General features: G+C 43.7%; 7 protein-coding genes and 1 long non-coding RNA gene across 24 annotated transcripts; 6 read left to right on the forward strand and 2 right to left on the reverse strand.

Annotated features, from left to right (window-relative positions):
• Nucleotides 1–1860: 1860 nt before the first annotated feature.
• tent4a (terminal nucleotidyltransferase 4A) lies at nt 1861–17725 on the forward strand. Its single transcript, XM_061815838.1, has 13 exons — nt 1861–2855; nt 6875–6998; nt 7607–7653; nt 7774–7894; nt 8678–8785; nt 10407–10535; nt 10740–10947; nt 11034–11160; nt 11239–11342; nt 12111–12295; nt 14360–14518; nt 14605–14766; nt 15230–17725. Exons 1-13 carry the CDS (start codon nt 2140–2142, stop codon nt 15386–15388), a joined length of 2349 nt encoding a protein of 782 aa, XP_061671822.1. The 5' UTR covers nt 1861–2139; the 3' UTR covers nt 15389–17725.
• Nucleotides 17726–28889: 11164 nt separating this feature from the next.
• Nucleotides 28890–64026, forward strand: adcy2b (adenylate cyclase 2b (brain)). 6 transcript variants are annotated; one of them, XM_061815850.1, is made up of 26 exons: nt 28891–29350; nt 36387–36584; nt 39352–39513; nt 40858–41007; nt 42218–42366; nt 42808–42919; nt 42989–43043; nt 44250–44364; nt 45008–45166; nt 45492–45624; nt 47803–47973; nt 48048–48088; nt 48162–48242; nt 48442–48511; nt 50582–50679; nt 53240–53324; nt 55865–56005; nt 56447–56599; nt 57076–57260; nt 58241–58325; nt 60800–60958; nt 61081–61227; nt 61357–61464; nt 61797–61911; nt 62017–62141; nt 62865–64026. In XM_061815850.1, exons 1-26 carry the CDS (start codon nt 29081–29083, stop codon nt 63015–63017), a joined length of 3420 nt encoding a protein of 1139 aa, XP_061671834.1. In that variant the 5' UTR covers nt 28891–29080; the 3' UTR covers nt 63018–64026. The 6 variants fall into 6 exon arrangements, with proteins under 6 accessions (XP_061671852.1, XP_061671834.1, XP_061671841.1 ...); XM_061815857.1 differs by having other exon boundaries at nt 36390–36584; XM_061815865.1 differs by lacking the exon at nt 39352–39513.
• Nucleotides 64027–68543: 4517 nt separating this feature from the next.
• On the forward strand, nt 68544–127305 carry LOC133498719 (triple functional domain protein). Of its 3 annotated transcripts, XM_061815869.1 has the most exons (63): nt 68544–68818; nt 80869–80919; nt 88183–88257; nt 90115–90229; nt 91266–91458; nt 93198–93302; nt 93760–93956; nt 94110–94371; nt 95567–95689; nt 96553–96744; nt 97714–97845; nt 97927–98157; nt 98915–99037; nt 99966–100157; nt 101295–101464; nt 102601–102775; nt 102849–103044; nt 103967–104133; nt 104235–104354; nt 104753–104944; nt 105145–105294; nt 105371–105485; nt 105911–106026; nt 106118–106240; nt 106317–106511; nt 106674–106789; nt 107229–107295; nt 107384–107493; nt 107788–107857; nt 107939–108028; nt 108122–108214; nt 108528–108639; nt 108704–108894; nt 108970–109071; nt 110270–110299; nt 110685–110827; nt 110927–111026; nt 111103–111346; nt 111431–111538; nt 111644–111837; nt 111924–112094; nt 114264–114359; nt 115527–115675; nt 115757–115823; nt 116366–116469; nt 116558–116627; nt 116740–116829; nt 116910–117002; nt 118396–118446; nt 118519–118596; nt 118679–118870; nt 118952–119132; nt 119212–119445; nt 119531–119997; nt 121748–121995; nt 122170–122305; nt 122387–122414; nt 122502–122664; nt 123713–123834; nt 123911–123989; nt 124530–124730; nt 124845–124983; nt 125112–127305. In XM_061815869.1, exons 1-63 carry the CDS (start codon nt 68755–68757, stop codon nt 125667–125669), a joined length of 9261 nt encoding a protein of 3086 aa, XP_061671853.1. In that variant the 5' UTR covers nt 68544–68754; the 3' UTR covers nt 125670–127305. The 3 variants fall into 3 exon arrangements, with proteins under 3 accessions (XP_061671853.1, XP_061671854.1, XP_061671855.1); XM_061815870.1 differs by lacking the exon at nt 110270–110299 and having other exon boundaries at nt 68545–68818; XM_061815871.1 differs by lacking the exon at nt 110270–110299 and having other exon boundaries at nt 68545–68818; nt 122173–122305.
• Nucleotides 127306–129844: 2539 nt separating this feature from the next.
• Nucleotides 129845–186559, reverse strand: LOC133498755 (growth factor receptor-bound protein 10-like). 7 transcript variants are annotated; one of them, XM_061815873.1, is made up of 20 exons: nt 186411–186559; nt 186174–186293; nt 185578–185726; nt 185380–185487; nt 167714–167821; nt 162954–163047; nt 158888–159125; nt 157679–157802; nt 148649–148805; nt 146517–146632; nt 144466–144540; nt 143976–144113; nt 142935–143045; nt 141112–141210; nt 140897–140974; nt 139445–139561; nt 139299–139365; nt 139128–139215; nt 137833–137926; nt 129845–135233 (listed from the first exon to the last, which is right to left on the reverse strand). In XM_061815873.1, exons 5-20 carry the CDS (start codon nt 167762–167764, stop codon nt 135087–135089), a joined length of 1794 nt encoding a protein of 597 aa, XP_061671857.1. In that variant the 5' UTR covers nt 167765–167821; nt 185380–185487; nt 185578–185726; nt 186174–186293; nt 186411–186559; the 3' UTR covers nt 129845–135086. The 7 variants fall into 7 exon arrangements, 6 of the variants coding, with proteins under 6 accessions (XP_061671857.1, XP_061671858.1, XP_061671856.1 ...); XR_009794451.1 differs by lacking the exons at nt 185380–185487; nt 185578–185726; nt 186174–186293; nt 186411–186559 and adding an exon at nt 173158–173308 and having other exon boundaries at nt 129845–134923; nt 134988–135233; XM_061815874.1 differs by lacking the exons at nt 185380–185487; nt 185578–185726.
• Nucleotides 186560–186651: 92 nt separating this feature from the next.
• On the forward strand, nt 186652–189365 carry rpl14 (ribosomal protein L14). The gene is made up of 6 exons (XM_061815915.1): nt 186652–186707; nt 187609–187710; nt 187778–187872; nt 188132–188231; nt 188503–188556; nt 189240–189365. The coding sequence occupies exons 1-6, from the start codon at nt 186705–186707 to the stop codon at nt 189321–189323; spliced, it is 438 nt and encodes a 145-aa protein (XP_061671899.1). The 5' UTR covers nt 186652–186704; the 3' UTR covers nt 189324–189365.
• A 1401-nt stretch (nt 189366–190766) lies between these two features.
• Nucleotides 190767–211575, forward strand: snrka (SNF related kinase a). Of its 2 annotated transcripts, XM_061815939.1 has the most exons (9): nt 190768–191108; nt 195973–196308; nt 197426–197644; nt 198414–198660; nt 205019–205160; nt 206287–206499; nt 206820–206954; nt 208223–208986; nt 209054–209211. In XM_061815939.1, the coding sequence occupies exons 2-9, from the start codon at nt 196186–196188 to the stop codon at nt 209071–209073; spliced, it is 1863 nt and encodes a 620-aa protein (XP_061671923.1). In that variant the 5' UTR covers nt 190768–191108; nt 195973–196185; the 3' UTR covers nt 209074–209211. The 2 variants fall into 2 exon arrangements, with proteins under 2 accessions (XP_061671914.1, XP_061671923.1); XM_061815930.1 differs by having other exon boundaries at nt 190767–191108; nt 208223–211575.
• A 1915-nt stretch (nt 211576–213490) lies between these two features.
• On the forward strand, nt 213491–236406 carry LOC133498885 (uncharacterized). Of its 2 annotated transcripts, XR_009794488.1 has the most exons (7): nt 213491–213585; nt 221698–221919; nt 223637–223736; nt 231121–231209; nt 232834–233037; nt 233761–233912; nt 236273–236406. It is a non-coding gene; the product is annotated as an uncharacterized LOC133498885 (long non-coding RNA). The 2 variants fall into 2 exon arrangements; XR_009794493.1 differs by lacking the exon at nt 231121–231209.
• Nucleotides 216257–223442, reverse strand: LOC133498875 (1-acylglycerol-3-phosphate O-acyltransferase ABHD5-like). 2 transcript variants are annotated; one of them, XM_061816109.1, is made up of 10 exons: nt 223020–223442; nt 222046–222128; nt 221594–221972; nt 219828–219979; nt 218790–218901; nt 218540–218720; nt 217031–217761; nt 216902–216940; nt 216791–216836; nt 216257–216421 (listed from the first exon to the last, which is right to left on the reverse strand). In XM_061816109.1, exons 1-7 carry the CDS (start codon nt 223061–223063, stop codon nt 217642–217644), a joined length of 1071 nt encoding a protein of 356 aa, XP_061672093.1. In that variant the 5' UTR covers nt 223064–223442; the 3' UTR covers nt 216257–216421; nt 216791–216836; nt 216902–216940; nt 217031–217641. The 2 variants fall into 2 exon arrangements, with proteins under 2 accessions (XP_061672093.1, XP_061672102.1); XM_061816118.1 differs by lacking the exon at nt 223020–223442 and adding an exon at nt 222832–223003.
• Nucleotides 236407–237422: the final 1016 nt, after the last annotated feature.

Consider the following 237422-nt stretch of genomic DNA (forward strand, 5'->3'; position numbering starts at 1 on the left):
GCCCCAAAGTCTAATGATTCTGGGTTCAAAAACATCCGTGTTTGATTCACTCAAGGTCCCAAATTATTCATAGTTTTGAATGAGTCTTTGTGTCTGTGCGCCCTCCGCAGTGCATCCAGCCTCACTTGTGATCATAATGAGGAGAAATGGTCGGAAAAAGCGAGTCCAACACCAATCCGCTTGGCTACCGTCAAGGATAGAAACATTGCTTGGAGATCCCTGAATACGTTTGTCGTTTGTCTCCACCACAAAACAAGCTTTTTACACGCAAATATGCAGCTGCAGAACTGTTCTATTAGAAATGGGTTAGACGCATGATTCGGAACATGTGTTTGTCCTCCTTAGCATTCACGCCGCATTCTGCAGGCTGAAGACAAACCGCATGAATCCATCACCGCCCTCGGCTCGTGCGGCCCGATTACGGCCGTTCTTTCGACTGCTCTCCTGTCTCTCTCTGGGGCCTCACCAATGTGGGTAATCCGTGTAAACGTGAGACTAAGCAGGCTTTGCAAACAAGCTCGTAACTCGCTGCCGCTGATACCCGTCCACGATGCCGTTTGTGATCGAGCCAAAAATCGGAGGAAGCAAGCTCCTATTTGCACAGGGGGAGTGAGCAGCTGTGTTGCACTCATGCCTTCATGGGTGTGTTAGAAGAGAGACTGGCGCATATCCTATCTGACACAGTTTGCTCCGGGGTCTTTTTTTTTTTTCCTCCCCCCTTGACTGTGTCACATGCTTACACGTGAGCGGCCATGGTCTGGGGTAGGCATTATGCAAGAGGTTTTCCTCCTCCTCCACTCTCCATTTATCATGTACATTATACTGGTTTTCCCAGAAGGTGCTGCCCGGCGGAAAACGTGCAGGATGGGGGGGGGGGGGGGGGCTTAGTCAAGCATGACGCCGCCTGCTGTGAATGGAGCCACCTATAAATATGATTATTTCAGTAGGTCGGTTTCTATTCACAGGGCAGGCTTGAGTGTACGTGAGCGCCATGTAAAGCGGTTGAGATTATGACCCACATGACTATTTTATGTATTGGGTTATGAATCATGTTTTGCTTGAAATTAATTCACATTTTGCACTTTTTTTCTGATTCTACATGATTTAAAATAAAGATTACATGCATTAGGTTGAGGTCAAGAATATATATACGTTGAAATTTTTACATTACATTACATTTTTCTTAATAAATTGATCAGTCATTCAATATAGAAAAAAATTCAAACAATTAATAAATACAATTGAATTCAAACTATCATGTTAGTAATAATTAGTAATTATTAGTAGTAGTAGTAATTGAGTAATTATTCATAAAAATATTATATCTAATTATACATAATTACATTACACTTAAGCCATTTTATGTCTTGAGTAAGTATTGAGGGCACCAAGGCGGGCTCAGCTGGTAAAGCGTTGGCCTCACAGTTCTGAGGTCCCGGGTTCAATCTCGGACCTGCCTGTGTGGAGTTTGCATGTTCTCCCCGTGCCTGCACGGGTTTTCTCCGAGCGCTCCGGTTTCCTCCCACATCCCAAAAACATGCAACATTAATCGGACCCTTTAAATTGTCCCAAGGTGTGATTGTGAGTGTGGCTGTTTGTCTCCATGTGCCCTGCGATTGGCCGGCAGTCAGTTCAAGGTGTAGCCCCCCTCCTGCCCGTTGATAGCTGGGATTGGCTGCAGCACTCCACGCGACCCTCGTGAGGATAAGCGGCAAATGAAAACGGATGGATGGAGTAAGTATTGAACATAAACAATCGTAATGCAGTCGGGGTGGAAATAAAACGTTTTTTTATTTTTTTTTTTTTATGTGAGTGCAGTACCTCCTCCTGCCTTGCGAGGGAGTGGGCGTACTGGTCGTTGAATAAGGTCCCCCTCCCAACGTGCATGCGCGTGAATTTGAAGAGAATACGCCATATTGAATCTCAATAGAAATCAGCTAGTGTTTTCCCCCTATCTAGCGGCGTAGTGGGGGGCTACTTTCCCCATGGTCCTAACTCGGTTTCAGGCTTAATTTTCGTGTTTCGGCGGAGGGGGCATCTCTCAGGTTGAGGGGGCTCGGCGCGCGGCATCACGACGGACTCGTTGGCGTTGTACCCAACACGGGGGAGGGGGGGGGGGTCACCGGAGAACCAAGTTGAATGGATCCGAGGGTAGCTTGGATTCAGCCCGAACAGAAAGGACCGGCGAACGCTTTATGGATGCACGTCTGGGAAACCTCTCAGGGAGTACGGACGCTCTCCGCGCAGCACGTCCACAACCAATGTGTCAATTACGCCGCGCTGGACGTGTTGAAAAATGCCGTGCTATCGAGCAAGAGCCTGGGCAGCAGCCATCGCAGCAGGATCGTGTACGGCGGCGGCGGCTCGACTTGTGTGAACGACGCCGCGATATCCTCGCTGGGCATGGCGCTGTCCAACTTTTTCAGCCCGGCCTCCGACGCGGCCGAAGGCAGGGCAATCAGCCCCAAGGCCGGCTGCTCGTCGCTGGAATCCCGGAAGGCGGACAGTCCCCCCTCCGGCTGCCCGTCGGAGAGACCCGCGGCTGGGAATAAAAACGTCGGCCTGCTGTTCGCCCTGGGTGACAACACGGACAACAATCGGCTCCACCAACACCTCCTCCATCCCAACCGCCACACGTTCAATTTGCAGCAGTTGTGCGTGAAAAGTCACCAGCTGGCCCCTTCCGTACCCGTCAACCACTCGCATCACACCGTGCGCCACCCCGCCAGGAGGAAAAGTGACAATAAGGCCAGCACTTACGGGGTCAATTACTTGCTTTCCAACTGCACTAACGGCAACGACGCAAGCACTTGGACGCCCTGGAAAACGAGAAACTACAACCCGGGAGTCCTCGGGTGAGTTTTGGGGGGGGGGGGTACGTTACAAACTGGGCTAGCGAGACCTCTCCGGTTTGAATAGGCCTGTACGTAGCAAGAGTGGCGTATGGTATTTTGCTGAATATAATCAGCGGCTAAAGCTAGTTGCGTAAACTCAGCTGCACAACACTCGTAACAAGTCATATTTCCTTTTTTTGGGGGGGGGGGGTTCCTACAAGCACCCTAAAGCAAACTTTTTCGATATTAAAATAGCAAACGTCGCTCTTGAATTAGAAATTCAAGGTAGTAGGTGCTAGCTTGAGCGTGGTGAGCTAGTTTAGCCAAAACCAAACTCCCCCCCCCCGTATAGCCGTGGAAAAAAACTACGGTTGTAAACCCCGAAAATATCCCGTTCTACTATTATTTGTTATTTAACTACTCTGACTATGAGGGAGAACGTCTCGCATGTGTAAAGCGAGAAGAAGTAGTGACTTGTATCAAGTTAGTCACATTTCACACTCCAAGATGCGCAATTTGCACTGATTTTGGTGTACCACTTTTGATGAGACAGTACATCACATTATTAAAACTTGCAATTTTAATGAACACGTTTCAACTAATATCGTTAAAAAAACAACGTGTGTGGGTTGGATTCTGTTGTACAAACACTTTCCATGAACATTTTGCTGAGATTTTCTTATCCAGCTGCATGCGTCTTCCCATACTTTTCAATGTCTCATGGACTATCCATCCATTTTCTTTGCCGCTTATCCTCACGAGGGTCGCCTGGAGTGCTGGAGCCTATCCCATCTGTCAAAGGGCAGGAGGCGGGGTACACCCTGAACTGGTTGCCAGCCAGTTACAGGAGACAAACAGCCGCACTCACAATCCCACCTAGGGGCAATTTAGAGTGTCCGATTAATGTTGCATGTTTTTGGGATGTGGGAGGAAACCGGAGCGCTCGGAGAAAACCCGCGCAGGCACGGGGAGAACATGCAAACTCCACACAGGCAGGTCCGGGATTGAACCCGGGACTTCAAAACTGTGAGGCCAATGCTTTACCACCTGATTCCACAGTGCCGCCTCGGGGGGACTTTTTAAAAAGAATATTGATAAGAGATGAAGATTAACATTGAGACTTGTGGATATGCATAAAGAAGGCCATGTTACCTCAATATATAAACGAGGAACAACACTATCAAGTTATGAAATGAAACTATGTAAAAAAAAAAAGAGTGATGCTTACCAAAACATCATGACCTTCTCTTTAGCCATCACGAAGCTGTGCCGCCCGAGCAGAGTGCAATTAACAGTTCGGTGGAAGTGGTGTCACCTGGGTTTATTTTTAAGTTATCTCCACACATCTGACACGGCTTCACGTTCTTTCTGGAATGTCGGCTCCATGCCAGGGTAGTAAAGTGGTATTGGTGTGTAGTAACGGTGCAATTTACAAGTACAGGCACTGTACAGACTTAAATAACTGGTGTACGAACACAAACAACATGGCACCGAACAGAGCGGAGTTAGATCACAAAAGCGGATTCATTGCTAAAAACTTTGCAAATTGATTGCTATATTTTACGACTTCTTCCGACCCTCTTTGGGTATTTTTTCCAAAATACAACCAGCTATGTTGTTTTCTGCTAAGACAGACAACATTGTTTTCTGTATGGCAACAAAGGCGATCAATCCCGGAGTCAATGTTACTGTACATTGCCAAAGACAGAGTGCCCATTCATAAATTGCAAATGCAGTGATTTATCAACATGTTTGTAACTTTTGGCACGAGGGTGTGCGCTTGAAGGGCCAAATAGTTTACCAAGGTTACCGTGCTTTTCCTGGGCAACTCGACATGTGCGAACTGGAGGGATTGCGACATTTAACAGTGTGGAGCAGCAATACTGTCTAATACAACGACTCCTTTTTTATGTTAAATTGTTTTGAATGTTAATCGAGTTGGGTTTGAATTGGATTTTCTTCGTAGAAAATTCTCATTTTCCCATAAGAAATTAGGTTGTGGGGGGTCTGTTTTTTTTTTTCCCCAGCAAAAGTTGATGCAATTAAAGCTCGAGGTGGGAAAAAAACTTGCTGCATAAAAGCTTTCAAAGATTATTTGGTTTTCGGGAATCCCAAAAGTTGGGGAGAAAAAGGGAAAATGTATTTTGAAAATATCAATCTTGAGAAATTAGGATGTAATAAAATCAGACATCATTTTTTTTTTTCAAAAGATTTTTTTTTTTTTTTTATGGCCATATCCCCCAGCCATATACATTATGCAGAGGTAATTTTTCTCAATTCAAGCCTTCTGGGGCACATTTTGAACACCCTTTAATGTATTGTTGCACTTGGTAATTTCCTAGGCGTGATGACAAGATATTCGGTGCGTTGTACATGAGTACCTATGCTCCTCTGTCCGATTGCCGGTATTGATGCACGAGTGTCTGTCTATCTGTCTGGCAGAATGTTTTCACCGAGGCGTGGGCACATGGGCCGACTTAATGTACTGCAGGGCTTTCGTAATAGATTGTGACAGTCCCCCTGTTCCGTATTTCACACTGACACCATGGCGTGCATTCTTCGAAAAAAAAAAAAAAAGAGCGGCCACAGGGCTGCAACAGAGCCCCACTGTTCCTAGGCATTTGAGTGCTAAGAAATCTTCCCCGTTATGCTGCGCTACCTCCGAAGGCGACAACAATCCGTTCCGCGATGCCGGTCGACATTTACAACCAATCGACTGTCACGCCGGCATAACGAAATCGGACGCAAATGCAGTGTAAAATGTTGAAACCTAACACCCTCGGACTGATGATCACAGTGAGCGGGCAGGCTACTGTAACTAGTGGGTGGCATAATATGCCAACTCAAGTCTCCCTCTTGACAAACATCATACAGTCGATTGACTCTAATGCTCAGCACAAATGAGCCGAAGGCATGTTTTAAAAAGTTGTTTTAAGAATCTTATCTAATCAAGACAACAGAAGGATATGACGTGCAAACCTACCAGTCGAAACGCAGTCAATATTTAAACATTCATAAGCGACTCAAGTCATCCAGAATTATTGCTGGCTGAAATGAAGTTACCAGAGGTGCACTGAGGGGTCGTTATTTGCTGGCATTGCACATTATGACAACTCCATGTTGACACTATAACATGAAAACTATGTTTTTCTCTGAAAATTTTGGTCGGCTTTGGAGGTTCCACAGTACAAACATTCTAATGGACAAGATTAGTTACTCCTTGCTTGTGGTTATGTTGGAAATGTCACATGGCTGGTACAGTAAATGCAGATCAGATGTTTGTGTAGCAGTGTGAAATGCTGACATCATGGCTAAAGACATAAATATTGGTCTTTAAGTGTGGTAGGATTTGTTCAGCCTCAAGAATAACATTGCTTTTAAGGCCAAAGTTTAAAAAACAAACAAACCGTTGGTCGTTTTGTCTGCTAAGCTTTGTCAGTCAAGCCTTACCTTTTAAATACATATTGAAGAGGACAATGACTGTACTTTCGAATTTTTTTGAGGTGAGGGCTGTTCAATTGCAAATGTGTCTGCATCATACAGACTGTGTATGTGAGGAATGCAAATGTGTAATTTGCATCCAAAAATTGCCTGCACATTTTGGTTGCACAATGTCCCCTTTTCTGCATGATGGGGGTTAACCATAATACTCCCATAAAATAAAAGAAAAGAAGACCTACCATAAAGTAATTGAAGGGAGTCGGTGCGTTTAATTTGGAAAGTCAGAATTGGAATGACTTTTGGGATTTCTTTCTAAAAAGACGTGCAAACACTTGCTTTTTTGTTGCTTACTTAGCTGACGTCTTACCAACTGATGGTTTGAAAACAAAGTTTGATGTGACTTGTTTGGGGCATTCCAAAGTGTGAAATTGATTGCGGTTTGATTCCAAATTGTACCACTTTTGGACAACTTTGGAGGTTGCATTCTTGTGACTTTTCTCAAGGACCCACCTTGTACGTTTATTTTAGTTTAAATGCTGTTGTGAGTCAGCACAGACTGAAAAAAGCCTCTTTTGTTATTTTTTCCCCCCCCTGCTCAGACTCCACGAAGAGGTCATGGACTTCTACAACTTCATGTCTCCGCGTCCAGAGGAGGCTGCAATGAGGAAAGAGGTGGTCAACCGGATAGAGAGAATCATCAAGGAGTTGTGGCCCACTGCAGATGTAAGTTCCAGTTCTCAATGCGGTTTTTGTTCAAAGGATGTCCAAACAAGTCACACCATTTGGTTCTTTGATACACGTGCTGTCGGCCAAAGCTGCTCATCAGTCGTCGGATTTGTACCCATCATCAATTGTGCGCTGTCTTTGTGCCCTCGCCGCCTCGTCGTAGTTCCCAGACGGGAGAGGAAGGACCTCCACTCGGCCTCCCCTTTGGAGTGCTGGTTCTCGTGGAGCTATTTCTCTTCTCGCCATTGTTTGCTTGGTTTGGCAGCGCTCCCCACTTGGCGCAGTCGGCCCCACTCCGAAGAGGAACCCGGAAATGCATTGTCCCGCAGTGTGTGGACATTTCAGTTGGATATTATGGACAGTAAATCATCGCCGCATATGGGACCGTTATGCAATAGTGACGTTACAATGAAAATGTTGAATGTTGATATTTAAAGAACTCAATTTTGGCAATGAGTTCTCAAAACAAAGAAGAGTTTCTCCCTGGGCAGGATAGATTAATGGCCCCACTTACAAAGCCTGTCTGTCAGCGTGGGACAACTGAACTAATGGAACACATGATTAATCCATAGCCTTAATTTTTTTTCATGTTCCTGCTTTTGTAGGTCCAAATATTTGGCAGCTTCAGCACAGGACTGTACCTTCCAACAAGGCAAGCGAGACATGCACATGAATCTGTCAATGAGGCATTGTAAACCTTGTGTGTTTTTCCATCCATTGTTTTGACTTGGAATGTGAACCCACACACACCCCCCCCCCCTTTCCCCCTTAGCGACATTGACCTGGTGGTGTTTGGAAAGTGGGAGCGCCCTCCGCTGCAGGAGTTGGAACAGGCCCTTCGCAAGCACAACGTCGCCGAGCCTTTCTCCATCAAAGTGCTGGACAAAGCTACTGTGAGTATTCCGCTGTGATGCACTTCAGATTTTTTCAAGCAAGCAATCAGTTGAGAAGCTATTCCTGATCCTGATGTGATTATAAACGGAGTCATGTAATCAACTTAGTTGATGCTCTTTTCAAACATTTTTCACGTCGCAGAAGCACGAGAGGCTCTGTTAATGAGAAATGTTGCGGGGAACTGGAAGAAAGTCTGCCAAATCACAACTTGGCACCGCTTTTTATACCCCTAGAAAAAGCCTTTTTTAAGACTTCAAGTGGTCAGCCAGAAATCTAAAGCCTTGGCTCCATCGCTGCTTTATCTCTTTGAGAGGAGGAGTGGAAAAATGGTCCACTAAATTAGCAGACACAATTAGTCTCCCCCATCTGTTTGCGTGAGACCGGGCCCGCTCATAGCTGATTTTGTGAGAATAGCTGACGAGAGGAGTTGGCGTCAAGACTGTTGCCCGCTTCAAGGAAGTTTGAGACGCTCACTTATCACACAAGCGTGAACTCCTCTCACCCACGTGCGCACCTTGATCGCCATTCCAGTCGTTTTCTAACCCTTGTCGCCGCGCAGTGGTGCGAAGTACCAAATTAAAAATACTTTTACTGTATTCAAGTAGATTTTTCAGGTATCTGTACTACATTGTGGCAAATGACCAGATTGCTTTTCTGTTTCTTTTAGTTGTCCTTAAGTACAGGATTTGAGTCAGTACATCTGGTTCAATCAGAGTATTTATTTATTTTTTTTTACACAAGCGCAGATTGTTAGTCATTTCACCACTTCGGCCGTCTTTCAGGTGCCAATCATAAAGCTGACAGACCAGGAGACTGAGGTGAAAGTGGACATCAGCTTCAACGTGGAGACTGGCGTCAAGGCGGCGTGCTTCATTAAAGATTATGTTCAGGTGAGATGTCGCATTGTTTTAGAATATAGGCGAACCTCGTATCGAATCCTTTCCGTGGCGCTGGATGGCCTCCAAGTTTTTTGAATTTTTTAATATTTTTTATCATAATAAATGGTAACCTTCAACCTTCTGCTGTGATAAAACCTGTATTGACTGTGCAGATAATGTTTGAATAACTTTTAAAAGTAAAATAACCCACCCAGTGAATACCTCAACACTCGGTAGGCAGGTAGGTGGAGGTTAACTTTGGTTGCTTTGAGTTAATGTACTCTTTTCCGTTTTCACGAGTCAGCAATTGCGTTTTCAGGTACATCCTTCCTATGTTAGCATCTGCTCGGTAAAACTAAGTTGTGTACTCTATTTATATTGCATGTCCTGCTGTTGTGCAGAGCAGCCAGACCCTTTCCATGAATTTTGCAGTTAATTGCATTTTGCCTGGACAGTCAAAATCATTATCATGGCATGATTAAAAAAAAAAAAAAAAAAAACACACACACACACGTAGAACCAATGTTAAGATGAAGTCAGAGAATTTCAAATTTTGTTGTGGACGTTCGTTGTTGTTGACCATATTTTTCAGAAAGCATCTGTTTGGCCACTCAAATTGTTCCAGTCCATGGGAATTTGACTGCGGACTGTCCACTGTGCCGAGAAATAAATGCCAGTTAAAAAGACAGTCATGGAGAGGAAGAATGAAAGAGCGCGACAAAGGGGATCATGCAGACATATTGAAATCAAAGCAAGGGCCAGTGGAGTCGTATAATTGCTGTTTTAGAGAGGCATCTAAATATAGAACTTTGTGAATTCCCCTCTCTGAATTGTGGCTGGCCAGCAGTTCAAAGCATTACACTTGATTCGCTTTGCCTCATTCTGGAAGCAACCGCAGATTTTGTGCTTGCTGCATGTGGGCAACGTTGCTGCTTGATTACTCCGAATGGCTCTCCTCCCGAGGGGGAATGTCTGCCCGTCTTAGTCATGCTTGTTTTAGCCAGGTGCCGATCGCCCAATGTCGTCTCATCCTTCGGCTTTTGTTCTTTTGTTTATGTTGCGTCGGGTTTCTGCCCGGATGGCATGTTGTGGCTTGAAGGCCTCCCACCGACAGCCGCACTCAATCAAACCCCTGCGAGCGACGACGTTGTTAATGTGCGAGGGAGCCTGGCTCTGCTGCAGCCTTATCGTCCGGCGAACAGGGGCGGAGGGCTTCCTCTTATGCAGGTTTCCTTTGCAGGCGGCTTCTAATCTTTTTTCCCACCTCTTTAGAGGCTCTTTAAAAGGTCAGCCCCACGTACACCAAGTGCCACAGGCTTTTACAGTCTTTTCAAATTGGAAAATGAACAATATATTTAATTTCTGTCTACAGCTCTGTTGGGTTTTTAACGTACAGTAATAGTCCATTATTACACCTCTAGGGAGCCTTATAGATAATTGTGTTTAAAAAAAAAATACACTAATCACAGCGAATATATATTCCTGATGAGGGGGAAAAAACAAATGTATTTTAATGAACAAGAATGAGCAGTAATGTGATACCCCTCAGCATCTTTTTTTGTTCGAACAATTCACCAAGGTAATAATCTGAATGTATTGCTAACACTTATTGTATTCCCTCATCCACTTTCAGAAGTATCCAGTGCTGCCTTACCTGATCTTTGTGCTGAAGCAGTTCCTGCTGCAGAGAGATCTAAATGAAGTCTTCACAGGCGGAATAAGCTCCTACTGCCTCATCCTCATGGTCATCAGCTTCTTGCAGGTACTTGCGCGCTTGTTTTTAGGAGGAAAAATAAGAAGGAACTTGTCTGAGTGCATTTTGATAGTATGATGTGGCACTGTTAGTAACATTAAATACTTTAAGCTTCAATACTTGCACTGTAGTTCCAGCTTTGTCTTAACTTGTTAATCCCAGTTCACTCAGAAATGAACTTTTTCTTTTTTTTTTAAACCTTACTTTCCTCAGCTTCACCCTCGCATCGATGCCAGGAACTCCAGCGAGAACTTGGGCGTCTTGCTGATCGAGTTTTTTGAGTTGTACGGTCGCCATTTTAACTACTTGAAAACAGGGATTCGCATCAAAAACGGAGGTGCATACATTGCCAAAGACGACATGGCCATGACCAACGGTTACAGGCCGTCCATGCTCTGCATCGAGGATCCACTGCTTCCAGGTACATTTATCTACGACCTTCAGAACAAATACACTCGATGACCTCTGCAAACACATTTCATCGGATTCCGATTTCCCGCCGTGCAGGCAACGATGTGGGCAGGGGGTCATACGGTGCCATGCACGTCAGACAGGTGTTTGACTACGCCTACACTGTCCTCAGCCACGCTGTGTCACCGCTCGCCCGATCATATCCAAATAAAGACTCGGAAAGGTTGGAAGCCCGCCCATCTAGCTGTGCACATACACGAACATTGTGACGAATTAAACTCTTCTCTCATTCATCCTCAAGCACCTTAGGAAGAATAATCAGGTTGACCCAGGAAGTGATCGACTACAGAGAGTGGATCATCAAAAAGTGGGGTGGCAGGGATCCGACTCGAATGGATAATAGAGGTAGGCTCAAATTTGACTCTAGTACTAATTGTGATACTGTCAAAACATTGTTTATCGTGGAAATAATGGGGGAAAATCTGACCAAATTAAAAAAAAATGATAGTTTTTATACTCGTACACATTTTAAATGCATTTGAACTAATTCATACACACATGGAAATGTATTTCTTACTGCCTGTTCTGATTGACTCACTGTTAGTAAATGGTAGACTATTGAATAACATCACAGTGAGAAAATGGAAAAGAGGATTCTGCAAATAAGAATCGAGGTGTGCTTGCTTCAAGCTGTTTGTCACTCATTCTCGAAGTTCACTTTAAATGTGGCACATGAAACAAAAAGATATTATATATTTTTACATTGTGTGGAACCACATCATATATTTCTATCAAATGAAAGTGTGCTGTTACTGGTAATCATTCAAACACCATAGACTGGCCAATAGCAATTAGCTCAGACATTATTATTATAATTATAACCCTTCAAACAATTTCTACTTTAACACCCATGGAGCAACAACACATACGATTGGAGCATACAGCAATAAACAGGCATATATATAATTTCATCTATTGCAACAACAAATATTAAAATGGCAAAACAGGGTACTTAGTTGCACCGAAGGCACACAACTCGAATTTCAGACTTGCGTGTATGTTGTAAAAAAAACATTTGAAAAATCCATGATATAGCAGAGGCGTGAAGAGTGATCTATTGATGCGATTGACTGTACTCCCCTTCCAACATGAACCTGTGTTCTGCATCTTTAGTGGCAACTGTCAAGGAGCTGGTGTCAGATCAGGACCCCAACTGTATTCTTGACAGCGGTGTCAGCGCAGAGGAGCAGCAGAGGGACTCTGTGTCCCCCCAGAGTGCAGACTCGCCAATGTCCATCTCCAGCCCCCAGCAGCACTCGTCTGCCTCCTCCGTCTCCTCGCTCTCTGGATCAGACAACGTGAGAAATATTATGTTACAACACCTATGACAATGATATCGGGCCCCCTGTAGCTTTATTATGGTGTCTTCATTCCAACTGTCTTCTCACTTGGTTCGCTTTCACTGTCCTGTGAGGGCGTGTTAATTCACGGGAAAGAGAGCGTTTGGGGGGTCGTCATCAGTGTCTCTCGGGGGTGGTGCGCAGTGTGGTAATTGCGGTGGAGATTGGGGGGGGGGGGTCAAGATAACAACAGGGGATACAGAGCTGGATCTGCCCTCTCCTGACGACAGCACTCTTGTTTTGATTGTCCTCATTCTCACCTTCAGATAGCGTTTGACACTCAAGTTTTATCACAAGATCTCAACGCCCTCTTCTTTTGATTGAGACGCAATCCAGCGTTTGTGGTTGGGGAAACGACGCACAGTGCCAGCTGTGATGATGACGTTCTCCCAGAAAATATAATATTCAGTGATCAAGTTCATGTGGTCATCCATGTTGTCCCCGTGTGGATCACATCCTCACTCCAGCTACGCATTAATCTTGTGGTTACGGAAAGCCTTTGAACATCCAGGAACATCGCGAGTTGTAAAAAACACGAGACCTTATTCTGATAAGCGAGAGCAGTAGTTAAACACTGTATTAATGCGTCCTTGGTGTTTGCATACAGCAAGTTCAGTGTTTTATTTTGTCTTGCAGTGCAGTGTTTATACTTGTGGAAAGCGAGTAGTAGTGAGCCCAGCCTGCTGTGATTAAAATGTGATGATGATGATAAGAGCTTCTGGGTGGAGGCTCTGTAACCTGGCAACGGCCGTATGAATTATATCACACTTGGTTGCCTCTGCAGCAGATGGTGGAATGTACACAGTTATGTTTGAAGAGAATTCCTTCAGCGGATAAAATGGAAGTATTTCCACTACTAGCTGTTCATTGTCCAATTTGCAGAAATGTTGGTTCACTGCAAAGTTTCTTGAATGACTTCACCTTTTATTCACAAAAATTGCAATCCAGGCTCCTGTCTTTTGACCCTTCTCTATCCACCCCTACGGTTCTGAAGCGGAATAGCAACGGACTGCACTCGAAGTCCTCGTGTAGTCACACTGCCCTCGCCGAAGACATACTATGTTCTCATCAATGCGCTGCCCTCGCGCGTTTTGTTTGCCAATGACCTCACGTTTCCCATCACGATAGCCGGAACGGAGGCTTAGATTTCCTCTTTTTCGGCCGCACTTTCCCGCCGGCTGTGGATCCTCACAGTTCCGGAGGAATCCCCGCTGGTGCTTCACACAACAGCGAACAGCTGGACGCTCATGTATCAGAGCATCTGTGTGGCGAATTCTCACAGAAATGCTGGAAGAAAGTTATAAACATTCTCCAGCAGGCATGTGAAAAATATCACCGAGAACGATTTGTATCAGCGTTGATATACATTGGAAGAACCTTTAGAGAGATCATTAAATACATTTGTAAATGCAACAAGCTGCTGGTCTTCACAGTGCCTTGCTGGGGGGGGGTTGGTGGGGACACTACGTGTCCACATGGTTGTACCTCACCGGCACTCTCAACCACATATTTGCATGCTGCTGCTTTAAATAATTTAAGAGGACACATACACCAGATAGTAGGTATTTCCCGCGGCACACTCGATGTTACCTTACAGCATACTAATGTGGTTCTGAATAACTCAACTATATGTACTCAGATTTATCTTCCTCTTTCTGATGTCTCACGCAAAGTCGTCTAATAAGGATTCATTCATTCAAACAAAAAAAAACAAAAAAACAACTCGCAACTGAACGAGAAATTAACAAGGTAGCAGATGCACCATAATTTCTCCAATTGCGTTTGTCTTCATAATTCAGGCTTGCGCCCTGTAGGACATTAAGAAAATTAGTATGTGTTTATAATGGCTTATTCTATCACGTATCCCATTAGCTATTTGAGTAATTTGATAAAAATTGATTTTGCATTTTTTAAATTTTGCGTGCATGCAAAGTGTAGTTATTATTATTGTCCACATGGTGTTGCCAATCTCACATTCTAGACTATAATATGTAAAATAATTGTGTCCGTTTGTCTCATCAGGACTCGGATTCAGCACCACCGTGTCCCGTGCCTCCGCCCCCCCTGCCCCCATACGCAGCATTCCCGCCGCTGGGCCTCGCATTTCCACCGGGATTTAGTTTGGGCACAGCCAAGCCAGGAATGGCAGCACACCATCTGCTCTTGCCTCCTGGCTCACAGGTAGACACGCAGCAGTAACGTCGTGAAAGCTTTTATCGGATCACGTGAAGCAGCGAGCCACATCGGGTCTTCTTCTCCTCTGCCAGGCTCGCGCATCGCTCCCCGGGGGTCTCCCGATGCACTCCATAGCTGGCAGACAGGTGTGCATCGACACCGGTCTCCCCGCCTTCTTCCACATGCCCCCCCCAGCCCACGGCCCCTCCAGTCCCCAGCCTCCGCCCAGCCCCCACTCCAGCCACGCACATAAGGTAGGATCCAAACGCATCTCATTCGTTCTGTCCCTTTTTCGTGTGTTTAATTTAACTTTGTGTTTGGAGGTGTATTTTTTTTTTTTTTTTTTTGCAGGTCAATTCAGGCTTTTTCATCACATGACTTCTTTGTTTATTGTGGCTCCTCTTTGAACTGTGTGAGACATTAAATGTCAAGTCATATGTAGGTGGTCAGGCTAGCTTCAGTCTCTGGTGCTGGAGTTTTTTTCCAATAATTGAAAATCATTGTACATAGAAGAACATAAAGTAAGTTATGCCCTTTTCTTCCAGCAGTGGGGCTGTCATTTTAAAAAAAAAATCAAATCTTGGCCTTGAGCACGAACATCAGCGAACACCCCCCGCGCATGAAAGTGTTAAGATGTATTTTAAAGCCGTGTTTCAGGTGGTAATCGGTCCTTTAGTCATGTAAATGTGCTAACCCGAATGATTGTCTCCTCCCCAGAACGCCGTCAAGTTCAACATGAAGGGCTTTCACAACCCCCCGCTCATCACCAATCCGCCCGTGGCGACCCGCGGCCACGCTCACACGCACACACAGTACCACCGGAACACTTGGCGGCGCCGAAAGAGGGACAGCCTTCCGGTCAGCCCCAGCAGATAGAGACCGGGTGTCCCCCTCCCCCACACCCCCACCCCCCTCACGGAGACCAGCAGTTTTCACTCGACCGGGGCGGCCGCTACATGAAACAGCCTCCAGCTCGGCTTCTGCTTCAGTGTGACCTTTTGTTCACTGCCTTGTAGCCTTCCAGTATTATGTTGCGGTCAGTATTTTTGCTTCCCTCGGTTACGGCTCTTAAAAGAGCTCACGTCTAATTTTTTTGTTTGTTTGTTTTGTTTTTTACGTGGCACTCGCGGGAGCCGCCATTGGCCTTTCCAAGTTTCGAGCCTCCCAGCAAAGCTGTCCCAATGTTCGGAGTTTTCTTCCTTTTTGTTTTGTGCAATATTTGTTTTTCATTTTTGGAACTTAAATGCTTATTTAATTTAGTGTCTATATTTGAAAGGCATTTTTATACAGTTTGTTTTATTTTTTTAGCGTTTTACCTTCTGTTTACGGAACCTTTTGGGTTTCTCTGGTGAGATGGAGCCCAGGTCCTTGACCCCCCCCCCCCCCTTCCCGTTCCCCACTTTTCCAGAGGAGATCTCTCAATAAGCCTCACGTTTTGCCCCTCCCCGACAAGGCGAGCCTGACACTCATTGCGGGAGTTCGTTCAGTTACTCATCCAGGAGGCAAGTGGCAGGAAAATTGCACCCTGCCATCATATCTTGGTGAGAGGATGTAATTGTCTTGGCGTTTTCAACCTCAAGATTGTCTACAGTCTCTTTGTGGACTCGGTTGCTGCCATATTTCTTCTGTCACTGCCTTTTCTTTTTTTTTTTTTTTTTTTTTTACCACCCTGTTTACTGTCCTTTTCCAAGGTGGGGATTGTGAAAATAGGTTAGGAAACATGGCCGGCACCGATTTGGGAGAGCGACTTTAGGTGTGCGAAGCTGTAAATCTGCGTCCAGGCCATAAGGGGCTTCCCATTTGAGGTCCGAGACAGAAAAAAAGGGAGGGCCAGGGTGGGATCCTACTGAACCAAGGACCTAAGTGAAAGGGAATTATATTTTGATTCCATTCAGGAATCTTGTGTATATGTGACTGCCAGGTACTTCCGCTAATTGTTTGCGTTGCCTTTCTTTGCGTTTACTCTGTGTGTGTCTTTGTATGCACGCTCACAGAGACGACGACGACTGCGGCAAGGCTGTGACTCGCCATCAAAACTACTAACGCACGCCCGTGTCATTTCTATGCAAGTGGGTTACTCCTATTATTGCGTCATGTCTTGTGCATTTTAGGATTTTTGGTCGTGACCCTTGTGAGGATAAGCGACTTGGGAGAATGGATAGATGGTACCCCACCACCCCAGTTACCCCCGATGATAACAGACAGTACTCAGTTGGACTGGCCAGGACTTCATTTATATTCTGGTGTTTGTGTAGTTTGAACAACAGCCCCCATCCTCGTGTGACGCTCCGGTCTTATTTTTAAAATAAAAACAAACAAAAAAAATATGTAAACACCTTCCCGCCAGTTGTAAGGAATAGGGGGGATTTTATCATCTGTGTTTGGGGTCCGAGTATGTGCAGTGTCTGTGTGTGTGACTTAGAAAATTGCGTGTGGAAGGACGGTTTTGGAATCAGACAGGATGCGCCCAGAGAGCGACTTGCCCTCTGCCGGTGCAGCACCACACAAGCTTTTTACATGACATTGATGATGTTCAATGCTGTTACACTATTTCAACTTTTTTTTAATTTTTTTTTCCTCTAGGGAAGAAAACACCCGGCAGCTTTGACCCGTCGCTCGTAACTGTCTACCTACTCATCAGTCTTACCCCCCCCAGCTAATCACCAACACACACATGCAAAAATGATATTATCCAAATTTAAATTGTCATGTACTCTACCGCCACATTTTCTTATCTTTTCTGATTGAATTGGAGCAGCACATTTTTCTTCCATTACAGGCCCCGTTCCGAAATTTTAAAACGGGTCTTAAAAGTCACCTCTGGTTTTATAAGGGAGGGACAATAAAATGAGCGACGGGCAGTTTGTTGGATTGGGTCAGAGTTGCCAAATATCTTCCCGCAGTAACCCATCTCGTGGAAACATGTCGTAGTTCTCCTCGCTTCACCTTTCGGCAACGAGAGAGCAACAGCGATCCGCCAGGGTTCTGCCCTCCAATGTACAACGAAGGTTCAATGTAACCTCCCTCTTGTCACAAGTACGATGAGGGGGTTTTAAAAGTGTGGCTTATCTTATCCGGTCATTTTTGTCCCGGCTGATTGTTGTGAGCCAGAAAACAAGTCAGCCAGCTTTTTTTGTTTCGGGGCTGTTTTTCTGGACGTTTTTATGTATGTTTTTCTATTTTATTTTTTAAATAAACATTTTGAAACTGCCACTCGCTGTCTGTTTTTTTAGATTAAATTATGATTTAGTCCTTAGCGTTTGCACACTGATCACGTTTTTGATTTGCAAGGTTTCGGGCCCTGAGGTAAGTCTGATATGTACTCTTGTAAATTATTTCACTTCGTCAATGCAACAGTCAAGTGAAAATTGTTTGTCCCTTTCCAGGTTTATGTTGAGACATCATAAAAGTACCATTTACAAGGAGTAGCATGAAGAATTAAAAGTATTTTTGTAAGTATTCAAAGATTTTATTCCTTCCTTTTTGTTACCACAAATACAATGAAAGCATTTTAACTTGTGGAGGAAGCACTTTGTAGAAGTCATTGACAGAGAAACATGGTGTGGGGGTATTTATTTTGTAAATTAGCCCCACAAAAGTGTGGGTAAACTCCCATTTTCAGAAATAGACGTGATCGGGTGGCACGGTGGATCAGCTGGTTAAGCATTACCCTCGCAGTTCTGCGATCCCGGCCCCGCCTGTGTGGAGTTTGCATCTTCTCCCCATGTCTGTGTGGGTTTTCTCCAGGGACTCCGGTTTCCTCCCACATCCCAAAAAACATGCAACATTAATTGGGGACGCTAAATTGCCCCAAGGTGTGATTGTGAGTGTGACTGTTGTCTGTCTCCGTGTGCCCTTTGATTGAGTGGCAACCAGGTCAGGGTGTACCCTGGCTCCTGCCCGTTGACCGCTGGGGATAGGCTCCAGCACTCACGGGGACCCTCGTGAGGATAAGCGGCAAAGAAAATGGATGGATGGACATATGATCTACTTAGTTGTTTAACTTTGTTCCAGAGATCCAAGTATTTGTATATAAGATCATAACAAGTAAATGTTCCATAGTGTGCACTATGGAAGTATTTTCAAAATTTGGTCCTGTATGATTGATAAAGTTGCTGGGGTCAAAGTGTGATTCTTCTGTTGACCACCAGGTGAGGCACTTGTGCTTTGTTTTGGCTGAGTCCACCACAGCAACGTGCAAAAGTGTTGTCACAGTTGACAAGCTCGAGGCCCGAGAGCCACATGTGCCTCCCCACACCTCATTTTATGTGGCCTCTGACAGCAAATCATGATTCTTGTTGAATTCTATTCCACAATTTGAACTTCTTATTTAGTATTATTATTTATTTATTTTATTATTATTATAACCAAACATCTTTTATAGTAACTTGAACAAATATTATCCTTGACCTCGGATTTTTAAACTAGTTATCCATAAATTTGCTCTGTGCACCTCATAATATGATAAATCAATATGAATTTTGGTGGGTGTGCCGCCGATTCATAATAGTAATACGCGTTCTGCAATTGGCTGGCTGGTGGCCAGTCCATGCCTCGCCCAAAATCCGTCGGAATAGGCTCCAATTTCACGGTGATCCTAACTAGAATGAGTGTGAAAATGGAAAAATACCAAAATGGATTAATGGATGCTCAAAGCGAGAACAAACAACACGAGTCAATAGCTTTTCAACGGTCCAATAATAATCCAGAAATTGGAGCTAAGAAGAAAGCTCGTTTCAAACTGGACTCTTGCTTGAAAAGTGCTGTGCAGCCTTTGATTAGGAGTTAGGCGCATACATTTTTTTGCTCATTGCAAATTGGGCTCCGTCGTAATGGAGCACACTAGCGTGTGACGTGTCGTGGTACTTAAAACTGCACACGTCTTGGGCTGACGAATAATTAAATCAGAAATGTGTAGTCGCAGTTGTATCCCATCAGGCCTTTCAAGATGTCTCGATTGGCAAGTGGATGGTGTAGTTGCTCTGCAGCACTCAGTAGGGAAATTTTCATCATCCTTTTGCCAAGGAAATGTGAAATAATTATAATTAAAGGAGAATTTACATTCAACCCACGCATATTTGCCGATCTTTTTGTCAGCCGGTTATGTGATTCCAAATTTCATGGTCTGGTCAAAGCCCTGTCTCATAAAATGTTGCTCGGGTGCCATGTTAGGGCCAAGGAAATACACTGAGAAGGCGAGGAACTTAATTTATTCAGCCTATGGCGTTGTTTCATTGAAGAAAATGCGTGCTTAGCATGCCAACCAATACTATTGATGAGCCCCACGTGAAGGCTGTTTGTTTTGAATAATTGCCGTACTGAATACAGTCGTTTATGTAACGTCGGTTCATGACTGTGTACTTGCTAGATGCATCCTGCAATCCATTCATTTTCAATAACGTGCATCCTGAGCTCAGATGCATAATGTTGGTAATTTATGATCATCTATTTTAAGTGCTACGTTGCCGCCCTGTGGTATGCACTGCCAATTACAAATCTTGTGTGGCAGTGTGGTATGAATTTACTCTTCTTTGGGGGAAGGTGCAGTTCCTATCCTCTGAAAAATGAAGTTGTACCCACTTTATCACATACTTTACTTAGTATTCTGAAATGTATCCATAGAGATTCAGTCGGAAAGGTCGTGTAATCAAACAAAATGTTAAGTTCAACCACATTTTCTTAGCTTTCAGATAATCCACTTAGCCAGATTTTCACTACAGGAAATTAAAATAAAGCATTTTTGAACAGCTTTCACTCAAATTCCAAAGCACTAGAAAGTCGCATCTGATTTGTTTTGTTATGCGCAAAGGCTCAGGATAAATACACGTTAAATCATTACATTCATTTCAGAAGGTATCGGAGTTCCCCTTCAGGAATTTCCAAAGTGTATGTTCGCTCTCTTTGTTTTGCTTCGTTGATTGCTGCATTTAGAGCCGGCCTCCATGCGCTTTAATCACAGTTGTGCGCGCTGTCGACAGGCCCCACCCCCCACTCCCATCAAGGTGGGCGCCGTAATTGCCAGCGCGCGCGATCGCTAATTCGTTAGTCGCAATTTGCCTTTGCAATCAAATCCTCGATATCGCCCCCTTCACGTTCCGAATGTGCCCGTCGTTTGTTTGACCTTTGTGTTGGGAGACGTCTCATTGATTTCCTCTGTTGATTGCCATGAAAGATTGTCCATAGGACTCTTCCGCAACCTTTACCGAGCCAAAGCGCGTCGAATATTTTGCCTGAAAAAAATCGCCAAACAATAATGTCTTAAAGAGTTTGCATTTTTACCCAAATAAGGATTATTCTGTCACAATTTTTTTTTCACATTTACTTTGTGTAAATCTGGGCCTGTTCACTTGAACACAACGCTTGTACTTGTCAACAGGTGGATACACAAATTAATTGTACTATTTTCAAAATAAACAGCGGATTCATCGATCAAAACTTCAAAAAGGAGGCTCACTGGTTGCCTCAAGCTATGTGTTATACTCCGAGTTGAAGTTGTTCAATGAATTATCAAACAAAATACAGTCTGAGAAAACTAATAGTTAATATATTTTGGGGAAGGAATATTTAATTAAAAAGTCACTGATGCTGGTGTAGTGGTACAACACACCTGCCTTTGGTGCGGGCAGCGTGGGATCGATTCCCGCTCAGTGATGATGTCGGTATCTGCCCTGCGACTGACTGGCGACCAGTTCAGAGTGTAGTCCGCCTTTCGCCCGAAGCTAGCTAGGATAGGCTCCTGCTGTCCCCCTTGCGAGGATAAGCGGCTTAGATAATGACATGACATGACAATATTTGATTAAAAGGGCTCCTCAATACACATAGACAAACAAATAGAACGGTACTCACAGGCATGTATTCTTTATCCTCTGTAAAAAAACAACTAATATTATTGCAGCTTTCAGATAAGAGCTTCTCCATTGTGCATAATTGTATTATACTGCCCATGGTGGCCAAAATATACACAGCAAAATGACGACGTTAATGGGCACTGAAGCATGAAATGATGATGCATGCACGTTTTAATTTCTAACATATTTGTGCTATTACAGCAGGGGTGCCAAATTCGTTTTTGCCGGGGGCCACATTGTCGTAATGGTTTCCCTCAGATGGCTGAGATGGGGCCGCAATATCTCAATTGTTATCATTCATATGACATGACAATATGAAATTTTGGCACAGATTTGGACAAGAATCATGGAAGTAGATTTGCCTTCGCGGGCCACATAAAATCACGTGGCGGGCCGGCTCTGGGCCCCGGGCCTTGAGTTTGACACCTGTGCTTTACGGTATGTTTTTAAATACTAAACTGTAAATAATCTTTTTTTTTTCCCTTGTAGAGGCTTTATGGTTACAAGCACTGTAGTTGGTTAACCAAACAAAAAAATCACACCAAAAACATATTTGTAATGTTCATGTTGTACAGGCGAAATTAGCATATTGAAATGTATATCTCGTGCATGTGTAACAGACGTGTTTTTTTTTTTGAGTCGTAAATTTTGTAAACGAGCACACTTAATCGAAGCCCATCACTTTCATAAGGCTTACTCTTCAGGTTTATGAATTTCTTCATTCGTCCTCTATGGCGCAACACAGAGATAATTATTGAGTGCGTTTTCCAAGGTGTTCTTCATCTCTTTTGCTTTGCGCTCATCATTCTAGCCTCTATAAAAAAAATATATATATATATATATATATATTATATATATATATATATAAAAACGCTTAATAGGCCTGCCTCTTTATCCGGGATAGACGCCGCACCACATTGTTACCAAGCGCGCCGAGCGAATCGCCTCAATGGGTCGGCTGAAGAGGCTTTTATTGGATGTCAGGAAGAGAAATAATCAGCGGTTAAAAAAAAAAAAAAAAATGGAATGCAATTTCACATTGATCAGACTGCTCTAGCGTAGGAAATGTCAGCATACAAGATCGACATGCATGCAGACCGGACCGAGTAAAAATGGAAGCAGATATATTAACCAAGTAATTTATGACTTACAGATTTGGTTATATGTGGAAGAACTTGCACCTCCAAGATCTCAATGCCGTCAAATGAATTATTTTCATATTCTTTATCTTATTGCCAACAAGTGACTTGAAAGGCCATAGATGGGCTAATGCAAGTGATCATAGATAATACAGTAGTTATAACCCTTCAAATAAATGCTGTTTTGATCCATAGGGAGCGGTTGCACACGCAAAGAGACCATAGAACAACACTCGTAGACATAGCGTCTCTTCGGTGGTAACTATTACTAACATTTAGTTACCGTAATTCCCGGCCTACAGAGCGCACCTGGTTATAAGCCTCACCTGGTACATTCGTAAAGGAAATACCATTTGGTGCATTCATACGCTGCAGCTGTGTAAAAGCCGCAAGTGATCACCTTGAAACACAAGATAGTTACAAAGACAGAGTACACAGAGAGTATCACTGAGACATGGGAGTAACACACTAGCGCAGCGCTAACAGGGCCTGACCGGTAAAAGTTAGTTCCTCGGCACATATATTCCACCGGTCTCACTCTTACCTTTTTCGCTCGAGTGCCCCCCTTGCGGCTGTTAGAAAAAAATGCACAATTTAGCCGGGTTGAAAGCGTGTGAAAAAAAGATCTCTGCCTGTTCTTCTTGCACTCAATGATGTTTTCCTGTCGAGGTCTGTGGTCGGTTGCGCCACCGCTTTTTTCCATATCAGTGTCGAGGGCACACGCGACATTTCCATCCTAATGTATATGGTCTACATTCAAAATGCTGAATATTTCAACTTCTGATTTAATTGAGAGCGGTGCAATTTCCCGCAGCACTTGAAGGCAGCATCCCCCACCTCCCGGCCCCTCCGTAGCCGCCTTGTCCTCTAATCTGGCACTGTGACTCTGTGTGGGAGGCTGTTTGATTGAGTATCAGCAGCAACGCTTCCTCCGCGCGGTCCCATTCTGTCACCGCTCTGTTACGTACGTGCGTGCTGGGGGGACGGGGGCTCAACCCCGCCGCACCTGTCGGGGACAAAGTTTATAAAGCTTATGTGGAGCGCGCTCGCTCCGTTTATAGCAACGTGACACCCATTCAGGACATTGGCGGAATGCGGTTTCGAAGCGCGTCGCTCATTGTTGCCTCAATTAATGAGGCTATGGGGGGGGGGGGTCAATTAATGAGGCTATGGGGGGGCGATTGTGTTGGGTCGCGGGTCGTTTTTCGATCGGGCACTTGCTTTGATTTGACCGTGAAAAATGATGCACCTTAGCTGTAAATATCTGCTAGTATGCTGGGGGTGGGCATCATTTCCACTTCATTTTTCCTTGATGGAAGTCTGACTGAGATTTTGAGGCCATTTGGAGCTTTAAGCGCCTCTTAAGTTTCCTTTTTCTTCTTCCAACATTCGAAATTCCGTGACAAAGTTTCTGCCATTTTCATTGATGTGGTTTTAATCCTCTCTCTGTATTATAAAGGAGAGACACATTCACGGATGTTCACAGATTTCACGTCGCAATTACTTTCGAAACTCTCACACTCGGGAATCTCACAAACAAGAGGAAGTACTTCGTCCGGCCGCACGGTAAGAGTGCCTTCAAAATGAAACACGCAGCCTACCACCACCAATAACAATTCAACGGCACTTTCCCCCCCTACAGTGATGTTGAAAAGAACAAAAAAGAATAAATGACAAAGAAAGTGCTCCTTTTCAAAAGAAAAGTGCGCTTCCACGTCCTGTTCCTATTATAGCGCACAACATCACACCATTACATATGCACTTGTACTGTATAAATGTGCAAATTTATATTAATGTGTATGTGTGTGACTGTGTGTATGCATCTGGGTGTGTTTGTCCAAGTGTGTGCATCTGTAACTGTGGTAACTGTGTCTGGGTGTATGTAGCTGTGTGTGCATTAAGGGCAATGACTGTGTTTGTGTCGCTGTGTGTATGCATGTCTGGATTTGTGTGTGAGTGTAAACGTGTGTTACCACATGTAAATGTTTGACAGCATGTAAATGTGTGTCTGGGCATGTGTGTGTGTGTGTGTGTGTGTGTGTGTGTCTCTTCATTTGAGCAAAATGGCTCAATGGCCCATGAAAATCGTTTATCGCAGTGAGACAAGGACACGTTGAATAAAGCAAGATGAGTCACAGTTCAAACTGTCTCACAAATGCACACACACTCACCCGTGAATGCTTGGTGTGTGTGCGCGTGTGTCAACCAGTTCATTAACGTGGTTTTTGCTTCATCAAAGCAGGCCCAATTAGCTCGCCTCACATATGCTCATTCAAGGAAAGGCAGCAGGAGACTAAAAGGCGTATGCAGATTGAACATATGTAGTCGGACTTTTTTTTTTTTTTTTGGTAGGGGGGCAGCCCCCCAGCTCAAAGTTAAATTCCATCACTGCGTCACAATTGCAGACTGGCACCAGAATCTAAATTATTGTGTATTGATTTGCTCTGCATACCATATTTCCTCAAATAATCAGAGTCACTTTGCTTCGTGCTAATAAATGATGCAGAACGCCGTAGTTGGGAAAAGGTGACCTTTATGCAATTATGTTCGAAGCAACTTAAATATGAACAGTGCGGCAACACACACAGACAGACAATATGGCAACAAAAAAAATGATCAATATGTATTATTAGCTACTTTCTGTAGATGAGTGAAATGTGTCTGTTTGTGAGACTTTATTACATTTTGCCTGGTGGCAAAGTTGCGCAAACCTCATGTAGCCGTGATGATTTAATCATGATCTACAAACTGTTTATCCATCCATCCATCCATTTTCTTCGCCGCTTATCCTCACGAGGGTCGCGGGGAGTGCTGGAGCCTATCCCAGCTGTCAACAAGCAGGAGGCGGGGTACACCCTGAAGTGGTCGACAGCCAATCGCAGGGGCACATAGAGACGATCAGCCGCACTCAGAATTACACCTAGGGGCAATTTAGAGCATCCAATTAATGTTCCATGTTTTTGGGATGTGTGAGGAAACCGGAGTGCCCGGAGAAAACTCATCCAGGCACGGGGAGAACATGCAAACTCCACACAGGCGGGTCCAGGATCGAACCCAGGACCTCAGAACTGTGAGGCCGTGCCGCCTTGTGCATACCATATTTCCTCAAATAGTCAGAGTCACTTAGCTTAGTGCTAATAAACGATGCAAAACGCCATAGTTGGGCAAAGGCAGCTTTTATGTGATGATGTTTGAAGGAACTGAAATTTGAACAGTGCGGCAACACACACAGACAGATTATATGGCAACACTCAGGCATGTATTCTTAATCCTCTGCAAAAAATGACCAATATTACAGATTATTAGCTACTTTCAGTGGATGAGTGAAACGTGTCTGTTTGTGAGACTTTATTACACTTTGCCTGGTGGCAAAGTTGCGCAAACCTGAAGGAGCCGTGATGAATTAATCATAATGTACAAACTGTTTACATTTTATAAATTATACTATTATATAAACTATATTATATATACTATATTATATATACCCTTTTTTGTTGACTCTGATATGAAATCACACGAAATCTCTACTGTTTTAGGTCAATTAGGATGACAAAATTCTATTTGGTAAATGCAGGAATATTGAAAAAAGGATATTTTTAGACAAATATATGTATGCATTGTCATGCTGTATGTAACTGTGCCTTTTGAGAGTATTTATACACACAAAACTAAAAATAGGAAGATGAAAACCCGGCCAATTTAACATCTCTGTATCCCTGGCCCGTGTGCAAATCTGAATTTAATATTTCAAATAAATAATCAGATCGAGACGGGGGTGATCCCGTCGCCCCGCCGCGGAGAAATAGGACAACATCTGTCATATCTGCGCCAAAAAAAAAAAGAAAAATTTAAAAAGAGCTCATTGCAGCCATTACTCTGACCAGCTGGATGCCGAATGCCCAGAAAAGTTCCCGCTGTGTGGCTTTTTGACACGGCTGGATTGATTTCCAGGAAGTTTGGCGACGCAAACGCGCTTATTTACTTTCAGCGTCGGCGGGCTGAATGTTGCCGGGGTGGAAATGAACCACGGAGGTCATCGATCGCGAGGCTCAATCGATATATTCTCATCAATGCTTATAAAGCCGTCTTCGTGCCGCCTCCATTTTGACATTCAACGTTTTCAGCATGTGGTGGGAGGATCACCGTGGAATTCGCCCCCCCCACACTACCCCCTTCAGCTCCTCACCCACATATTTTGAATACCATTTATTTTAATAAACAGTCTTGGGGGTTTTTTTCCCTTAACCACTAGAAACGTTGGAATGAATACAAAACGGAAACAGACTTATCTTTCATATTCCTCTAATTTGTTTTGCGCTACATATTTGAGTATTTATTCCCTATCCCTGACATCTACCTTCAAGGCCACGTACTACTACGCTCGAAGAGAATTCAGTGCACACAAGTAGAATGATGCTAAAATGCTTTTTTTTTTTTTTACTTCTGATTACAACCTATGACTTTTTAATGATTGATTTCTTCTTTTTGCTCTTTTTTTTTTTTTTTTTTTGAACATCCTTGGCTCTGGTCTACTTTTCCTCTGACACGAGTTATCATCACACTTCACCATTTTCCCTCATTAGCACCTTTTTCCCACTTTTTGAAGCTCCGCTCTTCTTCCTCCACCACTCCTTTGCTCTCTTTTACCTTCCTGACTTTGTTTCCCTTTCCTCTTCCTCTCCATTCTTTTCTTCTTTTTTTTTGCCCGCTTTTCATCTTATCAGGTTGCCGCACTACTGTTTTTAGCACTGTCAGTATAAGTATACAGTAACAACTTTTTATTTTTTCAACACCCCCGGTGATGACAACAGTTTTAATAACACACAAACTAATGAGTGATAAAGTCAGTCCTTGAATGCACCCCATGCACTGTCCAAATTGAAGTTGTATTTATATTTCTGCTTCCCTCCTGATGCAGATACCAGTTGCCTATGTAGTTTATTTTGCTGTTTTACCGCTACCGAATTCCCTAATAATGTGTATAAATACGGGCGGCACGGTGGGTCAGCTGGTAAAGCCTTGGCCTCACAGTTCTGAGGACCCAGGTTCGATCCCGGCCCTACCTTGTGTGGAGTTTACATGTTCTCCCCGTGCTGGTGTGGGTTCTCTCCAGGCGCTCCGGTTTCCTCCCACATCCCCAAAAACATGCAACATAAATTGGACACTCTAAATTGCCCCTAGGTGTGATTGTGAGTGCGGCTGTTTGTCTCAATGTGCCCTGCGATTGGCCGGCAACCAGTTCAGGGCGTACCCCGCCTCCTGCCCGTTGACACCTGGGATAGGCTCCAGCACTCCCCACGACCCTCATGAGGATAAGCGGCAAAGAAAATGGATGGATGGAATACCAGAAGTTGACGTTCATGACTTCATGTGATTTGTGAAGGTGTTTTTTTTTAATCATTACAGAATGTACATTTATGTATCTATGTAATATGGCTTTATGGTTGAGTACATGAGATGCAAGGTGTTGGTGCTTTATGATCATGGGGTATGAATTATTAGTAGATTTTTGTAATTTGTGGCAGGTTTTTTTATCCCTGAAAAGACAAACAGGTGGGATGTATTTTTCAATTATTATCATTACCAGGTCCATTTTTTTTCATTTTTCTGTTTAGTTTTTTTTTCGTCAGGTCACAACTTTGGCAAAATAATGGAAATGTATCGTTTTGATGGCATAAATACCTGTGCTAACGTGAGCCAGCTGTCCTTTTTTTTTTTTTTTTTACTGTTGTGTTGAGTCATCCAAAAATGATGGGGGGGAGTGTACTTCTGTTCTCATGCACATTTGAAAGTTTCCATTTTTATTTCAGTATCTCTCCATGAGCCCGATTTTTTTTTTTTTTTTATGCAAGATGCACGAGATGGGCTTACATGGAAAAAGATGAGACGGTGTGGCGACCCCTATCGGGACAAGCCGAAAGGAAAAGCAGAAGATCTGTCCTCCTCGTTAAGTACATAGTGTGAGTACTTTTGCCACCTTTGTGCTTTAGCAGAATTGTTACAACTTGTCTCACCCGCTCATTTTCAAAGGACTTTTTACACAACTTGTCTCAGCCGTTCATTTTCAAATGACTTTTTTGCACGCACATAACACACTGTTATCTTCTTTGCCCCCCCCCCCCCCTCCCTTCACCCTCCCATCCTCTTCTCAGCCAGTTTCACACCATCTTCTGTTTCTGGACTACACATGCACACAATCTCTCTCTCCCCCCACCACATTGGTACACACCCTCTCTGCCTTTCACACTTTTCCCACCCACCCCCACCCCCCTCCCTTGCAGCTCCACACAGTCACTGCCTCCCAGTCCTCATCTGCACCTCGGCCGAGTCGCACGGTGCAGCGAGAAAGAGGACGCGAGACCGAGAGGGGCCACCTCCTGCAAGAGAAGAGCCACCCCCCCCTCCCAACCCCACCCCTCCAAAACACACACACACAGAAGAGGTTCAGTAATGCTGTCCTGAGAGGATGTGAGGGAAGCCCCGGGCGGGAGGAAGTGCCGGCATCTTCGTCCACTCATCTGTGCATCAGCCACAGCCAAAGTTCTTTCGGGCGGCCCCCGCCCCCGGAAGACGTCGCACCCATGTGGGAGGAGGCTCTGTGGACCCGGGGACGCTACCTGCTGGAGAAGAGCGATGGGGGCGAGAGCGGCGAGGGGCCCGACGGCCCGGGAGCCGAGGGCTGCCCGGGTTTCCCGGGGGGCGAGGCGCGCGCCGAGGGCGAGAAGCGCCAGGACTGGCTGTACGAGTCCTACTACAGGATGAGCCAGCAGCATCCGCTCATCGTCTTCCTGCTGCTCATCGTCATGGGAACCTGCCTGGCGCTGCTGGTGGTCTTCTTCGCCTCGGGGCTGGTGAGTGAGCGGCCACTGGACGGGAAACTGGGGGGGGGCCCGGTGGGGCTTCGGGCTTAACTACGCTTGCGTGCATGCTCGCTGTCTTGGGGTTCATTCAGTGACAGCTTCAGTTTCAAACTGAACCGCTTAGTTTACAGTGTGTGCGTGCGTGTGTGTCTGTGTGCCCGTGCGGGGTTGTGTGCGTGCGTGTGTGCATGTGTGTGTGTTCTCCGAGGTTTGCTTTGAGATCGTTTTGGGGGCATGAGCTTTGTTGCCTCTTTAAACTCTTTATTACATTTGCTTCACACACTGTTCCGGATGCTCTTTTGAAATCGCCACAAAAAAATGAAGAGCACTATATAAGTGCGATTTCATTCAATTATTTATTTTATATTATGATACCCATGTACCACATAATGCACAGTATTTTTGCATGCCTCATTATGAATCCCGACCCCCTGCCCTGAAAAAAAATGCACTATAAATAAAATGTAATTGAATTTATATGAACATTACAAATACAAGTCCTGTTTGGGAAAAAAAATGTTGAAAAAAATTAAGAGAAATAAATAATATCACCTAAAATCCAGTCTGTTAAAGTCAAAATTTAAAGAGTGATTTAATATCATAATTTAAAGCGGTAAAGAATTTATTGTAATCATGAATATTTCTTTTACAGGGTATGAAATATGACTTTTTTTTTTTTTTCCTGTACCCTGAGCGAGTAAATCCCCCATAATAATCCATAACAGTGCTGCCCAGCCCGTATTAAATAGCTTTTGGCACCCATATTGCTCCATATTTCCATGTAAAATGGGCCAACGGTGACTGTGAGCTGTCGGGAATTAGTTTTGCCTCGGCGTATCAAGGGGGGTGGGGGGGTGTACGAATCCCACGGCAAGGCAGCAGCTCTCCTGATAGCGCAATCTAAAAGTTGAATGAACTTGGGCCTTCGGTCCATCACTGTGTTATTTTTGAAGGGACCGGAACCTGTTTTGAGGGTGTCAACTGGACAGGAAATGGATATCTGACTCTCTGTGTTGCGTGTCTGTGTTTAGGGCCAAATACTTTACAGTTCTTCGCAGAAGCATAAATCACTCAACTTTCTGCTCCGAGCGATTGTCGGCCGTGTCGGAGCATGCGTGGCGAGTTTTGTTGTTCGCGGGAGCAGACGAGTTCATGAGAGTTGAGCATGTGGCTGCACGTTGGGGGGAACATTGGACAGCAGGTAGTCTCACCGCAGCCAGTAGAATGTACTGCGCAGAATAAAAGGCGTGTTCCAGTGGTCCCTTCCGTGATTGTAACTTGAAATAATCATCTTTCCCCGTTGGAATGAACTGAAATGCCATTGATCCGTCACAATTCATTAAGGTGCAGAAATATGAATCATTCTTCACAAAGTATGCAAAAAATATTCTTGTGAGACTTGTTATATTGTTTATCTACATGTATTGCCTCACCATTTGTACTTGTCGCACAATTACCGTAATTTCCGGCCTATAAGACGCAACTTTTTTCACACACTTTCAAACCTGCGGCTTATGCAGTAATGCAGCTAATTTGTGCATTTTTTTCTCACGGCCGCAAGGGGGCGCTCGAGTGGTTAAGGTACGAGTCAGACCGGTGGAATGAATATATGTGCCAAGGAAGTGACTTTTACGTTTTTTTTTTTTTGTTTTTTTTACCGGCCCTGTTAGCGGTGGACTAGCGTTTGCACTGTGCTAGCGTGTTGCTGTTGTGTTACTGCCGTGTCTCAAAGATTTTTACCTGTATGTTTTTTTTTTTTTTTACCCTGTTAGCTCCATGCTAGCATTAGCTGCTGTGTTACTGCCACGTCTCAGTGATTTAGGTAGGTTATTTTTTTAACCGGCCCTGTTCGTGCTACCGTGTTGTTGCTTTGTTAAACTAAGCTAAGCTATTAAAACTTTGAAAACTCTTTCTGTGTACCGTCTTTGTAAATATCTCATGTTTCAATGTGGGCGCACAGGTGGGGCTTATGTATGTATGGAATGGTATTTCCTTCACAAATGTACTGGGTGCAGTTCATAATCAGGTGCACTCTGTAGGTCGGAAATTACGGTACTTTCTTAGCCTGTCTATGGCATTTTGGATCCTTAGCACTAAGCCAAGCGGACTTCCCCGACGTGGTTCCTATTTCGGAAAACTCATAAGTGGCTTCACTCGTATCTCACGGCACCCGTGTACTGTATTCCTCAGAACCAGTAATAAAATATCAATAACGACTTGTACTTTGATATTTAAGGGGAAAAAACGTGCTCGACACTGCCTGGTAAAAAGAAATACCATGACAAAGAAGCAACCAGCATTCTGCCTTAATTTGAGAAATCTTTTTTTTTTTTTTTTTGCAGCGTACATAAGAGATGACCGCGCTTCTATTTTTAATTGTCATTTTCGAAACGGGCGAAAAAACGCCACTAAAGCCCAAAAAGAGCGCGCGCCTCATTGTGCGCGGCAAGCCGAGAGACTTGTGAAGCGCCACTTTAAAACGGCAACGCCGGGATTGCCAAGTGGCTCGAGAGGCGGCGTGAGAGCGCAGTTCACGGCCACGCAAGCGTTGGCGCTTTTGTCAAGAGAACCGCCATTGTTCGCACCGTAAACACAAGCCATTGTCTATGAAGCGATGTTTTTTTTTTTTTTTTTTTTTAATGGAATTACATACAAAGGCATGTAATGTTTTGTTTTTTTATCGCCTTTTGTAAACTGCATCATTACAGAATTTGTTTTGCATTCACCTCAGCTCCATAATAGTCTTGCTCCCGGGAGGGGAATTGGGTTGTCCTTGTATTTGCGCTGTATTACCCTTTGCGCATGTACATAAATCCCATTCATTACTTTTCCAATTTGGCACCACGGACCAGGACTGCGTAGTTATCCAGACTTGTTGTTAGTCGAGCTGGACCAAAAGAAGAATAGCAGGAATAGATGGAGGAGTAGTTTAGAGAAGGGAAGGATGTACTTTTTTTTTTAAAGTCTGGGAACCAACAGAAACTGTTTCGAAGCAGCGCTAATGCTCCTTAAATGAAGGAACGCAATTAGCGGACCAGTGAGTGAGTTCGGACCCGACGGCGATGCGGAGCCCTCCGCCCCATTCTGTACAAAGCCGCTCGTACGTGCTTGTCGTTGGGGTGTGTTTGCCCAAGGAAGTGTCTCATTTCCTTCTTGAGCTTATCAACAATTTTCAGGGCCAAAATAAATCCCTTGAAATTGTTGAGATTTGTTTACATGCACGTGCGCGCCTAAAGCGTGATGCCGTAGAGATCCCTCCAGCGGCTTCTGCAGCACACTTCGCCACATCGATGGATATCGATTGCCGTGACTCAATAAACTAAAAAACGGCCATCGTTTTCATAATATTCACAATTGATTTCATCATTCTTTTTTTTTTTTTTTTTTATTGAACAAACACTGGGAACTGTGGCACCGTGGGATTATTAGCGAACGCTTGTACCTCCGGAGATTTGGTTAAAATTGATCGGTGGCGTTTGGAAATGTTTGGCGCAATTGACTCTGCGCGTGCGTTTAATCCAACCGAGCTCCTTTCTTCTATCGAACATATTGTGAAATTGATTCCGATCGTTTTGTCTGTTTTCTTTGCCGAAATTAAAAGTTACGCGTAGCTGTTTTGCAAAAGTCGACATATGTGCATGTCAACCAGATAACTATTTGATTAATTTAAATTTTGGAATGTTTACATTCATTTCTATTAAGCTCATAAAGATTGAGATTTTGATGTTCACTTTTTTTTTTAATGGTTCCTATGACATTCATTTACAGCATAAAGTTCCACAGTACTTTCAAAGTGTCTCACCTGCGCTAATTTCACAGCTAAATCCGAAGTTAGCATTGCTGCTGCTTCTCTTTCTCCTACAACCAGGGTTGTCAAACTCATTTTTGTCGCGGGTCACACAGTTTTCCCTCAGAAATCTGTTATGACTTTGAATTATATCTTTAATCGCCTCATCATATTTACACACAAAATGTCTGAATTATTTTGGGGATCAGCAACCCAGGGTAAAGGCTTTTTTAACCATTGTTCATGTTTGGTAACACAAAAACGCTCATTGATAGCTCAACATTATCATTTATGATATATGACTATTTGAAATCTTGGTACAGATTTTCACAAGAATCATGGAAGTTGACAAATGATTTGCCTTTGCGGGCCACCTAAAATCTTGTGGCGGGCCGGATCTTGCCCCGGGGCCTTGAGTTTGACACCTGTGCCCAATACAGTCTTCTGTTTAATACCAGTAAGAAATGACTTATGGAAAACATTGAGATCGGAGACATTAGCCCAAAAAAATGTCAGCGCCAAAAGACTCTGTTGGAGCGTGTGGTCTGAGCGCGGAGTCTTACTTCCATCCTCATCAGGTCTCTATTGTGCACTTGAGCTGGAAAGAGCGCAGTGGCGTCAGTAGTCGGATCCCGCGGGACCCCCGGTGCCAGACCGTGACTCATAGTACCTTACAGAAGCCACATTACACCGACTCACTTCGCAAGACTTCATCTCCCGCTCGCTCTTTGGTCGCGGAGCCAAATTAGTCACTGGAGGACGTCTCTTTGATGAGAAAGTTCTAAACGCCGACACGCAAATGGTGGAACGTAACAAATACCTATGCAAGTGCCACTGGACGTTTTCGTGATACGAGCTGTTGTTAGGCTGTTTTTTTTTTTTTTTGGGGGGGGGGGTTGACTTGCCAGCAAAAATGTGATATATGGCCACTATGGTGTGGTGGCGGTGACTTAATTCGCTTCACAAACAAGCAGCAGTTGGCAGCCTCGCGAACAAATCCCCAAAAAGAGCCTTCAAGTCGTTTATTGCCGCTCCCATTTGAAGTTTACGATCAAACTAAAAATAAGACTGAGAGTTACAAATTGTGTATCTAAAGCAGCCACAGCTGCATCTTACAGTCTGCTATCTTTATGGCTTTTTTATTTTCTTAGAAAGAGCAGTATGAAAGTTAAGAGGTAAAACATTTGGAGTAGAAAGGTTTTTTTTTTTAAGTCATTAAAATGGGCATTATATATCATTGGTTATAAAAAAAAATATATTTTTAAATTTATACTTGTATATTTAATTTAATTTTATTTACTTTTTGCAAAGGTTGCATCCATATTTCTTTTGAGAGAGTCTACGTTTGCCACCTCTGCTGACATATGTGATGGCTTATTTTCACACGAGGAAGTTAACGGGCGGTGAGAAAATTCTGCTTAGCCAAATGTTTCAAGTGCATTAATTGGACAGTGAGTGCGCGCGGGCGCGTGCGTCGACGGCGTCAAAATTTGCTGACTTTGACGGCGCCAGGGCAGAAGTGATGCCCTAGCACATTCTCCGGGCTCAGACCGTCTGTCTGTTTGCCGATCTGTTCATCTGTTTGTGTCATATTGCGCCTCTGTCCCTGCGAGGACCGCCTGTTCTCATTAGCATGCGAAAAGAAAGAAAGAATTAAAAAAAAAGCTAGCGAACCAGAGAGAGAGCACAGTAAGTCGACGCTTAGTTGCCAGATCAAAGGTGAAAAAGCTGCACTCTGTTCAATTGGCTGTTATGGTAACAATTTAGAGTCTTTGCGCTCATGATAGATAGATCTATGCCGGACAAAACTTCAACTTTCCAAATGTGTTTAAAAAATAGTAAAAAAAAAAAGAAAAAAAGGGGGTCGATCCACTCCCATCATTATTGCCACACTCCATGACAATTTTCCCACGTTTTTGTGATTTGACGGAAAATAACATGGTGCCATATATTCTCTGTGGAGCCTCGAAACCCAATAGAGCTCGTGTACGTGACGTCACCATTTTCACAGCGCCATATTGCCGGTCAAAAAGAGCTGCTCGACAGTGTGGGGGACATTAAACCGGAGCAGAATATACACAATGCCCGAGACTTGTTGTGCTGTTGGTTGTTACAACAGACGACACAGATATTCAGAGAGGTCATTCTATGGAATACCAGATCAAAATTCCAGAAAAAAATTTATGGATTTCAACAATTAAACATGATGGATGGTGCCCCAAAAATATGCACACGCCTGTGTAGCGATCACTTCATTTTTCTTCATCTAAAATTTCCAAGAAGTATTTATAATGCCAAGTTGGCTCATTTGAGAACAATGCGTTAAAAAAAAAAAAAAAGACATGGAGTCGTCTCCAACGTACACGGAAGCGTGTTGCAGCCACACGTTAAACTTCGGTAACCTCTCCCCGCAGATGTTGTTTTTTTCTTAAATATGTATCGTTCTCAAATGAGTCCAGTGCGTTTCTAATAAAAGAAAATAAACCGTCGGTCACACAAAGGTTTACGTAGGTTAACATGTGGCCGCAACACACTTCCGTGTACGGGGGCTGAAGTTAATAGTTAATGAATGCGAGTTTGTGTAAAACCAGGGGTCAATTAATTGAAATATTGGTATATGCATTGAAAGTGGCCCCATCACTATGTGGGATTTATTCTTGATTGAGAGCAGATCCAGCAACGAAGTATTTGTACGCGCCCAGACTTTTCTACGCTTTCAAACTCTTCCGTGTAAATCTCGACGACTTACTCACCAGATCCATGCGTACATCCAGTTGTGCAAGACAAGCAGAAGCGGGTTAACAGTCCAATTTCTTATCGGCGAAAACATCGACTTCGGCATTTAATCTGGGTCCTCTATGCCAAGTGTCTCTCATTTTTCCACGTACCTTCATTTATTATCACCTTCTAAATGTTTAAGAGTATCGGACAAAACTCTGGGAGACATATTTTCGTGTCGTCTCCAAACGACTTAGCATTGAACAATGCTTTGTTTGACCGGCACTTCCGGCCAGTGACGTGATTTCGGTGAGGTACGTGCAAGACCTCAGGGTCGCAGTTTTTCCGTTGCAGTGCGTCGATAAATTTGTGGCGTTCAGTTGGTGTGCTGACGTGAATGACATACTGTAATTTTTGGTGATATTGTGTATGTCCATAATCAATATATAACCTAAAAAATATGGCCACTGTGAGCTAACCTCTATCTTATCCTCCCCCCGTCTCTTATTTCTCACTTCTCAGAAGACCGAGGACCATCTGACCTTTCTGATCACGGTGCCCACGGCCCTGTTCCTCTTCCTGTCCATCTTCATCCTCGTCTGCATCGAGTCCATTTTCAAGCGCATGCTCCGCCTCTTCTCCCTCCTAATATGGGCGTGTCTGGTCACCATGGGTTACCTGTTCATGTTCTCCGGAGGGATCCTCAGTCCCTGGGACCAGGTAAGCCGTCCAAAAGAGCCCGTTTGTTTGCGTCGCGACGCATAGAGACGCAAGAGCGGAGACGGCTCGCGATAAAAGTGTCGGCTTCAATCACGTCAGCAATATTGCGCTTCTATTAGACGCCGACCGGCATTCAGATAAGTCCCGTTTTTACACATCAGCCTGGCATTCACGTGATGCGTGTGAGTGTGTGTGTGCGTCTAAATTAATTCCATATGTGACAAGTGTTAATTGGGTCTGATGCGAGCAGAGGAGCAGTCAGACACATTCGTCCTCTGCGCCAGACTCCTCTTTGCTCGCTGTCTCTGGAATCCTATTTTCTCTCCATCTCACGCCTTGTCTCCACATATTCATCAAATCCCGTCCTCCCTGCACCTGCCGCCATCACCCCCCCCCAATCCCCACCCCCTGCATACACGTCCAAATTTCCTCTCCTCCTAGCGACTATTCTTCTTCTCCCCCCCCAGCCAAAGTCCTTCATCACAGGAGATATTTTTATCATCAGCCACCTGTGGGAGCATAATCAATTTGAATTATTAATCGAGTCTATTGCTCACTCACTGGACGTATCTACTTGTTATAAGCAAAAGTATTGGATCACCGGGGCAGGAAATGGATGAAACGAGGAAAGAAAGAGGAAGAAGGAAGCAAAATTGCACAAAACTGCAGCTTCCTGTCAGCGGGTTACCCAGATGGCGATTACTGGAGCCCACAGAGCTAATAACGTAAAGGTCTGAAAGAAGAAAACAAAGAAAGCAGCATGTCGACTTCTTGCTTGCTCACCTGCGCGCGTGCACACACGCACAAAACAAACGCGCAAACAGACTAATGCACGGCTGTCAAACAGAGTGCGCGAGAGGAATGCCAGAGTCGGTCGTGTCCACGTGCAGTCCGAGCTCCCATCCAGCGCCATTAACCTTTTAGTCGGGGGCTTTATTCAATTTCTTAGCATTGAGCTTTATTCGATTTCTGAGCAGGGCCTGGACGCAGAAGACTCCACGTTGTTGCGCTTCCATTGAAACATTTACAAACAGCCTGGTTTACAAACGCATTTGGAAATTTTTATGTGAGTTTTCAATGGTCTCAAAATGTTGTTTTGGTCAATGCTGAATCACATTTTGGCAATAACGCTGCCTCAAGCGTGTAGAAGTATTTTATTTGAAAAGAAAAAAAGACGGGCAAAATGCTATGAAACACCCAAGGAGAAAAGCAAAAGAAAGCTGACAAACAGCCTAAATGGCCGTCAGCCGTCAGGGAATTCGAACAAAATCCTGTAATAGTGAAAAGACAGACAATATACTGTCACTTCTCCAAGATGTCACCCACCGCTATTGTTTTGCTGAAGCTTTCATCCTGCAGACACACACGGCAAGCTCGTCTTCCTCCTCCTAGTCAGCCCACCCCAGTTCACCCCACCTTGCATTTGTGTTTTTGTGGATTGGTCGAACTGGTTTTACAAATTGTCACTATCTGTGAGGCTGGGAACGTGTGTGAATGTGATTGGATGAGTGAGTGTCTCAATGTGATTGGATGATCATGAATGAGCACACGTTTGTTTGTAGGCAAATGCTCGCAAGGCGAGTTAAGAACTGGGGAAAAGACCAATGACGTCCTCGAATGATTTGATGTCGGCTATCATCATCTTGATGTCAACCTTAGCGAAATCTAAACTCCTTGTCCCGACTACACAGTCATTTGTACGATACCAGTTTTTGCCAAAGTCCTGTTCAGGGTATCAACTGTACCACAAGAAATGAAGTCTTAGTGACACACAGCATTAGCCTCCAAGCCATTGCGAATGCCCGTGTTCAGGTGTCAAGATAGAGAGCAGAATAGTGTGGAACCTCAGCGCAGGTTTCTGCGATCAGGGGCGCTGATATCGGGAGTGGGAGCTAATCAAGGTGGATGAGACCAGGTGATGTGGGCCACACCGGCATTCTGGAGGTGTTGGAGGCCGTATTAGCATTCAGGTGGGATCCGCGGCGGAGATGAAATGCACCTAGCCGGCTTGGGAGGGGGACGGGGAGTGACGTGCCTGAAATTGGACTGCCAACGTCAATTCCAGCAAAATTACCCCAAACTGCACTCTCCATCTACAGGACAAGGCTCCGCCGCCGCCGCCGCCGCTCTGACGTTAGCCTTCTTTGCAGTGTGCGTTCCCCTGGCAACAGAATGCCTACACCAAACACCTCTTTCTGTCTATAGTGTTTGCGTTCTGGTCCTCAGGAGATGCAAGTCAGTCAAGCTCAACAATCACTTACCTCAATAATGGGCACTTCTTTGTGCTTGATATATTGCGGCGTAGTAAATGTAGACGCAGCATGTGTCACGCCTCGGTCACCCGTGCCAAGTCGCTGTCACCCTTAGCAGACGCCGAAAGACAACAGGAAGACAACAGACAGTCGAGGCAGGAAGGTCAGAGTTCATCTGGTTGCAGCGGTGACCCGTCTGTGACGGTCCCCATCACAACAGGAAAGGGTGGGCTGACCACAGAGGAAGTCCACAAGGACAATGTCAGAAGTCGGACTTTGATGAGAGCTGGCATTTATAGAATTTCGGGCGGTGGGGGTGAAAAAAGTCTCGCAGTTTACAGCGTTTGAGGTCGACGTCAGTTCTACTTTTGCTTTACGATGTCAGTCGGTAAGCAGAGAATGCTTGCCGGAAGATGAAAAGAGAAACTCTGGAATTTCTTGTGATGATCTCGATTCAGACACCAAACTCGTGCGGTTCAGCGTGTGGCCACCTTGCCGCCTTTGTGTGTTTTCAGGTCTCCTTCTTCCTGTTCATCGTATTTGTCGTGTACACCATGCTGCCCTTCTCCATGAGAGGCGCCATCTTGGCCAGCGCGCTCACCTGCTTGTCCCACACCGTCACCCTCAGCATCTGTTTGGCCTCCGCCGCCAAGGACGTGGAAGCCCTCGTCTGGCAGGTCAGGGGTTTTGAACCCTTCTATCTACCGGGGGGTGGGGGGGTGGCTGTTTGGATTGATAAGTAACCTATTTTGAAATACTCAAATTACTTGTTAATTGTAATTTTGTTCACAATTTTTACATCTATTCTATAATATGGGAAGATTTAATCTTTACTTGAGCCACAGAGAACAAGTGTTCCGCATTTTACTCTTTTCCATGGGGTACGGCTGAATTCCCACTTAAGATGCACGGGTCATCGTGGTCCACATTAGTAGCCATCCAGGAAATCAATACTTAACTACTTAGATCCAGGCTTCCCGACTTCACAATTTTTCAGTTATTTATTGAATTGGAAACGCTCAAACGTGAATCCACAATGAAAAAACACTCGCAAGGAGCATGGAGACGACGCTCACACTGAACTAAGCCCACGGTAAATGAACAACAGCAGCTTGGATTGTCATGAGCCAGGCTGGACCACGGCCAAGAGGAGTGTGGCCACTGCTCTGGGGACAAACTGGCCTAGAGGTTTTGCGTCAATCACCTTTGAGTCCGCTGGGTCCATGTCTGGCCAGTTCGTTCTCTCACGAACCAACCGTGCACGGGCGGACTCAAAGGCAGGATTCCATGACGAGGACATGATGTTCAGTGAGTTTTATTAGAAACGAAAGTTGTGCGCGACAACACAGTCCAACAAGGCAGGATCCAGAACACAAGATTTACTTTGTGTTATTATTTTTTTATTGTTTGTATTTCACCATACAACCCTTGGTTGTGTTTTTTTTTATACATTCAAAAGTGAATGTCATGAAAACAAATGAAACTTTTCAATCTTAGGTACCGCAGTACTTAGTCCCGATAATGCAGTATCAGGGTACTTAGTGTGTCTAGAACAAAAACTTAATTATGGTGAATTATGTCCACTTATCCAAATCAAACATTTTCTTTTTTAAATAAAGAGCACGGAGCTAACCGCTGTTTGTCTCTATAAAGACACTAAATGTCATATTAAGCCCAGAGAGGGAGGGGGTGGGAGGTGTGTGTGTGTGTGTGTGGGGGAGGGGGGGGTGTCATGGCTGGCCAGACTTTCACACAGCGTTGCCAAAGTCACGCGCTCACAATAAAAACGTGTCCAGAGAAGCTTGCTGCCCCTCGGCTCCAGGACCAAAGCGCAACCTATTGATATGCAGGGCCGCAGTTAAAAGAGCCCGAGGGTGACACAGTGGTGGAAAAGCGCGCTTGAAGTGTACGCGCTTATCTCGTTTTCCAAGGTAATCGTGTAGGCGGGCGGCGGCAAAACATGCGTCACCTCGGAGCGCCGTTTTTCAACGCCGCCGTCTTCTTTCTATTTGCGCACGCAGATCCTGGCCAACGTGATCATCTTCACCTGCGGTAACTTAGCGGGGGCGTACCACAAGCACCTGATGGACCTGGCCCTCAAGCAGACCTACCAGGACACCTGCAACTGCATCAAGTCCCCCATCAAGCTGGAGTTCGAGAAGCACCAGCAGGTACGAACACGTCGGATTCATATCGGGAAGACTATTGATCCCAGCGGGACAATTCGGTTCCGTTAAGGTTACTTGTGTTATTCTGCATTACATACCGTACAGAAAAGGGCATTTATTCGCTGACATTTGCTTGACATTAAAATCTTGACATTCACCACGCGTTTTAGCATGAGAAATCGAAGGAAATTATGAATTGAAAGTACACTCACGTGGGAATAAGTCTTGACTATGCATCAATTTCTATTGCGCTTTGCCTGATTGGGAGCTGGAATGTTTGTGGAAAACTTTGGGTACACCAGCCAGTCACAGTGCACCAATCACCACACAAGACGTTCATACACAAGTTCAACCAATTGAACAGGTACAGTGAAGAAAATAAGTATTTGAACACCCTGCTCTATTGTAAGTTCTCCCACTTGGAAATCATCCTACGATGAACATTTCAGACCGCTTCCATGATTTCTAAGTGGGAGAACTTGCAATATTGCAGGGTGTACAAATACTTATTTTCTTCACTGTATATGTGATGCATTAACGCGTAAGTACACAATCCAGCAATTGCGCCGCGAAAGCCAAATGGCACAGCATCCCATTCATTACCCAGCATTCACTTAATTTCACTTTTGGTCCATTTATCAAACACGCTGGTAATAAGAGTGGAGTGCAGTGAAGCGGGTGGTAAAGTTGTCTATTTTTGGAGCGGGCCCGGCACCCCGCAACCTCTCAATCTTGTTAATTTTCCGCTGGTTTTTAGGAAATGAGTCCGTGGTGTGAGTGAACGGTGTAATGACCCTTCGTGCTCTGAGCTGCATTTATGAGTCACACCCCCCCCGAGGCGGCCACTCGGTCTCTGTGGCATGCAGGCATGCTTGCACCTACACATGCGCACACACACACACGTGTTTGAAAGTTCAGCCTGAAACACCTATATTAAAGCCCCCCTATCCCCCCCCCAAAAAAAAAAAAAAAATCCTTACACTTTTAGCTGTTACACAACACTAACTCATCCGATACCTCCACTCGCTACAGTGCAGAGAGCGCTAATGGTTCATTTTTTGCACAATTCTGATGCTCGGGGTTCATTGCATTCATCTGCAAATATGAATATCCCAACACACTGGCTCCGCCATGTTTGAGACACGATGAGCCACGGGTTGGATGGCCCTCTTTTCCTTTTGCCGAGCACGTCTCCGGTCCTCTCCTCCCGCAGGAGCGTCTGCTCTTGTCGCTGTTGCCGTCTCACATCGCCCGAGTGATGAAAGCCGAGATCATCCAGCGGCTTCAGGGCCCGAAGTTCGGCCGCACCGAGAGCGGCAACAACTTCCACAACCTCTACGTGCAGCGCCACACCAACGTCAGGTGACTTTCGTTGTCGTCTCTCCTCTTTCTTCCTCCGACCTCCTCTCATCTTCGGTCACCTTTTATTTCCTCGCCTCCGTCTTTTTCCTCCATCTTTCCCTCCCCGCATCCAATCTTCTTATTCCTATTGTTGCCGTGGACAATATCAAATCAGAGTTAATCTGCCTTCATTGTAGGCTAAGGTCACTTTGTTACCCCACCACCACCACCCCCGCCCTTTTCATGTATGAATCCGAGCCGGGTACAATCATTAAGGCTTATCGTGAGAGGCTCTCCAGGGAATATCCTTGAAAAACCTGATTTCCTAAACATAGGAAGAAAATGACAATGGCCTTAAGTGATCTTCAAGTTCCAAGCAATAGAGTAGGAGGAAGGATAAGTAGCGGATCAGGATTAATGGTGGGATGTCTCACGTTTGCCGTTTGTCGCCGATTCCCGCAGTATTCTTTACGCGGACATCGTGGGCTTCACCAGGCTGGCCAGCGACTGCGCACCGGGGGAGCTCGTCCACATGCTCAATGAACTCTTTGGAAAGTTCGACCAGATCGCAAAGGTACCATCACGAAATGTTCTTCAGCCCACATTTCATGTTGATGATCCGTCATCCCTTCCGTTTTTCTAGAGGGTTCGTCCTCATCGGGGTCGAATAACAAAGTCGACTTTTGGCCAGAGGCGAGGTACGCTCTGGACCAGCCACCCGATCACATTTAATTTCATCATTATTATGACAATATGCATTTTTTAAAACACAAAATGATGTTATTTGACCTTCATTTGGTGTATTTAATGTTAGTTTTACATACTGAGGCACTGTGATTAGACAATGTATTTAAGTTGGAGTTTTGTCACTGGTTTTTACCAGTTTTCTTGCGTATGCTTTCCCGCGTCCAGGGTTACTCCACCACTGCACTGCACCAATCCAGTCACGCTTTTGGTTATGCTCTTTAGTTGACTCAAAGTTATCGGACATTATTTCTTGTGTTTTGGATCCTGCCTTCCTGGACTGTGTTGTCGTGCACAACTTTCGTTTATAGTAAAACCCACTGAACATCATGTCCTCGTCTTGGAGTCCTGCATTTGGGTCCGCCCGTGCACCGTTGGTTCGTGACAGGTCTTAGTTATTCTGATTATTCTTTTCTTTAAAAAAAAAAATCCCATCTATTAAGACACATTAATTTTTTTTTTAAAAAAAGCTAAATTTCTTTCAATATGTTGCAATGCATACTATATCACACAAATCAGATCTCATCTCAGAATGATTTCAACAGGTGGCAAATGTGAAAGCCTCGGAGAATGTTTTTGTTTCCTTTGAGGTTTCAAAGTACATGATCATTAAAGGCGTAACAGAATGGCTTTGTTTGTCGTTTGGTACTGCCTGATCTCCTTTGAGAACAATCTAGTTAATTATATTTAAAAAAATAAAAAATAAACAAGGAGCGAGTCAGTCTCGCGCCGTCGATCAAATGAAGGTCAATCAATATATCTTTCCCCTCTGTCCCGCGGCTACCCTCGGCCCCCCCAAGGCACGTGGGCCGATGTCTGAGCGCTTGAGTCAGGCTCCGGACGCCTGGGGCCCGCCGGCGAAGGGAAGGCGCCGTTACGTAAGATGCGGCCGCGAGCTGCGATGCGGACCGATGTCGGCCTTCAGGATGAATGGAAATAACATCTATGAATGCTGCTTTGTTTTTTGGTAAACATTTGGGCCTACTATGTAACCATATCTTGATTTTTTTTTTTTTTTTTTTTTTTTTTACGGACTTGGTATAATAATGTTTAGACGCACTTGTCTAGATGGAGAAAGAGCAGGAAATAATCTGCACAGTTTTGACAGAAAGCTGCACAATTTCAACCACAGCGTTTTGTCCCTTTTGTCTTTCCAATAGGAAAACGAGTGCATGCGGATCAAGATCCTGGGAGACTGCTATTATTGTGTGTCTGGTCTGCCGGAATCTCTGCCTCACCACGCGAGGAACTGTGTGAAGATGGGCTTGGACATGTGTGAGGCCATCAAGTAAAATACCAAATCTTTCTCTCTCGCTCTATTGTGCTCTCGTCCTCTTTCCTCTCTCTCTATCTCATGCGCTCACTCTCACACACACACACACACATGCGCGGACACCAGTCAGAGCAGGAAGAAAGCCAGAGTTGATTTGAGCTCTGTTTGAACTCTCAAGTAAACAAAATGTGAATGCATTATGATAAGCCGAGGCCTGGTCCAAACAAATATTAATCACTTCAAACAAACAAAACATTCTGTAGCATTGTAAATCTGATTAAACGAAAGATGCAGTCGATAGATTTCACATTTATATCATTTTTGAAGCGTTCGCTTTGTATTGCACGGAATCTTTTTCCGGGTCATTTTGCAGGCTTTGCGGCGAACAATCAGTTGGATCGCAAACGTCAATTTTCTGTGGTGCTTGCCCGCATTTTGGGCGTGGGCGGCCTGGAGTGTATCCCAGCCAAGTAGGTCCAACCTGGATCTGGAGACACACCCGCGTGTAGACATACAGCCATTCACACTCACATTCACGTCTAGGGACAATAGGCAGTCTTCAAAGAACCTAATCTGCAAGTTTTCTTGATCTGTGGGGGGGCTCCCCTTCTCCCCTTTAAAAAAAATTGTTGCTCGCATCTTCAGGAAGGTTCGAGATGCCACCAGGGTCGACATTAACATGCGCGTGGGCGTTCACTCCGGGAACGTCCTGTGCGGCGTGATCGGCCTCCGCAAGTGGCAGTACGACGTGTGGTCACATGACGTGACGCTCGCCAATCACATGGAGGCGGGAGGTGTGCCAGGGTATGACACACGCACACACACAAGTCACACGACATTAGGCACGGTAGGCGTGCTGAAGACATGGAAAGTGGCGTATGTGTTCTTAATCCATGCCTTTTGACAATCCAAGGGTGAATTCCGGAATTTGTCTCTGACACTCTCGCGGTGCCAAGACTTTTGTTTCAAAGGCTTGCTAATGTTTTGTTCCGTTTGGTGACGGCAATCTGAAAAGTAACACAGGCATCTTCATCTACTTCTGTTCCAAGGGAAACAAAATGGACTGTTTAGGGCGGTTACGCAAGTTAAAAGTTGTCAGGGATACCAAATATGAGCTTCTCTTCCGCAGGAGGGTGCACATTTCTTCGGTGACGCTGGAGTACCTGAAGGGCTCCTATAAGGTGGAGCCGGGAGACGGACAGAGTCGGGACTCTTACCTGAAGGAACACGGAGTGGCCACCTTTCTGGTCATCAATCCCAAAGTGAGAGAAAATTTTTTTTTTTAAAAGTCTGCGAATGGGGGTGGGGGGCAAACGTGTTTTGTTTTGTCGTGATGCAAAAGACATTTGCCTCACTGTCTTCTTCCTTAATTGGGTGTTATGACGTTAAAAAGAAAAAAAAATAAACAAAAGATTATCTACGGAGCTAACTTGTTTCTCATTGTAATGAGTTAGTTTCTCATTTTAATGAGAAACTTTCTCATTGTAATGAGCAACTAGTCCGTTGCACGTGTGCATGTATAAAAGACCGTTATTCATTTCAGTTTGCATTTCTACGCAACAATGACAATGCAGGAGTTAGTTAGGTTCTATTTTCATCCGGGACTTTATTACAAAGACATTGCTGCTTTACTAGCGAGTGGTCACCATTATGTTGTGTCTGACAGACATTTCATTTTGAAGTCTTGAATGTCAATCATTTTAGCCTAGCAAGCGGAAAGGAAGCCTATACTGCTATATTCTTGTGATAAAAGTTTACAGTTATACTCACCTCATCTTCTTTGAATTGATCGATAACACTGTCAGGTATATTCCTCGTTTTGAGGAAAGACACCAAGTCCTCTTCTGTTCCCTTTCTCACAGCTGACATGCGCAAAGCAAGTTGTAGTTTACGGCTACCTGAACGCAGGACGCTACGGAGCAGGAAGCTATCGCTAGCTAGTAGGTAAATAAGCTCCGACCCATAGGTAGACATTTCTCTCCAATTACTCATTACAATGAGAAACAAGTTAGGTTTTTTTTTTTCAGTGTCCCTTTAGGGGCTCCGTAGCAATCACCCGTCTCTTTAAAAAGAAAATCTTCCGTAAATTGATGTAATTTCGATAATTGTTTATTCTATTAATTTCATAAAATATTGGTGTATACTGTATTTATAAATTTTAAATTTGTACAGATTCTACATGAAGACCTTTTCCCCCCCAAATAAGATACAGATCAAAATTTAAAAAAACAAAACATATGAATACACACACACACACAGTGCATATGTACAACATCACTGTATCAATTTACTGTAAGGGCCTTTTTAGCGTTTCTCTTTTTTTTTTATTGTCGTCATCATAGCACACAGCGGGCATTATGATTATTTCATATGATTTTCTTACAGACTGTGACAGGACCTCCACTTTGCAGCCCATCTATTCACATTTATGAGCTGTTTAATATCCTGTCAAATATTAAAAAGGAAGGGAGGAAAAAAGGAGAAGTGGAGCATTTGATGACATTTTCAAGAAGCTCTGAATGGATGAAGGCCATATAGGGGCCAGCGGCTGACAGGATGCGACGTCTCCCCAGCCATTGTTATTGAATGTCACTGTCATTGCGCCCCGGTTGCCATTAACGCCACCGTTCAGGGCTGCGGCGCTTTTAATCCCTACAGGGATGCCTTTCAGACTCGGCCTGTTAGTCAATGTAAATCACCGGGGACCGTCCAGACTATCTTCACACGTTATATTAAGAAATAGTCCTCTCCAAAAATTGGGGGCGAAGAGCAGGAAGTGACAAAGAGAAACGCCACAAAATGTCTCCAAAAAGGGACAATGAGACATATATATCTATATATATATTCTGTGTGTGTTTATACACAAATAGTCGTGCCTATATTAGGGTATCTTTAAATTATCCAGGGGTTTCATCCGAGGTAAACAGACCTGCACAAATTAGCATTAGACTGCAGACAATATGACTACTTTACATTTTATTTTTCAAATGTTTTTTTTTTCCCTCTCGGGTTTCAATGCACAGTAAAAACTGTTATGCATACTTATTATGCTTATGAAGAGATTGAGGACACTGTGCATATTATGTATCATAATTCATCAGTATCCGTCAATAATCCTGTACTTCTGACTTTCCACTAATTGCGCAAGCATTACTTTAGCGCAATTAGCGACATTTAGCCCGCCTCCTGCTCGAAGATGTCTGGGATAGGCTCCAGCACTCCCGTGAACCTTGTGAGGATAAGTGGCTCAGATATTGGATGGATATTACTTAACAAGATTAGATCTAAGCCCATCCATCCAGCGACACACCCATGAGGCTTTTTTCCCGACAGCACCACCTGCTGGATCTCTTCCAGCATAGCTATAGAAACGTCAATATTTCCCCCAAAAAGCTCCTCGACATTTACCAAACGTCACATTTGTGTTTTTGGGCATCAAGACGGAGAAGCACAGCCCCGTGCTGGGCTTACGCTCTCGCCCGTCCCTGGACGGCGGCAAGATGCGGGCGTCCGTACGCATGACCCGCTACCTGGAGTCGTGGGGGGCCGCCAAGCCCTTCGCCAACCTCCACCACCGCATGAGCACGGACAACGGCAAGATCAACACCACGGTCAGTACAGCGACACTCTTAATACTCTTTTATTTGGTTTAAATACGTCAAAACTGTGTGCTCCTTCTTTCCAGGATGTTCCAATGGGGCTGTACCACTTCCAGCGGCGAGAGAGGTGAGCTGCAAATGCATTTTGGGGTTCTGTTTTGGCTTTTGGGGTCAAATTTAACGCCCCCTCGCTCACTCAGGTCCAAGTCGCAGAGGAGGAGGTTTGAAGAAGAACTTAACGAGCGGATGATTCGTACCATTGACGGCATCAACTCACAGAAGTAAGCGACCTTGAGTACCTTACGCCCGGTCGTAATTCCGCCCTGATATAAGTTTTTAACGCTTCTATATTGAACAGTAGGGTCATTTGTCAGCTGTACAATGTCTACCGGAAAGCAATTTGAAATCCCAACCCCTGACTCGCAGCTAGGTTCTGTGGCTTTACTACCTGTATAAATACGGCGTTCTTTTGCTCTCCAGACAGTGGCTGAAGTCAGAGGACATCCAGAGGATCTCATTGTTCTTTCACAACAAAGCCCTGGAGACCGAGGTAAGACCAACACATAGAAAACACCAACATTGTTCTCAGAGACAATGAGTCCATGTTGCCTCTAAGCTGCGCAACTGCGCATTTGCTCACTTGTGGCACGGTCTCAGCGCAGAGGAAAACAGATCAGAACAGAGTGTAAACTACAGGGTGACGTTTTTGTTTTTTTAAACACAGCAGCACACTGCCACACCGGGCACACTACTACTTCCTAGTTGACCTGACACTGCCCCCCTCCATTTTAAAGGGGTACAGTCATAATTACAAACACCGGGGTATGTGAATAATAGAAGAAAAAGTCGTGAAACTGGATGAGATTTTCCTTTTTTTTTTTTTGTAAAAAAAAAAAAAAAAAAAAAAAAAGGTCTGGTCTGAAGCCAAAGTAGAAAGTGCAGGATGAGATGGTGTATAATGTTAAAATTCCACCTTGGCATAGCCTGATTGAGGATTAAAGCATAGACGATACATCGCCCAAAAAGCTAATTCTGTATTTTAAATATAGAAGGCAACACAACATTAACCTTAAAACGGTTTGGGGAGCATCATTCAGCTTTCAACATGCATTGCTGAAGATGTTTTGCAAGCAATAATTCAGTTTTACACCAGGAAAAACAGACGGGGAAATCGTTGTGGGTTTAAAAAAAAAAAAACAACAACACTTTCGTCTCTAAGTGTTTATCAAGCATTTCAATTAAAAGGTCTTGTTTTGCACTGTACTTGGATGATTGCCTCGGGCTCAACGAGTGCCCTCGAAGTAGTTCAGAGTAGTTTTTGCCTCCAAAGCAAAAATTCCAGATTCGCGGTGACTAACTCGTGCAACAGCTGTGCAGTCAATTAAAACGAAATATCTAATTGGTGTTGAATCTGCGTTGGAGGGATGTGGCAGATGTGCCCAGATGTAATTAAAAAGTCTGTTTTTGTGGGTTTGGCTCCGGTACGTCGCGTGATTCACAGCGCCGCAATTCGCAGCCTCTTAATGACCGCTTGACACACTGTGACCCGATACACTAAATGAACCAAAGTAATGGAGTACCCGGTTAGCACACCTACAGAATGTGAACCTGGGAGAAAATGGAGAGTTCTATGCTTGCAAGCGACAATTTTGAGTCACAAGCGAGCTCTGCCGGCGCCGCGTCCGCTTCATTGTCCGCCGGTTATTGAATGGGACGCACAGCCAAACGCGGAAACACAAAACGAAAACACTCACACAGAGCGTGGGGCAGTTTGTTAGTTACACTGTATTAAACGTTTGGCCGACGGCCAACCCGAGCTGAAATCGGAGCTTGCTCAGCAGGCCTCACTCCTCACGGCTTAATTACAGTCTATAAAATAAAAGTACATTTACTTTTTATTATGTCATATTAGTGGGGTTTTTTTTTTGCATATATTATACAACGTGGTATTATTTTTCTTTATTAGAAACGTGTAGGGTGTGGAATAGATTATGGTATACCCTAATGTGTGAGTTCGATTTTGGAAAACCACACAATAAATAAAATCCATGATGTATTGCATGTACACAACACAAGCTCTCACCTTTGGGCTCTGATGTGGACAACAGCAGATGATGTTTTTAACTACAATACTGTAGTTGGAGAAAACAAAGTTAACTGTTGCTCTTTACTTGCATTTGTTCCTGTCGATAGTGTTATGAGTCTGCGCTTTTGCCAATTGTCAGGCTAAAGTCTGTACATTTTTTATCCAAAAAAACTCTGGCTGTGGCTTGACAGTCACGTTTTTTTTATATTTTAAAGCAATTTCACTTTCCTGATGTATGAGTTCAGATGACTCAGTAATTCTTTTTTCCCCGCTATGAATAAGAGCCCAATTGACCTTATGTGAGTCAGTGCTACCACATCAAAATTATATAACCAACAAAGATAACTGTGTCATAGATGTGCAGGTGCAATAAATGAACTACGACAAAGCAAGGGATTACTGAAAAGGTGATTTTTGAGTCACGAAATGAATGAAATTCAAGTTAATGTGGTTTCCATATTCTAACCGGCAACCACAACTTGGATGTGTCCCAACCTCTGTCCCGAATTGACCACATCCGTCCTCTCTCAACAGTACAGATCCACGACCCTGCCCGCGTTCAAGTACTACATCACGTGCGCCTGCCTCATCTTCTCCTGCATATTCATCGTGCAAGTCCTCGTCTTGCCCAAGTGAGTCCCGGAGACGTCGCCGCGGGGTCGCCCCGGCCTCCAGCTGCGGCGGCGGATTGATGTTAGAAAATCCATTTGAGGCCAGCGGGGGTGGCGGCGACGGGTGTATGGGGCGGGCGGACAGTGAGCAGGATGTTAAAATACAGACGGGGATGAGATGACGCCGTGCTGTTGGTGATTATAGATCAGGTAAATCACAATGTGGCGGCAAAGAGAGGCAGTCATGCTAATTTATTACCCGGGCGGGCCAACGAGGTAATTCAGCATCTGAACGGCTATCGATTTTCTAATTGGGCCTTTGGCTTGCGCTCCTTTTTTTTTTTTTTTTTTTTTTAACCTTTGTTCTGTGTGTGCCAGGGCCACCCCGTGACATCATCCGTTTTTACGACGGTCTTCCTGAAATAGGACTCGCTGTTTTGTTGGTGCGACGCCATTACAGCAAGGCTTAGATCCTCAGTACAATCTGATAAACGCTTACCTCTGATAAATGGATTTCTGGGTGGAATACATTAGAAATCTTCAGTACATTTATTGTCTGTTGTGAATGTGTGTGTGTGTGAGGTCAATGTTCAATACTGTAGTAGGCTACAATGGGTGGGTTGCACGCGACGTCACGCTTGTTCATCCGGCTACTTGACCGCCACTGTTGCAGACAAGCAGTCAGCTGTCCATCGTCCTTCATGCCAGATTTTTTGTTCTGTCTACGGATGCGGAAATCGCGCAAACAGAGACGAGAAGCGATTTTTTTTTTTTTTCCCGTGTTCCGAAGATTAGATCGCATGAAGGAGAAGATACAATGGAGTTATCGAAAAAAAAAACGGCAACAAAAGTGGTTTACGAATATTCGATGCGCAGATCTGAATGAAGCCCGAGTACACAAGCCAAATGGTTATTTGAAAGTCTGTTCTGATCATTTTGTAATCAGTAAACATGTTTATTTCTAGTGTCCGGATGTTCTACTTCAGGGAAGTCTTTCAGATCCTTTGAAAGTACATCATTGTGGAGAGTATACGGATCGATATCTTCACTGAGTTTGATCTTCTGTACATATCTAGCTTTAGCGACATCATCGAGTGGATTTAAGTAGGGAGAAAACTTCCGCCGCTCGCTGCTTACACATGGGTCTGTGGACGTTGCCATGGTGATGTCACCTGTGACGACTAGCTAGTTTGTAGAAATGGCGGCGATTATCACGTGGTTGCAACCCACGCATTCGCTGTTTAAAATTGACCGTCTGTGCCACCGGGCAGGGTTACTTCAGGTCAGAACCGAACACCCAGCCAATCGCAGTGGCGCTTTCTTAGTATGCGACGTCACGTGACTGAGAATGCGAGACTGCGATTGGCCGGGTGTTCGGTTCTGACCTGAAGTAACCCTGCCTGGTGGCACAGACGGAGAAGTTTAGACAGGCAATTGTCACAACTATTGAAAATGTGATCACTTTACATTTCAAATTCAAAACCCAGTGGCACTAATCTACTTCCATAGTTTTGCCTCACTGGTAATATGTACTTGCTCTACCAATACAGTACGACAAAGTTGTCCTATTTACATAAATTACTTTGAACATTTATTTGTACCAGTACGCTATTTGTCCTCGCTATTAAAACAATTCAGCTCTCTATTAGTATCTATAGAGTGCACTAGTTGGTTTACCAGTAGGGTAATAGTTGGGCATTTTGGTGCTACTAGTAAATGACACATGCCTACTAGTCGTGCCTAGTTGTCGTAGTAATGAAGCACAGTACTTTGCTGCAGAGTAGTAGGGCAAAAGTGGCAGCTGTAGTAAGTGGGGGAAAAAAAATCATACTACAGGGAGTCCTCGGGTTAAGACGATCTCGACCCAAGACGTTTCGACTTTACACCGCCTGTCACCCATCCGCCATTTTGTCTGGCTAATGCTCGTCCGTGTTTGTGCGCCGGGAGTATCTTCCCATTTTTCGCCCTCCTTTTTCGACATTATCGCCTCAAAGAAGAAAGCTGTGTCTTGTAGCAATGCTTCTGCAGCCAAATGAAAATCCATTACCATGGAAATGAAGCTCAAGATCATAAAAGGATTGGAATAAAGGAGAGACACCAACACCAACACCACCAAGGCTTCAGTCGGTCGACTGTGGTGACAATTATTAATGACAAAGCCCGTAATTTAGCGCATGTGAAGGGTTCCGTTCCTATTTCGGATACAATGATCACAATGATCTTTGATACTTGATGGAGAGGATTGAGGACCAGGTTCCTTCGCAATAGCTAAGCACCGCCCCACCTTCTTCTTCTCCATCCACCTCTCATGCAAAGTACAGCATCTTGTTCATTTCAATGTATTTGTTTTTTTATAAAGTATTTTTTATGTAGATTGTGACTTTAATGGTGGAATCCGACTTAAGTGGAAATTCGAGTTAAGTCGTAGACCGAGCACTCCCTGTATAGTAACACTCTGGTTTTGGGCTCTACTTTTTTACCAATGAGCACAGAGAACAGACTAGTAGATGACCCTTAAAAGATGAATATCAAGGTTATCAAATCAATGCTCCCAACTTCTTTCCGCCTGTGTGTGCTGTAGAACTGCCGTACTGGGGATCTCCTTCGGCCTGGCCTTCTTGCTGTTGGCTCTGATCTTGGTTCTTTGCTTTGCCGGTCACGTTCTGGTGGGTATGAAAGCTTTTCTCGTTGAACAAAAAAAAAAAAAAACCCTCACAGTGAGACTCTTTTCCACATTGTGTGTTGCAGCCTTATTACAAACTCAAACTCAATTTTTTTCATGTCAAATGCACACAACACCCCTTAGTGACAGTATGGAAAGTTTTTTTTTCAGAGGTCACACTTACAGTCTGTACTCTGAGTACTGACTCACTTAAGATAAAGAAATATTTTAAGGAATATCACCGGAATTGCAGAATTTTGAGTTGTACATAAAAAGGCTGTGAATACTTTACAAATGCACTGTATACACGAGCTGTAAAATGAATTTCCCTTTGAGGTATTATAACGATGACATGACGACGTTTGTTTTGCAGCAGTGAGCCAATCTCCTGATTTCTTTGAAAGAAGCAAGCCCGCCGATTTAATTATTGATTTATTTCTTTTTTTTTTTCCCGGGCTCGGGAGCGGCAGAATGAAGTGGCGACTACTGCAAGTATCCCAATTCGCCCTCTTTCCAATAAAGAGCCGAACAAAGGCGGCGCAAGATTTATGATCAAATTCCCCAAGAAGCTAAACAATGTCTGGCAATATGATGCGGTGCAATTTTAAACCGCAGCGATAAACGTATTGCTAAGTTAATTCCTCTCCGACGTCGCCTACTCGTACATCGAGCGGAGTTGGCAGATTTTTTTGTCTGTAATAGATCACGTTACAGTGTGTAGGTGTACATAATGTTTTAATGGCAAAAAAAAACTCATCAACACACTGAAGTCTAATTAAAGCTTTTTAACAAGGCCTGATGGGACTTTTGGGCATCTTTAATTTTGCTGACAGTATGACAATGACTGATTAGTAAATATTTCATCTTAGTATTATTGCATTAGAGTTCAAGCGATTTTTCTCTCTGAAGAGTAGTCCACCAGCGAGTGGGTCGCCTCCGTTCCACCGGTGTTTATCAATAACTTTGACGCGTGACCAAGATGTCACTTAGCGGCCGATCGTTTTTAATGGGTTTTCATTCGGTGCGTTTTTTTTTCTCAATAAAAGGTCTTCGCGGGAATCCTCAATGAGGTTCTCATAGAAATTGGAAAGCTCTTGTCCAATGTTAAAGAGGGACTTAGTGCGCTACTTTGAGATACGATTGAAAATAAATTAAGATTAGAAAAGTCAAATTGGTGAGTGACAACAGCTCAGACATTTGCTTTCTTCTTCTTCTTCTTTTTTTTTTTTTTTTTTTTTGGTTCTGTTCCGGTAGTGAGAACCAAACCCAATTTAAAAGCAATTCCTTTCAACTGAGAAGTGTCAGGTGTGTCGAATTGCAAGGTATTCTTCACCTGAATTACTTTCTGGAGTGCCCGCTCACCCGTGAAGTGTGAAATTAAAGCAACCCAGTAAATGTCTTGTAGTTCTGTGAGCTCGGTTGCTCTGGATTTCACCAGATTGTGACATGCGCGGGTCTGCACAGTTTTTTTGACGTGGGATGACGCCACATTGGAAAATACAATCCCTGCTGTCACTTTGGGGGCGGCTTTCATGCAGTTTACATTCCCTTTTTTTTTTTTTTTTTTTTTTAGACTCGGGGATCAACATCACTCGCCATTAGTTGTCATGGTAACAATATTAGCCAACTATAGTGAACGTGGGCTGGCGTGAGCAGTGGCTCATTTGCATGAGACGAGACCGCCCTCTTAAAACAGGCAGCAAGACAAAAAAATAGGCTGTATAGTGTAGGATTTTCGATCCTTGGTATTGACAAAAATGTCACACCCTCGATATTAAGATACATGGACCCCGTATGTCCTAATTTGGTCAATGTCACATTTTTCTCCACAAAACAGAACTCTCAGTCTGTCCCGATATCGTCTGCTATTTTTACACATTGTGAGATGAACCAATTTAAAGTGTTGGGAAAAAGCTTCAATAATGGTCTTGGACACTTAACCTGTCCCAGAACTCTCCGGCAGCTGTCGCCTTGAGATTGAAAGTCTGGATGTTCCGAGTGAAAAATACCTCTGATCAATTTGCGTAAGCCTGTCATTATTAAACATGAATGGCATCGGAATGCTTCCTTCCAGAAGGAAGAAAGTCAGCCACAAAGGCAAGTGCGTACCAATTCATATTTTTTTTTCCTTGTACACTGCTTAGTCAGCTCAGCCTTTTACAGCCAAGAAAATAAGTATTTGAACACCCTGCCTCATTGCAAGTTCTCCCACTTAGAAATCATGGAGGGGTCTGAAATTTTCTTCATTGGTGGATGTCCACTGTGAGAGAGAGATAATCTTAAAAGAAGATCAGATAGGTTTCTGGGATCTTGGTCATGTTACAAGTTGTGATTTCTGGATTTTTCTTTTTACTTTATCTCTCTCACAGTGGACATGCACCTGTGATGAAAATTTCAGACCCCTCCATGATTTCTAAGTGGGAGGACTTGTAGTATAGCAGGGTGTTCAAATACTTATTTTCGTCACTATATTTACCAACATGATCGTCAACACCATCTCAAGTTGGCCAATAAAATGTGTCACGGTTTGTTATGCGTCTCCAGCAAGGACGAAAGGGATCGGTGTGTTCGTTCCCTTGGTTGAACACGTCGTCCCGCATCATCGTCACCAACAATCCCTGGCTGCGATTGGTCCTCACCATGACGACCACCGCCCTCATCCTTGTCATGGCCGTCTTCAACATGGTGAGAGTGCCGTGAGTGCTCGGGACCTTGTTGCATCTTCGTGAGGCGACTAAATCACCTGGGGTCGCAATGTCCGCGATCGCAGTTCCCTCGCAATTGCCGTCGCAAATCACAGCGGCAACGTGTGACGGCCACGTCAATTGAACGTGAAAACCGGAACGCCATTAAGTTGTATATTTGGATTAGGCCTGACGTGTGTTACACTTCGTAAACACTTTAATGAAATTAAATCAGATGATGTGGTGACTAAATGTTTGTGTATTTAGGAATTTAAAGTAAAATGCCATCGCTTCTGAAGAGCTGGTCCCCACCCCCTTTTTAAAAAAAAAAAATAAGATTGGTTCTTCAAAATATGTTACATTTGAATTCTTTCTGCCTTATTGCTATTACTAAGCACTCCCACGGTCAATTATTCCGCTTGCCTTCCGGAATTTCTCGCAGTTCTTTGTGGAAGATCCTGGGAGATCCAAGGAGGATGTTTCAGCATCGGCTTCCTCTGAAGGCGTCCTAGTCGGTCCCCCCGGGAATCTAACCAACGGCACCGTGTCTGACTTGCAGTCGCAGCTGGCAAGGGAGAGCCGGTTTTATCTACCGGTGAGTATTCCGAGGGAGACGGCAGCTCGCCTGCTTCCGTCCTGATCATTTAGATCATTATTCTCAGCGAGCAGGAAAGAAATAAGACTCAAAACACCCCAGAGATGTTGATTCAAGTCAATAGAGACCCCCCTCCGCCCCCGCCCCCACCCGCCCCCCTATGCATTTGTCTGACGTGCAAGCGGAATTCTTATAGATCAAAGGCTTCCCTTTCTGTCTGATTAATTCTTAATGTGCGACGGAATTCTTGAATGTCACATAAACAAAGTAGGTTCCCTGCCTTTGAATGTCAACAGGGATTCTGCGTGGGGGGGGGGGGAGTTGGGGGGGTGGAGTGCCTTTAATAAGAACCACAGAGGATTGAGCCAATTGTAGAATCTGAGAGTTTTTGTTCAAACAATTCCTGTTTTGATTGTCAGTCATCATTGAGCAAGGGCATGGATACACCTTTTGTACCCCCCCCCCCCCCCCCACAGTACTTCATCTACTGCTGTATTCTGGGCCTGGTGTCGTGCTCGGTCTTCCTGAGGATCAACTACGAGCTGAAGATGGTGGTGATGCTGGTGGCCCTGGTGATCTACAACGTCATCATCCTCCAGACGCACGCCTCGCTGCTCGACGGCTTCAGCAAAGCGTCGTATCCCACCCAAGTTCTGGACAGGTACCTCCGCGTCCTCCCCCCCGAGCGCCGAGACTTTTCACGCGGGCGCTTTGTCACTTTTTGATTGACACTCAGTGTTGTCACTGCTGAGACGGATAATGGATATTCTTCCGCCCTCACCTCACATCCACTTTTCACTTTGGGGAAGTTTTATACTGAGGCTGTAGAAGCCAATAATCCAAATGACATCTCCAAGAAGCCCCTCACATTTTCCGAATTTGCTCCTTGCGGATTTCCGGGATTTGCTCGGCCACCTATACTCGTAACACCTCCTAGAACGGCCGGCCGTTATTTGGCCTTAGTCAGAGCCGGCAGGTGCGTGCCGACTCGCATCTAAAACGAGTTTGAATGTTATGTGAGCCTGCGCACGACGGTGCAATTACATGATCTCATTTGTTTATTTTTACTTCCCCTCTTGAAAAGCTTTTCAGGTTTTTTTTCAGTTAAGTTGTCCAGGTTATGGGTGATAAAGATATTGAAATTATGTATCGAGGGAGGTCTGGGTTTTTTTTAATATTGCATAAACCTTGGCATGTGGACTTTTTTTTTTTATCAATTCTAATTGCTTGATTTGATTGTTTATAAGTTAAATTAATGAGATTTCAAATAATGCCCACCTTCCCTTTTTCTTTATGGGGTGGAAACGCCACCCCTGCCATCCATGAACGTGGTGCCAAGGAACTATGTTGAAGTGAGTTGAGGAGTATCATGTATCACTTCGGAGGTATATTTCAGCATTTTGGTGCCAGTGAACTATCTTGAGGTGAGATGTAGTGCTTTGGCACCGCGTTGCGGTATGTTAGTGCAAAGAAACTACGTTGAAGTAAGTTGAAGAACGTCAAAGAACTATGTAGAAGTGAGCTGGGGATCTGAATGTATGTAAGTCTTTTGGCATTTTGATCCTAAGAAACTATGTTGAAGTCAGTTGTATGAGTTGATCTCGACGCGATGCCGTTGTTGTGTTTTTCTTTTCGGGCTAGACCAGGAATCCTGAAGGACTTGAAGACCATGGGCTCTGTTTCCCTCTTCATCTTCTTCATCACGCTGCTGGTGTTGGCTAGACAGGTCAGTACCGGCTCTTAAACATCATACTTCACCCCAGCCGTGTTTGATAGGGTTTGGGTCAAGGCTCTCAGATTCTTCTACACTAAAGTCAGACTAACTGATGATGATGAAGTTTTACAAAAAAATTGGTTCAAGAGGTGTGTCGGAATACATTTCTAAAGGGTGACTCATATGATCATTCAGGATTACTTGACATACAAATCATCAAAATACTATGAAATTTTGAGTGTACAGTAGCTGCGGACTTGCTCGTGTGACCTACTTTCCTCCATCTTCCTCCGCATCCACCATGTTGAGTTGAGACATAAAAAGCTCAGATGACACACATTTTCATATTTATTTTGGGGATGCTATCCATCAGCGCTGACCCCTGAGCAGATGTTGCAGATGGGGGGTGCGGGAGTGGTGGTGGGGGGGGGGTGGCTGGGTGGGGGCACCACCCTACAGAGTATCACAGTACCAGGAAGGCGCACGCTCTCCGCCGAGAGCCACAGTTGGTCCAGACAGCTCAGCGTGTCCTCATTCTCTGGGTCGCTGTCAACAGATGGGAGGAGGACATTCTGTCTTGGAAACAAAATTTGTAGTGCGACTACAGACTGTCCTATAATTAGGTTTGTCCTACCTGCGTCCTGTTTTTAGCTTGAACCATCGGACCTAATAACAGCGCCGGTGTAGTGTAACACTTGTGTGTGAGAAAATTGGAGCGATTTGTTGTGGTGCGATCAAACCATGGTTGAACATTTTTTTCTAAAATGTATTTTTGGCGCAAACATGGCACTACTCATCACTTAAAGAACACCGTGCCTACTGTGAAGCATGATGGTGACAATATCGTGCTTTGCGGCTGTTTTTTTTTTTTTTTTCAAGGTGAGGAAAATTATGAACAGTTGAAACAACAGTCTGGGTTACTAGAAAAAATTCAGGCTTTGGTTAAAAATAATAAATAATTTTTAAAAAGTAGGGAAAGCCTACTAGCACATCTGAACCTTATTTGAGGTTGTATCAAAAGCACCTAAAATGTTGGCAGTTGTATCCCAATGCCCATTTTAACATGACTTTGAATGTAAGTCTTCTGATCAGAGCCACATCTTCACTTATGATGCCACATTATATTATTTTTTTCTACCGCTTTCAAACAGATGCAGGGGGGGGGGCATTTTTGTTGTACAGGGTATAGCTACAAGTTTGAAATGATTTATCTTGGTCTCAGTTTTTGTCACAGGAACCTGGATTTTGAATAAAGGTGTATAGACTTTAAAGCACATAACAACAAATATGTATCAATAAATATAAAGTACCACTGCATAAATTGACTGGACATACAATATCTATTTTCTTTTCCTTTGCTTTTTAGGCAGGAAGTAGATGAAAACAAATCTGAATGCAAAATAATCTCTCGTCTGCTGTCTGGCGCTTGAGCATCGCCCACGTATAATTTGTGGATGTTATGCAAAAGAAAAGAAAAAAAAAGATGTCGCCAAGTCATGCGTGAGCTAATCCTGTATATTGTGGACAAGGCGCATCCGTTTTAATCGGCAACTTTAGATCATTTGCATTGCAAAATTCCACCGTCGGCTCAGATTGAGCCCTTTTCCAATCCATTTAGAACAAAAACTTGTTTACAACCATGTTAGTTTCTTATGATACTGCATGTACAATGAGCGCTTTGCAGTTGTTGTGCCCCCCCCCCCCCCCCCCCCCCCCGCAAATCCCCCCTCTACTGGCCCACTTTTCCTCCCCTCGGACAAGACACATGCTCTTATATTGATATAGATAGATCTCAGTACTTAAACTCTCCCTGTCTACTAAATTGGCAGCATACTCCAATCAGGAGGGGGGGTTGTGTGGGGGGGGGGGGGGTTCAAGCTGCGCTGCTCTCATACATCATGTCGAGCACAAACAACACTCGCGCACTCTGCGGGGGCCGGCCAGCGGGTCGCCTGGAGCTCCCGGATACGCGAGCGCAATGGCGGTGGGAGCCCGTCTCCAACACAAACGCACACACTGCGGGGAGGTTTCGACCTGGATGGTTGACGCCCGCCGGTGTATAAACGCGGGAAAAAAGTCCCTCAAGCGTGAAGGATGAGGAAATATCGGCCTGCCTTTTATGCAAAATAGGCCCGCTCGCCGTTTTGACGAGCGATGAGAGCAGAGCTCGTGCATTATTTTTTATTGGGAGGCTCATTTACTACGAATACATTTTAGGTTTCACTGATTCACTATTTATTTATTTCTTCTCGAGAACATTATTACAGGCGAGACCAGCCATCAATTTTCAGTGGAGCCCATCCTCATTAGGGTTGCGGGTGAGCTTGAGCCTACCCTGGCTGACTTTGACCGAGGGATGGGATACACCCTGAAACCATTAAAAACTGAAAACATTTTTTTTTTTTTTTTGTGGTATGGTGATCCATAACCGAAAGTGTCTGGCAATGACGCAGGTGTCTCTTTACTCTTGTGTCCTCCTGTAACAGAATGAATATTACTGTAGGTTGGACTTCCTGTGGCGGGACAAGTTCAAGCGGGAGTGCGAGGAGATCGAAACCATGGAGAATCTCAACCGGGTCCTGCTGGAGAACGTCCTCCCCGCCCACGTGGCCGAACACTTCCTGGGACGCAACTGGAAGAACGAGGTCGGCTTACTTCTTACGCTACAGTACCACCTTGAAAAAAAAAATATGTACCACCTCTTAACACAGAGAGCCCCCACACTACGTGTACGTTTCTATACGCGTTTTACTGTACTCGTATTCAGGACCTTTACCATCAGTCGTACGACTCCGTGTGCGTGATGTTCGCCTCCATCCCGGACTTCAAGGAGTTTTACACCGAGTCCGACGTCAACAAGGAAGGACTCGAGTGCCTCCGTCTCCTCAATGAGATCATTGCGGATTTTGACGAGGTAAACCCGCTTTTCCAGAGTAAACGATGAATTCTCGGGAGCGAGTGTGGGGAAAACGCAGCTTCCCGTTTGTCTTCCAAGTCGGGTGACGACCTTTAACCCCACTCCCGCCCCGTTTTGCGCCCTCAGCTGCTTTCGAAGCCAAAGTTCAGTGGAGTGGAGAAAATTAAGACCATCGGGAGTACCTACATGGCGGCCACCGGACTCAACCTGACACCGGGACCGGAGTGCGCACAGGCATGCTTTTGCACTTGCACTTGCACTTGCACTTGCACTTGCTGATCAAGCACGGTTCGTGCTTGATCAGAATGTAAAAATAATGCTACATCATGCGCCATTTTTAACAAAGTCTTTTATTTCAATCAGTCAAGGCTTTTATTTATTTTATCTGTCATTATACTCAAGGGTAATCCGGACCCTATCCCAAATAAATGTGCGAGAGCCGTGGTACACCGTGAACTGGTCGCCAGTCAATCAATTTTTTTTTTCCATTACTCTTATTTTAGGGCATTTTGCATATTCAGGCAAACTACGATCCATGTGAATAATTTGGTTTATTTTTCCCGTAGGAACATGACCGACAATACATGCACATCGGCACCATGGTGGAGTTTGCCTTCGCTCTGGTCGGCAAACTCGACGTCATCAACAAACATTCCTTCAATGATTTCCGACTGAGAATCGGTGAGAATATTTCGTGTGAGCGCCAGCCAGTCATGACTCACCTGCGACGTATTGATTTGTGTATGCCCCCCCCCCACCCCACCCTCACCCATTCCCCCCATCCAGGGATAAATCACGGACCGGTGATTGCGGGGGTCATCGGCGCTCAGAAACCTCAATATGACATCTGGGGAAACAGCGTGAATGTGGCCAGTAGGATGGAGACCACGGGGGTTCTGGGCAAAATCCAGGTGGAAGACCCCCCCCTTAGAAAATCTACGTGAATAGCAAGATTTTTGAGCATTTATTCAATATCCTTATTGGAAAGCAGTAGTAGAAATATTAAGACAGTTGTTCAACTAGTTTGCGGGATTCTCTTACTAGTAAGGACAAAGAGCCCCTCGTAGGATATCGCATAAATACTCATTTGGTTCATGTTCATTTCATATACCGTAATTCTGGCTTACAGGACCCCACCTGGTTATAAGCCTCACCCAGTACATTTGTAAAGGAAATACCATTTGGTACATTACATACGCCGCAGCCATTTAAAACCCGCAAATGGCCACATTGAAACACGAGATATTTACAAAGAAAGACGGTACACAGAGAGTTTAACGCTAGCGCCGCCGTGCTAACGCTAGCGTCGCCGCGCACGCTAATGCTAATGCTAGCGCCGCTGCGTTAACATGGCCAGTTAAAAAAAAAAAAAACATACTGGTAAAAATCACTGAGACTTGGCCATAACACGCTAGAGAAGCGCTAACAGGGCCGGACCGGTAAAAGTCACTTCTTCGGCACATCTATTCAGTCTCACTCTTACCTTTTCTACAAACTAGCCGCATCACCGCATAAACCGTAGGGTTGAAAGCGTGTGAAAAAAGTCGCGGCTTATAGGCCGGAAATTACGGTATGTTGATTTTTACCAATTTTTTTCGTTTGTTTGTTTTCAAACATTTTCTTTATCCGTGCAGGTGACGGAAGAGACGAGCGAGATCTTATCCACGCTGGGCTACATGTGCTCGTGTCGAGGCATCATCAATGTGAAGGGCAAAGGGGAGCTGAAAACCTACTTTGTCCACACCGAGATGACCCGATCGCTGTCGCAAGGCACCGTCATGCCTTGAATGGATTTTTTTTTTTAAAAAAACAAAAACAAAACAAAAACAAAAAAACACTCTAATAGACTTAACACAACACAAAGTGGCATTAGCGACCATCGGTCATGCTCTGGAAGTACAAGTCATTAGACGAGGCCCCCGCGTCTCACTGGACAAACAACTGTGAAGACCGCGCTATTGTACGATGTCATTGAAGGTCACTCCCCGGGTGTTTGGCCCCCCTTACGCCCACCACCACTCCAGTGTAGAAGACAGCTCGCTCTCCGAGGAGAGATGTTTGCTATATTGCTGCAGCTCTCAAGGAGCGCAGTCAAGCGTTAATATACAAAAGTATTGTGGAGCTAATTAGCCGTGCCGGTGTTGCGAGCAGCGCTTCGTGGCGCTATAAATAGAATACACTCCGCGGACAAAACAAACCAATTCATTTTTTTACCAAGGTTGGAATGCACCCAAGCTTGGAGTCTAATTTAATTGTAAATCGAGCAATTTTAGGACTTGGACTGGGCTCAAATTGACGCCACTCAACCCTTGCACATTTTAAATGGTAGCAGACTTTTTGGGTGAATTTCAAAAACCTCACGTTGGGATATTCGATACATGCGCCGGTTTACGAAATAACCAACGTCGGTCTAACCCGCACAGTTGCGCCACCCGGATACTATTTTCACAAAAATAGACCCCTTTGTGGTTAATTCTCTGAGACCGCCACCATTTTTTTTCCCCTTCCACGTTCACTTCCTGTAGGAGTTTTGTCCACGCAATGTATTTTGATGGCCAGGCCGCCCTGTGAGCCGATGTGCTCACTGTTTTAATCCAACCGAATGTTAGATTACTTTGTTCCCACACTGACAGGTAGTTTGAATGTGATTTAATGTAATTAGTTTTAGAGACATTGTTGGAAGAGTCGCTGGGTCGAGAACAAAAGTAGATTGTTGCCCCCTTGAAGCAAACATGCTGCACTGTGTTTTCATGTTCCCATGCTGCCACCCTTTTGGTATTCATTAAATATTTGTATATAACGTAACGTGCCTCCTAATTGCTTAATATACTTCTGGTATTTGTTTGAACATTTGATAGTGAATATACTTTTATTTACTTCAGTTTTTCAACTAGGCTTTTCCAGAACCTTTTTTTTTTTTTTTTTTTTTTGCTTTTCAGCAGAAGTATGAATATCTTTTTGTTCTTACTGTCTGGTATTTCGAACTGTTCATAATTCCCTGCACACTGACAAAGGCTGTAGTTCCAGAAGAAGAAGAAAATGGTTTTAAAGCTTCAATGTAGGTGTGTTGCACTTTTTTTCAATTATTTATTTTATTGATTTTTGGCGCTCTGGTGGATCAGCTGGTAAAGCTTTGGCCTCACAGTTCTGAGGTCCCGGGTTCAATCCCGGTCACGCCTGTGAAGTTTGCATGTTCTCTCACTCCGGTTTCCTCCCACATCCCAAAAAACATGCAACATTAATTGGACACTCTAAATTGTGTGATTGTGAGTGTGGCTATTTGTCTCGATGTGCCCTGCGATTGGCTGGCAACCAGTTCAGATGTCTACCCCGCCTCCTGCCCGTTGACAGCTGGGATAGGCTCCAGCACTCCAGCGACCCTTATGAGGATAGGCAACTAATAAAATGGATAGATTTTATTGATTTATTTGTTATGAGCAGTGATGTTTTTGTGTCAAATGAAGCTTTTGAGACCTGGCCCAAAGGTTTATAAAGTTTTTTTTTTTTTTTTTCATCTGACCATAAAATGTTTTCTCGCATGTGTTCCGGAATGCTCCCATAAATGTTCCGTTGTATTGTCTCTCTTGGAGACTGCACTTTGAACATTTGCACATGTGCTAATGCTAATCTGTGCAAGCGTTGCTTATCTTTCATCTTCCAGTGGGCAGACACCACCCATGACACGAATGTGGCACTGGATCTTCACCCACCCTAGCCGCCAAGTCATGGGCAGGGGCAACATTTGTTAACTACAACAGTGCACTCGCGCATCTTCTGCAAATGGAACCCTACAAAAGGTTTACCTCGACGAGCAGGAAGGCGCAATCAGGTCCCACCTATTGGTATTCAAACATTTTTAAAAAGTCAGTTTCCATAATATCCATCCATTTTCTTCACTGCTTATCCTCACGGGGAGTGCTGGAGCCTATCCCAGCTGTCAACGGGCAGGAGGCGAGGTACTCCCTGAACTGGTTGCCATCCAATCGCAGGACACATCACCCAGAGGCAATTTAGAGTGTATAATTAATATTGCATGTTTTTGGAATGTGGGAGGAAACCGGAGTGCCCAGAGAAAACCCACCCAGGCACGGGGAGAACATGCAAACTCCACGTGATTGAACCCGGGACCTCAGAACTGTGAAGCCAACGCTTTACCAGCTGATCCACCGTGCCGCCTTTCCACAATATGTCCTCTTTAATAGTTCTAATCCCTGAGCAAGAGCCATGTTGCTTTATAAGAATGTATAATCCAAGATACTTTAAAAACTGATTGACGAAACAACATTAACCCCACATAAACTGACTTGGACAATATTTGAATACCAAATGGAATATGCGTGCTGACCTATTTCCACCTCAAGAAAAATGTCCTTCTCCTTCTCCTTTTTTGGCCCCACATTTGACCAGATGCCCAATTTCAGACTTGGATCACAACAGTATCTTCTGTGTACTTGACTGGAAACATGTGGAATACGATTACACGCTCGTCACGGTCGCGGCTACTGTTGAGTGCGACTTCCACTCGGTGGCCTGTCTTTATTTCCAAAGGTTATGTTTCCTCGTTTCCAGCTGGGAATCTGTTGCACTCAAAGCCCCCCGCTTGTGAACAATGGACGAACGAGTGTTGTTTGTCGCAGGCACGGGGGCGCCAGTGTCTGACCACTTGAGTGGCTGATTTGCAGGTGGCTTTTTTTCCTTTTAATTATTATTTTTGCAGGAGCCTAAACAACACAGTGTGGCATTATCCTACATTTGAACACTGAGATGTGACAAAAAGCTCTTTCTCGTAGTGGTTAAAAGCGCATAGACGGACATCCTAATGTGGTGCTGTCTGCTTGAGCTCGCGTGTTCCACAAAAACTCAGTGCGAGCTACTTTTCTTGACACCAAGGATTACTCCAAATGGATTAATTGCCTTCACCGGGAGGCACCAAATGCGTCACAAAAAAACACAAAGAAACAGACTGACAACTTAAATCAAGCACCATCGCAAATACTGGATAGCGATACAGCTAACTACACTGCAACAATGGTTCCCAGCCACTGTGCTACAGTATCAATCCATCTATTTTCTTTGCCGCTTATCCTCACAAGGGTCGCAGGGAAGTGCCGGAGCCTATCCCAGCGGTCAACGGGCAGTTGGCGGGGTACACCTTGAACTGCCAATCACAGGGGACATTGAGACAAACAGCCGCACTCACAATCACACCTAGGGGCAATTTAAAGTGTCCGATTAATGTTGCATGTTTTTGGGGATGTGGGAGGAAACCGGAGCGCCCGGAGAAAACCCACGCGGGCACGGGGAGAACACGCAAACTCTGCACAGGCGGGGTCGGGATCAAACCCGGGTACTCAGAACTGTGTGGCCAAGGCTTTACCAGCTGCTTCACCGTGCCAAAAATGTATTTTTGTTTGTTCGTTTGTGATAGGTAAAGCTATTAAAGTGCTAAACGGGCCCAGATTTTCCACTGACGAAGTGAATTTGTGAATTGAGATGACATCATTATTATTTCAGTATACATAGTTTTTGTGAAACTTTTTGTTGTGTGTACTGTGTGTCTTGGCTCAATAAAGGTTTGGAAAACACTGGTTGAAAATACTTTTCTACAGACCCCCCCCTCCCCCGTCATCTGCAAATTGTGTCAAATCCAAAAGGTAAGCATTGATTTTTGTTGGATGTAAAGATTAGTTTATGGTAAGTGATGCTTACTTGCTTATTGAAGACTTCAATGATAGTTTTGTGTGTCTGTCCATTTTGTGACGTGTTCATCCGCCACATACACACAGCGTAGTGTCTGAAGTGCCGCCTTCACGAGTGAAAATTATCATATCGACTTTACGGACACGTACTCCCGCCCACCCCACGGTGGGCTCTGCTCTTGCGAATAGGAAACGGCGACCCTAATTGCAAAGTTTACAACGGATGGATGAGTTTCCTGTGCGCCACGGCCAAAATACCGATAAACAAATAAGCCTGGAGGAGTTCCAAAAGATTCTCGAGGAAACTACGGACGGCAACCGACATGAAAATAAAGCACAGATCAAGTTTGTTGAGTGTCATGTGCAAACAGTTGCCCCCCCCGGGAGGCCTCGCCGACTTCTCTCCGTGCAACCCTGACTGCGGAATCAATTGTGGAAACTAGACAGAGTGTGCCTGCCTGCGAGCGCTATGAGGAATATGTTCTGCAGTAATGGGTGACAAGGAAGTCCAATTGCTTCGGCTTGGGGATATAAATAACTTCACAGACTAAAAACGGGACTCGCCTCAGTCTTGGCAAATTGTGTCTGAGGGGGGCGGGGTGTGGGGGTGGGGCAGAAGCATAAAAGGGGTCAAAAGAACTGAGTTATTGGTACAGATCTAATGACAAAATGAGATTCAACACACAGGAGTGGAGTTAAATCTAGCTTCCATATTCCTTAGTGCTTGCCCTAATTATGGTATAAATAAATGTACACATAAAGGTCTACTTAAATAAAGCTATATATGTATAAAAAAAAGAAAATAAGGAATGAGGGTGAGGATGAGGGCGTATCGTGGCGATGGGTCAGTTATCTTTGCTTCCCTCTAGCGGTTTGTTCTGTAAAGTGCAAGCTCATGCGATTCAAAAATGAATCTGTAAAATCTGGCGGCACGGTCCTAAAGCGTTCGCCTCACAGTTCTGAGGTCCCGGGTTCAATCCCGGCCCCGCCTGTGTGGAGTTTGCGTGTTCTGCCCCGTGCCTGTGTGGGTTTTCTCCGTGTACTCCGGTTTCCTCCCACATCCCAAAAACATGAAGCATTAATTGGACAATCTAAATTGCCCCAAGGTGTGATTGTGAGTGCGGCTGTTTGTCTCGATGTCCCCTGCGATTGGCTGGCAACCAGTTCAAGGTGTGCCCCGCTTGACCCTCGTGAGGATAAGCGGCGAAGAAAATTGATGGATATATGTACATATATATAAAATGATGAGGAGTTGACTTTATTTCATGCATGTTGTAGTTCCGGTAAACGACGGCAGGGGGTAGCAGTCGCTCACAGTTGACCAAAGAAGCGCGAGCAATACCACAGAGAAAATGTAAATCAAAACAGTTGACCTTTTCTCCTTTTCTTATAGTTTGCCCCAAATGACATGTTTTAGGAACCCCAAAGGCACGAGTTATATATTTTTGAATGGTTCAATTGTTCCGGTTATTTTAACGTTCTTAACGTAGCTTTGACGTCGTTCGCGGATGAGCGGCCAGCCAGCGGCCCCTCCCGCCCCCTTTCCTCCGTGCTAGTGACTCTCCACTCGGCTTCACTCTCGAGTAAGAACCCGGTGCACCCGGTTCTTTTTTTTTTTTTTTTTTTTTTTTCCTCGGTAACAAACTACCCCCAAGATGGAGGCTCGCAGATGGCAAGATTAGCGTGTAAAATACGCTCCTACCGCCCGCGTGTCTTTAATGACTCCTTGGTTGGCAGAAGAGGGGATTTTCTCGAATCTTTTTACCCATTTCGGGGGGATCTAATCGGGGCATATTGAGCTCCGGGGGTCGGGGTTGTGGCAACCATGAGCTCCGGGGAAGGAGCGGAGGAGACGACGAAGGACGGCGGGGACGTCGCGTTCAAAACAGGTATGCCCGAGCTCGACGAGCTTCACCGGTGATGATGGTGACAGTTTATCCCCCGACCCGAGGTGTCAATTTCGGGGATGCCATAACGTGATTGACTTGAAGGGGTAACTTAACCCGACAGTGATTGGTACCACTATCCTAAATTTACACAACAATTGTCTACCATTGTTTAAAACATATAACTGTTAATGTATTTGAGTGTTTTTTTTGTTTGTTTTTTGGTCGTAGCTAGTTTTCACCAGGGTTAATCACACCAAGGTTGTGTAGCTATGCTTTAGCTTGGCTGCTAATGTTCCGAGTCTCATCTTTTTTTTTTTCCCCCCCAAGATGTGGCACTATTTCTCACACAGCTACGAAAAGGAAACACCACCCCAACATGTAAAGGCTTCAACTCGAGCCGCATTTACAAAAGTTACACGTGTGAAATAGATTCTGGGCAATGTGAGTTTTTGACCCGAGTCAAGTTGGAAGGCGTACAGCAAGCGACCGCGTGCAATGGACCTTTCCAAACCCACAAATATGGGAGGAAAGCGAGCATCTGCCTTGACTATTAAGTCGCTCGTTCGGATTTGTGTGCGCGCCGGACACTTGGTCAGTGCTTAAACACACAAAAAGTGGGGGACGAAGCGAGGGCTAAGGGACTGACCGCTGGAGCTTTTTCCTCATCTCGGCGTTAGCATCTTAAAAAAAAAGCCAGCCAAGCCTGTCCTGCTAACAAATGCTAACATAGCATCGCTAGCCTCGCCAATGAGTTGACAAAGCCGGCGTGTCACCGAACCGGCCGCTTTTTTGTTTGTTAGCTTGTTTGGCTTCGCAAAACAAACAACGGAGATGAAATGCGATTTGTCTGAATAACACATTCATCAAAAGAGACACGTTGCTGTGTTTTTGTTGTCAAAACAGCACAACAGTGCGAGCTATGTAAACAATACATGGCGTGGCACGATTGAGCAGGCTGGGTGTGTGTTAGCCTCATAAGCTAAATGTGGCACAGAATGCACAAGATGCTTCAAAACTGGCTTTTAAAAGATATCGCTGTCTGCCACTTATGTGGGGAAACCACAAGATATCCGGAGTACTGGTTTGTGTCACAGCTCCCTTGTTGCCTGGCATTGAGAAAAGTGCTAAGATTTCGCAATTGTAACAACAGTTGAGTGTGTCAGGCCCGCAATGATGGAAAAGACAACAACAATGGGCCATAAAGTGTAAATTCCGTGGGGTTTAATGAGCACTGGTGGGCTCCGAGAGAGGTTTTTACAATGCAAACACACAGATCAGTGGTTGAATTTGGGTGGTGTCTTAATGGCCCGATGAACATCATTTTTTTAAATCTTCAAAGATTTTTATCGGTTACATTACAGAGCCCACACAAGAAGATTAAAAAGTCAGAAATGTAACGGTTTTGATCACAATGTGTGTGTGTGTGTGTGTGTGTGTGGTGTGCTGAGAGAATCTCGACACAACACCCCACACCAAAATTTTGTTCCACCACCGATTTTAGAATCCAGCCCTCCAAGCCAAGAAGAAGAAACACTGCTGGAAGTAATAAATAATGCCCAAATTCAAAGGAAGGGAGTAGTTGTCAAATGATGATGTCGCCAATAAAGACTTGTTTTGGAAAAATTATTTCTGCTTATCAAAATGCGATTTTGGGTAGAACATGTTTTGTTTTTGTGTCTAGCCACTTCCCTTTCCTCCTTTTTGTTGCATGTCACAATTCACAGTGTCGTGACTCGGAAGTAATTGGCTTTTTCCACAAACGAAGATGTTGGTTTTGAATATTGAACACGATTAATATTAAATATTGTCGGCTCGACCCTTTTCAGTTCCTCTTATAAGGACAAATTCACTCTTAGGACACCTCGGAAAAAAAGATTTTTCCACTCAAAAAATTTTGTATCTCCGACAGACTCCAAACATAAAGATAAAAAAAATCGGGCGTTCAACGGTTTTGGTCGTCGTGTGTTCCGAGAATCTCAACAGAGCAGATCACGCACAAATGATTCTATCGTACCTCCGATGATTCCGATGTCAAAAGTTTGCCGTGGTCACACGTGACTTCAACAAACTGAAGAAGAAGAAACATTTACGAATACACAGCAATTTTTTAATTTTCTTTCCGAGTGTTCCTGAAGATTGCCGGAGCCGCGAGTCCCAAAAATGATTTTCCCTATAAAATACCTCTTTCTGTCTGGGGGGGAAGCCGCTTTTCCACATAAAAAAAAATTAACACGGGGTAAGACATTTTGGTTTTCATTTAGTGTCGCTTCTGTATTCATCAGTCTTTGGTTCTTATTTAGTTGGACTCACAGTAATTCACGGCATCACTACTCGGTTTAAATCGGCGCTCCTCACACGTGAGAGTTTTGGTCGTAATATTGAACACGTTTATGATTTAAGATCGTCACCCCCAACCTGTTTTGGACCCTAAAATCGTCACAAATGCGCTCTTAAACTTGAGATAGTTTGGCGTCTGAGGCATTTGTTGGGGGAGGGGGGAAATCGACCCAAAAAAACGGGCCGATTTTGTGTGTGTGTGTGTGTGGTGTGTGTGTGTGTAACAGCCCTAAGGATAATTTTATAGGATAACCGTATAAAATATCAGTCTGGCATTTGACGTCCTTAGCCAGGAAGGGATAATAAAAAAAAAAAAAAAAAAAAAAACAGGCCGACTATCTTTATACTGTATGTGTACTACGCCTGGGGTTATTCACTGTCCCACCTATGCTAGATATATATTTTAACAGTGTACACACGTTATAGAATTATATGGCGGATCTGGATAAGCCTTGTGGGCTAAAGTTTTACATTGGAGCCAAGTCACCCCCCGCCCAGTTCAGTTAAACTCTCCCTCTCTGCAGGCATTGAACTGCATCCAGCGCCTGATGTCACGTCTGCATGTGTCATCGTGCTTGAGCTTTGCAGCTTAAATGTACTTCAAATCAATTCCAATGTAGTCAGAGCCTCAATAGCGTCGAGGAGTTGTTGTGCATTACGGAAATTAAATGTCATATGACTATTGAACTTAGGTGCCATTAATATGGAGATAAGCAGATATAGTACTGTAAAGCCTCACTTTTAGGGACCAAGCCCATAACAACTTAACGATTTTATTTCATTTTTATCTATTTTATTACTCTGTTGTTAAATGCGTCCAATATACCACAAAGACTATTTTTAGTTCGGCGCTTACGCTACCTTCCATTGAGTCCGGAGATCAGGTGTTAACTTCCACCCCTACCAGTATGGATAGCGCCTTTTTCCTGACCTCACAAGGAGCATTTCGAACCGCGATGAGAATCTTTCATCTCGCTATTTGCAGCCTAGTGCTCTTGCTACCCTTCTTCTAACATGGAAATTGCTAACAGTCAAATTTTTTATTTACAGCATGAAGTGATTTTTCCATTTCCTTGGGTCCCGTGAAAGGCCCAAAATAAACCCAAGCTATCATTATTCGTATTGTTTTTAAGTCGTTCAAATATCCATGCCTGACTTTTGGGCTGTAGCTGAGATTGAGGCGAGATTATGACTAAAATACCCCCCTTTTTTTTTTTTTTTTAAACAACCGTGGTTGTGTAAACAAGGACGCCAGAGTTGACAATAACAACCACCGCAGTTTCATGTCTTCCGTGACTGTAACCCACACAGGAAGTTCTGCACCTCTAACTGTCTGATGGCTTCCTTGTAGCGGCAATCAAACGTTTTGGTCGCGGCACAGCTGCTGCTGTTCTGCGATTCCCTTATTAATTTGTTATGTGATTAGGAATTCACATGTGGTTACCACAAATAGAGCTGGTTCTATTTTTAATTTGTAGGTTGGATACATGACTTTACAACTGACGCCCAGGCACGCAAAAGTACGCAGACAGGCTAACAATTAACAGCTAGTTGCTAACCTGAGCTCATGACAGCTCTGCAATCTCATTCGCTGACTCCCACATCTCTCACCAGGCCAGGCCCCACCATTTCAAGCCACACACACTCAAAGTCACAGATATTATAGTATGGGATGTGGGGATGCTCACTCCACTCCTTGACAACATTAATGGCTGTACCTTTATTTAATAGTGCAAAATCAGTTTTGGTATGATTACTCAGTTAAGGCTATTGTAAATCTTCTTTTCCTTTCGGCTTGTCCAGATTAGGGGTCGCCACAGCGTGTCATCTTTTTCCATCTCAGCCTATCTCCTGAATCCTCTCCCCTAACCCCAACATCCATGAACCTTTTCTATGGTCTTCCTCTCGCTCTTTTGCCTGGCAGCTCCATCCTCAGCACCCTTCTACCATTATACTCACTCTCTCGCCTCTGGACATGTCTAGAGGTTTGCTCTCTCTAACCTTGTCTCCAAAACATCCAACTTTGCTGTCCCCCTAATGAGCGCATTTCTAATCCTACCCAACCTGCTCACTCCGAGCGAGAACCTCAACATCTCCAGTTCTGCTTCCTGTTGGTTCTTCAGTGCCACCGTCTCGAATCAGTCCACCATGGCCAGCCTCACCACTGTTTTATAGACTTTGCTTTTCATCCTCGCAGAGACTCTTGTGTCACAGAGAACACCAGATACCTTCCGCCAACTATTTCACCCCGTATGGACCCGTTTCTTCACTTCCTTACCACACTCTCCATTGCTCTGGATTGTTGACTCCAAGTATTTGAAGTCGTCCACCCTCCCTGGAGCTTCACTCTTCCCCCACGGCCCATCTCATTCATGCACATATATTCTGTTTTACTTCGGCTAATCTTCCTAGTTAAGGCTATTGTAAATGTGATTGTATAATGTACTAAAGATGCCATGATGCCACTTGGTTAACATAAACTCAGTTAAACTTCAACATGCTTGAAGCGATCCTAAATTAAATGAACGTGATTGTCAGAATTGGGAGTGAAACCACTATAACCTGACTTGATGTTGCACCTTTGGCTTTGTACATATCGTTCAAAGCTAATGGAAGGCTCGCGTGTCACATACAAAACTCTGGTTTTGCACGCCCAGCTTCTGCCTCAATCCTGGGAGTCTTGTTTGGACTTGCACAGTTTTGAGTGTCTCGCCACAGGCTACACCCCCACTACCCTTCCCTACATCCACATCTTCATCCTCCGTCATCCTTTTCCCCTGGCGTCGCTCTTTTGCCAATCCGTTTTCTGTTTTCATGCGTTTCCTTCCTCTGTCGTTCTTGTTGCATCGTGTCGGCACAATTTGTGCTGATATACACTGACAATTAGGAGGGGGGGGGCTTCCGTCCCCCCCCCCCCACCATCCCCTTCAGACTGGAATTAATAGCTTGACTTGGCTGCACTGAGACGAGGAGGTTTGTTGTGGCATGTTGTCAATCATCAACTTGTTCCACGCCACAAAAGTCGCACTCTGCGTCGATGACTTAAATACTGATTCCGAACATTTATTACATGTCAGTAATGCAGGGTTGTATTGCGCAGTCGGGTCAGGCGATGAAATCTATATAGTTCATGAATGAAAGTTTTGGGGGCGGCATGGCACCCGTTCACAAGCCGGTTGTGAGTTGTGTGTTTGTGTACATGGAAATCTGATCTAGGGCTTACATTTATGCCGATTTGCCCAGGAAGAGCTTTGTACAGCGATACACACACTCCCAACGCTAATGGATATTGATCCTAAAAATGGAGACTGATTGAAGCTTCCCCTCAGGCTCAAAGCTGCAGAATTACACGCTTAGTTACGCTTCCTGGTGGACATTTTGTTTAACTAGTTCCTGTCGCAATCTTCCTGTTGGTCTTTATCACTAGCTGATATGACACAACGACGGGTCGTCCGGGTCAGGTTTACTTTGGCTTTGCAATGACGTATTTCAGTGTCTGCGGTTGTTTGCGCAACTTTGGCAAGGCTCTACTTGAAGGAGAGAGAGTTTGATGTTCAACTTGCTTTATCTCGACGTCCCAGTCTCGGTATATAAATAACTGGTTTGGCTAGAGTCCTTAGTTCTCCCCCAATATTAGCTCTCTGGCTTGTGAAGACATTTTTGGACAATGGTGTGCTTCGAACATTGTAGGAAATAGTTTGGGGAAGGCCCTTTTCTGTTCCAGCATGTCTCTCTTTCTCTCACACATCAGGGTCCCAAAAGCCTCTACCCGTAGAGTGGATGTTATAAGGTAAACCAAGAGAGGCTTTTCTAATACACATATCAACCGAGTAATTGTTTCCTGTGTGAACCACTCAAGATTTTAGCGGACGGAGTCAATCTGGAAGGAAATTGTATTAGCTCTGATAAGCGCCAATTGACCAACGACTGTTGAATTATGCAGGTCTCTGTAAATGGCGACATTGTCGTCGTGCTCACATCAAGATGCAAGTGCTGACACAAAGATTTTGGGCGCTGCCATGGTAACAAACGAGCAGAGAGGGGGGAAAAATGTTGTGACCTCACAGATTGGGTTCCATAGCAAAAAAAAAATAAAAAATAATAATAAAGCTGTTGGAAAAATTCGTCCCACATGCCTGGCTGCGCTGTACTCTGTAATTATTCAATAAGAGCACGATGAGCGAAGCCATGCAGCGAAATGAACGGCGACGCTGCATGACGTCAGCGTGAACCTTTCAGTGCACCTCAACAGTACAACCCTGAACTAGAACAAAGCATTGCAGATTGAATTACAGAGCTCAGCGTAAAATGTCTGGATGCGACCTGGATCGTCATTTGTAGAACGGAGTCGTAACTTTCAAGTGTCAGATAGTGTAAGCTAGTGTCGTGATTTGGACAGACCAGTGAATCAGAGTGACCGGTTTAGTGTGGCTGTCATTGTAAAGTCACATTTCGAAAGCAGAGCTGTGAAGTAGCAGTATAAATTTTGTGGCAGTCCGGTTGGCCGGCATCAACAGGCTCTGGTCTGTTTGGGGTGAGAGTTCATTGAATTACACACTAACCTAATCCAGACGGTTTGTTCTGTGGTTGTGTGTGTTTTTGTGTGGCTTTCAGGAACTAAGGTTGTACTCGGTCACTTTGTGGAAGTTGAAGGGGCGCGGGGGGCGTGCTACTACCCATTTAGTCGCTGCTTCTCAAATGCATTTCAAAGGTTAAAAGAGAGTGTTGTGTGTTTTGTTACAGCCAGTGCAGTGTAAAGTAGTTAACATTGCATCTACTAGCACCTCTACTGGCTGCCTCCATTTTGCTTGAACACGTAATTGCCCAAATTCTTTACCATTAATGAATTGATTATTCAGCCCGTCTCTAGTGTTTAGTGCCCCCCCTCCCCCCACGACCTATCTAATGATCACAGTGCACTTTTGTTCCTATACAGTGTCTACTGTCGAGTCTTGTTTCGTTTAGCTGCTTGATGGTGAAAACAATTCTCGCTGTTGTGTTAACGTTGCTGTGCATCTAATTAGCTGGGTATGTAAAAGTCTCTAATATCAATCTTCCATTGCGCCATTTTGCTATCAAGGGTAGTTGAAAGAGGCTTTTATATCGCTAATTGGCAAATTACAAGATGTCTCACTGGTAGGGAATGATGCCACACTTAATGTACTATAGCTAGCGAAGCTGTCACAGTCCCACCAATTCCGCCTGGAGTGGAAACGCGCAGTTGAGTAGAGTTTACCGAGTTTATTCCGACTGAACCGTGGCAAAACCTAACTGTACCGCTTGGGGAGTGCTTAACTTGATATGGCCTTGACACGAGTCACTGGATCTTTGCATCTGTGTTTGGAAAAGAAGCTGCATCTTGAGTTTAGGTCAAGATAAGATAAATTTAAAAAATTTAATTTGACTTTTCTTGGCCAGGTGGTATGACCTCTTATGATCCTGGCTTATTGCGGCTGGTCTGGGAAAACTTGAAGAGACTAAGAAACCAGTAAACTGAACCTGGCTTTTTTTTTCACCTTCTTTTTGATCCATGGAGACTAATAATGTTTATCTTTCGAAAAAGATCCCCCATGAAATTGAAGTATCTTAAGGTTTAGAGTCAAGGCCTGCACAAATGCAAAAGTCCTACATAATCTCTAAACTAGGGTCCACGTTCACCCAAACATAACGAGCTTTCATCATCACAAAATCAGTTTCCCACAACTCGTCTTTCCCAAGAAGCCTGTATGATGAAAGCATGTCAGTCAGGGCCTACTAGACTTTACAACTCACCCAAAAGGTCCAAACTAGATAAAACCAAAGTTCAACTGATACGGGCGTTCAGCAACAGTACCATTCTGTTATCTCGCTTTTTGCCAGCGATCTCAAAGATGGATTCAAACAGATCGTAACGTAATCTTGTTGATCATAAATAAACTACGTATCTTGTAAAGGTATCGTGTAATTGTGGGTGTTGGTTGACTTTTGGCCTTGAATGGGTCCGCTATTGTCTCAAATGCCAATCATTTATTGAGGAAGCGACAATGTTGCGGCGTTTGTCAGATGTGTTAGTGAAAGTGTCTCGTTTGGCTTCACTTTCACAATACCTGTAAAGTAAACATCAGTACACGGCAAGAGCTCTTGTATAAACACTTGCCTCCCTGTGGGTTTATCAAAAGGAGCTTGTCCCATCCCCGCCCCCACCCTCCTCCCCATCATCTGCCGCACTCTGTCGCTAATTTCTCCGGCGTGATAGCTAATTGGTGTGAGCTAAGGGAAAATTTGCCGCTAAAGCCGCCGCTCTGTCGCGTTGAGCTGAGGAGGAAAGGCGGGAGGTTGTCGAGCAAAGGTGGGCCCAGGTTGCAAGAGATAATCATTTTTCAGCGCATTAGTAATAGCAGCAGCGTCAACTAGAAGCCTGCATGTGCCAACTGTACTGCTCAGTGCAGGTAGTGTCAAAAAACACGCATTTCATTTTCCTTGCACTTTATTTGAGGATACGCATTTAACTGGGCTGGACTTTGTTCCGGTTTGAGGGTAGAAAAAGGCAGTGAGGGAGTTAACCAAACTAGGACAGGTCCTGAAAGACCATTGTACTCCTTTTTCCTGTGCTCTAGTCTCTGGAGAGTTCAAAAGTGCTATCTCACTGTTGTCCTTTTCTCTTACTTTCTTTTTTGTCTCTGCCTCCGACTCCTTCTTTACCCATGACTTCTCTTATGCCAAGGACTGGAAGCAAAATGGGTATCGATAAAGGTCCCAGATCTCCCGCAGGGACTCAGTCTAAGTCCAACTATACCTGTGTCTTTGTTCTTTCGCTTTTAGTGCCTGGCTTGCCTGCTGCTTGCAACAAATGATCGCCACCACTGTCCGTCTTTGGATTGTCTCAGTCTCTGTGTTGTTAACTATATATCGCATGTTGGTCCTTGAACTAAAGTTTCCTACGTTTGAGGGGGGGAAAGTTGTACTATATGATAATAAATTCACACTTTTTCTTTTCCTGTATTATTAGGATAAAGTTGTATTTTGTTCAAGTGAAAGTTATCTTTTTTTGAAACAAAGGCCTACTTTTAGGAGAAACAGAGTCATAATGTTATGAGAATAAAGTCATTTTTATCCATGATACGGTTCATAAAACTCTGCGAATGTACAATTTTTTTTTTTTCAGATTCCAGCAATCATGACTGAACGACCAGAAAAGAGGTGACCAGAGAGTATCACATTTCTGTAGACACAACTGTACCACACAGCCAAATGCTTGTGGTAACCTGGACTTCTTGCGTTCTTGTCCTTCTTCGTTTGGTGCTGTGACACCTCAGGAACGGGCGTCCTTTCCGATCACTTCAAGTTCAATATTAACTGTTGTTTTTGCTAGTTGCGCAGCCTGAGGTTATCATTTTTGGTTTCTCTCTGACCTCGCTGCATCCCACTGGTTAGTTTTGATCCTTGTCTTTTAAAACTACACCCCTACGTCATTCGTTTCATATCTACCTCCACCAGATTGCGTCAACAGTAGTAAGGCATTAATAGCTTTTCTACCCGACACCTCATTTTAACCGATGTGACCAAGACAATAGGTATTCTTAAATGAAAGGGGTCGTTATTGCCTGCCCGTGAGTCAAGCGATGAGTGTGTCTGCCGAGAACGGCAAGGCAGGGGCCCATAGCAGGGGTGGTCCCGCGTTCTTGTGGACCGTGAAACAGAAACGAGCGAGCGTGCGGGACAAGGGGGAGCTGTTTGTGCAGAGCATGCTCACTTTCAGACTACAGTACTGACATCTTTGTGAGTTCACTGTATCTAAAAGCACATTTCATGGACGTGAGACGTCCGGTGTTTTATGACCTCGAGCCTGATGGATTTTTATTTCTGCCTTGTCATTTCCTCATCGCCTGTTGTAGAAGTGTCTGTGTGTGATCTGTTCCATTATTTTCCAAGAAGTTTGGCTGAGTATTAATGCATGTAGTGTGTGTTTGAGAGAGAGAGAGTATGTGGTTTACATTCAACTGCTCTAACTGCAGGAGCTCTTGGGAAAATATTCTCTACTTGAGTGTGTGTAAGCCATATCTCATGCTTGTGTTTTATCTACTTTTCGTCTATTGTTTATACAATGACACAATGCGGGCAGCCGCCTATGTAGTCCGGCTTTGCGTTGTTGCACGCTGCGGCTTAAGTGGATGTCTTTGGCATTGCAAATATGTGAAGTATGTTTGGCCTTTTTTTTTTCCTTTTCGGTTATTCTCCAATGACGTCCGATTCATTATTTTAACTTATCACCAGCTTCCCCGAGAACCTTTCGACTGCTTGTCTAATGACTACTGTACACTTTCCCATACAGCGATATGTATGCAAAACTAATCTGTGCTGTGCATCTTCAAAGGTAGACAAAATATAAAGGAAGTGTGCTTCACTGCCTTAATCACTCGCCAGGATCATATTTTCCATTTCTTCTTTGAAACTACTCCAATTAAGTACCCCCCACCCCCTCTCCCCAGACCCCAATTAGTTTGCAAAAATATTATCATTCCCATAGTGGTATTGGTGTTTACCATATTACACAAGTGAAAGGAGAAATGTGCTGATACCAAATGTGTTAAATTACAGTGTTGATAGATGAAAACAGATGGGTGTTTTTATATAGTAAGGGTATCTTGCTCTAGTTTGCTGCTAGGGTCAGAGGTCAAATATCATGATTGCATGACAATATAAATGGAGGTGTAATATGGTGATTCGGCAAGGCAGATGCTTCTTGAGCTTGAGCTTTTTTCCCTTGAATTTGAGAACCATCAGATAAACATGGCGGTCGCTTTGTGATGACAACCATGTACGAGGTGTTTAAGCAAGATTCCAGGATTGGCGTCACAAACGATATATCTGACAATATATTGAAGAGGAAGTAATATGTTTTGAAGGACAACACTGGCAGTCACTGGAGATACTTGTTTAAAATGTGAGCATAAGACGAGACTTATTGTCAATGGTTGTTGAGGAACATGATTAAGGGTACAAGCAGTAGAACAGGTTGAATCTCTACGTTGGATAGTCCAAAATGTGGACTTTAATAGGTTGTCATTGGACATCTGTCTCATTTTACTTGATATTAAGGCCTTTAAGAAAGCAGATTGTTCTTTCCAAGGTCAAATAGGAAGCGGACTGAGGCTGAGTCACGCCGGCCGAAGCGTGTGCCCCACTGAGTCAACCAGTTGACCCGTTCACCAGTCACCATGTTTACATTAAGATGCCGCGTGACACTGAGGCCGAGCGTGTCTTCAGTCGCAGAAGCAACGAAAGCGCCTCTTGCTCAAACTTCCGGTATATTTATAGGCTGCATCAATGGGACAATTGTTGTTTGGGGACAGACTCTATGAGCCGCTGTCTGAAAAAGTACATCATGTCTGCGTCCAGCCCAAAATGGACGGTCGTTGGATTGATCCTTGCCCTCTTTTTGCCTGATGACCTGTCCATGGTGTAGTCCGTCTTGTGCCCAATCTTGGATAAGGCTCCAGCTCACACACAAAACTGCAAACAATTTATGAATACAGATACAATTCTCGGGCTGGTCGGTGAATGTTTTCACGCAGCACAAGGAGGCTCACTCAGTTTCCACCGTACTTCCTGTTTTTCCTTTTTTTTTAATATTTATGGCCACAAAATGACTGCTTTTGTATAACTGTAGTAATGGAACTCAATCCTGGTGGCAGATGATGCTCATTTTTGTCCCTCCTTTGTGTTTACTTCAGATGGAGCCCTCCCTAAAGAGCCAAAAGGAGATGTCTTGAGTCAGATTGCAGGTAAAACACAACAAGCACAAATACTCTTTCTGATCTGTTACCCTTCCTCAAATACGTCCACACGTGCGTCGAGAGTGTCTGTTATTAGTCTGCCGGATGAGGTCAGGCTGCTGTCACAGTCATTTCTCAGCACCACACTCACCTTGACTCCCTATCCCTCATTTTCGCCTCCCTCCCCTGATTGGATACCCGTCACCGTAGCGACAGAGGCCTTTCTCTCTGTCGCTCTCGCTTGATTAGAGATGGATGTGTGGCCCCCCCACCCCCACTCCTTTTCAGCTCGCTGCTGTCCTTTTTGGATTTGGGATTTTATCATATGTCATTTCTGAAGCTTTTATTCACAAGAACTATATTGGGTTTCCTTTTCTGTAACCATTACGTGCTATGATGAGGCGAACTATGGCAAACAGGGCTTTTTAGATGGACTTTGACATTTTGAACAAGTAATATTTCAGGAATATAAATGTACCTTAGTCCATAAAGGCAGAGCACTCGGCAATGTTCAAGTAATGGTATACTTTGATAAAAATCTTGTATGAGCTTGGGGGCAGGGGTCGGGTGTGGGGGGGAAGCAGATCCCCCAAACCTACATATAAAGCAGGCCAGTAAATTGGCAGGTTGCACCACGGCCTGGGGGCAATGGTGGGAATGGCTCCCATTGATAAATCTGGCGAAAACAAGATTAATTCAATTGATACATCGCATAACTGCTGGTGTCCCTTCCCAGTTCTCTTCGCAAACTATTTGTTCTCAAGATTCTGGTGCTTTCCAGTCTTTATTCGAGATTTGTCAGGGATTAACTCTCCCCATCTGTTGGCTCGGCAGTACAACTGGTCCGACTGGGTGAGGGATGGGGGCAGAACAGTTATGTAATAATAGTTATACCTTCAAAGCTAGACAGATGGACTCAAGAGTGTTTTTGCTAGTGCTTTTGCATTTCCACTCAATGCAAATGTAGAACTGCTTCAAAAACACATACTAAACATTCAATGGCCCTGTTGCAGACTATAATGCATTCTGCAATTTTTCATGTAATGCCAGTTTTAACTCCAGAGGGCGTATTTGTGTCAGTCCAAAATCAGGAGAAGAGCACCATGATCCGTGTCCTGCATTGAATCTTCTTTAGTCACTAAAAGAGTGGCTCCTGCACTTAACCATGCATCCAAACCAATTTCAAAACTAAAATTAGATTGGTAATAGTGATGCTTTATTATGTTTCTTCCTGGATTGTCACAAAGAAATTCAGAGACTGCGACAAATGAACTGCTGGCACAGATGAGCCATCTTCATCTGCCTTTTCTCCCTGTCCTCTTTTACCATCTTATGGTCACTGGGGCAACCTTGGCCTGCTACTCACTCGGTAAGCCTACCCTGCCATTAGAGGTCTGGATGAATGGAAAGAACTGAACAAGGCGGAGGTCCAGGAGAGACTTCTTCTCCTCTGTCTCATAGGCCGACATTTAGTTATTTGAAGCCAAAAGTGTGTTGAAAATGAAGCTAATTGCGCAGGCTTAGCGCTTGGCATTTCCAGTTCAACAGATGCATTTATGCGGCATTTTTATTGCTACATTAAATGCAAAAATATGTCATTTAGTTCACACTCCTTCAGAGCGGCAAAAGAGGAAAATTATTTTAATAGTGTCAGGATTTTAAAAGCTGGTAGAGAGAGAATTATGGAGTCAAATGTACAACTGCCTTTTTTTCCTTCCCAATGGTATGAAGTATTGAGACACACTTCTTAACTGACAAACTAATCATGAAATAAATGAATTTGTTGATTCCCAAAGGCACACTTCAAAATCTCATTGAGTGTACCAAGAACGGTAGAAAGTCTTGTAGCTGTCAAAGGGGACAAATTCCACATTTCCATCCACCCATCCATCCATCCATCCATCCATCCATCCATCCATCCATCCATCCATCCATCCATCCATCCATCCATCCATCCATCCATCCCATAGTCTGTTCATTGTTAATAGCAAGTAGTAGGACAGATGTTTCTGATCACAGCACCCAATTGTAACAGCGTTTTTTTTTTTTATTTCCTGATGGGAACTCCTTCCTGTGAGCTGGACCAATCCCGACGGATGAGGAGGGCATGCAGTCATTGGAAACTGGAATTCCTCCTAGCATGCTAATCCAAACCATATTTCTCAACCTTAAAACTGAAGAATCTGGGAAAGACGTGAAGGAACTTGGTAGTACACACTAGGTCCAATGAAGGAAGGACAAGAAGGGGAGCTGTCATTGATTAGGAAAATGATCCCACTCCTGCCATGTTTACAATATGATGATTGGCCATTACGAAACAGTTGCACATTCCCGTGTGTACAATAGAAGTCGATCAGTCAACATCGAATCATGTATTGCCCAATGAGGCAATCAGGATGTAGGTTAGGCTTCCAGGTCACAGGCGCTCTATTCCTGTCCACTCCACCCCACCTCAGAGAATTCCAGCTATTCCCACACATCACTTGGACCGGAATTTCTGGCACACAGTCAATGCGGGAACGCACATGTGCAACCATTCTGGTTTTTCTTGCCCCGCAACAGCTGGCTCAGAGACCGTGCATCCCGATCAGCTGCCGGGGAGCCATTACGCTGTTTGCAATCGCTCTTCAACCCAGACAGCAAAGTTCATTTTGTGGTATGAGGGGAACTATGACACTCCCTCTCCTGACCCTTCCCATCTGTCTCGGTTTTGGCAGCCGTCGCCTTCTGTTTTTCCCCCCAAGCAGAACACTCGCGAGGTATTTGTCACACAGTCGTCTTGTGGTGTTGTTCACTAATCTGCTTTGTTGTATCAAGCCCATCTAATGCCCACTTGACCTCTCGGAGGCCTTCACAAGACTCCAGCCTTTGAAGGCTCTCGGCTTTTGATGTTCAGGACACACACACAACCCACTAACACTTCCTGATCCAGCGCGATCACCCTGATTGTTACAGTTTGAAGGATGATGGACATCAATAGAATTTCACACGCGTCCTTTGCCCCTTCTCGATGTAGGGCGTAGTCATATCCATTTCTCCACTGCCCACTTCACAAGAGATAAATCAATTCAAGGAGAGATCCTCACACACTCGTGACCAGCAAACATTTTGGGAGTAACTTGCATTGAATGTAGAGCTAACCAATGGATCTCCCTTTAAAACTCAACAACAAGGTAACAACAATCTTTTGATAAATGAAGTCAATCTATTATTTACTCGAAATTAGACGAGGCATAGTTTTCACTGTTTACGCCTTAATGTACCCATAGATGGATCATAATTTTTGACATAGGGTTCTCGCTTTATTGTCCATTACTTCGGTGTTGACGTGATCCGAATCTAAACATAAATGAGAATGTGTCGCCAAATACAATAGGCCTAAATATAAACAATCAAATAGAAAGTATGATAGTAACTGAGCTTGTCACCCGTGTGATATCATTGTGGAAACTCATTTAGTTCATTACGAACCTATTGTCACCTTGAAACATCATGTCCATATTGTTGTAAACAGAGGACTCCTTGCAGTAATAAAGACCAATGATTTCTTACTTAACTCTTGCAATCGTGATGATCGTGGCAATGATAGCACCATCCGTAATGAAAACGCATACTGATTGCATTGTAATCATCTCTCAAGAAATCAAGTTTGTTCCTCGAGATAATTTGTAATTATTTCTGAAAGCACATGATGATGGAAATAGGGCGTTTGTGCTTTCAATTGTAGTCACGTTTTACGTCAGAATGAGATAATTAAAGCGAATGAGCTAAAGAAGCTGCAAACTTGCGGTGCTGTGCCAGCGCGCTCGCCAGCCACAAAGCGGTGCGAGGACAGCCTTTGCTCTTGGCTGTTGAGTGATTTCTGCTAAAGTCCCAGAAGAGGAAGAATGTTTTCCAAGCTCCCATGCATAGCTTTTCTCTGTCAGCCTCAAGTCTTCATGCTAAGCAGCTTGTCAAGATGCATAAATGCAGTGCAGGCATGTTATAATTACACGCTAACCCTACGCATTCAGGATTACCTCCCCCAACCTGGCCTGACCAAAATACAGTCCAGATAAACAGCGCGGCGTATCCACACCAAGTAGTCGACACCTAACGGCGCCGCGTCTGCTCGGAAATGTTTTCCCCGGCTTTTCCACGGGAATGTGTGGACGGGAGCAAAGCGAGCAGTTTTGGTTGTCTCCCGGATTGGAATATCTCTGCCAAGGAATGCCGGGATTAGGCCCAGCTGCTGCGACTGTGCCTACAGCGGGCCGGGGTCGGTCGGCCGCTAGCACCGATGGCGGTGTCGGGCGCCCTCCTGCTTTAGTCCCTTTTTGATTGGAAATCATTTCTGGATGAAGTGTTCAGGATGGCTTGCTGGTTGGCAGATCACAAACAGCATAAGACCGCTGTCATTTGTCTGACAGGTACGAATCTTCGTGTCCTGAACGGTTAAGGGGGTCCATTGGGTGCTTTTTCTTTTTTTTTTTACCGTTTGCTTTTGTGTTTTTACACGTGTGTGTTTGTGTGAGCATGTTTGTGGCTGTGTGTGCAACCGCCACTTTATTTAGCTGCTGTGCCACTTTCTCTGGTCCCACGACACCCTCGCACAAGATAAGTGATGTATGGAGGTGCTTAAACTTAGCTTTTGTGTTTTGCCCAGGTCCCGGTTAATTAATTGTCTGGCTAAACATAGTAAATGTGTCGTGGCAGAAAGAGTTTAGGGGAGTGGATGTTCGGTCAGGAATTCGTAACACTCCAATGGAAGTTTGCTTGGTCTCTCTCTGTGGCAGTTCATATTTTTCAAAACTGTAACGGAAATGAAACAGTAATTTTAGAACTGCCCTAAACACAAAAGAGGAAATATTTTTTAATAGTGGAAGAAAATCCATGGATTTTGCCCAATCCGAAGGTTATTGAATTCATGACAAGCTTCTTGTATTAACATGAACGCGCACTCTTGTCTTGCCGCTGGCGAACGCTGCGCGCGTGTTTACCGAAAAAGCCGTCGTCTTGTCAGCAATGGAATGCTTCATTGACCTTTTGATAATCCCCACGCTTGGTGGCAGCCTGCCAGTCAGACTGCACATCAGAGATGGTCCTTTTTATCTGGAGATGACTCACTCGGCAGTGAAAAGACGCTGACGTCGGTCCCATCCATCGCTGGCCTTTTCACTTATTATGCGTTCCATCACACTTTTCCCCCTTAATACGCACGCCTCTTAACTGCTGCTAATTTGGCATGAGTCAGCAGTATGGACAAAGTACCCAGCTTCCAGGAAAGGTAATGACTATCCATCCATCCTTTTTCTGAGCTGCTTATCCTCACGAGAGTCGCTGGAGTGTTGGAGCCCATCCCAGCTGACATCAGGCAAGAGGGAGGGTACAACCTGGACTGGTTGTCAGCTAATTGCAGGGCACATGGAGACAGACAACAGTCACAATCACACTTAGGGGCAATTTAGAATCTCCAATTAATGCAAGTTTTTGGGATGTGGGTGTAAACCAGAGTGCCCGGAGAAAACCCACGCAGGTACGGGGAGAACACGCAAACTCCACACAGGCAGGGCGAAGATTTGAACCCCGGTCCTCAGAACTGTGAGGCCAACACTCTACAGCTGCTCCACCGTACTGCCGTTAATGACTACGTAACGCTAATAAGCATTCGTGCTAAAAATATCTTTTCTCTCATCCATAATGGTACTAATGCGTCTTATCGTCTTGACTACTGCTCTCTTGAAATCGGCAGATCAGTCCCTGGGCGTCCCTCCATCCTACTCATTGATCATCTGTTCGGAAGTACACGCTCTCTTTGCCAGTATGCGCTTGATCATAGTAAATTGGAGACATCTTGAGGGAACGGCAGCAACAAAATAGTCAGCCAGAATAAACACTCCACATCCTGCATCACTATTGTTACTAACATCGTATGTTCAATAAAGTATGCATATAGAATGCATTGTTTATGCTTGAAATTGAAGGGTAAATTCAGTGGAGGTTTTTTTTTTGGGACATAATGAACCCAAGATGAATAAATTCAAAACTTGTTCCGCCGTTAATGTGACCTATAATCTGCACAACAATGTGACATTTGAACAAGGGTGTGTAGACTGTACTGCTTTAGTTCTGGGGCGAACCTGATCAGGTTAAGCAGTATGGAAAATGCATGGTTTGATTCAGAGAGAAAAAAGGCAATTGAAGTGCAAGAATGCTGGAATGTATTGTCATGCATATTGACCAATTAATACTTTCTTATTAGCCGTTTATTATTGATGTTTTTTTTAACATTTTTGACTCATTGATAGATTTTATATTCCGTATTTTCCGCACTATAAGGCGCACCTAAAAGTCTTAAATTTTCTCAAAAGCCGACGGTGCGCCTTATAATCCGGTGCGCCTTATATATGGATCAATATTGAGCCTTTAGTGCAACTCCATCTAATGGATGCACAACGTAACCCCGGCCTCGACTGTAGCGTCTATTCTATGCGCCTTATAATCTGATGCGCTTTGTATATGAAAAAAGTCCTAAAATAGGCCATTCATTGAAGGTGCGCCTTATAATGCAGAAAATACGGTATATTGACCAGATTTCTACTTGGACTGAAGGAAAAAAAAGTCTGGTCTCATTTTGTCAAACTGTCAAAAAAAAAAAGACTTCAACGTATGTGGGACTGGTTATCTTGTGTGTTTTGAACGGGTTTTTGTCGGCTTTGAGCATCTCCTGGCAGCTAGCGGTTGGCTCGTAGGGCATATTAGCGGCACAGCAGAGGATCTCTGTCACCAGTCATGAGATACAAGTTGAGGCTCACAGAGGGGGTGTTTGTTGTTCACGTTATTGGCGCGCCGGGATTTGCTGTCATTCTTTGTTCATCTTCTATTTATTCAAGAAACAACAGGCATGTGATACACGTCATTATTTTTGCGCTGTTCAACATATGGGTTTGTTTTGAGACCACAAGACATTTGCAAACATTGAACTTTGCATAATTTATAGCCAGCGGTTACATCAGACTATCCCTTGTTGTTGTTTATATGGCAGACGTCACTAGAGCTCCCGCTAATCAAGTATTTTTCAAATAACCTATATATTTATTGTGTATCCCGTATTGATTCAATTTATGTCCTCAAGAATTGGCTTTCAAGGATTTAAAAAAAAAAAAAAAAAAAAAAAAAAAAAAGCTGGCACAAATGGTGGACATCCTATTTAAAAAAAAAAAAAAAAAAAAAATTGTCCTCCAGCAAGGATAGATGTCTTCATTTTGTCTGCCTTCTTTCTATTTTTTTCAGGTTTTCGGAGAAATGAGGACATGAGAGCGATGGAGGTTCTTCCCATCCTTAAAGAAAAAGTGGCTTTTTTGTCAGGTAAGGATGTATGCGCCCTGCAGTGTGTTTTGTCTTCCTAATGATCAGTGCCAGAGATAACTGTAGGTCACAAAATCTGCGAAAAACACGTTTTGTTTTCTGACTTGCACATCCATGCAGCGTGGGCGTTAAATTGGTACCCGTCTTCTTATACAGCCAACATCTTACGTGACGTAACATTATTAACATACAGTGATGAGCTTAAGGTATAATTTTCTCTGTATAAGGAGCTCAGGAGCCAATAGTTGGCCCCGAGCCTTGACCCCTGCCTGTATGTATGGATGCAAACGTCCCCCACCGATTGTCTCGGCAACGTCAGCAGGGCTCCACGGTGTCTTTGCGCCCCCCCTGGCCGGAGTTCACACACACACACGAGCACACACGCTTGACTCGTGCCAGGGAAAAACCGCAGGAGCATTTAGAGCTCAAGTTACAGGCTGATGACATCAAGGGTTCTTAGTACTGTATAACAATATAACCACGCATGTGATATTCTTGTGTGTGTTTGTCCAAGTGTGTCCATGTCTATTTGTGTGTGTGTCCGTCTTCGTGTGTCTCTGTGTGTGAATCCTAACCGTAGCAAATGAAGTAACAATCATAAATGTGTGTGTGTGTGTGTGCTTTTTCTTTTTTGCTCTCCCGGCTTGGGGAAGGTCAAAGAGACTAGCAATGACAGTCACGATGACTCAGACAAACACGCTGATAACCAGGAGAGAAAGAGGGAGAGACAGGGACAGCGTTGCTATAGCAACGGCGTATTGTCAGCAGCGGCATCCCCCAGTTGTAATTGTCTTGGGATTGGAGAAAGGGGACTAAAAAGAGAGGGGATAGCACAGGTGAAAGCAAAATAAAGCAGTTATATGTGTCTGATAATACAGTCATTTGTTTTTTATTTGTGATGAATTTTCTCTTCTGAGCCTACGTGCTCGCTGCACGCCACCCCGGCTGACTAATTTGTGGGGTGAGCGCATTCAGCTGTTTTTTGCAAGCGCGGCACCTCCATACGCTTCCATCTGACTTCGCAAAATGGTAACCGACGGTCTATACTCTCAATGTTTTCTTATCGTGATGCAATATACTGCAATTTGCGCCTGGAGGCCTTCCTTCAGCGGACGGTAAATTGTGGTTTTAGGCAGCGTATGGTGTAAGAGTGGAAGCAGCAGGAAGTCAGTCAGCATACCGAGAAGTTACAGCCGGTTGCCCGCATGGTCGCTCTGACCGCTTCTCATCGGTTTATTACTCCCCACAGCATTCCCAAATGATCTTCCGAGTAAAATGCAAAAGAAAAGCCCCTCAGCTCGGACATAAATTACTCCGTACTGTCACGTTGTGGTCATTGTCAGGCCGAGAGTGAGACGTTACGATGGGAGATTCAGATCTGCTGGATTTACACTGGACGTCTTAAGTGAACGATGCCACGACGCATTGCCGAATTGTGTAAAAAGATGGGAATTGGATCACAAAACACACATTTCCCTGTTGATGATGAAGGTGATGCAACAGCTTTGTGGCCAATAACAACAGGACTGATTTTTTTTTTTTTTTTTTTTTTTTTTTTTACGTCGAATGTGGTTTGACGTCCTGTGGCAGATGTGCGCGGATGTAATTAAAGTGGATTAAAGTTCCCAAATGCAATTCCACGAGTCAAAGCCTCTTTATATTCTAGATGGACAGAATTATTGGGTCACGTGGCCACTAGTAAATGCACTTTATGGACAAAAGTATTGGGCCGCGTTACACAGTGGAAAGTAGCCACATATTGCACTTTTGTTTCCAGCATGTGCCGATGAGCTTTCTCTTTCCATGACGTGTCCTGTGTATCAGCTTTTCCACAGAAAAATGTGTTTTGTGTCTTAGGTGGCAGGGACCGACGCGGCGGTCCAGTGTTAACCTTCCCGTCACGCAGCAACCACGACAGAATACGAACAGACGATCTGAGGAGACTGATCGCCTACCTTGCTGGCATTCCCAGGTCAGATGCTTATTTTGCACTTCTTCCAATAATTATATAGACGGCGAAATCAAGTGCGCAAGCGTACATGTGAAAGTGCTGAGTAGAGTTTGTGATGGGTGCGAAAGGACAAGCGAGAGTGAGAGAGAGGGCAATTATTCAAGAGCTGTTAGCTTGCCATCGCTTTTTATTTTTTATTTTATTTTTTTTATTTTGCGGCTGCCATAAAATCACTTGTCGAGGCAGGGAGATGGAGGTGAGGGAAAGCCGGATGGATATCGGAGCACGAGCAAGGGAAGGGAAGAAAGGATCCACTGGGAGAAAGCAGCGAGCAGCAGCAGGAGGAGGAGGAGGAGGAGAGGAGGAGGAGGAGGAGGAGGAGGAGGATTAAAAACCCACAGAGATGAAACGCGCATGTGTGAGCTCGTGTGTGTGTGTGTGTGTGTGTGTGTGTGTGTGTGTGCGTGTGTGAGGAAGCACAACAAAACGTCGCAGTAGCTGAGGCGGTGCAGCAGCGATAGTTACTGAGGTGCAGTTCTTAGGTCGCAGGTAAATCCCCTCCGTCCGTCTCCATCTCGTCATTCAAATGCAAGCATTTTTTTCTCCAATTTGCATTCATGTCATCATTGTGGCTCGTGCGTACATTCTGCAGCCGTACGTTTTGTCCTGTCCTATTTCGGGAACACCATCGCGTGGTGGATGTTTATTCAAATTTCGTGGAAGTAGTTTTAGTGGGGAAGGACTTTTGCGAAATAGTTTGGGGGAATTAGTAATCCGAGGACAGAATCACAACAGAAATGTACAAATGTGCTGATTATTATTATTATTTTTTTATTAGTGCGAGCGTTTGTGGCGAGTTGTCACGGGTTTCTCTGTGTACGTGTGGGCGGCTGCGTGTGCGTGGGTGTGTGGGATCCATGTTTTTACTGCATAGGCTATAGAAAACTGCGTCACCTCATGGATTTTTCTCCCCTCCTTCCCCCCACCCCCTCCCCATCATCCTTTCTGTCATCTGTCTCCTCTCTCTGGATTACCTCCAACCTCCGCCCGCCTCCAGCGAGGAGGTCTGTAAACATGGCTTCACGGTCATCGTGGACATGCGCGGTTCCAAGTGGGACAGCATCAAGCCTCTTCTGAAGATCCTGCAGGAGTCGTTCCCGTCGTGCATCCACGTTGCGCTAATCATCAAGCCCGACAACTTCTGGCAAAAGCAGAGGACTAATTTTGGCAGCTCAAAGTTTGAGTTTGAGGTAAGCCCCCCCCCAATTGGAACTGATGGTACAACAACTATACAATGTTGCTGTTGGAGTTTTACACAGAACTTCTGGCATATCGCCACTCATCATTCGCACCCTAGCAGACTTTTGAGCGTTATTTCTCAATTTAGAATCGCACGGTTTCATTGTGGTGCTGTATTTTACGGCAACATGGTCCGCACCACTGAGTTTAACTAGAAGACATGCAGCATAATTAACAGTGAGAAGAGGCAGAAAATGTCCCCTACTAAATTGTGGCAATAATCTGTTCCCACTGAGTAGAGAGTACAAGCCTGTAGTAGTGTTGGATGATCTGTTGGTATGTGTGACTGCTCCTTGTGTTGGCAGAAAAGTGTGTGTCATTGTCTATTGAAATACCAAAATCTTCAAGCAAAGCATATCTTTTTTTGCAACAAGAGCAATGGTAACATCTTATTGGGTGTGAACTGTAAGGAAGAAAGTGAAAATAGGTGCCAAGTAATATTTAAAAGTGGGTGTTGATAAGTTTAACTGTGTTATTTGAGCATGTATATTTATACCACACACACCTATGGAATGGTGGCGTTTATTTTAAGTGAGTCATAACTAGTCATGAAATAAGTTTTAATGCCTTTTAGCTTTTTCAGGAAAAGTGTGCTTTCTGAAAGTGAAATACGCTTGGTGCAGAAACTGCTTGGCAAGAAGAAATGCCTTGCCAAGAATAGTTTGGGTTGAGAGATTTAATCTTGGTTAGTTTTTTGCAGTTGGGCTTGCAGGCTGGTGGCTGAAGGTGTGCGTGTGGCGCTGATCCACATCAGGATTGGTTCTCGAGGCTTGGCAGTGGTCTGTTGTAGTTAAATATGCCTTTCTCCTCTTTATAATTTCAGTTCATTCTGTTTGAGCTGAGCTCTTATTGTTCACTGCCACCACGCACTCACTGACTCCTGTTGTCCCACGCCAGTATCGAATTTTTTTTTTTTTTTTTTTTTTTTTTGGAGTGGCCATTACACACAAGCTGCCATTTGAGCACTAAAGTTACACTCACTTTGCTTCTATGCATTACATAAACCTTTATTTTGATCCATTTGTTAATCACACGCGTCCATGTGCGGCGGGAGGAATGCACAAGCCACCTTTCCTTCCTCACATGCTCACAAATCAATTAACCTGAGAACAATCGCCACATTACACACTACCATTACCCCCCCCCCTCCCTGCGCATCGGTCGGCCCTCAGCGAGCTATGGTGCCTTGCTTCTCTGTCCATGTGTGTGGGGGTGTTGTGCGGAGGTGGCGGCTTTGCAGAAAACGTGTTGAGATGCTCAAGGCTTCTCCTCGTTCTCGTGTGCAAAAATGTGGTTGTCAGATGCGATTGTTGCCTTGTAAGCTGTTATGTCGTGTTTGTAGATGATCATGAGGCGGGGCATGGGGGTGAATGAGTCGCGAGGGGTCCTCGGTTTGAAGCCACACTGTGCTGCTGGCTGACATAATTGGAGGAAAACCAAGTGTTCAAGTCAACTGCTAAATGCTTAATGAGTTGGCGCCATGTGCTGCGGAGATCAGTTAAGAATCTCACTAATTCTGCTCCGTTAGGATCTCGTATTTGTAGTTTAGGGGAGGTAAATGTTGAGGTTCAGAGCGCTAATTAAAGAGTTCTCATTTGAGAGGATTTGCCCAAGCAATTTGCACCCATTTGTCTGAAACAATGATAAGCCTTCTTTGACTCGGCTTCAACAGCTCTGTCTTTTTCCCCAGACCACCATGGTGTCACTAGAGGGTCTGACGAAGGTGGTAGACCCCTCCCAGCTGACGTCGGACTTTGACGGCAGCCTGGACTACAACCACGAAGAGTGGATCGAGGTGAGAAGCCTGAAAGGACTTTACAGGAGGTTTTTCGGCAGAGGTGGGAGTAAGGCAGATACAAGTTTCAAGCAAGTCTAGTCGAGTCCCTGCTCAATTTTTGTGGAGTCAAGTCCTAAAATCTTACCCAGTCGCAACATGCATTCACACATTAGCCACTTTGTACCCAGTATTGGTACTTGCTGTAGCTGTTAGCTGCACTACAACTAACACAAGCGCACAGAGCCATATTTTCCCGTTTGTGTGTAAGTCTTATTTTTACGTGCGTTGTCAAGGTGCGCAGCTTCCCTCGTAATGTCTTCTGACAACACCCCACACTGAGCAAATATGTGCTCATGGCTTCTAGCCAAGCAAGTCTGAAGTCCTTCAAATTGCTGACTCGAAACAAGTGATGGGACTCGAGTCCCACACCTCTGGATTTTGTCCATCGTATTGGCATTGTTGTCTTCCCTTGCAGGTCCGCGTGGCGTTCGAGGAGTTCTCCGGTCACGCCACGCAGATGCTCGCCCGGCTGGAGGAGATGCAGGAAACGGTGTCGCGTAAGGACTTTCCCCAAGACCTGGAGGGAGCACGCAGGATGATAGAAGAGCACGCCACGCTAAAGAAAAAGGTCATCAAAGCGCCCATTGAGGAACTGGACACAGAAGGACAGAGGTTGGTAACCACAGTACGCGATATAATTATGATGATGTTCATTGGATTATATCACAATGTTTTTGCTCAGAAGTGTCAATTCTAATTGCACGCAATTGTAGTAGAACCCATTTGGGTTAATAGTTCATTTGTGGCATTTCACTCTCTATCCAGGTTACTGCAGCGGATCCAGAGCAGCGAGCCCTCGTCCAACCGCAACGGGAGCAGCAGCGGCACAAACAGCAGCGGTAGTGGTGGCGGCGGCGGCGGCGGTGGAGTGTGCAATGCCGACACGCAGGGCCTGGCGCCGCGCATCACCCAGCTGCTGGACAAGCTGCACTCCACCCGGCAGCACCTCCACCAGGCCTGGCACGTCCGCAAGCTCCAGCTCGACCAGTGCTTCCAGCTCCGCCTCTTCGAGCAGGACGCCGAAAAGGTCGGTTGGTCGGTATTTCAGGGGGCGTCGCTCTGTGTGAGCGGTGATGCGGCGGTAATGCGGAACAACAGCGGCCGATCACTGCGGGGCACGCAATATAAACACAACCTAATTATGGCCGCAGTGAATTGATTTGCTTTGTGTGTGCCGAGTGTGTGGTAGAGGAAGGGTATGTGAGATGTGCTTATGGAAAGTGACTTCTCATGGAGTTAATATTAGCAATATGGTATCACGTAATACCAGAACCCATGCATCACTTCGACAAATTTGAGGTGATATTAGCATATTGTCAGAATAGCTCTCTTGAAATGAACCTTTGCAACCAACAATCTGGCGACGAGTAAACAAGAGTTAGTGCATCAACAATTAGCAGAATAAATGTTGTAGATTCACTGTCGATAACTAGCTAACTAGCATGGCTGATCTCGGATTGCTTCCGCGCTGACAATACGTCACAAAGCGGAGAACAGCAAAGATTTCACCTAATGAAAGGCTCTTAGCTACATATTATCAGGCAAAGTGCCTTTGATGGGCTAATGGAAATTAACATCAATGTTACAGTAATTATAAACCTTCAAACAACTGCTACTTTAACACACATGGCGCAGCAACACAAAACAATCATAAATTACCCCCAGGCACTTATTCTCTCTGTTGTCTTGGAACATTGATGATTGCTGGCGTTCAGTTGCAGACCATAGACCATGCCTCTTCTTTTTAGTCTCTTAGCGGCGCGTGAAAGGTAAACGGCGATGTGGCACCATCGTAGGGTTGCGCTAACTTCGCAAATACTTAGCCTCATACTTGACAGATGATAAAAGCCACTTTACAAAATAAGACAGAATGAGGCAAAAGTACAAGATCTGTCGCAACGCGAGTGGAATTCTAAAAAAAATAAAAAATAAAAATAAAAACTGTTTGCAGTGCCACAGATAGCTGCTGTCTTGGATACACTGCAGGAGCTTGTTGCTAGGACACCATAGGCCACCAGTTGTTCTGTAGAAGAGGCTACACTTTTGCCACTCTCATTTCTCTGCATGCTGACCTGGATAGATGACAGCTCTGCACATGGCTTCAGTTCACCAAGCACCTGCCCTGCTTGTTTTCCACCTGCTTCACAATGATTTTTTTTTTTTTTTAATTTATATATTTGTGTGTGTGTGTTTGTTCTGTTTCGCCCTGCCCTGTGCCGCAGATGTTTGACTGGATCATGCACAACAAGGGTTTGTTCCTGGCAGGCTACACAGAGATTGGCAACAACCACCCGCACGCAGTGGAGCTGCAAACCCAACACAACCACTTTGCTATGAACTGCATGGTAAGACACGTACATTTACTCACCAATCACTTCCATTTCCAGCATGCTGTTCATTGTATCTGTAGTATCTCTTTTCTGTACTGCTTGTCCTCATTATACCTGGTGACTTTGGACAAGAGGTGCAGGGTACACCCTGGATTGGTCACCAGCCAATCGCAGGACTTGTTCACACTCACATTTACACGTCAGGATAATTTAATGTCTTCAATGAACCTAGCATGCACGTCTTTAAAATTGTTGGAAACTAGTACCTGGAAAATGAACCACACAGGAAGATCTGGGGTTGGATTTGAGCTCAGAACTGAGAGGCAGACCTATAATAAGTTCCTCATGTTGCTTCCTCCAAAGTCAAACAGCCTCAAAATTGGATATTTTTGAGAAAATGTGGATGAGATATCTTCCTTATAAGACAATACATTTTTATTTAGAAGCATGTCAAATATATGACTCAATGCACTTGCGTAGCGTTGCTCAGTGCTCATCTTCGGGGTATTCGAAGTACATAATGTGACTGTATTTCAATTCTACTGATTTCATTTTACAGTGGTAAACTAGTATGACTGTTAACAATGTAAAGCTTTATCTTCAAACAAAGTCACTTGACTTTACTTGAGGACAACTTCTGCGAAACTTTCCCAGAACGGCTTGTGTTAGAGTTTGGAGGTTGTCCACGTATAAAAGAAGCCTCTATGTTTTGGAGTTAAAGCAGAGCTGCCTCTGTTTTCACGCACTTGATTTCACTTGGTATTATATAAGCATTATGAAACTGCTGAACCTCTGGAGATTCTCTCCACACTTGAGAAATGAAGGCGATGCACAATTTGAGCCGGAGAAGTTGTTGAGTGAATCCTTGCGCCTCGCAGAATGTCTACGTGAACATCAACCGCATCATGTCGGTGGGCAACCGGCTGCTGGAGTCGGGCCACTACGCCTCCCATCAGATCAAGCAGATATCGGGCCAGCTGGAGCAGGAGTGGAAGGCCTTCGCCGCTGCGTTGGACGAGCGCAGCACGCTGCTCGAGATGTCCGCCAGCTTCCACCAGAAGTGTGACCAGGTTTGGGAAACGCACTCCCAGTATTATTAAGGCAAATAGGAGTGATTGTGAACTTCAAAAACGATCACATATAAACCATTCGAACTCACATTCACATCTACGGACAATTTATAGAGCATGTTTTCAGACTGCAGATTCGGACTACACAAATAGAATCACGTTATGTGGAACTGCAGCAGTTTGCGAGAGATACGAACTAAGCCCTTGCCTATTGATGCCACAAGATAGCATCGAAAGATGTTTTATGACAAAATGAAAACCAAAAAATGAATGAAAATGCCACACCAAAACAGTGATTGCACCCAAAAATGTAGACTGGGGTTGCTTTTCAATCAGTAACGTAGGCTAATATGAGAAGTACACTGGATTTCTTGTCTGATGTAAAATTTACCTATAACCAGTAATAAAATGTCAATTATTAGTTGTTATTTTGAAGACAAAAAAAACCAAGTGAAGTGTTGTTTACTGTCTAAAAACTGCTTTGTAAGAAGAAATTGGCTTTGTAGGGAAAAAAAAAGTATATTTATATTTGATTTTGGTTCCACCGCATTTGCATGCATTTACATCCAATGTTTGCAGGTTCTGCTCGTTAGTCGCACTATAGTCCGAGCCGTGACCGAAAACCCAAATGGGGATGCGAGCGGTTGACCTTCCCCGACCGAGAACAATCCTGTAATGCAAGCCACTCTTTTATGTTGGTGAATAGAAAGAGAAATTATTCTGCCCTAATCTCTTCCATTTGAAGATCTAGTCATCTATCTTGCCTTCATCATGATAACGATGTTTAAAATGCTCTCGCTCTAAGAAGGTCACATGCTGTTTCTCCTCTCATATTAGGGGTGAAGAAATTTTTGTCACTCGGACGATGAGCATCCGTAATTAATTTTGTGTTCAAAAACATACATAGCAACTGTAAAAAAAAAAAAAATGTAAACCCGTTTTACTAACATTTAACAACGCTTCATGCAGTATATGAGCAATGTGGACTCGTGGTGTAAGGCGTGCGGCGAAGTGGATTTACCCTCGGAGCTTCAGGACCTTGAAGATGCCATTCACCACCACCAAGGCTTGTATGAGCACATAACCGCTGCCTACTCGGAGGTGAGATGCCACACCGTCAGGTCCTCAGGTTTGGATGGTTTGAAACCACGTTGAAAGTGTTTTTTTGGGGGGGGATCCTAGGTGAGTCAGGATGGTAAAGCCCTGTTAGACAAACTGCAGCGACCGCTCACGCCGGGCAGCGCCGACTCACTGACGGCTTCGGCCAACTACTCCAAGGCGGTGCATCACGTCTTGGACATAATCCACGAGGTGCTGCATCACCAGAGGCAGCTGGAGAACATCTGGCAGCACCGCAAGGTCCGCCTGCACCAGCGGCTGCAGCTCTGCGTCTTCCAGCAGGATGTCCAGCAGGTACGCACCACTCTACTTTTTAGTCATTTCTTTGCCTCAGATGTTTGATTTATTTGTCATTAAGAAAACTGCAATTTCATTTTATAATTTCATTTTGATGGTTATCAGAATGATTACACAAGCCAAATGTGTTGTTTTAACAAGTATTTATCAAACAAGTACTGAAATAATCATCTCGTCACAATTCTTTCACAAGTTGACATACACAGTGTGGCATAGTTGAAGGAATTAAAGACAAAAACACAAATCGTATGTAACAGGATCAAGCTTTATGCATATTTGACTGGCAAAAATCCAATATTACAAAGAGGGTCGTTCTGATTGAACCAAAAAGTACAAAGTTGTTGTAGCTGGGATTGGATTCATTCTGACAAAAAAAATGATTTATCAACAAAATGAACACTTGTGAAGACACACACACATTGACATTCTTTCATTTGTGTGTGGCGCTCCTCGGGAAGTGTGAAAAACAACGTTGCATTTGTAAAAAATGCTAATATGTTCCTCCAGTAAAAGGTCTCAAGCGCAAGTGATGCGTGATAAGATACGTAAAAGATCCAGTATGATAATGCGCATATGGACTGTCCAAAAATATCGGGTATCCTGCGATGTGTTGACATGGCAACTGTTGCCGTGGAGAGTGCATGCAGATGCTGTGAAGCACCAAGTGAGATGCTCGGCAGATATGATTGGAATAATGGCTGCAGTGCTTCTTTAAGGGCTTGCCGTTGCATTGATTCTCTCGTTGTCATTTCAGGTGTTGGACTGGATTGAGAACCACGGTGAGGCCTTCCTCAGCAAGCACACAGGTGTGGGCAAGTCCCTCCATCGAGCCCGAGCCCTCCAGAAACGACACGAAGATTTTGAGGAGGTGGCCCAGGTAGAGCTGTTACCTTTAACCCCCACGTTTTTATGTTAAATGCCACAGTGTGTTGTTACATCGCAGGTGGATAAAATCAGAGGCGTATATTTTATGACTAAGTGTGGTAGCAAAAGCCTCATTTGTCTGCCTTGGGGATTTATCAAATATGAGTCCCAAGTTTAGAGACTTTTTTTTTTTTTTTTTTTTTTGTCTTCCCACAGTAAACACAGTGAAACATCTGTTCATGAACAGTTTCCAAATAACATTTTCAAACAAATGCTTCATTTCAAATGCTTCATTTCATGTACTGTGTTACAGTAGCGACTGACAAACTTGGAATTAATTAGAAAGAAAACTGTGTTGCACTATGTTCAAATTATGTTTATTATTAAGGAAAAAGACTGCATGATGTATTTCAAATTCCTTTTTTTTTTTTTTTTTTTTTCTTACCCCAAATGGTTTGGCTGAGATCAATCCAGAGCATCAATTGTCTTTGAAGCATCACGTCATCAAATTACCACCAAATTACACACACAATAAAAAGATGCAGCTTTCACGTGTACGACTGGAATGTGACAGATGAGTCAAAATCTAAGAAGCTTTCTTCAAGACAAATGTTCGGAAGTCATCAGCTCACAAAAAAAAAAAGGACTTGGTTGTGTAATTTCACACTTTGGTAGACAGGCACTTCAGAGACCCAAATAGCTGTGGAGAAGCCATCATGGAGAACATTTTTCATAATTTGAGCTGCTTGGTGTGCGACAACATTAAAAGTATTCTTGTATATGCCATTGCTGTTAATTATATGATCCATTGGTGCTTTGATAATCTGTCACTTTTGTCACTACACTAAATGACTCAACATCTCTCAGTATTTTCATCCTATCAAATATACTCAACTTCTCCCAATGTGTGTGTGTGTGTGTGTGTCCCCCTTTTTGTGTAGAACACTTACACCAATGCAGACAAGCTGCTGGAGGCGGCCGAGCAGTTGGCCCAGACGGGAGAGTGCGACCCGGAGGAGATCTACCAGGCCGCCCACCAGCTCGAAGACCGGATCCAGGACTTTGTTCGCCGCGTGGAACAGCGCAAAGTCCTGCTGGACATGTCTGTCGCCTTCCACACGCACGTCAAAGAGGTGGGCTGAAGCGTGGAGGGGAATAGTCGGTTGGTGATGTAATGCCGAAGTGGATGGTGGGCTGCATGTGGAGAGGTTTTTACACTGCAGAGGCAGATCATTAATACACTTGATTGTGTTGCGATAGCATAAGATTAGTCACGGAGGGATACTCTGTATGGATGGCAAGACAAACAAGAATGACATTTCATAGAAGCCTGACAGTCCCGATTTGGATTAGCACTAAAAATTGTACACCTTCAGAGATACCCGTACAGGTTACATCCTCACCCATTTGCAAAATGCCGAGTGTGAAAAGAGGTGGTACAGTACCCACTTTTGAAATTCACATTTTTTTTGACAGATACTGTGTATAATGGCAAATAATTTGAGTCAAGAACAAAATGTGAAAACTAAAGCAGAGTTGCAAAGGTACAGAAAGAAGAACAAATGTTTATGGGGGGTGAGAGGAAGGGAGGAATTTTAAGCAAAAAGCAGGTTTGAGGTAAAAAAGGAAGGCACAAAGAAAGGTAGCTGAAGAAGAAGGATGTAAGAAAGGATGTAAACATCTAAGGATAGAATGGGGGTGGCACGGTGGATCAGCTGGTAAAAGCGTTGGCCTCACAGTTCTGAGGTCCTGGGTTGAATCCCGGACCCGGCTGCGTGGGTTTTCTCCGGGCACTCCGGTTTCCTCCCACATCCCAAAAACATGCAACATTAATTGGACACTCCAAATTGCCCCCAGCTGTGATTATGAGTGCAGCTGTTTGTCTCGTTGTGCCCTGCGATTGGCTGGCGACCAATTCAGGGTGTACCCCGCCTCCTGCCCGTTGACAGCTGGGATAGGCTCCAGCACTCCCCACGACCCTCGTGAGGATAAGCGGTGAAGAAAATGGATGGATGGATGGATAGAATGGCAAGGAAGGAAAATAGGTCATAATGAAGGAAAGTCAAGAAATAAGGTCGAAAAGTATGTTTCAGTAAAGGGAGGGATAAATGCTAGGATAAATAACAATGAATGGCAGAATAAAAAAAGCAACCAAAGGAAAGGAAGGGGCCAAGAACAAAAAGGAAAAAGCTGTTCATGTATGACAATATAAAACCAGTATCGTTTAATATGTAAAACTGATCTCCATTGATCCTCGCCCGCTTTGGTAGCTGTGGACGTGGCTGGAGGAGCTCCAGAAGGAGCTGCTGGACGACGTGTACGCAGAGTCGGTGGAAGCCGTCCAAGACCTGAACAAGCGCTTCGGGCAGCAGCAGCAGACCACGCTCCAGGTCACCGTCAACGTCATCAAGGAGGGCGAGGACCTCATCCAGCAGCTCAGGTAGCCGCGATGGACGGTCAGAATTGTCCGAAGAAATGGAGAAAGTATTCAGGAAAAGGAATAGACACTGTAAATAGTGTGGAATAAAAAAAGAGGATTGGAGGAGGAGGAGGAGGAGGAGGAGGAGGAGGAGGAGAGGCGTTTGCAGTTGACCCTTTCTTAGCCTGCATTTCTGTTTTCATACAGAGGAGGTTCCTCTTCCTCCCTTCTCATCCTCCCATCTCTTCTTTCTCTTTGCTTTTTTTCCCCTCTCATTTGCTCTGTTCATCACCCCCCCGTCCCCGGTGTGATGGCTCCACTGTGTATTACGTAACCGCTGTTAAAAGTGCACATCTAATTGTGCGGCAGTTCCTCCACACATCTCCCATGGAAGCGAGTGTGTGGGAGTGTTGTGATTATCCTTCAAACAAATCAGTTGTCACCTTTCTTGCTCTTGTTTTGCCTTTTTTGTTCAGTGATTGCGTGTTGGGGTTTTTTTTTTGTAACAAATGAAGATTGCACGGTAATTTTTTTTTTTTTTTTTTTACGCAAAGTGTCAATATTCAAGCACGAAGTACATGAAAAATGGGGAAATTCTATGGAATGGAATTTTTAAAAATGAGCATTGCTTTATTTTTTTATTACTGCTGTCATTTCCTTTAGAAGGTGGTAGGCAGGTGACTATTAAAGTCATCTGCACATTTTTGTAAATAGTTTTTCGGGACAACATCCCTACAAATGACATTTTATCATAATGTTAAGTACTGTACAGCTTGTATACGTGTACATTTACTGTCTCTTCAAAATAACTTGGAACAGCCATTTAGTGTCCTAAACATAGGCAGCAAAAGTGCGTACACCCCTTAAGAGGAAGTGTCAAAAAATATTGCCGATATTTTGTTTGTCCGGTGGCTCTCATTGCTTTCCAGCACTGAGCTCGCATTGTCAACAAGAGAGAGACCGGAAGAGTCACAGAAGTGGATGAGTAATAATTAAGACAGCTGTTATAAATGTTACCATTCAGATTGCACGTACATTGAAAGGCATTCTGAAATTATGCAACCCAAAAGCGCCAACATTGCGAACATTTAGTGAGTACAGAAGTGAACACGTTTGTCGTATGCACACCTTTTTTTTTTTGTGTCTGGCATTGGCAGGGACTCGGCTATCTCGAGCAACAAAACGCCGCACAACAGCTCCATCAACCACATCGAGAGCGTGCTGCAGCAGCTGGACGAAGCTCAGGCCCAAATGGAGGAGCTCTTCCAGGAGAGGAAGATCAAACTGGAGCTCTTCCTCCAGCTGCGCATTTTCGAGAGAGACGCCATTGATGTGAGACTCCTGCAAATGCCCGTCTGTCGGCCGTCCCGTGTCGTTTTGATATCACGTCGCTCTCGTCCCTTAGATTATCTCCGACCTGGAGTCGTGGAATGAGGAGCTGACGGGTCAAATGAACGATTTTGACACGGAGGACCTGACTGTGGCCGAGCAGAGACTGCAGCATCACGCCGACAAGGCCTTGACCATGAACAACCTCACCTTCGATGTCATCCACCAGGGACAGGAGCTGCTTCAGTGCGTTAATGAAGTGCAGGCCTCCGGTAAGTCCCTTGAAAAGAAAAACAACGACACGAGTTGGCTTGTCACACGCAAACTCGAGGCTAGGAGCTGGAGCCACGGCAGAGCATGTTTGTGTTGTGTTGGAGTTCAATATTGACACTGCGGAGGTGTTTGGAGGGTCATATTCGGTCAGTGTTTGTGATGAGAGGCACCCACGCAAAGTATAAAAATTCACCTGTGAGCTTGCATGTTAATGGCTGCATCGCTGGTTTGGAACTTGCGGACATTAAACAGAAGCTTTGTCTAACGCTAAGCTTTCAATGGCAATGTCTAAATAACTGAGCATAATGTAGCACTGTGTTGTACTGCGTCAAACATTTATAGTGGTCCATAGATTTTATTTTTTTCTTGTGGCTGAACACAAGGCATTTTATTTTAGAATGATTGTGTGTTTGGAAGAGTATTGTGCTGGAAATGTGATTTTTCTTGTTTTGAAATGACCTATGTTGAAGTGCCATTGTGTATTCAACAACATTTTTGCTGTTTTTGGTTTTGTCCTATCCCCCAGATATCGTGTTGGAAGGGAATAAATATTTATAAACATATCATAAACACCTGGAGAGTTCGTTCCTAAGCGAGATTTTGGACATTGGAGTAGACTACGAGGATGCATTTGTACTTTATGATCCGTTTTGACAGCTCACCCGCCGTGATCACATGACTGTTGTTCCTTCAGGCGTCGTCAATCTTTCACAAGGCTGACAACGAATCGGTCCTTACCAGCTCTTTAAATTTTCAATGAGAATGTTGATCGGGTGTACCCTAGATAGGACTTGACAACACAATATGCACAATGTAATTAATTGCATGTTAAATCTGGGACGTGACATGATTGCTTCTGTTGCATGTCAAAAAGTATATTTCATAGCGGTCAGCGTACATCTACCCGTGTTGTTCCTCCAGGCGTCGAGCTGCTGTGTGACCGCGATGTGGACATGGCGACCCGCGTCCAGGACCTGCTTGAGTTCCTCCACGAGAAGCAGCAGGAGCTGGACTTGGCAGCCGAGCAGCACCGCAGGCACTTGGAGCAGTGCGTCCAACTGAGACACCTGCAGGCTGAGGTCAAACAGGTAAGAACTTAAGAAGTCTCCATTTCTCCACTGTGTCATGTTTTCAGGTTCTACTTTATGGAGGTGTTTAATGGTATTTTTTTTGTTTGTTTTCTTTGCAGGTTCTGGGTTGGATTCGTAATGGCGAGTCCATGCTAAACGCAGGGCTCATCACAGCCAGCTCCCTGCAGGAAGCTGAGCAGCTACAGAGGGAACACGAACAGTTTCAGCACGCCATTGAGGTTCTGTTTGTCTTATGCTGTGTTTTCCCAACTTTGATTGACCTAATATACATTTTACTTTCTTTTTTTTTAAATTACACAACACTCCCCCAAACATGTCACAAAAAGTCGAAAGTTTATAAAATAGCTTTTTAGGCTGGATCAATCACAAAATAGTGCATGCAAAATCTTGGAGGAAGTGAATCACTGTATATAACATGTGCCTATCTTGTGGAAGAGTATTTCATACTGAATGTCTCCATCCATTCTTGGCATGATTTGATGAACAAAGACCAATTCAGTTGAAATCGGATCCTTTTTCTCACATCACACTGGTTGGGAATCGCTGGTCTATCGAACTACTTCTCGTCTCCATCATTGGTTGCTCATCCATTGTTTGTTCTACTTCCCGCTTGCAGAAGACCCACCAGAGCGCCCTGCAGGTTCAGCAGAAGGCCGAGGCTCTGCTGCAGGCCAACCACTATGACATGGACCTGATCAGGGACTGTGCCGAGAGCGTGGCGTGCCACTGGCAGCAGCTCATGCTCAAAATGGAGGACAGACTCAAGCTGGTCAATGCCTCCGTGGCTTTCTACAAAACCTCGGAACAAGTAGGACATGCTATTTGCATTTAATTACAGAGCCGTTTGAATTGTCCATCCTTGATTGTGATTTTTATTGTTGGAAATTGTCTCAGCCTTGGTAGGTTGTGTTTATGGTGCTTAAAAAAAAAAAAAAAAAAACACTTGAGTGATATTCTCCATGATAGGAGGGAAATAGTCACAACATTGACTTAACTTCCTCCTGGCAGGTGTGCAGTGTGTTGGAGAGCCTGGAGCAGGAGTATAAAAGGGAGGAGGACTGGTGCGGAGGAGCGGACAAACTTGGCCCCAACTGCGAGACGGACCATGTGACCCCCATGATCAGTAAACACCTGGAGCAGAAGGAAGCCTTCCTCAAGGTTGAAATGACACCACGGAAGATACACACCAAGTTCTGATGTTACAACTCTGAGCTCACATTTTTTCGTCAAACAGGCGTGCACTCTGGCCAGGAGAAACGCGGACGTCTTCCTCAAGTACATGCACAGGAACAGCGTCAACATGCCGGGAATGTTGAGTCACGTCAAAGCACCGGAGCAGCAAGTTAAAAGTCAGTCTGGCAGATGCAATTTGACGGCATTAAATGATCTCGATTAGCGATTCTCTTTCCTGTTCCCACGCAAGGGTGATGTGGAAAATGAAGAAACGTCTGAATGTAATAGTGTGATCAGCGATTGGTAGTAATTTTCCAAAATAATGAACAGATGAGACGGATCAGAAATGTAACGGACAGATAATTAAAAACATTAGCCTAAATGAATTGATTTACATTAAGTGTAACAGAGTATCTTGTGCATCAAGATAGTGCATGGATCTAATAGATAAACTACCATAATATAATGGGGATGCATAATATTTTACATTTTTATTCTCTTCATGCATTAAATTGCGTTGTTTTGATAAGGTGTAACCCCAGTTACTTGTTTTGGAGTGTATTATCTTTCTTATCGATTGGGTATTACTTTATTTTCACAGACATCCTCAATGAGCTGCTGCAGAGAGAAAATCGCGTCCTCCATTTCTGGACCATGAGGAAGCGGCGACTGGACCAGTGTCAGCAGTATGTGGTGTTTGAACGCAGTGCCAAACAGGTGAGAGCGTTTAAAAAAAAAAAAAAAAAAAGTCTTACTGCCTGGGCCAAAAGTGGTGAACAAAAAGATTCCGTGTTTTGTGTGTTTTCAGGCTCTTGAGTGGATTCACGATACAGGTGAGTTTTACCTGTCCACCCACACCTCCACCGGCTCGAGCATCCACCACACGCAGGAGCTGTTGAAGGAACATGAGGACTTCCACATTACCGCCAAGGTGGGTTCTATGTCACTCTGGCCTCGACGCGTGGATGCGGCACGTGTGCAAAACGCTCTCTCTCGGCCCTCCGCAGCAAACCAAGGAGCGCGTGAAGCTGCTCATCCAGCTGGCGGACGGCTTCTGCGACAAAGGTCACAGCCACGCCGGCGAGATCAAGAAATGGGTGACGGCCGTGGACAAGCGCTACCGGGACTTCTCCCTGCGAATGGACAAATACCGCTGCAGCCTGGAGAAAGCCTTGGGCATCTCGTCCGACTCCAACAAGGCTGTGAGTCCATGCACGCTCCATCGACCAGCATGAGCGTGCAGTGACTTTATAATCCACCCGTTTCTTGTATCACGGGATTGGGGGAAAAAAAAAATACTATCGTACAGGGTAAAACAGGTTTAAGCCAAAAAAAATGACATTACCTCTCTCTTCATTTATCAGAGTAAGGATCTCCAACTGGACATCATTCCTGCCACAGCTCCGGGCTCGGACGTCAAACTGAGGGACGCCGCCCATGAGCTCAATGAGGAGAAACGCAAGTCTGCGCGCAGAAAAGAGTACGTGGCCAGTTACACCGTTAAAAAAACACAATTTAACAGACCAGGTTCTGCTTTATTAATTCTAACTTCAGCTCCTCTAGTGGATTGTGATTTAGGTATTCGTCGTTGGCTACTGAATTCATGATGAAGTCATTGCAAAGGCACATACATAATGCATTTGCGTGATTTAACGTGTACTTTGTTGGGTCAGCTCAGTAACACACTGCAACACACACACACAGGAAGGACGTGTGTGTCATTGTGAGCCTTATAAATCACCATTCCTATGTCTATCATCTCCAGCTGCTTTATGACCGTGCTTTATAACCTCGGAACATATTTTATTCAACTAAAATGTTCAGCGTTCATTAGGGCGAATGGGCAAAGCTGATGGGATTTGGCAGTGAATGGCTGAGATCATTGCCATCAATCTGACCTTGTTTACGCTTTTGTTAAGGTTCATCATGGCGGAGCTGATTCAGACGGAGAAGGCGTACGTGCGAGACTTGCGGGAGTGCATGGACGTAAGTTTCACTTCTGTTTGCACGGGTGAAAAGAAAGAAACAAACAAACAAACAAACAAAAAGTACATCTTTATGTGGCATGACGCAGACTTACCTGTGGGAGATGACCAGCGGGGTGGAGGAGATCCCTCCGGGAATCGTCAACAAGGAGCACATCATCTTTGGAAACATGCAAGATCTTTATGAATTCCACCATAAGTAAGCATCAGAAGTGACTTGTGTTTTTTAATATGGGATCTGCATTCACTCAACATAAAAAGGTGGTGGTGGTGGTGGTGGGGGGGTGATAGTTATCGGTGGTGTTTTAGCACCTCCTAGTGTTGCATTAGCTCTCTAATATTTCAGACCGTAATAAAAGTCCGGATGCATTTGCTTATGCTATTGAATGAGAAGGTGTGTCCAAACTTTTGACTGCTACTGTATGCACCTCACTTTTTAAATTCAAAATGTTTTGTGGAGATTTTAATTTAGTTTCTTGTCTTCTGTTTTCAGCATCTTTCTCAAAGAGCTGGAGAAATATGAACAGTTGCCTGAAGATGTTGGCCATTGCTTTGTCACATGGGTATGCATCACTTTCTCACTGACGATACTGAGTAATAACCTGCAAAGAACGATAATCTTTTATGGGTTTGTGTTTTTATAGGCTGATAAATTCCAGATGTACGTGAATTACTGCAAGAACAAGCCAGACTCCACTCAGCTCATCCTGGAGCATGCTGGGAACTATTTTGATGTAACTTAAATGTCACAGTGCTCACGATGATACTTCACTGCATATTTTTTTTGTATTATCTTACCTTGTTTTCTCTTTCTGCGGGTTTAACAGGAAATTCAGCAAAGGCACCGACTGGCCAACTCGATCTCTTCCTATCTAATTAAGCCTGTGCAGAGAATCACAAAATATCAGCTCCTGCTCAAGGTAACCCTAAAAAAAAAAAAAAAAAAAAGGTTTTACCTCTCGAACATACTGCAAATAAAACTCATAAAAACTCAACTTTTAAAACAGAATTTTTGAAGTATTTCTGTGGGCCTGTTCTTAGTCTTGCTTGCAGTTTTCCAAGTATGAGTCAATGCTTGCTTGCTTCAAGCCATTTGACACTCCCAATTGAAGTTTGAAGAGAATTAGAATTATTTAAATTAACAAAAAAAAATTATAGACTCCAAACCCTTTCATTTCAGGTTCACTGTATTGCGTTGTTACAGTGTACTTACTGTATTTGTGCTATTTTTAGGAGCTGCTGACATGCTGCGAAGAAGGCAAAGGCGAGATCAAGGACGGCCTGGAAGTGATGCTCAGCGTTCCCAAGAGAGCCAACGACGCCATGCACCTCTCGATGCTGGAAGGTAACTTGAACACGCAGCGTTTGCGGCGGAATTTTGCTCACCTGCCTCCTCTCCCTTCCTCCAGGTTTTGACGAGAACATCGAGTCGCAGGGCGAGCTCATCCTGCAGGAGTCCTTCCAGGTGTGGGATCCAAAGACGCTGATCCGCAAGGGCCGAGAGCGACACCTCTTCCTCTTCGAGATGTCCCTCGTCTTCAGCAAGGAGGTCAAGGACTCCAACGGCCGGAGCAAATACATCTACAAAAGCAAACTCTTTGTGAGTCCTCCTTGACACGCTTTTTCCATCCATGCGACATTCCTAGTAACCATGATCAGTCCGCTTTCTCCCCAGACCTCCGAGTTAGGGGTGACGGAGCACGTTGAGGGAGACCCTTGCAAGTTTGCTCTTTGGGTGGGACGCACACCGACGTCAGACAACAAGATTGTTTTAAAGGTAAGACGCTCTTCCTCACCAAAACCTCCCTCAAAGTTTAACCCATCTGGGTTTTCCGCACACTGTTCTAACATTAGGTGACATTTTTGTTTATCCTCTGGATTCCATTCTGGACATTTTTGTCCACCTCACTCCCCCTTTGTTGCTGTGGTAGTTCAAATGTAGTGATTGTAATATTATTTTGTCATTTTCAATTTTGAAATACCTTATATCTATAGTATCTGTGGACACTTTTGGCACGAAAAAGCACATGAATATATATTTTTTAAATTTCCTATTGACTGAATTGCAATTATTCGGTAAAATCAGAATTTAGATTTTTTTTTTTTTAAAGTAATAGCTCAAATGTTCACAGAAGATTAAAAATCAAGTCATAATAACATCCCTTGAACTAAATGGTTGGATTTTACACCCAGTAAATTGCATTGAAGATTAAACATGATTTCTACGTGATCATTGTGTTAAACAATCTTCATTGCTCTGTCCTTGGTTTCAATTTACCTCCTTTAACTTTTTGCTGTCCAGTCATTCGCTTAAGACGTCTGCTTTCTTTGCATGAGCGGCTTCAAAGTCATTGCTAACTTCTCCGTCGTCACAATGCCCACCTCAGCCCATCTTTTCACTTTCTGCACCTCCGTTGAGCCTCCGCTTCGATCGTGCTTTGTTAGTGCACGCGTATGTAAATTTGGGGCTGTGTTATCTGTGGATGTTTGTCTCGTTGTGGGCTGACGCGCTTCCACCAACGCTGCTGACACTTGCTCGACTTCTCAACGCCTACAATCTGGCTGCACGCTGTAGTTTAGAAGCAACAACTCAACTTTTTTATCGATTTGACCAAGACTTTCAGTGTCATTTTTTTAAAATCACTTTCCTCTGGTTCCTAAGTGTCGGAAAGGTTGAGATTTATGTCAGTGTTTGGAAGAGCATGAAGCTGCATAAACTTCCTGCTGAATAACAAAATTCTGTTACTAACCGCTATATAGTACTATGTGCAATGTTAACAAGATGTCATCACTAACTACACATTTACCAGCAATAGAGAATATAATACACATAATTAGGCTGCACTGTAATAGCAGGTTGTCAGTGTTGTGAATTTTTTTTTTTTTATAATGTTAGTCCCATTTTGTAAGAAAAGATGTACCCTCTTGTACGACAAAACCAATGAAATTGTCTATTTCATATTTCAAATTTAAAGCTAAGTCAGGGATCCAAACACGGAGCGATGGTGAGTACAAAATATCCCGCAACACAGCCCTTCAACTTCTCACAAGTCTGAAAGTACAACTCAAAAGCGCCTCGAATGAAGTGGCTTCTAACAGTCTGATTGGGGAAAAAAAAAAAGGATAAAAGATGAATAAACATTCAAGAAGTGCGATAGAGTACTAAAAAATGCTTTTTCCCCCCACACAGCACACAATATTTACTTTCTTCAGCATAGATAACGGTAAAAATTATAATAACTAGAGGAGAATATCATACATCAACTCAAACTCCAGCTGTTAAGAGAGGCTGAAGTGCTTTGTTCAGACTTGTGGGAAAGACCGAGTGAAACCATTCTCAAAAGTTGTTTTCCAAGTAGCCATAATATGGACTGTCCCCCGACTCGGCAGGCCTCCAACATCGAGAACAAGCAGGACTGGATTAAGCACATCAGGGAAGTGATCCAGGAACGCACCATCCACTTGAGAGGGGCACTTAAGGAACCCATCCATATTCCCAAAGCCAGCGCTGCCAAGCACCACAAGGGCCGAAGGTAAACTTTTATACTCGCCGTCCCGTCCGTCTTTTAGGTTAGGTATGGTGCACCATCGCATGAAGGCAATTACAAAGTAATCAAATGAAAACATTTTAGGGATGGAGAGGATCTTGACAGTCAAGGTGAAGGCAGCAGTCAACCAGACACAATCTCTCTGGCCTCTCGCACCTCTCAAAATACGCTGGACAGCGACAAGGTGAGCCACTTTCTCCCAACATACGGCAACGCTTATGACTCGTGTCTGTACTCACCTACTTCGCGGTGCGTCGCAGCTGTCCGGCGGCTGCGAGTTGACTGTGGTGATTCACGACTTCATGGCGAGCAACAGCAACGAGCTGACGGTGCGCCGCGGCCAGACGGTCGAGGTCCTGGAGCGCTGCCACGACAAGCCCGATTGGTGCCTGGTGAGGACCACCGACCGCTCCCCGGCCCTGGAGGGCCTGGTGCCCTGCTCCATGCTCTGCATCGCGCACTCCCGCTCCTCCATGGAGATGGAGGGCATATTCAACCACAAAGGTAACCAAGACTATTAACTAAGACAACCAGCATCTCTTTGTATGTATTGCAGGGTACATAATGTTGTAATCTATTACATTCCAGATACCTTGTCAGTGTGCAGCAATGACTCCATCATGCCAGGATCTTCTGCTACACTTCAGCCCGGTCATGGAATGGGCTCCCATGCCTCGCCGGGGCCTAAACGACCAGGTAGACAAGACGTCGCCTCTAAAATGGAAGGAAAAACAAAAAAAATAAAAGGAAAAGCGAATCAGATGTTATAGTTCAGTTGTCAAGATGCGCTGCGTCTCTCAGGCAACACTTTGCGAAAGTGGCTCACCAGCCCCGTACGGCGGCTGAGCAGCGGCAAGGCGGACGGCCACGTGAAGAAGCTGGCCCACAAGCACAAGAAGAGCCGCGACGTGAGGAAGAGCGGCGAGATGACCACCGGCTCTCAGAAAGACTCGGACGACAGCGCCGCCACTCCTCAAGACGAGACCGTGGAGGAGGTGGGAGCACGCCGCCGCGTTTCGTTAAGTCGCGGCGCCCCTCTGTAGAACACCAGGACTCAAAGCGCCGTTTTGCTCTGTTGCAGAGGGTCCGCAACGAAGGGCTGTCGAGCGGCACGTTGTCCAAATCCAGTTCTTCGGGCATGCAGAGCTGCGGTGAGGAGGAAGGCGAGGAGGGTCCGGACTCTGTGCCCCTGCCTCCGCCCATGGCCATCCAGCAGCATAGCCTGCTCCAGCCGGACTCGCAGGACGATAAGGTGAAGGTTGCAAGCAGAACTGTCGGGAATAGACACCCAGTGGACACTTAGGAACGATGCGTGCCCGCACATACAGATTACAAATAAATAATCTAGATTTATAAACACATGCTCAGTTGTGAGGCTTTTCTAGCCTTTTGTGAAAAAAAAATGGCAAAAGGACACAAATGGCAAGTTCTGGTAAAGGGGACTGCTGCTGAAGTGGAGTTGTTATTAAAAGTGGAAAATACGCAACCTCTTGACATCATACCGACCACGTTGGCATGAAACACATTTTTGGCACTTCTAAAAACTCACATTTTTACCGTGCAATTATTATTATTTTGTGGATGTTGAAGTGCCATTTTACTTGATAAAATGCAGTTAGCATGTGTACAGAATGTTTTTGGCAATGTTTAAAAATGCGCGTTTGCGTGGACGTGGGATGGGAGGTGGAAGAAGGATTTCGGCTACCATTTGACCTTTTTTGCTTCAAACTGCTTCTGATGCATTGAGCGCGAAGTTGGAAGGGTTTCACTCGCCAAAACACTTCATTGCTCTTCATATTTTTTAATTTGTCCAGGTTTTGATCTTCTTTCAAACAGAATATTTTCAGCTAGTTTTGATTTTTCTCTTCCTGTGTTGCATCCTATTCTTTCCTCTCTGACAAGTTGTTTTAGGCAGCAGAGACTCGCTCTTCTGACACTAATTTGTGTTTCTCTTTTGTTTTGTTTCCTGGTTGTATTGTTTGCCATAATGTAGCATTACCTTGATTTATGTCCTGTCTTTGCTTTGTCTCAGTTTCCATACCTGTCCATCTGAAAAGCCCCATCTTCCTCCCTCTTTCTTCCCTCACTTCTTTCTCCTCTTCCCCCCTCTCGGCACTCTTCAGCTGTAAATGCTCTTTTTCCCAATTACTCCCTTTCCTTTTGCTTTTTCAAACAATGTACCGCCATGAATTGAGTCCTCCTTTTTTCCCCAATTTAAGCATCTAAAAACTTTTGCCGTTTTATATTCTTTTTAAACTACACGTAGTTTCTTAGAGAATGTTCCTGCCGCTTCATCAAATTTTTTTTTTTTTTATGTCACTTTCTGACTTCATGTTTCCTAAACCCACCGTCGTAATGAAGCAATGGAGTCAAGAAGCCTTAATGTGCGCCAAAGTGCTAGAAAGTTCTCCTGCAGCCTGTTGAAACGTAATAATACGATCGGTTTTTCTGCATGTTGAACAACTTTGAGAGGCTTTAAATAGAAGCAAAGTGTTGTTGATCCGTGGAGTCCAAATGCAAACCGAACCCGTTGAAAACGTTCCCCCTTGTTACCATCACTCACTCAACCACCACCACCGCCGCCGCCGCCCTCCCCCTCACCCCGCTCGTCCTCATCTCCCTTTTTTACCCCTCTGTGCGTTTAATCTCATAATTGGCATCTGTATAAACGCTGGCGAGGCCACGAGAGCGCACAGGCTCACCCAGAAAACCTAATTGGGGAAGCACAAGCAGAGCAAGGGTGAGACTCTCCTGAAATATACATATTTCTATCTTTATATATGCATCCACGTAAAACTCCTCCATCTCCCTTTTTCCATTTTAAAGACTGATCATCACCTCAATAAGCAGTACAACAATGAATGTAAACTTATGTCTTCATTGCTTCTTTTTTTTTTTTTTTTAATCATGATTTTTAATTTTTTTTGTCTATCCATATTCACCCACTCACTTTCAGTCTTAACATTTTACTGGCACATATTTACAACTTTTTTTTTTTTAAACCATTACCTGCTTTATCACTTTATTATTTGACTGTAGCTTGATATTCCAAACGTGTCAAATCACATCACTGACGAATAATAAGACTAATCGAAATGGATAAACTTTGGACTGGTTCACTCGTCAATATTAGGCATTAAAGTTTGCATTCCATTTCTACGCTACTGGTTCATTCAAGCCCAAATATAATATTTGTATGCAACCATTCATTTGAGAAGAGGGCTGTAGGGTCTGTGTTCACCAGGACGTCCTTCATGCAGCTACTGTCAGCAACCAACAATAATGGATGATTGTCAAGGTGTCAGATTATCATTTCCCTGCTAACGGTAACTCCGTACGTACTTCTGGTGGACACGGGCCCTAAAGGAGCAGCTTTGTTGTGAAGCGGCGCTCATTTTCCTTTTTGTCTGTATATGTACAGAACTCCTCTCGTCTTTCCGTCCGCCCGTCCAGCTCAGAGACTCCCAGTGCTGCTGAGTTGGTGAGCGCCATCGAGGAGCTGGTCAAAAGCAAAATGGTAAGGGGCAGGTTTGATCGCAACCCTCACGAGTTGATTCTTTCGATAGGTGTTTATTTAAAGCCCATGTAGATATTGTAATGAAAAATACATATAACATTATTCATTTCAATGTCTACACGAAAATATAAATATGAGCGGAGAGCGCGTCATCCATGCGCAAAGTTGCGGAAGTGTCATTCGACATCCAAGTGGTCACCATATCGGCTGCATCGACTGCCCGTGACGTCACCTTGGAAATTCGCCATTAAAAACACGCTGTGGCCTCTGCTATGAGAGATGAACACACCCCTTCTGACACGGAAGCTCTGTTCGAAGAAAAGAACATCTCACAACCGAGTGAAGTGACCGGGGCAATGTTAACCTATCGTTTTGAGCCATATTTAGATGATATGCGGATCACGGCCAAACCACCTCCCAGCCTGATCCACCTCCGCGCAGCGGTGATAAAAACAACGCCGCCCGCCTGCAAGCGACGACGACGACTCCCCGGGCAAACAGCCTCTCCATCCCATCCACTTCCGCGGCGGAGATTAGCCACCGCGGCCCGGCGCCGCGACGAGCCACCCCGGGCAATAAGGCCGGTGGCGATTCACAAGGTCTGCAGAGGCCGTCCTTCAGGGGCTGCTGCACGGAAGCCTTCCGATGCGCACATCAACACATTTAGCACCCCTGATTTACGGATTACACCCCCCCCCCAACTATTGTTTTTTTTTTAGTAGCTGTATATACACTTTGCTGTCATTTGAAACCCACAAACCTCTTATCCTTTGCAGTCGTGCAATCCATTTTTCATGACAAACCGGGTCTTTTGGAAAAGTATGAAGAGCGAATCCATCCTCCTGAGTGTTCGAGCAATATCCAGCAATACAAGCTGGAACTTTGGCTAACACGAAGAAACAACGAGCTACCTTCCAGCTGGAAAAACTAGTATAAACAGATGAGACCACTTGAGTGGGCGTCTGCTACTAACGTCACTTCCTGCTTCTTCTTGAAAACAAATCCGTCGAGAGGATTTTCATGGCGGGAGTTACAAAAAGCCATATATGTCAAAATCATGTTTAATGTTGGGGAAAAAAACGGCTGGGTTCATACCGGCTGCCGTTTTTTCTTTAATAACATACAGAATTAAAAATCATTAATTAAAACTTCCGCTTGCTTGCGCAGGCTCTGGAGGACCGGCCCAGCTCACTGTCAGTCGAACAAGGAGACAGCAGCTCTCCTTCGTTCAACCCCTCAGACAACTCCCTCCTCTCCTCGTCCTCCCCCATGGAAGAAGTGGACGAACGGCGGGCCAGCATCCTCAAGAAGAGACGGTATGCCACCTTCCTTTCTGAATCCCTCCATGTATGTTTGGAAATCCCCAGCTGAATATTCTGCTATTTCTTTTGCTCAAGTTACGTTCTCCTTGATCTGGTGGAAACAGAGAGGGATTATGTAAGAGACCTCGGCCAGGTGGTAGAGGTGAGTGGAGCTTCACTTATGGACTGTTTTCGACTGACGTCACACACCTTCCGATTTAGAACGCGGGCGCCATTTTGGTTTGGTGAATTCAAATAAACGAACAGTAACTAAGCAGGAATCATTTCAGAAAGGCGTATGAATAGGGGCGCAAAGTTATCGGTTGCTCAAACGAAAGTGGCCGTTTGTAAAGCGTCTTTCTTGCGACTGCCAGCTGCGATCAAGAACCAGTGCAAGAAAATGGAGCAGTTAGCGAGCAAACGGCGACAACTGTGGCTGTCTCATATTAGCAGAAACATCATCTAATGAGCCCCGATAACTTTCCAAAGTCTTTTTAGCCGCCACCCGCCACTTTTAACAGTCGTACGAACATTTGTGTAACTCCGATCTGTATGCAAAAGCGATAGTGAACGGCGCGTCAGCAGAGTGACCCCATCCAACATGGCCGCGTGCCCCGGATGTAGTCACGTGGTCGAATACAGTCTATAGTGCATTAATTGTGTGCGCGTGCTGGCTGTTGTGACTGTGCCTGTATCTGTGTCCAGGGTTACATGAGCAGGATGAAGGAGGAGGGCGTCCCTGATGACATGAAGGGCAAAGACAAAATTGTGTTTGGCAATATCCATCAAATCTTTGACTGGCACAAAGAGTAAGGAGCGCCGCCACCAGACCCGACAGGGTTCTTTGACAAATTCCGCTGGCCGGTCCAAGCTTACTATCGTCTGTGTTATCTTCAGTTTCTTCCTCGGTGAGTTGGAGAAATGTTTGGAGGATCCAGACAGGCTGGGGCCGCTCTTTCTTAAACAGGTTTGCGTCATTATGGTTTCACTTCCTGTGGCCGTTCGATTTTTTTTTTTTTTTTTTTTTCTACCCCTCATCTACTCATTAAGCGTGTCCATGTTTTTGAATTAATGCAAAGGAGCGGAGACTCAACATGTATGTGGTGTATTGTCAAAATAAGCCCAAGTCTGAGAGCATCGTGGCAGAGTACATCGATACCTACTTTGAGGTAATACATAACTTTAAAAAGCGAGAGAGAGGCACATAGCGGAGAGCTTCCTTTTCGAGGAACTTTGTCATCTGCGACAGGACCTGAAGCAGCGGCTTGGCCACAGACTGCAGATCGCAGACTTGCTCATCAAGCCAGTCCAGAGGATCATGAAATATCAGCTCTTGCTCAAGGTTGGTAGATTTGGTGGTGGCGGTTGTGGGTGAGGGGGGATCCGTCCTCCATTATAGAGCTCGTGCACGTGACGTCACCATTTTCACGGCGCCATATTGCCGGTCAAAAAGGGCTGCTCGACATTGTAGGAGACGTTGAACCGGAGCGGAATAGTCACAATGCCGGAGACCTGTTGTGCTGTTGGTTGTTACAACAGAAGAGGAAGATATTCAAAGAGGTCATTCTATAGAATACCAGCTGAAAAGACCGGAAAATACAGATGGATTTCGGCAATTAAACGTGATGGGTGGTGCCCATCCAAAATATGCACACGCCTGTGTAACGATCACTTCATTTCAGGGAGGAATTATTACGACAGGGGAGGAGTCTCCAACGTACACGGAAGCATGTTGCGGCCACACGTTAGACTTCAGTAAACCTCTCCCAACAGACTTTTTTTTTTTTTTAATATGCTTTGTTCTCAAATGAGTACAATGTGTATTGAAAAAAAAACAAAATAAACCATCGGTCACACAAAGGTTTACGTAGGTTAAAGTGTAGCCGCAACACGCTTCCGTGTACGGGGGCTGAAGCCTATCCCAGCGGTTCATTTTCTTTTTTTCGATACTCATTTGAGAACAATGCATATTTAAAAAAAAAAAAAAAAAAAAAAAGTCTGTCATGGAGAGGTTTACCGAAGTTTAACGTGTGGCCGCAACACGCTTCAGTGTTTTTTTTTTTTTTTTTTTTTTTTTTTCTTCCAATCAGTTAATGAATGCGAGTCTGTTTAAAACCAGGAGTCATTTATTTAAATATTGGTATTTCTATTGAAAATAGAGTGGCTGAGTGGCTCCATCACTCTGTGGGATTTATTCTCGATTGAGAACAGATCCAGCAACGAAGTATTTGTACGCCTCCGACTTAACATTGAAGAACGCTTTGTTTGACCACTTCCGGCCAGTGACGTGATTTGATGACGTGGGTGCACGAGCTTTATTCGCAAGAAAACTCGCCACAAGGTGACGCCAAGCCACCAAAAATGTAAAAATGAATCCATTTGGGTTTGGTGCAAAGGAATTCAGTTGAACTGACATCTCAGCTGAGAGATGAACTTTGCCTGTCGGGGAGGAGCAAAATTTTGTCTTGGAGACAAATGATTTACGGGATTCATCGCTATGTGTGCTTTGGGTGCATTGTTTTCATAAATCAAATTATTTGAAAGCAATTTATTTTACACGGCAATGTTAAAAGATGAGTTTGAAATGGTGTTGTTTTGGGGGCCGTAGTTTGTGGCGGATTTTTGGTTTTGAACTATTCATGTAGCCAAATAAACCTTTTGAGGAGTATTTTTTTTTCAAGATTATTATATAGTATTACTCAGTACTACAATACTTTCTTAATCGATTGTTTTAGGATTTCCTGAAACTCTCTAAAAAGGCGGGGCTAGAGTCTACGGATCTGGAGGTAAGAAAACAGATTCAACCAATCGTTTCTATTCCCAGCCACGCCTTTTAACCCTTTAACCGCCCCTCGCAGAAAGCAGTGGAGGTCATGTGCATCGTGCCCAAAAGGTGCAACGACATGATGAATGTCGGCCGGCTTCAGGGATTTGAAGTAAGTCGTCAAAGTGAGCACCGCGTGGATGTCTGTGATTTTAAAACGTCAGCTCACATCAGCTTGTCACCGTCCTCGCCAGGGTAAGATCGTAGCCCAGGGACGCCTTCTGCTGCAGGACACGTTCATGGTGACGGACGCGGAGAGCGGCGAGCCCGGCCGGATGAAGGAGAGGAGAGTCTTCCTCTTTGAGCAGCTGCTCATCTTCAGTGAGCCGCTGGACAAGAAGAAAGGCTTCACCCTGCCAGGCTTCCTCTACAAGAACAGCATCAAGGTCAACCTCAAATCTTTGACGACGTCTTAGCGGCAAACTGCGAGCGTCATCCGGAATCATTTTCGGTTCCTGCCGCTCCAGGTTAACAGTTTGGGTCTGGAAGAGAACGCGGAGGGCGACCCCTGCAAGTTCGTGCTCACGTCGCGCTCCAGCAACGGCGCCGTGGAGTCGTTTGTGCTGCACTCCTCGCACCCGGGCGTGCGCGAAGTGTGGACTCTTCAGATCTGCCAAATGCTGGAGAGCCAACGCAATTTTCTCAACAGTGAGCGCACCTGAAAATGGGACAATGGCCACGCTTTGCAGAAATTAAAGACCAGCTTCTTTCTTTTCTCTCGTTGTAGCTCTGACGTCACCAATTGACTATCAGAGGAACCACGTGGGGGGCAGCGGGGGGTCTCCAGGTGGAACCGGGAGCGGGTCTAACGCAACGGGAAGTTCCGCGGCCGGCAGTTCCGTCCCTCCAGGGTCCCAAGGCGGCTGCCGTCGACCGTCCAGGATCCCCCAGCCCTCTCGCCTACCCCAACCCCTCCGCCTCCACCCCGGGGCCGAACCCGACGGCCCCAACAAGATGTCAGGTACGACTCTGCGTGAGAACCGCGCGCACCGTCTGCACGTTCCAAGATGCGCGTGAGGTTTTAGTTGTGCTCACTTATGATCCAGGTCCGTGTCCCCGTCCTGTTCCTCCCCCCGTGCTCCCTCCGGGGGCCAGCCCACAGGCCAAGCGCCCCATCCAGAGCCTCGAGGACCAAGCGCAGACCCCGACAAGCGTTGTCGCCCCCATGGTCCGCGCCACGGTTGGCCCGTTGGCCTCCACTTCCTCATCCAAAGCGCGGCCCGGAGCCGTGCCCCCTTTGATCCCTCCCGCCTTTGTCAAGGACGTCCTTCCTCCGCCCCCTCCCAGCCCCAGCCAGAAGTCTGGTTTCTGGAGCTCCATGCCGGGCTCTCCGGCGAGCCGCCCCGGCTCTTTCACCTTCCCGGGGGACGCGGGGGAAAGCCCGGTCCGTCAGAACTCTAACGCGAATCCAAATCAAAGCCACAGACACTCCACGCACAGCAAGGACGCTGACCGCATGAGCACCTGCTCGTCCGCCAGCGAGCAGTCCATCCAGTCCACTCAGAGTAACGGGGTAAGACCGAAAGCCCGCTGCTGATCCGACTAACCCGGAGGCCGAGCGAGACCTGCTCTGTCCCCGTCGCCTGTCCCGCTGCAGCCGGCTCTACTAATCTGTCCACTCCTCCATATCACTGCTCTTCAACGCCATCCTCTCTTTAGCTTTGACGATCTCTGAAGACACTCGCACCGCCTTTTCCCGGTTCTTAACTTCTCCGGCGGACCAAACGCTGAGGCTGCCTCTTGATTTTTTTCCTGACTTCTAACCACGCTTTACTAACCCCTGACCCGAGTCCTTCTCTCGCTGTCGCCACGGGGCGGTCCTCAAATTGTCTTCTTTTTCCGCATCTAACCTCCGACGTTTGTAGGCCGGCGACAAACGGATCCTCCCACCGAATCTCACGACCCGACTCATCTTTGCCTGGAGCCGCAGAGTCCGACAATTAATCTTCCCTTTTCCACCTTTCTTGTACACTTCTTCAGTTTGGTCTTCAAACGAGCGCGTTTTCCCCGATGATTTTTCTCTTCTTTTACTTCACGCTGCACTAAACTGACTTTTTTTAATCCAGTGGTTCCTTGATTTACAAATTTCATTTGTCCCGTGACCCACCAAGTAAAGTATTTTCTTTACCAGAATTGATTAAATGAATTTCAATCTGCTCCAGCCCAAAACCACCACCACCAAGACAAATAACACTGAATTGTATAAAACATACTTCTAAGTCATTTAAAAAAAAAAAGTAGTGTAAGAATACATTTGGGAAAAGCCAAGTCAAAGTATCGTCGTGTTGAATTGTGTGCCATGAAATGGCTGATTTTTTCATTAATGAAAAAATGGTATGGACTTATCTGTTTTTTCACCACAAAACATGATTTTGACACGTGTGGTTTTTTTGTAACTCCCGCCATGAAAATCTTCTCGAGGGATTTTTTTCGAGAAGAAGCAGGAAGTGACGTACAGGACAGAGGCGCCCCCTAGTGGACTCGTTTGTTTCCATCAGTTTTACCCGGAGGAAGGTAGCTCGTTGTTCCTTTGTGTTAGCCAAAATGCTGTCTTATTGCATTGCTGGATATTGTTTGAAAACTTGGGAGGATGGATTTACCCTTCATAAGTTTACAAGAGACCCGGTTCGGCGTGAAAAATGGATTGCACAGGTGCAAAAGACGAAAGCTTGTTTTGGTTCCACGTGACAGCTAGTTGTGTATGCAGCTGCTAAAAAAATAATAGTTTGGGGCAGATCACGTAATCCGTTTCTCATAACGTAACAAAAGATCCGTGTACGTGTGACAGGGGTGGTAAATGTGTCGATGTGCGTGTCGGGCACGCGGAGGGTATGAACGAGACTAGATTTATTTTTTCGTGTAGACATTGGAGTGAATAATGTTATACATATGTTTCATGAAAACATCGATTTTAGAATGTTTATAGGGATGACACTTGACCTTTAAGGGGCGTGACGAAGTGAGTGCTGCCAGTCGCTATGAGGACTTTAGTGTCGCTATTTGCTAGCCGTACAATTTTGTATTTGCACTTATTAGCTGTATTAGCACTCACTAAATGTCAGAAAGGCCTCCCATTTTTTCTGTATCTAAAGTTTTCTCATGACAAAAATGGTGGTTCTCAAGAAAGCACAAAAACCCTGTCGCTTAACTCTGGGGAAAAAGTTATTTCGCTCGTAAGCCAAGGTACCACTGCATCCGTCCGCGGCCTTTCGTGGTCTTGAACGAGAACCGGTACTGAAGCACCTCGTTTTCCCCTGTGACAGAGTGAAAGTAGCAGCAGCAGTAGCGTGTCCACCATGTTGGTGACGCAGGACTACACGGCGGTGAAGGAGGATGAGATCAGCGTCGGCCAAGGCGAGGTGGTCCAGATTTTGGCCAGCAACCAGCAAAACATGTTCCTGGTCTTCCGAGCGGCGACCGAGCAGGGCCCCGCGGCCGAAGGCTGGATCCCCGGATTCGTCCTTGGACACACCTCAACCGTCGCGCCCGACTGCCCCGAGGGATCAATGAAGTACGTCGGAAAGCAATGCGGTCAATCTTAGCGCCACATCGGCATACACTTTGTAATATATCTTGAAACAAATACGTGAGAAGTAGGTCACAAGCTCAATTTGGCAAGCAAATAATTCTCGTAAATAAAAAGAAAAGAAATCATTTCAGTTTCCACAACATTTTTCTCCCCCAGTAGGAAGTCTTCTTCCTGGCACACGACATTGCGCATCCGTAAGAAATCTGAGAAAAAGGAGAAGGAGGGCAAGAAAGACACAAATCTGGAAAATGGTTACAGGAAGTCCAGAGATGGCAACAAAGTTTCTGTAAAGGTCAGAGGTTACTTCCGGTGAATCTTCAGCTCAACTCGCTCCTTCGTCTGACTGACCGCGTCCCTCCTTTTTCCTTTCTAGCTTCTTAATCCAAACTACATCTACGATGGTAAGCGGCTTGTTTATTTATTAATTTTTTACTGTAACACTGCCGCCGGTAGCCATGTTAAAAATTCTTCAAAACCGTTTGCTCCAGTTCCACCCGAGTTCCTCGTGCCTCTGAGCGACGTCACGTGTGACGACGGCGAGAGCGTCACCCTGAGGTGCAAAGTGTGCGGTCGACCGCGCGCCACCATCACCTGGAGGGGGCCCAACCAGAGCAACCTCCCCAACAATGGCCGTTTCAGCATCGCTTACAGGTAGGATGATATTTGGGGGGGGGGGATCTTGGGTGCTGGTTCACGGCACGGAGTTCAATCACAACTACTGGGGAGAAAGTACAGTAAATTCCGGCCTACAGAGTGCACCGGATTCTAAGACTCACCCAGTACATTTGTAAAGGAAATACCATTTGGTACATACGTAAGCCGCACCTGTGTAAAAGCTGCAAGTGCCGACATTGAAACGCGAGATATTTACAAAGAAAGACGGTACACAGAGAGAGTTTTCAAAGTTTTAATACCTTAGTTTAGCTTAGCTTAGCATGGCAACAACAAGGAAGCATTAAAAAAAAAAACATACCTAAGTCACTGGAATGCGGCAATAACACTGCAGAAATGCGCTAAAAGGGCCAGTTAAAAAAAAAAAACAACATGCCGGTAAAAATCAGACTCGGCAGCAACACACTAGCACATCGCTAGTGCTAACGCTAGCGTGGCACTAACAGGGCCGGTTTAAAAAATAACACAGGTAAAAATCACTGAGACTGAGGCAGTAATACAGCAGCAACGTGCTAGTACAGCGCTAACAGGGCCAGTTAAAAAAAAACAACATACTGGTAAAAATCAAGAGACATGGACAGCGCTAACACTAGCGTGGAACTAACAGGGCTGGTTAAAAACAACACATCAGTAGAAATCACTGCGATGCGGCAGTAACATAGCAGCAACATGCTACCACAGGGCGAATGGGGCCAGTTAAAAACAAACATACTGGTTAAAAAAACAAAAAAAAATCACACGGCAGTAACACGCTAGCGCAGCACTAACAGGGCCGGTCCGGTAAAAGTCACTTCCTCGGCACATATATTCCACGGTCTCACAGACCGGAAATTAGGGCAGGTTAAAATAAATGGGCCTCATTACTTTTTGATTGCTGTACTGCGGTTCAGCCACCACAGCCTCGCTACTTTCTTTGCCCTTTCTATCAATCTTTTTTTTGTTGTTTGTTTTGGGCTATTGCTAAACATTAACCTGCTTTAAGTCACTTTTGAACATCTCGAGTCTCAAATGACGGCGTTCGTTACAGCGACACCGGCGAAGCGACCCTGCGGATCACCGGCGTGGCGTCGGACGACGACGGCGTGTACACCTGCGTCGCCGCCAACGAACTGGGCAGCGTCACGTCGGCGGCCAGCCTCAGGGTCCTCGGTTAGTGAAGGCCGCGCCGGCGAGTGGACGTGACGCCGCGTTAAACTGCGCACGCGTGTGTGTTTACTTTTGCCAGCCGTGTCCTCTGACGGTTTGCGAGTGAGCTGGAAAGACAACTTCGACTCTCACTACATCGAAGTGGTCGAGCTGGGCAGGTAACGGACAAACCTTGAACGCTCACGACAGGAAGTCATTGACTTGGACTAAATTGTTCACGTGTCTCTAATGGAAATGGAGATTTTTCAGGGCATCGTGTGTGGAACGCGTTTACTCGATATCCTCCATCCTATGGCCTGAAAACGGGTGCAATTTTGTCTTACTAGTAAGCACAGAGTTCATACTAGCACATAAAACTCAGCTGGTAAAGCGTTGGGGCTCACAGTTTTGAGGACCCAGGTTCAATCCCAGACCTGCCCGTGTGGGTTTCCTCCCACATCCCAAAAACATGCGACATTAATCGGACACTCACAATTGCCCCTCGGTGTGATTGCGAGTGCGGCTGTTTGTCTCAATGTGCCCTGCGATTGGCTGGCGACCAGTTGCGGGGAGTACCCCGCCTCTTGCCCGTTGACAACTGGGTTAGGCTCCAGCACTTCTCCCGTGACCCTAGTGAGGATAAGCAGCAAAGAAAATGGATGTTGAGGATATCCAATAAATGGATGAATGTGCACGTGAGCTCCTCCGACGTCCACCAGGGGGCGCTTCTCCGTGGTCAAGCGCTGCGACCACCGGGCCACCAAGCGCCCGGTGGCCGTCAAGCAGGTGAACAAGAAGCTGATGAGGCGGGACCGCGTCACGCAGGAAGTCAACCTGCTCCACAGGCTCCAGCATCCCAACATCATCAACCTGGTGGACACGTACGAAACCCCCAGCAGCTACGTCCTGGTCCTGGAGATGTCAGTGGGAACACAGATAGCCACGATAGATAGATAGACGGAATGAACCACTGAACAAGGGGTTTTGTTTTTTTTTTTTTTTTTTTTCTTTTTTTTTTTCTTCCCTGGCTTCAGGGCCGACCAAGGCCGCCTGCTGGACTACATCATCAGCTGGGGCAATCTGACCGAGGAGAAGGTGGCCTGCTACCTCCGAGACCTTTTGGATGCTTTACACTACTTGCACAACAGCAGAATCGCTCATCTGGATGTCAAAGTAAGACTCGCCTCGACTTATTTCTTCTGGAAACGTGCAAATAGCGCTGCAGCCCACTTACGTACGTGGACATAATAAGCGCTCAAAGAGCCCGTGGCCTAAAAACGCCCTTTGTTCCGCGCGCGCAGCCCGAGAACCTGCTGGTGGTTCACGGTCCCGGCGGGCAGCCGTCGGTCAAGCTGACGGACCTGGGCGACGCCGTGCGGCTCGGCGGCGCCCCCTCGGTGCAGCCGCTGCTGGGCAGCCCCGAGTTCGCGTCCCCCGAGCTGGTGCTGGGCGAGCCGGTGTCGCTGACGTCGGACGTGTGGAGCGTGGGCGTGGTGGCCTACGTGCTGCTGAGCGGCGCTTCGCCCTTCCTGGACGAGAGCGCCGAGGAGACGTGCCTGAACATTTGCCGGCAGGACTTCAGCTTCCCCAAGGACTACTTCCACGGCGTCAGCCAGGCGGCGCGCGACTTCGTCCGCCTGCTCCTGAGGACCGACCCCGCCGGGAGGCCCCCCTCGGGGCTGTGCCTGCAGGAGGCGTGGCTGCGGGCGGCTCACGCCGACGACCGCGCCGCCGCCGAGTGCTGCTTGGACACCTCGCGCCTCGTCTCCTTCATAGACCGCAGGAAGCACCAGACGGACGCGCGGCCCATCGGAGGAGTGCGCGGCTTCATCCGGAGTCGCCTCCAGAATCGGGTCTGAAAAAGTTCCAGAAAGTTCGGGGTGAATTTCCATGGGAAGTTTTGAGGCCATTCCCCCCAAAAAAAAAAATAAAAATAAAAATCAGCAAAGCTCCTGAAGCCCAGACTTACTGCTCGAGGCGAGTTGCTGCCAAATGATCGACACACAATCAGTTACACCTTGTTAGGATTCAAATTATGCGCAAATATACTTCAAAGCCAAGCTTCAAATCTCTAAAATCCATATTCACGCCCCATAATTCCCCTGGAAAGTTTCCCGGTCTGAAAATTTCTGCAATTTTGCAACTCGTCTGCACAAATGTTGGCAATGTTGGAGGTGCCGAAAGAAGCGCCGAGCTCGTCCTTCCTCCCCCCCCAAAAAAAAAAAAAAAAGTCCTTTAGGCATTCTCGGGTGCCCTCGTCTACTGCTGCTTGCTGCTTTACACTCACATTTTGTAGTTAAACCAACAAAAAAAATGAAAATATATATATATATAGTAATGTACAAGTAATTTATTTTCCTTAGGCAGACCAGCGGAGAGCCATCTTGTCCGTTTCCCGTTCGCTCTTTTACACGCTGAACGAACCGTAGTACATATCTAGAAAGGACCCTTGGACTCCATTTTGAGAACTGTTGCCATGGAGATGTTCAAACAAAAAGACCGTTCACGGAACACAAAAGTTGCATTCAAGCCTTATCTCGTCGCTATATTAATCGGCCGTCGAACTGAAACGGCGCCTCCGCCGGTCTCTCTCGCAATCCGGCGACGGAAGCTCGCCGGAGAGAGCGGAGGAGGCACAGAAAGGAGCGGAGAAGAAAAAAATTATTACAAAATTGTTTTTTTTCCCCCCCGTGAGTAGCGTATACGACGTCAATGCCTGAGGAAAAAAAAAAAAAAAAAGTCTGAAAATGCACTCATCATACGTTGTTTCTCATGTGCAATGTTGCGGCTTTAGCGTTTTATGCAACTATTTATGAAGACATCCGTCACTATGTATGATAATAATAATAAGAAGGAGTGTGGAGGAAGTATTAGGTACTGCGAGCACTGCTGGTAGTTGTGTGTCGTCAGCTACAATCAACTTTTCTTTGATCAAATTTTTAATTTCTACCGTCTGTCCTGTGTAGTATTGTTACACCAAAGTTGCTAGCATTTTAATTGTACTTTAACAAAAAAAAAAAAAAAAAAATGGTTTTACAGAGTTGGCTACGTGAAATGATTGTTTACACAAGTCAAAAAGCGATGTTTAAATAAAAAACAAAACAAAAAAAAACCGCAGAAGTGCAGTTGAATGAGGAGCTGTTTTGTACATCATTTTTTTCAACTTGTTTGTGTAAAGATACTTTTTTTGCCAAATTCAGCAATCTCAAAAAGTCCTTTTGTGTCACATTTTATTTATTTTTTTTTGTTTTTGTTTTTGGGGGGCAAGGTGTGCAAACTTGAACTGGAGACCCCAGTTTGGGGTTGTTGTAATTTTTTTTTTTTTTTTTTAGATCGGTTACCTGTCCACATTTCACTCGTTACATGATTTACATGTTTGCTATTTGTTTTTTATTTTGTACCTTTGCATGTATATTTCTTTGTACATATATTTTTCTTGTAAATATATCCATTTTGCCATCAGTTATTTGAGGATTAAACATAATGGACACATGAGCCCTGTTTTTTTTTTTTTTTTTTCATTATTAAAGAGGTAAAAGGAAATATTGCATTGAAATATTTTGTTTTCTTTCGGGCTTGTCTCGCTCCAAAACATCCAATTTTGACTGTTCCTCGACTGAGCTCATTTTCTAATCCTAGCCAACCTGTTCACACCAAGCAAGAACTTTGGGAAGCGATCCCGTCCTTTCCAGTGCGTATCTCCACCTTTTTAAATTGTTCCTCTACCTGCCCCCTATCACGATATCATCCGCGAACATCGTGGGTCAAGGGGATTCCAGTCTAACGTCATCCGTCAGCCTGTCCATTACTACCGCAAACAGGAAGGTGCTCAGCGCAGATCCCTGATGCATTCCCACCTCCACTTTAAATTCTTCTGACACAGCAACGGCGCACCTCCCCGCTGTTCTGTTGCCCTCATGCATATCCTGTACTATTCTAACATAATTCTGCGCTACACCGGACTTGCGCATGCCGTACCACAGTACTTTTGAGGTTCCTCCTGGGTATTTTTTGCTCCTATCGGAACACAGAGTGCACAGCACTTTGCCGGCCGGGAATGTCCACTTTTTGTATGTGTTCGGTTAGACACGATACCGTTTTCGGTCCTATCTGCACGGTTCCACTTTTTTTCAAGCCACGCCCGTCTGAAACAGTTTTTGATTCCAGCATCCTTGTCAATTCCCTCGCTCAATCTTCATCCTTTTTTTCTAACACTTTTGCCATCGATTTCTGAGAACCGAGCACACGTGTACGTGGCATTGGTAAAACTCGATTAACCACTAACACGATTGGATCGTTATACTGTATAACTCTGTTGCCCAATCGAGTAATTTGCCGCAAAATGCAAATATTTACACTACCGAGCAAGTTAGAACGGCATATGATAGTCGCGCTTGTGCTAGCACTCAGCTGAACTTGCAGCTCGGAGCCCACGATACCCCACCCCCCTGGAATTTTCTCAACGGATTTGCGCTCATCTCGAGAACGGTCATTTTGGTCTGAAAAAGTCGGAAAATTCTCATCCCTGGTCCTGATTCTAGCCTGCACTACTCTTTCCCAAAACTTTATCGTGTGGCTCATCATCTTTATTCCTCTATATTTCCCACAGCTCTGCACATGGCCTTTGTTCTAGCACCCTTTCCCTCCATTCTTCCGGCATCTTCTCGCCGCGAGTATTCCGTTGAATATGTTGGTCAAAAACTCCACAGCCACCTCTCCAAATTGCTTCTATACCTCCACCGGTATGTCAGCGGGACCAACTGTCTTTCCATTTTTCATCCTCTTTCCTTTCTTTCTACCCCTTATTGTCGTCGTCTGCCCCTTGTTTCGCCTTCGCCACATCGACCTTTGCCCTACGTCACATCTCAACGCTTAAAATATTGACTTTAGCAAATTGGCTAAAAGTTATGGGTTCAACAAAAGCGTTAAAGGACTAAAAACAATATTCATGATCAAGGAAGCTATAACCAGTAGTTAATTTTTAAAATGAAAAAAAATATATATTTACAGTGAAAACTGTCTTAACGCTCTTGATAAATGCCTTTTGGTGGTTTAAAAAACAACAAAATAAACGTCACCTCTCCATAATTGTAGAAATCATTTTGATATTTTAGAGATGATTAGACCGTATTTTACAATATTCACGTCCGTTGTGTCGCTTTACTAAAACGTCTTATTCTGTATTGAAATTTCCAATGTATTTACTGTAGTTTTCAAAATATGATTTTTGCCTAGAATTGACCCGTTTCGCGCAGTGACCGGGTTTAATTTGAAATAAAGTTTTTGGGTTTGAAAACAGCAGATTAAGACGGAGACGGTTTGAAACTCGGATTAAATAAAAACAGTCACATATTTAAAAACAAAAACAAAACTCGACCCCAATTGACTGTATGAAGACGTTGGCCAGGAATTTGTCTATTTTCTTCACGTTTGTCGCATGAAAACGGTATTTTGTTTTTGTTTAGAAATTCATCTTGGAAATTGTACACACAAACATGTCGTTAGCTACTCACAGCCACCTTAACACAAACAAATATTTGACTGTAACTGACCTGTATTTGAGTTTCCATGTAGCTTTTAGTCTTTGTACGCCAGTTCAGTCGTCATCTTTCTGAAAAAGTCGATTTTTTTTTGTTTTTAAAGAAATCGCAGCAACAACAAAAATGTCCTGGGCACGAAGGCACCTTAATGAAACACCTGCGTACGTTTAGTGTGCGCGGGTCACGTGACAACGTCGCACCCAAAGCCGCCGCCAGGTGGCAGTGTAGCTCGCTCTAAAAGACTACTCAACCTGACTTCGACGATCGCCAGCTTGGTGCTCTTGTATTGTGAGCCAAAAGTAGTATTTTATAATTTATATATATATATATATATATTATATATATATATATATATATAATTTAACACGTAGTCAGGAAAAGATGCAAAGTTAAATAAGTTTACAGCTCCTCCTGCCTCAACCTGTTCATTTTTTTGTGTGTTGTGTGCAAAACTAAAAAGCGAGAAGAGAAACCATTCAACAGGAGGCCGGGCCTTTTGGTTTATAGCAACGTCGTATTTTATTCTAATTTCCAATAAACAGAGAATATACCAGTCCCTTATTTGTACAAAAAAATACCTGAACAGGATACAATGTCGATCCAGAAGCTGTGTGGACGCTTACAGAATGTGAAGCAAAAAGCACAAAAAAAAAAGAAAAGAAAAACAAAACATTGAGCGAAACACAATTCACGTGTGGACTTTTCTTCTTCTCCATTTTCCTTTCCCTGACGCGTTGATTGTTTGACTTGAGCTTATGAAGACTGAGCTTATGAAAACACCGTCGACGATTGGCTTGAGTGGGAAATCGAGAGCGAGTGGATGGACTGGATGGAGAAAACCTGTGGCGACAACCGCTATAGAACCTCTTTGCCATACGCTGGGAAAAAAAAAAAAAACAATTGCACCCAGTGCCTTTCATGACTGGATGAATACCAAAGAATATGAATCCCCCCCCCCCACAAAAAAAGGAACATGACCAAACATTTGCTTCAAAAATCAAATGGACAAGTAACATCCAATGCAAACATGCTGTTGACTGAACATCAGATCGGGGGGTAGAAGAAAGCAAAAATCAGAATTACAAAAGTCAAATAAATAAAAAGTCACAGAAAGTTGTGGTATTATGACAATTTCGTGTCATTTTACAAGAATATGGTCACAGAAAATGACATCCACTCAAAAATAATCACACCTTCTGTTGAGCTTTCTTTTAAAGTCTATTCTTGAAAGTGTTTTTTTTTCCTCCATGAATATTTGAGACATTTTTTTTCTGCACAAAATTTCCCCGGGAGGAATATAATGAAATAAAATAAAAATGAACGTACTATTTCCTTAAGTGTTAGCGACTTAAAATTTTGCTCTAAAATGTGCAACTTTTTCCTCCCCAAAAATTATACTTTCCTGAAAAATGTATGCCTCAAACAATTGGGACTTTATTTCCTCTAACTTGGGACTGGTTTTCTTAAGTTTGCAACTTTTAAGAGCAGTTTAAGACTTTTTCCTAAAAAATCACCCCCCCCCCACAGCCACAATAATAATAATAATAATAATGATTACTTTTTAAATTAGTCTTTAATTTTGGTCATTTCTTCCCCAATCACAAACATGCCAAATATTTATTTATTTTCTTTGCCTCAGAAGCTTGTCACTTTTTTATTTCCCAAGATTGTGACCCAAAAAAATTCTTTGCTACTTTTTTTTTCCCATTGTAAGATTATTTCCCCCCTCCCAAAAAGTGTCATCTTAACTTATGGTAATATTACATGTATTTGAAATTCTTGTTTTTCCTCGAAAAGCAATTTCTTCACTGTTGTAATATTTTTGCTTAATTAGTCACGGCGTCACACTTGTGACATTTTTTGCTCTACAATTTTACCTTTTTTTTTTTATTTCTTTTTTAGTGTGACCCTAACACCAGTAAAGTTGGACAAATGGCAAAAAAAAAAAAGTCCAGTTTGTCTTAAAATAAAATTGAGCATGTTTAATTTAATACTGTATATAATGTGGTATATTCTTTATAGATGTGTATGTATATACATATACACACATATATACATACATACTGCATATACATGCATATACATATATATGTATATATTATATATACACATAAAGTACATATATAATCTGTGACTAAAACTGATGAGAAAATACAATAATGTCAATGTACACCAAAAAAAAAAAAAAAGTGAATTCGGGACAAAATAGCATTCTTCATTTTACAAGGCGTTATGGACGACGCATAACCGCCACACATTAGTGATCTGTGACCCAGGTACAGTGTTTGATCCCCACCATAGCCTTCACATACGCATTCAAGTTGCACTACACGACCGTCATCACGTTGGACACAGTGATTTCAAATGAAAACAAAAAAGAGGTGATTGGGGGACTCGGGCCTACGGGGTGTCTAAGAGTGACGTGGTTCGATTCCCAGCCCCCCTCCCCGAATAACGTGGAATCTAAGGCATCGCTTCACTTTCCGTACCGTCTCTCGCTACAAGGCAAGTTGGATGAAACCAGAAGTTAACAATAACAGTCGAGCCTTACTCCCTCTCGCTCTCACACATAAACACGCACACTTATATTCACCACTGACTCGTAGCTTAGAGGCTGGACACAGGTGGGAGCGAGTGGGCAGAGGGAAAGGGGGGTGGGGGGGTGTTCGAGGGAGTAGTAGGTTCAAGCATTATCCAATCCCTGGACAGAGGACTCCCCGCTTGGTGACGTGGGCCCAAGTGATACGACGCTGCGCCTTGTGCTGACCCGTCTCTTGTACAAGATGGATTTTAGGGGGTTGCTTGTGAGAGTAAAATAAAGCGCCGTGAAAATGACTTGGACCGTTAACTAATAAAACAAAAAGATTGGATTCTTTAAAAAAAAAAGTTATCAGACCTATGACATTTCCTACTAAGAAGCAGAAAGCAAAGTATAGTTTAAAAAGTATATAGTAGACTGTACTACCGCTGTTTATCAGATAAGTTGAACCTTTGAAATGTTGGTCCACACCAATGAAATATTGATTTAAGCCCATCAAGAAAAACCGCAAGAAACAAATAGTTCCTCACAAAAAAAAGGGATTAATTGCAAATATGACCTGTTGGAGAGAGTATTGGGGAGATTTTGTTAGCCATACTACCTGGTTTTTGCACCATAGTTCGATAAAAGACAACAACAACAAAAAAGAGCTAGTGGCTAGCTACAAGTTAACCAACAGCTAGCAAGAAGGAGCTTAGTGTGCTGAAATCTAGCCAGATAGCTAGGGTGCAAAAAAAAAAAAAATACATGTATAATCATTTGTGTGTGTGGATTAAATAGAAAAATATGACCAGTTACAAAGTATTTTGGGGTATAATTTTGTTAGTCTGTATAGCTTGCTGGTTGTAGCTCAATCATGAATTAAATAGGTTAGCCGAAAGTTAGCACCATCGAGCTTAGAGTGCTGAAATATAGCCAGATAGTTCAGTCAGTTAAAAAAAAATATATAATTTGTGTGGATTAAATGAAAAATATGACCAGTTAGTGGGTCTTTTTGGGTAGATTTTGTTAGCCAGGAATCATTAGCTGGTTGTAGCTCAATCATGAAACAAACAAGTTAGCCAAAAGTTAGCATCATCTGGCTTAGTGTGCTGAAATGGAATCAGAAACAAATTGCTCAGGTGTAAAAACAAAACAAAACAAGAGATGAAACGTTATTCTATAATCATTTGTGTCTGGGTAAATGGGAAAAAATATGACCAGTTTGGAGTCTTTTGGGGTGAAGGCGAGCAAGCTGGTTGTCGCTTCATAGTTAAACCTGCCGATGCAAGTGGGATAGATTGCATCATTTTAAAAAAAATTAATTTAGCTCATGATAGAGGATTTTTATTTACATTTTCTTTTGGGTTAAAACAAAAATATGATTTGTTGGAGAATTGTTTGGGTGGAATTGTTAGCCAAGATAGCTAGTTGGCTGATGCAGGACAATATCTTGGGTCTAACTATTTTTTTGCTCTTTCAATTTAGGTCATGATACAGTTTTTTTTTTTTGATACATTTGTGGAGGGTTGGTGGGGGGGGGGTTAAATTTGCTTACAGTTAGCAATGTTTAGGACAGTAAATTGCAGCCAGCAACTACCCTCCCACTCAAAATAACGAAAAAAAAACAAACAAAAAAAAAAACAAAAATAATATTCATTTGTGTGTATGGTTTAAATGAAGTACTATATATGAGTTGCTGGAGAAGCTTTTGGATGAATATTGTCAGCCGGGCTTGTAGCCGGTTGTTGCTCCATAGTTAGCACATAGTTACGACAGTGGCATTCATGTTCCGCAAAGAAAAAAAAAAAGTTTGTTAATCATCACTGTGTGTGCATTTATACATATGCATGTTTCAATTGTATGTACAAGGCTCATTGTTTTCACTTAAGGCAAGTGAAGCTCATTTGATTGTGTTTGATGCGCAGTCAGCTGAGTTTCACAATTCAAGTCTTTTTGTTCATTTCCACTCTCAAAAAAAAAAAATACAAATGTGGGAGTGCTTTTCTTTAATTTGTCTCTTCTGAGCGGGGCAGGGGGCGAGGGGGGGCGCAAGGGGGGGGCAGTGGTCAGAATGCCTCTGACCCTTCGATGAAGATGTGCAAGCAGCAAGCTGAGAACCGATTTGAGTAATAAAAGCAAGACGACATTCACAGAGCCGAGAAATCTCAAATTTTCAAAGCAGATTTGAGATGCTCCTCCTCTTCCTGGTTGCACTCTTTTCGCCTTTCTCGTCGTTACTACAGTAGTGTGGCCGCGGTATTGTGACCTACACGCAGCGCTGAGATGTTCTCTAACCTTTCGAAAAGGCACCACATCATCAGCCGTGACTCTTTGCCCTACCCCCCCATTTTTCTCTCTTTTTTTTTTTTTTTTTTAAATACCATCAGCATGGATGGAGATTGACACCAATGCTTCTCTCAATTGGAAGAGGATGATGACGATGGGCGATGATTATGTCGACTGACTGGTGCCACCCCAGACCCCCGCGCGCGAGTGCAAACTAGTTCTGCATTGAATCAACAGTAATAAAACAGCATTAAAATGAGATCAAGTAATCAAGTCTAAGAGAGGCTCGTCACGGCCTTCCAGATGAACATTCCTTTGTCCTTTCTGATAAGCCTTTGCTTATTTAGATCCTTCTCCTCATGCTTGACTTGATCCTGGACACAGCAGTAGAGCCACACACGTGGGTTGTGGTTTGGGCGTGGGTGGGAGGAGGGGCGGGGGGATGTTCGGTGGAGTGGGCGGTGTCATGTTGTCAGCTTATCCAGACTGGACTGCACAGGTTGAGAAAACCTCACGGATTTAAAGTTTGCTCGAGACCCGGAGGGATTCCCCTCCATCCCTGATGATCAAATGAAGAAGAAGTAGGGTGGCGCTTCCTGCGCCACAGCTTATCAGGCCTGGGGGAAATTGGGTGGGGTCGTGGAAGGGGTTAAGGGGGAGGGAGGAGCCGTCGCTCACGACCTACTGTGCACCATCACAAAAGTTCCCGACTCCGCGGCCAACACGTGGGAGTCCGCAATCCGCGACGTTCTGCACCCCTTCAAACCTCCAAAAAAAAGCAATAAGGCGGAGAAAAGCTCGGTCGGCTTCTTCACCCAAACTCGACTCACCTGATTGTGGGGCGGATAGGTGGGATGTCGGAGGGTAGGATGTGTGCAAACAAAAAACAAAAAAAAAAAAATCCAAACGGGTGCAGATAAGGAGGAGTGTCACAAGGCCACGGCGGTGCACGGGTGCTTGAGCTTGCAGGGCAGCACTCCTCTGTTGAGCTGGTAGAATTCCACCAGGTGGATCAAGTCGGTGAACTTGGTAGCGCCGTCGTCCAGGCTGAAGAATACTTGACCGTCTTCTTCACACTTCACCCCACAAAATAGAAGAGGACAAAAAAGTCGAATTAGACTGACTGTATATGTTACGCTGTTGAGTATTGCGGCATGTGGCTCTGTTTGTACGTGGCTGATGCTCCATGAGTGTTAAACAAGTTGTTATTAGGGGGTTTAAAATCATGCTAACATTTATGGTAATTTTCACGACCTTGTTTTTCACATTTTGAATTATATGAGGGGCTGTCAAAAAGTAATGAGCTCAATTTCTGATTTATTACAACAGAAAGGCAATATAGTCACTGAAAGAAGGCCCAAAAAGTGTGGATTTTCATTGCTATTTTTTTAATCTAATCTTTTTATCAACACTGACAGGTCATCAATTAAAAGGGCATGTATCCCGGTCTTGTAAAATTCAGCAGGCTGTATTTTTAAGTTGCTTTTTTTTCTTGCCAGTTCAGGCAAAGTTGATGATTACAAGCTCCTTTCTTGTCACCAGACCGTTCGTTGTTCTTTACTTTTGATCCAGGACTCTGACGTTTGACTGTGCTGAAGCCTAATGACCTTCCACATACATAATTTAGAACATTATGAAAGTGTTTTGTAGTGGTTACCCTTTTAAAGCAAAAAAAAAAAATCAATTACAGCTATGTTTGTGATGGACATCCAACAATGACATCATTTCCAAAATGGCTGACAGGAAGAGGACAGGGTTAAACAAACCATGAAAATTTCTGAAATGAATTTATCTTAGTAGACCATCACAATGCTCCAAAACTTACTCAGTAGCACCATGTAAAAAGTAATTTAAAAAAATGGAACTCCTGACATAATTTAGACCAATCTTCATTAAATGGGTGACCACCTTTCATAACAGGACTGGTGAAAAATTTTCAAGTAGTCCTCACTAAAATTGAACTGGAATTAGGCCATTTGGGTTTGAAGCGACCATGTTGGGCAAATTCCAGGGATTGTAACTTGTCCAACTCCTACAACGGAATTTGGCAGAATGTGCCAATCGACTGTAAAGTGAGTACAATAAAAAGAAGGCTGAAATTGCAAAGCTTTTTCAGAGCATGGCTTCAAAGTTAGACTAATTTTGAAAATTCATCATGAAAGACAGGTTGCAAGGGCTTTTTAATTTGATTTTACAGTTTCATGGGGTGGTGGATCAAATGCGTTTGCGGGCAGTAAATGACCCCTTTGGTTCCCCACCCGTGCTCTACGCAGAAAAATGTGTGTGAAACGGTCAAGTAGCTCTTTTAGAAACTGATCTTTAATATGAATTGCCCACCCTCACAAAAACTGGTGTTATTATTGGCAAATGTATTGCTAAGAAAACAACTGTGATAAGGGAAAATGAACCGTCCAACACAGATTTAAAACCATGAGGGATAGTGTCGGGTCGTCGGCTTTGAGAAAGGATGGGTTGTGGAAAGAACCGCATTTGGAAACAAGTCAAAATAGAGGCCACACAACGCAGTATTAAGCAGGGGAACCATACGATTTCTATGATAATCAGGAGATTGTAGTGAAGCAATATATTATGACGCAGGTCAATGTTTTTAAAAATGTAGTGTTCGAGTTTAAAAGTAATGAAGTGTACCACAATAACGGTCGATAAAAAAATATACATATATGATCATTTGTGTGTGGAATAAACAGAAAAATATGAGCAGTTACGAGGTTAGCCAGGAATCATTAGCTGGTTGTGGCTATATCATGAAACACACAAGTTAGCTAAAAGCTAGCACCACTTAGGTTAGTGCGTTGAAATGGAATCAGAAACAAATTGTTCAGACGAAAAAAACGAGAAATTAAACCTTATCATTTACAAATTACAAGGTATTTTGAGGTAGAATTTTGTTAGTCTGGATAGCTTGCTGGTTGTAGCTCAATCATGAAACAAACAAGTTAGCACCATCTAGCTTAGTGTGCTGAAATGTAGCCAGATAGTTCAGTCAGTTAAAAAAAAAAAAAAAAAAATTACTTGTTTCCATTAACGTTCTACATTGCTGTGGAGCCTCAAGAAAAGCCATTGAATTGGCACAAAATAGAGCTTCAATTTGCTCCGGAGCATATCATTGTGCTCTAGAGCAATGGAAAAAAAGATCGTGAGCTAATGAGTCCAGATGGAGCATGTTCCAGAGTACTGGGCAGAGTATAAGAAGAGAGTCCAGTCCAGACCTTAATCCCATAAGAATCTTTGGGATATGTCAGAGAAGATTTGTACCCGGTAGTCCATCTCTCTTATCTTTCATACAAAAATGAATGCAGCTCTGGATGGAAATGAATGTTGTTTGATTGCATAAGATTAGCTAGATGATGCCAAAAGGAAATACTTGCTGTAATCAAAGCTAAAGGCGGTCCACTGGCTGGGCTTTTTTGGCCGGCTTGTGCTTTTTCCACATTATGCAACACTGCTAATGTCCATTTAGAACCATTTACAAAAAAATGAAACCCGCTTGCCAGTTAAAACACAAATTGGTTTCTTTACCGTTGATAGCGAACAGCCATGACTTGGTTTACTTCTGAATGTACCAATTACCTCTATAGTGAAAATACACTTCAAATGTACGTCATTTCCAACATGCTTCACAAAGCATATAGCACTTTAAATTATTTCACTGACCGGTAGAATTTGGAAGTGCTTGATCTTCTGGTGGTGGCACATGGTGAGCACAAACGCCTTGGGGTTACTTTGACTGTCCCGCAACAGAAATAAACTGAGGAGAAAAAAAAAAAAACAGAGAAGGAGAAAAGTTATGGAGGCTGAACTTACAAGCAAACACGTGTTGAATGTGTGCTGTGCAAAAAAAAAAAAAAAAAAATATCTGCGGATGATTAGCTCTGAAGCATTCTTGACACATTGTAAAATCTACATGGAATAAAACATACAAAAATATTGGAACGGGGAGGTCAGTTCTTTTCTTTTTGCTTTTATTTTTCGGATGCTTACATGTGGATTATTCAGAACTTTGAAGATGGCACCCACCCATTTTTCCATGCGAGCAAAAGCATTTGAACATGTGACTGACAGGTGTGTTTTGTTACCCATAGTATTATGTTGATTGTTATGAGACTATTTTGTTGATTATTCAAACAATAAGTATACTCAGTTTCAAATTTAGGTTTTGCCTGTGCAGGCCACATCCATCCATCCATTTTCTTCGCCGCTTATACTCACAAGGGTCGTGGGGAGAGCTGGAGCCTATCCAAACTGTCAATAGGCAGGGTACACCCTGAACTGGTTGGCAGGCAATCGCAGGGCACATGGAGACAAACAGCCACACTCACAATCACACCTAGGGGCAATTTAGTGTCCAATTGATGTCACATGTTTTTGTTATGTGGGAAGAAACCGGAGTGCCCGGAGAAAACCCACGCAGGCCCGGGGAGAACATGCAAACTCCACACAGGCGGGTCCGGGATTGAACCTGGGACCTCAGAACTGTGAGGCCAACGCTTTACCAGCTGATCCGTCATGCAGGCTACAGTTAAGGTTAAAAATGTAACCAGCATGAAATCCAGAGAACTATCTATTGTTTTTTTCTGTTTCGAGTGTTAATAGTGAAGTTGACAGAAGGCAGAAAACCAGAGCCGTTTCAAAAAATGTTGGCTACACCCAATGCAACAATTTGGAATGCCCTGCAGATGAAAGAAATCACTATTATATTAAGTAACATACGTAAAATGGGTGGACCAAGGAAAATCACAGCAGCTGACAATAAATTAAAAAAAAAGAATGTGAGCGCTGCAAAGACCCTAAAAAAAATGTTATTGATATCAGCAACACCCTTTGGAGGGCAGAAGAGAATGCATTTAAGATGGAGATATCATTTTTAGGCATGGAGATAAAACATAATAATAATTTACCTAATCTTGTGGATGAGTAAGCAAGACAATTGACACACGAGGAAATCTTACCCGTCTACCTGGCCTTGTTGTATGATCATTTTGTGTGCTTCTTCTCTCATGATGCGACCGTGAAACCAAACCTGCGTCCTGTGGATAACTGGAAAACACAAAAAGACACACGCATTAGGTTGGACTATGATCCGCTAGAACCCACACGGACAGTTTGGCGTTGGTGTGTACCTGTGCTCAGTGAGGACGGGTGTAGGGGCGACGGGCTGCCCAAGACATTCATACGCTGGCTCCGTTTCTACATGAAATAAGAGTGCGAACTAATTGGCAACCAACATAACCTCGAGGATCGTTTCGTTCCCTCTCCTCCATCTTACCCTCCATGTCTGTCCCTCCTCCAAGGCGGCGCTCTGGGCCTCCACAGGGTTGTCGATGACGCGGCCGGTCCGTCCCGAGAAGTCCATCGCCACCAGGGAGTTCTCTGACACGCTCCGCTGTTACGGGGACGAGGTAGGGTGAGGAAGGAGTAGGTGGGGGGAAGCATTGGTAAGGGTTGGCGGAGGGTGACGGAAGGTGGGGGTGTGGAGCGAGAAGGGAGGGGGGCGGGACAAAGGTCAGAGGTCTAACAAGCCAGACACACTCACTGGGGCATGACAAATCCTGTCTGCACAGAGACCCACTTCAGTCCACTCCTAAATCACACATGTCCCCCTTGGCTTACTGCCTTTAGTACTCGAATAATTTTAATCAATGACAACTACTTTCAATTTGGGGGGGAAAAAAAGAAAAAAAAAAAAACTTCCTGTCACGCACACTACTTCGAAGTGTCTGGGAGCTGTGTGTGCAAGTCAAATAAAAATATCTAATTTAATTCAAGGCTGAAACATATTAGAGAATGTGGAACTCACTTTACAGTAAGGGTCTCTTTATAAAGCATTTAGAAAGAGGTTAATAGAGACATTACAAACTCTTTACAGCTCATTCATAAACACTAAATCATGACAACTATTTGGCAAGCTACTGCAGCACTTTTTGTTAAATCTCCTATCTTGCCAACGCACATTTAGCTTGCATAATATTTTTTAAGTGTCAAATGCTACAGTGTCAGGAATGGGGGTCCTTGATTTAGAGCAGAATATGTTAGTACGGTGGGGCCGTAACACGAACTTGTCAGTTGAAAAGCATTGAAGAATATCACTGGCCGACTCTGGTATAGTAGCAAAGTCATAATTACAGCATTAAAAGAACACTTCTTAGCCATAAATATTAAACAACTGAACCCAGTAAGTACGGCAGTAACTGAGCGCGGCTACTGTAATAAACCAAGAATAACCACAATGAGCATTAGAACGATATAGGTTTAAAGAAGCCACTCAATGCTCTTCTCAAATACATTGCACACAATAACTCTCAGTAGTTGATCCAGTGTTAAAAAAGCATAATGTAAATTAAACGTATATTATGTGTGTGTGAGATGTGAATGCTCTGGTTAGTCTACGGGAGCACAAATACTGGGGCAGAAAAATGCGTTGACCATAAAATTACAAATATCGGGGTGATTGTTCTCATATTTTCAGAGGTTGGAGTGGGCATAAGTGGGGACGTCCATATAAATTTTGGTGACAGTTGATGGTAGTTTTGTGACATTAGGTGACCTTAAGCATTTTCTATAGTGAGCGTCGCCAAAAGGTCTCAAATGAAATTAAATATTCGATTTCTCCATGACTCCCCAGCGACCCTGCTGGTCTTCATCTCCGTAACCAAGCCAATGAGAAGTCTTTAGTATTAGCATGCTAGTATAGGGATGATGTCACAGAGCAGATCCTCACCACAGGCGTGGAGAAATGAGAGAGGTTCGTCTTCCTTTGCTGGGGGACAGTGTAGCTCTTATACAGGACGAGGCCGTACTGTTAAGACAAGGGGGCACAGCAATAATGTATGTAGGTGATGAAGTTTGGGGTAAAAAAAAAAAAAACAGCACAACAACAACAAAAAAACATAGCTGACTGGGTTTAGAACAGCTTTACGACAGACACTTGGGTACCTTAAGGAGTCTGAAAGCGGTCATCCAGCAGGTTCTGCTCTGCTCGTCTTCAGCACACAACATCTTCAGCTCCTTACAGTCACCCCTCCCTTTACTGGGCTATAAGAGAAAAACAACAGCAATACATGACATAAAGAATGCCCGAGGGGCCCGCTCCTACTTATGCATTAATAATGACATTAAGATCCATGCATGAGTCACTCAGATAGAAGAAAAATCCCAAAATGGTGCAATATTTTGCACAACATTAAAGAAAAAAATATGAAAACAAATATATAAGATGAATACAGGAGCAGTATTCAAGCATTTTGCATATGTTTGAAAAATGTACTAATTATGCTAGTACCAAATAACATTAAGTATGTACAGTCAAATTACTGACGTTTTGTACCAGAAATTTGTTTTGTCAACAGTGGAGGAAATGATTTTGCCAGTGGCATCCTAATGGTACACAACACATTCATTTGCGCAGACTTTTACTAGGCAAAAAGCATTTATAGTAACATAACCCTATAAGGAAGTAAAGAATCATGTGATCTTTCACAGCCAATCCAAAACAGAAAGGCTGTGATAATTACAAAAAACATTTAAACAAATAAAAGACAATACATGATACTGGAAAACTTGTCATGGGTACAATGATGACTTTTTTTTTTTTTCGTTTTGTTTTTAATTGTTGCATCATGTACTACCCCCCGTGACCCAACCTCAGATTAGTGAAAAATAATGGATAGATGGATGGCGTAATATTTTTCACAGATCTACTTCAGAAGACTTGTTTGAGTAGGTGAAGTTAAAAAAATCTATAAACTTCACCGGTACTTTTTGTTATTATTGTGTTCAAGTGTTTTTCTGTAACTTTGTTGCAATAACATTACCGTTAGATCAAATCAAGTTTTCATTTTATCAAGTATATCAATTTGCAGAGTACCCTTAAAATTTCAATTTAGTGGAACTATCCGCTGCTGTATGTCATTATTTAGCTTCCATAAAATGTGTTCTACATGTTACGCACAAAAACAGCATCGGCGTTGCATTCTTCAACTCTTACTTCAAGGCTGATTGCAATAAAAAGCCGGTAAAATTTCTCAGGCGGCAGTTGTCACCTCAGAGAGTTCACAGGGGGAATGAAGGAGATTTGGTTTCACCCCTGGGCATTTATTCCACCGCGCACAATGCGGTGTTACACTCTTCTAGCAGACGACCGTCGCCACGCAGGCTTTTGCAAACCCCCCTCCCACCGGCAGCGACGAGGACCTGCCAGCCCCTTGCGATGAATTAATTCATGTAACTATAGCAACAATACAGTCACCACCCATCAAGTAAAATCCCTAACCCAATTCTGCACCGTCACCCCTGCTGACAGCTTCTGACATGAGGGTTGCCTAGCATGAGCGTGTGGGTGTGTATACATGTGTGTATATCAGTGTATACATGCGTGTGTATGTATGTGTGTGCATAACCAAGCGGGGGGGGGGGGGGGGGGTGGTTTGGCAGATTCTCTATACCATCCTGGTTTATCCCACTTGGATTATCCCAGATCAGCAGGTGACCCACCACAGATAACTCCACGAGTGGGTCACACCGTGCTGAGTGTATGTTCGAACCCCTGCTGGGTGGTTTTAACCCCTGTGTCCTCTGACCGGCGCACACTAACATATAATACTTGTACAGGTGCCTCTGTTACAAAGGCGTTTTACAACACCACACGAGTATCAGTCACCGATGTGCAGTGATAAAGTTTCACGTTTTGTGAGTTAACTGTTGAATCAAACCGGCAGATTTAAATTTGTCGTGTTGCTATTTTCTGATGTGTGTGTTACCTTGATGGAGAATTGATAGTCTGTCGGGGCGTTATGTAGTTTTCTGCCAGTGATAATGGTGAAAATGTTGCTGTCATCCAAATCAGACAACAGCTGCAGGTGTCGGGGCTCCTGTTGAGTCAGGGGAATTTTTTGCTTTGTTAAAATCTCATCCATTATTCTCCTTTGTCATCAAAGTTGTGAGTGAAACTCCACACAAACACAGCTTCCAAAAAAATAGCGTACTGCTTGACCTAAGTGCCGCTTTCAATACAGTTGACCATAAAATCCTACAGGATCGGCTTGAATGGTCGGTCGGCTTAACCGGCCCAGTTCTAAACTGGTTCAAATCCTACTTACATGACAGGCACTATATTTTATCTGGTGGGGATTTTTTCATCCCACAGGATGAAGAGGCAACACGTGGGATCTCCCAAGGTTTAATTTCATAATGTACCCAACTAACGTAACGAAAACATACCATCTTAGTCCCAATTTTGTACTGAACTGAATGGTCAAAGACTCACATATCCCACTAGTTAGACACAAAGAAAAAAGGAACAAAGGACCGATATTTGTCACATGTAAGAGGTACAGCAAAATTTGTTCTCTGCATTTAGCTGATCTCTTAGGAGCAGAAGGCAGCCAACTAGTCACACCCGGAGACGGAATCCAAATCCTGTGTCAGCACCTTGGTTAAGGGAACTTACTGGAAACTGACCTTTATAACCGGGGATCTTTCTGCTGTGAGGCAGCAGTGCTAACCACTGTTTGACCATGTTGGTAAATGTGAATCATACTTCCAATTAAACCTGGGAGTGGTGGAAGAGTATGCATTCCGATGGGATACAATTATTCTCGATTACAGCGTCAATCAAAATTCAGCACAGACATACAACTCATTTTTTTCCCCATTTCACTGCGTTTAAGGATGGGACTTTGTGTTTTGTGATTAACACAAGGGTTAGATAATTCATTTGCATGTGTGGCACAGATAGACAACTCTCATATTGGGTATTATTAGATTATTCCCTGAGTGCCAAATGTTGTGATATAAATTACCTTAGATGTTCCTTTGGTGGAAAAATAAAGGCCAGAGCGTCGCAGGAACATGTACATCTTCTTCCAGGACTTGCGTCCCGGTTCCTTTACGTGCAGATAGCCCTGAATTTCTGGACAGCTGCTGGAGTTCAGGAAGTTCTGCATGAAAAACACAGACGACAGGAGTAATATATTTGTGTAATAAAAAAATAAAAATGATAAAAGTAAAATGACCATTTTTGATATTTCTAAATGTGTTTGCTGTAGCACCAGCAGGCAAATGCAATTAGCAGATTGCAATGACTCTGCATGAATGTTCATACATATTTTTAGACAACAGATGTCCTTGTCATAGCCTTTGGGAGGAAGGAGCCATTTTTTTCCCCCCCATCTCACTGCGCTGAAGGACAGGATTTTGTGTTTTGCGATTAACAGAGGGGTTAGATAATTCGTTTGCACGTGCAGCACTGTGTGTGTACGTGTCTGTCTGCACTGAGTCATCCCTCCTCACCTGTAAGAGCTGTGATTGAGGGATTGTGCCATCAGACTCCTGACACCAAGCCACCATCTGCTCTGGAAAAAAGTTCTGCATGGAAAAAAAGGGGGAGAGAGAGAGAGAGAGAGAGAGACAGACAATGAGTTGTGGAGCGAGAAAGCGAGGGGCACTGGAAAACACTTAGCGTATGCACAAGCTGTTAGGGGTCACGCTTCCCTATGTAGAATAAGTCTCTCTGTTGTGTGTGTGTGTGTGTGATGAGCACAAGGACTTAGTGGCGAGTGGTCGGGAGAGAGAGGCAGATAAAGAGAGGCATAGAGAAAATGAAAAAGACCGAGAGAGCAAGAGAGAGGGAGAGAGAGAGAGAGAGAGAGAAAGCACTTGAGCCCGAGAGTAGATGCAGTATGATCTCACCCACTGATGTAATCCCCTTTAGCCAGCAGCACCACTCTTAAGTGTGATTGACAGGCTGCGGCCAGCACTCTGGTGTTTTAGTGCGCTCATTACCACAGAGCTGAGGTCACCTGCTGGCTCTGACACACACCTAAATCACATCGGCAGTAATGTCACTGTAAAACTGGCACGTGACGTAGGCGTGGGGCCCCATGGTGAGTCCACATCAGCTAAAGATGGCGCGATGGCCTGAGTTGATCTGTGCACTGTGGAAGTCGGATATTTGGACTCCTTGAAACGGCCAAGAGCTCTTTGTTTGATCAGGTTTTTAGTAGACTATTCCAAAACCTCACCAGATAAGGGCACACATTATTTGTAAATTACTGTATATACTACAACATATGTGTCAAAGTGCCAAAGACTGTATGTGCATGTACATTTTAAAACAACTAACATTTAATACATTGTAATTAACTATACAGTACTAGATAATTTCGTTTTGCATGTTTTGTATAATAATTCAAATCAAGGTTCCAAAAGTATTGACATTTCCCAAGTTGTTAAGTAAGGGGAATTTATGGAAACAAATCCTGAATTTACAAAAAAACGGAAGTTTGGCTCTTAAAAGGAAACTTTAGAGGAAAATATATTTCAGCAAGAAAATATATTTCAACAAGATCTTATTCAAGTATAATTGAATATGAAGATCCCATTGCGTAGAAAGAGACAGACCAGAGAAGCTTGAGGCATGAGTAATGTTTGACGCAACATTCATGTTTTTGTTTTTCAATGAAATAATAGATGATACAAAAGTACTTCAAAAAATGATAGTTTTATAGATAAATCTATTCAAATGTCATGCTTTTTAATTGTGTTGTACAGGTAAATTAGACAAGAGTCAATAGCTTAATTTTGCTTGGCAGTTCAAGTCAAAAAGTGAATCTCATTATAGCGACAGCATGAAATATTTCATGATTTTTTTTAGAAAAATATATATAATTTTGATAACTATAACAGTAAAAGGAAACCCAAAAGGCACATCTCTAAAAGCTATAAAATGAGATCATCATGAAACGAAAGATTTTTAAATGCAGAACTTGGGCAGGAACTGATTTTTTCCCCCCCAAGTGTTTAATGAATCTATATAAAGTATTTCGTGGTAAAATTGCTTCTAATTTAGGTTAAAAGGGGAGAAAAATAGAAAGATTTTCTGCCAGAATGACAAGACGAAATGCATTTAGCACTTAAACACTTGCTATTTGCTTTAGCGTACCACATGAATTGATTTGACAGGCCGGATCTGGCCCTTAGGCTTTGAATTTGTCACCTAAGGTCTAAATAGACCCCAATGTTAACCTGCAGGTGACTTGGCACAAGCTTATATATAAATAAATAACCTCGTTATGCAAATATTAACATTATGACGACAATGAAAGTTGTTCCTTTGAATGTATCACCACTGTTTTTTTTTTGGTTTGTTAAGTTGTTAGAGCCTTAATCGTTTTACGACCATTTATATTTGCCCCCCAAAAAATAGCTAACAAACCTAAAATGTACTGAAGATCAGGTTTTCCAACAAGAATCGCCATGGTGCATAGTGTATGTGTGTGTAGGGCTGCATGCTAAAGCGAAGCAGTCACAGAAAGGTCAACAGAGAGATGCAAGCGACTCACCAGGGGGTTCCTGAAGAATTCATATTTGGCATAGTTCTTTCTGAAGAGGAATTTGCTGTCGCTGCTCATGGAAGCTTGAACCTGTACCACCAGTTCGTGGTCCTCCAGGCATCTCTCTGCCACCGACAATACACAGACAGACGGCTAGTGTGAGTCACAGTGTTATCTTTGTATTGTCCGCTGGGAGCTTATGAGGCGGCATGCGATTCCAAAATGCGTTCCGTCTTGTATTATTTATGACTTTTAGAGGTGGATCTACACGTGCTCATTCATGCTTGTCTTTTTCCTAACATTAAAATGTATGCGGGTCTGTTTCGTGCAATGCTAATAAGATCTACGTTTCCCACATCATTGTCCTTACACAATAATATAATAAGAGCAGGAGAGTTTAACAGCGTAAGAGCAGCGAGAAGAAAAGAAGCACTGTGAGACATGGAGAGAGGAAAGCGAATGTGAAGGGGAGGGAAGAAGTGGCAAGAGAAGGTGGGGGGTGGGGGGTAGAGAAGGGGAGGGGTTGGCGGGAGTGGGCATTGCAGGAAGATGATGTCATCTATTTAGGCTGATTGCCGAGAGCAGACGAGCCATAAGCAAAGTGCACCGAGCCCACAGATGAGCGCACATTAAGAGCTCACGCAGGCTGAACGTGATCACTGTAGTGCAAATACGTGTGTCAGTGTCTTAACGTGCAGTATATAATCTAAGAAATGGATAGGGACAGAGTGCTCTATGGACACATGCAAAAGTAGGCTTCACCCATAGTTCTTCTGCCCACAGTTCTGTACACGTCTTATTATTAAACACACAAACGGCTGCGTGCTAAAAAAGAATGTGGCAGCAACGCATGGGTGGAAATGTTTGACCTCCGTTGTGTGTGTGTTTGTGTCTGTGTGTGTGTGTATACGGGCAAGCGGGGGAATTTCCTATGCTGGGTTAAGTGCAGAGCGATTGGCCAGCCGTGCTAGGGGCTCGTCCGACAGAGATCCACGATTGGTTCCTCGCAACTCCAGCATGACGCTTTAGTCCAAGCCTCTCTGCATACACCCCCCATTCGCTCTTTTTTTTTTCTCTCTCCATCGCTCCTTCTTTTGGCTTGCTTTTTTCCTTCCCTCATTCCCTCCCTCCATCAGCTCACCTCACATTCCATTTCTCCAGTGCATTTTTTTTTTCCAGCAACGCAGATGAAGCAGCAATGCACAAAGCAATCCTTTGACTCTAAAAATACAAGTCTGGGAGTTGGGAAAGCCTCACGGTAGACAAAGACAGACCCGGAAAAAAAGGAGCTAAGAAAAGCTTCAAAGGGGTATGCTGTGAAAGTCAATGTTCTTTTTTAGATTATTATTAGAGGAAGGAAGAAGCATACATGTGGGGTGGGGAGGGTGGGGCCAGAAAAAAATGTTTAATCCTGCTAGCGCAACCGTCTCCTCGAGACGTATAGGAGCCATACAAACTCTTGTGCCATGCTCAAGTGAACACACACACGAGCACACCCGACAACATCCCTACCCATGCAGACACACACACACACACACACACACACACCACACACACAAGCCATAATATCAAGGTACAACTCTTTTGCCTGTGTTTATACTTCGTCCTGTAAATTGTGCGTTTCATTTCATCGTACATGCTAAAGCGAGATGATCTTAAAAATATTATGGCATGAACGCAATGTGTCAGTAATTACTGTATGTGTGATGGATTAAATGAGTTTCATGTATGCATGTGCATGACTACAATTGTAAATAAGTGATTTATATTGTAATAACATAAATAGTCAGGACCCAAAATGGGTCATGGGTCTTTTGGGACACAAATGCAAAGCTGTCTTACTGATTTCAAACTTGACTTTAAGGTTTATATTTCTTGTAACAAATAATAAATCAAATTTGTATAACATTTTTCTAAATACATAAATACTTGTCAAGTAAATGTCACTATTATGGCAATGCATCATCATTTTACTATATTTGAGTCCCAGAGGAGAAACCATTTCTAATTTTGGTGTTGTTCTGAAAAGGTTTGGGATACAGTGTCCTAGATTACAGTGTATACATGAAATACATGTAGTAATGTTAAATCCTTTTACAAAAAGCAAAGTATTATAATAAATGCCACAACACAGCGCTCACCAAGGCCGAGGGTCGGGTGGTGTTCCACCAGCGTCCAGGCATTGTCGTCCACACAGTGGCTCTTGTAGACCAGGAGCTGGCACACGTCCCTGGCTGTCATGTCCGCCGGGATCTCCACCACTTTGCCAGCCCCATCCTCACTCCACACCTTCACTATCTGAAAATACACACGGGCCAAGGTCACGTTTGTCACGGGCTGGAAGACATCCCGCGACGGTAAGATGGCGCAATACGGCCTAAGCCGCTTTCCGGGAAATTTCTACCGTACGAAAAGGAAGGACTGATCAGATTCGGAATGTCCATTTACCTCCATCGGCCTTTGCTTTGTCAAGTCCATCCTTAACGTGCTGCTCAGTTTCCTCTCCAACAGGAGACTTTCTTTAAAAAACGCAGCAAAGTCCCGGAAACTGGTGCCTGCACGCTGGGTTCAGCCCTTTTGTCCACGGCTCAACCAAACTCCCTCACACGCACATCCCCGGATATGCATGTAAACTTGCTTGCGCACATCGCACGGTGACGTGTTTTCTGCCGCGCCAAAACCGAGGGCGAGAGGGAAAAAGTAGAAAATATTCACAGTTGGAGGACATTTTGATTATGTCCTTAAAAATGCCACCACTGGGAGCAGCAAGCGGGCACAGTTCAAAGCCCAAGTACCGCCCATTGTTGCGCCATTTTGAACCATTTCAGCCAAGCGCCCAAAGCGACATTTAAACTGGCTGTAATTTTGCCTGAGAGTGTGTTTGCTTCACAGATAACCACAGAGCAGCTGCTTCACACCACTCCATCTGCACATTCTCACAAAAAGCCTCACTCTCACATGCAGCGTGGAACACGAACGCATGCAATAAATATGAGCGTATGAACACCAGAAAGTGCTTCAAAACCACAGCGGCGACGCACATTAGGTCAAAGAGAAGGCATTACATGTCTGCATGGTTGTGTGTGTGTGCATGCTCGCACACCTACGTACTTCACATCCTGCGCCTAGAGCAGGCGTTCGGCTCACAAACTCTGCTGCCCCGCAAAGCACACAAAGCGAGCAGGCGCAACTGTTGAAAATTGCATGGAACAAGAAACAAAAAGAGCTAAGCGACGACTCTGGAGCTTAAACCGAACAATGGTACCGCGATTCGAAAACGTGAGGGGCGCCCAAAATGGCACAAAACACCAGAAGCACCATCACGGCAACGCTAAGAGAGCCTTCTAATGCAAGCGAGGGAGAAAAAAAAAAAAAAAAACGTCACAGTGCTCCCTGCCCCTTCTGAAGCCAGAAGACTCCCTCCTCTCCTCCCACCGCCACCACCTTCCAGCCCCCCGAATAAAAAAAGTGATTTCATGTCGTGTGAGTTTTGTTTGAGAAAAGTTTATGAAACATCAACAGGGGAGGGAAACGGAAAGCCGTGGGGGTCTGGATTGGTGCACTTTGCAAACCGCATGCACACCTACACAGTGCGTTAAAGACACATATAAACACACACACACAGAAAAGAAATGAAACGCAATACAAGTCTCTTACCTCCACAGCCTGAAAGAGGCAACAGTCTGGAGAGCAGGATGGCATTTTCACACTGAGACGCTCTCCAGTGACACAGAGAGAGAGGGAGAGCAAGGGAGGGGGAGGAAAAGAAGTCAGGAAGAGGGAGGGAGGGGCTGACTGGCAAGGAGAACACAAGAGAGGTAAGAACGAAGGGGGCAAGCGGGGAAGAAGAAGGAAGGAAGTGACAGAGGAAGGACGAAAGTGTCTCGAGACGGCTTGGCTCAGCTAGGTCGCGGTGGCCAGCACCGAGGCTGGGACAGTGACGGCGAGCGGTGTGAACCGCCGTCGCCGACCGCTACATCCACCGGCCCTTCTCACCCCGCCCACATCTCCCCTTCCTCCTCCTCACGCGGATTAGCCCAGTGTGGAATTTTTTTTTATTTTTTAAACAGTGAGCTGCTACCTGTCACGTATACCGTACATTCTTATCACTAAGGTTACTTTCAAATCGTTACCTATTCGCCCGTTCCACGCTGTCTGAGCATTTTAATTACACCACCACCCCAACTCCCAAACACACATATTACAGGGCTTAATGTACTGAAGTACAAAGCCAATCACTGTACACACGCATGCCTCACACACTGCCTGCCAGGTTTTAATTTCCACCCCCTCCCCTCCCTCAAATCCTCTTCCCATCTCAACAGCTGTGTGTGAAATATTATGCTGGGGAGGTTAGCGGCAGAGGAACGTGTAACGTGCGCTCGTGCTTCGAGGCAGGAGAGGCGATGAGGTAGCTGATTTGAAGCAATATGGATCAAGCGCTGCTCTGGTTTCGCTGAGGAGGGTCAAGGGAGGGGTTGAGCAGGGAGAGGAGTGGAGGCGGTTGCTCAGCAAATCTGCCCAGCCTGAGGAGAGGCAGTGGGTGGGGGGGGAGAAAAGACAAGGAGTTAGGGAGGGAGGGAGGGCCGAGGGTGAGTACAGAAAGGAGAGCAATGGAGGAATGTCAGTAATGCAATACTGAGTCATAATCAGGCTCATGTGTGGCGCGCTGGCCAACACAGCTGGCCCCTAATAAGGTGTGCAAGAGAAGTGAGAGACAAACGAGGAAGAGGGAATGTAAACCAAGATTACTTTTTTTTTTTTTTTTTTGGGGGGGGGGGGGGGGGTTGGGGTGGGTCGTCTTCCTTCTGCCTATTCCAGCAGGTTTGCAGCCATCTGAGCGGCGGTACACAACACTGCTCCATGTTTATGTATAAGCGTGTGGGAGGATCATGCATGATCAAGCATGAGAAGACGCATATTAAGCAGACAAACCATCTATCTGAGTATATATGGCTATGATTTTTATTTAAAAAAAACAAACAGGACCTTTAAGATACGAGAAAATAGTTGCGGAACGTAAAACTTTATCAAATGAAATGAGCTAGCCAAGTCCCCTCACTCTTCACCTCCCCTCCCCCACCGCCCTATACAGAGGAGGGTGAGGGTGTACAACGTTATTGGCCTACATGTCAATGCGCGTGCGCGCACACTCACACGCACGCACACACAAAAAATGGTCTTGGAGCATATTGGATTGAAGGGTCACGGACAGACACCTGCAACCATGAAAACAAAAGAACACACAAGAACAGTATGCACGGGGTCAGTGGTCAAACTGAATAATCTGCACTGGGGTCAGGACTACTTGATCAAAAAGGTTTATGGGCCCCTAAACCTATCAGGCTATTTGCAAACACGCAAACACACACGCAAACAAACACAAACACAAACACACACACACACACACACACACACACACCACACACACACACACACAGTAATGCAGTTGTCCTAAAACAGAGATCTCATCCATGGTGACAATAAAAGTACAGCTTGTAAAAGAAATCTCAATTCGGTTGCAGCCGAGGAAGCAGAGGGAGGCAAGGGCCTTTATCTGCAGATGCAATCTTTTTACGTAACATAAGAGCACAAATGATAGAGTCTCTCCTCTCTGCATGGAAGTAGAAAAGCTACAAAAGCACATCTATGATTATATTAGAGGGAGATTGTCAGCTGACCAAGGATTAGTCGCCACCCTGAGGTTTATTTCCAATGTACTTGAATTCCAATGCTTACAATTAGTGGCTAAAAAAAAAAAAAACCACCAATGTTTTGAGCTTACTTCTTTGATTTATTAATTTACGTCACATACGGGGGGGGGGGATCTTTTTCTTCTGTTATGAGAACAGAGCAGCTTTTAGTGCATCATGAAAGACTTGGGCTTTAGAATCAGAGAAGGGCACAGTTCTTTTGAATACCCTTTGTCACCATACAGTATTATGATAATGTGAATAAATATATACAAGTAAGTTTCCAGGTTAATGTCATTATCTTCTTAGAAAAAAAAAAAAAAAAGTCACACTAAGGCCCTACGGTTGGATGCTGTCCTGTACGGTGAGATTTATTCTGGGTGTTGGGGCTCCTGTCACACCCTAAGTGCTTGTCAGAAGCGAGGACTTCCTTCATCCTACCGGTGTCTTTTATGTCTGCGAGTTGTTGGGTTTCAAGGCAGAGTGAGTTGATTAAGCTGTACAGACAGGCCAAACTCAATTTCAACTTGCCAGGGGGCCAACAAAAAGCCCAAGTGTCTCACGTCCCCATGACCTGCCACTGAGACGGCAGATACATACAAAAAAAATCTAATATACTGTTGGATGTATACCAGCATCACTGCTACCAATCACTTGAAGGTGAATTCCATCAGATATGGCATAGTTCAACTTAAAAAAATAATAATTTTTTAATGCTGAGTGGAACAATTCAGATCAAGGGAATGGCACTGCAAGCAGACAAGAAAAATAAATAAATAAATAAATAAATCAACATGAAATCTACCCTTTGGAATCAAGCCTCTTCCAAATAATGTATAAGAAACAGATGAACTGGATATCTCTAAAGGTCTTTGGGTGTCCTGAAAAGTGTTTCATATGTCAAATATTGGCTTATGGACACTCAGGGGTTGAACCTAATAGTTGACGAGTGGAAACATTGACTTCATCATGGCACATTTTTGGTTCTAACTTTAAAAAACGATTCATCACCAATCAGGTGGTTGCGCATTAATAACACGGGTGCCTTGCAGAAAGAGGTGATGGATCCACACAGAAAATTAGCACCAGTTTAGATGAAGACACTTTTTGCTTACTGTGTAAAAGAAAGCTTTATAAAGCAAATACCAGGAACAACTAGTTAGCATTTTATGTAGATGGTAAATTGCTGTTTTCTAAGTCAATGTCAACTCAACTATTAGCCCCTTAAATGGGACTACAAAAAGAAGTCATTCGGCTACTAATACACACTTCAATTGTGTGTGTCAGTCTACCACCGATAAGATCATCAGATGTCAGGATTCATATAAATGCTCCAATTCAACAACACCTGATACTAGCCTCTCATGCTGTGTGCAGTCCGGGAGATAGCAAACAGTTTTTCCATAGAGTAAACATGTGCTTGCTTCAAGCCGTTTACTGACACTTAAGACAAATATATTTAACTGAAACGAATGCAATGTTTGGCACATTTTAAAATTGTTGAAATTATTATTATATCATTTTAAACTCATCAAAATTGCAAGAAAAGTAAATAGTATTCAGTATCGGTGAGCACTGCGATTACTCAAGCGTATGTAGTCTGTCTGGAAAAAAAAGTGGTAGCTGTCCATCCCTGGTAATAATAGTATTTAATTAAAACTATTTTCTTCAGTTTTTCCGCATCTTAATGTGTACAAGTGTACATGTATTTTGACCGCATGTGCGTTAGAGTGGTTTTAGGTATTCCCTAAACACCATACCAGATTTGGGTCATGCTAACGGTACAGAGACGCTCAAATAAAATATGATATGTCCACTTCAATTTACAGTGTCAATCCAGAGAATGAGAAAACAGGGCAAAAAAAGAGACTCCCCAAGGAAACGTAAGATCATCCTCTACAAAAGGCAAACGCCACAAGATGAAGAAATGAAAATGGTCACCGTTTTATTGAGCAAACTTGAGTTCTTGCTAAGTTTTAATCACATTCATACCACATTAATCCTATTTCATTTGTAACCAGAACAATACTAAAACTGGTAGATCGGTTTACGCAGAGATTTGTGTTGGGCCAAGGGAAGACACCATTAAATTTAGGTGGAACTAGTTATCATTGAGGCAGCGAGTAGGGGCACAAAGTGTGACCCAACTGATTCTCCACCTTTCCTCGTGTTCTGCGAGTCATTATATTGAAATTGAATTCCAAAAACATCACCAACTTGGCTGAGAATCATAGGTAACAGCCCGCTTGACCGCTTGTCAAAGACCAACTCATACCCTCCAGCCAGCTAGGTGACTGAATTCCCATTTGCAGTAAAGCGCCTTGATCCGCATTAGAATCAACAGTGACGTTGTATCTCCTAACAATAGAGCTTACACATCCATGTCATTATGAGCTTATGCTGTAGAACAGGCTCTCTCTGCCATCAGTACACGCACACAACACACACTTGTGCACCTGATCTGATTGCAGTTGGTCAGCAGACCTTTGCATGCAGGGGAACGTCAGCTGATCGCAGACAAAAATCGAGAAGTCCTCACCGCAAGGAGAGAATGACTCAGCACTCGTCTCAAAACAGAGGAGATGACATTGCCGCAAAAAAATACTGGTATCATACCGTGCTTTGAGTGATAAATCATGACACTTCTGTAGGTGTTCACAACTTTGTGCTCGTCACAAATTTTTGCTACCAATAATTGAACAAGTGACATGGCTCCTGTGAAATGCTGCATGATAATAAAATACAGCACTGATTGGAGTTCAAATGTTTTATCTTTGGCTTTTATCAAAGTTAAATTTTACACTCACTCACATGATTGCTAGCATCTTGTCATTAGTTTTTCCCGCAAATGGTTTCAAGTTTCTACACAAATAAGCCCACCTCGCCTTTGCTATTCACTCGCACAACAACAGCGGTCAGGAAGATCTAATTTCCTATCAGACAAAAGACCCACCACTTCAATGTGGCGTCAGCAGGCAATGGGCGAAACACTTTAGAGGGGCACGCTAATGTTCCAAAAATAATTTAAAGACTATCAGCATATGACTCATTCTACTGGAGTTTATATGTTAGTGGGGGGGGGGGGGGTTCCTTAAACCACTATCAGCACCTTCAAAACAGTCATTCAAATCTTAATGGCAACCACTTCTAGTGAATATTTTTTTTTGTTTAATAATGGTTTTTAATATACCAGTGTTAAAAGCATAGCTGTGGTGGTATAGACCATCGATGCTCTCTTGAATATTGCTTGTAATGCAGTGTCCATGCTCACAAATGAAAGCATGAACTGTTTTGCATGCCGCAACCTGATACTGAAGTTGACCCATTTTGCGGTGTTATGACTGGTCAAATTCTTATGAAGCGGTAGCAACAACACTTATATTTATAGTGAAGGACAAGCATAACTTGACTGAGAGATGGTTCAGTTTGAGGAGGTCTACCAGAGGCATCTTGCAGGATTAAATAACTTTAGGGTATTCCCTGAAACATATCTCCAACCTCCAGGACTTGTCATGCTGTGTTGTTCATGGCGGGCTGCTCATAATACCCAGAGGACAAATCCATTTATGTTATTAGCAACGACGCAGACCATAAACCTGTCATGTCACGCATATACTCGGGTATACTTATAGTATAATAACATAAGCTGATAATATGAGCTGTGTATCCTAGTGAGAAACACTGAAGATTACTGAAGAATGTTCAAATTCCAGCAAAACTGCCGGAGGGAACAACCGTGAGAGTGATCCTGCATTAAAAAAAAAAAAAAACCATGCCAATGCAAATACAATGCAACTATGTCTGTTGATGAAGGCACTACGCAGCTAAGACTGTCATCTGTGCCGTTACATAAGACACATCCCGTCGATCGAAAGCTTCATCTGATCATATAGCCTGACCAAAGGTGGGTAGTAACGTGCTCCATTTAATCTTTTACAATTACTAAATCAACATTTTCCATAAACTGCTCTTGTCACACTACTTTAAATGCATCATACTTTTTACTTTTACTTGAGTATTTATGTGAAGAAGGATCGATACATTTACAATGATCGACATGCCGCTCGCTACTTTTATTTATTCATTCTTGCATGTGATAGTCCATTTTTAGATGCCATCTTTGACTTCCACATAGGAAGCCCATTTGGGAACCACTGGTGTAAAGGTTAATTTTTTTGGTAGCTTCACTGCTTACATTATCACAGGACACAATATTTTATGAGTCTTGGAAGATCTGGCAAAAAAAACACTAAAAACAGCTTGCAATATAAGGAATTCTCCTTTGAAAATGGCTGACAGAGAATGTTATATGATTAGCCAGGAAATTTATCGTAGACTGGATACACTCTCAATCATGATTCCTGGCTGTGTCCACAATGCATGAAACTTCAGACTTGATTATACATATACTGACTTACAAAAGCAGCAAATAGTGGCAAAAAAAAAAAATTTACAATAAACCAAAAATGCAATCTGTATCACAATGTGTTTTGTTCCTTTTAAGGACACAAGACAGCAGTTGAATGAGGTGAAGTGGACAAAATGAAGATGTTTGGGGAAAAGTCGCACAACAGGCCCTTTGTGCAATGTGCAAGCTTGCTCTCTGACTGCACATCTTGTGAGATGATGTCAAGGAAATGAATGTGTGCACAATGCACTTGTGAACTGTATAACTCAGTACAGGAGTCTGTCTGTCAAAGTGTGTGAAGCAAGAAGGGATTCTGAATTTTCATTACTCAGAGAAAGCATCCTGAAAAAGATGGAAAATTCCCAGGACAGGAGGGTTTGCCACGTTAAGGAAGGGCAAGGTTATGTGTGAGAGAGAGAGAGAGAGAGAGAGAGACACACACACACACACACACACACCACACACACACACACCACACACGCACACACACACACGCACACACACACGCACACACGCACGCACGCACGCCAAGAGCCATCTTGAAAGCGTGTGAACCGGAAACAGACGCCTGTCATGCCGGACCTGGCAGATGGATTCCCAAGGTTCAGAGAGAGCCAACCTGCAGACGTTCCCAGCCGTGTTCCTGCCTCTACTACGGAAGTCTGTGCTCGGTCTCCAGCATCCTGGAGACATTGCTCACCTCCTTCCAAACAAAAACATGCTTGTCCCTGTGGGTATGCGACTGTGTGTGATTTTGATATTACTTTCACTGTACTCACAAAAAGACACAAAGTATAAGATAACCCTGGGTAACCTGTGATGCGAGGCAAGGCTAGGAGCATGCAAAGTCAACAAGTTGCTCTGACCTGAGCAAAACAGGCAACTCAGCTGATCTCAAACACACACGCACAGGCTCATGCGCTCTCACGAACGTAACGCAATGAAAATAGCAACAAGTCCGGAAAAGATTCACCATGGTTTTGACTCTCTGGCAATAGCAAGGAGTTAAATAGATGGGAATGCTACTTGGGATGAATTTTGAACATCTGAAGTGTCTTGTTTGCACCTACGTGTTGGTCAGAAGCCTCGATGGGACTGAGAACTGGTGAGCCAGCCGGACTGCAGAGCTCGGGAAAAGGGTTAGGGATGGCCGGCAGCGAAGCGGGACGCAGATGCTGCTCTTGCCGCAGGCACCTGCAGGGGGAGACACGCGCACACACATTTACATTCAGGTCTGTGTACTAGCTAACCAACGAAACCTATGAGAGAAAAAAATCCTCCCATTACATTTAATTACTTTCCTCATCCCCAAATATACAACCTACATTTTGTTGTAATGCAACTGTTTTGTGTTAAGTATGAAGTTCACTGCACATAAAATCATGGTGGCATCTAAACTTAAACATGTGGATTCCCAAATAATTTTTCCCCATTGAAATGAACTGAAATGCCATTAATCCGAACCAGCCCCCCAAAATATTTTTGTGGCATTTTCAATAAAATAACAACAGCGATGTGTTGTAAAATATAAAAACCATAATAGAACCATGTGAAGAAATAAATACAAAGTAATTAAACCATAAGTAGTGTGCCTTTAATAGGCGTGGCCGAGTAAAATCAGGAGCTGTAGTCACGTGTTATCAACTGCTCCATTCTCCTTGCTTTGTTTGCCTTTTGTATTTGTCATTTGCTCAAGCAAATTCCAGTCCAGTCCTCAGAACTATGAGGCAGATGTGCTAACGACTCGCCCACTGTTTCATCGTTACTTTAATATCTTTTCACAAATCTACACTCCTGGGAGTTTAATTTTACAAATTATTGACCAAAAGTTGAAAATGGCTTGCTCACTTCGATGACGTAATATTTATGACTCAACAAACATGCTTCTTTTGAATTTTCCTGAAGGGTGGTTGTTTTGAAGATCTGAAGATTCTGCCCAAACCCAACGATATATAACAAAAATGATGTCTGAAACTACACAGAGCAATTGACTTATGTAATACAATCAAAAGCCACTTCATCAGAATGTCAGTTTGCAAATTGAGCGCATTACAAATCTAACACCTATATAAATAGTACTCAACAATGAACTGCTTGAGCGTATCAGTTCAATTGTAAGTATAACTATAATTCTACTATTTGTTTAAGTAGATAAATCTACCCAGTTTGGAGTTCATTTAGCCTGCTGCGGTAGTTTTCTTTAGATTTCCTTCCTAGAATCACATTGTTTGTTAATTTTGCGCGAAGAATGTGCAAGGAGACTTCTGGGTGTAGCCTACCTTACAGCCTGGATGTGCATTGGCTGTGAGTGCTGTAGCCTCTCCCTCGCGGGGATGGAGGGGGGCGTGTGGCGTCGGACGGATGGCCCGTGTCTGACAAAGGGAACGTGCATAAGGTGGTGGTGGTGGGGCACGTGGCCGTTGTTGAGGATGAGAGCAGTGTCCGCCGGTGTAGAGTATACACTCTCCATCGAAGAGTTCATCTCGTTGACCAGCTTCTCCAGATCCACGTCGTCATCTGTGAGAGGAGGAAGGAGGCAGACAAGGAATTGTAAGTGACAGAGGAAGTTGCAGGGGCTACAGGTGTCTCCGAGTTAGAGCCTATCCCAGCTATTTTTGGGCAAGAAATGGGGTTTGCCCTCGACTAGTCCCCAGCCAACTGGAGGACATATATAGACAAACAACCATTCATAATCACACATACTATCTTCTTCTTCTTCTTCTTTTCCTTCTGGCTTGTCCCATTAGAGGTTGCTACAGCGTGTCATCTTTTTCCATCCAAGCCCATCCTGTGCATCTTCCTCTCTAACACCCACTGTCCTCATGTCTTCCCTGACAACATCCATCAACCTTTTCTTTGGTCTTCCTCTCGCTTGTTTGCCTGGCAGCTCCACCCTCAACACCCTTCTACCAATATACTCACCCTCTCGCCTCTTGACATGTGCAAACCATCAAAGTCTGCACTCTCGAACCTTGTCTCCAAAACATCCAACTTTGGCTGGCCCTCTAATGAGCTCATTTCTAATCCTAGAATGTGGGAGGAATATTGACTACCAAGAAAAAACCCTCACAAAAACAAGGAGGAGCTCCACACTGTTGTGCATTATCGAGCTCAAAATACGACAATGGAGACTCAGGACTGTTGAGCAAGTACAGTACAGTAAAGCAAGAATGGAAAAGAGTTACACGTCCAAAGCTAATGAAATCTAATAGGACACAAATAGGGGGAGACTTACACCTTTTAAGTCACATCTTCCATAACATTTACTCACATAAAAAAGGTGTAATCAAATACAAGGTTTGTGTATGTAATTCAGATATACAGCACATATCTGTTAATAGATGCTTGAAGGTTGATCTCCTTTCCCAAATTCATCTTTCGACATCAACTCAAATGTTTTTAGTCAGAAAAAAGAAAAAGGAATTTGTCTTATTTTTCCAATACCCTTGGAGCGTATCATTGGAAGGGAAAAGTCTTGAATTATGCCAGTTCTATGTTAGGGTTAGAGTAAAAGGTTGGTGTGCACCAATATGTGTCGCTGTCCGAGTGCCTTTTGACCGATGGGTGTCCCAAACCAACACTGCACAGAATTCCTGACATTCCTTTTGGTGAAAAAAAATTACAGTAATCTGGGAGCGCTCACCAGCCTGAGCGTACCAAGTGTTCACAACAAAGTACAACACCAACACACTTGTGCACAGGCACACAGGGCAGCTGAGGACACCGTGTGCAATACGCAGCACTAATGGGCATGTAATTACACAGGAGAATCAAAAATGTACAACATCTGCAGTCCGAGTGAGCCTGAAAAGTGTGTGTGGGGGGGGGGGGAGCAAAAAGCCACTCTGTACTCAGAACAGCGGGGAGTCCGCTCAGCTCGGTTCACAAAGAGGTATGCATGACAAACACAAGAGGGTAAGTAGAGGACACAAGGTCGTGTGATGTTCAAGAGTGGGACATGGGTTATGAGGTGAAGGGCTGATGAGGAGAGGAAGGGATGACTCTTATGTAAAGCTCTGGATGGATGGTTGTGTTATGATCCCCTCCTAATAGCTTTGTACACAAGGCAAGTTGACTTTTTCCAAAAATGAATTCAGTCATAAACCCGACAGAAGCGGCTTGTTGACTTTCAAAATTCAAGAAGTGGCAGACAGCAGCTGATCTGTTTGGAAATAGTAAGATAGCTCCAGTTAATAAATGAGAGCTAGCTATGACATATACAATATTAAAATCTTCTGTAAATAAATATGTAAGAAATGACAGCTGTTCAACTGCAACATCACTTTCAGATTTAACCTGATGAGCCAGATGCAATTTGGTATTAAATCTTTGGCATTCGCTCCCCTCCTCCCATTGCTTGCTTGTCCCACACTACACTATTGTCTTCAACCAGAGAATACACAGAAGACAAAGGTTTTCTTTCCTCTTTATCTTAAGATGTTTAAGAACTGCAACCTCTGTCTGTCCGGCATCTGTCTACAAAATCTCGTCCGCCAAGGGTAGCCAGGACATTCCAGTAAGATCCCAGGATACAGTGAATGAATGCTCTCTGTTCCTGGCAGAGTCACCCTGCAATCATTGATGGGCAACTCGGAGGTCAGAGACTCAGTGATATGAGCTTTGACCTCAGTTACCTTGGCTAACATATACCAGATAATCAATTATTTATACACTCCGTCTGATGTAGTCCTATGATTCCATATACTAAACTCCAAAACTCGATGCAGCCATAGCAAGTACTATAAACAACACAACATAAAGTGAACACGTGAGATTTGATTTTGTAGTGTTTATGTGTAGGCCAAAGTGAAAACGAAAAAATGGCGTGATGACTCACTCAGGTATCTCAGTAAACTGGGAAAGGATCAAGTACATTACTTCCGGTGGAGTCAAATTCTAAAGCTTGTTTCCTTGCTGAACTTGATCGACTGTTAAAAAAAAAAAAAAAAAAAATCCACCCATAAATCATGAACTCAATTGAACAAAAAAGGCATTACTCGTGAAAGACAGCTGAGCCAAACTACACAGCCAAGTGAAGAAGATGATATGACAATATAATTCCAGCCTAATTATAGTTTTGTTGACAGGATTACTCATGGGTTACAAATTCTCACGTGATACTTGAGATTAAAACGAAATAAATAAAGTGTTCATTTGCAAGAAAAAAAATTAAGCAACTCAGCTCGAGGGAATATACCCCCCCCACATACACACACACTTTATTTTTTAATCTCCAATCTCAATTTTTTTAACAGCCAAAAACTAAAATCCCAAAACTATTTCAGATAATTTTAAACTTAACACTGACATTAACTGGAAGGGTTGATGGATGATTAGACTGAAAAATAATGCTCTGGAAGTGCATATGTACTGTACATGCGGCAAAAACTTTCTAAAACATCCACAGACAACTCGGCTCTATTTAGCTTACAATGACATTAAGTCTCTCATTGAAGATGCATCACTTTAATATACAACACTTCCTTGATACTAATGAATTATTTCCTATTAGCCAAATCTTTGACAGCATCTTGGTGAATAATAGAAACAGCAAAAAAAAAAAAAAGATTGCTGAAGATAGTTTTCCAGAAAAATGCTAAATTTAAGAATAGACAGGGGTTCCTTTTTTTTTTTTAATAACAAGAAAAGATGTCTATTTGAAGCAAGTGTTCATTTCAATAACAGACCCCATGACTGATCACAGCATAACATTGTTGAATTGAGGAAAATATTTTGTGCATTTGATTGTCTACCTAACTACTGCTTCAACTATCAGCATCTTTGTCCCTCTGACCTCTGTCCTACTTGGTCCAATATGTCCCCTCAGCAGATGTGACCGGCAGGCCTACGATATATAAACACGCTATCCCGGTTACGCTCCTCTCTCAGGGCAAGGCTTACAACGCACTTGCAAAAGCACGACAATCACACATCGGACACACGAGGGAAGGAGAGGAGGTCAGGAGGAGTATGATTTACAACATCTCGTCTGCTTCCAGGCATTTCCACGATGACAGAAGGGATTTCTGAGAACGCGGCGCGAGTAGGAGGTTTTACCGTCTGTATGTGTTCAAGAGGTCATCAGTTTGGGGGGAAAAAAGTGTTGAGCAAGGGAGATACAATTTAATATACGTCAAAAAGCGCTACATCTGGATAGCAGAGGGTGTAATGACGGCAGCAAAAAGATTCCATGAATAAACAGTTTTTGGAGGAAATGAAAGGGGCAATGGTCAAAAAAGAGAAATGTGTCATCCATCATTTATGCATAAAAAAAAGTGATGGATGATTCCTGGTCACACTTGCTGTATAATTTCAATTCTTGAACAGGCAGGACGGGCGAGTTACCATGGTGATGCGGCAAGTTTGGATGGGCTGAGCGCTCAAAGCCTGGAACAATCAGCTCCTCAGGCCTGTGAGAGGAACTGCGGTCCATGCCCTCCTGCCAAATAAACAAAACAGGCAGAACAAAAAATATGTTTTTGAACTGAACGTGTCACAAAAGGCCACGCAGCGGTGTTAGATGTCAGATATTTAAGTGAAGCAAAGCGCAGTTGGTTATTTTCACAGCCCTCGGACAATGGATGGGTTCAAGCTTCTGCTCTGCTCTCGAGGAACACTGAGTGACACGGGTAATACTTTGACCCTGTAGCACTGTGACTTTGTGACGGCCCCCCACCCCCGAGCTTTTTTCCCCTTAGTCTGCCTGTCAACACATAAACACATGCACGCACACACTTGCTTCAAACAGTCACATATTGACACTCACTTCAGACTGATCAATCACCCTCAGAGCACACTTCAACCATCGCTCACAATCAAGTTCCTCGTGCGTTAAGTAATTCAACACAATCTTCAGCCTTGGATGCTGCAGAGTGAAGAGAGGGAAGGGGGCCAAAGATTAAAAATTACATCTCTACTTTTCCTGGAAAATGCAGAACGCAGAAGAATTGTTCCCAGGAATTTCTCGTGGCCAGATGTCCTGCTGTGAATGCACGCGCATACGCGTGCGTGTGGGATGCTTCGAAAACATCCATAAATGCCCAAAGTAGATTTATAGGCTCTGAGAAGCTGCAGCCAAAAGCTTTCCAAGGAAGGCAACTTGACGACACTGCCTGCTGGACACAGGATGTCAGCAGGATTCGGCAAACTTTGTCGGCGCCAGATCAAGACCTCTGAAGTGTGCAAATGTGCACGTACGGCATGGCAGCCATCTTGACAAGGCGGACCTGTGTGCAGTATAAACTTCCAGTGACATCAAATCTACTGATTCATTTAAAGAATGTGGCTAAGGATTTGAATAGATAAAAGCTTGTTTTGCATTTTAATACAAGTCCAGAAGCTGCACATGGGACAACTTAAAACATAAATTGGAAAATTCAAGACCAATGGCAAAAATGTTAGAATCCGTGAATCCCTACATCATATTTTTTTATTCAGTTTGGAATATTAGTTTTACTGACGACAACACGGAAACATGAACATGATGACTGTGTACAGTGCAATCGCTAAATATGACCTATATCTCCAAATAATTAATTAGAAAAGAATTCCCCTAGGAAAATGAGAGCCATTTAGTCTCCGGTAAGGACACTCACCTCACAAACGGGATTACATCAATTATTGGCGGGGAATACACGGACTCACAAGCCATGTGCAGGGAATATTAATGACCATTCCCACTCACTTTCGTAAGTGTACATTCTTACTGTTGAAGGACAGGTATCAGGTGTTAATGAATGGCATTTCCTTGGGAGTCTTTATCCCAAGAGTCCAGATAAGAGCTGGAATCCCCAGTAAAGTGTCTTTGTACATGTGACATCACATACTTTGTCCGTAGATGCTTCCTCACAACTGTTGTGCTCGAAAAATGTGAAACCTGATCAACAAAAATGATTATTTTTATCTGCAGAAATCTCCATCTATTTATTTTCTGAGCCACTTATCCTCACGAGGGAGTGCTGGAGCCTATCCCACCTGTCATTGGGCAGGAGGCGGGGTAGACCCTGAACGGGTTGCCAGCCAATCGCGGGGCACAGGGAGACAAATAGTCAGATTCACAATCACACCTAGGGGCAATTTAGAGTGTCGAATGAATTTTGCATGTTTTTGGGATGTGGGAGGAAACCGGAGTGCTCGGAGAAAACCCACAAACACACAGGGAGAACATGCAAACTCGACAGTGGCGGGCCGGGATTTGAACCCCTGTCCTCAGAACTGTGAGGCCAACGCTCTACAGCTGCGCCAACGTGCCGCCTCTCCAGAAAAGTAGGAAAATTAATTTGCAAACGTCAATTGTTTTTATGAGTGGCCGATATATCAGCCACAAGTTTTGTCGGGGTTGAAAATCTCCATTGCCGCCGCACGCCAAAACCAGGAAAAGAAAACAGAACAATGTATTGTTTACTGAACAATTAATTAACATATCATCAAAGAGAGGTAGCCATTTTCAGACTTGTGGGGACTGACCAAAGGCATCCGTTTGTAAAAAAATACGAACTTGACCAAACATAGACCCGACGGCAGCGATATGAAACATCAAATATTGAGTTTTGCAACACTACTGAACGATATAAATTTCCAATGTGCCTGTGGATGAAAAAGACGAAGTTTATGGACACAATACATGTGCACAGTACATACCGATTTGAGTACGTCCAAACTAATGGGATAGTCTCTTAAGACATCCACATTCTCAATTTAGTTCCCGCCAATATCCAATCTCTTTGGCAACCCGCTTTTTCGTTAACTAATCTAATCTAATCTTTATATGGTATAATAAATGTGATAAAGTAAAATGTACTGTGTACAACATCAAACACCGACACAAGGTGTTCCTATATCCAATCGGTTGACATGCGTGTCAGTGGGCAACTCTTCTTTTTATGCAATGATCCGATTCAATCAGGTTTGAGACCAGCATGCAGCGGGCGGCAGCACATGATACAGTGTGTGTAACATTTGTAACGTTTGTCTTAGTTACAGTTTTATACCATTTCAATTCATTTCAAAAGGGAAAAATTATTTTATATACAAGTACATTGAGTTGCTAACTTGGCAGGGGAACAAATTAAACTTGTTAGTCAAGTTAAGACTGTACAATCAGTGTACATTAAAAAGACAAAAGGCCCACCCGCACCAACAAACAGCATTGAACCAGTTCAGCTATACTTACTGGAAGCGCAACCACAAGATTGTGCGCTAAGTGTTGCCTGGGCGACCAATGCACACAGCCACTAACCTCTGACCTCAGAGGAGTGAAAGAAAGAGGGAATTGTCATCCGAGCTCTGAGACAGGTCACACATGTTCAGCACTGCTGGCACTTGGGCAAACTTTTGAGGGAGGCGACGTGCTGCTGGGCCCGTTCCCTATTTGGTTCTTTCCGCCCTTCGGACCTTGTTCAGGCTATAACTCAGCAGAGCTTCTAGCACGAAGACTGCGGTTTTGCGCACACATTTACGAGTGCATTTGCACACAAAGGCAGCACTTGATCAGCACTTCCATTGCTTTGACTCAACGTTTTCACTTTGGCAAACAAGACACTTATCCTTGAGGAAGACGCGTAGAACGTGGCCCAAACTACCAAAACATGCCTGCAGTAATGTTCCTTAGCACATTATTTAAGAATGGGGAGGGGGGCGCAAGTTTATCAATACATAGTAACTTTGCGGTCACAGCCGACACAAAGACTCCCTGAGGTGGACTTCATGCGGTTTCATGTCAGCCTTTATATAAAATACATGCACAAACACATATGGATGCACACAAACACACGTACACACAGCAATGTTACTACCCACTTCTCTCCCTCAGACTACCAAACGTTTTTTTTTTTCCCCACAAGATGCAGGCCAGAGGAATGTTGCTCTCGACGGGGATTCAATTGAGTATTCACTGCAGTCTTACTGGTGCAGAACTGGAACTTTCCTGGAAGCTAATGTGAACCAATCTAATTTAATGACCCCTCAAACAGGGTCAGCTGTTAGCAGTGACCTTGCGTTTATGAACGGAAAAAAAAATAGCGAGAAGCTCAGTCAACTCATTCAATAGCAACACTCACGAGCTTTAGGGCCCGTCGCATGACAAAGCTGTGAGCTTGTTATTGTGTCCTCTATTTATAGATTCGCGCCGTGTTCCTTAGAGAAATTCTTTACATTACTGGTGGCTGAAGTGAAGAAAATCCTGTAGCCTGGGAACAAAATGCTCATTCGTGAGGAATTGGACATTGGAAGTGGGTCTCATCTGATGGGAGTAACTTGTTGGGAAGTAAGCAAACGCTGCAGGTACACAGACACACATATGCATTTGGCTAATGCAGTACCATGGTCCCTTACAAAACAAATTTGATTTGTTCTGTGACTATGCTTGTAACTCTTATCTCAAATCAACTTTTCACATGGAAATGTCAGTAATCCATTCCAGCCCCCAAAAACAAAAAAAAGTTTTTATTTTTTTTTTTTTTTAAAAAGGAAAATAATATTGCTACAGTCCAATTTAGTGGGCTGTTCCCACCTTGGCCATCGGGATGCAGTGTCCATGTCCATTTCCACAGAACAATCTTCTACAAGTAGTGATGCAATAAAAATGCTATAATGTTAGTCATTTTTCAGAGAGGACAAAGGCCGTATGTCTGAGTATCATGATCCAAACTATGGAAATATGTTACACCATCATTTGTGTTGCAATAGCCGTTGGTTACAGGTTTTGAATATCTCATCTATTGGGACTAACTGCTGGCATGTAAATAACGTTTTCATATATGTTAGCATTTAGCTAAATGGAGTTCTGTGAGGCAGAGCTATGTAGTGAGTATTCATTCTCATAGCACAGTGTATGAATTTAATCCAATCCATCTATAGACCTTGACATGGCAACAGCAGTCACCAATCTCGTCATGCCACACATTCTCCTGTGTTGCCTTCACTGACCCTAACAGCGCAGCTCTACTGTCTTTTCTACTGCTCTACTCTACCACTGATATGGCAATCGGAAGCCAGTGTAAAAGCAGCTATTGATTTAACCAAACATTTCTTCTTCTTCTTCTTGTGTGTCATGCATGCATGCTATCATAGGTCTGTATCTCCTACTTCACTCTGGATACACTTACCTGATAGTTTGAGTGACACAGGAAGTAGTCAGGACCTCCTGCTAAGGCCATTTCATTGGTTCAGGGCCTCCTTAAAAGGGAATCACACCCACTGGTCTCAGCAGTGCCCTGCACAGAATGCCGCACGTGCATGAAATTGAAATTAAAAACACAGAAAGAAACTGAAGATGTGGTCCATTCAAAAACAACGTGAGAAAGAGGGAGACAACTTAAAATAGTCTTGCCTTTCCAGGTGAAGGATTTGTGTTTGACACCGAGCAGAGTGCTGTGTGTTTGGCATATGCCTAAAGAAAGACGGCGGGAACCAAACACAACACCCTGCTCGCTCCCAAAAAGAAAACAAAGTCCCCATGTGCGAGTGAAGGCGCATGCATGGATGAACATGCGCACACCAAATCCAAAGTAAACACAACCATTGTGTGCTGCACACACACAAGTCAGTTCCTAAACAATGCTAGGAGCTTAAGCCTAAATAAGAACCAACCTCCCCCCCTTCACTCCTCGACCCACCCACCTCCATAGCAACACATGACCACTCGCCACCTGCAGACCGCATGGCAAAGCAAAGGGGGAAGGGGGTATGAGGGTGTCTGTAGAAAGAAGTGGGGGGGGGGCTTGAAATCAGAGTGGGCTATTTTATCGGCAATGTCTAGAATTATCTGTTGTGAGTAAGCAGAGGGCAAGTTGTGAGTACGTGAGAGGTTGGATTTGGAAAGCTGATATAAAGACCCGTGCATATGCACACACACTGCCTGTCTTAAGCAGTGTCTGATTTTTTTGTTCATGCATTTTTTAACTTCGAATGTCAGCTTCGTTACAGTCCACATTGCATACATTGCACATCTCGTTCGTGAAGACCAAGGCTTTGGTCAGGAATTGGAGGAGGGAAGGGATTAAGTAAGTGTGGTCACATTCAAATCTTGCGAGCAGTTTTAAAACCACAAACTCCCCCACCCTTAACGGCCCAGCGGAAAAGAAATCAATATGATGAAAATGAAGTTGCAAAAATACTAAATATTACAGGAATATCACCAACATTTTCGAAGAAAATGGTTGCGGTTTAAAGATTTGTAATACAGTACTTAATGAAGACAACAGTCATAATATTAGTTAAAAAAAAAAAAAGATATTCAAGAAATCTAAAAAAAGTTTTTAAAACATTACATTTATAACAAGTTATTTTCCCAAGAAAAAAAATTTACAACAAAAAATATTTAATTATCAACCACCATATCCTCAGAATATTTAATATTACATAATGTATACAGGTTTCCCCCCAAAGGACAAGGCTTGCCAATCTCAGACTGTTGCATGTTTTAAAAAGAAAACATTCCATCCATTAATCCATTTTCTGTGCCACTTATCCTCACAGGGATCACAGGAGTGCTGGAGCCTATCCCAGCTGTCAACGCGCACGAGGTGGGATACACCCTGAACTGGTTGCCCGCCAACCTCAGGGAACATAGAGACTAAAATTACAACTCTGTTCTGTAGAAAATGCAAGCTTTTTACTTTTCACTGTGGCCCTAATAATCCTTCGGACTAATGTCTTGTTAATGCCGTTGGGGGAATCTGCTCCCCCCCACGTTCGATCTGGCGTCCAAATGTCAGAAAACTGGCATACTTTAAGGGAATCCACCTCATGAACAAATGAATTCAAGAAAGCCCAAGTTGTAAAATGGGTACTTCTCCAGCAAACACAATAAATCTTCTGGGGGGGAAACAAACATCCGTAGATTCAATGAATGTGAGTCGGGACACACACACACACACACACACACACACACACACACACACACCACACACACACACACACACACACACACACACACACACACACACACACACACACACACTGAACTCTGACTCGCTCCTCTCCTTGCTTGGCAAACTGCTTTTTGCTTCCCCCAGTGGGTCTCCATTGTACATATCATTATATAACAGATATCAGATGATTCAAACAATATCTCCTCCTCAGCCTCTCTTTGCACCCCACCAATTACTGTTTCCACCGGGGCTCTGCTGCTATCTTTAGGTCACTCTCTGCTCATTGGGCGTGTGTGTGTGTGTGTGTGTGTGTGTGTGTGGTGTGTGTGTGTGTGTGTGTGTGTGTGTGAATCGCACGTAGCCAGCTGATAACCTTATGCTCAATACAGTTGTACCTCAAAATGTGAAAAGCCTTAAAGGTTGAAATATTTGAAAAAGGATGAAATCTTTCAGGAAACAAAAAACATACTATGCAAGTATGGGTCTCACCAGACATAAAACTTTATCTCCTAAACCGCTACTTTTCAGGAAAGTAAACGAAAAAAATTACATCTTGCTTGAGTTACAAAACAACTACAGAAGTGGGTGTATCGCGTGCATGTACTGTTACGCACCAATATCGATACAACTTTGACAAAGCTTTAAGCTAACGAATATGGTTATGGCATCCCTCCCAAACTGTACTTCACAAAGGCCAAATTTTTCATGATGCTACAAAAAAAAATCCGCACTGCCAACTTCCATATGTGGAAATTAATCTGTGCACAAATTTAGCTTTTTGGTCGATCCAGTTCTTTCTGCATCGAAGCATTACAGACCTACTCAAATTACATCTAATTATTTTTAGTCATTTTTTTCCCTGAAGAGCATGCAGCCTTACAATCTTGAGGCAAAATAATTCCATTAGGCTCCCGCAGAGTAAGGAAGATGTGGAGTTATACAAAACATCTCAGGCAGCTGAAGTATTGAAGAGATTTGCAATCATTATTTTCAACACTTTAGAATGATTAATAACTTGTAATAACAAAAGACCACAGAAGGCAAGGCCATTAAAAAATAAGTTAAAATTCAATTATATTAAAAATATATGGGCGACATGGTAGGGCAGCTATAGAGAGATGGCCTCACAGTTCTGAGGACTGGGATTCAAATCCTGGCCCAGCCTGTTCTCACCGTGCCTGCGTGGGTTTTCTCCGGGCACTCCTGGTTCCTACCACATTCCAAAAACATGCATTAATTAGAGACACTAAATTGCCCCAATGTGTGATTGTGACTGTTGTCTGTCTCCACGTGCCCTGCGATTGGCTGGCAACCAGTTCAGGGTGTACCCTGCCTCCTGCCCGATGACAGCTGGGATTGGCTCCAGCACTCCCGCAACCCTTGTGAGGATAAGCAGCTAAGAAAATGGATGGTTGGAGCTCGACAAACATCTCTGAAAGGATTGTATTCAACGTGTTAGGTGCCACTGTATATCTCACATGTTGCAGCAAAGGCTTATGAGTCTGTTGACACCAATCAAGCGGCTGGCCAAAAGGGCAAGCCGTGGCGCTAATAGGCTTTGAAAGTGAAGCCAAAGCTCAGAGCGCTTGACATTTGCTGACATTTGTGGTTCCTTGTGGAGAGAATGGGACTAATTCAGCTTTGCTGGGCCGAATGGGGGAGATCCTGAGAATTAAATGGGCCGTGGGGGTACTTAATAATGCCACACGTGTTGGAGGTAATTTGTTATTGTTTCGCCTGGTGGTTTATTTGTGATTACGCAAAAGCAAATACCATTTTTATTGGAAGAAAAAGCTCCCCGGTATGTATTTCACAGTGATTCTCAAAGTGTGGAACGTGAACAATTAGTGATATGCAAGCACCCTCTGGTTGTATGTAAAAGAATCACTAAATTTACTGTTCAAACTGGGCCTAATAGCACAGTGGCTTTAACTTCTTTATAATAAAATTCAATATTGTTAAATTGTATTTAACATTTAAGTATATGCACTTTTATTTTAATACATTTTAACTGAATCATTAAGTGAAGTTTTTTATTTTCCTATATTTAACATCAGTGTTAATGTTAAAACAGTGCATGATTTTACAGTGAATGACAATATTATCTTACAATTAATAATATCAACTATGTGCTTACTTCTAAGGAATAAAATAACCAATTTGTTTTTAATGAATGCAGGCCTATTACAACACTATATTTTAATGTGGGTTATGATGGTGGTATTTGGAGAGCTAAGTATTTTTTCAGGTAGCACTTGTTTGAAAACATTTGAGAAACTGCTCGTCTATAAAATAACATTTTGTGCACAATTTGAGTCATATCCACTAAAGTATGTTGCATATCTTAATCCAAGGAAAGCCTCCCCTGTATACTTTGAACCACTCTAACGCTGGCATTGGTATCCTAGTTTGAACTGCAAGAGATGTGAACTTGCGACATAAGCCTGCACCTGCAAAGCTCACGAGTTAAAAGAGGACAATCTTTTTGAGCCTCACGTTAAGCCTTTATGTCACCTGATCTTAAACATACCTTAAATGGGAAGGAGTATTGTGCAGCGATTAGCCTACATTGCATTCCTAGAAAAAGATGTGTGTTTAGACTTTCTATACAGGGAATCCCTAAGGTCTGGACATGTGGACGGTTTATAGCAACATGTAGTTATTGCATCGATTTCAACTGTTTGCGTCACAAATGTTAGAAATCACATTAAAGATGTTATTTGTTAAAATTTCAATTGAATACAAATGTGCATTTCTCCGTGTGTGTCCAGACTTCAGCAGCACCTTGTAGTTTGTCATTGGGTTGGTACACCCAAACATGCTGTTTATACCAGTGCCATACAAAAAAACAACAATGCAGCAACTAAAAGTATGAATCATTACATATGACGAGCCTGGCTAGTTACACTTGTTCATAAAATTTGTTCTTGTTTCTAGAATTACACAACAGGGTGGTACACTTACATAAAGCAATCTATCGTGAGAAGCAAAAATAATTACGGTAAATGCTTCAACCCGATGGCAAAATGGGCAATTAACTTAGATATCCACCTGTTGCCATTCATACCATTAACATTTTTAGTTTTTTGACACTTTTGAGTTCAACTACGCAAGCCCAGATTTCACACTGTAAGTAACTGTGAGTAAATTGTTGTCAATAAGTACACTTTTTGCTTCTTTGGTGTTTTTGTTTGTTTGTTCGCCTTTTGTAATGTAAAATATGTGCGTTGGGTTACTAGCCCAAAAGAGATACATTTAATCCAGCTGCATAGCTATTTTTGACAGGATCTTATAATGACAGACCGTGCTGTTGCTTCAGTGCACTGTACATAAATCAATGTGTTTGTTTGTCAAGGGACGTAACCTTAATCGAGGACTTATCTACAGGTGATGTCAAGTTTTCTCAATCTTTTGGGATCGCATTCTCCCTCAAACGTGTTATCTTGTCCTCCTTTCGGCTGAGCTCGACCATGTAAACAACGCATTCGTCTGCATCGTCGCAATGCTCGGTGTCATTTTAAACACAACCACGTCGGTCATCTCGCGGGCAGCAACCTTCTCGCTGGCTACCATTGAACATTATTATTTTTTTTGTTTCCTCACGTTTACGTTTCAAAACGCCCCGTCAAAAGTACGGCGCGCTGGCTAAGTTACGAGGAAAGTCAATAAGTTCTTACGGAAGGCGTCGAGAAGCGGCGGTCGTGTCGGCGAAGAGCGTCGAAGGAACCGGCGAGCCTCGAATGTCCTCCTATGGATCTCGACACGGTTTGACCCCCTTCTCCTCCTCCTCCTCCTCCTCCTCCTCCTCCCCACCCCAGAAAACAAAAACTCTTCACCTTGTCCGCCTTCTTCCCTGCCACCCCCTCTCCTTCTTCTTCTTGGACGCACCAACGGGCGCGCACACGCCTTCACACATCCGCGCACGCGCACTGACCTCACCACCAGCTGACGCGCGGGGCCGTGGCGACGCGCGTGCACGCCAATTCCCCTCCCTCCTCTCTATTCCTGGTTTTCTGGCCCGCGCGCTCTCAAACGAACAAACATACGCGATGACTGCTGAGACTAGAGCATTCTTCAGGAGTACTACTAGCACGCAGATGTTAATTACTGCAGTTGTCCTACTAGTGTGCAAAAGTCGTTCAACTCGGGTGTACAAATGACCACAGAGTAGAAGAAAAAATACTTGACAGTCATGTTATTTGCATACTCTTTCGGTGTAGGCTTTATTTTATATCCATCCATCCATCCATCCATTTTCCTTTGCCTCTCATCCTCACCAGGGTCGTAGGGATTGGCGGAACCTATCCCAGCAGTCAACGGGCAGGAGGCGGGGTACACCCTGAACTGGTCGTCAGCCAATCGCAGGGCACACATTGAGACAAACAGCAGCACTCACAATCACACCTCGGGGCAATTTAGAGTGTCCAACTAATGTTGTGTCTTTTTGTGGATGTGGGAGGAAACCGGAGTGCCCGGAGAAAAGCCCACTGTCTCTACTTTCTATTATCTAGTCTAGTTCTACTATGGTGCGCTCAACTGTCTGACAAGTGAGAACAAAGCGTACACTAGTACATGGACAAACTCGATATCAAATTAATGTTTCAGGTTGCTAAAACTTGAATGATATACAGTATAAACCAGCACAATCGTCACCAATTCAGACAACTTCAGAGGGAATTTAACTTCTGCTACTGTGTAACAATGTTGTGTTTTTTTTCTAGGAGGGGGGGGGCGTCTGGTCCTGTCACAAAATTGCAATGTTTAAAGTTGATAAAAACTAAACAACACATTTGTTTTAAACCTCAATGTTAATATACAGTTGGAAATTAATTCCAAGCTAGTTGATTCATAATGCAATGTACAGTACTAAGTATACTGAAAGCGATGCTATACTTTGCCTACATGAGGGGTGTCAAACATTTTTGTCGTGGGCCACATTGTAGTTACGGTTTCCCCTCAGAGGGCCGTTATGACTGTGAAATCATAAAAATCTGACCGCCTAATCACATTTACAATGGAATTTATGAAGTAGTTTTGGAATCATAAATCAACATCAACGATTGTTGATGTTTGGCAACACAAAAATACTTGCAATATCTCAATATTATCATTCAGGATATGACAATAAGAAATTTTGGTGCAGATGTTAGCAAAAATCGTGGAAGTTGTTACACATGATTTGCCTCCGCGGACCACACAAACTCATGTGGCGGGGCAGATCTGGACCCCAGGCCTTGAGTTTGACACCTGTGGCCTACATTAAGTGACTGTGACCAACCTGTGCAGAACACCATCCATAAAACAAACATACTTTTTTGACACACTCGACAAATGACCATCAGTTACTTCCACTTTATGCTTCAATACTCAAACATCAATACTCCTGCACAATAATCATTGTGGTAGTTTTTTGGGATAGGATTCGGCACATGACCCCTTGACACGTAATTGATTCGATGTCAGTTTCTCCTGGAGAAAATATGACACTATGTTAGTTTCTACCGCTTTAGTTCAGAAACTATAAGTCACCACTACGAACTAGGAAAAAAGCATGCAAACGTTCCCCAGCGCTAACCCGTAACACGTACGCCACTGACATCGGACCATATCTTTTGCAGGCCTATAATTGTTCAGATGTAACTCCGATCGGTGATCCTTGACATTTCATTCTCTTTCAGCCATGCATCAACAAGTGGTCACACACAAACTCCACTCTGGGCCAATCACAATTCTTCTCAACCCTCCTCCCAAGATTTGCTGCGTGGGAATACGTGCTGAGGTGGTCCGCAGAAAACGTTGTGTTGAGAGCGGGTTCCGAAGCCAATGATTTTCTAACGTCACGAACGGAATGTGTGGTTAAGGTGAGTACTGGGAACAATGATATCATGAAGTGAAAAAAATAAAAAACACTGAGGCCACTCTAAAGCACAGTGCCTTCCAGGAAAGCTTGTATACTTTGAAGTCAATCTCCCCCCCCAACCTCGATCGAGACGACTCCAGTGTCCCACTGCTCTGTTTGTTTGCATTCATAGGTTGTGTGTCATAAAGTTACGCAATGACAGAAACAGCTTGATCATTCCCACCAAAATGGGTCAGTCCACATCCACATGGGCCCGCGCTGTGTTTTCAAAACACAGGAGAAGCGTGACTGCCTAAAACGAAATTCCGCGGGACCCATGTTGGGAAATAAGATAAGCGGCCCAGATGCGTTGTGGGCTTTGTCAAGGCCGCGGAGGTCCACTAGACACGCATGCAGAGGGGCAAAAGAGAATCGTTTGACATAAAATTACATTATGAATGTGCAATGCTATAAAAATGCTACATATGGTGGGTAGGAAACACACTACAATGTGACCGGTTGAGGTCAAGTCATATGGAACTGGACAGGTCATAATGATCATGAGTAACAATTTTAACATTGTTTTACGGAACATATTGTATGTCATCCATCCATACTGTATAAATCTTTTCAGGTACCAAAAGAAATGCAAAATATAGAATTTATTTTTTTTTCATGGCATTCTGACAATATCTAGTTTGGTGAGGTTTCATCTTTTCAGGTACCAAAAAAATATATATAATATACTGAATTTAATCATTTTTTTCATGGCATATCTAGCTTCGAAAAACACATTTTAATCAATGAGACATTCCTTCACTTCTTAGCCTAACTTCAACTGCTTGCCCTCAAGTAGTAGTTGAAGTCGTGTCTTTTTGATCCAGTCAGGTCAAATAAGGACGTTATTAAACGACCGTGAGACAGCTTTTTCCAGATCAAACACAGAAAATATTAATAAGATGTAGTATAGTTCACCACAGGCTCAGCTGTTGCCAGGTAGATATTTGGCTTGGCCGCGCAAATAAGATGGAACGCCACCCTTCCCCTTGGCACAGAGACCCGGATTGAGTTTTGAGGGAAAACATGAGCAATGTTCCACCAGCACCTGCAAGTCTTTTCTTTTATGAGTGTAGAGGAAGTGGGGGGAAAGAAATGAGCAATAATCATTTGAGGAATTTAATTTCTCCCCAGCTTAATCACTCGCTGTGCACATAAATAACTCCTCAGTGATTTGGCACCTAACCGGCTTTGCCAACTAAGGAGAAATGAGGCAAAGGGTGGATTACCGATTTCAAGATTTTCTTATCAGCGATTATTTATCCACTCAAGGGCACATGGGGGGGAAGTTTCTATTGGGGGAGGCCTTTATTTGTACATTTTTGGAATAATATCAATCAAGCAGTATATTATAAATCAACTCACTAAATTTAGGCATTATTCCTCCCTTTCCACCAAAGTTGGCAAATGTATGATTGTCGGATGTCTCTGTTTTTATTTCAATTTAGTTACGCTAAGTTAGCCAAGCTTCTTATATAGTATTTCTTCTTCTACTTCATTGGTGCCTTGATTTAAGTTTAAGTTGTCACGTGACCACAATTGTAATTAAAAACCTGTGCAGCTCAAATCATCTTTACCTATCAAATGCTTGGACTCTTTTTTTTTTTTTTTTGAAGAATTGAAAAATTTGGCATTTTTCGGACATTTGTGCTACGACCATCTAGCGCTCTTATCACAAATCTCTGCTTGTTTAAGCAAAAACACAGTCCACCTTTGCCTCAATCTCCAAAAACCACAGAATTCGCATCACTTGGAAATGGAGGTACAGCATTGCACTTTTCTTTTTTTGGGGGGGATGTCATGTGACACCAGGCTGCCTCTCAGAGGTCAGTCTCGGTACTACAACAGACATCTAGTTTGAACAAATAGATGTGTGATTTTGGGGGGAGAAATCATTCTCTGTTGGTCAGCTCCGTTACACCGTACACAATAACAGCAAAAGGAATGATTTTTGTTTTGTTTTTAATCTTGTGAGGTCCCTTACATTTTAACTATTGGTTATGATGTTACAAATCAGTGCGTAAACAGCAGCACTTTTCCACCTCCAAGTTCCATGTACTCTTGAAGCTTATTTCGGTATATTTAAAAATTCCTGATGTATCCAGCTCCCAGGTCAAGGTTTTGTGCAGGGGGGGAAGGCAGACCAGTTCCCTCCCATCATGCCCATGGACCTCTTTGGATATCAGCTATCCTGTGCCAAAAGAAGAGCCTATTTATAGCAACTCTCCAAGGATCCAAACCACATTTGTTTGGGTCAAGGCTGAGCTCACCGTCCATTAAAACAATCTGGGGAATCTCGAATGACTCTTTCTGCATGAAGAGGAAGAATTTGAGATAAACCAAACAGATCTCTGGTGACCCTCCCGATGGAAACCAAATAACGAGCCCAGCTGACGGAGGAGGATATTCATTTCAAGTTGATAAGTGGACCAGAGTAGTGTGCATGCAGCGGCTTGGAGCCTCACTGTTGAACGTCGGCCAAGCGGGAGCGAGGTTGATTAATGGAAATGTCAACTTTAAGACCGAGAAGCCAAAAGCCCTTACAGCCATTCCATGTCCAACTTAATAGACTTTGATGATCTCCCTGTTACTCATGCTTAAAAACTGAAAATACGTTGACCGCGAAGCAGTGAGCATTCATTGCAAAGTGACACAATTCCCAACATTGCGTGGATGGCGTGGGCCTTTGCCTCAAAAAAAAAAAAAAAAAAAAAAAAAGACACGGAAAGGTCAAACGGGCTTTAACCTGGGCAGTGTGCAGCGTGCAGCGTGCAAGACTTTGGCCCGGCGGACTGTGGCTGTTTCAGTGGTCCCAAACCCTGCTGACAAGGTCCAGAACATTCCATTTCCAAAGTCATGACTCGCTTTTCTGAGAACAGCGAGAACAAAATCCAACAGGAAGTGGGGGGGGGGGTGTGTGTGTGTGTGTGCATGTGTGTGTGTGTTGAAGGTTGTGTCTTAAACTTTAGTAACTCAAGGATGGGCATTCACCCAAGACATGATATATCTGGTCATTATTTGAAATTAAAATTAAGTTAGAGAAAGAACAACAAGGTATTTTTTTGTGTAAGTCTCAGAATGAACGATTTTGTCCAGTGTGTTCAGTAGCACAAAAGAACCGCCAAAGAAAACACCCCAAAACTGGTGCAATTTGTGAATTCAATAAAAATGCTCTTGAAAAATATGCCTTAAAAGTAACTTTGGAGTGCATCTTGGGGTAAAAAAAAGAGTTAAAGGCATAAAAATTATAAGACTCATAATACGTAAATGCTTGGCGGGCCATATCACAGTAAATGACGATTGCAACCTCTTTTGAGTTAGTTTTAAACAGTAAGTAACTTTTTCTTTTATTCTGGTTCCTGACGGCAGGTCAATGAACATACTACAGCAGTCATCAGTGGGCTGGCTTGTATTAGATCACATGATCAACATGCAGCCACATGCAGTTGCGGTTTTCACTCCAGACCTCAAAATGGAGAGAGGCAGATGTGAAATGCTGTGTCACACTTGTACACTGAGCTCTGCAACAGTGTGAATAAAATGGACAACAAAGTGAAAACGGAAGAGCAAGTGGAGTTAGTCTCACAGTTTCCACTCTTCTGGCGCGACTCTTTACAAGATAGTAGAGTGTACTTGTGGGAATTTCTGTCCAGTCATACAGATATTTGAGATGAGCAGCAATAATGTTGGATAAGAGGGCCTGTCTCTGCTCCAATCTCTTCTGTGGTTCAATTGAAAGGTGTTTGATCGGGGCTGATTTCAGGGTTCTCGGGTTTTTTTCCCCCACACCAAGCTATTCCCACAAAGTTGGAAGGATAAAAATGTCCACAAGGTCTTGGCGAGATAAACGGATTATTGGGGTTCAGGGGGTCCAGCATTGGTTGAAAGGTTAATACTTTTGTACATTTTTATTACTGTACCACAGTCAGTAAACAGTATTTCATAGCGGTTTCAAACTCTTGGCTGGTGCTTTTATTTGACCCATTCATCCAGTATAAACCACTCCCGAAACTGGACTTTGTCACTTGGCTTCCTGGCAAGCTCCTTAAAGGACAAAATGTTCGCAGTCACTCCGTACTCCATATAACGCAGCTCCAGCGGCATTTTCTGTCGTATAGCAAATAAAGCAGAGAAGCCAACTCAGCACTAACTGCAAGCTTCAACTTGCATCAGCAGCCACATGCACGGCAAACTACAACTCAACAAGAAACACGTTCTTAAATCGATACAGAGGTGCCTTGACTTATGAGTATAATTTGTTCCATGTTGTTTCATAACTCAGAATGCTCATATCTCAATTCCTCTTTCCCCTTTGAAATAAAATTAAATCCCATTAATTTGTTCTAGACCCCCATTTGCTTCAGCGGTATACGAGTATGTAGATAGTATATATAGTAGTAATATAGTCGCTACATTGTCCGTCAATTAGTGTTGCTGCACTGTTTGTGTTCAAATATCCATTGTCTAAAGCAAAGGTGTCAAGCTCAAGTCCCGGGGGCCAAGTCCGGCAAGCCGCACGATTTTATGTGGCCCAATCATGTGAATCAACTTCCATGATTTTTGTTCAAATCTGTACCAAAACTTCAAATTGTCATATTATAAATGATAATGTTGAGACAATGCACGCATTTTTGTTACCAAACATCAACAATAGTTTAAAAAAAGCCAGTACCCCAGATTTCTGTTTCCAAGTCTAGTTTATACATTTCATCTGTAACTACGATGAGGTAGTTTCAAGATTTTTATGGTTTCACAGTCATAACGGCCTTCTGAGGAAAACCGGGAATACAATGTGGCATGTGACAAAAGTGAAAGCATTGTAACACAGCAACAATGGTATTCAATAGCCTATCTGTGGCGTTTTGCAATGTGTCTCAGAGCTTTGAAAGCAAAGTTATCGGCTTGTTTTAAATACACTGTGTACTTCTCCTTGTTTAAGGTTTTGTTTCATAACGAACTTCACTTGGGGGTGGCAATAAACAGCTTGAGGCCTAACTGAAGCCAAACTACTGCTTGCTGTTAAGTGAAGTGAGTTCACCACCATCTTAGCAGTCGTATCTCAAGTTTTTATTTGCAAGTCAAAGTAATATATAGTGTGTTCACCATTCATGGCCCCGCATATTCGCAAAGGATTTTCACGATCGCACAGGTCTTAAATTTTCTTCTAAATAGACAAGGCGCCACATTCGACATGGCGCCTTACAATGTGGTGCACCCGATGTGCACACTGAGTTCCAACATTTACAAATGTTGTTGTTTGACTTGTCCAACGAAGCAGACTTAAACACATTGGTTACACTACTAGCATGCATGCAAGTCCGTGCAAGCATGCTAGGAGCATGAAAATAGTGTTTAAAGTGCGTGTTTTGTGTAAAAAAAAATTTTAAGTTATATTTTTAGTTGTTTTATTATTTGCTAGGTATGCTATTATGTTTTCTGTGGTGTGATCATTTTAGTTTCGATGCGACACCGTGAGTGTGTGGACAACATCGTCAAGTATGACCTGCCTCCACACGCAGTGGGTGGGGGCAATGTAAGCTTTTTCTGCTTATAGATGTGAAATGCAATTGGTCCTCTTTGCCATCATATGGTAGCTTAGATTAACGCTAAAACATGCTGTGATGCATATTAACAGTGTAATTACCATCGTGTTCAAGTGTATGTCATTGGACGAATCACAAAACAATCGTGCACATAATGTACACTGTCCATGTTGGAGAAACTTTTAAGACATTTAAGAGCATCTTATGGTTGCAAAAATATGGTACATATCATACATCCATCCATCCATTTTCTTCATCGCTTATCCTCACGAGGGTCACGAGGAGTGCTGGACCCTATCCCAGCTGTCAACAGGCAGGAGGCGGGGTACAGCCTGAACTGGTTGCCAGCCAATCGCAGGGCACATCGAGACAAAAAGCCGCACTCACAATCACACCTAGGGGCAATTTAGAGTGTCCAATTAATGTTGCATGTTTTGGGGATGTGGGAGGAAACCGGAGTGCCCGGAGGAAACCCACACAGGCACGGGCAGAACATGCAAACTGCACACAGGCAGGTCAGGGATTGAACCCGGGACCTCAGAACTGTGAGGCCAGCGCTTTACCAGCTGCTCCACTGTGCCGCCCATATCATACATAGGTGTATTAATACTGCAACAATTATTTGCGGATTTTCATTATTCGTGGGGGTTATATTCCTTCCAACCCCGCGAATACTGTATAGGCCGAAAGACGGCTCGTATCTCGCGAAAACTCGGGTGAATCAAACGCCAAGGTACCGCTGTACCAATCAAAACATAGCACTATTATTGTTTTGGATGAAAAATTTTTGCAGATACTAGAGTGTCCGACTCCAGTGCGTATAAATTGAGAACATGTGGTGACCAGGGTTGGGTAAACAACAGCACTGATAACCCACAGAGCAACTTGGCAGCGTTGATGGGCTTATCTCCTTGCCATTGGCTGCGAGCCAATAGAAACAGGACATGAAATAATCTAAAAGCCGCTTTGTGATTTTCTTTTCTGCAGTTTGCTGGTTTCGAAGTTCTACAACAGCAAGCTGTGCAGAAACTTTTTCATTAATTTCATCAACGAATGACAATGTAGTCAATGAAGCAACCTAAATATTAGAAACATTTCTCAGTATGGGTGCTGTGAAAATAACAACCTAAGGACATAATTTTTAGAAGATTATTACATTAGAGTTACAGTGGATATAAAAAGTTCAGACACACCTGTACCAATATGATGTGATATATAAAAAAAAAAAAGACCAAGAAAAATACTTTTAAAACTTTCCCAAACATTACTGTGACCATATAAAAAAAAAAAGACCAAGAAAAATACTTTTAAAACTTTCCCAAACATTACTGTGACCTATAACCTCTACAACTCAAGTGAAAAAAAATACTCTTGGCCAGTGGAAGTAAAAATAAAAAAAAAAAGAGATAATGTGGTTGCACAAGTGCGCACACCCACCTGTAACTGGGTTGTAGTTGTAGTCAGAATAAACCAATCACATTCAAACTCATGTTAAATGGTAGTCAGCACACACACCATTTAAAATCTCTCTGATTAACCCCAAATCTCAACTATTTTAGTTTTTTTCCTTATTTTTTTTCTGATTTGCAGAAGCTTGAACATTTTGTGCGAACGCCGACTCTTCTTTCCGAACTGTTCATAATTCCTTCTACCTTTTTTCCAACCCCAGTTCCAGCTGAAGAAAAACAACAATTTTAGGCCGACTTTTGCATTTTATCGAGTGCAACAGTACCGACTGTTGTCACAAGAGTATGTGTGCTTCTTCAGATGACATCACAGCGACAAATGTGTGTGTGTACATTGTCTCCTAAAGGAAGGCACCCCATGTAAACAGATTAATGTCTTCACAAAATAAGTAATGTTACAAATAGGCAGGCGCACACACACGAGGGAAAGTGAACCTCTAAATATAACCACCCCACAGTGTTATTATCGCAGTAGGGGCCATGCTCTGTTATCTCTCACCCTTCACTGCCATTGTTTTACAATTCCAGCAGATGACAGCTTCACTAAACCCGGGGCCTGTTATATAACACCTGCAACTGACTGTGGCTATGCTGCTCTGTATTCCAGGAGTAACACGTTATAAATTATTTTGGGGTTGGTTTAATGTGCCAGGGGTGGAACAAGCCCACTATTTGCTTGAGTCACACCTCAAAAATCTCTCGTGCTCTTTTAGTTTAATCTAGGTAAAGGGAATGTAATTAAAACTGCATGTAAGAAGAATACCTTGGGCAGAATCTTTTGAAGCCCTGCTGAAAAATCTCTGTTTTGAGGGGCTGGTATTGTCTCATGAAAATAAGTATGTTGACATAATGACAAAAACATCATTAACATTTCACTGAATAATTCACTAAATTGTTCAAATTCATTCACACACACAAAGTTGACTACCGTAATTTCTGGCCTATAAGCCTCGACTTTTTTCACACTGTTTCAACCTTGCGGCTTATGCGGTGATGCGGCTAATTTGTGCATTTTTTCTAACGGCGCAAGGGAGCACTCGAGCGGACAAGGTAAGAGTGAGACTGGTGGAATATATCTACCAAGGAAGTGACTTTTACCGGCATGTTTTTTTTTTGTTGTTTTTTAGCCCTGTTAGCACCGCGCTAGCATTAGCGCCATGCTAGCGTGTTGCTGCTGTGTTTCAGTGATTTAGGTATGTTTTTTTTTTTTTTTTTTAACGGCCCTGTTAGTGCTGTGCTACCGTGTTGCTACTGTGTAGGTGGCTGGTTTTTTTTTTTACAGGTATGTTTTTTTTTTTTTTTACCAGCTCTGTTCATGCTACCGTGTTGTTGTTATGTTAAGCTAAGCTAAGGTATTAAAACTTTGAAAACTCTTTCTGTGTACTGTCTTTCTTTGTAAACATGTGTTTCAATGTGGGCATTTGCGGCTTTTACACAGGTGCGGCTCATGTATGTACCAAATGGTATTTCCCTTACAAATGTACTGGGTGAGGCTTATCATCGGGTGCGCTGTGTAGGCCGGAAATTACGGTACATAATTAAGATCTAAACAATAACACAATGATACAGAAGTATAATAAATATTTATGGCAATCACTACCCATACGTCAATTTTTTTTGGAGACACACTACAAATCTACTTGAGTGCACCTAAAAGTTAGCCATTTTAAGTGGTCAAATTACACACAGTACACCCGGGGTTATTTAACTCTAGTAAGTTTAAAGAGTCAGGAACACGAAGGATGGATGTACTCCCATCTGTTCCATGTACAGTACAAGCTTGTTTTAATGCATCATAGCTTGATTAAACAAAGCCTAAACTACATCAGAGATGATTTGTCAAACAAGCATTACTCAGATTTTCCAGACATGAAACACCAGTGTCAGCTTCAGTTAAAATATTACTCTCTAACTGCAACCATCTGTGCGTCTGCAAATGTGTACGCATGTGTGTGTAGCTGTGTGTGTATGTTTGCACTAACAAGCGTAACTCATCTGTGTGCGTTTGTGTGTTCTGAATCATGCTTGAACGTCCTTCCTAAACCGCTTCCAGGTATACTCAATGGAACTCTGCTCAAACAAAGATTAGAGCAGCGGGTTATGCAAGGTTTACATTAAAAAAATGATCGTCTACCTCCTGGACGTCACCAAATGCTTGTGTTCTCATCAGAGCAGGCTTGAGAGGTCAGACAGGATTTCCCTGACCGCTAAATGTTGGCTACATAAATATCGAACCGGGAACAAACATGTTTTTTGGGGAGAAGGCCACAGGAAACACCAGACAAAGCTTCTGTGACGAAGCTCAGCCATTAGCACGTTTCCCATCGCTCATCAGGCGGTAACGTTTTCTTAAGGAATGCCATTTTGTTTATCTCTACTGACGTTGACAACGTAACAATCAACACACAGTGTGAGTAGCTACAAGTGGCTGTTATTTAAACACACCTCAGCCAAGAGTGGTACAAGAGGTGGGTAGACGGGATACTTTGAGCAGACCCTCCATGCTAGTCTAACACAAATATAACACATGAAACATAATAAACCGAAAACACGTTTTCCACAAATGCTCATAATACACAGCATGGAGCCACAGTGGTATGTACGACTGCCCCACAGTCGACATGTATCAAATTCAGGTCCTGCTGTGCGGAGTTTGCATGTTCTCACTCTTGAATGCGCAAAAACGTGTTGAAAACTATATTGTCTATACTGTACGTGTAAATTGTAAATGGTTGCCCATCTATATGCAATGTGATAGGCTGGGGAACAGTCCAAAATTATCTGGAATAGGCTACAGGTCACCCATAACCATGATGAGTATGATAGTCATCATTATTATTTTAGAAACCATCCATCCATTTTCCAAGCCACTTATCAACACAGGGGTCCAAACGGCGATATACTGGTAAGCACATCTACTTCTCTGTTTCTGACCATCTTGTGTGGAGTTTGCATTTTCTTAGATTGTTTGTGCGGTGGCGGTACAGTGCTTACCTGTTAAAAATGTCTGCTTCACTGTTCTGAGGACCGTGGTTCAAATCCTGGCTCCACCTGTGCGGAGTTTGCATGTTCTCCCTCTGCCTGCGTGGGGACTCCGGTTTCCTCCAACATTCGAATATCATGCATTAATTAAAGACTCTAAATTGCCCTTAGGTGTGAATGTACTGTGTGTGTGAATGCTTGTTTGTTTACATGTGCATTGGCTGGCAACCAGTTCAGACAGCTGGGATAGACTCCAGTACAGGCTCCGGCACTCCCACGACCCTTGTGAGGATAAGTGGATCAGAAAATGGATGGATGTTTGTGTGGCTTTGGGATCCTCCCTCATTACAAAAACATGCCTGTTGGGGTCATTGAAGACAAAGTACTTCATCCAACGCCCAGTCAATTCGAATACATCCATGTACTAGTATTGCTCTTTGTCCTCACTAGTAAGGCAATTCACTGCACAAGTAAGATAGCTGTATTTTACCAATAGTTTTTTTTTTTTTTCCACTACTGTAGGAAACGTGTAGGACAGTAAGTAAGATTAAAACAGTTAAATGCCACTAGTGGAGACTTTGCTAGTATGATCCAGCAGGTTACTAGTGTGTGATATATGGCTACTACTTAAGGCTAGTAGTTTTACTAGACCAGCACAGCATTGTTATTTTGTAAAGGCATACTTTGATACATTTCTTGCTTTGGACCTCATAAATCAAATATAAACTGAAGTTAATGTGTCTACAGTTCAGAGTCTTGCTTCCTGTTTGTATTGTAAACGCAAATTCGTGTGAAAATCTACTTACATGACATGTAGGACAACTGGTCACTGCAGCTACTGTTTGGAATAATTCTTCAAACTTCAAAATATGGCATAGTTGAGTTTCCTATCAAGTTAATAGTGATGCTGCCATCTTGTGTTCCATCTGTGTAGGCAACCAAAGAGCAGGGTAACGTAGAGTTTAGGTTCACCAAGAACCCATGAGAATAATTCTGTTGAAATTAAAAGGAATAAATCAGTCAGTAAATAATATCAGCCCCACCTGTTACGGGGAAAGAAATCCATCCAGCTCGACTTCAACGACAGCTCTTGTAGGAAATAGTATAAGAAGAGGAAGTAGCAAAACCTCTCAATTAGGCCGAACAAAATGCTACATTTGGGGGAATTAAATTTAAAAGGACAAAAAATACTAAACGTGACCATTTTCGGCCGAATTTGAGTGCGATATCTACTGTGCTGTGACGCTCAACATTTTGCGCGTGCGCATAGCGTTAGCGGAAATAGCTTCTGCTGCTGCCGGAAGTCGTGTCGTTCTTTCTCCTCCCAGACTGCCATCATGGTAGGTTCGCCATGACCGAGTTAGCATTTCCACTACGACGGTTTTTTTTTCTTAAATGTGTTGTTTAGCTGACATAAAAGTTGTTAATTGTGACCTAAAATACACTCGCACCCGTTTCTTAGGGTTGTCTGCCGCTAAGGCGTACGTTTATTCGACAGTAAAAAATTGTCGGGCTATCAATCGCAGTACAACGTGGTCCAGACTGTAGACAGGGCCGAAAGCACGCCTGCTAAACTAGTAAAGTTAAACTCAAGAGTGACTGAAACCCCCAACATCATGAATGAAATATGAACGTAACATGTTTTGCAGAAAGTTGCATCATGTTTGATTTGTGTCACCCGTACTGGGTGATTAAATGTAGTAAATTGCCAACGCTAACAACTTCGAATTTTCTAACGTGTTACTGGAAGATGAAACTTTCTAGTGATACCTTTTCACATATCCATTTAAATACATTAGATTAAGATTAAGTTGTACAATAAACATAATGATCAGAGCTACTACATTTCCCCCCATATCATATATGCTCTTTTGTGGCTGTCACGGTATATTGACATTATAAGGGTCTTTTTTTTTCCTTATATAGTAAAAACTTTACATTGATTGTCTGAATTATTATTATAATTATTATTTCTGAATTATGTCGGTTGCCACTAGAATTCACAGTAGTACTGTATGTAGGTTGCTACTGGGATTCACAAACATAATTCAGAAATTGATGACAAGACGATTCTGCACTTAGCACAGAATTTCTTGTAATGAGCTAAAATGGTAGAGCTGTTTGCCTATTGAAATTAAGATTTTATATTGATATATTTTGTTGATTCATGTAAACGTTGTGGCCAGTTATGTAGATCACGGCACTGTATCCACATTTACGGTCCGACGTGTACTTCATCAGGTGTTCAAGCGCTTCGTCGAGATCGGCCGCGTTGCCTACATCGCTTTCGGGCCCTACGCTGGCAAGCTGGTTGCCATAGTCGACGTCATTGACCAAAATAGGGTAAGTGCTTCAAGGAACGAATAATGAAAATGATGACCATAACACATTTGATTTGTCACTTTGGCAGGCTCTTGTTGATGGTCCCTGCACAGGTGTAAAGAGGCAGGCCATGCCCTTCAAGTGCATGCAGCTCACGGACTACGTCATCAAAGTACCTCACAGGTGAGAGCGAGTACGGGCACATCAGAGGGTGATACTTTCATTTAAGCGTCAAATTTATTTCTGTGACCAAGATGGTAACTCAATTTAGTCATACGGCCAATCAATTTACCCACATAAAGATTTATTTAGAAATAGATTTTCTGCCTGTATAAAACTGTGTTGATAATACACGTGGCTTTATTATAATTCTTGTCATTGGCCTCATAAAATTCAAAATCAAGCAAACTGAGGGACTAAAAGTCAATCTCTTGGCTCTCAGTGCTCGTCAGAAGTTTGTGAGGAGAGCCTGGGAGAAGGCAGGAGTCAACGACAAGTGGGCACAGAGCAGCTGGGCCAAGAAGATCGAGGCCAGAGAGAAGGTAAAATGAATTGTTCATTGAAATTATTTCAATAAAGTTGAATATTGTTTCTTTTTTTTTTTTTTTAATTTGCAACACATACATGCAGTCCTTCAGTCTGACATGACCACATGCATCTGAACCTGACTCTTCTCAAAGGACAAAACAAAATGTAACAGCTGTATTTTGCCCTCTGCTATCGTGCAATTTATTTACTGTATCTATTATTATATCCTCAGCACCTCGGTTTAAACTGCAGACTGCTTATAATGTTTATCAAATTTCTTTTCAGAGGGCCAAAATGTCTGACTTTGACCGCTATAAGGTGATGAGAGCCAAGAGGATGGTAAGTGACCCTGAAATAATGTCTCCTTTTTGTTCAACTTTGTTTTACATTTTTTGAGGAAGACAAAATAAACTATGTTGAAATCTTCAAGTATACAGGATAATTTTTTTTATGGGATGATGAAATCATGGTTGATGTTTTTGGTCATGACACCAAAAGAATACTATATATGCAGTGAAGCGTGGTGACGCAGGATCGTGCTTTGGAGCTATTTTTCTGGAATTTGAGCCTTTGTCAAAAGTGAAAATTGGATCGTTTCTGGGGGCGCAAATATGGCTATGTGTGAAAATCATTTTCATTTTGTTTGGCTCTACTTTTGAAGTCAACTCAGCTGAATTATTTAAATATTGTCCCAGCCCCAATCTCGATGGTTGAGTAAGGGTAAACACCAAGCTTTTTTTAGGCTTTTTCAGGCTTCTGATCTGTGATACTGCCAACAAATACCTCCATGTGAATCAAGAGTTTTTTTTAAGCCAACATTTATCGACATCTATTTGTGTCTGGCGGCACAAAGATTTATATATTTTGTTGATTGCCACACTTGTCATGCTACGACTAGTGATCATTGGACTATTTGCTAAAATGTTAGCTTTTTTTTTAATCCAATCTAAATAAATTTGATTGAAATGCTTTGACTCAACAATAAGACTTAATGTATTTTTAATTCTCAACTTTTTGTGCAGAGGAACAAGATCATCAAGCACGAGGTCAAGAAGCTTGAGAAAGAGGCAGCGAAGAAGCGCCAGAAACAGCCAGCCAAGAAGTGAAAAGATCTTTTTTTTTTCAAATAAACATTCTGATTGGTTCTATGTCTTTTTGTCTGGATCTTTTGTCGTTAGGGTTTTACTGGAATTCTTTATAGGGTTGGAAGAAACTAGTCTCCTGTTTACGTTACTGCTGTTTTCACAGTTGAACAGCACGAGCGGCTTGAATGCTTTAAGCGGCAGGTTTGATAGCAGTAAGCACACAAAGTGATGGGAGTGCTCTGTAGACTAGGAACATGTATTGTGAATTTACGGGTGTGTTCAGGCAATAAAAGTATACCGGTATTTGCAGCCATGATGTGGCATCTCAACCCCAAGGAATTATGATGTGAACTGAGGTGACACATCGCACCGCTTTTCTGCTGCTCTCATACATGTCCTGTACTATTGTGGACTCACCGTGAGGCAAATTAAAAGCAATATACATAAATGTAAATGCATTACACATGGCAGTGAGTATTAAGGAAATTACATTTCGTGTTATAGGTCTTGGTATCTTATCGTGCGTGTTTATGGTAGACTTACAGTACATTGCTGTGTAGATAATTATCGTTGGATTTGTCAGAATTACGCAACAAAATAGGAAACTCCTCTTTGCCAGTGGAGGGCAGTATATCCATTGTGGCAGTCTGCAAGATGAGGATTTAACAAAAAGACATTCAAAACAAACATCACTTTTGTGTAGTTTAAACGGGAGGTTGCCCCCCAGTCCAAACTGGTGCACTGGCCATAATCCCGCTTCAGTGATCACTCACCGGGCAAGCAGGTCCTTGAACCCGCACAGGAGCATCTTGCTATTACATAACCGGCTTGAATATTGGCCATGTGCTCGGCTAATTGAAACAGGACCGCGCTACAAATAGCACATTCACAAATACAGTTTCGTGCATGAGAAACATTGATATCTTATTTTCAAATATGGGTTCCATTGTCACCCGTTGTGCTTTTTTAATAATAGAATTCCACGAAATCCACGGTCATTGTTATACAAAATTGTGTGGATATTTTTTTAAAAATTTTTGTCTATTATTATTTAGTTATTGCTCTTTGGGAGGTATGTTATCGCAAGTAAATGTTACAGTCGATTAACGTGCTTGTGACGTTAAAAGTGGAAGTCGCCGATGCGCAGTCACAAGCAAGCTTGCGTCTTCTAACCGGAACCGGTAAGTTAAAAAATAAATAAAATGTATTTTGTTGTCCTTTGAATAACCATACTTAAAATAAATCACGAGTTGATGTTAAGTATTTTGGGGTTAAATTAGTGACTACTATCGGGATGTTTAAACGTCTATTTTTTCCCTTTCTGACTTTTGCGTGTTTTCGCTTTTGAGCCTTACATATTAAACGTCATACTGACGATTGGGGCAGGGATAATCAAATACTTACACTTCGAAATAACACATTTTAAAACGTTTTCAACAGGAGGTTCGGTTGGCCGAGGACTCGTGAATAATAGAACAAGCTCGTGTTTCAATACCTGCAAACTCACTCGCTTCCTGTGTTAGCGCAAACCACATCCGCCGCTTGACTAAATGGAATCGAGGACTAGAGCGAGCGAGCGAGAGAGAGACACACACACATTCAAAAAAATAGGAGGCTGTGTGTATTTTAAACGCAGCATGGTTCGAAATTAATCTTTTTTCTAGCGTCGTCTAAAAGTTTACGGGTCAAGACGTCGTCGAAAGCCGCAGTTCCAGCGGTCGGAGCCCCGCGAGGCCTTGCCCGTGTGGTTAAAGGGAGCCCGAAGAGGACTCGTAGTGACGGGCTGGCTGCTTCCTTCTCTCCGCGGTAAGTGGTGCATGCAAGGCGAAAAACTGGTTCCGTTGGGCCTTGGTACTTGAGGGAAGTTGGAAAAATTCGGATGGATTCCCGTGTGAGATTTTCCCCAGACTCGACTAGATGATTTTTTTTTCCCTCCCTATGTTTGTTTTTTTCGTTGTTGTTGTCGACCCGCACTAGCTTCCATTAGATGGAGGCTGGATGGACACATATGGCGATCCACCATAGCAATGAAAATCTAACAATGGTTTGTTGACATTCTTGCTATTGTTGGACACATCGGAGTTAGCCATTTTATGACCAATTGCGGTTTTTTTTGTTCTTAAAAAGTGATATGGCTGTGGCCTTAAAAAAATACTATAATAGTACTTACTATTGTTAACACGAACTAAGGCAGTAATGTATAGTAAAGTTGATTAATGAATTTAAATAGGCCAACATCCATCCATTATATACAGACAATATAAAATAGCAAATAGGGCTGGGCAGTATAGGAGTACTCGAAGATAAAAGTGACCTTTTCGTTATCAAGGTAATGATACAAGTATAATAAAATGTCTGTACGGTTTACAATGCATGAATGCAGTGCAGTGAAATAGGGGTTACCACATCGGCTTTGTAGTGCTGAGGCTAGAAGTTCGAATCCCAACTGTGGCTTTTCTATATGTTGATGATGTTGGTTTTCATACCATTCATTCATCTTCTCAAACTCAAAACAGAAAGATCTGAGCTAGGATTCATCTTTCCAACCCCAGAACTGTGAGTGGAATATGAGAACCTCTGGGTCACCATAGACCAGGTTTTGACACCTTAGGAGAATTTAGTCTGCAGTGAACCTTAAGCTAATGTGTGCTTTTTGGAATATACAGTAGCAGGAGAAAATCCTTGGTGTCCCGCATAGATCTATTTTTGCGTCAATTCGTTTGATGATTCCCCAAATATCTCAAACATTTTCACTCCAAAATTATAGCAATCTTAAACTACAAAATTTGAGATTTGAAAGATCTAGGTGTGAATCAAATAAAGAAAAAACATACACCTAAATTAAATTAAAACATCGAAGTTGAAATGGTCTCCAAATGCTGGATTTTTGCCGGTTACGCTTAGCTTCCTCCTCCATTCCAAAAACATGCATGTTAGGTTCAATGAAACTAAATTGCCTATAAGCGTGAGATTTTGTTGTCGTTATCTGCCTTGAGGGTGTCGACCAGTCCAGGGTGTGTTGCACCCTGCCTCTCGCCCCAAATGAAAGCTAAGATAGCCACTAGATAACCAGTTATCCGAAAGAAATGCAGAAAATTAATGAATAGTAGTAGTTGTGGTGTTGTTTATGCATGTCCAATTGATTGCTTAGTTCTTATTATTTTGTTTGTAAGATGGTGATTAGTGTTTATGGTGCTGCAGTATGCATATAGAAATGATGTTTTGCAATAATGTGATTCGAGTGGAGTATGTTTGCATTAAATATTAATATGATTCCTGATTGTTGCCTCTCCTATAAATTGTATTTCCATAGTGGCATTGTGTATTTCCATAACATCACTGTAGAATTCACAAAAACTGACATTCAGTCAAATTATGGGAAATGTTCCATTTATTTTATTTTTTTGTGCCTCGCTGCCAAGGGTTCTAAGTTCTAAAGGATGGGTGTGTAATTAAGACGACAAACTTATTATTTTTGTGTCCATTTTGCCTTCAATCCTCTCCTTTTCTTTGTCATATTGGCTTGATTATGTAAGGTAATGTGATATAACATGATATATTAGTGCCTGTCATTAGTACCGCCACAAATCCTTGACACGGAATCTGTTGTTTGTGCAGTTGTACAGTACACACCCCTTTGCAAAATCAACACGCTTTTGCTCCTCATACAACAGACGCCTGTTGAGAATTTTCTAGGTGTAGCATCAGATAGTGAATGAATGTAAGAGCTCACACGCGTACGCCTTATTAGGTAACCTGAGCATCGAGGAGGGATTAAGGCAACACATGCTTACACCGACCACATGTACCACGCCATGTATGTCTCTTCACTTCAAGTAGGACACATTACATCTATTTACTTCTGTGGTAATTACATTTTCCCCATTGAAATGAGTTCTCGCGAAAACAGAGACAACATGAGCAGAATCAACATCACATTATTTGATATGGGGCATATTGCAAAAGAAGCATTTCAGAATCTTTTGACCTGGAGTATGTGCAAATATTTTGCTGAGGTCACCTTGCGTCAGCACTACAACTCTACACGAAACTTGACTGAGAGTGCTGGAGGTAGTGCAGCTTCACTCTCTGACAATAGCATTAAATTGTTGCACATTTGAAATGTTACTCCTAAATATTGTTTACCTATATGTTTTGACAAAATTTGTTTTCTCCCCCAAGAATAGACACTATTTTTTACATTATCCGCAAGGAAACATGAATAGCCATGGCTTTTGAGGTTTTTTTTTAGATGTGAGATGCCGTAGCAAATACCATTTATGTCAGTATTGTACCCCTAAGAGATATTGAAACACAAACGGGGGAGCAACACATGTAGACAGATAATGTAACAGTACACATAGGCATACTCTATATTCTTTATCCAGTGCGAAGAATGGGTTAGCGTTGATTACTAACGAATATCTAATTTAACACGTACTTCAAGGCACCCCTATATTTCTGATATTACAGTAGAATTTCATTCAAGATAATGCTCATAAGAAAAAAAAATCTTGGGAAAAAAATTGTTTCAAAGTAAAGTAAAGCCACAAAAGGAGGACTTCTAGATGAAATGTTTTGATTTTCCATGAAGTCCATTTCACCCAGTGTTAATTTCATCATGCAGAGAGATGCTTCTAATATTTTGTTGCCAGGGCTGTTGCAGGTGGGCGGCACTTCCTGCCCCACTTTATTTATGATGGCGTTCCGTAAAAAGGTGTGCTTCCTGGCAACAACTCCTCTTTGTCGTATTGTTTTTCTGAATTTAGGTGATTGCGGGCACACCTAGGTGTGGATCACCTCGCAGGAATGTTCTGGGCCTGTACTTGGCGTGCCTGCCGTCTGCTCTGCGTCGGCTCGGCGTGCAGGTAGACTTGTGGAAGTCAGGAACGACAGGCCCCTCCTCCTGCCCGCGGGCATTGTTACGCTATCAGGGAGATGAAGGTGCAAGTATGCCTGGAACGGCATCGCTCACACGCGCGGAGTGTGGCGCCTTTTGACGTGATTTAGGTCACTGGAATAGACGTCAGTTAACGGTCCTGTTGAGTGGAGCTCATTATCGGAACTTTATTGTTTGCTTAAACAGATTTTGTGGTATGTTACCTTGACACTGACATGGTCGTAAACAATTGGATGATGCCCGGCTTTCTAGATTTACATTTTATGGCATGATACAATGTATTTTTGAAGGCTTCTAATTTGGGACTCAAGTGAAAGAATTTTATATTTGATCGGCAGTGCCACAAAGGCACAATTCATTCCGTGTCACTTTTATGTCCAACATGTTCCAATTTCACAATCATTTTGTGAATTATGGTGAATCTCTGTTTCGGTATTCTCAAATTCTACATTTGTGCTTTATTCACTGAAATATTTGCAGTTTTGTTTTTTTTTTATCAGCCCAAAGCCGTGTCTAATATAAAAATTGCTTTGGCATTTGGGATTCACAGGCAATTCTAAAGATTTTTGGGTGGCCGTTAAAGTAATTCTCAACCCTACTGCTGTGGCGTCACATAAAAACATAACACACTTGTGACTAATGTTGGAAATGTGTGTTGAGTGGAAAAATTGAATGGTTTGCTGGACATCCTTTAATCTTTAACAGTGTCTGTTGTACTAAAAACAATAATAAGAAAGGGCACACGAGGACACAGCAAGTACATTTTGTTACCTTCGTGCACGATCCAATGTTATGAACAAGCGGATTGTAATAGCAACAGTCACTTGGGACGCCACTTCCTGCCCCCAAAGAACAAGAAAGTCCAGTGCATTTGTATGTCTTTGCTGTTTATTCTAAAAATAAAATTAAATGTGGTAGTGGCATGCTTCGTTACATTAGGAAGGCATAGGGTTGACTAATATAAGGCTACAAAACAAAATTCGAGAATACACTATCCATCTCCCATCCATCCATTTTCTGAGCCACTTATCCTCACGAGGGTTGTGGGAGGGCTGGAGCCAATCCCAGCTGTCAACGGGCAGTAGGTGGGGTACATCCTGAACTGGTTGCCATCCAATCGCAGGGCACATGGAGACAGACAACAGTTGGACTCACATTCATTCTTCGGGGCAATTTAGAGTCTCCATTTAATGCATGTTTTGGGGGATGTGGGAGGAAACCGGAGTGCCCGGAGAAAACCCACACAGGCACGGGGAGAACATGCAAAATCCACACAGGCAGGGACGGGATTTGAACCCTGGCTCTCAGAACTGTGACGCTAACTCTACAGCTACACCACCGTGCCTAGAATACACTAGAATAAGTTACAATGGTGAAAGGAATACTATGACAGAAGAGAAGTCTGACATTTACTATAGGCTTTCTTTTAAAATATTTGACTAGGCATGGCAGTCTCATCGTTAGTTCGATTTGAATCTCCTTTCAGAATTTATGTTTTCTGCCATTTTTGCATGTTTTTTCATATTTGAAGACTTTAAATTGTCCTTTGGTGTGATGTGACAGATTATTTGTCGGTGTCTCGGTCTTGGGACTGCATGGCGACCAGTGCAGGCTTTATCACACTTCATTCACCTAAAGTCAAGTGGTTTAGGCTCCAACTCACCTGCAACCTAACCATTACAAGTGTTATAGAAAATGAATGAATAGCGAAATATCTTGACATTTGCTGGATGGGTAACAGTATGTTTATTAATTTTATTCATCCTACAGACCATGACAAGATGGGACTAAAGTGAAACTTTTTGCCACCCGCCGTCTGAAGCCACCCCAGCGAATTGCTGGTCTCTGCTGAGCATCTCGCCTTCTGTTATCTTTCCGTGACACACCCCAGCCGACAGTCAAGCTACAAATAAGAGAAGATGGACGTCTGACGGAGGGACCAGTGGGTGACACAAGACTTTTCTCACCTTCCCGCCAGAGGCCATGGCGGCCCTCAAACGGCACCATGACGGGAAGATCGCCGGGCTGTACGACCTGGACAAGACACTGGGCCGAGGACATTTCGCTGTGGTCAAACTGGCCCGGCATGTCTTCACTGGAGAAAAGGTGTGCTGATATGCTTATTTGTTGTTACCGGGAACCCTGGTTATTCCCAGTGTTATATTTCAGACACTCCCACTGGTGAAAATCTGTAGTTTGGAGAGACCGTATAAAAAAATGAATAAAAAAAGTTAAATAGAATTAAACATTATATATTTAAACCAAAATATACCACCAATTCATTTAATGTCATCTAACAGAAGTTTGCTATCTTAATCTCAGCATATGATCCAGAAAGGCTCATGGAAATTAGCAGGTATGTGTAATCTTTCTCACAACTGCTACTTTAACTCACATAAAAGCAACATACACTGGTGCCTTGGTTCTCGACCACAATCCGCTCCAGAAGGCCGGTTGAAAATTAAAACGTTCGAAAACCAAAGCGTGTTTTCCCATTACAATGAACGGAAAATGGGATAATGCGTTCCAAGCCTAAAACCCATTTTTTAAACTTCCCCTGATAATAAACTGCATAGTAAAAATACATGTATAGTTTAAATACTTTATATAATTAAATCATTGAAGAAATATATTTATTTTTTGTTTAAAATGTATGCTTTAGTAGTAGAGTACGCTAGGCTGGGAGTGCAATGCCGTATCTGCAGCGACTCGGCCCCCAGCCTTGTAAACCTTTTTTTTATTAATGAAAGTGCAGAATAACTTTAAACAAGCAATGATTTGGGTGGGGGGGGGGGGATTGTTTTTTATTTGCACTGAAAGTACGTAACGGTTACAACAACAATTTACTTGCGACTAGAGGTAGGTTTAATGAAACAAAAGAAAAAAGCAATGGAAAACAACTGTTTCAAATGTCTCTGATGTGACTAACCCCATTTTAACAAACTAGACTGTTTCTGCTGTCTTTTGAGCACCTTCCTGCCTACAGTAGGAGCCCACAGTAAAACTCAGGGATGCAGTATATTCTGTGTGCATTACGGAAATGACTATTATTAAACCTCAGTGCTGCCTGGCATGTTGTGGCACAATAGGTACAACTTTGAGGGTGCGCCACTCACAGTACTGTAAAAAAAAACATAAAAAAGAAATCGTCTAAATTACCCCCCCCCCCCTCCCTTTTTTGGGTTTTTTTTTGCTTTGTCTGACCACCTCCCTGACTTTCCAGGTGGCGGTGAAGGTGATCGACAAGACCAAGCTGGACACTGTGGCGCGAGGTCACCTTTTCCAGGAGGTGCGATGCATGAAGCTGGTTCAGCACCCTAATGTGGTTCGCCTGTACGAGGTCATCGACACGGCCACCAAGCTTTACCTCATCCTGGAGCTGGGGGACGGCGGGGACATGTTCGATTGCATCATGAAGCACGAAGGAGGCCTCAGTGAGGAAGTGAGTCGGATTGTTGGTTAAATAGTGGATGTAGTAGTGGTGGAACAATCGTTAAAGTGAATGCAAGAAGCAGACATTTGGATTCATGTGACTATGACAACAAAGTCTGTTTGTTTTGTCTGCCCCTAGCAGTATTACGCAAAAAACCACATAGTCGCTTTCCACAGAACTTTACGACAGTAGGTGGTATGAGCCAAAAAAGCAGTCATTAAACTTGATTGTGAATCTCGGATCCACATTGTTGTATTATGATGGATGACTCATGTCCTGCGTGGGTGTTTTCATTTTGCAAGTTTTACGCAAAAAGGATTTTCTGCAACCTTTTGTGGATATGCTGTTGCATGGGCCAAGTGGGGGAAACATTAAGCCTTTTGTCACAATTTAAAACATGTCTGTGACATCTTTTCATCAAAATACCCAGAGGATCAGTAATTGTCTTGTCTTGCTGAAATAAGCCCATTTGAATAAGCTTGTCTGCAAATGAAGAACTAAATATTCTGCTATACTACTTTGAATTGATAAGTCATTATTTTGCTGGAACACACCCGGTTTCACCACATTTACACTCGCGTGGCATCTCATGTCAAAGATTTAATCACCAAAAAAAAAACGTTAAAATCAGTTAGGTGTAGTGCCCCCCCCCCCAAAAAAAAAGGTAAAATCAATTAAAGTTGTGGTCCCCCTTTGTAGAGGTCTGCTCACAAAGCAAAGTACCATTCTCCTGAGCACTTGTGAAAACATTGCCCCTCCTCTCCATCTCCCCATCCAGGTGTCCAAATGTTACTTCGCCCAGATCGTACATGCCATCTCCTACTGCCACCGGCTGCACGTGGTCCACCGGGACCTGAAGCCAGAGAACGTGGTGTTCTTCGAGAAGCAGGGCGTCGTCAAGCTCACCGACTTCGGCTTCAGCAACAGGTTTCAGCCGGGGAAGAAGCTCAACACCTCTTGCGGCTCTCTGGCCTACTCCGCTCCTGAGATCCTGCTAGGGGACGAATATGACGCTCCCGCTGTCGGTGAGTTGGAATTAGATACAGTGAACGTTTGTGTATCATATGATATAGGTTCCAGACTCACCCACTATAAGCGAAAGTCCACAATATAGGGAGACTATTTAAAAAGTTTTTTTTTAATAGTTTTACCACATCCGCATGCCTTAAACACACTTAACCCAAATAAAACACACTTTATAAAGAATTACCTCTGGCCCTGTCTGTCACGCTGTCAAGAAATGGGAGAGCAAAATGTGAGCTGCCATAGATGGGCTAAAAGAAGTTGGCAAGGATGTTAAAAACCTTCAGACAACTGGACCATCGATACATACAAGCCAGGCATACAACAATAATGTCAATTTAGTTCTCTATTCTGTTAATTATGTTGCATGTACATTCAGTAAAAGCCCAACATGATGCATGCAGCAAAACCGGCCACTACATTGAAGGTGAAACTCTGTAAAGTTGGAATTGCCTGTACAGTGTAAAGTACTGTAAAAAAATTGGCAGCTTAAAAACCCACAACGTAAGCAGGTGCGCTATGAAGGAACCGCAATCTAGCAGAGGCTCACTGTAAACGTTACCGACTGTTATCACTGGCCATGTAGCACACGTTGTACTGTCCGTCCACAGCCACTGTATTACTTTCGCATTCATGCCCAGTGTGCTGATATGGCTCACTGATCGCGACACATAAATACACACACACATACATACACGTGGACACACATGCACACACACTGTGGCTATTAAATAAGAGGTGAGGTGCATCTACATGTCCCCACACTGGTATCTTTATCAGGAGGCCGATATGGAACTCAAGGTTCACAATGTCCGAGCGTGTCCTCTGCTAAATAATGACATAATTTGAAGAAATGTTAAATGGATAGACACTTGCACTGTATAATGTGTATCAAACAAAGCTGCTTTAACCACGGTACTTATGCTCATTTGTGATTACAACGGGCAGAGCATAGTTAGTTGTGGAAAGGAACAATTCTGAAGAGGAATCCAGTGGAACCTCTAAAATTTAACCTAATCTATTGCAGAATCCTGATTTTACTTCCAAAATAATTTTGTCAAAAGGAGTTGCTGTAAAGTGCATTAATTCTATCAAGGCTGTGCAATTTGTCTGTTATTCAATTATTTGCATTGCTTATAGGGAGCACCATGAGGCCCCGTAGCTCAGTGGTTAGAGCACTGGTTTGGTAAACCAGGGGTTGTGGGTTCGTGTCCCTCCCTGAGAAGGGTTGCGTCAGGAAGGGCATCCGGCATAAAAATTGAGCCAAACATATGTGCGTTCATCTGAGATGACACGCTGTGGCGACCCCGCAAGGGACAAGCCGAAAGAAACTCTCTCATTGGGAGCACCATGTGATATTTGTCTTATTGTTTATCTACATGGAAAGTCATCATCTAAAAATGTTCTCTTGAAATTCACATCATGAAAATCACTGGAAAGCATGTATTGCATGGAAGCCTGTAATGGCAAAACCAAACGCTATTAAACATTAACATTTTGGGGTTAGTGATGTTCAATACCATCGTTGATTTTCTTTCTGATCCGATACTGAGTAAAATTCAAGCTGGCGTTGGCAACTTTATGCAACGACATCTAATGTGGCTGGTAAAGCTCCACAAATGACTCCGTTTACGCGCTGCCATTCTCTTCGGATCATGCAGATAAGATGCTAATAGTTAGTACCTTGTGTTATATATTGTACATTACCTCACTTGACTAAAGTCTCAAAAGTATCGATATTTTGATTTGGGAACCGATTTGAGAGCATGAGGGTCTGGTATCGGGGGTGTCGCTATTTCAGTTTTGATGCGGACATCCCTATTTTGAGTCCTTTATAAAGGTTTATTTTGACCTGTACTATACTCGGCAGCCATTCAACTACTGTACTTGGGTTTTCTTTTAAACTCCAAAAGAGCAAGCAATGGCATCCGGTGAATCCGATCGAAATGGAATGTAAGACCAAAAAAAAAAAACATTTATATTATGGAGCATTCATAAAGGAAATGTCTTCCTGCCCTGTATAGTGGAGCACAAAATGGAGAAAACAGACAGCAGAGAAGCATTTTCGCTTTTTTTTTTTTCCCTCACAGTGTGGATTAGCGACGCTATTTTCTGCTCTCTGCCTCTCTTATTTTGTGCCAAGCAGATGAGGGTTCTCCAAATCTCCAGAGTGAAATGTGAAATAATGACATCCTGTTGTTGGGCATTATCAGCTGGACATGAGGTCACATGGCCCATTGTGTTGGTCTGTCTGTTATTTTGAGCGCTTATGCTGCGTCTGTGCATTTTGCCATTAAGTGGGTTGCTCTTTTAGCCATGGGGAACAATGACATAATAGTTATAACCATCCAAACCAGAACTCTTGCATTCAGGGCTTCAAGGTAACCAGGCTGCAGGGTGCCATGTGGCCACAAGCCACTTTATAACAGATAAGAGGACTGTCCTTGCTTTCAGTCGGCCCCATTTGGAGTTTGTTGCTTCTCTGTTAAGCCAAAAATACATAGAGATTGAAAACAGAGACTGATTTGATTCTGAGAAAAAGCTGCTTATCTATTAAAGGCCGCATATTCTGTAAAATGGACATTTTAATTGCTTGTATACAAATAGTTGAGTCTACGGCTATTTTTTTTGGTCAGCATTAAGCTAGGCCAAGTTGTGTTCTATGGTAACGTACACAATGTGTAATTTTCATTGCTCCGTTTAGTTGTACAGTGGTAATAAACTGGCTTACTGGCTTGCAATACTAAGCTAAAATGACTGCCTGTAACTTGAAAAACAGAGCATCTATCTTTTCGTCAGGATTATGTTAAAATAAATTGTCCCCACTTTTAACTTGACCAAGAAGTAACCTTTAATTTTGTAAATTATTGATGTATTGCAATGAATTGCAATAAATTCCCATGAATTTCCGTGGAAATTCTTCCAATTTGCCTACTATTAGCTTGATGCCTCATTGAAATCCCCCAAGCTGGTAACAAAAGGTGTACTAAGTGGGCGAGGGGAGCGTGGTCAGCAGTGAGATGAGACGGGACCGCCCTCTGAAAACAGGCTGAGTTCAGCAAGGCTAAAAAACGAGGTTTCAAATGATGCTCTTAATTCTTGAGCCTTGTCACAGGCATGTTATGAAGAAACATGGGAAATATTTTGAATTGTGTGTGGCATTAGCGTATGTGAATAAAAATTGAACGGACATGGATGGTAGCACATCTTGGGGACTATAAAGAGATCCCTGCTTGACCTCCATGCAAAGCCTGGATTCATCAGTGGCGTAAAAAGTGCGCGCCTCTTTTCCTTCCTGATGTTATGCGGCGTGTCAGCCCCCTCCCTTTTTTTAACATCCTGCAAATGTCGAGTTAAATATAGACTTCTTCTTTCCACCCCAACAAGCACAAGCTGCACAAACACAAAAAGCATGCCAAATAACCACATTTTTGGTGCACATACATAATTCTGGAAATATCTGTACGATAATCTGCATTTGGTACATCCGAACAATTTAACAGCATCCAATGCGGTTGTTTCAAACATTCAGCTTTTACCAAGATAATATTCATTTTTGCTACATGAGAGGGGTTCAAACTAATGTACTTTTTGCACTACTGCTGCCTGGCGATGTGTTCTCAGCCATCTGGTTTTGTAAATAAAGTTACGGAGGAAGGAAGTTGAACGCGCTGCTGACGCAAGTAATGAGGGAGACGGTCATGGTTGCTAGGAGACGTCAGCAGGAGGTAAGATGGCGACGGCGACTGCTGGAGCTTGAGACTCTCCAGAGCACCAAAACACACTTACTGAATAACCACTGAAATGTATTCTCAGTGATAAACTATTAGTAATAGTTTATTTTACAGGATACATTTTAATTATGACTTTCAACTTAAAATGAAAGCAGTCTGGATCATACGAATATGTTACATCCTTTCTCAAGTAGACATGAAATAAATTTTTGCCGGATGTCTGCATGGTAGTTTCGGTCCTGGCCAAGTAAGTGCAGCATGAATAAGTTGCAGCAAAGGATACGCGGCGTCAAAGATGCGTGTTAAACTAAATAAAGAGGACCTTGAAATAGCACACCTTTAAGGCAACCCCAATCAATATTTTATACAAACGAAAGAAACGACTTCAAGCTGCTGAGAATTGTCCTCCAACTCAGTAGCTTTTAGCTCATTGCGCCAGATGAACCAGATGTTGGAATAGACTTAAAAACATGCAACCCGGGAATAACAAAACTGCAAAAGCAGACTATTTTCATCCAGATTCTCACCAAGATGCACGGGAATCTCCTTGTTCCAAGAATCATAAAAATGAAATATTTTTTGTGTAATCGTGCAAACTTCCAAGCTACTCAATCTAGTCTAGAGATTCTCAATGTGGTACGAGTACCACAAGTGATACACCTGGCTGACCAATAGTGGTGAGCGTCTACAGTACCCAAGTATAGTTCTGTTATATTCAACTTTTTCATATCTCACGAATATATTTGATGACATTTGCGGATTTGTCACTCCAGAACGACTCCCCGCAGTGAACAGGTTTCATTGTATAATAGCACGATCTCTGTTGTCAACGTATTGTTGCTTCCTGTCACCTTTTATTTCGTGCCGCAAGTGTGTCTCCAAATCACAGACGTGCCACGGCAGGAAGTGTGTCAAAAGACCGCTGAGCTGGCGAAAGCCTCGCAGCAAAAAGAAAAAGTTGCTCCCCCCCCCCCCCCCCCCCTCAAAGTGGCGAAGAGAAGTGTAGCATGAAATTAGCACTTGTATGACGCTGTGCCGAGACGCACACGTTAACCCACTTTTCGGGATATTGCACGCAGGCGATGTGAGGGAGGAAGGGAGGGAGGGAGGTAGCGCTCCAGGGTCTTGAGCGCCTCGTCCTCTCCCAGACAGATCCGCATGAAGTTAGTTCATATTTATTACTGCTGCTCTGGATGAATATGGTTCATGCTTCATTTGAACCGAGGGGGATGCAGTGGGTTTTTTTTTTGTTTGTTTTTATCTAGGTCACTGAGTAGAAAGGGCACCGAAGCCAGGTTTCAATCAAACTACTTGTTTCAATCATTTAATTTAAATACTCAGACACCATGTCACAGTGTTATCCACCAGTGAATGCAACTTCTATGTTTGAAACCCACACTTCAGCCCTCTTTTTATGGTAGCTGTTGTTTATCGGATAACTCTGCCCACATTTTGCCTCACTACCAGTTGACTATACTACTAAAAGAAGAAGAAGAAGCTACACATCCAAAACTTTTCAGGAAAATTGATTCTGAGGTGTTTGAGTAATGCTGTTTGCGTAGCTCCAGCTGCTGTCTATTTGGTCACTGTCCCGTTTGCCCCCAATCGCAGAGCATCAACAGAGAGTCATGTGTGGAGCTATTGCAACTCTAGGTTTACCTGACACAGTAGGTGTATTGTATTTAACGGTAAAAAAAAAAAAAATGACAATAATTGTATTGAGATTGCTTATTGTCATTTTGGCTAGTTTGACTTGGCAGCTGTACTAACAATATTTTATGCAAATCTTTGTATTTGTTATTTACATGATCCTGTTGAGGTGGGGGGTTACCTTTAAAACCGCTATAAAGATTTGAATGTAGCCTCACAATTCTGACCAAACGTGTGCCCCTCACTGATGTGCATTTAGCGCAGTTCTCAAACACTCCCGTCCAATAATGAAAGTGCGGAGTGATAAATAGCTGCAGAGGCTGCGGTCCAGCTTCCACAAACAAAGCAGCACAAGCAGTTTTATGCTGTAAAAAAGCCAATCTCATCTATGAGTGCTATGTTAGTTCACCTTTTATTCAGACAAGAAAAAAGCGATCAAAGCAGTTCATCACTTGGCCCCGATGCTAGTGGACTGCAATGGCACCCCCCCCTTCCCCACTCCACCCTAATCCCATCTAGTCGCAGTTCATTCACATCCTCAATCACATTTAATAGCTTTTCTTGGACACCTTTGCAGCCGCTGCAACATTTCATAGAACCTGATTAGATAGGTGATTTTGTGTAATTCCGCAAAAAAACAATACCATATTTCTCGCCCAAACTTTTGTTACGGAGAGAATGAACAATGGAGGGAGGAAATCCTGCATTCCGTTTGCGGCCTTCTGGGCATGTAGCTGTTTATTACCAGAAGATAAATGTATTGTTCCTGCTATTTCGATACCTTTTTCACACACTCCAGCGAAAAGGTGCCAAAAAGTCCGACAGGGCAGTACTTTTCACAACTTAAGACAACAGGAAAAACAGAAACGCCCCCCCAACTGAACCAAATTATTACTGCTTGGTGAAAAGTCCTTATTATACATGAACTTTATTAATGCATTATAGACTTAACGCTTCACTGTCACCTCCCCTGCAGATATCTGGAGTCTGGGTGTGATTCTCTTCATGCTGGTGTGCGGTCAGCCGCCCTTCCAGGAGGCCAACGACAGCGAGACGCTCACCATGATCATGGACTGCAAATACACGGTGCCCCCGCACATCTCCGGAGCTTGCCGAGAGTGAGTCGCTGGCACGCACTCGCACGCACGCATGCACGCACGCATGCACGCACAAGATCACACATGCTCGCACGCAGATGGACGAGGCCGCTCGGCAGGTGCTGCATATTTCATATCTGCCGATGTGTGAAGACGAGAGCGAAGGCTTCTCCTCCCCCCTGTTTGGGCTCATTTTAAAGTTTTTTTTTTTTTTTTTTGTGCACAGTGCAATTTGAATTGCTCTGCATATGTACTTGCTCTTCAGTGTAGCAAGATAATATATACAGTACATGAATGTTTAATGGCGGTGTTGGTTTTGCATACTTATTACACATTGATTCACACACACTCGTGCATTTATTTAAGTGATTTATGGGTATTGTTGAGCTTATAACGACATTAAAAATGCAGGATCGGTTATAATATGGCGGCACGGTGGATCAGCTGGTAAAGCGTTGGCCTCACAGTTCTGAGGACCCGGGTTCGATCCCGGCCCCGCCTGTGTGGAGTTTGCATGTTCTCCCTGTACCTGCGTAGGTTTTCTCCAACCACTCCGGTTTCCTCCCACATCCCAAAAACATGCAACAGTAATTGGACACTCTAAATTGACCCTAGGTGGATTGTGAGCGCGGCTGTTTGTCTCCATATTCCCTGTGATTGGCTGGCAACCAGTTCAGGGTGTACCCCGCCTCCTGCCTGTTGACAGCTGGGATAGGCTCCAGCACTCCCCATGACCGTCGTGAAGATAAGCGGCAAAGAAGTGGATGGATGGACGGTTATAATATTACGGATTTTAAGGCTATACTCTAGTACAGCTGTTATTTGAAACAAAAACATGTTATATTGAATGTGTGACAATATGTCTATATATTCCATAATATTGATTAATTTATTCATACTAGTAATGATAGCGTCAAAAGTAAAAAAAAAAAAAAAATAAAATACTACAGGTATATATTGTTACTGACATAACTCCATCCTTTGCTAATGAAACTTAAACAATTGTTTTCTCATGTATATCACATCATGTATATCATGTGTTTATATACAGGCTGCAAAGCAAAGATTTTGGTCATGGATCCTATCAAAACCTAAATGATTAAAATAGATAAAGGCTAGTTCTTAACACTGATGTCCTGTCTTTCAGTCTTATTGGCCACATGCTCCAGCGGGACCCCAAAAAGCGGGCCACTCTGGAGGAGATCGAGAACCACGCATGGCTCCAAGGTGTTGACCCGTCGCCGGCCACGAAGCTGTCCACGCCGCTCGTGTCCCACCGCAGCTTGCTGGAAGAAGAGCACAGCTCCATCATCCAGCGCATGGTGCTGGGTGGCATCGCGGACCGAGATGCCATAACTGAGTAAGGCCCCAAAACCCAGATGTTGTTTTTGAAGTCTTGGCCAAGGGTGTGTCATGGAGAGGATGAACTGGACTATGCACAAATATTTAATGCAAAAAAAATGTTTTAGTCAAACAGTGTTAAATATTTATTTAGATCTGTAATATGTGTTATCAACAGGATTAATAAAATGTTATGTCATCATTGAGGATTTATTTTAGTTGGTTGAGGAATTCTGTTCTGCCAATTGCAGGGACCAGGACAAGCGTGTCGTAATTGTCGAGATTTTTTTTTTTTTTATCCTCGGAAAGTGTTTGGTCATGGAATGCCTCCCTTGTCAGGGCTCTGGAGTCCAATCAGTACAACCACATCACAGCAACTTACTACCTGCTGGCCGAGAGGATGTTGAGGGAGCGGCAAGAGAAAGAACAGCACAGCCAGACGCGATCGCCCAGCCCCAGCAAGGCCCAGTTCAGGTACCCAAAAAAAAAAAAAAAAAAATTTAAACAAAAATACCCTTGAGAAAGTGTAAAACAAATGTGCTCTTTGCAAGAGAGCACATCCAAGTCATAAACACTCCCCACTTCAGTCAAGGCTGCCTTTGTGGCGCTGTCTACTCTTAATCTGCAACAGATGAACTTGACAGCATAGGGGACAGATGGCTGCCTTTAAAAAAAAAAAAAAAAAAGGTACACACCCAACCAATAACACGGTGACCATGACACACGTTTAACAACACACAAGAGAATAAGATGTAATAATGTTTAGTCATGAAGCAGTTTTAAGTGATGTGCTGTGAGCTATTAGCACTGTTTGACACCAGGGAATAGGCTAATACAGTTCCGTTTTGTAACGTTTTGTAACGGAACTGTATTACAGAATTACGGAATGCAGCGAACAGCTCACGAGCTAAAAATATGCAGGTCTGAGTCACATGATGTTTAAGTGAGATTTTAATTTTATAGTAGAGAAGTTCACAAAGACTTTGGGGATGTTCGGAAATTCAGTCTGACGCTATCACAGCAGGCACAGCACACTTCATTTTGTATCATTTATGAACGGGAGTGCATGGATATGTCAGTGCGTCCGCCATGTTGAATGTGTCCGTTCTGCCTGCAAGCATCTCGTCCCGCCTGACACTCCGGCCACTCTGTCTCCTGTCAGATTAGACCACTCTAAATAACCGAACAAAACTCTTCAACCACTCTCTTGACTTTCCGGCCCTTCCAGAGTATAGCGAGTGCGCTTGGAGTGAATTTATGAGCATACTTTTTAAAATGATGCATCTCCATTTATGGCAACTTGTTAACGACGCACCAAGGAATACATCATGTCGTGACGAGTGTGTTCGGCAAACAAGAAATGACCTTTTAAGCGCTGTTTTGTCAGCAGCAGAGGCTCACGCAGTTTAATCTTACAATGAGAACTGACAAAATATGATCTTATCTATGAGGCTGTTGAAGCGATGCAATCTTCGAGTGTTTTGTTAACACGGAAAATGCCAATTTTCAAATATGTAACATTAGCAGCAGTGCTTTTCTGTTCTGAAATGTTGCTTGTTGTTTGCTTTCTAAAACGGACCTGCTTACTCCTATAACCTTTGGCCCTTCTCTAACAAAACAGCTGTTTTAGGACTGATTGTAGTAATAATAATAATATACAATAGTAATAAAAACTAATTAGTGACCCAATTTGGCTTAGACCACTAACACTTGTGCTCTTTCGGCATTCTAACCATTCACAGGCAGTCCTGGCCCACCCGGGTGGACGTCCACCAGGATGTCAGCGACGGATTAGGGGGTCCGGCCATGTCACACCCCGGGGGCCCCCAGTCCCCCGCCCGCAGCGCCGAGAGCCTCCACAAAGGCCCCCGACCCAAAACGGCTCTGCTGGACCTCAGTCAGAGGCAGGACAACCAGCAGTTAGCCGGTCAGAACCAGGACAAGGGGCTCCGGCCTCTCTCCAAACCCCACACTAATCCCCTCAGACTGAGCTCTCTGACCTCAGGGGGGCCCTGTAAAACCCGCAGTTGCAGCCTTTTCAGCGTCGAGGAGGACGAGGAAGAAGAGGGGGAGGACCAGTGTTCCCCCTCCGCTCCTCCCGCCCAAGTGGTGCTCCGCTCCAAAGGCTCGTCGTCCCTTGCCTCGTCTCGTAATCGGCTGACATCCCGCATGAGCGCTCCTGTTCTCAACCAGATCCACGAGGATGAGAAAGGCGAGGATGAGGAAGAGGAGGGGGAATTAAAAGGGCTTGGCCTGACCAAGCCCAGCCTCAGCCTCAATCTGAACTCCAGAACAGCGTCGTCCCCGTCACCTAAAAGCACGGGTTCGGCGGCGGCAGCGCCCGTCATCACCGTGACGCCCTCCTCGGATTCGAGCGACGAAAACACGGAGAGTCGGCAGCCGTCGGACGCGGCGGTCGGCGAGGGTACCGAGCACGGCGAGAAAAGGGCGGCTGCCCAGGACAGCGCCTCTCACTGCGCCAGCCCCGGGTCCAATTCGGGCCAAGGCAAGAACTCAGCCAAAGCTTCAACCGGCCTGGTGGAAAGCTTAAAATTGATGAGCTTATGCTTCAGCTCGCAGTTCCACAACCTGACGGGCGGCACGGGCGGAGGGACGCCCGGCAACGGTCCGGCGGGCATCGGCGGGGATCCTCAGGAACGCCCCGTGTGGAGGATGTGCGTGGGGGGCTCCACTGGGAGCCTAGACAAGGTCTCCCTTCTTGGGGGTCCGTCGCCACGGGGAAACCTGTACCAGCAGCCGCCCCCTTTGGGGGACCCCCTGGCCGACCCCCTGCTGGAAGGCTCCTGCTCGGGGACCCTGATGCTGGGGGAGCTGGACCTGGCCCGGGGGACTCACAGGAACATGAAGAACCGCGCCCTGCAGATGCCTCTGAGCGACAAGACTCTGTCGGTCAATATCCACCGCAGTCCTAAAGAGGGTCTGCTGTGCACCCCCACCCCTCACAGCTGCTGCCAGGTCATCTAGGGTGAGGGGGGACGGTCGGGGGCAGCGCCACACTCCTTCAGTCATGGTCTTGCTCTCATCCAGGCGTGGACACACATGTTTATGGAAATCTGTTTGAGCACTTATTCAATATCCTTGATATCCAGCTTAAAGGAAAATTCCGGTGGTTTGGAGTAACATTGTATCCAATAGGTCATGTAATATGTACTCTATCTTGATAATGTGATGTTAAATCCTCTCATTTAATAGTGTCGCCAATTACGAATTATGTCGAGTCCCGTCTAATCAAGTATTTGGAACGGCACGGTACACGTCACATTCGCGCACGTAGGTCATGTGACTCGCGGAAATGGCGCCACCACTGAAAATTCGTAATTGTCGATAAAAATCTTCTCAAGACACCATTCAATGAGAGAGGATTGGATACATTGTTACTCCAAACCACCGGAATTTTCCTTTCCGGTCTCTTCACTTGTCTGCTCTTTGTCCGCATTTGGAAAACAATTCACCGGACTAGCTTTTTGCTTATTTGCCCACAACATGGCGTCAATGCACCTCAACTTGCTTCAACGTGGTACCTTGGCATCAAGATGGTGCCAAAGCAATAACTTAATTGGACAACATTTTACTAGTTACTTCGAATACGTCACCAATGATATTAGTAACATGCAAATGTCAATTATTCCACAGTTGTCCTACTAGTGGTAAAGAAAGAGCCATCCTACTAGTTCCCTGACCTCGTAGTACATGGACCTCAAGGTGGATATCAAGGATATCAAATAAATACTTGAAAAAATTTCCATTCACGGTCACACTTGCCATTTCTTTTTATGGCGGATCTCCCGGGAGGCGATCCAAACGCTGACCTTACACATTTGGAGACGCTGTGGCCTGTCTACTTTTTTTTTAACTATTTCTTTTAACAGAGAAAAAAAAAGAGGCATTAAGTGCACTAATGTTATGCCCAAGGTCTGTACACAGTCATTTATGTAATATACGTGCACACACACACACACTGATATTACTTGCTGTTCAAAGGAGCATCCGGGCAGTTTTCATCTCTCGTTACATTTTGTTGCACTGTGCTATTTTAAATGTACCTGTTTTTAAATTATTTTTTAAAACGTTTGTGTTTTTTTGTTGATTTAGAAAAAAACAAAACATTTATGATGACTGAAAGCGTGCTTTCATGAAAATGGGCACAGATGAAAAGAGTCAAGTAGTTATGATGGCCCACAGTATTTTGTAGTCCATCACTTTTATTTTTCTAACTGGAGTGTCCGCTCTATGTAAAAAAACGAAAAAAAAAGAAAAGAAAAACGAGCCTGCACAAGCCAATGTGCAGGAGACATATTGTACATATGTAAATAAGACTCCTAAGCACTTCATAGTGTTGACGTATCACCATAGAAAACACACCATTACTCCTCTCTTCCTGCTGGATTATTTAAACTCCCACAACTTGAAGTGACTCAGACTGGAAGTGAAACAAAACAAACAAACAAAAAAATACATTACACACATGTACATACTTGTACATGTGCCAAAAATGGCAGCTTTTTATCTTAACATTCTAAAGGGAATTCAGTGGGTGGAAAAGAACTTGCGCGCATCCAGATGTTTTACCGTGATCGCGGTAGCCGCTGTTGTAGCCTCATTCCAAAAAAAAAGTAAACAACCCTAATTGGGATGGAGGGGGCGTGAGGGGGGGGAGGGTCCTCCTCTTATAGCTCATGACAACAGTTTCCCCCCCGACGCTATGTGTAAATGAAGGTGTGACTTACCCTGGTGGAATATATATCTTGACAGTGCATGTGTTCTTGCTGTAGCAACCTACAATCCACCTGTAGTGTGTGCATGTGTGTGTATACAAACCAAGCGAGACAGAGATATCTATATATAGAGAGAAAGATGGATAGATATAATGCATAATAAAACACACACACCCACACACTACCGTACTACCTAAAGGACAGCCGAACGAAATGGTCACTTTATTCTGTAGCCACACAGCAATACCAGCGACTGCAAAATGTACAACAATAATGGATGTGCCATAAGTGTTGAGCATATTGTACTGTATGTATATGATAGAGATATATTAGAATAAACAGGTGTGAATGAAGGGTGTTGATGTAATGTGACTTTTTTTATTTTAATTTTTTTTTTATTTTAAGATTCATTCAGCAGTAGAAGGCTTTTTCTTACTCAAAAACTATTAAAATTAGGAAAAAAACATTATTCCTGTAGGAACTCGTGTTTTATGGTTTTTATCACTCCAAAAATAAATTACTCGACCTGCAAAAGCTCAAAGTTTATCATCGACAAAAAAAAAGTGCATTGATGTTATGCAGGGGTCAAATCTGGTGCTAAAATTCTCCCGGCTCATTCGATTTTTCCTGAATGTTTTTTTTTTCTTTTTCTTTCAAGCGACCGAGTTGTAATCTGCGCAACATCTGGCCTACTGTTCCACAAAGCGATAGCGGATCAGACTATCGGATGAGGGAGCTCGAGGATGTGCCCGCACACATTGCGCATCGTGATGCAACAGCACACAAACACGCGGGGAAGTGGGGGGAGGGCAGCGTAATCTGCGCGAGGATCAAATAGACACATAAGGTCACCGCGTGACTGTTCAAAATGTGAATGAAACGCTTTAGGAGCGTGCCCCAGTGGCAGGCTGTCACGTGCACACTGGGTAGCAATCGGATCGTATCCCACAATGCAATCGCAGGAGTCGAGACCTAAAGTGGGTAAACTCCATTTGAGTTTTTTTATTATTATTAAATTAATAGACAAAAGGCGTACTTTTCAAATCAAGGATTAGTCACAATTTTAATATTTAGGGTACAGATGGTTCGTTGGCGGTAGAATGGGCCAACGCCATTTCCAAGATGGCCGCGCTCACGGAGCAAGGCTTCACCTCCTGGGGAAACAAAAATAACATCCCAAGAAAGTGCTTTAAGCTTAGATGGAACTGCATCAGCATGTGAGTAAAACTGAATGTTATTTATCATGTCGTGAACTATTGCTAAAATCACTTCCCCTCACCACTGAGAGCGCACAATATACAAGACAAAACCACGTGTGTAGCTTTTTGTCCCACTTGGGTGGAAACCACTGATCTAAAAAAACAAGACTGGATAGCGCATACACGTCGATTGCTTGAAGCCAATGGCCGACATCTTGGTACTCCCAAAGCGTGTGGAGGACATGGTTTACAGGTGGATGATGGCGGGACTTTTCTCAAAGTTTGGCATGTACAATTAAAACTGGTCGCGTGAGCTTGACATTTTTTTTCAGTTCTGGTAACATGAAGGATTTTTTATTCGACTTGGTAAGTCAAAAAGGCTAAGTGCAAAGGAAAGACATGGAACACCGTGACTAGCAAGAAACGTTCCATATGACCTAGAGCCCGAGTTCCGTGACATGTTAAATTTTCCCAAAATATGCTGTGAAGCACTATCATCATAACTTAGCAAAAAACTAAGCATTTTTTGGTCATAAAAACATGAAATCTTAAGTCAATCAGTTCAATATAATTCTGGAAATAAGGTCTCACAATGGGAAAATACATGTTGTATTGTTCAATTTCAACTTGTTTCCTCACATTTGTAAATCAAATTCAATTTGCAGAGTTCTGTTTATATGAAATTCATCAAAAATTTCACAGAAAATGTGTTTTCTTGCTTATCCACTGATGAAGTTTGGGAAAATATTGACATCGCTTTTTTGCGAAAAACACTCGGCCTATAAATGTAAAGCAGAGAGTGAACAGTGAACAAAAATAACCGTAAACAAAACTTTGTTCAAGTGAATGCAGCTCATCAGAAAATTAAAAAAAAAAAAAACCTTTACAAACTAACAATGTCAAAGTAAATCTTTCTAATTTACCTGTGGAATGTTTTCTCACAGCCACGAAACTGGCGGTTAACGCACAAGTCGGCATGGTTGTTTTGGGAGTATCAAGATGGTGGATGGCGACTTCAGTTTTGATGGCCAAGGAGCTATCCTGTCTTTTTTTTTTTTTTTTTTTTTTTTTTAGATCAGTGGCGCTCATGAAACAAGGTTTCACCTCCTGAAGGAAAAAAAAAAACATGCCAAGAAAGTGAGGTCCAGAAATTGAAAGACAACTCGGAAAGTAAGTACACTACTGTAGCGCTTTAAGCTTAGATGCCACTGCAACCGCATGTTTGTAAAACTGAATGTTATTTATCATGTCATGAACAATTACTAAAATCACTTCCCCTCACCGCTGAGAGCGCACAATATACTAGACAAAACCACGTGTGTAGCTTTTTGTCCCACTTGGGTGGAAACACGAACACGTGACAGATGATCTGCTTGTGCTGGGTCAGTGCGCCCCCGACAGTCTGTTACACTTAATCCTATTTCAGTCCTGAAATGTGCACCCATCACCGAGTATTTATTTTTAGCCGGTCCGTTTGGATACCTTGCGTCCCGTTTTACAAACAAAAGACCCAGGAGGTCAATTCAAAAGTTGTCGATGGAGCAAATGAAAAGAACCACCACGTGATTTATTACCATTAGCTTAGAAAAGTGTATCGGTCATGTACTGTACTGCATTATGACATTCAATAAAATATTTGTTAGCTTTAATTGTGTTCAATCACTCTTAATGAAACACAATGCAATCATTTCAATAACATTTTTATTCTTTTTTTTAATTCCCATTTTTAAATGTAATTTTGTAGTGCTTTTGCAATACTTGGTTATCATATAATCCACTCAATAACCTCTCTACAGGAAATGTTTTTAATTGAAATAATCTTCCAAAAATATTTTTAAATGCATATTTTTGACATTTTTTAAAAAAAATTATCAGATAGAAAAACTTTGTAAGCACCAATCTATTTGTTTTCTAATGTGTTTTTTTTAAACTAAAAAAGAAATGCTAAATAAGTTTAGTAATATATGTTCTTTTCTAAATCATAATTTATATATTCTTCAATATTTTTTGTATAATTAAAAATGTATTGAACACATCTCTGAATACACTACTGTATTTTTCTGGGGGTGGGGGGTATTATGAACACACTTGAAAAGATACATCACATGAGTGTTCCTAATGTTATGGTGGTTTAAATTATGATTTGTGCCATGGGTGTCACCTGTCTCTCCTTCCGAGACCCCCCCCCCCCCCGCCATTCCCCCCACCCCAGCTGCCCCTTCCGTCTCCCGGCCGACCCCCCTCCTCCCTGCCAGCTGTCTTCGCTATATTTTTATTTTCGGCGCAAATGCTTTGCAGCTGCTTTGGAATGTTTAACGTCATTATTTGTTGCGCAACTGGGGGTCGGGGGGGCTTTAGTTGAATGAGTGACGCAGCTGAGTGGAAAAATGCCGCAGGTGGAGGGGGCATGCAGCGTTGGGAATGAGAGAGGAGACAATCGAGGAGGTGGGGGGGGCGGCATCAAAAGATTTCTAGGTACGGTATTGTATTTCTTCATAAATGTAGTCGAACACCTCAGAGGATTTGTGAGAACAGGACGACGGCGTTAGTTTGTGTTCAAAGCGAGCATCCATCCGTTTCGTGTTGTTATCGTTTGAGCTGGCGTCAACGCAGGCTTTCAGGGGATGCGAACGAGCGTCCCTTCAGCCGTTTGGCGCTAATGAAATGATTGCGTCCCCACGAGACCGCGTGGGCGACCGAGAGAGAGGAGCAAAAAAAAAGCGTGCGGCCTCCGTGTGGTTATGATGTACGAAGATCATGTAAATTTATGCTTTCAACGTTTTATGATGAATCTCATACAATGTAGAAATCTGATATTTCAGAGTTTAGCAATTTAACGCAAGTTTAAGAATTTTTATCAATTTAAAAATGCTGTTAATGTACTGGAAATGTATAGTTTTCATTGAATTTAATATTTTTGTCTAACTCAAAAATGACTACAAAACTATTCTATTTACATCATCAACAATCTGCTTAACAACTCATTAAAGTAATAAGCATGTTTTCTGATTGTAATATTTTCATACTCGTGTAATACAATCATTTTCTTTAGCAATTAATTCATTAGTTAATTGGTTAGAACATGCCGGCACGGTGCATCAGTTGGTAAAGCATTGGCCTCACAGTTTTGAGGCCCCAGGTTCGTTCCCGGCCCCGCCTGTGTGGAGTTTGCATGTTCTCCCCGTGCCTGTCTGGGTTTTCTCTGGGCACTCCGGTTTCCACCCAACATCCCAAAAACACGCAACATTAATTGGACACTAAATTGCCCCTAGGTGGGATTGTGAGTGTGATTGGTTGTTTTGTCTCTATGTGCCCTGCGATTGGCTGGCAAACCAGTTCTGGGTGTACCCCGCCTCCTTCCCTTTGACAGCTGGGATAGGCTCCGGCATTCCCCGCGACCCTTGTGAGGATAAGCGGCAAGAGAAAATGGATGGATGGCTAGTGGAAATGTAGTTTCATTTAATATTTTTATGAAAATCTAATTTGAATAAAAATGACTTGAAATTATTTTAGTTTAAAAAATAGAAATAGAAAAATAAAACAAGCATGTTTACTGATGTTAATATTTTAAAACTTGAGTATAATATGACAAAAAATTCATTTAATTGGTTAGAAAGTATTTATATCTATTTGTACAATTTTACGCCACTTATATTGATATTCTTATGTACACAATATATATATATGTGTGTATATATAAATTTGACTTTCTCATTCTTACATGTTACTAAAGTCAAAGTATTTAATAGTTGTTTTTTTTTGTGCCCCCCACCTCCATGTGGTTGCTGTATCCTAAATTGCAACGTCCCCATTTTTTTTTTTTTTTTTTGGCATCCAGCCGTGCAAAGCGAGCCTCCGCGAGCACGTCTCGGGGCGTCCGCAACAACCCATCATTAGCGTGTCCGAGCCCAGCCGTACTTCCGGGAGCTTGGCAGGCCAACAGACTTGGTCTCCGTGGCGACACTGTTGCCAGGAGACGCCGCGAGTGAGGCCGCTGTTGATGTCTCTGCAATGACACAAATTGACAGATGCAGGAGCCTCCACTCGTAAGCCAATCCCAAATCTATTTAATTTTTTTTAAACAGACAGAATAATGTATTATAATATTGATAATGCTCCGTTATAATTAGTTTCTAATATGTTGGGCCTAAATAGTGTAAGTTAAACACCCGTTTGTGTGATGCAGTGCAATTGTGAAACTCGTGCACCCAGACAGAGCCTGACAGCGTCCACAAGGGCAGGAAAAATTGCACAAACAAACAAAAATCTTTGAGCGTGGGAGTCGTGTTAGACGTTCAACGCCGTTAACCGCTCCGCACGCTAACGTTTGTATAAAGTCAGTCAGCGGAGTATGAAAAGATGGTTGAGCACTTACTCCAAATGCTTGATATCCAGCTTCTGCGCCGGTGGACACAGGGTGACTGTGAAGTTGCAATTGTAATCAGATTACAGTTACTTGTTACTAGACTTTTGATATCCACTGTACCTTTCGTGACCCCAGTCCTGGAACCTTTTTCCACAGATCCTGTATGATGCACATTAAGTGAATGTAGGCAACAACTTCCTTGAAATGTTTATATTTTATTTTATTTTTTTTATGTTTTAGAATTCATACCTGCTGGGGGAAAAATAATAACGTGAAGTACGTCCGACTTGCGTCGCAGCCCACTTGAAATGAGTGATTCTATTTTTAGTTATACGGGACCTCGTGACCGAGCCGGGCTGTCCTGCAACATGCACGAATTCTGAATTTTGTAGGTGGCATCGAACCAGAAGGGAGGATGTGTGTGTGTGTGCTTTGCTGCCACCTGCTGGTTGGGCGATTTTTGAGGATTCCTAAAACACACAAACACCAGCGTGTGCCCTTTGTCCTATTTACTTTTTCCCTCGTATCTGCGAGAACATTCCGTATAGATCCGTGCTCCAAACAAGACGTTCAACTTTGGAGAATTGTCCTTCCAGATCCAGATAAAACTTACCCAACCGCCCCCTCCCCAAAAAAAAAAAAAAAAAAAAAAAAAAAGCACGTGATCACATCATTCACACGAGCTCTGTAACGCAATCCTCGGAGACCTCGGGGAGAACTTTTTGTCCCAATAGTCCGATGAGGCTTCGGTCAGTAAAGTGCACCGAAGAGAAGCTTAAATGTATTCAAGCGTCCATTTTTAGTAGTGGGCTTTAGTTCAAAGTCTGTGTTAGCTTAAAAAAAAAAAAAGTAAGAGGTCGTCAAGGCTTTGAGTTAAAGTCTGTGATTTTCTTCTCCGTCCTGGCGAGGATGCGGAGGACCGTTTGGTTGAAGTCTTCTGGCTGGTCGGCGAAAACGTAGTGGCCGGCTCCGCGAATCACCTGCCGAGCAGAAGGATTGACACTTCTGAGAATTGCGGATCGTTATAGTTTCTTTATTGCCGCTTATGTTACAGTGAAGAAAATAAGTATTTGAACACCCTTGCTAGGTGCAGGTTCTCCCACTCTGTGTGATCTAGAGAAGATCTGTGTGGAGGAGTGGGCCAAAATCCCTCCTGCAGTGTGTGCAAACCTGGTGAACAACTACAGGAAATGTCTGCCCTCTAATTGCAAACAAAGGCTAAATCTTAACATTGGTTTTCTCAGGTGTTCAAATAAATCATTAAAAAAATCATACATTGTGATTTCCGGATTTATCTTTGTAGATTATCTCTCTCACAGTGAACATGCACCTCCGATGAAAATTTCAGACCCCTCTGTGATTTCTAACTTGCAATATAGCAGGGTGTTCAAATACTTATTTTCTTCACTGTAATTACCATAGCTTGTATGCTAATTTCCAGTAGCCCGTCGATGCCAGGTCGTGAAGATAGCAGACGTTTGTTAGACGACATGGTTTGGTTGAAGATTTTGGTGTTTGAATGTGAAATGACGAATTCTGTTTTGTTCTATGTGTCTGTTTTACACAAATCGCCAAGTGGCCGTGACAGTTTAAAGCGAGCACACGTTGCCTATTTTGTCGGATTACATCAAAGTGACGTTAATACAGCAGTTTCACGTTACTTGACCGGCGCAGGAAAAGGTTGGATACGTTTCCAATGTGCAGGAGTGGTTTTTTTTTTTTTTAAATGTCTTCACCGAGCCGTGGAAAAGCCCCTACCGTGATTCCCACCTCCGGCCTGGTTTTCTTGAAGGCGTATCCCGAGGCGCTGTCGATGCTGGAGCGCGAACCGTAGATAAAAGAGATGGGGATGCCCGCCTGCACCTGGCCAATGCGCTCCAGCATGGGCCGCTTCGCCCAGCCGTACGGGATGGTCATGTTCTTGAAAGCCGTTTCGCCGCTGGAACGCGCCGACAGGACGTGTCGTTAAATGGCTCCGTCGGGCAAAATGGACGCTGTCGGCGCTTACCTCGGAGTCTGCGCGTTCAAGTGGTAGATGTAGTTGGACACGGTGTTGTCGTCGAACACCGAGGCGTACTTCTGCTTGAAGTCGGACCTGATCGTTTGGACCAGCGTCGGGCCTGAAGGGATGAAATCAAAATCAAATGGCGGCATGACCGATCACAGCGACACTATCCAAATAACGCACCTGTTTATCCTCAGAGAAACACAACTTTTTCAAAGGAAAATGTGACTTTTGATCATAAAGCTCTGCATTTATGTTAATTTACAAGATTTTACTTTGGAAAAATTTCTAACTTTATTCTTGTAATAGGCGGCACGGTCTCACAGCTGGTAAAACATTGGCCTCACAGTTCTGAGGTCCCGGGTTCGATCCCGGCCCCGCCTGTGTGGAGTTTCGTGGGTTTCCACCAGGCACTCTGGTTTCCTCCCACATGCAACATTAATTGGACACTCTAAATTGCCCGTAGGTGTGATTGTGAGTGCAACTGTTTGTCTCTATGTACCCTGCGATTGGCTGGCAACGTGTTCAGGGTGTGCCCTGCCTCCTGCCCATTGACAGCTGGGACTCCGGCACTCCCCGCGCCCCTTGTGAGGATAAGCGGCAAAGAAAATGGATGGATTGATAGATTCTTGTAATATTCTGGGACTTTAATCTTTGAAATTATAAACAATGTTTAATCTCGAAAGATTGCCAATATATATATACATATACATATATTTAATTATCTTGAAAATGCATATCTAAAATGATTCTGCCTTTTTCATGGTAGTGTGGCTCTTTTAGAGATGGGTGCGATTTTGTTTTTTGGATTTTTTTTTTGGGGGGGGGGGGGGGTTATGGAGTTTCGTCTCACACACGATCGTAGTGTGCAACTTCGCCATACAGCGATCACGCCACTGTGACTTCCTGTCAGTGCTGCCCGTAAACCTGAACTAGATTCTCTGTTTAAACAAGTTGTTTATGTTTCGTAATGACACTTATGTAATCTGCCTGGGGGGGGGGGGGGTACTAAATTGTAATCAATCCGCGTACTATACTAACCTAAAGGCCCCGCCAGTCTGAGGCCAGCCAGCGGGTTGAAGGGGCTCATGACGGCCCCCATGGCTCTGATCCACACCGGGATGGAGCTGTGGTGAGGGTTCTCGGGCCGGGCGGGGAACCCCCACGGCTCCACCAGCAGCAAATGTTTCACCCTGCGCGCACACACCAAATTGTTACAGAGCGCAATAAATCCCAAGATGCAGTCGGATTGCGGCGCGCGTTTTGCAGCATCCTCTTGCAGAACGCAACATTAGCTACAAGAGATCTCATAATATTCATTCGGCAATGTAAAAGGCATTTCGCAATATCTTTATGATCGTGACGGCAGTTTGCAGTTTCAACTTTTTACGACGTACTACTTCTACTCCCATTAGCGGTAATGGTACCACTATTAGCCACAAAATTGCCACCACAATAATAAAACCTATCTTGAAATTGAGTCATCTCTTACAATGTCAATCAATTCCCACACTAACCGATATATATGTTTGTATATAATTTGTATTAGTAAATTATACACACATTATAAACATATAATAACTTAAAGGTCCACTGTCATCAAATGCATGATTTTTAGTATGTTATTAATGAAAAAACAGCAGCCGGTATGGACCCATCCATTTTTTTTTCACCACAAAACATGATTTTGACGTATATGGCTTTTTGTCACTCCCGCCATGAAAATCCTCTTGAGGGATTTGTTTTCGAGAAGAAGCAGGAAGTGACGTACAGGACAGTAGCGCACTCAAGCGGGCTCGTATATTTCTATTAGTTTTACCTGCGGGAAGCTAGCTCGTTGTTCCTTCGTGTTATCCAAAATGCCGGCTCGTTGCATTGCTGGATATTGCTCGGACGCTCGGGAGGATGGATTCGTTCTTCATACTTTTTCAAAACACCCGGTTTGTCGTGAAAAATGGATTACGCGGGTGCAAAGGACGAGAGCTTCGTGGGTTCCAAATGACAAGTAGGTGTGTATACGGCACAGGTGTCAAACTCCAGATCCGCTGCATGATTTTATGTGGCCCGCGAAGGCATATCACGTGTATCAACTTCTGTGTTTTTTGTTAAAATCTGTACTAAAATTTCAAATTGCCTTGTCATATATGATAACGGTGAGATATTGCAAGGATTTGTGTTCAATAGTTGAAAAACCCATTACCCTTGACTTCTGATTCCCAAACTAGTTCATAAATTTCATGTGTAAATATGATGAGGTGAAATATTTTCATGGGTTTCACAGTCATAACGGCCCTCTGAAGGAATCTGTAACTACAATGTGGCCCTCGAGAAAAATGAGTTTGACACCGCAGGTACACAGCCACTAAAAAATAGTTGGAGGGGGGGGACATAATCCATAAGTCAGGGGTGCTAAATGTGTCCGTGCCAAAGCCGTGATCGGCGGACGGGGTGGCTCGTCACGGTGCATCACCACCGCCGCGGAGGTATATCGGACGGGGAGGTGGTTTGGCCGTGATCAGCATATCATCTAAATATGGCTCGAAAAGGGTATAATATTGCCACGGTCACTTCACTCGGCAGTAGATGCAGCCAACGTGGCGACCACTTGAATGTCGAATGAGACATCCGTAACTTTGCACATGGATGACGCGCTCTCCGCTCATACTTATTTTTACGTATAGACATTGAAGTGAATAATGTTATGTATTTTTCATTACGGTATCTACTTTAGAAAGTTTATAGGGGTGACAGTTGACCTTTAAAAGTGTCTGGCATGTAGGCCTTTCAGGAATAAGCAAGTACGGCACCTGTGAGGGTATCGGAGGGTGTAGGCGGCCGCCAAGTATCCTCCCAGGTTGTGCCCCAGCAGCAGCATCTCCTCCAGGCCCACCTTCTCCCTCCACTCCTCCAGGGCCTCCACAAACTGCCCCTCGGCTCCCTCGGGCTCGCTGCTGAACAGCGGGCGGCTGCTGCGGCCGAAGCCCAACAGGTCCAGGGCGTAAACCGGGCCGCCGCTGGAGAGAGAGTCCAGATTTTGCGTCCACAGAGCCACGCCGCCGCCGAAGCCGTGCAGCAGGACCAGAGGGGGCCTCGGGCGGGCGGGGGACGAGGCCTGGAACGCGATGGTCCACAGGTAGTTTCCGTCGGAGATCCGGATGTGTTGTTTGGAGAAAGGCTGCTTTACAGCTGTGGAGAAGGACGACACATCTGTAAAGCGACGATGACGGCGGCGGGGAAACATTGTTTTGACATCGCTTACTTTTCAGCATTTTCTCCTCCGCATCTTGAAGCTGAGAGAGGGAAGTGGGGCACCACGACGGAAGCCAACTTAATAACCAGGAGCTGCAAAAAAGGCCGCGTTGAAAAGATGTTCAATTGCCATAAAAACGAGACAGAACGCCCGACGTGATTTCCATTTCAACGGCTAAGCTGATTCAAAAATAGACGTCACGTGGTGGAAATTCAGATACACGAGCCGTGCCGGAAAAGTCCCGGGATATTTATATTTCATACCCAAACTACGATTTCCCTTTCAATCCCTGTGAATATTCCCATTGGGTCAGAGAGTCGATTAAGTGAAACCACTTCTGGTCGTCTTAGAAGACATTTCGCTTCTCATCTGAGCAGGCGTCATCAGGGAAACGAGGGATCCCAAGACTGCTTGTGGCTGCTTCACCATGGCAACGAGCCCTGAACATAATGTCCTTAGCATCTGACAGCTCCTTGTCTATATATTGAACTTTGACCGTGACATTTTTCGTTATCATTGCTGACATGCAGTCTGGGACTTCCCTGGCGATCCATTCCGGCAGAACGAACGTGAAACTTAAAAGTCGGCTTGTTTACAAACCGACATACGTACGCTGAAAAAAAAATAAATTTGAGCTAAAAATAAAAACAGACATTCAACTGAGAGGCAGGCAAAGGGAGGAGTTAAGGAGTTGTTTTTTCCACAAACAATGGAGCGGGACAAAATATACGCCAAACAGCTCACAAGGAACCCAAACCATGTAAAAATCACACGTTTGTGGTAAATCGAGCTCACATTCAGGGGAATATGTAGAAAAATGTCGATTTGGCAAGTAAGTTCGGTGCACTTCCCCATTCAGCGGGCGAACGGACTTGTCACCCGCTCAAGAAAACAACGGAACACCGTGGAAATGTTTCCGGTCGTGAGGCACAGCAGCGAATATTAGTGGCTGAATAGCTTTTTTAAAAAAAACAAAAACGTACCTTTGCTCCTTGGCAGGTGGAACCCACTCGGCCATTCCTCGCATGTTGAATTTGGACGGCGGTCCTGCGACCGACGAGGAAACACACAGGGCTAGCGCATTTTTGGCGTGCTGCGTTCAAGAGCACTCCGCACAAAATGACAACTTGACGTAGCGATTACCTCTGACGAACACATGAAGCGGGATATAAACAAAATCAAGCGGATGATTTGCCACTCTTCATGCCATTATGCATGTTGAGCCAGATCCACGTTTCATGTTGGGCAGTGGAATTTTCTGCCAGCCTCGCCACTTTAAAGTCTCTCTACCTACTATTCCGTGAATGTCATTGAACGCAACAATGCTATTGAAAACAAAGCTAATTTGTCAGCGTCTAGCTAGTTGTGGTCAGATGTTTATTTAAAAAAAAAATGAAATGATACAATTTACCTCCAAGTGACGCCTAAAAGAGGTATGTGTACATAGTGATGATGACGAAGAACTAATGAAACAATTACAACCAAAGACTTTGATAGCAAGATTTGCTCTATCTGTTTGGCCCCATCATGCTAAATTTAATCGAGCATAATACATCCATTCCTTCTATTATTTTTAATTTTGTGTTTTATTTAATTGTAGAACTTCCAGTTGAAAGTGAAGGCCTTGTTTGAACATCCGCATGGGACAAGCCGAAAGTCACAACGACAACAGCAATTCCACAATCAAGTCGACATAAATGGTGGGTGGCCCAAAAAAAAAAAAAAAAGAATAAACCTATAAGTATGTCTTATGTGCACTGATGACTTAATCTTAATTCATTACTATATTTACTAATTTTTCTTGTCACTATACGTTGCCGGCGTTGATTGACGAGCAGATAAATTATTTGTATGAAAACTTAACAATTGTGTAAAATGTTTAAAATTTAAATTAAAAATTTTCCACAGCACCCCTCTTGCTGGCCATACAGTATGTCACAAGTTCCCCACCCTTGCTCTACATTATTATTTATCAAGTATAAGTGTGTTAGAGGTTGGTAAGTAGAAGTGTGTCAGGGTTTTAAGAGGACTAGATTTTATTATTATTTTTTTTTTAAATTGGTGTCCACCTTGTGCAATGACACGCCGGGAATGAGATTTTTGATGGCTGACAATAGACAGAAAAACATAATTACCAAGACAAGAGATTAAACCTGAGTTTATCTGCATCGGCTTCGCCGTACAGTTTTGAGATAAGAGGCGAGAGATTAAACGAAAAGTTAATTTAATTCATTATCCTCCAGGATTTGAGTGTACAGTATGATCCTATTGCTTTAGGAAGAGCGCTTTTGCTATCTTTTTTTTTTTTTTTTACTTTCCCCTCTCGCTCTGAATCTCATTAAATTTTAAAAGAGGTTTTATCTTATAGATTAAAAAAATAAGTGGTACCCTTGAAAACCTCTGAAGCGTCCTTTCGTTACATTGCACAGTGTTGAATCGAAGAATTGAACATATTGGCAATCATACAAAAAACATACAGTTTATTATACATATTTAATGGTGTGCTTTACATTCTGTTTAACCAAATGCAAACCATTTATTAGATTTATTCACTAGGAGAGGAAAAAAACGACCATGTAATGAGAATCATGATTGTTCCAGTCCACAAGGTGGCGTCCTTGTGCTCTTATTTATATGTATACGTAAAGCACACTGGTTACTTTGTCCTTCGTTTCTCAGACACTATTTTGCTCTCATACCACCTACTTGTGGTGCCACTTACTGGTTATGGGAAGACTGAGTGGCTGCTGAGTGCTTCATTCTTGCCACACACATGCACACACACACAGATATTGTGTGTTTGCGTCCTCCTGACCACTCAAATTGTAAAAAAAAAAACAGACATTGAGGCTGTTGCCTGCACCATACAGGAGCACAAAGCAGTATGCAGTGTGTTTAGTACTATCCAACGTGTCGGCAAAATTACCCCCCAAAAAAGCAAATGCTGTCATCCGCGTGGCACAAACTCCAACCGCAACACGCTCAAGCCAAAGCGCTCAAGCCGTTTAAAGATGTGTCTTCACTGTTACGCCTTACATTGCGGCAAAAATGAAATTCTTTCCATTACGTTTTGCTATCAAAATAGTGATTAGAGGACGTTAAGGCTGCCTGGCATTAAGTTCAAGTACAGAAAATTAAATCGGTGATTAGAGGTGATGGGAAAAAGACAAACTCGAAATAAAAAAACATGAGATAAAACAATACGCAGTGTTCCCCAGAGATACAAATTTAATTCACTCATAGGTCAAAACACATTTTGGTGTAGAATCTTTGGTATTGGTGTCGTACATTTGCTCCCACGGCAAAATTCCTCATCGATTTTGCATAGCGTAATTTGCAGTTGATTAAAACTGTGATCTGTGGTTAACTTAATGGAGCTCTACAATGCTGACATGGCCCCTACTCCACCTGCCTGCAAGGTGCGCTAGTGGATATGTCAGCCATGTAAAGTGGTATCAGTGTCAACGTTTAGATTTTCTGTATGTGTGTTCAAATTGTCTGGTATCTGCGTTGTAATATCCCAATCCGTTCCAGAAAACGGTTCGAAAAGTGAATTGTTTGAAAACCGAATCGATGTTTCCCATTACAATGAATGGACAAAGAAATAATGCGTTCCAAGCCTAAAGCATTTTTTTAGCTTTTCCTGATAATAAACTGCATAGTAGTAATACATGTACATGTAATTTCAGGAATATATTTATATTTTGCTTAAAATGTATGCTTTAGTAGGAGAGTACGCTAGGCTGGGAGTGCATTGCCGTATCTGTAGCGACTCGCCCCCAAGCCTTCTAAACTGTTTTTACTAACAAAAGTGCAGAATAACTTTAAACTAGCAACTTGCCTTCTTTGGAGTCACGATTGGGGGTTAATACGGTCGCCCTCGATTAGAAGAAAAACAACAGTCACTACCGGGACACGGTAACCCAAGCATCAATTGTATATTAATTTATGACGGCGGTACTTCATCACCAAGTGGCTTTCTTACGTACACATTTCTAAAAGTGAGGTGCTCACAACCCCCAGAAAAAAAATAGTGGTGTAATTTCACACTTGTTGGGTGGGCAAACACTCCAGAGGTCCAAATATTAGTACAAAAGCAATTCTAAAGTCAGTGTTCCATGCTACGTCCCCTTTAAACTTTACCAAAATAAATCGGGTCGTTAGCGTATCATAAACTTTATGCCTGGCGCCATCATAATTCATGGTACTTTTATCGTATTAATTCCTCTCGTCAACTGCGATAGAATCCGGGTATCACTCGTTCTATCCGTTTTTAATCGGTAATTGGAGATTTTTCATCCTTCAGTTTTACAAATAATACGTCGCTTTTTCATTATTCAGACACAAAACAAATTTGAACAATAAATATTGGTTAAGCTCTAGCTCAGTACTTACACAGTCTATAAAAATATGTGCATGAATCATTCCTATCTGCACACGCGCAAGACTTGTCGGTGTGGTGTTTTTCGGAACCGCGCGGCACGGCGGTCTGTTTGTTGGTCCAACAGTCGGCTCCGGTTCGATCTCGAACGCCCGACACAAACCCAAATGTACAGTAGATTGGGCCAGCTATCGCCATAAGCATGTGTCAGGAGTTTTTTGGGGCACGGCCCAGTGCACTATGGGTAATCAGAGTTATCAGGCTGTGAGCGGTCCATACTGTAGACAGGGGGCGGAAGGGACGTGGAGAGTCTGTCTGGTTGCTAGGATACGCGGCTGGCGCCAGGAATGGATATGATTTATAATGGCCGGCCTCGCTGTCTTGCTCTCTCCATTAGTTTCCTCCGTCGTCTCCTCCCTCTCACTTTTCCATCTCCTCCACGGTTTGTAGCCCGGGCCAATCTGCGCATCTATTATGCGGAGACTTCCTTCCGCCGTCGGTCGAGGCTAATATTCTCGCCAATGCCAGAAGAAAGAAATCCCCGGCAACTTCCATCTATTTTGCAATGACCGCAAAACGCATTTCGAGTCCATTTCCGCAACCTCGCCCTCCCGCAGCCCCGCTCGGCGAGATGCAATTATATTGATTCAGCAAATTTTGTGCGTGCATGTGCGAAAGTGCCGGTTCACATGACCACGCGTGAGCTGCAGCCACATGAATGGATGATATTGATTTGCAGAGACTTGATCCATCTCACGTTGTCCCCAGGGGTTTAATACAGTGTGAGGAAGATGAAGAGGAGGAGGAGCGGGAGGAGGCCAGAGGGCCGTGAGGTGGGGGAACAAAAGCAACTGTGGAGATGGTATAGAATATTATATGTAAATGTCGTGTTTAAGGTCCAATGTCAGCCCATACATGATATGTTCTCATTTTATTTCAGCTAGATTTCAGCTAATTTGATCTACAAATTTAGTCTGTTGCGTGAAAATGCTGGTTACTTAAAACCTCAAGACTTGAGATGAATGAATGAACAAAATAAAAAAAGACAAAAAAAAGTCAACATAGTAGTTTAATTGTAGTAAGAACATAATTTGCATCATAATTTAATTGGGCTCCTTGTGGTGTGTGGGGTCTTGGCCACCAGAGGGCAGCATGATACAGATGTCCATAATATACTACACAAAGAAGGGTTTCTTAGCTCAGTGACTCAGTAAGCTGCAGTTATAGTCACTGACCTAAAAAAGAGACTGGATAGCGCATACACATCGAGCGGTATGTCGATTGGGTGAAGCCAGTTGGCCGCCATCTTGGTACTCCCAAAACGTGTGGAGGACACGGTTGGATTATGGCGAGGTTTTTCCTCAAAGTTTGGCACGTAGAAATAAAACTGGTCGTGTGAGCTTGACATTTTTTCCGTTCTGGTAACATGAAGGAGTTTTAATTCGACTTGGTCAGCCAAAAAAGGCAAACTGCAAAGGAAAGACATAGAACACCGTCACTAGCAAGAAACGTTGCATATTACCTAGGGTCCGATTTTCTTGACATATTAACTTTTCCCAAAATACGCTGTGAAGCACTATCATCATAACATAGCAAAAAACTAAGCAAGAAAGTAGTGGATACACTTCCTGTGACTTACTCAATGGGTGCTTATTCCTATAGCAGAAAATCATATCTTTACATAATCCAAAGTACAACACTTGGAAGCATTTTAAAAACAATTTACTGCAAAAAAAGTAAGAGAATGTAGAGTGCATGTAAAAAAAAAAAAAACAACTTAAACATGATTTTAAAAAGTGAGGGGGAAAATGTAGTTTTGAAACTGGGTTTAAAATAATAACCGATGAAACAATATGAACCTTTTGCGTCTGAACTGATTTGTATCAGTATTGCTTGACGGCAGTATTGACTCCTAAAAGCATCTTTTTCCACAAAAGTTTCAAATAAACATCAGATTTACTATATATGCAATGGTTTTAGTAACAGTCTAAACAAACTGTTTTTAGGTGTCATACAAGTTTAAAAAAAGGGTAATTAAAATGAATATATAATTGAACTAAAAGAGAAAAAAAAACATAAATTAGCACTAGACACCTTTTGAAGGTGCCTGATAGAAATAATTTGTTTGTAATATTTGCGTGAAAAATTATTTAATCAAATGCTAATAAACATTGAGTACATCAGTAAGTAATGAAATAAACATTTTGCCTGATCACTTATGGCTTCTTCAAAGATTGATAGACATTTTGCAAATTATTGTATATTTTGTTGGGTCTTTCAAGATTGAAAAATTATTTTTGACTGCTGCTGATTACAATTTATAATCTGCAAAATATGCACGTGTTGTTGAGTTTATACTTTTGGGTTTTCAACGTACACGTCGTGCATTTATCTAATTTTGCCATTAGTGTATTTTTATGATATTGTCTTAGTATATGGATAAGTGAGATAATTTTGACCTCTATAATCGTGCTATGAAAATGTGATTCTGTTCCATCTCCAGTGCGCAATTAATATTTAATTATTGTAATTTTCATATATTATACAAAAAACACAAGACCCCTTTTAGAGTTGGTTTTATTTTTTCAAAAAAGTCACTAATATCCATTTATGGTAACATGAAAAAAAGAACTTTTAGAGTTAAACCGTTAAATGACTTAGGAGTTTTCCACTGTATTATCGTGTCCAGTATTAAATTACGTTACCTTGCAGTATTTGACCGAGGAAATCGACGATTTGTCTCCTCACTTGTGCAACCACAAGTGATCTTAGCTGGACTTTCAAACAAGAGTGCCCATATTTCTCCCCCACCCCCCACAGTCGCGGCCTGACTTCCAGTAAATAGAGGATAATTTTAGAGCGATAAAGAGCCCAGAGGATATCAAGGGAGAGAACACACACACACACAATCATGGACAATAAGATGGTCCCTTATTCCCTGTTGCACCTGCTGACTTCACACGATCCACAGAGATCGGCGAGTGCTGAGTTTGCGGCTCGCGCACCCACTCAAACGCGCGCACACACGTATGCATATACTGGAATGCATACACATTGACTAATAGGCCTAATGTTTCCTGAAACGGGCCCAACGCTGCATTAGCCACGGATGTGGGATTGATTGAGAAAGTGAAAGCCTTCTAGTGTGTGCGCGCGGCTACGTCGCGCATTTCCTGGTGGATGCCATTTAGTGTTTACGCACAAAAATTGTACAGAAAGACATGCGAGCCGCACAGCAATCGAACCTGTCAGGCTACCGCGACTCTTGACATCGATATAGATGCAAAGCATGAACAAGTTGTATTATTTCACAAGTGTTAAAAAGCTCCCAAGTCTCACAATAACTCTTTCTGATGTCAGTTAGCTGTCGGGCTAATTAAAGAAGTGTGACCCATCACATCAATTACACAGTAGTGAATCTACTGAGTACAAAGTGGCAGATTAAGCCACAATGTCAGGCTAGCACTTCATTTCAGTGCTCTGCTAATTCATTTAAAGTAGGTGGTAATTAGCTGAAATTATCCCTAAATTTATTATTACCAGCAGCCCCCCCTACACCTAAAAAAAAAGTCCAATGTAAGAATTGTAAGAACAGTATACGTAGGTTAAATTTGGCCAAAATTACACCCACATTACTTACTAATCTACACAGATTTGTCTAAATTAATGTACATATTTGGCCTGGGTCACGGCCTTCTCCTGGCCTACTAAACAAAGTGGAACTTTCCTTTGTGATGTTTCCTTTTTTCACTTTGTGGAGATTGTTCAATTATTCATCCTGCCATCCATCCAGTCTCTTCCGCTTCTCCAGGTCGGGTCACGGGAGAATTAGCTTCAGCAGATATACCCAGACTTCCCTTTCCCCAGCCACTTCTTCCAGCTCTTCCGGAGGGATCCCGAGGCGTTCCCAAGCCAGCCGAGAGACATAGTCTCTCCAGCGTGTCCTGGGTCGTCCTCGGGGTCTCTTTCCGGTGGGACATGCCCAGAACACCTCACCAGGGAGGTGTCTCGGGGGGCATCCGAATCAGATGGCCCTGCCACCTCATCTGGCTCCTCTCAATGCGGAGGAGTAGCGACCTTGACACTGAGCCCCTCCCAGATGACCGAGCTTCTCACCCTATCTCTAAGTGAGAGCCTGGACACCCTGCGGAGGATATTCATTTCGCCCGTTTGTATCTGGGATCTTATTCTTTCAGTCACAATCCACAGCTCATGCCCATAGGTTAGGGTAGAAACGTAGATTGACTGGAAAATTGAGTTTCGCCTTTCGACGTCGCTCCCTCTCTACCACTAAGGACCGATACAAAGTCCACATCACTGCAGACGCTGCACCGATCCGTCTGTCGATCTCTCGCCCCATTCTTCCCTCACTTGTGAACAAGACCCCAAGATACTTCAACTCCTCCACTTGGGGAAGCATCTCATCCCCGACTCTCTTATTGCCGGCAATGCGGACCAAACTCTTGACAGCGGTCGTACAGGGACCGAACAGCTCGTATCAGGGGATTCGGTACCCCATTCTCCCGAAGAACCCCCCACATGACTCCGAATTATATTCTGTAGGTATGTTTAGTCCTGTTTTCATCTTCAAGGACTTAAACATACAAACCTAAACAATTAATGTAGGCAAATGTAACAGTCCTCAAGAGGACGTCCTTGCAGAAGCATTATGTGACAAATGAACGTACTTCATCTCCTTGCAGGGCGTCGTTAAGGTTAAACGCTTACGACTCCTCTCCCGGCTGTCACATGGTTCCGGTGGGATAATCTTAGCGTGAAGAAAGAGGCTACGGTAAGAGTGTTGGTGAAAGGAAAGAGGAAGAAGTAGAAGTGGAATGGGTTAAAGAGTGTCGAGAGGCTGAGGAGCGTGGGGGGGGGTATGGAGGAGCACGGCAGACGTGGAGGAGGAGGTGGGGAATTGATGGAGCAGAAAGCTAGGTTATTCCTGCTGGGTATGTGTGCGTGCTCCTGCGCACGTGGGTATGAATGGCAGGCTTTGGCAGTAAATGAAACTGTTTATCAGATCAATATGGCCATCATCTCTCAGATGACTGCGGCCTCTGCTCAGGAACAATCATAAATCACAGGCAAATATGGAGGACGCCGATCCATACGCCGGCCTGTGGGTCTTTTGCAGGAGCCTTTTAGTTTGCAGTCTTTATCTCGGAGCTTTGATGCTAAGCAAATACGGACCGCGCCGTCTCCCCTTTAAAAAAAAAAAAAATGCATTTTGCGCACAGTCCTTCATATCGCTGCGTGGCATATATCAAAAGAGACATTGTAACCCCGGCTCCGGTGCCTCCCTGTAACGGCTACCCGTCGAACTCTTCGACTGTGCGATGGCCTCCTGCGCTCTTGCGCTGAATAATGTAGCCCACCAATATCAGCCAGAAGTCAGGAAACCAAAATAGCGTCTTGAGCGCCGATAAATATAGAAGGTAATTAAATCGGCAGCGGGAGAGATGGGGAGAGGAGGGGAAAAAAAGCCATGAAAGAGGGAAGGTCTGTTTTCACGGAGGAGGATGGAGTGAAAACACGGATAAGCCATTGTCACTGATGTTGATGTGGCTCATCTGTTTTTATTATAGGTCCTGATTTACGAATACCTCTAATATCAGGCGCTAAATTGTGCGCTTAACAGCCTGCATGTTTCTTCGGTAAGTGTGTTGAGCGTGAATTATTAGGTCTGCGACTTTTATCAAGGTGACAAATAATGGGCGCAAAATTGCATGTTCACGACCTGATTGCGTGCACTCTTGGTAACGGGTGCAAAAGTGGCGGAGAGTGTTTTGTGCTGGAAATTTGAAGAGATGGAATTGGGAGTGTTAGTGGAAAAAACAACCATAATAATAAACTGTACAAAAAGAATTGATCGCCAGAAACCACTTAAATGCAATGTTTTCCATGACTCCTTCTAGTGACTAAGGTCATTAAGAAGCTCCAAAATGATATTCTGAATAGCCGATATGTTGCGATAATTTTTGTTTTCACATTGAAAAGATGTTTTATTGAGCGGGACATGTCTCCGTGCCACCTCTCATCTCTCATCTCTGCACTCCACCTTTCAGACGTACTATATAAAGATTCAGCCGGTATAAACTCCAGCTCATCCGTGGCCAAAATGAGAACAAGCGCAAGAGGAGAATTTACGGGTGGATGGTTGCAAAGTCCTCTTGACTTTTTTTGCTTTTTTTCATTCCGCTTGCACTGGGGCCTACGTGGGTGTAGCAGGTCTTGGCAGAAGTCTGGCTAGTTAACACTTTGAACACTCGCTAAACTGAAGAGACCTACATTTATCTAAGCCTTGTTGGAGGGTTTTGAGTGGATTTGATACTATTGTCATTTTCAGCTGCTGTCTGTCGTGTAGATTCATTTTAGTGTCTTTTTTTTTTGTGGGTCCGTGTGCTACATTGCAGGCATCGTGAGTCAGCAGTATTTCACCAGTTCGTCCTGAGGAGACTCGAGCACGTGAAAGCTGTGCCTGTCATCCTCCCTGTGACGCGCTCACCCTCATCTACCTGCCCTTTTCCCCACTCGCTCTTTAGGGACCCCCCCCCAACCGTGTGACGCCAGCTATACGGACGGATGGTGGGACCGGCCAGGAGACGGAAGAGCTGGGGGTGAGAGGTTGTCGTCGGAGGGAGGGGCGCGTTGGCCACCATCTTGACATCATCTCCTCTGGGAGCGTGTGTCCATGTGTGTCCTATTTGACGTGTTGTGACAGAAAGTGACTTGAGCGAAAACCCTTTGCAGTCCAACACAATTCGCGACACAAAGACGAATGGCAACAGCTCGTAGGCCACACAAATAACTCTCCTTTCTCTTCCTATCTCTTGCGCTCTTTGTCTTGTGTCTCTCCCTCGACTACCTCTTCCTCCATCACACGCCCACACAGACAATGGCATCCTGTATATCGTCTGCCTGACACACAAAGGCGCAAAAACACGCATTTGCATGCACGCGCGCGCGGTTGTACGCGCAATCAGTCATACGAGCGTGACTGATGTGTATTTCTGTAACGCGCACATTTTTTTTTTCCTCTTACATTGTCTGCCTTTCTCACACACAAACGCACACGTACGCATATACGCACGACCCCGCACTACTCTCTGTCTTGGAATTTTACATTTTGATGAAGGAGGAAGCGCGTCATCCAATCAGAGCAGCGGGAGGCGGGAGAGACCATCTCCACGCAGACAGCAGGGACGACGCCAGGGCGGCCGAGCGAGCGTCACAAGGGCTTTTCTGGCCCGGTCTGCTCCCCCGCATCCCCTCTAGGCGGGTGGTACGATCCGACAGTCTTGATAAGAACCCCTCCTCTCCGTCTCCCCCTCTCCTATCAGTGCTAGGGTGTAGCTGCTGATCCTATACACCACAGCAGCGAGCGCAGGCAGGTTGAGGAGCCACGTCAGGTGTCACCACTCCCGACACACGAGTCCAGTTCTGCAGAACCGGGACAGCCGCGCCGCCGCCGCCGACACCCTGTCAAGGCCAGGTGAGTCCAAAGACACTCTTCCTCTTTGATGCGCGGCTTCACAACACAAGTGTTGGTAATCACGTGCCATTGTAATAAAAATAAACACATGTACATTATACAGGTGTGCAGGTGCCACCGGGCTCCAGGATATCACGGTTGTCACCTTCAAATTGTGCGCATGTGTGTGCGATTGGTGTCAGCCATGCATGCGTCCATGACGGCGTACAGGATGTATACTGTATATGTGAGTGTGCGTCTGTACGGGCACCATCCCTCCCAGTATGGTGATGGAGACAAAGGGTCCCCTCAGTTTGACGCTGTGCCCGCAGCCGCCGCTGGGTGGGAAAGTTCCCTCCATCACCAACCACCAGTCATGAGGAAGGTGGGGGGATGGGGGGGGGGGATGTAAAGAAAGAAGTCAAACAGGGTCTCTTCTTCACCACATAACCCCCCCCCCCACCTCCCGCCCCCACCGTAATTGCCGCCCAACAATCCTGACTCATGGCGATAGGAAGATATGGTCACGGGAGATGATGAGAATGATGAACTGGTGGTGTAGGTATCAGGTGGGGGTTGGGAGGGGGGGTGTAGTGCACTCTGAGGACACGCGAGTTGGTTTGTCGGTCATGACGGGAAGTACTGTCATGTTTGATAGACGTACCAGGGAGAATGAGGTTAAATACACGGGTCCAAGAAGGGTGTTTGTGGGTGGGTGGGGTGGGGGGGGGTTGGGTGGGGTGGTCTTATGCCACGCACATGACCGTGTGTGTGTGAGCGTGCGAGCACACGTGAGCGCAACCAGGAAAAGAGAGAACGCCAGCGTGATGCGCCGAACCGACGGCCATCGCTGACCCAGACAAAGGGCGGCGATCATATGTGCGCTCTTGTGGCGTGCACGCCACCAGTATGTAAGCGAGGGAGGGAGGGGGGAAGCGGGGGGGAAGTATGATGAATGGCCAACACGTATGGAGGGCGTCTCGCGCTCGTACGCACACAACATGTGATCCACACGCCTGAGCTCGGAAAGATGCCATGTGCGCATTGCACCGCTGTCCGCCCCCCCCCCACACACACACACACCACTCACTCTCGCTTTACCCGACGCCCTTATTCAACCTGCGGTGTTCGATGGCTCGCCGTCTTCATCGTAGACCCGCTCGTCGCCGTCATGCGACACCTCATTGATCCTTTGCCTTAACCTCCCTTGTCATATTGTATTACTTTGTCAATCTCCACCCCCCACGCCACCGCACCCCCCTTCCGCCCCCACCCCAGGGTGTGAGTCAACCACTGGATGAGATGTGATGTTATCCTTAAGTGGCCTTTATCAAGTCCGGTGATGGGAGGTTATCAGTGCGTCTCTTCGAGGGGCATAAGGACCTTTTTTTTTTTTTTGTGGGGGGGGGGGGTAAGGAAATATCAAGCGTCTTCCCATGATCAATGTAGCCGACATAAATTTGAACAAAGACCATGTTAAACGGCTCCTACATTGCTACATATTGATCTGGATGGACATTTATTACTCCCATACTGTGTGGGTGTGATTTATAATATATACAAAAGTCATTTACAGCGTTAACTCCACCTCACACGAATTAGCAGCAAAGTGGAGGCTCTTTGTGATTAAAAAATGGTGATCATATGAGATTAATCTGTACATTTCTCCATGTGCGTTTTACTCCCATTCCCTCTCTCCTCACCCTCTCATTCTCCTTCCATATGTGAGTGCTGTCAAGCTGTAGGGCGTGCCCCCCCACCACCCTCTTTCCTCCCTCATCGCCATGTTGCATATATACATATCTTGCCAAGTGGAGTTCTGCACGGCTGCACGCCGGCCATACGTGTTCTCCTTTTACGCCGTTGGAGGTAAAAAAAAAAAAAAAAAAAAAAACGACAGGACAACTGCAGTTTTCGACATTCCGGGGTGACGAGTGTCATTTTTTTCTCCAAAACGGTCGCGCGTGGTTGCAGAAACGTCAATTCTATTAAGTGAACATTCCGGAGCTGCCGTGCAAAATGGCTGCCGAGCCGACACGCTGCCTGTGATGGCCGACGAGCGTGTAGGTCTGAGGGTGGTGCGTGTGCATATGTCGCTGCTGTGTGTAGATTTGTTCGGCGTAATCCTGCTTTTTGTGTGTGCGTGTGTGTGTGTGTGGTGGGCAGTATCCGCTAATCCGTAATTACCAACCTTAACGTACAGAACCGGAGACCGTAGAAGTCATTATGGCGGAACAATTGTCGATTGTTTCTCAGACAAACCATTAAAAAAAACACATTTAGTTGTGAAACTAAAGCACAGATTTACATATTTGTGAGTAAGCCCTCCTCAAAAGCTGATCTTGTTTTTTTTCCATTTGTATTTTTTCATTTTTTTACAGTTTTCTGCCTCGCCAGGCCGACCGGCCCGCGAGTCTGCCTTAGCCGGGGCCTCGTCTGCCCTGCCCTGCCCGCCAGCTGGCATCCTGCAGGAGTCATCAGGGTTAGTGCTCGGCTGGCACACCTCGCCGGCCGAATCAGCAAGGCAAGAACTTGTAAATTTATAGATGTGCACTCAAACATGAGGCCAAAACGATCCATCTCGGATTAGAGGAAGGAGGGTGGGGTGCGTTTGTTTTAAAACGCATCAGTCACTGAAGGAGCTAGTAAGCGATTTTTTTTTTTTTTTTTTTTTATCACACGATGACAGAAATTACCCTTCATACGGACGATATCATCTGTTGAACCACACACTGGACAAGATAAATGGCCTTCTCTCATTTAAATATGTATATTTGCTTCCATCATTATCAACCTGTACATGCAGAGATGACACACGCGTGGCTCGATGAGCTATTTTGCTTGTAATTCCGATACTGCAAGTTTGACCGTTTTGCGCAGTTCATTGGGGAGACACTGCGGGGGGAGGGAGGGGGACAAAGCTCCAAATAAATGACTGTCGGTCTTATCGGGACCGTGTGGGCGTGCGCGCGGGCACGAGGAACGCGTGCGCGGACCACCAACGGGCTGGAGCATTCAAATTTCTGCCCTTGCCTCTAATGCGTCTGTCAGCCTGGAAGTGTGTTCAATCAGAGAGGCCACTGAATGACAGGAGGCAGATTTGAATTGAGCGAGCATTAGTGCTCTACATCAGCACTTTTTTTTTTTTTTTTTTTTTGGCGCTTTGCAGTCTTTCACAAGCAGTCAAGTTTAGTGGGGTTTCTATGAAAATTGACAAATAGAACTGAGCGTACAAAATAGTTTGGTTAAATTAGCTCCACTCTTCCCCACTGTTGGGTTCCTTTCCAAATTAGGCCCAATTCTCCCCCAGCGAGTTAAAAATAACACTTCAAGTTGAGAAAGGCATCGTCTCGATTTGGATTTGATATTTCCGCTTTTATTCTAGGGGAATTTAAGGACGACGACCCGTGCGTGAAATGTGAACGCGTGTGCGTCTTTTTGCGTACCTGCCGTTTAGCCCCCGACTTAATGAGGAAATGAACGCACGCTTATTACAGCCGACCGCCACGGATCCGTAATAAACGGACACCA

The sequence above is a fragment of the Syngnathoides biaculeatus genome, chromosome 1, assembly GCF_019802595.1.
Source record: "Syngnathoides biaculeatus isolate LvHL_M chromosome 1, ASM1980259v1, whole genome shotgun sequence".
Classification (NCBI taxonomy): Eukaryota; Metazoa; Chordata; class Actinopteri; order Syngnathiformes; family Syngnathidae; genus Syngnathoides; species Syngnathoides biaculeatus.

What these genes read in the sequence shown, in the direction of transcription:
- tent4a (XM_061815838.1), top strand. Translation starts at nt 2,140, where the DNA reads ATGGATCCGAGGGTAGCTTGGATTCAGCCCGAACAGAAAGGACCGGCG. An exon ending in TCATTAAAGATTATGTTCAG is followed by an intron (nt 8,786 to 10,406) that starts GTGAGATGTCGC and finishes ATCCACTTTCAG; the next exon opens with AAGTATCCAGTGCTGCCTTA. An exon ending in TGGTCATCAGCTTCTTGCAG is followed by an intron (nt 10,536 to 10,739) that starts GTACTTGCGCGC and finishes TACTTTCCTCAG; the next exon opens with CTTCACCCTCGCATCGATGC.
- adcy2b (XM_061815850.1), top strand. Translation starts at nt 29,081, where the DNA reads ATGTGGGAGGAGGCTCTGTGGACCCGGGGACGCTACCTGCTGGAGAAG. An exon ending in TGGAAGCCCTCGTCTGGCAG is followed by an intron (nt 39,514 to 40,857) that starts GTCAGGGGTTTT and finishes TTGCGCACGCAG; the next exon opens with ATCCTGGCCAACGTGATCAT. An exon ending in AGTTCGACCAGATCGCAAAG is followed by an intron (nt 42,920 to 42,988) that starts GTACCATCACGA and finishes CCGTTTTTCTAG; the next exon opens with AGGGTTCGTCCTCATCGGGG.
- LOC133498719 (XM_061815869.1), top strand. Translation starts at nt 68,755, where the DNA reads ATGAGCTCCGGGGAAGGAGCGGAGGAGACGACGAAGGACGGCGGGGAC. An exon ending in GCTCAAAGTTTGAGTTTGAG is followed by an intron (nt 91,459 to 93,197) that starts GTAAGCCCCCCC and finishes CTTTTTCCCCAG; the next exon opens with ACCACCATGGTGTCACTAGA. An exon ending in GGCCAGCCTCAGGGTCCTCG is followed by an intron (nt 123,835 to 123,910) that starts GTTAGTGAAGGC and finishes TACTTTTGCCAG; the next exon opens with CCGTGTCCTCTGACGGTTTG.
- LOC133498755 (XM_061815874.1), bottom strand. Translation starts at nt 167,764, where the DNA reads ATGGCCTTAGCAGGAGGTCCTGACTACTTCCTGTGTCACTCAAACTAT. An exon ending in ATGCACATCCAGGCTGTAAG is followed by an intron (nt 157,803 to 158,887) that starts GTAGGCTACACC and finishes CTCCCCCTGCAG; the next exon opens with GTGCCTGCGGCAAGAGCAGC. An exon ending in CCGCTTTCAGACTCCTTAAG is followed by an intron (nt 140,975 to 141,111) that starts GTACCCAAGTGT and finishes TTGTCTTAACAG; the next exon opens with TACGGCCTCGTCCTGTATAA.
- rpl14 (XM_061815915.1), top strand. An exon ending in ACGTCATTGACCAAAATAGG is followed by an intron (nt 187,711 to 187,777) that starts GTAAGTGCTTCA and finishes TCACTTTGGCAG; the next exon opens with GCTCTTGTTGATGGTCCCTG. An exon ending in GTCATCAAAGTACCTCACAG is followed by an intron (nt 187,873 to 188,131) that starts GTGAGAGCGAGT and finishes CTTGGCTCTCAG; the next exon opens with TGCTCGTCAGAAGTTTGTGA.
- snrka (XM_061815930.1), top strand. Translation starts at nt 196,186, where the DNA reads ATGGCGGCCCTCAAACGGCACCATGACGGGAAGATCGCCGGGCTGTAC. An exon ending in ATGTCTTCACTGGAGAAAAG is followed by an intron (nt 196,309 to 197,425) that starts GTGTGCTGATAT and finishes CTGACTTTCCAG; the next exon opens with GTGGCGGTGAAGGTGATCGA. An exon ending in ATATGACGCTCCCGCTGTCG is followed by an intron (nt 198,661 to 205,018) that starts GTGAGTTGGAAT and finishes CCTCCCCTGCAG; the next exon opens with ATATCTGGAGTCTGGGTGTG.
- LOC133498875 (XM_061816109.1), bottom strand. Translation starts at nt 223,063, where the DNA reads ATGCGAGGAATGGCCGAGTGGGTTCCACCTGCCAAGGAGCAAAG. An exon ending in ACCCTCCGATACCCTCACAG is followed by an intron (nt 219,980 to 221,593) that starts GTGCCGTACTTG and finishes GTGTGCGCGCAG; the next exon opens with GGTGAAACATTTGCTGCTGG. An exon ending in CAGACTGGCGGGGCCTTTAG is followed by an intron (nt 218,902 to 219,827) that starts GTTAGTATAGTA and finishes TCATCCCTTCAG; the next exon opens with GCCCGACGCTGGTCCAAACG.